At 37.0% G+C, this 288,358-nt stretch overlaps 1 protein-coding gene and 1 pseudogene across 1 annotated transcript; both read left to right on the top strand.

The window, feature by feature from the left end:
• The first annotated feature begins 58,559 nt into the window (after positions 1-58,559).
• LOC131054557 (uncharacterized) lies at positions 58,560-192,334 on the top strand. The gene is made up of 5 exons (XM_057989099.2): positions 58,560-58,749; positions 58,831-59,042; positions 122,492-122,674; positions 190,136-190,380; positions 191,606-192,334. The coding sequence occupies exons 1-5, from the start codon at positions 58,677-58,679 to the stop codon at positions 191,865-191,867; spliced, it is 975 nt and encodes a 324-aa protein (XP_057845082.2). The 5' UTR covers positions 58,560-58,676; the 3' UTR covers positions 191,868-192,334.
• Positions 192,335-211,979: 19,645 nt separating this feature from the next.
• On the top strand, positions 211,980-217,361 carry LOC131054559 (phenylcoumaran benzylic ether reductase IRL1-like; annotated as a pseudogene).
• Positions 217,362-288,358: the final 70,997 nt, after the last annotated feature.

Genomic DNA, 288,358 nt, shown 5'->3' with positions numbered 1-288,358 from the left:
CTTGAGCTCTGAGCGTGTGCGTAGGAGAGATTCTTTCGATGTTGTTAGTGGACATGTTAGTTATGGTTTTTTGTATATATGTACATGTATGTATGTGCGTTACAATTTATATTTTAATTTTAATTTAACTCTAGTCAAATTTGATGTACATGTGTCTAGAGAGATCTTTATTTAATATTTAAATAAATTCTACTTTTGCGGGAGTCTATTGGACATCTAGACTCTCCCTCAGATGGTCGCTTTGTTCGTGGCCGACATGATGCATGTTGATTTGTTGGACTTTATAGCTCATTTGTTTATCTTTTTAGAGACTTTCATATATATATATATATATATATTCATGCATGTATGAAGTTTAGACTAGATTATACTTTATATAGTTTGTGTTTGATCAGATTATATATTTCATGCATGTATGAAGTTTAGACTAGATTATACTTTATACAATTTGTGTTTGATCAGATTATATATTTCATGCACACATGTACATGTTAGATTATGTGTACTTTATACGGTTTATGTTCGATGAACTAGATTATATATATCATGTGCATGTATGGTTAGATTATACTTTATATATACATGTATAGTTTGTGCATTTGATCCTGGATTAAATATATCGCATCATTTGTATTCAGATAATTATATATATGATTGAATGCACATGCATGTTAGATTACTTACACACTTTAAATATATATGATTGAATGCACATGTCCTCTAAAACTTTCAAATTTATATATATTTGTGACTGAATTTACATGTACATGTAGATAGATTAAAAAAAGATTGATATGTTTATAATTTAAATTTTAAATTTTAAATTTTACTACATGTAACATATATACAGTAGATCTATGCATTAATTTAAAAGAATATGTTCAAACAAAAGAGTATATCCACTCCACTGTGCAAGCCATGAACAATATAAAAATCACACTTGTTAATTAATATCAAATGAACAAACTAAACTTAATACCATGTACTAAATAGTTCACATGGTATGTACTTCTAGGTATGTATACAAGTTAAATAGTTCACAACACATCACTTAGTGGTTCAGACTGCTCTTCAATTATTACACATGTATGTCCTAATTTAATATATCAATTTTACACATGTACATTATAATTTAAATATGCATTTTTAATTAAATTTATGTGCATGTGCATGTGCATCTTTAATTAAATAAATACACATACATCCTAATTTACTTTACATACATGCTTTAAAATTATTTTAACAACTTACAAATTACATGCATTTAGAATTAGATATCTACTATATACATCCATTTAGAATTAGATATCTACTATATACATCCTAATCAACTGCATACATTGCCCACCTTAACACATTTTCAACTCGTCCACATGTCCCAATTTACTTTACATACATGCACATAAGTATTATTTCACATACATACAAATTAACTTCATACATCCTAATTTGATATAATTAAAAATTTCATGTATTTAAACTTAAAAAATATATGGTCCACACAAGCCATATATATATATATATATATATAGATCAAATATTTATCCAAGTTTCAAAACAAGTTAAGTTCTAATTTATCAAGTATTATTTCAATTCATGGGTTGAACCATATGTACTTTGGAAATACTAAATAGTTCATACCACATCAAGTGGTTCAGAACGCTCTTCAATAACACTTAATATGTTGTCATGATCTTCACTATCTAGTCTCCACTTTTGAGACCGCCCGTGATGTGGAATTATTTGAAGAATTAGGCCAACAACACTGACCAAGTGGCTATACTGATATACCTTGTTGTCAATTTGGTATTCAATGAAATGAATCCCATGTTGAACAATTTTAACTTGTTTGAAATATGTCCCTTGCACTACAACTGAGCTTACATGTACATGTATATAAGAAACGTGAGAAATTAAAAATTTGCACGTAAGTGATCTGTACATACATATGAATCAGTTCAAACCTGTGGGAAATGACATTCCATCGCTCATTTCAGATTTTGTTAACTTCTTTCTCTCGTCTGTGCAACACAATAAATAATAACTAACACCTATATTTCCATCTTCTACTATGACTGCAAAAATATCTCTTGCAATTTGAAACAAGTTAAATAAATTTTAATCATTTTTAAGGAAATATTTACATATATATATATATATATACATATATATACATACATATATATATATACATACATATATATATATACATACATACATATATATATATATATATATACTTTAAATATATTTATGTGTACATCATATGTACCTTTTTTAATCAATCCTGAAATATGATCATAATCACCAGAAATCAAAGGAATGTCTTCAAAGATTTTGTCCTCATTTGAATCTTTGTATGTGTCAGAAACATCTAGTGGCACCAATTTCCATTCACTAACATATACAAGCTCTTGGTTCTTGCAATCAACATAGTTTTCCAAAATGCAATCAGAACAAAAACATGAATAATCCCTAGTGTATAATGTCCATGGGCGATTATCTGTACTCATGACACAATGCAAAGATCTTGTCCTCTCCACGCTCTTGCATCCATGCATTGATCTTCTATCCACATCTACAAAATGTACATGTGTACATGAACATACATGTAGATCAATTTGTTAAATTGAAACATTTGAACTAGGAACATTTTTTTAAAAAAAATAAAAATTTAAATAAAACACTAAAAGAGAACATGTACTGGTTATCTCCCAAAACACTCTATATGGAATGGGTCTGTATGTTCTCGATGATGATTCACCAGGATAATTAGGTTGCTCAAAGTATTTCTTACACCATTCAACAACATCATGTGCATCGTCTATACAATCTCTTGTGTAATTTATTTGATGCTTTCTTATAGAACATTGGATACAAGCTCCTGCACCATTATGTTCACCCTTTCCATGACCACTCTTAAAAAAACTCCAAACATGTGGTATTTTGTCATTTTGATGATATCTACATAGTACATAAAATGGCCTCAAAGATTTGAATTGTGTCTCACATCCATCAAACCAAACAAAATTTTTAACTATTGTTATGCCTCTCTCTTTCAAATATTCAAAAAACTTCTTAAAGCAATGTTGTACAAAAAGTGTGTCATGCTCCTTATCATCACTGATATAGAAGTGGTACTCTTTCTTAATGACACGATTTTCAAATGTACTATCAACACCATCCAAATCCATCTGTGCATGTCGATAACACACATGCTCCAAAATAGTGATTTGCTTTGAAAAGTAATACTCTGATTGAATCTCTTTTTGATGTGCAAAAGATAAATTTTCTACAAAGTCCACTACGAATAGAATAGTTCCAAGTGGGAAAGTGTCTCTTAATCTTTTAAATTGTTTTGCTTGCCACTTGGAAAAAAAACCATGGCATATGCATGGTTTTATCAACTTACGAAAAATTTTCATAAAGGTTCCAATAGATATTTCCTCTTCTACATAATCTAACCTTGTAGATTCCTTTCCAAATTTTGTTTCAATTTTTTTATACTTGTAACTCTTGCAATTTACCATCTTCCTCATGTCAGTATCTTCATCTCTCAAAGGCAATTTATCCAAGTCCCCGCATGTTCCACAAATTCCTTTTATGCAATTTATTTGACCGGTTGCATTATCATCTGATTTATCACATAAGATGGATGCTATGAATTGACTTGTTCGTTTAGGAGGAGCATTTTCATAACCATCACTATCTTCTCTAATCTTTTGAAACACCTGATAGTACAGATCAAATTCGATGTGATAACGACAACAAGAAGTTTCAAAAACTTTGTTTGCCTTCACATAATATGACCTTAACCATTCAAACATGGTTTGTCCAATCTTTATATGAGGGTTTGTTTTAGTAAACAACACATATAATTCATGTTTTGTTGAGTCTATCCAATGTTTTACATGGAGATCATAACGAGCAGGACCAATCCTTTGCTTGATAACATCTCTATTGTTTGATGAAGGACGAGTATTATCATTCCAAAAACTTGTCACAAAGTTCCTAACAACATCTTCAATTCTATCAGAACGAGGAGCTCTACATATAATTGTCCAATTCCCTTCTGAGGTAGTATCATCCAAACTCTTTCTCCTTTTAACATATTTTGATATTGTCCTTCTAATAAAACCAAACTCAGATGACAGTGAAGAGATTTGTCATTTTTGAGGCAATCTTTCATTTACTAAAGATGTCAACATCACTCTTCTTGAAATGGTCTTATCTACTGTTCGAGATTTTTTACCAATGTTCACCAAACCTTTCTTAACATTATCAACGATATATTTTTGTAGCTAAGAAGTTTTCTTCTTTTGACTTGGTGTATCTATACCCAACAATTTCAATGAATCTATTAAGTCTTTATTAGTAAGTACAATTGATAAAAATTGAGCTTTTTCTAGTGTAGTATCAAGATTGTTGAAATGAGACATTATTTCTTTTGCATTTTTATTCATTGACCTCATTTTAGTATGTCTAGGTTCTTCACTGAGATGTTTCAACTCATCCACATCCACTTCAAGTAAATGATCTAAATTTTTATAAAAAATATTTCTCTTCACCTGTTTAGCTAGATCCACAATATGCTCATCCATACTAGTGGTAGGAGGTAAGGAGCCTGACCCCTCTCCTTTAACCTCCATTGGTTCAACTTGGACAAGCTCCTCCCTATGTTCATCAACTATATCGTGTTCTTCAATAGGTTCGTTTGCCTCAACTTCCGCTTCAGAACTCCCTTCTTCTCAAGCCCGTTCTGCACATAATTTAAGATGACAGAGAATATTTTTAATGCAACGAAATTCCAAGTTTAATTTGAAACCAAATTTTCAAGACATTCAGTAAGACGTTTAAAAATTATGTCATAATAGGGGGACTATAATGTCATGTATTTAATACCTATTATTTCATAATAGACCTCCTAATCTCACATGTAATACCTATCCTAATATGATCTACATAATATACCTGTCTTAAGGGGACTCTTGAGTATAATGTGAAATGTTTTTGCATACGTGAAGTCATATAAATAGAACCTTAATAGGTTCTAAATTTATGTCACATTTAAGACCTATAATCAATGTAATAAGTCCTAATATCACATAATAGGGCTTATTATTAATTAATATGACCACGTATGCAAAAACATTTCACATTAATATACTTGACTCCCCTTAAGACAAATATATTATGTGATATTAAAGGACCTATTACATGAAATTAAGTACATGTCTTAAATATGATATAAGTTAGAACCTAAATTATGACATAATAGGTCTTATTAATTTTATGACTTAATACAAGACCACATATGCAAAAATATTTTACATTATACTTGACTCCCCTTAAGACCTAGATATTATGCAAATATTAGGACCTATTATGTATGTGATATTAGGACCTAAATTATGCAATAATAGGTCATTAATTTATCACATGTACATAATAGGCCCTAATATATCATAAATATAGACCTCTTAAGGCCCAAACTCAAGTATATAATGTGAAATGTTTAAATTGCATACGTGATCATGTTATTAAGTCACAATAAGACCTATTAAGTCATAATAGGTTCTAAATTTTAAATTAAAACCATGATCTATTATAAATGGACTTAATTATATAGGAGAAAAAGTCAATTACACAACAAGAAAGTAAATGGAATTTGAAATTTGTAAATACACATATTATTTCAAATTAATTATGCTTTCCAATTAAAACGAGATTATTTTTAATCCTACTATTTCCAATTAATTTAATAAAAACAGCATCATTTAGAATTAATTAAGATAGAATTATTATATTAATTAAATTAATTTAATTAATATTTTTTAAATTAATTTTCATTAAAAATATTAGATAAAAAATATTTAACTAATTAATACTAACAAATAAACACTATTTTTGGTATGTAATACATATAAAATTAAATAGAAATAAAAATACATACTTGCATCATGATATCTTTGTCTTCTTTGTTCTCGATATCTTTGTTCCGTTTCGGGAGAATAATTCCTTGAAGTCTTATTTTGCCTTCTCTTCTTGTTCCCAATGCTTTAAAAAAACCTTCAAATATCTTCAAATTATTGCCCTCAAAATAATCTTCAAATGTCTTCTTTCATCCAAAAATGAGAATTGTTTTAATCATTTGTGTGTTAAAAAATGAAAAAAGCTATGTATATTTATACGACTCTACTTAAATGTACCAAAAAAAAATAAAATAATCAGCTAGTGTTCAAACGAACACCAACGGTTAGAAAAGGTCAAGTTCGTTCGAACCCGATCGTTACGTAAATGTGTGCATCATAATTTAGCATGTGGGTTCGAGCGAAGAGGGGTCTGCTAGAACCCCTTACGGACCCCCCTTCACTCGAACCCATGTTCATTTAAACCCTCTTGTTAGAGGTTTCTCCCAAAGATTTTCAGAGTTATGAGGAATTTTTGAGTTCGAACCTCTAGTTCAAGGCACAAATGAAATAATCTTGATAACCCAAAAATATTAGATGGTAGTACTTGGAGAAAGTTTTCCAACGAGTATAATTTTATTACATTGTGAATTTATTATGTTCTTGTTTTTTTAATTTTATGGAATATTGGTTTTTCACCGAACATGAACTTCTCTGTTCAACGCATTGGGAAAAATAGGAAACTAATTCAAAAAAATTCTGAAAAATATCTATGCCCCAGGTATTGATGTCTTCTTTCTAACCAAAAAAAAAATTTGAATTTTGATATATATAGAACAAGTTATGTGTTCAAACTTAAACCTATGTCTGAATTATGACTAGTCGGACTTCAAAACTTAATAAAATGAAAAATATTCAACATATCACTATCAAACCAACTCCAAGCCCTGGATATTGATGTTACAAACCAAAATTCGAAAGAATTGAGTTTTTATCATTTATAGAAAAAAAAATTTATGCATTTCGGGGGGAACATCACTCTTAAAAAATGTAGTTTGTTGTAAAAAACTACTTTTCAAGGGAGATGGAAAAATTAAAATATATATATAATCTATAGACAAAATATTACAAATCACTAATTTACATCATCTTCAAATTTTTAGTAGTTTAAAAGTTATAGTTCTCGCAAGTTGAAGATTATTTTAAAATGTTCATCTCAGTGTCAAAAGTGGGAACCATTATTGTGAGTTCACCCTGTTGCATTGCCAAAAGATATCAATTACAATAAAGCCCCTCAAGTATTTATAGGAGAGGAGCTTGAGAAAAAGGTGGGAGGATCCTAACTAACTTGAGAAATTCTCTCAACCACCATGACTTATTCCAACTACAGTCCTAATCTAACTCAACTTATAGTTGCTTTACATGTAATTACATTTTACAAAAATGCACGTGAAAGTGACACTTGCAATTACAAAAGTTATTTTTACATGTAACTTGTCAAAACAAAATTATAAATACACAATTGAAATTTTTCTATGTGTCCGAAGACACGACTTTAATTACATCATCCTTTGTTTTGAAAATCTTCATAGTGTTACAAGATACTATGTGATCAAGGTAAATGACATCTTGAACTGGAACAAGAACTTGCACTCTTGATAGTCTTTGTGTCTTTAACCAGTGAACTCCAACCTTTCACATGCTTGGGGTAGTACCATTTCTTCAAGAGGGAAAGGCATGCCTTCCTCTTTTCATGTTATGACCATCTCTATCTTGAAAGCATTCTATAATTTACATCCATGAATTGTTCTTGTATCTCTTCTTTTATTCATTGATGAAGAACCCATATCACCTTATTCAAGATGATATTGTTATAAAACAATGTCCATGCCTTGATTTGTTGGTTTGATAGATCGTGTGTGCAAATAGGGCTGACGAGGGAAGGGATAAACTGATGCAAAAAATGGGCTCACAAGTGAGTTTTGGGTTCTGAAAACTGCATTGCATGTGTGAAAAAATAAGAGCATTAACTTGCAATTGTGGAGAACAAACATGCAACTTCATATGTGTAATGGGTAACTACAAGTTTACACTTATAATCAGACCTTTAAGACTCATTTTCAAGTGTTTTTGAGTGCATTTTGGACCAATTTTGGGTGCAAGTAAGAACATTACAACTTGCACTTGTAATCGGGTTTTAAAATTCCGATTGCAAGTAAGTAGGAAAAATTTGCAAGAGGGACATACAAATTTACAAATTGCATTCAAAGAACAAAATAATTTGTGAAGATCTCATACAAATCCGAATTCAAACAAGAACAAATATTTACAAAGCGTGATCAATCAAGGAATTTAAAATAGCCAAAAGAAAACAAACACAAAACTGAAAATGCATACCTTGCTTGATCAAAACGCCCTTAGCAAAGAATGATGAGCTTGGGAAGAACCAAAAAGCTCTATAAATAGACACATTGAAAACCCTTGGCATCCAAAAACGGATTTTGATTCAACCTCCTCCAAAAATGGCATGAAGAGGAGAGAAGCAAAATACACAAAGAGCTTTCACTCTCCATATTTGAAAGGAGAAGCAAAAACGTCCAGCCAAACATGTTGCAAGAGGGATTCAAATAAACCAGCAAACACGTTGAATGAGGGATTCAAAACGTGGAAAAAATGCCTAGCAAATGGAGGAGTAACAATCTCCCATGTCTCCTACATTCAACACCCAACTCCTTGCAAACTAGATTCAAAGGGAAAAGGCACAAAAAATGGATTCTTGGAGGCAAGAATGTATTTTGGGTTCTTCACCTTCAACTCCAAGTAAAAATTATCTTCAAAAGATGCACTCGAGTTTCTAAATCCCTTTTGCAAGTTAAAAATAACATTACTTTCCTTCATTTGTGCAAATTCGGGTTTCTAAGAGAAATAAGCACAAAAAGAAAGAACAAAATGACTTGTAATAGGGAAATAAAATCCCTATTACAATTAAAACAATAATACATAAAATTTGTTATGTGGAAATAAAATCCCTATTACAACTTAAAAACATAAAATAGGAACTTTTATGAGAACTTACAAGTTCTCATTAAACTTGTATTTTTTTAATCAATTGTAATTTGTCTAAAAAGTTCCTACAAACAACTTAAAAGACAAAAAGGGGAAATGGGAAATAAAAAGCAAGTTACAAGTTACAAGTCTTTTATAAAGTTCACTTGTAATTGCTTTAAAAAAACCCTACAACACAAAAACAAAAGAAAACTCTTAACTTGCAAAACAAGGAAAATTTCTCACTCGCAGTCAAGTGGAAAAAACCCAAATTTGAAGGAAAGACATAGCAAAGGAACTTGGAACGCGATGAGATTAGAAATATGGATCAAAGATGAACCAAAGATTAGTCCAGTTCAAAAAGGAGCAAGAATTTTTCCTCAAAAAGTGTGCCTTAAGAGAAAAATTTCCAACTTGCAGTGATTGCTCTGAAACCTGAAATTGCACAAGAAGCTAGGAAAGTGAAGGCCAAAACTCACCAAAACTTAGACAATGATGGCAAAGACACCCCCTGATGATTTGACACTAACAAATGTGAGTTTTGCACTTCGTAAAATGTGCCTTGGAGACAAAAATGACGCACTTTAAGCAAAAATTTGCAAGGGTTGTCACATTTTTGAAAATTCAAAAATGAGGACAACAGAGATAATTATTATTTAAAGAAACTATATATATTTAAATAATGAATGAAAAATCAGGTCAACAACTATATTTAGAGAAGAGCTAAGCAACAAGTGGATGAGATCAACACTTCTTAACTTGGCCTTGCTAAAATGAAGTGTGTTGAAGCTAAGGCTATTATTCAGATTGATTCACCTTCTGACAACAAAGGCACATAGATCTCCAATTCCATGGAGGCAACCTTTGATGAATGAATGAATGGTTGAGTTTTAATGATGTCCATGAGACCATCAATCTATGGGACCAAGAGCAACATTGTTAACAATTTTCAAGTTCTTTTCATTATCAGCCCTTTTGTTGTGGATCTTGATCAATAAGCCATCAGTCTTGTGAATTTTTGCTTCCTCAAATATCTCTTTTAGACTGCACCCCTTCAAAATGTCCTCACACTGCATACGAATATCCTCATATGTTGCACACTCAAAGATGAAGTGCCATCCAGTTTCAACTGCCCCTTTATTGCAGAAAAGACAAGTTCTTTCCTCCCAATCATCCTTTGGAACCGTCCATCTACCCGTCTCACATCTTAGATGGTGGGACCCAGTTCTGATTCAAGCAACAAGAAATCTAGCCTTTCCCTTAATTGGCTCCCTTAGATATTCTTTTTCACCATGCTCACCCAATGGGTTAAACTCTTTGATATAATGTGTTTTTTTCAACCAACTTGCTTTGTCCATATGGTAGTTCTAAAAATTTTGAACACAAACTTTTTAATCTCCTCATTATTATCTGGATAATTTTGCAAATTGATGTCCCACTTGTTGATCCATTTGATAATTTGCTTCATCCAAGTTTTCTTCCTTTTCAGCCACCATTTTGGGCCAACATTGCTCATCCAAGTTTTTCTATTTTTAAACAACTTATCAAATGAACTATAGTTGAGGCCTCTAGTGGGAATATTCCCCCTTCGGCTAGAATAATTTCATAAGGAACTGTTGACTTGATCTTGAGATTGTTGATGATTAAGTGATTTTGGATTCTTTCTAGTTGTCTACATTTGTGGTTTGACATGCTACTTCTCCAAATCTCGTAACCATAAAGAACAATCGGTGTAACTAAAAACCAAAGAGAGTTTTCATGGTTTTCCCATCCCATAATTCCACTTTCCTACGTCTGTTTTGCAATAGATAAGAGGCCTTCCAACCTCCTTGAATCCTTTTTTATCTACAAGTCTCCCAACTGAGCTTATTATGGAAGTCAATTCCCAAGTACTTGTATTCATCTACTATCTTCAATGGTCACCCTTCAAACATGAAGGTGACTTGTTGTTTCTTTTTTTATAGAGAGAAGATCATGACTTTAGTCTTGGTGGTATTAACTTGCATTTCGACTTTAGGCAAAAACGTTTAAGTGCCTATAAGTGATCCTTCAAATCATTCACTGTTTTAGCGATTAGGATGAGATCATTCACATATAAAAGTATTTTTACAACATATCCCACAAGCTGGATACCTTCCTCAGTAGTCTTGTTTAGCCACTCTTCTAGCTTATCAATATAAAAGCCAAATAAGGTTTGGGAAAGCGGACATCTCTGTTTAACTCCAATATCACTACTAAAGCATTCAGACTTTCCTCCCTTTGTTCTAATTTTAGCTCTAACTTGATCATAAAGTTTATGTATTGTAGCTCTAAGCTCATTAGGAATCTTGAGTTCCTCCATTCTACTCCATTGTTTGTCCCTAGGGATTGTGTCAAAGGTCTTCTTGAAATCAACAAAGCAACAAAAATCCTCTTTCCTTTGAGAGTCCCAAACTTTCTCAATAAAATGTCTTAGAGTGATGCAATGGTCATTGGTGGAATGCTTTGGTCTAAAACTCACTCGCCCTTTTGCACTTTTTCATTCTCTTTCTGCCCAACTATTGATTCTATGCTCCATCATGCTCCCAGAAAGCTTCCCAAGAAGCGGATTGATCATAATAGTATGATAGTTAGAAGGATTATTAATGTCTCCACTTTTGTGCAAGGGAATCACTACACTTGTTGTCCATTCAATCAGGAAGCCGCCTTGATTGACTTTGTTAAAAATTCAATGCACAAACATCTTAATCCTTATATTGTTTATCTTCTAATAAGCACTTTTTTAGGTTTTGATAAGATTTTTTCATATATTTTTAAAAATGAAAAATTAGAAGTCTTATTGTATTCCTTTAAAGTATTTGTCAACTAACTAATAACATGTTGGGTGATAATTTTGTACACCTGGGAGATGTGCAAAATTATGGTTTCAACCATAGTGTGTGAGTGTAAAACTCTCCTAATTTAGGGAAGGCTCCCCCTATCTATAAACTAAACTAATCTAATATGGGTGAGACAACAAGCTTTCTTCTTTTTTCAAGAAAGACTATATTATTTTCTCTTCACACAAAAATAACAGCAATTGAAAATAAATAACAACTTATTAAATAAAATGAGAGAGAGGAAATGAAGTTTCCTGAAGCACAAAGACTTTTGTCACCTCCTCTGGGACGGGAAAACAATATCAAGCACAAAGTCTTGAATATGTGCAAGCTTATCTACCCTTTTATAATGATAACTTTAAGAACAAGTGCAGTGTATAGCAGCGCAAAGTCTGCAAACATAATGCACTCAAACTACTTTATATAGGAATTACTACAAGCACAAAGTCTTGCAACACTTCTCAACTTCAAATCGCAAACTTAAAACTAATTTCACCCTCAATATCTGCAACACAAAGTCTGCAATTATTTGGAGTGAATCTCTTCTAAACAGCCTTCCATAACCTTAAGTAAGCACAAAGATATATCCCAAAATGACACAAGAACACAATGGGAACAAAGGAAGATTTCAACACAAAGTCTGAAATCCCACACTTCTTTATATTACTCAAAAGATCACAATTTACAACTATAAAGCTCAAAGTCTTTATGAGTATAAAATCATGCAGAATTTACTTGCTTGCCAAAATATAGATAATACAATAGGCCTCCTCAAGTATTTATAGGAGAAGAGGCTTGAGAAAAAGAAGGGAGGATTCCAACTAACTTGGACCTATTAAACAACTAACTAAGACTTATACAAAATTACAATTCCTATTCTAAATTGACTTGTAATTACAAAAGTGCAAGTGACGAGTTAACTTGCAATTACAAAAAAAAAATTACATGTAAACTTGTCGAAAAGAAAACTACAATTTAACAATTTTGAAATTAAAACTAAGTGTCAAAGACACTTTTGTAGCAGCATGTTTAGCCATGTATTCTTCAAATTTTTGGATGATTCCTTGCATCTCATCGGGATTTGGCTCATGGATATTCTTAGCAACAACAATTATTTTGATAACAACATCATAGCAATTGAGAATTGTAAGTCTATGCTTCTCCAAAACAGTTTGAATTTCCTGCAAGAAGATTTAGTATTTCACCAAAGCCTGAATTGATGTAACTGAAAATTGTTCAACTTCCCATTCCTGATGAATCTTTCTTCTCGATTCAGAAAGAACTTCTTCTTCAGATAAAAACTCATCATCTTGACTTACAATTTTACAAGAGATTTTATCAAAACGAGAAACAACATCGTGCACCATTTCCATGCGCAATCGCGAGGCATCATCAATTCTTTAATGAGTTCTTTCAGTTAAAGGGACTCATTCTCTAGAAGTTCTTCAAATTCTATATACATGGTGTAGTCACATAAATTTGTCCACTTAATTAAATGAATACTTAGTATTTATTTGATTATTTAACCATCAATTAATAATTAATTAAATTAATATTTAATTAATTCATCTTAACCCTCTTCTCCTATTAATTAAATAAATTATTCAATTTATTTGATTTAATTCACTTAACCAAATTCAGACCATTAATTAAATAAATAAATCATATTTATTTAATTAAATATTCTCTCACATTTAAATAAATAAATATTTATTTAAATCCCCCAAAATCCCACCTCTCACATTTAAATAAATAAATCATTTATTTAAATCACCTTTATCCTCCACCCACTTGTATTTTCCTACAAATGCAAGTTGCACATTTAAATAAATTAACATTTATTTAAATCACCTTTATCCTCTACCCACTTGCATTTTCCTACAAATGCAAGTTGCACAATTATTTTAAATAAATTATTTATTTAAATCACCTTTATCCTCTACCCACTTGCATTTTCCTACAAATGCAAGTTGCACAATTATTTTAAATAAATTATTTATTTAAATCACCTTTATCCTCCACCCACTTGTATTTTCCTACAAAAGCAAGTTGCACAACTATTTTAAATAAATTATTTATTTAAAATCCTATTTATCCTCACCCACTTGAAACCTTTAATGGTTTCCCTTAAAGTCTTCAAACTTGATGGCTTCCTTCTATAGTCTTCTTAAGCCTTTAATGGTTTCCCTTAAAGTCTTCAAACTTGATGGCTTTAAAGTCTTCAAACTTAATGGCTTCCCTTAAAGTCTTCTTAAGACTTTAATGGTTTTCCTTAAAGTCTTCAAGCCTTTAATGGTTTCCCTCAAAGTCTTCAAGCATTTTAATGCTTTATCTTCTTTTTTCTCATTTAAATAAATTAATATTTATTTGAATATTTATCCAGATGCAAATTACACCATTTAATTGAAATAAATGATTTTATTTTAATTGAAAATACGAAAACTCCTCCCACTTGCATTTTCCTACAAAATCCACTTGCATGCCTAAACCCCTTCTAGATTCTTCTAAACCTTTCCTAATTAACCTAATCCATCCCCTAAATATTGTCACATTCCTAAGCAAATTGGAGTCACTTCTCAAAGACTCCAAAGTCTTTGAAAATCAATCAATGCTTTGTGTGTTCAACAAATTAACCTCTAAAGTCTTCCAAACCACTTATGGCTCTTACATGACCATTAATGGTTAATTCCACTTGCACCAATGGTTAAGGACTTTGACCCCTAACTTAACCCTCATGTAACCCATGTGTCTCTTCAAAGCATTTATTTCTTTGACTAGGGTAACCATCATGTCCCCTCAAGCATTTAATTCTTCTTATCACTCCTCTCAAGCCTCCTCATGGTGACACTTGTCAACATGGGATTGGGTTGAAAGTCTCACATGGATTGAATATCTTTCAATCCTAACCGTTGTTAAGATTACTCAATCTTAACCCTTCATTTCCCCATTTCTTCTATAAATAGAACCCTTCTCCTCAAGCAAAAAAGAGAAGCATTAGAGTATTGTTGTTATACTGGTATTAGCATAGAGCTTTTTCATAGCATCACTATCTACACTTGCATAGCATTTGCTTATCATATTCAACCATCTTGAATCTCCATATGGCATCCATGGCTAGTGCTAAAAGCTGAGAGCTACACTCATTTGGGACTTGGAGAGGAGAGGAACAAGGGAGGAGCAACTATGAGCATCTTGATTAGCTATTTTATTCTATGTTTATATGCTTTCTATTTCATGCTTAATATCTCTCTTGATATGCCTGTTTAGGATAATCTTTTGTTGCTAACACTAACGTTTGTTTCTTGTGCTCTTGTGTGTGTTGCCATCAAACATATTTTCTAATCCTTTTTGCAGAGCATCACATGGTTCTGGTAGAAATAATGTCTTTTTCTTGTAGAATATCCATCTTTTCTTGTGGCAACCTATGCCAAACTCTCAAGTTGCTCTCAATATTTTCCAGATCTTGTTTAAAAGCCTCAAAAGTTTGGTTAAATTTTACCTTAGTCATTTCCAATTTGACCATCACTTGAAACATTTCCTTCAACACCTGTGCACCTAGATCAGAAATCTGATCTACCCAAGAATCAATTGTTTGTTCTTTTTGAGCAGCCCATTCAATTTCCCTAACTAATTATTCTGAGACAAAAGAAGTTGAAGGATCGATCCTTTCCTCAGAATATTTAGTGATATTTTGGATCATTGAGATAAGCTGCAAATTTTCCTCTTCCAACTTGTCTTTCTTCATTAGGAGTTCATCATATAGTTGCACCAGTGAAGTCACTAAGTGTTGAGAATCATGTATGACAACTGCATGTGTTTTCTTACCAAGTTTCACCCTTGTGATTCTATAATCTAAAGATTTCATCTCTTCATGTGGCCTGTCTACAATTGGTTCGACGATTTCTGCAAATTTCATTATGTTGTTATCTACTATCACTCTTGAAACTGTTTTAGCTCTTTTAGCAGCCTTGGCTTTAGACTTTTTAAGCTACTGAAAATCAAAGACGTTAGGAGAAATTTCCTTCTTCTTTCTCTTAGGAGTAAAGGAATTGATCCATGGAGGTAAAGCCATTGAATTTGTCTCAGAAATAGCTGGAGGTGGTGAAGAAACATGCTCCATTTGGACTACAGTTGTTACCCTGGGAGAAGTTTCTATCTGAACAACAATCATCGCCTGCTCAATAAGCAAAGGATGTGATGATTGCATCATGAACTTGTCAAAATTGGTAACTAAAGTATCGATTTCCACAAGTGAAAAGTTGGGCAAAGAAGCATATGCAAGATTCTCATCAAAAATGTTTGACAAGTCTTCATCAGAATGATCAAGAGATGGTTCTGATGCTAAAATTGGAATAATGTTCTGAGAAGACACACTCAATGAGACAAGAGAAATGTCAACTGTGGAAAAAGAATCCACATCAGTGTTAAGAGGAGACATTGGCATATCCAAAGGAATCTGAGAAGGAACTTCATGAGGTGATTCTGAAGTTGTGGACTTAAGAGCATCATATTGTTGTTGTTCTTCCTCTGGATCTTCAAAATCAATAAACTGAATATGAAGTTGTGGTTTCTCTTATCCTTTCACTGTTACTTCTTCAGGAGGAATCACCATTGCTCTATTGACTCTTAACTTAATTCTTGTAGCAGAAGATGATGCACCTTCCTTGTTATCAACTTTAATTCCAGACTTGCGTCCAATAGGCCCTATAGAATCATCATCTTTTCCAATCTTGATTTTGATAAGTCTAACACCATTCCTTTTGAGCCAAGCATTGGTGTTAGCCAAAACAGGTTGGAATCTATCCAAAATGGAGGTACATTATTTTTGTGACATTGAATTGATGGAAGTGGTGCTTCATCAACTCTCTTTTCAACATACTCAAAATCAAGTATGTTCTTATCATCAACCATTCCTTTAGGAATGTTTGTCAAGTTCAAGTCAACCATTTGCTCAAGTGTGAGCCTGCAATATTCCATCCTCTGGATTTCCTCTTATGTGAGAAGATCAACCCAAATGTCCTCTATGCAATGCACATGTGTGAAAGATCTTTTAATCCTTTCTTTCATGCTTTGGTAATCAAAATCTTTCCTTGATTTGAATCTTTTGAGCTTGATTTCCTGCATCTCAGTCTCCATGGCTTTAGCTTTTGTAGACATCATGAGGGAATATCGACCAATCTGCAATGGGTTACTTGATGATATCCCCATTCCATCTTGGTGTTGAATTGATAGTTGTGCATGAACTTCCATAATTGGCCTTCCCAACTTCATAAGAATGATCTTATTGGTTGGGTATCTCGGAAGCATATACGGCTACCCGTTGTAGCATCCAATTCTTATATAGGTAAAAGTTGGGACTCAAGGAATAAGTAGCATTATTCATTCACTTTCTCCCATGCAGCATCTGAAACTCTTCTATTCTTCAGTGTTTTATCAAATAAACAAATGTAGTGACCAAAGAAAGCATCTTGAACTCTTCTGTAATGGATCATGTTGGGTCTCAAAGGTAATTGATCATAATATTCCCACATAGGCACAAACGAGTGATCACCCTTGGTAGAAAGACCAAGGAAATGTCTGAGTGATGTTGCTATATATACCAAGTATGAATTCATGTAGAAGGACAAAGTGGTAGGAACTTTGGCAAGTTGTTCACACAAAGCATCGCTAATAATTTATCCCCAAAAGATGTGTTGGGATTGCCTAATGAGCACAATGAATTGGTACATCCATGGTTCGAAGATATTAGAATGCTCCAAACCCATGATTCTGCTTAAGAGAGTAATTGTGTCACCAATCTCTCCCTTGAAGTCATAGCGAAACAACTTGGCCCATCGAGTGAGAAAAGTTTGGGGTTCATGAATCCATTTATTAATATGATGCTTGCACTCCTTCTCCCTTTGTACATAGTACTCTATCACACTTTCTTTTGAGATTTCCACATAAACAGGAGTTGTGGGTACTTTGAAAATATTATCAATGGTTTCGGCGTCTAAGTGGATAACAACCTCTCCATCATCATCTCTGATAGTTATGTTTTCCTGATCAAAATGAGCAACACAGGCAAGAATAAATTTTGGCTCTAGGGCAGCCACTGGGAAAGAAGAAACAACATGAATGTGACTATCCAATAAACATTGCATATTGTGATCTTCAGGTTTTTCAACCCTTTTAAGGAAATCTGACATATCAACATGTCTGATTTATGTATCTTTAATCTCCTCCAATGAAGAAGAAACTTGAGAAGGATAAATCTCATTCTGGTATTTGTCGTACTTGTACTTCATCTTCTTCTGAGAAGATGATGCTAGCAAATCGGTCATTGAACATGAATTTGTAATGCTGCGATGAAAATCCAGAAGTGTCAAAGCAACATCATGATATGCAGAAGAAGCCATATTATCTTCTTCAAATGGGAAAAAACTCAAACCTGAGCCTTAAAGCTCTCGAAGAAGGAGTGATGAATAAACAAGAGGCTTTAAAGGCATGGCTTTTGACCAATTTTGGATCTTGAAAGATATACTACAAATATGAAAATGGGGAAAAACTCTTGTGAAGACATAACTGTGATCGGGTTTTAAGATTCTGAATGCAAGTAGACTTATAATGGGAAAAATGAATGGAGGTGTGATGAACGAATGCAATGGCGGGAATAGGGATTTTGACATGAAGGAAATGATAGAAAGAATGATGTAAAACTTATGTGGCCATGTACAAGCATGGAAAGGGACATTTTCAGCTTGACAACTTGGATAGAGGAAAAAAATTCTACTTGTAATCAGATTTATAAAACCCGAAATCAAGTGAGTGAGTTGAAAACTCAACATTTGTTACCTTTTAAAAAAAATTATTTACTCTTTTTACCAAAAGGGAAGGACAATGTCACCACTGTTACTTGTGATCGGGTTTCAAAAACCCGAATACAAGTAAATGTAAAAAATTTGCAAGAGGGAAAAACATGCAAATTCACAAGTTGTATTCAAAGAGAAAAACAACTTGGGAACATCATATAGATACCTGAAATATGAGCACGAGCATGATTTTGTACAAGCTTGATCAAACAAGAACATAAAGAAATTAAAAAGCACATAAAAACAACCAAAATAAAACAAAGTAAAGCTGAAAATAACATACCTTGCTTGATTGAATGTCATAGACAAGAATAAATGAACAAGGGATGACCCAAAATGCTCTATAAATAGATAATGGAGCCACCACGTCACATTTCATGTTGCAAAAAAAATGGCTTGGCATTCAACCAAAAGCACAAAAAACGGCAAGGATGAAGACTCCCATTTGGCGTCAAACACCAAGAATTCAATGTTGAATGCCACGAATGGCGGAAACCATGGGCAAAGCACCAAAAATGCAGAGCTAATACAGTGAATAGGGAATCAAAAGGCCACAACACCAATATGCAGTCAAGGTGCTAACTCCATGTGAATCAGATTTTTGGTTGAAGCCATAGGTAGTTCGATGCCTTTGGAGAAGAAACACGTAGTCGGGTTTCTAGAATCCGACTTCAAGCAAAGAACATAAGCTAAAACTTAATACAAAGAAAGATGTAGATGGGTTATAAAAAACTGACTACATGTTTTAAATTAAAACATTCTTTCCTTGCAAACCTCTAAAATCGGGTTTTAGCAACACAAGCACACAAAACATAAAATAAACACTAAAGACTTGTAATCGGGTTTTAAAAATCCGATTACAAGTTTTAAATTAAAGAAGAATAAAGAAAAGTAGGAACTTTAAGGAGAACTTTCAAGTTCTCATAAACTTGTATTTTTAAATTCACTTGCAGTATGATCAAAAAGTTTCTACAAAACAACTTAAAAGACAAAAAAAAAGGGAAATGGAAAAGAAATAACAAGTTACAAGTTACACATATTTAATAAACTTTCACTTGTAATTGTTTGAAAAAACTCCTATAACTTTAAAAACAAAAAGTCTCTTATACTCGCAAAAGAAGGAAAATTTCCCACTCGCAGTCCAGAGATCAAAACCCAATTTTGAAGGAAAGACCAAGCAAACGAACTCAGAACGCGATGAAATTTGAAATATGGATCAAGGATGAACTGAAGATTAGTCCAATTCAAAAAGGAACAATAATTTTGCCTCGAAAAGTGTTCCTTAGACTAAAATCTTCATTTTTGAATAAAATTTTTAAAGGGGTTGTCCAATTTTATGAATACAAAATTACGAACAACATAAGACTTAAAATAAAATTATCAAGTATTATTGATATGATATATCTAAGAAGTTTTTCAAATTTGAAGGAAAGTTTTCACCAATATATTAAATGAGAAAGAAATCTCATAAGAAGACTTGTAATATTTAGGATTGTTTCCATGTGTTTTTTAATATAGAGACATTTTTTCTATATGTATATAGAAGTAACATGAAGCTATGCGTTGACTTGTAAATTAACATTTTTTTTAATATTTACTAAAATTACTATATATTTTTTTTATATTTACTAACATTAAGATTTTGAATTTATTTTTTTGGCTTCAATGCTAGAAAGGAATAATTCAATCTTACCCTCTCTAATTTTGGCAGTTTAAACAAACATATATAATCGTTGGTAAGGCAAATCTTCTTATGGGCACATTGATAATTAACTATGGTAAAATTTATCAACAAATAACAAAAAGGTCAATGGCTCTCAAAAGGGAAAATATAGCAATGGTTTAAAAGTTTTAAACTATTGGATCTTTGCAATATAATATGGTCAAAAGCCATGGGAAGAAATATTCTCTCTATAATAGAATTTGATATTGATTTTCATCCTATATGGTGATTTAGTGCTTTGCCTCTAAGATAAGAGGTGTGTCTTCTATTTGTACAAAAATTGCAATATAAGAGTCATCTTTGATTTGTAACCCAACTCCTCTTTATTAGCCTAAGCAATATGAGAGGGCCAGGTTTCCTTTGCAATCCAATTTTTCCTTTACCTAGAGCAATAATATGGTCAATAAGCCATGGGAAGAAATGTTATCTTTATAACAGAATTTGATATTGATTTCCATCTTATATGGTGATTTAGTGTGCTTTCTATCTATGGTGATTTAGTGTGTTTTCTATCTATGGAAATAATTGCAATATAAGAGTCATCTTTGATTTGCAACCCAACTTCTCTTTATTGGCCTAAGCAATATGAGAGAATTATGTTTCCTTTACAATCCAATTTGTCCTTTGACTTAGTAATATAAGAGGTTCAATTATTATAACATACATATATGTTGAACATATTAAAAAAAAAAAGTTTCTCAAATGCTAGAAAGTTAGCACAAGAAATAAGAATGTATAATGATGATTAAAACATTGTATCTTTGTAGTTGACAATTATGAATGATGCAAAGAGATGTACATGTGTGTAATAAGAGTGTATTAATATCCACTCTAGAGAGAATGTTCTTCTTCCATTGTAGAAGAGGTTGTTTTGACCTTTAAGGCAATTGATGACAAAATAAGAGGGCTAGGCGACCTTAAAATCTAAATAGTATTTATTGGCTTAAGCAGAATTAGGGTCGATTTTGCATCCCCTTCCTCCATCTCACATCATCTTCCACTCCAAGAGTTGATTATGGTGGTTGACTTCAAATCCATAGTCAAATTCTTATTTTTACAAAATTTGATGTGAGTGCTATTCGATTTGTGGGATATAATGCCTATATGGTTATCATTTTATGGGGTCCATATAAAACTTATTTACATATTTTTTCAGTGTAAAATGAAAGCCATTTTGATGTGACTAAGTGTGCATTAGAAATTCCCAAGTTGTTAAAGTGTGTGGAACTCATTAATCAATCCATATTAATTATATTTATGTTTGTCTTGGTTTTTCACAATTCATTTTATTGTGGTAATTTTAATATATGCATGCACATAAGAGTTGATCGGTACTTGTAAGACAATGCATAATTGTCCAAACAAATGTGAATTTATGCGAGTACAATGGTACCCACTAGTGATGCAAGACATGTTTTATTTCATGATATCAACTAATTAACTATAACTTGCCCTACCTTGTCCACTGTAGCCATAAATTTCTAAGAAAGTTGGGTGTTGTATTGTCTTCTTCTACATAAAAGGCAATCATGTCCATATAGGAATTGTATTTAGAGTCTAAGGAGGATTGCCATAAGATGACGATAAAGTTATTATTCCAAGTAAATTAACTTTTAGAGGTAACAAATCCATTGGAAAATATTTGGTTTATATGTGAACCTAAGAATCTAATCTTTAGTATTTGACATTGGAAGATTGAATAATGTTAAAGATTGCTTCATATTGCAAGGTTTCTTGTTGTATTTTTAAATCAATATATAACAATATAGTAGTTGTTTGTGTTACTAGTTTATTTTGTTAAGAAATAGTACACAATATATATATTAATGTTTTTTCCATCTATTTTGTAGAGAGGGAATTTTAATTTTGCACAAATAATAGACCCAAATAAAATCATGTCATATATTAAATATGTTTTAGCTAATTCTCTATTCTTTGAAGGTTTGTATTCAATTTCATTAACCTTGAGATACAATGTATGAATCACCAATTGAAGATTGCAAACATGTTTTATCAAAGTAGTAGATTTCGACTTCAACTAATTTTGTCATTTTATTTTGTTTAGAGATTTCTTTGAAATTCATTAGTGTTACTTTAGATTCTATAACACCTAGTGCTAAATATTTTATTGAAAAAGAAACTATAAAACTTTTTTATTCAAGTATTTGGGTTAATATCCTTAATTATCAACTCAAAACATATACATTTAAATTTAGAAGGATCTTATTAAAAAACCTTCTCAATTAGATAATTAGTACTTTTCATTATACTCTAGTTTGATCAAAGATTTATTTGTGAATTATAAATATAAAAATATTAAGAAATGATCAAGAAAAGTTCATATAGATAGTAGAAGGTCTAGCAATGGGTATGTTTTCACCTCCTTTATTGGTGCAACAAGTTGTATGAGCAATACATAAGACACAATTGCTCTTTTGAATATAGAATTGAGAGTATATGGTACCTACTTTAGCACGTAAGGAGTAAGTTGGATTTGAGGAATGTGTTTACATATCATGTTGAACCAAGATTCGATGTGAAAAACTAGTGTGTCACCAACATGACAAATGACAAAAGCCAAAAGTTGTGTCACCATATAATTCTTAATATTATCAATAAGTTTATTTTTTTAAATTAAATCTAAAAAATAATTATTTTTTATAATATGAAAAATTAATAATTTATTGTTAATATTGATCAAAATCATAAAAATTAAAAATTAAAAAATAATATTAAATTCTTAAAAATTAAAAATTAATATTAAATTCTTAAAAATTAAAAATTAAAAATAATACTCTCACTCGTGAAGACAAAAAAATATGGCATGGCAGCTTTTCTTGAATATATCAAAAGTTTTTCTTAAACATGTGTAAATTGTTGTTATGCACGTTGAATGGATAGCAGAAAGCATTGTGTGCTGCACAGATATATGACAGTGGAAAAGCTTCTGGGCGGATTTTGTGGCAGGGAAGAGATACAAAGGAAATTGGGGCAACGAATATATAGAAATACATTTCTTCTTGGTTGAAAAGATAGAGATGCAATATTCAGTAATGGGGGATTTGTATGCAAACAAAGTTCCTTTCTAAGGAGAGTTCAAATGAGAAGGCCTGGGTAGATGTAAAGAAAAGTAAACCCAATAGTAGTGCCAGGATAAGAGATTCAAATTCAAAATTCCACAACCACCCTAATGCTTCGTGGTGCAAAGTTCTACAAATGATTTTTTTTTTTTTTTTTAAATGACCTATACTTATACATGGGCCTTTCAAGAGTAAACTCTAATTTATTTTCAAATCAACACCATTTCATTTTGTCAACAATGGATGTATTCTTACAAAATGCATCAATGGCATTCAATGTAATGGTTTTATGAGCCATATTTTTTATTCTTCACTTCATGGGGATGGACCAACTCTACCAACATTTTAAGTTGGTTGATTGAATGTTAGAGAAGGTCTCATTTTGTACCTCAAGTGTTCTAATCATTTTGAACTACAAGCTTTTGACAAAGTCTCTTAAGAGACCTAAGAGAAAAAAGTGTCAAACTTTTATAAAGCAATTCTTGGAGCTTCCAATGCTTATATGAATGTTCCACTTTTACTACCCTCAATTTTTTCAAGTCAACGTCATTTCACCATGCCAATAATGGATACATTCTTGTAAAATGCATCTATGATGTTTAGTGTAATGGTACCATGAGCCATATTTTTATTCTTCACCTCACAGAGCCAAACTAACTATGCCAACATGTTAAGGTGTTTAGGTGAATGCTATAGGAAGTCACGTTTTTTTATCCCAAGTGTCCCAATCAATTCAAATTATAATTTCTAGAAAAGTCTCTTAAAAGACCTGAAAAAGGTACCAAACTTTGATGGAGCAATTCTCAAAGTTTTTGGCACCTATGAATGTTCTATTTCAACCTACAACTACATGTGGGGTCCCTCCAGAATAAACTCTCTTAATTTCAATAGATATAGTTAAAAAATCACTTGTATTCCTACAAAAAGTTGCACTAAAACTTCAATTAGACTTCACCTAGTTGACTCTAATATAGATCACAAGTAACATTTAAAAAAAAAAATTCTTATCACAAACACTTCAAAAAAAGTTTTAGCATGTTCTTTCATAATACATTTAACATACATAAATTGTAGATAAACATCACACACACATGATAACATGGCATCAATGTACTCAGCTCAAGTGCATTGTATTAAACATGGGAACATCATCCAAGCATTGGAACATTAATCAATTGTAGTCAACTTAAATAATGACTATTAATAATATAAATTGAAAATAGTATGATTGTAATAATATAAATTGGAAATAGTATGATTGTAAAAAGTAAGTATTTACTAGCATAAAAGGACATCTCTAATTGATTTAAGCATTATATAATGCTAAATTTTATTGAAATCTCAACTTCTTTTTCAAGAAACATGCATCTCAACTTCTTCATCATCAAAATGCTCCATAAATGACAATTTAGGATGATTTCAAATGCATCACTTATAATTATATATACTAATAATCTTTTTGTCATCACATCTTCAAATACATATTATATCTACAATCATGTATTAAACATATATTTTCCCCTTTCTAACATAACACATTTAAGCATAGCAAAATATCCAAAATGATAAACTTGAACTCAAATAAGATATTCCAAATACTAAAATCATACTTAGATCCATAGAATGATAATATATGCAAGCCATGACTTTGACATGTTTTTGAAATGAAAAGTATGAATATTATACTAACATTGAAAGATGCAGAGGTTTTATTTTAGTGGATGCTTAGTTGATTTGAACCTATTACTTCTCAATTGAGACATTTGTTGCACAAACATCATTTCCTAAATGCTATTCCAATTGATCTCATTAACTACACAATGTTATACAAAAAATAGACCATTTTCCCCAACGGTTGATTCTTTATTGGCAATCTATTGACTATCACTTTCTTATGTATATTATTTCTTTACATTGTTTGAATATTAAAAAATGTTGTAGTTATATTAATAAATAGAGAGAGAGAGAGAGAGAGAGAGAGAGAGAGAAAGATGTGAAGATAAATTGCTCTTGAATGAATAGCTCTCTCTCACACACATTATCTTCATCTTCCTATCTATCATTCTTTCCCTCTTTCTAGATCTATTTCTTCTCCCTCTCTCTCATCCCCTTTTTGCAATATGACTTGATTTTCTTAATGGGGAATGCTATGTTGTATATTTTTCTAGATAAAGTTGAATTGCTCTCTAGATAGATGGTTTGTATTATTTTGGTTTGATATAAGATAAAGAAAATGTAAGGATTAGATTCAATCTTATAGAATTTCTATATTTGATATGTTTATAAAATTGATATAGTTAAAAGTTTGTATAATTATGGATTATATTTAGTCTTATGGAATTGTTATGTTTGATATATTCATAAAATCATTAAAGATAAAATTTTGTATGGTAAGATTTATATTTAATATTATAAAATGGTTGTATTTGACATATTCATAAAATCATTACAGATATAAGTTTGTATAATTAAGGATTGTATTTAGTCTTTATCCATCTCCCTATCTCTTTCCATATCCCTTTCTATATCTATATATCACCCTCTAGATCTATTTCTCTCCATCTCCCTCTCCCTCTCCCTCTTTCCCCCTCTTCTCTCTCCCCCACTTTCTACCTATCTCTTCCTCTCCCCTTCTTTCTTTCTCTCCTCCGCCTATTTCTCCCTCTGCTCCTCCCATCACTCCCTTCTCACTCCCTCCTTATCCCCCTCTATATTTCTCTCTCTCTCTACCTATCTCCCTTTCTCTTCCCATATATTTTTATCCGTCTCTCTCTCCATATCTATATTTATCTTTCTATCTCTCTCTACATATTTATATCTTCCATCTCTACCTATCCCTATCTCCTCTCTCTTTGTCTCCCCCCTCCTCCACTCCATATCCCTCTCCTCCTCCATCTCCATCTCCATCTCCATCTCCATCTATATCTCCTTACCCACCTCTATCTCTCCCTCTTTTTATCCCTAGTATCTCTCTCCTCTCTCACTCTCCCCCTATTACAAACATAACATGAGACTATTGGTAATGGAGCTTGAATACATTTCTAATTTAGAGATCTTGTTTTATTCATCTTTGGATACCTAAAGTGGATGCATAGTTCATTTGAAGTTGTAACTTCTCAACTAAGACCTTTGTTAAACAAAAAACATCAATTACTAAATATCCTACTAATTGACCTCATGTACTACACAAATGTATGTGATAAATATCTACCAATTTTTTTCCTAATAGATCTTCCACACCAATTTGATGTACACGTTACTAAATGGCCTACCCTAGATCTCCATATCTTCCCTCATTCGTTTCTATCTCTTTATATCACCATCTATATATATCTCTCTCTCTCCACCCATCTTCCTCTAAATATTTCAATCTATCTCTCCCTCTCTCCCTCCTCTACTTATCTCTCTCACTCTCTATCTCATCCATCTCTCTTGATATCTCCTCTCTTTCTCCCTCTATATCCATTTCTATCTCTCTGTCTCTACCTCTCTTTCTCCCTTTCTCTTCCTATATAAATTTATCTCTCTCAATTTATCTTCCCTTATATCTATCTCTCCCTCTTTCTTTCTTCATCTCTCTATCTCCCCAAATTCTCCTCCTTTCCATCTCTATTTTTCTATCTCTACTTCTCTCTATGTCTCTTCGTCTCTATCTCCTTTTCCTCCTCTATATATATATATCAGATTCTTATATCTCCATCACTATATCTCTCTTTATCTCTTCATCTCCAGCTTCTTCTATATATCTCCCTTCATCTCTATCTCCTTATGTCTTTCTATCTCTATCTCTCCCTCTATCTACCTATCTCTTTCTACCTTTATCTCTCCCTCTCTCTATATCAATTTATCTATTTTTCTCACCTTCCTCTCTTTCTCTATATTCATATATATCTCTACCTTCCTCTCTCCCCTCCATCTCTAGAAACACCCCCCTCTCTCTATCTATCCATCTTTCTCCATCTTTCCCTTCCTATACCTTCATATCTCTATCTTCCTCTCCCTCCCTCCATCTCTAGACAACATCTCCCTCTCTCTATCCATCCATCCTTCACCATCTTCCTCTTCATATGCATCTATATCTCTATATCTCCATATTTCTTCTTTTCTCTCTCCCTCTATATCTATCTCGATATGTTTCTATCTCTTTCTACCCCTATATCACTCCCTCTCTCTACCTCTCTTGATATCACTTCCTATCTCTATCTTTATCTCTCTATTTCCACCTCTCTCATTCTCTACTTTTCTATATATTTATCTCTTCCTCCTCTATCTCTATCTCCATCTCTTCTTCACTCTCCATATCCCTCTTCTTCTTCATCTCCATCTCCATCTCCATCTCCATCTCCATCTCTATCTCTTTACTTATCTCTTCTTCTTTCTCCTTCCCCCTCTCCTTATTGCAAACATAGCATGAACTTGTTGGTATGGAGCCTAATTATCTTCCTGATTTAGAGTTATTGTTGGATCCCTATAAGTGAATGCATAGTTGATTTGAAGCCACCACTAAGGCCATATGTCTCCCTTGTGGAAATCTAAAAATTGCTAAAGATAATAACATTGAGAGAGACACCACTAATGAGTGCACAAAAAAGTACCAAAAAATGATCTACCATAGCATTCTTGAAACCTATGAAGGTGATGGAAAATTTTCCACTCTTAGCCCCTCTATGTGATAAACTTGTAATAATATAAATTGGAAATAGTATGATTATAAAAAGTAATTATTTACTAGGATAAAACGATATCTCTAATTGATTTAACCACTATATAATGCTACAATTTTATTGAAATCTCAACTTCTTTTTCAATAAACATGCATCTCAACGTCTTCATATTCAAAATGCTCCATAAATGACAATTTAGGATGATTTCAAATGCATCACTTATAATTGTATATACTAATAATCTTCTTGTCATCACATCTTCAAATACATATTATATTTACAAACATGTATTAAAAATATATTTTCCCCTTTCTAACATAACACATTCAAGCATAGAAAAATATCTAAAATGATAAACTTGAACTCAAATAAGATATTCCAAATACTAAAATCATACTTAGATCCATAGAATGATAATATATGCAAGCCATGACCTTGACATGTTTTTGAAATGAAAAGTATGAATATTGTACTAACATTGGAAGATGTAGAGGTTTTATTTTAGTGGATGCTTAGTTGATTTGAAGCTATTACTTCTCAATTGAGACATTTGTTGCACAAACATCATTTCCTAAATGCTATTCCAATTGATCTCATTAATTACACAATGTTATACAAAAAATAAACCATTTTCCCTAACGGTTTTTCCAAAACTCTTCGACGTACCCATTGCACACCAAGGTGCAATTGCTAGTTTTATTTTACTTTTTGAAAGGGAAATATTTGTGTAAAAGGAATAATTATATTTTACATATAAATGTTCTTTAATGCATAATATTTGATTAATAAGTGGATTTTACTGTTATGATCTTTTAAGCTTTCATAAATATTTTTACCTTAAATTAATGAGTTGAATATATATTTTTGGGTAAATTTTATTTATGAATAATCAAAGAATGAGTATATTTTTATTATTTTTCTCTTTTGTTGGTTTAGAGAGTAATAATATTTCCAAAACGATTTGTTTTTTATTAAGGAAAAACAAGTTTTTAAGGGACCAGAAACCCTATACAAGACAGGTTTTAGAAGGACCTGCAACCCGAACCGAAAGATAAACTTGAAAGTCCACTCAAAGAAATAGAACACAAAAGAGACTCGGCACAACCAATCAAAAGAAGGGGAACAACATAAGAAAGACCCCCACCAAACACCAGCGGGCTGCAAAAGACCAACAGCCCCAACCCAACTAGGATGGATCAAGAATTTGACCTACCCTTGTGGGATCGAAGGGTCATATCAAAAGAGGACTGGGACAATTTAGATTTTTTACTTTTAACAGTAATCCATCCCTCCTCAACCCTAGCAGTAGCCTTTTGCCAAGAGGATGGGTCCAGAATAGAGGACCTCCCATCACCAGGAGGAACATAGCCAACATCCAGAGAGGTAGGGACAGTAGAAATCGGAGAATCAGACAAAGATCCAACAGCAATCTGGGAAGCGGGAAGGTCATCCACCGAAGAAGAAGATCCAGCATTTTTCAAACGATCAGTCGGGATGCCACCGCAAGCATCCACACACTCCTGAGGCAAAGCTACACCAAAAACAGAGGCAGCAACCAGAGGCGCAATACCATCGGCCTGAGGAACCTGCGCAACCACCTGGGAGAAGCTTTTCTTTTTAACAAAATAGTGTTCAGAGGAGGCACCCTTCCACTAAGAAGCAGATCTTTTTTTCTTTTTTTCTGTTTCACACCATGCAGCAACATGTCCAGCCTGGAAGCACTTTTGACATCTAAAGGGGATACCCTCAAAGTCGAGCGGTTGGACCCAAGATCCCAAGGAAGATTCAATCTCTATCTCAGCTGGAAGCCCTTTAGAAACATCAATGTTAACCAAAATCCGAGCATAAGTAGAATGATAAATTTGGTAAGAATCCTTATCAATCATTAGGAATTCGCCTAAAGCCTCCCCCACTTCCTCTAGCAGAGAGTCCGTCCATAGATGAAGGGGAAGGTTAAGGAGCCTAACCCAAATAGGAATCTCATTAAATGAAGCAATAGATGGGTTAAAACTCGACAACCAAGGTTTAACCATCAAAACAAATTTGTCCTCCCAGCTGAAAGGATTAATACATAAAAAAATTTATCTATCCTCTGCATGTTCAAATTTAGCAATGAAAAAACCCTTGGCTGAAGGAAAAATGTTAACTGAACCTTTTAAGATCGGTTCCTAGCTTTGGGAAATCCAAGTGTGCAGTTGAGGAAGGCTTGGCCAAAAGCCTCGAAACCTGCAAATCAGACCATGAGATTCAAACACAAAGGAGTTGTGGATGATCTCCTTTTCAGTATCAGCAAACACCCTAAAATCCAAGGGTTTGCACATGGTAACAGCCACAGGCCCCAAACCACGGGCAGCCCAATCTGTATCAGAGGGCGCCAGATGCTCGCCGTCCTCCAAAATATCAACAGGTACATGAGCAACTGAGGCGAGAGGCGAAGAACCCCCTGGACCCCCCACCAAGGCACAGACATAAACCTCTGCAGAGGCCCCATTCGCAGCACACACAACAACCACACCAGGGGATGCAGCAGTCGGGTGAAGAGGAGGTTGGACGACAGCAACAGTCGGTCGAACAACGACAACAGCAATCAGCCTTAGGGAAACAACAAGTGGCATGTTCAGCAGGCGGCTAAGCTCATGAATTTTAACTGCAAAATAGATGTTTTCCAAAAGGATTTGTTACTATTGGAAATTTTCGGAATTTATTAAGTAAAAATATTTTTAAACATTATCAAATGTAAATAGACAAATTTTTGAGAAATTTTAAAATGATTAGTGTAACTTTTGAAAGATATCTTTGAAAATCATTTGAATGTTAGGGATTCTTATTTATGTAAACATTTGCCCTAAAATTCTATTTTAAGGGGCAAATTATTAAATATCCCTAATGTAATATGAATTTTTTATTACATTGTTTGGTGTGCAGGAGGCTCACATATGAAAGTTTGAATTTATTTTTCCTAAGCACATGTTGACCAGGGAGTATTTCTCACCACATAATAATCTTTATTTACTTGCAAAAGCACTTTGAAACAAATTTTATTTGTAGTCTTTGATATAATTATGATAATATTCTAATTGCCTTTGAAGAAGTTATAAAAGAATATATTTTGACAAAGGGGAAATTATATTTATACATAAGTGCTTTCAATATGGTGACCTAATGATATTGTCTCTCATCATGTTTTTACCCTAATTTTTTGAATTGAATCCATATTAGGGTAAATATTATTCTTTATTGTATGAATAATGTATTTGAGGATCAAAGCGTGAATATTATATTTTGTTCAAAGAAGAAAACATATTTTGAAAAGTTCTTTTTACCCAGGGTAAAATGATGAATAGCATTTATTAAAATGGATTTTGGTGTTTTGAGGCAATCTTTTCATATGCATATTATTTGCCCTAAGTTAATAAATTGAATATGTTCATTAGGGTAAATTATTTTTATCATATAGTTAATGTTTGATTGATTTTTGCAAAGTATTTATCCTATATAATAAAATATTCCCAAGAAAGATGAAGTTGCCCTAAAAGGATGAAAAGGTATTGCAAAGTTGGAATATTTATCCATGGTTATCATTTTCCAAGGGAAGTATTATTATTTAGTATAAAGTAATTTATCTTCTGTTATTATTTGGAAATATATACTAGGGTAAATATTTTGTTTTATTATACGAATTAATGTTTTTAAAGTCCCAAGTATAAATATCACTTTGCAAAATATCCTCTTGATGATATACTTTGATTAAGGAGGATTAATCTTGCATTAGGGAAAGGGATTATTAATCTTTCATAAGCAAAAATTAATTGAGAGTAATTAATTTTTTAAATCAATGAATTTGATTGGTTTAGTTTGTGTGCAGGATATTTTATCAAAGTTTGGTGATGAGGAATATCAAGGAGTTCAAGAGAGGAAGTGGAATTTTATCAAAGTGAAAGATTAGAAAGAACATTATTAAGCATCATTTAGTATTTTTTAGGGTTTCATTTGTAATTATTGCTTAAACCAAAGGGTGTGTCCTTTGAGAAGCAACTTTCTATAACTATCCCTTATGTGTATAAAAGGGAAGTCATCTAGAACAAGGGGGGACAATCAAAGAGTCAATAAGAACAACATACTGCTATAAGGATTGAATATCATTTTGTATTAGAGAAGTCTATAGGAAGAAGAAGTATCATTTTGTGCAAGCAATCTGTAATGGAGTATCTGCAAGTGCAGCTTATGTATGCAATTATTTCCTGAAGATTAATATACAAGGTTCACTATTTCTTTTTCCAAATATTGTGTACACTTTTGTGTTGATGATTATCTTTGTCCTCTTGATAAATTTGTTTATAGATTTTCTATGATGTGAATCACATGTCATTGCATTAAGTGAAAGATTGAGTTCTTATTGTTTGTGTAACGCGTACCGAACCTTCATAGTTGATGAGAAATTGTCTCTTGAGTTGATAAGATATTTTTTCCATAAAGTGTCATATATATCCCTGGATAGAGGCACTAGTTTGTTATTGATCTTTTAAGGTTTTGATCTGTATGAGGTCCTTGATAGAGAAATGTTCTTCCCAAATCCTATATGAATTGATCTATGCAGATTTCATTTAAGTCATGAAAGCAATTTCATTTTCAATATACATTCACAATCATTTCTTTTCAAAGCATTTGTTTAAAGCACATAATAAAGCATAATTGCAGAACAATCATTTGCCAGTTTTGCATTTGCTAACATAAAGCTTAAATCCACTTTAAATAACTCTTTTTGTGCTTGAGAGGGAGAGGTATACCCACCTAGGTTTAGTGGAGCCTTAAGTACAGAGGGATTTGGTCTTCGACCATCCTTGTTCATTGGTGAAGGCTAGTTGGATTAGTTGAGGATTTGGCAAACCCTTAAGTTTTCTAATCTGCGGTTTTGGGAACCAACGCTAACTTCGTTAGCTTGTAGGTTCCTCCTACCATGTCTTTGATGTTTGACTATGTGGCTATGCCACTAGGGGTGGGTTCTGCTCACAACTCCCACTCTGTGGGTGGAATTGGTCTTGTGGGCCCTACTATTAAAAAGTGACCTGCTCCTGGTTCTATTGGGATCGTTGGTGATAGTGCCCCCCCCCCCCCCTCTAAGACCTATCATTGTTGCTAGTGAAAGAAACTTTTCTTGTATTTCCAATTTTATTGTTGTTCATCTTCTCAAGGGAACACCTCACCCTTTTCCTTGTGCCAAAAGATCCCCTATTATGGTGTGTGGTCATAATGTGGTTGATAACAAGGACTTTTACCAACATTGTTGCTTGGTTTGTAGGTTCTCTAGTATTTGGCCTTCCTTTTTTAATCTTCATGGCTGGGTTTTGGATTCTTGGATGCCTTTAGTGTATGGTACGATTGAGCTCTTCCCTTGTGTTAAGGGTTTTTCATTGCTCTTTTTACTTCTAATGATAGAGATTTGGTGTTGAGAAAATTGTAGGTTTGGAGAGTACGTTCTCTCTAGATCAAACCTTGGATAACTTCATTTAACCCCTTATGAAACCACTCAATGTGTGTTCAGTGTGGGTTCATCTTCGTAACATTCCCTCCAATTTTGGGAGGTTTCTTGTTACAATGAAATTGGTTTCTTCCTAAAGGTTAATGATTTCACTTCCTTCATTTGGCATTCTACGTTTTCTTGCATTTTGGTTGATGTTGACACTTCCAAACCTCTTCATGAGGATGTGGTTCTAATAGTGGGGGATAGGTCATGGACTTAGTCACTAAATTATTAGGGCTTCCCTTTTTTATGTCATCTATTCTCCTCAACTAGTCATCTGGCCACATATTGTTCTCTCACATTGTAAAGGCACTACTACTTGGTGGAAGGATGCTAATGGTGATTAGTTGATTGTCCAAGATTCTAGGTTTTCTTTTGATGAATCCTCCCAAAACGACGATGAGCCTTTTCTTACTAGTATGCCTTCCTAATTCCCTACATATCCTACTTGTCTTGTTGATCATGTTTATTTCTATCCTTTGGTAAACTTGGATACATTTTTGCCTCATCAACATTCTACTCCATGTTCTAACAAACCCTCTAAGGTGGTTTCCTGTCTATATTCCCCTTATAATTGTGTTTTAGATGATAGTATTTCCTATATTGTTATTAGCATATGGAAGAAGGGTATTTCTTCCTCCTCTTCTCAAACTCTTCCATGGGTTGTGGGTAAAATTTCTATCCACTCTTGATGTGAGTTGCTAGTAGTATTTCTTGTATTGTGTAAGTGGTTTGTAATGGCCTATGTAATGCTATAAGTGGCCTACTAATGGCCCATGTAATTTCTTAAGTGGTCTATTATTGGCCGATATTTATTTGCCCTTGAGTCTTTTGGTTGTATCAAGTCAACACCCTTATTTTTGCTTCTTATTTAATAAAAAATATAAACAAATATTGAACAAGTGTGAAATAATTTAGCATAAAGTAAAATGAAATGATAAATATATATTTCATATGATTTTCATTATGCTTCTTTTTTTTTAATTCCTACTAATTATAGTTTTTGAATAGAGAGATATATAGCAGCTCATTTTATGGACAAATGGTCACGTCATTCTAAGACAATCAATTATCTAACTGCAACTACCATTATGACAGGAAATACTGTTATGTAAAGAGGTAAGAAACTACATATGATCTTTCTACCAAGAAAAAAAATCATATAACAAGGAATCAATCTATAATAGGTTATTTTTCATAAATCGGGCATTCTAAAGTGATTATACATTCAAATTCTAAGTTTCAAAAGAGGAATACATGCACACAAAGAAAAATTATATTGTATATCATTTTGTATACATAAAAGTGTAGAATAATTATATACATAGATAAATTTGAATATATGCCAACTCAAAACATTTTTTATAAAATATGGCATATGTCATCTTGAAATCTATATATAATCTACATACCAAATAGCTACATCAAATAGTAAGGTTCCACTTGACCCTATGTATTTGGTGAATCCTTTAACCTATGGTGGATCATCAAAATGTGGCCTCTTAATGCCACAATGCTTGCTAGTTTATGGATGCAAAGTTGATTATAATAACAAGTAAATCCATAAATTTGATTAATTAGTTAAATGGTAAATATATAAGTTAGACTACTAAATTTAGAAACTTATCTACTATAATTTATAATTTTGAAATTAACATCTAAATCACTTTAATCAACTATAAGCTCTCTAAACTATCAATTAAGTAAAATCCAATTCAATTGCCTCAATTTTTTGTTATTTTGTAAGAGTCATTCAAAAAATGACGATCTCTTAAGATAATTGGGATTCCTAGTGAAGTATGATGGTAGAGGCACCACATTGCTCACTTTTGGAATAGACAAGAATAATTTAATAAAATTGATATAAATTAATATATAATTATTGGCAAACAAGGAACTACATACAATAAAAATAGATGATATTTTTAGATAAAAAGTATAGACCACTAAACATAAACTTGTCTATTAACAAAAATAAACATATACCACCAATGAGGCCTCTTGCATTGATTGAGAACGACTCATCATGGATGAACCAACTATAATTTCATATATGAAAACTGATACATATAATCATGTATACAAGACTACATGTATACATATAATCATAATAACTTTGAAATTAACATCTAAATCACTATAATCAGCTATAATTTATCAGAACTATCAATTCAAGTAAAATTCAATTGAATTACCTTGACTCTTTTTTATTGTTATGAGAATTATTTTGTGAATAATAGTCCTTTTGGATGATTAGGAGTTCTACTAAAACATTTTAGAAAAGGTGATACCTCATTCACATTTTGAATAGAATAGAAAGGTAAAATAAGATAACGATATAAATTAATATATAATTACTCACAAAAAAATGAAATGCATACAATAAGAAAAATGTTAGAAATGTAGAAAAAATTATATTTTCAAGTCTAGGACAAATTGAATAGTAGAAAGAGAAACATGATGAACTTCTCTAAGCTCCTTATTTATCATCAATTGTTACCCACTTGGATATATTAATAATAATCTTTGTTATATTAAATTAAAATGAAATAAACTATGATATAACTTTAAATTTTACCTCTGAGAAAGATTGGCCTTACTCTTCTACGCTAGCCCCTTATGAACCTATTTGTGTTCTTGCCCCTAATGCCTCAACTACTGTTCTAGACCCTACTTCCTAATCTCATGGAGGTGACATACAAGAAACATCATAGATAGATGTGTTTCAGGGATGGCTCAATAGTCTCTCTAAAAGAACATAAACACAAATGATACATAATGAAATGATAAGGCACACAAACATGTGTGGACAAGGAGGGTCCACTTATATCAATTGATCCACTAGGAAGCACCATTAATGTCATGTGGTTTTTATACTTGAGAAGTTTATGTAATAAAATGGCTAGTCAAAGAGTGTATGGTATAGAGGCTCTAATTTTTTGCATCTACAATAATATTTGTGTTGAATTAAAGGTGAAGAAAGGATAGGAGGAGGGAGAATAAATGGTCCTTACATCTATTGCATTTCCTCAGGTCTATATTGTGGCATTCCTTTATCTACACTTGAAAATATTTAAAATCAAAATAGTTGACAGTGACCTAAAATAAACTCTACATATGGTTTATGGAGTAAATATAAAGGTGCATCAAGATTTTTGTTGGTTTATGGCCAAAATAGAAAGCAACGCATGTTCAAGCTATAGGCACTTCAGGAGGCCTTGTAGTACTATGGAATCCAAAGAATTTGATAGCAGAAATAGTTAGTGAAGGTAATAATTGGAAAATGATGAACATACAGAGCTTTGATCTTTCATTTAAATTGATAAATGTTTATGGCCCCACTCCTACTCATGAAAAAAAAGACTATTTGATACCCTAACTATTTGATACCCTAACAACTTTTATTCAGTAGTCTGCAAATCAAAATTTTATTCTAGGTGGGGATTTCAATGCACTTGCTTCTGATCAGGAAAAAACAGGACGAATTAGCCCCCCACAGAAGACCATTGATGATTTTGTAACCTTCATCTCCGATAATGCATTAAAAGATATAGTCCCTGAGAAAGTGCTTTTTTACTTGGACAAACAAGAGGATAAATTTTGTACAAATAGCTGAGAGATTGGATAGATTTCTCATATCTCAGCAGTAGATGCTACAGAATTACAAATTTGAAACGAACATTCTACCTCTTATATGTTCATATCATTTTGCTATTTCTTTTTATATATCCCCATCTTCACCTCACTACTTGCATCATTCATTCTTCAAGTTTGAAATAATGTGGTTTAGACACCTGCACTTCCTCCCTCTTTTGTGGCAATGGTGGGTAAGTGCACCATATCAAAGGGGCACTAAAATGTATCAGTTTTATAAGAAAATGCAGCATGTGAAAGCCTAAATCAAACTATGAAATGTGCACACGTTTAAAAACATTTTCATTGAGAAATGAGCAGTTGCCAATGAGTTGACTGAAGTTCATGAGCACATTATTCTTCATGGGATGGATACACTCATTTATGATAGACAAAAAAAACTAAAATCAAGGTGGGAGGAGCTCAACAAAAGAGAGGAAATTTACTGGAGGCAAAAATCTAGAGAGATTTGGTTGAAGGAAGGAGATAGAAATACCAAGTTTTTTCACGCTTCAACAAAAGCAAAGAGTGCAGCAGCCTCCATCTTCTCAATTAATGATGCTATCACAGGTAACTCATTGTCAAATGCTAAGGATATTCAAGAATAAGGTGTCAAATTTTTCAAAACCCTCCTAGCTCCTCCACCCTCTACAAACCCACCCCATTTGACCATTAATGATCATGATGTCCTTGGAGCCACCCCTCATTCTATTTCTCAGTAGGACAATGAGGATCTCATGAAGTCGTTCTCATTAGAAGAAGTGCAAAAAGTGGTTTTCTCATTAGCTCCAGATAAAGCTCCAGGACCTAATGGATTTACTGCCCTTTTCTTTCAAAAGTGTTGGGATGTTATTAATCTCGATTTGTTGGCTGCACTTGAAAAATCAAGAAGGAGTACTTCAATTTAAAAAATGTTTAATGTTACATAGATAGCAATCATCCCTAAAGTTAAGGAACCAAGAACATTTGCAGAATTCATACCTATTTCATTATGTAATACAATCTATAAAATTCTTACTAAGGCTATCTATTTGAGACTTCAACATCTAATTCCAAAAATGATCTCTCTGGAACAAGGAGGTTTTGTCCCTAGTAGAGAAATAGTTGAAGGGGCATTAGTAGCTCATGAAGTTATTCACTCAATCCATACATCTCAGTTGTCCTCCTTTATTGTTAAACTTGACATGATGAAAGCTTATGACAAAGTAGATTGGAGATTTCTTTTGAAAATATTGCAAAAAATTGGTTTCTTAGAAAGATGGTGCAAATGGGTCAATTCATGTATTTCAGGAGGAACCTTTTCGATCATCATTAATGAGGTTCCAACGGGGTTCTTTTCAGCTACCCAAGGAGTTAGACAAGGATACCCTTTATCTCCCTTCCTCTTCTTTATCATGGCTGAAGCATTTAGTAGATTAATCATATCTAATAATGTAAAGGGTAACTGGCAGGGTGTTCACATCCCAAGAACTAATATTTTAGTGACTCACACACTATTTGCAGATGACTCTCTCATGTATGGTAAGTCCTCTATTTTAGAAGCCACTCACATGAAGAAAGTTTTGGAAGCTTATACATCAATTTTAGGTTAGAAGATTAATGCTCTAAAGTCAAAGTTATATATCTTTAATACTAGAAGTATCGTTAGAAGAAAGATTACAAAAATCCTGGGATTCAAGATAGAGGAATTACCTTGCACATATTTAGGCATTCCTTTTTTCATGGGGCCAAATAGGGCTTCCTATTGGAAAAATGTTATTGAAAGGATTAAAGCTAGAGTTTCAGCTTGGAAAGTCTGGTGGCTTTCTCTTTCAGGTCGCATCCTCCTCATTAAAAGTGTCATAACTACCATACCGAATTATTACATATCTATGCTTAAAGCTCCTAAATCAGTCATCACTCAGATTGAGAAAATCATTAGGAACTTCCTTTGGAAAGGTAACCTATCTCAAGAGAATAAGATCCCTCTAGTTTCTCTTAGTAACATGGCCATTGAAAAGCATTTGGGAGGGGTAGGTCTTCAGGATGCTTGGACTCAACTAACCCCATTAGAATTCTCACTATCTCTAACCCTTCAAAAGGGCTTGTTCTGTGGAATTGCATGATGTCCTGTAGGGAAGTAATAACTTCATATATCTCCTGGCAAGTGCATAATGGAGAATCAATACATTTTTGGAATGACTCTTGGAATGAATATATCCTACTATATCAGCTACAACATTTGGAGGATGTAATTCCAATTGTCATTAGTGTTTGGGGTGATAAATTAATTTATTATGTTAGTGGTGTTGAAATACATTCAGAGAAAGTAATTTGGAAAGATTTCTTAGAGATCCTTATTGATGACAATCATAAGAGAATAGTGCAGCAAGCCCTATCCCAGAGGATAGATTTCTTGTCAAATAAGGAGGATAAAATCATTTGGGCTCCATCCAAAGAAGGTAATTACTCAGTTAAGTATGGATACAAGTCTCTACAACATATGGTGAGCTAGCACCAGAATCAGAGAACATATTCTTTCAGTTGGAATAATATAGTTCTGCCAAAAGCAGGATTTTTTCTTGGTTGGTTCTGCAAAAAAAGATTCTAACTAGTGACAAACTTGATAAGTTGCAAATTTCTCAACCTTTTTTGTGTGTCATTTGTGGTTAATAAATTGAAAATGTTGATCATTTATTCCTTCAGTGTTCTTTTTCTTGTCAATGTTGGCTCTTTATTATGAATAGATTGGAACTCTCAATGCTCCTACCAAGTTCTATCTAGGATTTGTTACAATCATGGCCAACCCTTTTCAAATCTTCCATTTTTTCTTGCATTTGGAAAATTATCCCAGTGACATTCCTATGGTCAATTTGGTGGGAGAGGAACAAAAGATTTTTCAGAAAAATTACTTCTTCTATTGAGAAAGTCCTCAAAGGTTTAGGAAAATCTATCTCAAAATCTGTAAATACATATGTGCAAAGTTATTTCAGTTGTAGCTCAGTTTTCACTTCATGGGATGCATATATAGTTAAGAATTGGAAGTTGATTTGTATTCCCACTATTAACTGCTCTTCATATAACAATCCATTAAAAATTGATAGATCTCGTGTTGTCTAGTATCCTCCTCTGTGTAACTCTGTAAAAATAAAACTTATGGCTCTTGACGAGGTAACCCAGGTAACTCAGGGGCTAGAGTGTGTATTAGAGATTATCATGGGGACCTAAAAGCCTTCAAATCCTCAATCTTGCCCCCAGGAACGAATAACACGGCAGAAGCCCAAGCATTGTTGCTTGGTTTAACACTTGCTAAGAAGATGGATTTTTTAAAAGTTCATGTTGAAAGGGACTCTACTATTATAGTTAATTCTTGCAAACATAGAAAATCCTTGAATTGGCACATTCATTATGTGTTAGCTCAAGTTTGGGTCTATTGGATTCATTCGTAGAAGTCCACTTGTCACATATGCTCAAAGAAGGGAATAAAGTAGCGAATAGGCTAGCAAATTTGGGGTGTGATGGGATAGAGGTTGATTCAACAAGAGATGACCATTCTTTATTACAAATCCTCCCCCAGTTAGATGACATCATCAAAGCCGAGTCAAGTACGAGATGAGGAGTTTTAAACTATTAATGATTTAATCTTTATAATATATGCCACCTCAATCCTATTTATTCTTCATGGATTTGAAATCATGCAACTTGCTCTACCCACTCGCATACACTACGGTTGCATGTGCGAGTAGGTATTGTTGGTTTAATTGGTAGGTAAGAGATAGAAGCCTTGGCACACTCATCACTGTTGCCTCATGCGAAGGCATGGTTTCGACCTTCACAATCTTCAATAATCGATCTCATACTCAATTTTTTCGCTTTCATTGCCGTTGTTATGCAGAATTTTATTACACCTGTAATCCAACATACATCTGGCTGATTCACCATCATTAATCGATAGTTCTCAACATTTATTACTTGCATCCTTTTTAGTCTTTGCACTCGATTAAGGGTTCCAAATTAGTGTAGTCTTTAGGCAGGGTTCGAATGCAGGTGTGAAATGCTTCCTATCGACATAGGGGACATGCAGAGTAACAACGCTTTTCTCACTTGTAGAAGAGAACACATGGAGTATATGTCGTGCAACTTCAAAGTCAACATCTCCATGGAAGAATCCCGAACATCCATTCACAGATCATATCTTAGATGACCAACTTGGGTAGGTTTTCCTCATTCGTAGTTATCAGGTCCGAAAGAGCATCAAACGTTTAATTGGGGAAGAAATCATGTTTCCCCAAGCAAGGAGGCTTATATTTCCCTCACATTTGGTTTCAATCTTCCTCTCGAATTCTCCAGATATGTTACAATCTCTTTTATTGTTGGAGATAATTGCCAGTAAAGTTGTTAAGGAGATTTTTCTGCCTAATAATAAACTCCTTCTTGCAGTCCAGAAGTACGACCTCTTGGAGGGTCAAGCACATGTTGGTGGTGTCTTCCCACGTCAATTCCTCCTCAACTGGCTTGAGTTCCTTTCAATTATGACAATATTAAAAACACTCTAGAGTTGCAGAATTTCACATACATTCAGAGGGCTTTGAACAGACATCACAAAGTTATTGGGCATGAGATGACAAGCATGATTAAACAAAAGGTGAATGTACTTCTTATCTTACTTAGTGCTCCTTGTGTAGATGCCCGGGTCCCTCCTCATCAAACTTCAACCTCTTAGGTCACTCATTTTTCTCTGCCAAATCTCAATTCTCTGCCAGTGATGGTAACAACATAGGAAGATGCTGAATTTGCCTCCATTTCTCATGAGCTTGTTGTTCGTGTAAGCACCTCGCCCTTCAAGAAGTTAGATGAACATGAGATGGTTCTAGAAGCAATGGTGGAATAAGCTCGTGTCTATTTCCTTTTTTGGATCTCTACGAGTAAATCAATGGTCATTTTGCTACAATTCTTCAAATCTCTGTATGGATTTCAATGGCCAATTTTGGCAATGTAATACTTATCGATCAATGTGTAGCAAGATTAGGTAAAAAGGTTAACATTTCGGTATTTGAGTTCTGGTATAACACAACTGGTTATGATGGCATTTTTTTCAGTGGACTAGTATACACATCTGCTTACTGGTAATTTCAGTCTACCGGTATTCACATTTGCTCACCAGTAACATGTGTTGGTCTCTTCGTTTATTTCAACCGGTGTAACAAAACCAATAGTGGAGACATTTTGTTAATCAACTGGGTAGTAACGGTAATGGAGGCTCTTTTAGAACCAGTTAATAGGACAACATACTGGTATTAAAGTTCCGGTATATCACAACCGGTAACCGGTTGTGGCAGCTCTATAGTGTTCCGACAACCAGAATTTTGCCTCTCAAGTTTTCATGATAACCGGTTGTGGGGGTAGTTTTTTAAGGTTTCTTTTTTATTTGTCTCGACCCACTACTCTAAATTTTGGCCTCTATGAGGTTTGTACTATGGGTAGGTCCTATCTTTCTCTTCGGATCTTTGGGGGGTTCCTTCTTATAGCCCCGTTTTCTCTTTGTTCATTGTATCTGAGCAAGGATATAGGGTTTTTTTCCTGGTTCTTTCCCTATTGAGCTCTTGAATCAATTATATATATATATATATATATATATATATATATATATATATATATATATATATATATATATATATATATATATATATATATATATATATATATATATATATATATATATATATATATATATATATATATATATATATATATATATATCAGTGGCTTGCCACTTTTGCTTAAAAAAAATAAATAAATAAAATAATGTAACATATAATTACACACACACACACACACACACACATGTATATACATGTATATATGTATATACGTATATATATGTACATGTATATACATGTATATGCATGTATACACACACACACACACATATATCTGTGTATCTATATGTATATATATATAGATACATATACATATATACATATATATACATATATATGTATATATATGTATATATATGTGTGTATATGTCTATATATATATATATGTATATGTGTGTGTGTGTGTGTGTGTGTGTGTGTGTGTGTGTGTGTGTGTGTGCATATACATATACATATATATTAAAGATATTTATGAATATATATACTGATTACCAATAATCATAATTTAGAAACCAAACAATTTGCTTTCCACTTCTGAGGGAGTAGATTCTTTATGCTTGAACACAAGAAAAAATGGTTTTGAATGTGGACTTCATTTTTCTCTTGCCTGGTTAAATATTTTAATGGTTAAATGTTCGTGGATTTAATTTTTAAAAAGATGATTAAAATTAAGTTGAAATATTTATAATTTAATATAGAATTAGAATTATATATTTATTATAATTTCATAATTATATAATTTTAAAGTTAGAACATAGTAATTATTATTTTAAAATTTAAAATAATTATACAATATAAATATTATAATTAGTAATTTAAAGGTTATAATTAGTAATTTTAAGGTTATAATTAAAATAAAAGATTATAACTCAACTTATAATTATTAATTATATTATAGCTCTAATAGTAACTATTATTAATTATTATAATTCTAATATCAATATAGTAAGGTTAGAGTTAGGCTTAGATTTAGATTAAGTACGGTGGATAGAAGTTAAGGAAAAAATAGAATTATGGTTTTATTTAATGTTAAAATTAGGGGTTGTATTCAATGTTAGAATTAGGGGTTGTATTTAATGTTAAAATTAGGTTAAGAATTAGGGCTATAGTGAAAATTAATGTTAATGTTAGAATTAGGGTTGTGGTTGAAGAGGGGAAAACAGATTTGAAGGTCAGATGATCAAAACATAATGAAATAAACATGCAGAATGCTAAAATATCATTAAAAGACCATTTCACCTTGCTATTTTACCTTCTCCTTCGGATTGAGCTTGATGAAGTGAAGGCGCCCCTTGATAATGCTTCACTTGATGTGCTCCTTTGATTGCTGGATGTGGATGGCTCTCTAATGTTGTGCACAAATGGAATGGATTTGAAAAATGATAAGGATGAGATGATCAAGTTGCCAAGATGATTTCCTGGGCTCAAAAGGGCAGCATAAACTTACTGGATTTCAAGATGTTTTGAATGAAGGGATGGAGCCCTATTTATAGGAAGAGGAAAGAAAAATGGATGGCTAGGATGGATTCGAGATGAAGGGTTAAGATTTACTTGTGAGCTCGCACAAGCTCCAAGAGACGGTGTGGAGACCAAGAAATATACCTTAAAGGCATTTCGTATCTCCACACTCCACAAGGTGCATTGAAGGAATTAAAAATTCTCCAAAAAAGGATATTATGGGGATTGGAGGAATAAAAAGGAATTAAAAATTCCTTGGGAGAGGGGATGCCTAGAGGAATGTGTGATTTCGAAAATCTTACATTCACCTAGGAAAAGAGCATTTAAAGCTAGTGGCTGGATGAAAAGGACAAAGAGTTGACTTTGTGGCTAATCATGTCGATTAACCATTAACGACTCATTAGGAGGGGGATTAGAGGAAATGTTAGGTGGGATTAATATTTGTAGGAAAATTTGACTAGGAGAGAGAATGAGTGGAGGGAATAAAAAATTAGAAGAATAATGTTAAGTGAGTTTAGGGAGTTTCTAGAAGAATGAATTAAGAAGATGATTTGAATTTAATTAGCTAAGAGGAAGATTTGTGAGGATTTGATTTTTTTAGAAGAATAAAGAAAGGGATTGATTTATTAATAAATCAATCATATGCTATAGTGACAATATTAATTATATTTAATTAATATTGAGAGGAATTTGAATTAACATAATTAATTAATTAATTATGCGAGGAATTAAAAATAATTAAAATATTTTTTTTTAAGTGTCTACATTTTGCCCCTCTTTGAAGCGAGGTGTGATGACACATTGATTCAAAGAATAATCTTGTTTTGATGCTGATATTAGTTTGATAGGATGCCCCGGCTCTTGATTGATAGATTATGGTATGGTGATGCCCCCTCGGGAGATCAATTGAGGTATTTGATCTTTGGAGTTTTGCGAAATTGATATCCTGATAGATTTGATTTGATTCGATTGATAAGATCTAGATTCAGTCTGGTTTCAAGAAGAATTCATCCTGTATAAGAAAAAGATGATCAAAGTGTTTGGTTTCAGGAAGGATTCATCCTGTATAAGACATGATTGATCACAATATCTCGTTTCAGGAAGGATTCGTCTTGTATAAGACATGATCAGATCACAATGTCTGGTTTCAGGAAGGATTCATCCTATATAAGACATGATTGATCACAACGTCTGGTTTCAGGAAGGATTCATCTTGTATAAGACATGATCAGAGTGTTTGGTTTCAGGAAGGATATATCTTGTATAAGACATGATCGGAGTGTCTGGTTTCAGGAAGGATACATCCTGTATAAGACATGACTGATCACAACGTCTGGTTTCAGGAAGGATTCATCCTGTATAAGATATGATCAGATCACAACGTCTGGTTTCAGGAAGGATTCATCCTGTATAAGACATGATCGATCACAACGTCTGGTTTCAGGAAGGATTCATCCTGTATACGACATGATTAGAGTGTCTGGTTTCCGGAAGGATACATCCTGTATAAGACATGACTGATCACAACATCTGGTTTCAGGAAGGATTCATCCTGTATAAGACATGATCAGATCACAACGTCTGGTTTCAGGAAGGATTCATCCTGTATAAGACATGATTGATCACAATGTCTGGTTTCAGGAAGGATTCATCCTGTATAAGACATGATCAAAGTGTCTGGTTTCAGGAAGGATACATCCTGTATAAGACATGAATCAAAATCAGAATTGATTATGTGAGGAAAAAAAAATAGAGGAAGAAAAATTAAGGTGGAAGGGATAGATGAGGAACAAATATGAAGCAGTCGTGAGGTATTTGGAAAGAAGAATAGGCGATGCGAAACCACGGAGGAAAATGGGGGCAATTGAGAACTCCATGAGATTATTTAGTTTAGGATTTGATGGAATGATGGTGAGATTTTGTGCACAACAAATGTGGAGAGCCAACCTAGTTTGATGTTGCCCTGAGTGATTTGCACCATTGATTATAGAAATCAGGATGCCATGAGAAACGCAGGGCGTGGACTGACTCTGTAGACAAACGAGAATTTCTTGCACACAACAATGCAAGTGTTAAGAAACACTAATACAGAGTTGTGGGTTCGTGCAAGGAAACCCTCAAACACACCGATACCTCTTGTACACGAGAAGGTAAGTGTTGATAAACACTAGTACCAGGTCGCCGATTTATACAAGAAGGATCCAAAACATGTCATACTATGAAATATGCCCCAGTATGCACCTATCATAACGTACCTGGATATGGAAGAACCTAGGCAGTCGTAAATAGTGGCAGTCGTAGGGCAAAAGATGCAAGCCTATATGAAAAGATCTAACAAAATCTAACAAGTCTCTTCCTTGTGACCACATGATACCTCTTGCCAAGAGTAGAACTAGGATGGACTTGGGATTGTTTCTCAAGACTTCTTGAAGCTTACACATAGAGGCATAAAATCTCAGTTTCAATGGGACATTCCTTGTTCATGACTTAGGCGAAGACTTCATCATCATACACATGTTTTATTGGGAGGCGAAAAAGAAGTAATGTTGCACATGGGTGGGCTGGATGGTAGATGATTTGTAGTATCGACATGATAGACAGTGGATCCGGTTATTTGCAATGGCGTCTGCACAAAGGTTTTCACCAAGGTACTTGTCCATAGTGCCACCAAGTGGTTTTCACTAATGGACGAATTGCTTTTTCTTTCTTTTTCTGATTTTTAAAAAAAAAATTGTGTCATAAGGTGCCTGTTTGCCAGATTTTCACCAAAGTGACGATTTTTTCAGGATCTTTTTCTCATTTTAAAAAAAAAAATTTCTTGATTTTTTTTTTTGACAATTTAAGACTTTTTGAGGACTAAGCATAAAATCTTTTGAGGTGCATGATATTCATTGGATCATCCAAAGGATCACCTTCAGGAGTTGCCAACTGATAAGCTCCTGATCCATATTTCACTGTGATTACGTATGGTCCAAGCCAATTAGGCTCGAACCTGCCTTTCTTTTCTCTTTCTTGTATATTTTTCTGATTTTCCACGAGGACAAGATCACCAACTTGGAATTCTTGGGTTTTGACTTTTTTATGATAACTCATGCGCATACGGTTTTGATATACCTGGAGATGATTCAAGGCCTTGAGGTGCCTTTCATCTAACAATTCTAGCTCTTGTAAGCAGGCAATTCTATATTCTTCCTCTGGTAGGATGTTTTGCAGCAATACCCTTAGAGAGGGGATCTCGATCTCAAGGGGAAGGATGGCTTTAGAACCAAATACTAGGGAATAAGGAGTGGCGCCTGTGGGGGTGTGGATGGAGGTGTGGTAGGCCCACAATGCAGGATAGATTTGGAGGTGCCAATCACGACCCACTTCATTGACTATCTTTTTGAGGATTTTTATTAGGGTTTTATTAGAAGCCTCAGCTTGGCCATTGCCTTGGGGGTAATATGGAGTGGAGAAGCGGTGTTGGATGTTGAATTTTTGGCAGAGTTCTTTGACATCCTGGTTCTTAAATTGTTTACCATTATCTGTGATGATAACTTTTGGGATGCCATATTGGCAGATTAGGTAGTTCGGGATGAATTTGGATATTTGCTTGTCGGTGGTGAAAGTAAGAGGGATAGCCTCTACCCACTTGGTGAAGTATTTGGTGGTGGCAATAATGAATTTATGTCCGTTGGAAGATGAAGGGTGGATTTTCCTAATGAGATCGAGCCCCCACTGCAAGAAGGGCCATGGTGTAATGAATGGTTGCAATTCTTGTGACAGTGCATGAATCTTGTCGCCATGCTGCTGGCAAGGGATGTATTTCTTCACATAATTGTATGCATCTTCTTCCATTTTAGGCCAATAGTATCCTGTTCTCAAATTTTTTTTAGCCAATGTGAGTCCACTTGAGTGTGCCCCACAGATACCCTCATGTACTTCGCGTAATGCCCATTCTGCTTCTTGTTTATCTAAACACCTTAGGAGGGAACCATCAAAATGCCTTCTGAACAAGGTGTATGCAAGGATGGTGTAACGGGCACATCGGTGGATGAAGGTTTGCTATTGGGTTTTGGTGAGGTTTGTTGTTGGGTTTTGGTGAGGTGTAGTCCTCCATAATTTTGTGCAAGAGGTCATGAAAAATTGTTGTCATTGCCCGTTGATACGTAGCTCCAGCATTTTTAAGGCCAAAAGGCATGACCCGGTAACAGAAGGTACCCCATGGTGTTGTGAATGCAGTTTTATGTTGATCCTCATCTGCTATCCTGATTTGGTTTTATCCAGAAAATCCATCCATTAGCGATAACATTTCATGTCCTGTTGTAAGGTCCACAATCATGTCTATATTGGGGAGCGGGAAATTATCTTTAGGACAAGCTATATTTAGATCTTGGAAATCTGTGTAGATGTGGATACCCCCAACAAGGTTTGCCGACAGGTACAATGTTGGAGACCCATTCAGCATAATCTATTGGTTTGATAAATTCTGCGTCTAACAACTTTTGGAGTTCCGCCTTGACCAAGAGTGCAATATGTGGGTGCATTTTGCACAATTTTTGTTTTACAGGTTTTGCATCTAGGCGGACGACGAGATTGTGAACCACCAAGGTAGGGTCCAACCCTAGTATATCGGAATAGGACCATGCAAAATTGATTTTTACCTCTGTAAGGAAGTTGATGAAGTCTTGTTTCTCGATTTCTGTGAGGGATTTGGCAATGAGCACATTTTTCAGAATGACTTCGGTGCCCATGTTGATGTTGTCTGTTTCTTCTATCAACAAATTTGATTTGTCCTGTGGAAGGTAACCAATGGTAGGGAGGTCAAATCCCTCATCATCAAGTGCCTTTTCCAGGTTTTCACTTTCAGATAAGCCCTTTGTTTTTATTTCTTGTTCATCCAAAGGCGCCTTAGGGAGGTTTTCACCTAGGGAATCATATCTTTTTCTTTTATTATCTTTTTTGTGGCTAAGGGTATTGACTTGACTACCAAAGTATCCCTTTTCGTGTAGTTGAATACCCTCGATTCTGCTACAATCTTCCATATTTTGCGTTGTTAGGAGAGCAATGAGAGCATTATCGTCGGCGCAGATATCTAAAGTGGGTTTGTCTCGTTGGCCCCAGTCAATGAGTTCAGGAAGGACAAGATGTAGCTCATGTGAAGTGGGAGGGGTTATGGGGGTGATGGTATTGATGTAAGCATCCAAGAAGATATCTTTCTCATATTCATAAGGCATTTCATGGAATTCCTCTTTGTCAACGCTTTCGATATCCGAAGAAGGACTAGAAAGGGCACCAGTGATAGTAATCTTAGGCACTGGGGTGTACCCCAAGCCTCTATTGTATCTATAGGAGATAAGATTTATGGGTGTTTTTCTTCCTTTCTCCTCTGGTCCCAGGTCGTGTCCTTTGTAACCCATTTTTTCAACTATGGCAGATGCTTTTGGGTACATTTCTTTGGATATTCTTATTGGATCTTCGTCTTCTTCCCAGTATAGCCATGAAGAGATATCTGCTTCGAGGCTCTTGATATCAAGTGGGCCCCATTGCTAGAAGGTGGTGTTTTGGCATTGCATGATTGGTTTTGGGTCCTTTTTTATCTCTTTTGGTTTGCCAAATGACTTAGGAGAGAGAGGGAGGTTGCCTATTAATAAGACGTCCTCCAATTTGTATTCTCCACAGCTATTGTCCAAGATCTTGATTTGATTATCTGGTTGGGATGATGTAGAGGCAACATTTGATATGTCAGATGGAGGCATTGGCGAGGGTCTATTTAGTGGGCAATGATACGAATACTTCGCCTCTAATAGTTTGCAATATTGAAAAGGTTGGGGATCACCTTTGATAGTGATCTCTCTTCCGTTATAGGGGAATTTGATGCATTGGTGATAGGTGGAGGGTATGGCCTGTAAGGAATGAATCCATGGCCTCCCGAGGAGAATGTTGTAGGGGAGGTCAAGATCTAGTACTTGGCAAGGGGTTTCAATTGTAATGGGGCCCACTTGAAGAGGTAACGCCCTTTGAAATTCTTTTTGCATCATCATATGCCTTTATTGTGATCCTTCTTGATGTGTCTATCAGATCCTCAGAAAGTCCCAATTATTTTATTAATTTGTATGTGCACAGATTAAGCCCGGATCCACCGTCTATCAGGATACGTTTGACCTTGTGCTTGTGGATGAGAGCTTCGATGTGCAAAGGTTTGTTATGGTCTTCATCTATGGGAGCATCTTTGGAGTTAAATACAACGTGCTGCTGGGCAGCAAGGTTTCCAATGAGGGCTTGGAATTGGGTGGCGTTGATGTTATCTGGAACGCGTGATTGGAGAAGGGCTTGTTTCAAAATTTCTTTATGGACCGGGGAGGTCTTGAGAAGTTCCAAAATGGAGATCTGCGTGGGTGTCTTCCCAAGTTGATCAAGGAGGTCATATCAGCGGGTGAAAGACATGGGTGGGGGGTTTGGTGGGGGAGGAACTCCTTGGATGGTGACTCTTCCTCGACGTGTAGTTGCATTGTAGTCATTCTGGAAATGGGAGGTGGAAGGCGTGGTGCCTTGAATGACTATCCTAGTAGGATTTGGTCTGCTTTAGGAAGAAGGAGAATTGAATCCTTGGATGGTTATGACATTGACGTGATTGTCTGCAGGTTCAATGCGACCTACTAAAAAATCAAAACCGGTTATGTGATTAGAGTAGTCATAACCCATTGTGTTAGATGATGAGCCTTTTCCTTTATCATGATTCGGGAAGGGTTCCTGGTACATTTTGAGTTTGTCATTATTATTACTAGGTTTTGCATTTGCTATCTCAATCTCACCTCTATCAATGAGATCTTGTATGTAGATCTTCATTTTCATACACTTTCATGTATCATGTCCCTTGATACAATGGTATTCACAATACTCATTTTCATTATACCATCTTGGCTTAGGTTGATAGGGGTCAAATGGGCGAGTGATTGGAAAAACCACTATACCTGCTTGGACAAGTTTTTGAAACACCACTTCAATAGGCTCAGCCAGAGGAGTGAAATCTCTTGGAGTCCTGTTATTCGATCGGGGTGGTTGTCCCTGGATTGAGACATTGTTGTGAGGTTTTTGGGATTGATTTTGGTTGTTGAATTGATGATTGTTGGTGGTGGATTTTGGGGGAGTGGCCACGGTTTGGACCCACTTTGCATCAGTTATACCATCATTGACCACATTTTTGTTTTTGGACCAGAATTTTGGCTTGTCGTTATAATAAGAGGAAGAACTTTGTGTTGATTTCTAGTAATGTTTCAAGGTTCCTTCCTCCAACAAGACACGTTCGAGGGAGAGGCCCTTATCTGTCAATTTTTGGAAGGATTTGATACATTGAGATATTAAAGGTCTTGAAAGTTCAGACACCAAGTTCTTTTGGAATAGCTCAATTTGATGTTGTTCTGGCATGTCCCACTGAAATTTCTTGATAAGATGTCGCCATCTTTGTAGGAAATTGGCGAAGGTTTCTCCGGGCCTTTGTTTTGTATTACATAAGTCCATCATAGATACATCATTACCCATGTTGTATGCATAGTGGGCCACAAATTTTTCTGCCAAGTCTGGAAAAGAGACAATGGAACCTCGTGGTAAAGATGAGAACCATGCCAAGGCATCTCCCGTGAGACTTTTGGGAAAGAGTCTGCGAAGATAAAGGTCACTACAGGAGACTTCTTGGCATAAGATGTGGAATTCTCGGACATGGTCGCGGGGATCTCCTTTGCCTTCATACTTGGTGAATTTAGGGATCTCAAATCCCAGGGGATATGGTGCAACTGATATAGATAGGTCGTAAGGACAAGGGAAAAACTCTTCAAACGAGTAAGTTTTTCTTTTATTAGTCATTTGTTTCATGTCCTTGATGATATTCTTCATGTCTTGAATTTCCTTGATGAGGTCTTGTTGTGGACTTTGATATTGATGAATTGTACTTGCCCCAAGAATTGGATGAACCAAAGAAGGTACACCACCACCAATATATTGATATGATAGGAGGTGGGAACGTGGGATGTGATGACCGATGTCGTCGAGGTTTGAGGGGCAGTTGGTTGTGGTCCACCAACTGTTGTGACGGGATTGAATATGGTCCGGATAAAATTTGTGACATTGTTGGGAGGAAGGGAAGTTTGTGGAATATAAATATGTGGTTGAATAGGAGGAAGTGGTATAGAAGTTTGTTGGAGAATAGATGAGATTGGATTTGATAGTGGTATGGATGGTAAGGAGGAAGAAGGTGGGATGGAGACCACAGTGGAAGGTACCGCGGGTGGCATTGATTGAGCTTGGATGATTGATGGGGCTGTAATTGATTGAGTTTGAATAGTAGGTGCAACACTTTGTGTGGGAGTGAGGTCTCCTTGTGGTTGTTGGGAGAGAGCGGAATTCAGGCGGAAGTTGAGCCCCATGTTCAAGGAGAGTTTTCAAAAGTGCAGTAGGATTGTGTTTAATAAACTTTTCTATCATCTCTTGGTTATAAGAATCCACTAGGAAAGTTTGCACTTCCGAACAAAGTTCATCTTGGTTAACCATGTCAAGATTTTGACTTTGATCTTGATTGCTAGGTTGCCCACTTTGTGTATGATATTGCGTGGGATCTTCATATAGGACACCAATGTCTGGCATGCCATATTGTTGTTCAACCATCTTTTTCTTTTGGGATCGAGTTGTGACCATACACGATATTTGTGATGAAAAGACTTAGGAAAAATGTGATGAAAGGACTTAAGAAATTTGTGATGAAAGGATTTAAGAAATTTGTGATGAAAGGATTTAAGAAATTTGAGGATGAAAGGACTTAAGAAATTTGTGATGAAAGGATTTAAGAAATTTGAGGATGAAAAGACTTGAGAAATTTGTGATGAAAGGATTTAAGAAATTTGAGGATGAAAATACTTGAGAAATTTGTGATGAAAGGATTTGAGAAATTTGAGGATGAAAAGACTTGAGAAATTTGTGATGAAAGAATTTAAGAAATTTGAGGATGAAAAGACTTGAGAAATTTGTGATGAAAGGATTTGAGAAATTTCAGGATGAAAAGACTTGAGAAATTTGTGATGAAAGGATTTCAGAAATTTGTGATGAAAGGACTTGAGAAATTTGTGATGAAAGGATTTGAGAAATTTCAGGATGAAAAGACTTGAGAAATTTGTGATGAAAGGATTTAAGAAATTTGTGATGAAAGGACTTGAGAAATTTGTGATGAAAGGATTTAAGAAAATTGAGGATGAAAGGATTTAAGAAATTTGAGGATGATTGATGAAGAAGGTATGGTAGTGATGGTCTAGAAGAAATTTGATAACTAGGTTGTCTTTGACATGAATACGACTTAATGGAGGATCGATTTGAATGACAAGTTGTATGAAGGGATATGACCACCCTGATTTGGACGATAATAGGTGTTTCAAAGGACAAACTTGAATGTTGACGTAGAGGATAAAACTCTTAGCTTCTCTCTTGGGCTTATGAAAAATGGGACGGACAAAGTTTTGATGCAATTTTGGACTTTGTGTGGGTAATGACTTGGACAATTGTTTGTCTTGACAAATGTTTTTGCAAAGTGTTTGGGGATAGTGATGTGTTTTTAGTCTACTCTTGGCAAGTATGTATCAAACAAAGCAAACACAGTGATCAAATGCATATTATATCAAAGACACTCATGCTGGCAAGGACAATAGTCATTGAATCCCAATTGGTTTCCCATCCACGCTTACCTAGAGCGGACACTTAGATGCTTGACCCCACTGGCTCCCCTCCACGACACTCACTTCTTGGGGCAGAAAAACATCAATTCCCATGAAAACTCCTCATGGCGAACTTTGTGTCTCTACTAAGGGCCGTAAGAATATGGGCTACTTCAGAGGTCCGACCTCCTACACCAATGACTAGAAGGTTTTTGGCCACTATGAACAAGGTGTTTAGTAAGTCTTCCCATTAGGAGCTACCCTTCGAAGTTGCACAAGCGCAATTGAGGCCTATAGCCCAATGAAGCACCAAGAACTTAGTAGTCATGCAAGCGTGATTGAGATCTCTAGGATCCTACTAAGCATCCAATGTGAGAGTGAACTCTCATATAGCCCCAACCATTAACCTTTTCGTAGTCAATGGCCTATTTATTATAGTGAGTTGGGAACCCTAGGTTCGAGTGTACTCACTTGGGTCGTTCCCCTCTTACCTTCTCAAAGAGCAAGTTGGGAGGGCAGACCCACTAGAGGTAAACACACAATCAAACAAGAAAAGGTTGAAGGGTCTAGATTTCTGATCGTCTAGTAAGACGAGAGCATACTTTCCTACCTTTATGCTTTTCTTAAAGACACATAAGACAATGTTTCATTCCATTTTAATTAATATCTAGGTGCCTAATTTAAATAAATGCACAATATTTGGTTGAACCAGCTAGGCAACCTGCAAAACCACTTGATTAGTAGTTTGAAAAATGGAGTCTTCAAAAAGCGTCCTGCAAAACAACTTGATTAGTAGTTTTGAAAAATAGAGTCTTCAACAAGCGTCCTGCAAAAAACAACAAAATGACAAAAATATTAATTTTTTTGATTTTTTGGGAATGAATAGAAAAACATGAATAAAAACTTTTTTACTAATGACAAATGTGGATTTGAAGAAAGCTTTGATGGGCAAATGGGGTTTGACTAGGTTTTTGCCACTTTCTAAGGGACAGGCAAGCGAAAAATGGGGATTTTGGAGGAGAGATGAAGGAATGGGAAAATTTGTCCAAGAGGGACAAAGAAGCAAAAGTTGGAGATGGATAATATGAAAAAAATTTGGAGGTGATTGGATAAAAGGGGAAGGAGTTATGACAAACCCTAAAAATAGAGAAATATGAGATTTTGGGCTTCAAAAAGTGGATTTTTGGGATAAGGCCTCCAAGGAAGGAAATGTGGAAAATGGCAATGCGGAGAATCTGGTGAAGTTTGGAGGAAAATGGAGTCGAGATAAAGAAGATATGGCGAAAAAATAGAATTTTTTTTACAGTCCCTAAATTTAACAGAATTAAAAAAAAACCTTAGATTTAACAGAGCAGAAACCCTAAATTTAACAGAATTAAAAAAATGTCAAAGGTCCGGATTTCTGATTGTCTAGATAGACAAGAGCATAATCTCCTACTTTCACACTTTCTTGCGGTCAAACAGATTATATTTAAATAGAGAAGATGACAGGAAATGAAAAAAGAAGAAGAAGGAAATGTAGACTACAATTAGCGCCTAAAAATTTCAGACAGATTAATAGAGCAAACCGTAGCACTAAATAGATAGAAAAGTGTCAAAGGTCAAGATTTCTGATTGTCTAGATAGACAAGAGCATACTCTCCTATTTTCACACTTTCCTGCGTTCAGAACATACAGTAGCACTAAACATAATAGAAAAGTGAAAGGTCTAGATTTCTGATTGTCTATATAGACAAGAGCATACTCTCCTACTTTCACACAAATTATAATTAAACAAAGCAGATAACAGAGCAAATAACAGATCAGATAACAGGAATTCAAATTCCCACAAAAATGTTCGCGCTAATCGCAGAGCTATCGTGCTTAAACTGAAACAAAAACAGAAAAAGAACATAAACAAAAATGAAACAGAAACAGAAAAGAAGCTGTTGTGCAGAAATACAGAGCCGCTATTCTGGAATCTGCAAAAAAGATTTTTTTTTTTTTTTTTTTGCAGTCGCGCTATTCTAGAACCTGTGTCTCACAACTCACAAAAACCTAAAAAAAAACATTAGTTCTTAGGGACGTGGGTCCCACCGAGCGTGCCAAAATGAAGAGGAGAAAACAGATTTGAAAGTCAAATGATCAAAACATAACGAAATAAACACGCAGAATGCTAAAATATCATTAAAAGACCATTTCACCTTGCTATTTTACCTTCTCCTTCGGATTGAGCTTGATGAAGTGAAGGCACCTCTTGATAATGCTCCACTTGATGTGTTCCTTTGATTGCTGGATGTGGATAGCTCTCCAATGTTGTGCACAAATGAAATGGATTTGAAAAATGATAAGGATGAGATGATCAAGTTGCCAAGATGATTTCCTGGGCTCAAAAGGGCAGCATAAACTTACTGGATTTCAAGATGTTTTGAATGAAGGGATGGAGCCCTATTTATAGGAAGAGGAAAGAAAAATGGATGGCTAGGATGGATTCGAGATGAAGGGCTAAGATTTACTTGTGAGCTCACACAAGCTCCAAGAGAGGGTGTGGAGACTAAGAAATATACCTTAAAGGCATTTCGTATCTCCACACTCCACAAGGTGCATTGGAGGAATTAAAAATTTTCCAAAAAAGGATATTATGGGGATTGGAGGAATAAAAAGGAATTAACAATTCCTTGGGAGAGGGGATGCTTAGAGGAATGTGTGATTTCGAAAATCTTACATTCACCTAGGAAAAGAGCATTTAAAGCTAGTGGTCGGATGAAGAGGACAAAGAGTTGACTTTGTGGCTAATCATGTTGATTAACCATTAACGACTCATTAGGAGGGGGATTAGAGGAAATATTAGGTGGGATTAATATTTGTAGGAGAATTTAACTAGGAGAGAGAATGAGTGGAGGGAATAAAAAATTAGAAGAATAATGTTAAGTGAGTTTAGGGAGTTTCTAGAAGAATGAATTAAGAAGATGATTTGAAATTAATTAGCTAAGAGGAAGATTTGTGAGGATTTGATTTTTTTAGAAGAATAAAGAAAGGGATTGATTTATTAAATAAATCAATCATATGCTATAGTGACAATATTACTTATATTTAATTAATATTGAGAGGAATTTGAATTAACATAATTAATTAATTAATTATGTGAGAAATTAAAAATAATAAAATAATTATTTTTAAGTTTCTACAGTGGTTACAACTAGAATTTGAACTAGGATAAACATAAGATTAAAATTAATGTTAGGATTAAACTTAGATACAAGTTAAGATTAGGGTAATGATTAAAATTAGATCAAGAGTTAAGATTAGATTGATGGTTATTGTTAAGTTTAGAATTAAATTTATAGAGATTATTGTATTCTATAATTATATAATTTTAGAGTTGGAACATATTAATTGCTATTTTAAAAATTAAAATAATTATGCAATAACTATAAACGTCTAATCAATAAACACCTTCAACTTTGAATTTCAATTTGTTCATTATATACTACAATTTTGGGTACTCTCTATGCATAACTACAATACATATGCCCTGAAAGTATATTATCTCTAACTATCGTTGAAACGTATGTCCAAATTGATATTTTATAACTAATCTATTAACTAGACAATTTTTTCATTATTGCAATACTATAAAGATGACAAGTACTAGCCACTATTAGCACTTGTTTACTTTATTATATATTTTAATATTTAAAATTATAATAAAAATATCTTTATTGGATAATTTAAAACAATAACATTTATTATTATTTAAAGTTTGGAGGTTATAATCTAGAGACTGGATAACATTATTGAGGTATTATTTAAAATTAGAGGTTTAAAATTGCACGACCTCAATGTTATCCTTCAAATGAATGTCTTTAACTTCATCCTTTAAAATTCAAAATCCGTCATCTAAAAAAATTAAACATAACAGAATAGACATTTTAATTAATTAGATCACATTAATTATTTAAATTAGACAAATCAACGCTCTTCACAAAATATTATTTCATAAAATTAATATTCATACATTTTTATATTTTTAACCTTAAGATACATAAATTTTAGTCTTCTTTAATACAAATGTTTAAAGTATTATTATCAATTTATGTTTTATATCATGCATTTTATGTAGAAATGAAATATTCATATAATTGATGGCCATTTCTTTAATTTTATTAAAATATTTAAATTTATATAACTATAAAAATCAATGGTCATTTAAAAATTATATAATGATATTATATTAAAAGTTAAAATAAAAATTTACAAATTTTTTAAATTGAAAAAAATACAATGTAAGAGTCCAATAGAATCTACACTTCATTTAAAATTATATTTGTTAGAAAATTGAATGACTTTATATTTGTGTTTTTAGACTTGTAATAATAAGAAAGTTATGGATTGTCTCTCCCTCTACTTCTTTTAATCTCTTTTCCTCCCCTTATTTAATCTCTGCTTTTATCTACTCTAAACTAATCCCATAAATATTAAAATCTTAATTTTGATTCTATTTGTTATTTTCGTGGTCAAAAGAAGTTTGAGATTTGTCCGACTTTCAAAATAACAAACAACGTCCCACATTTTCTTCAAGCTCAACCAGTGCGAAGGGAGGGCGGCAATACTTTTGTGTTGGGAACGGAGAGCAAGCATGGCGTCAGAGGTAAGTCACAGAATAATCAGGACCAACGGCATCAACATGCACATAGCAGAGCAAGGATCAGGTTTGTCTTCGCGCTGTAGTTTTCTCTTATCACGTGAGCTTTCAATTGGAACGAGGGAATGTTGAATTGACGGTTTTTCAGGTCCCGTGGTATTGCTGATACACGGGTTTCCGGAATTGTGGTATTCATGGAGGCATCAGATAAGAGAATTAGCAATGGCAGGGTACCACGCGGTGGCCCCTGACATGAGGGGTTACGGAGACACCGATGTTCCTCTCGGTGTGCATAATTACTCTCATTTGCGTCTCGTGGGGGACTTAATCGGTCTGCTTGATGCCCTTGGTCATCATAAGGTACTTTCTCTTTCTCTTTCCCTTCTCAAACATCATGTCCTCCTGCGACCTTACCTTTAAATGCTAGCCAAAGATAAATTTTGCTTCCCGTTTACTCTGCAGATAAGTGATAAAATAGTTCACTACCGATCTGTTTCTTGTTCACTTCTTTGAAACCTTCATCACTCTATTTTATGTGAGAGGATTCTTAAAGGCAACAAGAAAGCTATGGTTAGAAGTACCTTCTGAAAAAACTGTGTTTGATTTTTGCATCAACAATTTAATTCACACTCTAGTATCTATCATCTGGATGAGAAACAAATCACAAGAAATATATAAATCGATGGGATTAAAAGAATCTGTCATTAGCATTCCGGAAATAAACAATTACGTAAGGTACATACTGTGTAAGCCTGAAACATGTTGTCATAATTTTTGCACTCCATATATGAACGCCATGCTTGCAAATTCTAACATTTGGTTCCAGACAGAATCCTTGAAAAAGTGGATCACCTTAGAAATTCCTAAGCTCAATTTTTCTTTAGGCAGATCTAGGAAGAAGACATTAAAGGCTGATCCTTCAATTTCACTGAAATCAAAATGAAATAGCCTGTTTTATTTCCATTAATATCCAATATCTATGTGATACATTCATTCATTAATTTGTTGCTTATTAGGTCTATGTTTTATGTTTTAATTGAGCAACATGGGAGTTTTGAAGCATAGCAGTATTTTGATTTATGATTGATTCAAAAACATCATACTTCCATTAAATGAGAGTAACAACATTCATATTATTCATTTAGTTGTTAGGAATAAGAGATTTACCTTGAAGAAATCCAATTTGGAGAAAAAACTTCAGCCAATAGTTCACTATCAAAATTACTCATACAATCATGCTTCTTGTTCCAGCCACTAAGAATATCAACTTAGTGTCTTCTCACTTGCATCTAATTTAGTGAACTCCAACGGCTACTTACAATCATATAATTAAGAAACAAGGGATGGACTTCCACCTTTAAGTGCTAGTAATCCTAAGACTTATATGATTAAAAAAATTCAATTCTCAAGAAAACTTAATCTATCCAATCCTTCCTTGTCTTTAAAATGAAGGATTAGCTAGCACATCTCAATGGGTGTATTATGCTAAAACATGGGTACATGAGTCAACCAAGAGGTAATAAAACGTCTCTCATACGAGAAGTCAAAATGAAAACCAATTAAATCCCCAAACAAAACTTCAGTTGTGCTGTTTTGTCCTATATGGGACAAACTGGTTTGCAGATGAAATCGTTGAATGAGTTAAACTGTGGTTGAAACTGTTGATACATGATAGCCTCGGTAAGATAAATGATTGAGTGAGAGATAAATGAAGTCTCTCATTCAATCATCTATCTTATCGATAGACTATGATAAGACTTCATTTATCATTCCTTCATTTGATGATTATTCTTCGATATATATATAACTTTACTTGCAAATTCTGATCAACTTCGGATTCTTAACCAATGTCTAACTACCGATTATTATCGGTTGCAAATCATAAAGCACAAATACCGATTGGTATCGGTTTACCTTGTTAATCATTTGCACACCGATTATTATCGGTCAAACATGTTAACTATGTAAACACCGATTGTTACCGAGCTTGTTAAATGACTGCATACCGATTAGTATCGGTTCACTTGTTAATAATATACACGCCGGTTAGTATTGGCTCACTTGTTAATGATATACACGCCGGTTAGTATCGGCTCACTTGTTAATGATATACACGCCGATTAGTAACTTATATACATGCCGATTGGTATAAGGTAAAACGTGATTATGATTCTAAGAGGTGCGATCAAGTAATATCTTGATCGGTCATGTCTATTAGACATGACCGGTCAAGGTATTGCTTGATCCTCCTCGTTAGCATATATATATATATATCAATCGATAATGATGAGAAGGACATCGAAATTCATAAATGCTCCTTCTCTATCTGCATCATACTAGATAATAATCAGATCCATTATATTAAGAAATAACATATACCTGAAAGAAGAAGAATAACCTTGAATATAACTTGCATCTTAAATTGAAAATTGAATAACATTTACAGAAACAATGATCTGGCAAGATTTCTTCCACCTTTCCTCCTCTTTTCCAAGGGACTTTACTTAAGGTTTCCCCCTCGCAGCATGATTAATTTCTCAACCATGTGACTATGGGTGTTTGTCCAAATATCTTCAAATCAATTTGTATCATTCAATTTCTTTTTTAATGTGTTTACTTATTTATTTATTTTCATCTCAGAGCAACCCATACCATACATTCATAAAGATGGTGCCTTCCTCCAAGTTCCTTTTTCTCATACTTGAGACATCTCTTATCTCAAGGTGACTATTCCTTTATTTAACTCCTTCATAGTACATCATGGCATTTTTTTATTATATATCCTTGGAATTTTGGTATTGGATCAACTTTATGCTTCATCGAAGAGCTAGAATCTTTGTTAAGAGTGTGTCCAAGTTGATAATGACCACCAAAATTCTTCTTTCGAGCTTTCTTATTATTCTTAATGTCTAATATTTGGTCTTAGCATGGAAGTAAGGGAGACTAATGGAATATTTTGCTTATCTTGGTGTTTAAGATCAACAATTTCTTTTTCAATGCTCCTTTTCATCGACTCCTAGTTGCTTCTCTCTCAAATTTCAATTATACGGATCTTTGAGGAGTTATGCATTTTGTCCCTTGGACCATTTTTCTTTCCGGTGAATCAGAAGTCTTTTAAGCACAGGTCAGTTATGATGCTAGGGTCTACCATTTTACTTTTGGACTCTTCAAAAGTAGGATAACATGTCAATTAGGTGTTACAGTTATCTTTTGGATTCCCCTATTTTGTTTTGAGGAGATTTTGAGGAAGTTCTTGTTGTAAAGTGACTTCTTGCAACCTTTGAGGTAAAGGTAAAGGTAGTTTTTTAGATCAATGTCAAGCAAGACATTAATTTAATGTATGGGACCCTTCTTATGCAAGCATTCTATAAGGGGATTTTTTTTCCATTTATCTTATACATTGTTCGTTAAGGGGTACAACCTTTTTCTCTCTTGTTTGAACCAAAGAAACAGGACTTGGACTCGGCTCGGACTCGGACTCGGGACTCGGCGTCAGACTCGGCTCCAGACTCGGCTGGACTCGGGAAAGTGAAAAACTCAAGAAATTTAGAGATTTTTAAAGATTTAAAACTTGTTTCAGACACCCTTTATCGAATACACCTTAAAGACACAATAACATCATCAAACTCGGCTCATTTGATTACATACACAAGTATACATCAATCACATAAGCATAAACACAAATTGTAGCTGAAGAAAATAACAAACATAGATATATAAATATTGTCAAATGTATACAATATTACAAAACTCATGGAATAAAAAATCCATGTCATCATATGATCATCATCAAATGTTTCATACAAATGCCAAAGGTAAACAGTAAATACAACTACAAGTGTACAAGCCTATGGCTCAGAGGGCCGTGCACCCTCTCGCCCTGGCCCCTTGCGAAGGCGTTTAAAGTAGGTCCCGGATGATTTAGCAGCCATAGTCGCTCCCCGTGACACCATGCCATGCTCACCAACATCAGGAACAGCTGTGTCACTCTGAGTCTCAGTATTTCCTGTCTCTGCTCATGCTCTCTGCTCCTCCTCTGCCATGGCTATAGCCTCAGCCTCTATATCTACCTGGTCGATCTAATCAATGTCATCATCACTAAAGACAGCTGTAGGAGTCCTAGGAGCTGTCTGATTCTCATTGGACCACTCTGCTTCAAGATCAACCTCATCTAGAATGATAGGAGAGATGTCAACTAATGCATTCTTTCTCATTCTCAGGCGGAGGTTGTAGTGAACAAAGACGAGATCATTCATCTTCTCCACAGATAATCTATTGCGCCTCTTGGAGTGTATGTGCTCAAACATACTCCAATTGCGCTCACAACCTGATGCGCTGCATGGTTGGCTCAAGATGCGAATGGCCAACTTCTGAATATTTGGTGTCATTGGGCTAAAAAAGCTCCACCAATGATCTGAGTTTGAAATAAGAAATATAAATAAAATCAGTCTCACTCATGAACTCATTTAACAAGTTACAATATATTATTGAATAAAACTAAAATTACACCTTACAATTTATTTTTACCTGACATCATAGTTGTCCTACCGTCTTTGGCGACAGGACGAGAGAAGGTCTCCCCTTGTGCATCTGAGAACAACTGTAGCTCTTGAATAAGGTCTATCTGAGAAGTACCAGCAGGTCCCATCTTCTCCACGATTGCATATAGCCCATTAAGGACCTCCACATCAGCCTTGAAAGAAGGGATAAAACGGAATGCCGGATTCAGATAATAGGCTGCTGCATGGATGGGCCTATGAAGCTGATGATGCCATCTCCTATCAATGATCTCCCAAATGGGACCATACTTGCTCTCATCTCCTCCATAGACGAATCTGATGGCCTCCTTCGCCCTATCCATGCCCTCATATATATAGCCCATTGCGGGCTTATCTCCATCCACAACTCGCAACAAAACCACCAAGGGCTTAACAAACTGCAAAATTGAAAATATTGTGTAATTTAGAAAAATGAGCAAATAAGAGAATACATATAATAAGTTATAAAACATGAAGTTAAATTGTAGAATTTATAAAAAAATTACCTTCACTATCTCATCACAAGGGACCCAAAAGTCTTGCTCATCAAAAATGCAGTTTGCCATATCTTTCCCTGCAGGGGTGGTAGCATAGGATGAGGAAGACCACTCCTCACCAACAATCATACGTCTCAAGGCAGGCTTAGACCTAAGCATGGACTGCAATGTGAGGAAGTTTGTGGCAAATCTTGGGATTCTTGGACGATGCAACTCCTTCTGCCTTGTGTATTGTCTCATAAGAGCCAACACCCATGAATGATTATATACAAATTTGCAGACATTTCTTGCCCTTTCTACACATCTCTTGACCCATGGGATTTTTCCAATATCCTCCAACATGAGGTCAATGCAATGAGCAGCACATGGGATCCAAACTATAGATGGGTGCCTCTCCATCAATAGTCTACCTGCAGCAACATAATTTGTTGCATTGTAAATTGCCATTAATGGAGGTACAAACTACAAGATAGTAATTAATTTGCAAACAAAATTAGTTTGTAATCGAAAGTTTACCCGCAACAACATAATTTGCTGCATTGTCGGTCACCACCTGTACCACGTTCTCCTCACCCACATCTTCAATCACCTCCTCTATCTGCTCACATAGGTAGGTGGCATTCTTGCAATGGGCGGAGGCATCAATGGACTTGATGAAAACGGTGCCCCCTGAAATAAAAAAATAAAGGTAGGTCAATGATCATTCAATAAACCATTAGATAAAAAATAAAAAATTAAAGACTATATGAAACTAAAATTAATCAATCACCTATGGAAGAAACAAGAAAATTAAGGAGAGTTCTATTTCTCCTATCCGTCCAACCATCAGTCATGATGGTGCAACCTTTAGTGCTCCATATCTGGCGTTGTTCAGCTAAATCCTTCTTCACATAATCCACCATTTGAGACAAAATGGGTCCCCTCAAATCATTCTCACTAGGGGCTTTGAACCCCGCCCCGCATATGGTAAGGGCATCAACCATTTCTTGCCAATAAGGAGACCTGTCACAAAGAAACTCAATGAGATAAGTATAAAAATTCAATGAGATAAGTTAAGTATAAAAATTAAAACAATCAAACATAAAAGTTAGTAAAACATTCACCTGGCTACAAAGAATGGAATACAGCTGTAGCTCCAAAACCTGCCAACTGCCATTTTAGCAGCATCATGGACCTCCTTGTTCCAACCCATGCCCTCAAGCGATGGTTGGGACCCAGGAGTAGTGCGAGGCACAAAGAAGGAATCCAACCTAGATTTACGAATCCTAGGTCCAATGCTAACACTCCCACTACAACTACTAGTGCTAGGAGCATGAGAAGTGGCGATGGCATTGCCACTTATAAAAGTAGAAGCGAAAGCACCAGCAGTAGCAAACTGAGTGGGACGATATGAAGGTAAGGAAGAAAGGCCTCCAACACAACCTAACTGTGTCCCTCTTCCTAAAAATGCCTCTCTCCCAATGGCTGCTCGATCCTCCTTTTGTTTCTTTTTCCTTTCAATTTCCTCAACCATTACATAACATTCACGTACGGCCTCAGGGAGTGCTCTTAGGCATGGTTCGGCATCATGTCCACACACACCAACAATATGGTATTTCAGTCTATATATGCCTCTATGGAATATTGTTTTGCAAAACATACATTTTGTTTGCCCCTTTCCTTGCCTTGGAAAATCCTCATGATATTTCCAAGCAGGGTCCTTTCTAATGGGGGGTCTGGAAGCTGAAGTAGACATTTTAGGATAGTTCTGTGAAACTTGAAGTTGAGGCAAATAATAAAGTGAAGTTTGCTGCAATAAAACATTACAAATACAAAATAAAATTAATACATAGTACATACATTAAAAAAAACTAAAGTAGGGTTTGTCAAACCCTACTTTAAAAAAAAAAGAAATTTACAAACCCTACATAGTACAACACTACAACTACATACTACATGCTACATACAAACAAACAAAAGATTTTGAAAGAAAATGTAAACCTTTCAAAATAAATGATTAGAAAATAGAATTTTTGCGTACAAGAAACAAACTAATCTTCAAAACAACAATCTTACCTCTTACAACAAGCTTGAAATGAGCTGCAAAGTCTTCCTATCCAACTCTTGATGCACCAAATCTAAACACAATGTAGCTCCAATGTGACAAATTGAAGAAAACTTGAGCTTCCTCCTTGCTGGTTTTTCTTCTATGCACCCTTGTTTTTCTTCCCAACTCACTTTACTCCTTTTTTTGCAAGTGAATGAAATGAAGGTCACTTTTAGGGATAGGAGATAATTAACAAAAAAAAAACGGAATTGAAAAAATCTTGCAAACTAATTTTATTTTTTGTTTTTTAGTTGGCTTGACGCCGACCGAGTCTGGGGCTCGAGACTCGCCGAGTTTGGCGAGTTTGAGCCAAACTCGCCAACTCGGCGAGTCCGAGTCCGAGTCCCTAGGACTCGCCGAGCATGACTCGGACTCGGACTCAGACTCCGGGCGAGTCCCGTTTCTCTGGTTTGAACACATAACATCCAATATGGAGTATGCATACCTTCATTATCAGGTTCACTCTCTACTCATGAGGCAAAGGTTAAGCATAGAAAACTTAAAAAATTGACACAACCCCCAATGAAATCTTTTTATCAATTGAAGTTAAATATCTAAGGAAATAGCTCATGGAGCAAAGGTCTGTTCTACAACTGTGAAGTCTAATATCCTGTAATGGACTGCCCTAGTTGCACCTAAATTTTCCAATCTTCCTTAAGAGGAATTTTGTCAAACGGTTGGCACCCAAGCTCTGGTACCACTGTAATAGGCTGCCCTATATGCTGTAGTTTCCTCTGATAAGTTCCTCTTTGGGTATTGCTTGATAAGTTCCTCTTTGGGTATTGCTTCAAACAGTTTGCTTTTTCATTAAGATCGGTTTTTGTATATCACTAAGTTTAGTTGAACCTGGTGAGTTTGGTTTTTTATAGTGCTTGCCATTCACATACTTCAACAATAATACCATAGACTGAAAATAAACTTCAGAATATACACAGTGCTTGTTAATTTTGTGGATCAGAATTAAAATTTATCTTCTTCTATGTATTATCTATCACTAAATTGTTGTATAAATCTGATTGTCTTCTTTTATGTTGCAGGAGAGGAGGAGCTTTTTTATTTCAATGTACATTCTCACACATTTCATTTGGTATATGTAGTGGGTTGGGTACGATCAAGCGATGCCTTGACCGGCCATCCTTGACCGGCCATGTCTTTTGGACATGGCCGATCAAGACATCACTTGATTGTGCCCCCTCACGATAATAAATGTTTGAATGAGAGACTTCATTTATCTCTCATTCAATCATTTATCTTACCGAGGCTATCATGCATTAACACTCCCTCTTAGCTAGGTAAGATAAATGTAAAAGGTATTGGGAGCAATATCCATAAATCGTATGATGCTTATCTTGGGACCATAGTTTCAAGATGTGAATTGCCTCTGTCGGCGATTCTATTCACAAACTCTTGAGTGGATTGCCTCAGTCGGCGATTCTATCCATAAGCTCTTGAGTGGATTGCCTCAGTCGGCGATTCTCTCCATGAGCTCTCATGTGGATTGCCTCAGTCGGCGATTCTATCCACGAGCTCTTACGTGGATTGCCTCAGTCGGCGATTCTATCCACAAGCTCTTACGTGGATTGCCTCAGTCAGCAATTCTATCCATGAGCTCTTGTGTGGATTGCCTCTGTCGGCGATTCTATCCACAAGCTTTTACGTGGATTGCCTCAATCGGCGATTCTATCCACAATCTTGAGTTATTGTAAGATCGTCACCTTCCAATAACCTCAAAAATACAAGTGGAAATCATTTGGAAGTTGTCACTTCCTTATGATTTACATAGGGCGCATAAAATAATTATTAGTATTAATAATAATAATCAATATTTACAATCTTTATCTCAGAAGTGCTCAATCTTGATTAGTAAGCTCCCTCTCAATCACAAGGTATCTTGAGTTTCTTCTAGAGAACATATTTTTCTGAACATATGTCTGAATTTCTGACTTCAGCAAGGGACGCTTGTAGTTTAAGTTTGAGAGGACAAGTTCTTGCAATGTGGCCATATTCGAGACTTTCAAGGAGATATCAATCTGATCTTAGTCGGATCTTCCTTCAGGCGGTTAGGCTTTATAGAAGGAAACTTGGCTCTGATACCATGTTAATTTTGTGGATCAGAATTAAAATTTATCTTCTTCTATGTATCATCTATCACTGAATTGTTGTATAAATCTGATTGTCTTCTTTTATGTTGTAGGAGACGAGGAGCATTTTTATTTCAATGTACATTTTCACACATTTCATTTGGTATATGTAGTGGGCTGGGTACGGTCAAGCGATGCCTTGACCGGCCATGTCTTTTGGACATGGCCAATCAAGACATCACTTGATCGTGCCCCCTCACGATAATAAATGTTTGAATGAGAGACTTCATTTATCTCTCATTCAATCATTTATCTTACCGAGGCTATCATGCATTAACAGTGCTGACCCAACGAACATATGTCACTTATTTATAAATAACAGCAAATACTCGCAACCATTTCAAATATGGATTGTTCAATTGATATTGAACCAATGTTACATTTAACTCCAAGGCATTCAATTTATTTAAACCTTTTGCAGACTACACTACAATCAGCACCAACAGCAAATACATTTGTCACAGTTCGAGTTTAGCAATTGGAACTTGGTATTTTCTTTTCTGCAACGGCTTCAGCCTGCTAACACTGCGACTTCACTGAGGATACGCCCAGCACACAACACTCCATCACTAGAATTAAGGAGAGTGTTCTGGATGCAGCTTTGACATCCAACACATAACATTCCCAACAGTCTTAACGGCACCCTCCCAAGAACATGGCCTGCATATTAAGTATTCACTACTGTAACCACAGTTCACCCCACGGTTTTTGCAGGTCAGCCAACTGAGACCACCAGCGATTTGTGAGAGGGAGTCTTGATGTATTTCTGAGCTAGCTGGAAAAGATCTTCTTCACCGCTGCGATTGGAAACCCCTTCAACAAACTAAGGGTGCTTCACTTCCATATCGGCTGATATTATTTAGCCAATCCAAACTTATTTCGAACCTCCTTTCTAAATATTAGAGTCTACAACAACACAATCTTCAGTGCTGGAAACAATAAGTACCTGTATGCTGCGACTCTCAAACTGGAATAACTCGCCTAATGTCTCACAATACCAATTTGTTTTAAAATCTTCCAGACCTGGTCTTTCACAGGCGTGGAAAATGTCACACAAGAGGGTTTATGTCCTCCTATGCTTGAGATCAATCTCCAAATTTCTTCAGAAACCCAAACTTTCATAAAATGCAATTCCCAAGATGATACAAACTGCATTTAATGCTTCCATTTATAACTTTCATTGGGCCCATTTCCCAAGACACCGTGAATGTGGGATAAATCACTTCTTTTTAAAAATATCACTTCCCTCATAAGTGAATAAAGTGTACCTTTTAAAATAAAGTGACTTTATAAATAAATGTACTTTAATTTAGTCACTTTATTAATTTAAACTTTTTCTTTTGAAAATGACCCTTTCAAAAATATAATATTATTTTGACACTTAAGGTCACTGTTTTATGCGCTCAAGATTTAAAACTTTTCGCCCCGGTTCCAACAAGCTATAACACTAAGGTTGGAATTAAATATTTTAATTAAATTTAAGCAACCTTAGTAAAATAATTAAAATAACTCATTAATGCACCAAATTTGCGAAACCTTGTTAGAACACATTGGAATCAAATTCCAATCGCACCAGAGTGATTTTGATGATGAATAATAGCAAACGAGGCCTATCAGGCAACTTACTAAAAATAGACGGCTTCTCCAAGATTCTTGGAGACCAATCCAAAGGCCAGAAATCACTTCGGAAAGTGGCGTATAACTCCAATAAACCAACTGAGCTCATCGGTAACATCAGATTACTCATCTGAACATGCTGATGTGAACCCAGAGTGACAGCTACTAAAGCTTGCTAGAGACCCTGAAAATTGGGGACATTACATATCCAAAGCAAACATGGTTCAGCTTGGGAAAATATTCTACCATAGTATGTTATGGTGCCTTTTTGCTGCATGTTTTTGAGAGCCAAGGAGGAGTTTTCTTGGGCATAATCCTCAAAGATGTTAAATATATTTCTGATATGAACCTTTCTGTTCTTTCATGTTGCTTGAAGACAACGCTACAGTGCTCAAATATAATCTGATTCATCACAATTTTTTGTCTTGTAGTAATTCATTTGTTAGTTAACTGACCTTTATATGAGTCAGTTATACTTTCCTTTTAATTTTAAGAAGAAAAGTATTACTAAGCTATGTGCATATTGAGACAAAATGAGAAGAAATAAATTTTATCTGTTCAAAGAGATGGGAAAACGGTAGCTTTAAGTTACATTTAAAAAGTTAAGTGTAAAGTGAATTAAGGAGAGAAGGGAAAACTAATTCTAAGTTATAATTTATTCATCCCAGATACACACACTAAAATTATTCAAAAGGGAAAGTCATTATAAAATAGGACCTCAGACTGTCAAGTATCAGTATACTTTTGGAGAGTAATATTTGTGCACAAGTTTGAACTGTGTATGGCCAAGGTAACATCAAATTGATCTCATTCCCTCTTGTTGGCATCCACGCCCTCGTAGAAGAGTTATTATTTCTAAGTAGGATTTGATATGTTTTATACCTACGTTACCGGGGGACGCGTCCCTGGGCTAAAATCCCCCGTCCCCATACCGGGGATGTTTCAAAAGGTAAAAAACAGTTCAGTCTTCCAGAACCATTATAATATTAATATTTTGTAGATTGCAGTTTTGTAAAGGAATCTCATAATTATTTTAGTTTGAATTTTGGGTTTTCAGATCTAGAGTTCATAGCCTCAAATATTTTAGAAACTTCAGAGCCTTGATATTATTTATTTTTCAGTTCTAGCCACTCCTGCTTCTGACCTAGGGCTTGTACCTAATGTTTACAGTGGTAGTGCTGAACTACATTTGGGTTCATAACCATGAAACCAAAGCCATTTTCTTGATCTTGTGGGAAAAGTCCCCTGTAATGTTAGGTTTTTTCAAGAAGGCAAGTGTCTATTAGTCTTTATCGATCAATATCCAAATTGATGGAAAACTTATCATAAAGAATCTCTAGAAGATCTCTCTTTTGTGAAATTTGTTGGGCTTAATGAAGAAATTAAAAGGAAGAGATAATTGGAACTTGATGGATTTGCTGGGAAGGTCATGGGCAAGGCTGGAAGTAGATTAGTGAATGAAGTAGTTGGCAAATATTGAAACCTTCACAATGATCTAGATGTTGGTAAATATCCAAACCTTCATGACAATCTAGACTCTAAATGATCACATGGTTGAAACCTTGCCCAACAAGAGTTGTGACTGTCATCGCAATTGCTCACAAGAAAGAGCCTATGGGAAGGAAAGAGGATAAAGCTATCAGCAGCCTTGAAACTATATTAACAAGATTTGGCCTGGCAGGCCGATTTTAGCCTAGCTTCAATTCTTGTGTGTGAAGGATGCCCATTCAGTTGGGACCTTAGGAACTAGTGATCCACCTTATTATGAGACTGATCAGTTTGAGTTTATTTCTGTAAGCCATATATTAGATAAGTAGGAAGATTCAAAAAGTCACAATTTCCCATTCAGGAGATTTTTTGTCAAACGGATCACACTAGATATTCTAGTACTGAACTAGGTTATTTAGACCCTTGCAATCTTTATAGAGGACTTGTATGATGCACATTTTCTGTTTATGAACACTGAAAGTCAAAAGGAATTCATGCATCTCATTCTACGTGTATCATTAACAAATTAAAAGTTGCATTGCGTATCATTTCTATAAGACTTATTCTTTTCAATACTTTCCTCACAAAATTTGAGTCAGTTCTCTTGCATTACACAACTCTTAGATTATGTGGCTTCCTGAATTCAAATTCAAACACAACTTATGCATCTTTCTCTCTTGGCCTTGAGTGAGAGATTGTCTCTAGTCCATGTTTGTACTATCTCTTGTCTTCCCTTGTTAGATATCTAATCCTATAGTTCAACTAGAAGCTAATAGGTAGATCCTTCTAGTTCTCATACCTCAATAAGGGTAGAGTCCTCAAGAGTTAACCTAATGCTAAGCTGAAATTGACAAAAGAGGGCTAAGTAAATTTATTTTAGTTTTCTCAACCTTCTGAAGAGAGTGCTTGCTTAGTTTTGATCTTTGGTGAGGAGATCTCACATTTGCTTGGTTTTGTGGATCAAGATAAGGGGGCATGATCTTATTTCAGTTCATCTCTATTTCTTCCACTTTCCTTGGTCTTTAGTGTTGTTCCTTTGCATTTGCTTAGTTGCATGGAGTCCAGGCCAAGGGGCATGGAATGTCTTTACTCACATAAGCCCAGTCTTCTTATCATCTATAATCACATTAGGTGGATTCCATTTCTACGTCCCTTGATTTGATTTCTTGTTCATCTTTTGGATCTAGGTCTATAGTCGGACTTGACGTTGAAGATATTTGTAATACCCCATCCTAAAAGTCCTTGCAATTTCTTTTAAGAAGGGTAAATTACATAGTTGGCAAGACATTGGTATTGGTAAAGAAGATGGGTACTAGTATCGGTATGACATTTATTGAAAAAAGTAGGAGACATGTACTAGGAGATGTCAAACTTAACTACAAGAAAACTGAAAACTGAAAAGATTAATTGTTTGCTATTTTAATTTCTTTGATAATCAATATCATAAGTCATGACATTTAACTTTCAATTTTAAACACACAAAGACTAATGTAATAGATTGAATATAGTGTCAAGTTGTCAACAATTAAAATTATCGACTCAAGAGTTCATATTGCATATCAAAATGCTGTTCTGCATAAAAAAAGCAAAACTCAGAAATCTAAAGTATCAAATTATGCCATTCAATTGATGAAGTTCCACTCTTGCATCAACTATGTTGCAACTATAGCAGCGAAGTGAGTGATGCCGATGAACACCCGCCCTATCTATACGTGATACATCATCACTCTCAAGCTCAAATCGCTCTATAGGCAATATAATTGGGGGTAAATCTTTCAGGGCATATGGATCAACCACTTCATCATCTAAGGGTGCAACTGTTCCATTAGGTAGAATCTGGGCCCATTTCGCTGAAGGACCCTCCTTTTACCCAAGGTGTACGTGTGAGAGAATGCAAAATGAGCTATGAATGTAGACTAAGTTCTTTGCTTTCTTCGAACCTAATCAGTTCCTCTTTAGTGAATGAATGAAACCACAAGTAATTCTTCTCATAAGATGAAGAGTTGAGTACTTGTGTAATATCCCAGTTATTTTTTTTTTGTTTTTAGGCCAATAAAAATCATCCACAACAAATAACCCAGTTGAGTCAAGATTGGAGGGATGCAAGCACAATTGAGTCAAGATTGGAGGGATGCAAATCTCGAAGGGGACATATCCTTCAAGGATTATGTGGAGCTCTGGATGAAATACTCGGGCGGCAGAAGTCGGGGCCATTATGGACACTATAACAATGGCATCAAACGGAAGGTTGGCAAGATCAACCTGTCATCCTTTGATGGGCGGAGCTACCTCGGCACGTGCCTGGGTTCAAAAAGCTGATACTTACTTCCAACTCAACCCGATGCCTGAAGACGAAGCTATCAAATTTGCAGCGCTCCACCTGGAAGGGGTTGCTCATGAATGGGGGCACCATGGAATGGTCACTCTTGGCCATGACTAGATAACTTCCTATGTCGAATTCACAGAGAAGCTCATAGATCGATTTGACGGGAAGGATCCAAAACTCAACTTCAAGGAGTTGGCGCAACTAAAGCAGTCGGGATCTGTGGATAGTTACATCACAGAATTCCAAAGACTATTCGTGTTGGTGACTGACATCTCAGAGCAGAGATTGGTGGTCTTGTTCATGGACGGATTGATGGAACCACTGAAAGGTTGGGTGAAAGGGTTCAACCCCAGCACGCTCACGGAAGCAATAAAAAAGGCCCGTAACATGGCAACATCTTCCTCTTCCAGAAGTTTTGCGCATACCAAACCACCTTTCGTTTCGAGGGAGAAGGATAATAAACCCTATCTGAAGGGGTCATCGCTTGATGAAGCCACAAGACAGGAACTCAGAAGGAAGAAGTTGTGTTTCACCTGCAAAGAACATTGGGAACCAGGACACCGATGTTTGGGCAAAGGAAAGATTCACTATATTGAAGTAATGTTCGATGGAGAAGAGGAGCATGAAGAAAGCGAAACCCCAAGAGAAGAATCGGCCGAAGAAACCAGCATGGCGGAGAGAATCTCCACTTTGGTTCGAAGGGGGGGCATCATTGCCACACTGGCGGGTACCCCAAGGTGCAGTGTATTTAGAGTACGTGGTACACTACAAGGGCAACGAGTTCTTGTTATGCTCGACAGTGGAGCCTCGCTCAACTTCATAAACTCGTCACTTGTCAACCTGTTGTGACCATTTCACACATCGCCCCATTAGAATGGGGACCCACTCTTTTTCGCTTTTGTTTTGCTTTTTCTTCTCTCTGCTTTTAGGGTTTTGAGTGAGTGAGTTGTCTGTCTGGGCTAGGGCTAAACCTTAGGGGTTTCTTTCGGGTGTTATTCAAGCAGAGTCCAGTCAAATTTTGAAAGTTATTAAGTGTCCTCCCAAAGAGTTGAGACGATTGAAGTGAGGTAAACCTTTCAGGGGAGTCAAGTAGGTCTTAGGCTAGGTCTAATCAGGGTTTTTGGGGGTAAAAATCCAAATTTTGACTAAGTGTTAGCATTTTGAAGGTGAAATTGTGTGTTTTTGCATAGGTGAGTTTTGATCAATTTTTTGGAGTAAGATGATGCCTGAGACACAAAAATCGCTCCTGACCCTTGCTGAAGGTCCAGGGCGAAATTCATCCTGAGTGCAAATTCTTGTTTTGAGAAGGCTTGCTAACTGGTTCCTGGCCTTGAGAATGACCTAACTCTGCCTTGTGAAGTGATTGGAGACTTAAATTTTGGATAGTTTAGCTAGAAAAGGGTCTCTAGGAGAGATGATTGGATGCGACTTGATGCTTTTGAAGATTTGAAGGCATGGAAAATGATGAATTTTGAAGGCTAAAGGTAAATTCGCTCCTGACCCTTGCTGAGGGTCCAGGGCGAAAATGTTATTTAAGGCATATTTGTCACTGACTTTTCTAATTTGTTTTGTGCAGGGTCTCCAGGAGATGATTGGACGTGACTTGATGCTTTTGAAGATTTGAAGGCATGGAAAATGATGAATTTTGAAGGCTAAGGGAAAATTCGCTCCTGACCCTTGTTGAGGGCCCAGGGCGAAATTTTGATTTCCCTTATCTTATAGTGAAAAAAAAGGACCAAGTGTTGGACATGAGTGGAAAATCAATGACTTTCTCCATCCACCTGAAGGAGTTTTAACTTGAGATGATGAAGGATCTTGTTGGAATCATCAAAATCGCTCCTGACCCTCTTTGAAGGTCCAGGGCGAAAAAACTTATTAAAGTCATTCTTGACCTTGTTTGGTCAAATTGAGATATCAAAGGCGTGGTGGAGGACGAAATGAGCGTGATAAAGCATCCGGACTTGATTGAAGATGATGAAATGATGGAGTTTTGCCCAAGAAGGGTAATTTCGCTCTTGACCCTCTCTCAAGGTCCAGAGCGAAATTCTTTATATACACATTTTTAGACCTTTCTTGGACATGAACTTTTATTCATAGCGTGAAACAAGATGAAATCTTCCCTAGCAAAGGCATTTCATGGTGAAAAGTGGAGCATTTTGGTCTGGAAGGCAAAATTCGCTCCTGATCCTCTCTGAAGGTCCAGAGCGAAATTTTCAAAAGGCATATTTCTTGCTAGGTCAATGTGATTTTTTATGATTGGAATAGATGAAGGCGTGTTTTACCCATTGAATATAATTTGGACAATCAACAAGGAGGCAATCAAGCCAGGTTTGAAAGGTCGCTCCTGACCCTCTCTGAAGGTCCAGGGCGAATTTCTAAGTTCCTCTCCTTTCTTTGAAAAATTAAGACAAAATCTTGTTGAATGAATGAGGAAGGGTGTGTTTTGCCCGTTGAAGATAATTTGGAGAGCTAACAAAAGATGGATAAGCTTGAATTTGCAAAATCACTCTTGACCTCCAGTAAGGGCCCAGGGCGAAAAACCTAATATCCAACCTTTTTCTCCAAAATTGAGCAAAGCTAAGCCTAGGCACAAGGTTGAAACGATGTTTGAGATGCCTTGAGGTGGAATTGAGATGCTAAGATTGCAAATTTTGATGACAATAGGGAAAATCGCTCCTGACCCTCTCTCAAGGTCCAGGGCAAAATTTCCAAGTATGCCCACTTTCCTTGCATTTCGAGATGATATTTTTGTTCTCAAGACTTAGCAGGGAGTGAAGTATGATGTTCTATGCCTTAAGAGTAATTTGAAGTTGGAATGATCAAGAATTTGTGCAAAATCGCTCTTGACCCTCACTGAAGGCCCAGGGCAAAATTTGCAAAACCAACAACTTCCCTTCGCTAAGGCAAGGTTGTGCTAAGGTGGAAAGGTCCTCCAAAACATAATGAACAAGGATTTACCTCCAAAACTTTATGATCTTGGCCTAAATTGCAAAAGTCGCTCCTGACCTTCACTAGAGGCCCAGAGCGAAAATCTTTGAAGTCCTTATTTTGCATTGCAAAAGCAAATCAAGCATGCATGGAACGAGTGAAGGAGATCATCGCTTATCCCACAAGGAGAGTTGACAATCAAAAGATGAAGGATTAAGAGCAAAAGTGAAAAATCGCTCTTGACCCTCTCTGAGGGTCCAGGGCGAAAAAATCCTAATGCACTTTCCTCCTAAAGACCAAATGAAATCAAATTCAAAACTCCAATTGGAAATGCCATTTAAATGCCTAGATGAAGTTTTGGGCAAGAAAATGAGGAATGCAAGAGCAAAATTGAAAGTTCGCTCCTGACCCTTGCCAAGGGTTCAGGGCGAAGTTAGTAGCATTCTTTATTTTACCATATTTGAGCATTGATATTCCCCAAATTCCTCAAAATTTCGAAGCCTTTGAAAAAGAAATTAATTAAAATTAAATTGGCATTTAATAAAGGACATATTGACATTTAATAAATTAATTTTGAGCCTTAAAAAATTGAACTTTTATTGTCAAGGCATTTAAAATTAATTTTTATGAAATTAAAATTAAATATGGAGCGCTTAAGGTCTTATTTTATTAATTTTATCAAGTCGGCCCCTCCTTTTTGCAATTTTATTTATTTATTTTTTAACCTCTTTTTGCCAAGTCGGCCTAGAGGGAGCAAAGGGTTGGGCGCTCTATATATTGGAGGTGTTTTTTCATCATTCAAATCATTCAATCATTGCTTCAAGTGCGAATTTGGAGAGCAAGAAGGAGGTGCGAAATCTGGTCTATTTGGAGCGAATTTATTTCAAGTGTTGGAGACTAGAAGAAGGTGGAGTTGATTCTTGTGAAGACTAAAGGAGGCGCATTTTATTCAAGGGAGAGCTTTGATCTACATTTTGCCTAGCGAAATTCATCTATTTTTGCATCATTTCTTAGAGTTTAATACTCAAGGGGAGGTATGGTGAAATCATCTTGACACCATTGTTGAAGATTTGAATTTTTGAACTTTGGTTTTGAAAATTCCAAGTATTGCATAGTTAATTAGGAAATGATAACTCAAGATTTATCATGAAGTTTCCTAATTAAAATCCTAAATCTTCCTTTCTACTCTATACTTCTACGCTTCAAGGTATATTACTAATTGTGAAATGTTGTGTAGGTGTCAAGATGGCGACTCCAAAGGTAGGAGCATCTACTAGTCGTCCAACTCTCATGAAGGAAGATCAGAAGAATGAAGAATTGGAGACCAGGATCGTGTCCAAATGGAGCAATATCGAAGATACCAACTTGGGAAACTTCAGTATGAAGAAGTTTCGAGAGGTCCCCTACATTGGCAAACCATCACCTGTCACAAAGAAGATAATTGAAAGTGGCATCATCAAGGCGGCCGGTTTCCCTCCAGCAGTCCAGTGTCATGAGTTGATGATTGAGTGTGCCCGCCATTATGATTCACAATCAAGATCGATCGTATCCAAGGAAGGAAACACTTTGGCTTACCTTTCAGAGGAGGCTATAAGTGAGGCTCTCCATCTTCCAGAGCATAAAGATATGATTTACAAAAGTTTAGAAGGAGCCAGGTCAATGTATGAGGATGATCCCGACACTTGCCTGAATCTCATCAATAAGAATTGGTTGCTCAAAAGTCGTCCTTGCCTGAGCAAGATTCCCAATACACCACATAGGATTGACTTCCAGGAGGAGTACAGAGATTTGATAACTTTGCTCAATCGAGTTACAGGGGCTCCTCAGGCCTTCTACTTCGAAAAGTGGATGTTCTACTTCATCCAAGTGATAGTCCAAGGAAAAGGAACGATTCATTGGGCTAGAATTATTAGCCATTGTCTGGATGTGCAGTTGAGAAGGCTAAGACCTACTAAATCATTCCACATGAGCTCATATGTCATATATGCCTTGATTAGGAGTTTCGAGTATGCAGGGCTACCTCATAGAGGAGTGATCGGAAGAGGACCCGGAGAAGTGAGAGTTTGTGACTCTTATGTTCATTTGCATCATCCTCCCAGAGGTGACTACAAGTTAGTCAATGACACCTTCACGATGAACATCACTAGGATATTGCAAGGTGGGATTCATAATCGACTATCTTTGGATGCACAAGAACTTGTGAAGAAGTATGGTGCATGGTTCATCCAGTTTCAAAAGTTTACATATATCAGAATTCATGGGTGTCCTTTACCTCCCTACATGTTGCCGAGGTATCCGACAGATAGGATAGTGCTACTTGAGGTGACTAGACAGTTGGCAACTTATGCAAAGGCATTCGGACACAAGCATGGAAATGGAGTTCCCGTGCCCATCATATTGGGGAATTCAGTTGAGGTATGTCCTAATACTCAAGCCTTGGATGATGCAGAGAAGGAATTGGCTTTATATTCATTCACATTCTTTGCCTCAAGGGAGAATTTTGATCCTCATGGTTATATGGAGGAGACAGTTGGTAGAAAGTACGAACAAGAATTTCAGGTAGAGGACTTTTGGATGAATCTCTCAAGTGATTTAGAGGTTAAAAGAAAGATGCATTCCAGGCTACCCTTAGATCTTATCAGGAAACGCAAAGTTTATAGGGTAGCAGATCAAGCACAGGATAGCGGTAGACATCTCCAGTCATCTTATGACAGAGAAGACAAAGCAGTGAAGATAGATTGGAATGAACCTGAGGTTTTGGACTTGAGAGCTTTGATGGCTCTAGTTTTGTCATGTACTCGCAGATGGGTGGATGTATAACATCAGAAGCTAAGAGAGCAGAACATACCAATGACTTTTACTTTGGAGGAAAGACCAGAAGAAGGAGGAGCGAGCGTAAGTGAAGACAATTCTCATCCTAGAGGCGCAAAGAGGAAAGAAAGACCTGAGAAAAGAGAGCCCTCCAAGAAGAAGCAAGAGTCCAATCGAGATCGCTCATCAGGCACATCTTCTCGACATGGAAAAAAGGCAAGTCAAGCTGAAGGACAAGAGAAGACGGTGCCTAAGGTTGATGAATCTATGGAGTCCATGGTACAAAATGATAAACTTGAGAAGGGGCAGGCACCTCAGCATTCATCAAGTCAATCTCCCCAAGATGATGAGCTACATGAAGAGAAGAATGATGATGAGGCGACATCTCCTCTCCGAGAAGATGAACCATTGCCTAAAGAAATACAAGTTAGAGAGATGAGATCTGCAATCCCGGATTGGTTGAAGGAGAGACTAACGAGGGTGATTGTGATTGAAGATGAAGATGATGTAATTGACTTAGAGAGCCTTATAGGAAATTCTCAAGAAGTAACGGAGAAGAAGGCCACCAAGATGTCCAAGGTGATCAGAGATGAGACAGGATCCAGGAAATTGTAGATGGCTACACCAGTAGTGGACAAATATGAAGGTGAAATCCTTGCAGATGAGTATGATGTAGAAACATTTGAGCTTGGTCCGCTCACTACTGAACAGGCAATGGATGAGGCAACCGATTCATTTGAAGCACTTAAGGACAAGCTTAAAGAAAAAATGGAAAAGAATAGAAAGCTTGAGAGAGAAGTCGGTGCTTGGAGAGGTTACTTTACCCATCTCAATCAGCCCTTGGGACGTCAGGATCCGACAGTATCTCCTGTGCAAGCACTTCCCCTCGAATCAGTTGGCGAGGTAGAAAGAGTCAAGAGCTTGGTTCAGCTTATGAGCTCTTAGATTGACAAATCCCACACAGTAGCCGTTAAATTTACAACAAGAATGATGAAGACAATCCACCGAGCTATCCAGGTCCTTGAGATCGTCCACAACCTAATGATAACTATAGCCGCTTTCGCTCACACTAGAGATGTTATCATTCCTGTTCTGCAAGTAATCAGGCAAACACCAAGGAAGATCCTAGCACAAGAAAAGATAATGGATGGAGGAGCTCATAACCTACTTCAGTGGTCAACTCTACTCCAGATGAAAGAGGTTCTTTTCGAGGACATTAGTAGCAAATGCAATCGAGTTGAAGGTGTCATCCATCCAATTCAGGATAAAGTGTTTGAAGTGTTATGTACCATTCTCGGCAGGAGGATCGAAGTTGAGACGGATGTGGACCTCCAAGAGTTGGAAGAGAGAGTCAAGGTCATCTTTTGCAAAGATGAGAATGTCATCACAGATGAGCAACGAGATCTAATGTTCACTACTATGCTCCTGATTGAGAAGATCAAAGAACTCGAACTTGGATGGGAAGCTGCTCTTCTCACTGCCTTTGATCAGGTTATCCACTTGGAGGAGTGCATGAAGAATCTTCCCAAGATTCCCATTGCTGAGATTGAAGGAATTGTGTCTAGATTCATTGCATATGCTAAGAAAGAGCATTGGAAAGGGAATAAGGTTCTAGAAGAAAGGTTGTTATAGAATGATGTGGCATCTTAATTATCATTGGTCTATGTTTCCTCGATTTTTGTGCCAATTAAATATTTGGCTATGCATTTAATAATGTTCATCTAAAAGGGGAACTTTTTGTAACAAACCCTAATTAGGGTTTAGGTGTCGGAATCTCAGCCGCTGATCTTCTTTTGATCTGGCCCGTTCATTGTAATTGAGGATGCTATATATGCCCTCACTCATTTTCATTTTGTCATTAGGAATTAGATGTGAAGGAGATAGATAGTTAGAGCTTTGGAGAGAAGAAAGTTATTTTGTAGCAAGATTGAGTAGTGAAGAAAGAATTTCAAATAATTGTTGTCTATTTTGGCTTTGAGATCAATAAAATATTGAAGTTATGGTGTTTTATTGCATTTCTTGTGGCCATCTTCATGGTTGTTTACTTTCTTGAATCATTCTCAGTTGAAGTAGTATTTAAGTTTGAAGGACTAAGTGTTGTGCTTGATCTTTGGTGAGATTCATGTTCCAAACCACTAGCTTCTTACTGATTGTAAGGACGCCTTGCGTGGTCAACTGGAGATATTTAGATTGCTTGAACCTTCAGTCATTATTGAAATATTGATATGTATCTTTATGGTAGTATCTATAATTCTTGATGATTTGAAAATCACTAATCACCTTAGAAGATCGCATCAATTCCAGTAAAGTTGTAATTCCTTGGCAATACTGAAATTGGTAGAATCTTACCAAGTCTAGCCTACATTGAGTCACTCTTAGGATTAGATTAGAATTCATCTCTTGCAAACACTATCTTTTGATCTTTTTTGAGAATTTGTTAGTATTAGGAAAAATCCCGTTCCTGCAGTCAAGCAAGAGTAACACAAACCAACTTTCAAAGTGCGTAAGACCCCTTGAAGAAACAGCATTCACAACGACCACTGGTGCTTATCCACATGTAGAGATCCTACAACGAAGAACCTTGAAGTCACCTTGATTGATCCTTTTTGCGATATCTTCAGCATTCAGAGGCTTTACTCAAGAGAGGATAAGGTACCCTTGGGTATTTTATTTTGTGTTTGATAGTGTACAAAATACTCGTCAACACAACCGAAGGGGCTTGTGTACAAAGGAGCATGAAGGGTTCGATGTCAAAGTAGCAGGGGGCAATCTCCTATCATGCACTCACCTGGTTCCGCAATTGAGCATCGCCATGGGAAATTATACGGTGACCGATGATTTCTTTGTTGTGGATTTGGATGACATGGATGTCATATTGGGCATTCAATAGATGGAGACCCTCGACCAGTACACACAGAGCTTCAAAAGGATGGAGTTCTCATTCGAGGTGGATGGCAGGAGGCTGGTTCTCAGGGGAATGTTGAATGGCGGCCCGAGGGAGATTTCCGCCAAAAGGATGGAAGCCATTTTCAGACATGATGAAGTAGTTTGGGCAACACATTGCTTAATCTTAACAAAACCTGAGAAAGGGCAACCGACTTACTACCAGGATGAGGAACTTCAGTCGGTTTTGGATGGGCATAGTTTGGTCTTCGCTGATATTCCACCTGGTATACCCCCACACCGAGGGTTTGAGCACACCATCGAGTTGGAGGAGGGAGCCAAACCCGTTATCACCACACCCTATCGCCACCCGAAGAAGTTCAAAGATGAGATAGAGAAAACGATCCAGGAACTCCTTGATAAAGGATGGATCCGGCCCAGTTCTAGCCCCTTTGCGTCCTCGGTGGAATTGGTGAAGAAGAAGGACGGGACTCTCAGAATGTGTGTCGACTATCGTGCACTAAACAAGAAGACTATCAAGAATAGGTACCCCATTCCCAGGATCGATGAGCTATTGGACGAACTACATGGCACCATCTATTTCTCCAAGATTGATCTCCGCTCCGGTTACCATCAGATCCGTATGAGGGAGCAAGATGTGGAAAAGACGGCCTTTTGTTGCCATTATGGACACTATGAGTTCTTGGTCATGCCATTTGGATTAACCAATGCTCCGGCCACTTTTCAATCCTGCATGAACCACATCTTCAACAAGCAATTGCGTAAGTTCCTATTGGTATTCTTTGATGACATACTCATTTACAGCAAGACCTGGAAGGAACACGTGGGGCATTTGGATGAAGTATTGGGGATTATGGAATCACAATCATTATATGCCAAAAGGTCCAAATGTGAATTTGGAATGACCGAGGTCTTGTACTTGGGTCACGTCATCAGCGCCCAGGGGGTACAAGTTCACCAGGAGAAGATTCAGGCCATTTTGGATTGGCCCCCACCCAAGACTCTCTCGGAGCTGCGCGGATTTTTTGGTTTGTGCAGTTATTATAGAAGGTTTGTGAGAGGATTTTCACAGCTTGGGGCACCGCTGACAGATCTGACAAAGAAAGGATCCTTCCATTGGAATGCGCAAGCGCAACAGACCTTCGACAAATTAAAAGAAGTTATGAGTACGTGTCCGGTTCTGGCACTACCAGACTTCACTCGCCCTTTCATCCTAGAGTGCGATGCCTCGGGGGAAGGCATTGGAGCGATGTTGATGCAAGACCGTCACCCCATTGCTTTCGAGAGCCGGAAGCTCTCGGGAGTTGAGCGATTATATTCCATCTACGACAAGGAGATGCTCGCCATCATACACGCACTGACGAAGTTTCGGCAGTACCTCGTCGGAGAAAGTTTGTTGTTTGAACATACCACAATAGCTTGCGATACTTCTTGGAGCAGAGGGATCTGAATGAACGACAACAAAAATGGGTGAGTAAAGTCCAAGCATTTGATTTCGACATTGAATATGTGAAGGGAAAGAATAACGTGGTTGCTGATGCCCTGTCAAGAAGGCCTGCCATATGTTCTTTATCTCAGATTTCAGCGGATTGGAAGGAATACCTGTTGGTTGAATACTCCAAGAACACTTTTGCCTGCGAATTGATGGATGGTCAAGTGCAGGATGACCGATACAAGGTGGTTGACGACATCATTTATTACAAGGACATAATTTATCTGGTACTCGAATCTAAGATGAAGGAAAAGGTTCTGAAGGAATTGCACGACTCTCCCTTGACTGGTCACCCGGGATACTTGAAAACCTACAGACAGATCCGTGAAAGGTTTTCCTGGAAGGGGCTTAAGAATGATGTCCTGCAGTATGTGCGGGAATGCTCCACCTGTCAGCAAAACAAATCTGAGCATAACCTACCGGCCGGACTGCTACAACCACTGCCAATTCCCGACCAGAAATGGGATAGCATCTCGATGGATTTCATTACTGGACTTCCCAGAGTGCAAGGAAAGGATTGCATTTTTGTCATAGTTGATCGATTGACCAAGTATGCACATTTTTTTGCCATCCCCACAGGATATCAAGCAATTCAAGTAGTCGAGTTGTTCTTCCGTGAGGTGTTCTGCCTACATGGTTTACCGCAAAACATAGTCAGTGACAGGGATAGCCGTTTTCTGAGTACTTCTGGATGGAGTTATTCGGGTTGGCAGGAACCGAGTTATCGCCCAGCACGAGCTACCATCCGCAGACAGACGAACAGATCGAGATTGTGAACAAATGGCTGGAGTGTTATCTCAGGAACTATGTCTCAGCACAACAGAAGGCTTGGGTTCACTGGTTACATTTGGGTGAACACTGTTACAACACCACTTATCACATGTCGATAGGCATGCCACCTTTCAAAGAACTGTACGGTTATGAACCTTCTTCATTTGTTGACCGAGCATTGGGAGACAGTCGTGCACCGATGGCCAAAGATTGGCTTCAGGAGAGTTCAGACATCCGGACATCTCTCAAAGACAACCTGCAGAGGGCTCAGAACCAGCAAAAGATGTATGCTGACCGACACCAGATTGAGCGGAATTTTGAGGTTGGTGATCTGGTTTACCTCCGACTTCAACTGCACAGACAATCCTCCTTGAAGACAAGTGGTAAGGAGAAGCTGAAGCCGCTGTTCTATGGACCCTACAGGGTGGTTCGGAGAGTGGGTGAAGTTGCCTACGAGTTGGAGCTTCCTGAGGGTTGTCGGATTCAAAATGTTTTTCACGTGTCATGTCTGAAGAAGGCCGTCGGGCAGTGTGTCACAATATCCAGGGATCTGCCACCCATCGACGAAGAAGGGAAACTAATTTTGGAGCCGGCAAAGATCATCAATGTCAGAGAAAAGAGGTTGAGAACTCGCACAGTCAAAGAGTTCCTCATACGCTGGAAGAATCTACCCATCGAGGATGCCACCTGGGAAGGCGAGCAAATTCTGGAGCATCCAAGTCTGCAATTGCTTGAGGGCAAGCAATTTTTGGCCCGGGAGGACTGTGATGTCCCCGATATAATTAAATAATAAATCTTATTACCTTGTTGTAAGGCCCCAGATTTAATAACAAATCTTTTGGGCTCTTTTATTTAATTAGATTAGGCAAGTTTTTGTTGGTCATGTCGGCCCGTTTGTAACCCTTCGGGAAGTTTCCCGGAGCCCATATATATGGCCGTGTTAGTCATTGTTGTAGGTATGCGAATTTTTGGTATCTTTTCTCTATTGTGCGAATTCCTGTTGGAGTTCTATTTCCGCCATTTCAGAGGTGAAAGACCCTCCCTATTTGGTATTTGCAGTTTCGGTGAGGTTCACCGCTCACCCTATTCTGTCATTGTACTCGTTCCGGATCTGGCAAATCTTGAATTTTATCATTGTTTACTTTCTACAGTTGCGTCTCTGTTAATTTGGTTCTCCGAGAAGTCACCACACAGGCTCACCATACCTCTGCACCACCGAAAGACCTTCTTGTCACCTTCGTACGACCTCCTTTTGGCCACCGTACACCTTCCCCACCACTGTACAGCCCTCTTGTGCTCCACCGTACGGTCTGTTTTGCACCACCGTACGACCCCTCCCTCACTTACCCGTACGACACTCACATCGAACATTCCTTCCTCTCCACTGTACGCTCCTCCACCCCACACCACCGTACGACTTCCCTTCACCGTACGGTCACCCAACCTCACACCACCATATGACCTCTTCACCGTACGACCTCTCCACCGTACAGTAGCCCCCCTCCACTCCACTTCGTACGACCTTGCTGGTGCACCACCGTATGGCCAATGTTGAATAGTTTGGGAACATTACAGGAAACCATAAGCAGAACTGAAGAATTCCCTCCTGACAAACCCTAGAAAGCTCGTGCAGAACTCCACAAAAGTTGGAAACCCTAATTCTCCTTTCCAAATAGCCTATAGGTCTCCGGAATAGGCCAATGGACCACTGAATGCACATCACTGAGAAGGGGACATTACAACTTGTGAGAGCAATCTTATCGCAAATGATTGCAACTTAGGTGTTTCACTTCCATGGTTCCACTGCCACTCTATATGATCTTTCTTGCATGCATGTCATATAAGGCTTCTATAGAAAAAAATCACCTTGCCCATATGAAGACTTATTCCTTTGAGTCTTGATAATTGAAGCATCTTCACCTCAACCATAATTTTTTTTTACCACAGCCCAAAATCCTTTTATTACCTCTCTATCTTCATATGGAGACCTCTTCTTGGTAGATTTTGTATCATACCACTTAGGATTCAAGGCATAAGAAGCACAACGAAGGATGTGTTAAGTTTGTTCCATCTTCCATGTATCTTTTCTTCTGTCAAAGGATATAGAGAAAGATCTCTGATATCTGATGTTTTATTAATTCCTTCACACATAGAATCCATTTATTCATAAATCTCTCCTTAACATGGCTTGTCTAAATATACAAATTTGATCTCCTCACCTATGGGCTAAATAAAGTCAACAACAAATTTAACATCAGCCCAAGAAGGATCATCAAACACCATACCTCTCATTTCAACTATAGTATTTGATGTACATTGTCTCCATGATGCCCATGCATCACTAACTATAGTATTTGATGTACATTGTCTCCATGATGTAAATTGCATTGGGACATATAAATATTAAATAAATAATCTTTCCCAATTTATCTCGTCACAGTCAACTTACTATTTTTTGTAATGATCCGTTATCAAACAGAGTACCATTTTGTACTCCTATAGCAAGCAATTTCCATCTGCATCATTATCAACGCATTCAAGGAGGCAATCTTGCAGTGCGGTAGCTTTTGGATGGTTTGGATGACTCAGCAGCAATAAATCCCATTCTTTGTTGTTTGAATGGAATGCAGCAGCTTTATGGCTGGAACAATATTAATCACACTTCACAGAAGACAAAGACTATTGATGTCAGAGATTGTTCCCCCGACATTAGACAGTGACAATGAATATCATATAAGTCTATGGAGATAATACTTAAGGAAAAAAAGTGACGCTAGTTTCATACTAGTGATAGGGAATTAAGAAGGATTAAATTAAAATTAAACTATAAGCTATTAAAGGGCAACAGTTTGGATGAAGGTTTGTGACCCTTTTCTCATAAAGATATAAGTAGGAGAAAAAAATTCATTTGTTGAGGGAGCAATGGGAATGAGCAATTGATTTGATAATCAGGAAATAAGAAAAATAAGAGCAAAATCTGATCTAATACTATCAGCCTGAATATAGTAGGTTTATGCTAAGTCACAGGATACGGCGATTTTCATGGATGAGGTTCGAATTTAATTGAATTTCAAACTTCTATAAAAAAAATCGAATTTCCTCTATAAAGCACTGCTATCCGCCTCTAAACACAACTCAGCTGGTCGTGGGTATTCTTTGTATATGCTTTGTATCTATTGGGTCATGGGTGTCTGCAACTGCTGGGTCGCCCTCGGATTTTCTCCAACAAGGGTTGCTATTCTGATAATTTATTACAAGTATACATATATTTAAAAATAAACAAAATTATAGAAGGCGAATTTTATCCGAATTTTATTTTCGAATTTTTCCCTTGTCAAATTTCATCCGAATTTCATGGCTGTCGAATTCGAATTCGAATTTGAACCTTGTGACTTAGGGTTTATGTATGGAAATGTGACATGAGTATATAAATGTAACATTTATAGTTTGCTGAAATATATAGGGGTGATCAATTAAGATCAGAATTTAGAGATATAAATTGCATTTCGATAAGGCAGTCATTTGTATTTAACAAGTAATTGGTAAGCAATATGGTTAAGTCTAATGTTTATTATGAAATCCCTTGTAAATCATGGATTTATTTATTGATTTAAATTGCCAATCAATTAAGATTCTTAGAATTAGTATTTGATCAATTAATTTTCCTGCAAGCAATCATAGGTGGGATTAGTAAGGAAACATGGTAGGGAGATGCAATAGACCGGTTCTCTCAATTAAGTAGATCACACCAAGTTGTTTTGCTTGTGGGCAAGGGGTTGAATTGTCTTGGTTGGATGTTTTGTGACCTTGGGCTTAAGTTGTTGAGAACAGTAACCCGACACCCTATCATGTTTTCCCATTAAATCCCTAGTATGATTGGTTGCTGGAAAAAAACTATAGTATGGATCCAAATGCGTTTAGGAGATATTGTTAAAGAATAGGAATCATCATAATCATTGTCATTGATATTAATTGATTATTTCTTTTGAGTTCAATAGCTATTATGTAATTTAGTTATAGAATACTCTTTGTGAACAAGTCATATTGTTGGAACTATTATTTTTGGGCAAAAATCAGGTATACTCTAAAAGGGGACATTACATTTCTGGCCAATGGGTAATTACTATATTTAGCAAGTGTCATTTTTAGAAAAAGGGACATGACATTGAGGGGAGCATAGAGATCATATTAATATTGAAATCAAGCTCGACTACCTAGGTCTATGGTTGCAACAACCATCACATTGAGGTGTAAGTTGGAAAACCGAAAACAACAGCATTTGCAAGTTGTATGAACAGTGTTGGGTAGGTTGACAAAGTGTTTAAACCTCAGATAGATTTGTGTCATCCATGTAGCACCCCCTTGCATTGGACAATTGAGTTTTGAGTGCAAGGAGAAGGTGCGAGCTTGTTGTGGTAGCTTGCCATTGAAAATTTCTTTTGGATGAACACATTCCATGAAGGTGCCACACCATCATGCCAGATTAATGCCACGATGCGGTTGGTAATTAGCTGTGTGGATATAGCATACAAGCCATAGAGACATAGATGGGCTCACCACTGCCTAAGGCAACATGTGGTGAGCAGTAGTATGTTGGAGAGTCCATGTTAGCAATTGGTAGGCCCACCCCAAGGAAATACACATTGTAAAAATTAATAGAACACAATATTTTAATATTCTATTAATGAATAGGATACTAATTACAAAGAGTTTCATCTCCTTATATAGAGAATGGAGAATAAATCCATACAAAAGGATAAACATGACATCACACATTCAACTCTAAAAATAACGAACTAAAAAAATAGAAAAACACACTTTCCATTAAGGTGATTTTATTACATTTGTAAGCCTTATCTTCTAATAATTATTTAATATTATTCTAATACCCCCCTTAAGGCTTACTTCATTGAAAACAAAACATATCAAACTAAAAACACCCTTAACCATCTTTGAAAACAAACCATACACAATGTAGAAACTCCATCAAGCTACCTTGAACTGTCATAAAGGAGTAGCTCCCAAGCTAAATTCCCTAGTTCCCAGATTACCACCTCCCCGAACTTCCAAATCTCCCAAATTATTGGATAACAATCCATGCTTAGCTACACTCATTGAGCTCCATAAAGTTGTCTCATAACCCTTAGAAGGGTATGATTCCCAAGATCACTGACTCCCAATCTAACTAGGTAATCATTAAAGGGTGGACTTCTTAGAATACATGAAATTCATCATTTATCTTGGTATAGTAATCCTTCCAGGCTCTCTTGGCAATGCATCGAGAGGATCTTCAACATGGTGACAAAGTGTGCCAGCATTAGCTTCTAGAAGTACCTCAACACACTTTACTTTAAGATACCCATATGCAAAGTTCATGGCTGTCCAACCTTTTGAGTTTGCTCCATCTTAATTGTGCTGGTCATTTAGAGAAAGTCAACTGAATGCAATTATTAGAGTCAATTCTACTACTACTTGAATTTAAAAAGATGATTATCACCTGAAATATCAACACCCATAACCTGAAAATTGTTTGGATCATTCTAGTACTTCATCATTGTAGTTGGACCTCCAATCTCATCCATTGTAGTGACTGCAGGTCAAAACCCAATTTGCCTAGAAAACCTTTTGCATGTGAAGCACTAAAGGGCTCACAAAAGCCCTTGATAAAAAATCTTTCACAATAGCCCATCAAAACAAATGGTAAAACTTTATGCTTTAGCCACTGCAAAGTGATATAGCACACCTTTCTACTTGACGCCTCGTGGCATTATCTTTATGTGTAGCACTTTCATATTAATCAATGTGGACTCTAGAGACTAGGGCAGCTAGGTGCACAATCCAATGGTTTAGCACACATTGGCCGTAGAGAAACTAGGCACTCAATGTTCAGCTGTTGTAGTGACATGCAACAAATGAGTGTCTATATATACAAGCCAATGTGAAGAAGTTAGGTTCACTATTCTTGTCGAGAGAGTGCCACATTGTGCTATGCTATATATTTCTATAGGGAAGATAATGTTAAGTGGATAAAGAATCATTCCCACCACTCAAGGAGAACCAAGCACACATGAACGAGTACTTATGGGGCTTTTAGAGTGACATCATAGAAAAACACATGGTACCAAGTAGTTGGTCCACATCTACTAGGAGAAACATGTAGAAAGAACATTTGTAGATAAATTGTAATCTCAAAATTCAAACCACCACTCATGAAGGGCTAGATGCAACACAACTCACTAGTAAATTGGAGTTTCGAATAGAACATTAGAAGTTTGGAGCCTATGAGGAAGAGAGTGCCTTGCACACACTCCCCGTCGTCGACATGGTCCCCCTTTGTTGCCTACCTCTTTGAGGTCCCGTAGGAGTTTTGTCTAGTTTTGTAGAGTGGTAAGCATGGGAAATAGGGTAATAAGTTCAAATGGGCAAGGCGCCTGAGGGTGGCCTTATGATAATAATAGGCAAATTCAAACAAAATGCTAAAGTGTTTTTGCAATTTTTTTCTTAAAAAGCAGAGTTTTTCCCTTTCAAGGGCAAATTGCTAAGTAAGTTCGAAAGTTTTGGTAAATTCGCCAAACTTTGCATTATAAAGCTTTTTTCGTGTTTTGGCTCCCAAGGCCGAACTTCTTCCTCAAGTCGACAGGACGAGAAGATTTGCCAAAACGTTTCATTAAAAGTTCACATTTTACTTCTAAAAGCCGAACTTTTGAAACGATAAAGGAAGTAAAGTGAAACCTTTAGGTCGAATTCCTCACATTGTTGCCTTAAATGCCGAGTTTTCTCCTTTATCCATTAGGGCGTTAAGTTTAGAATGAAGGATGCGTTTTGTGTCAAAGTTCACATTTTACCTATCAAAGCTGAAAAGTTTACCTCAAAAGGTAAGAGGGCGTTTTAAAAGGCAAAGATCGATACTCATATTTCTCCCATAAATGTTGAGTTTTTTTTTTTTTTAGTGGCTAAGTAGTGAATCGAAGGGAGAGAAGAGGGGGATTTTTGGTGGAATATAAACGCAACCTTTTTGCAATTTCCCTAATAACGCCGAAATTCTCCCCTCAGCAAGTTGTGTTCTAAAATTCTAAGGGGGGAAAATCAAGTAAAATGAAAGGGTGTTTCTTTTTAAATCGAACTCGCAATTTGGCTTGCAAAGTCGAGTTTTATTCAACAAAAGGGTAAAGTGCATTTAAAAGAATTGCTAAGTCATAAGTTCAGATTCTCCCTCAAAGGCCCGATTTTTCTCCTTTTAGTGCAACCCCAGGTTGAGATAAGATGACAGAAGAAGGCAAAATTCGGGGTTTTTTAACAAAAGTGTGAACTTTGCTTCACAAATTATTTATGCATTTTTCCTAAAATTGCCGAGCCTTCACCAAAATTTGGTTGAAGCAGAGCAAGAGAGGCGTTTTGGCAAAGAATCCTTTCTTGTTCTTCCTCTAATCACTAAGCATTCCCTAGAGGTAGGCGTCAAGATGCAAAGAATAAAGGTTAAATGAAAGCGTCGAACACTTAATTCGCATTTTCTCCTGCATCGAAATGCTAAGGCAAAGGAAGGGGGGTGTTTCGGGTTTTGTTGCTTGCATTCTTTCAAATCAATGGGTCTTGGAGGCAAATTTTGGGCTTTCGCTTTCCCCTTTCAATCGTTGGATTTCCTCCTTAGGTCGCGAGTTGCATGATTAAGCAAAAGGGGGGCGTTGTGAAATTTGCATACTGTTTTACCTCTCAAGGCTTTGTTCAAACAACAAAAGGTTAGAAGTGTAAGCCGCACCAACAAGAACATTTGTAGCGAACAAAACAATGCAACCACTTCCAAGAATGCCTAATTGCTCTTTTCTTGCATAAAATAATGAATTGCCATGTCCTAGCTAGGGTTTGTATGCAATATAAATTATGTAGACTTTAAAATCCAATCTTAGAATCCATCATTGCCACCAAAATTGTGCCCAAGCATTGAAAATTCAAATCTGGAAAACTTTGGGGTTACTAGCTGAAAATGGAAACTTCAAAACAACCTTTCACAAAACTCCTCTAGAGTGCCGAAAAACTCCCCCTATGATTGATGAGCAAAGTTAAACTTAGAATGCTTTAAAGCAATGCTCAAACTATAAGGTACATCCGAGCCAACTGAAATTTAAATTTGAAACGCACCAAAATCCAAATTGCTAGCCACACAATGAGATTTGTAAACATAAGACAGCAAGTTATAGCAACTTTTAAAATTCGCATCATCATGCTGTTTCATTATCGTTATGCTGATTATCTTGATAATTTCGCTACTAACATCGTTGGTGGGCGCCTCTAACCACTCTTACTCTTTAAGTATGCCTCGCAATTTGTGTCCTGATGTGCAAGATAGATGCTGCCTAAGGTTGCAGAATTCTCTAAGGCACCTAACGCATTAGGAACATCCTAGGCACCCAAAGTTGACAACCCCCGCAAGATGGAGAAAATGAAGTATCAATATCAACGAGTGATACGGGAATCAAAAGTGCAGAGTAACTGGGAGAATGTAGGTGACACCGATTTTGGACATGTGGATATCCAACATTTCAGAGATAGGGTGTATGCTCCTAATGCCTACGGGAAAGTCAAGAGGATGGTAGAAAGTGGAATGGCAGAGGCAGCAGATTTCCCACTGTTAGGTCCCGGAGACAACTGAGAGGGGGGGGGGGGGGGTGAATCAGTTGTCTCATAAATTCAAACCAAAAACCATTTAACCAACTTAATGCTTAATACCGGTAAAACAGTTAAGTATGCCGGTAGACAGTGTTAACAGTAAATTGCTATACCGGTAAGGATTAATGCATGAAACATAAACATAAAGTCATCCACAACACATAACACCAATATTTGTACGTGGAAACCCTGTAAGGGGAAAAACCACGGTGGGAAACCTTACCCACAATCAGATGATACTACTGCAGATAGTAAGTGTACATAAATGGGGTTTGCACATGCAGAAAGGCCAACAGCCTAGAGCTCACTGCTCAATCACAAAATGGGAGTCACACTGACTACAGTTGGATGGTTAAATCCAATAAGAATGTTCTGCACAAAATAGCATCTTCATATGCTGGATTCAGTACCGGTGTAATGCTGATATGCTTATACAAAAACCTAGCTTCACCTTCAAATGATGTCTTCGTGTATACCTCTGCTTAATCTCGCATATTCCTTCTCACAAACCGTTTTTGCATTCCACACTTGATCTTACAAATAAGATCTTACATTTATACCATACCCTAAGACCAATTTTAGTAGGTCGGCTCTACAAGATATTACAATAAAATCATTTTACAAACAATATAATATCCGATGCAATAACTGATTAAACATGTCAGCTTAATGTATTTACATCAATAATAAATCATCTCCATAGCGTGCCATGCTGATCTGGAAAAGATAAACCTGCCGGTGTAACCCTAGATATCCTGGACCTATTTGCCGGTAAAAACAAATATGCAAGTATGAATATACCAATGATTAATTCTTCAAAACAAAGTGTCCACACGATGTTTTCGACATTACCAAGTGTCTTCCATATCATTCCAAATACCAGTGAACATTATATCCCGCCGGTGAGCCATATACCAGTAACTGTGCAATAGTTACTTGCTTGCTGGTGAATGTTGCTGGATCTCCAAAGTGCTTGTTTTCAGTAGGTGTTGACATCAATGACAAAACCATACCAAAATACCAACAATCTCCCCCTTTGGCATTGATGGCAACACAAGATGGAAAAACCATCAAAGTGCCAAAACAGAAATGCCAAATACCAAAAACCAACAATCTCCATTTCTCCCCCTGGGAGCAACATGTGTTAATCTAAAGATTTATTTTCAATACCAAATCTCCTTAACAGATAATGTGTTTTTCCATAGATATCTCTCCCCCTTTGACATCAAATGCCAAAGCTACAAAAATTAATTTTATACAAAATACCAACTACTCCCCCTGAGAAGTAGCTTCCTCATCAAAAGACCGGAATAAAGATTTGTCTTTTTAATTCTGCCAGTTGATGACAATCATCAACTGTTTAAGTCTCTACCGGTGGTGGTATGACTCCAAGCTAATCTCTGAGATATTCAAAAGTCTCCTTAGGAAAACATGTTTTGTTTTAGAATGTAATACCGGATTCTTAGATATATCAATTGCTGCAGTGTTATCACAATATATAGTAATGGGTTCCTTGTAGTTTACCTTTATGTCTTTCAACATTTGCTTAAGCCATAATACCTGTGTACAGTTAGTTGCTGCTGCAACATATTCTGATTCTGCTGTTGATAAAGATGTACAACTCTGTTTCTTACTCAACCAAGAAACTAATCTCTTTCCAAGAAAGAATGCTCCTCCAGTGGTGCTCTTTCTATCATCCACATCTCCTGCCCAATTTGCATCTGTGTATGCACATAGGTCAAAATTTTCATCTCTAGGATACCATAATCCAAGATTTGCTGTGCCTTGTAAGTACCGGAAAATCCTTTTCACTGCTGATTCATGATTTTCCCTAGGATTACTTTGAAATCTAGAAACAATACATACTGCATTCATAATATCAGGCCTGGTTTGTGTCAAATACAGTAAACCTCCTATCATAGATTTGTATCTAGTTGAATTAACAGGTGTAGATTCATCCCTTTGAGATAATTTGTCATTTGTAGTCATAGGTGTGCTTACCCATTTAGAGTTCTCCATCCCAAATTTCTTTAGCAATTCTTTCAAGTACTTGGATTGACTCAAAAATATACCTTTATTAGTCTGTGAAATCTGCAAACCTAAATTTTTTTTTATTTCTCCAATCATAGACATTTCAAATTCTTGCTGCATTTTAATAGAAAATTCCTTACATAATCCATCTTCTCCTCCAAAGATTATATCATCAACAAATACTTCAATAATCAAGATGTCATCATTAGTTATTTTGTAATATAAATTGCTATCAACATTTTCTTTAGTAAAACCAATCTTTAAAAGATACTTATCCAACCTTGCATACCAAGCTCTTGGGGCTTGTTTCAATCCATACAGAGCTTTTCTTAACCTGCAAACCATATCATTGTCATCTGTCAAAGAAAATCCATCAGGTTGTTCAATATATACTTCTTCTTCAAGATCTCCATTCAAAAATGCACATTTAATATCCATTTGATAAACTTTGTAGTCCTTGTGAGCTGCAAAAGCCAAGAATAATCTAACTGCCTCAATTCTGGCTACTGGTGCAAAGGTTTCATTGTAATCAACTCCTTCTTTCTCAAAATATCCCTTACACACTAGTCTTGCTTTATTTCTGACAACCTTACCATCTTCATTAAGTTTGTTTCTAAATACCCATTTGGTTCCAATTACATTTTTATCTTTAGGTCAAGGAACTAATGTCCAAGTATTATTTTTCTTAATTTGTCCTAATTCTTCTTCCATAGCTTTAATCCAAAATTTATCTTCACATGCCTCATTGATAGATGATGGTTCAATTTGAGAAATAAGACATACCTCTTCATTTGCCAATCTTCCTCTTATCATAACTCCTTTAAATTTGTTTCCAATTATCTGATCTTCAGAATGATTCAATCTTACATACTGGGGTGTCTTAGTTTGCTGTTGTTCTTCAATTACTGTGGAATCCTCTGATGATACCGGAGTAACTGGATCTTCATTCTGTACTGGTGGATTCAGTATAGGTTCATTTGTCACAATTTCTGTTGCCGGTTCAGAGTCTATATACCTTGAAGTTCCTCTGAATTGTTCATCAATCTTTACATTTGTACTCTCAACAATTTTCTGCAATCTCTTATTAAAACATCTATATGCCTTGCTCTTAGATGAATAACCAAGAAATATTCCTTCATCACTTCTAGGATCAAATTTGCCAACATACTCATCTCTTCTAATATAACATTTACTTCCAAAAATTCTGAAATACTTAAGAGTAGGAGTATTACCAAACCATAGTTCATGAGGGGTCTTACCGGTTTCACCTTTGATGTGAACTTTGTTGAATGTATAGACAGCAGTACTAACTGCCTCTCCCCAATACACATGTGGTAGATTTGCTTCTGATAACATACTTCTTGCTGCATCCAAGATAGTTTTGTTTTTCCTTTCAACAACTCCATTCTGTTGTGGTGTCCGAGGTGCTGATAATTGTCTTTTGATTCCATTCACTTCATAGAATGTATTAAAGTCCTTAGATGTGAATTCTCCTCGTTGATTTGATCTTAAACATTTGATTTTCTTACCGGTTTCATTTTCAACCATTGCTTTGAATAGTTTGAACTTTCCAAGTGCTTTTGATTTCTCTCTGAGAAAAGTAACCCAACACATTCTAGAATAATCATCAATAATTAGCATGAAATATCTATCACCTTGTAAGCTTCTAGTTCTAGCTGGACCACATAAGTTAGTGTGAATTAAATCAAGAGCATTATTGGATTTTTCTAGAATACTTTTGAAACTAGCTCTAACTTGTTTTCCAAATTGACATTCCTTACAAATTGTATTCTGAGGTTTCACAATTTTAGGTAGATCTCTAACTGCCTCAGAAGTACTGATTTTTACCATGCAATCAAAGTTTACATGACATAGTCTCTTATGCCATAACCAACTTTCATCTATATGTGCAATTAAGCATGCCTTTTCACTGTTATTCAAATGAAAGATATTGCCTCTAGTCTGATTACCGGTTGCAATTTCCAAACCAGTTCTATTCATGATTTTGCATTTTCCATTTTTAAATTGTAATTGAAATCCCTTCTCAACTAATTGACCAATACTTAAAAGATTATGCTTTAATCCTTCAACATAGTAGACATTGTTAGTGTTATTCTTACCATCAAAAGATATTGAACCCTTACCTTTGATTGAACAGGCTTTGTCATCTCCAAATCTTACTAAACCTCCATTGTATTCTTGAAAGTTTAAGAATTTACCTTTGTCTCCAGTCATATGATGTGAGCATCCTGAATCAATGATCCATTCATCCTTTGCTTCAACTTTAGCTGCTAGGGCTTGTTCTACCGGTTGAGCAGTAGGTGCCGGTTGATCTTCTATTATAGCAACAAAAACCCATCCATTGTCTGCTGGATCCTCATCAGAATCATCAGTCACACCTTCATCAGCAATGTAACAAGATTTGTCTTTGTTTTTCTTAAATCTGTATCTCTGATATTCAGGATTAGGCTTGTATGTTCTTCTAGCTTCTTCTCTTAGTCTAACATGTCTATTAGGGCATCTTGAAGCCATATGACCAATCTTATTGCAGTTAAAACATTTAAAGGGTGCTTTACCTTCATACTTACTTCCAATTGGACCTTTTGACATTTTTCTTGCAAATAGTGCTTCAAGTTCTTCAAGCTCTTCATTCTCCTTTTTGGATTCTTCAAGTTCTCTTGCATAAAAGGCTCTCCAGTCTGATTTGTCAAATGATGGAGCAGATGATGTTGATGCTTTAAAGGCTAAATCAGTTTTTATAGTAGCAACAGGACCAAATTCCTCAATTTCAAAGGCTGAAAGTTTTCCAATCAATGTATCCCTAGTTATTGATGTATTAGGCATTGTTCTCAACTCATTTATAGCAGTAACCTTCATTTTATATGCCGGTGGCAAACCTCTTAAGATTTTTGAAACAATTTCATCCTCACTCAGAGTTCCTCCACAACATTTAATATCCAAAACAATTTCATTTACTTTTTCCATAAAAGCAGAAATCCTTTCATCTTCTTCCATTTTCAGATGTTCATACCTGAGCTTTAGCAGTAGACCTATCTGATAATCCCATGATTTGTTGATTTGATAATGCGCTCAAAAGTGCTTCTCTTGCTTTGCAATCATTTTCTTCATCTTTGGCTAAGGTAGTTGGAGCAGTCTGACCAGCTATAGCAGCAGTATAACCATTCTTTGTAACTTCCCAGATGTCTTTACCAATGTAATTCAGATGTGTCTCCATTCTGATCTTCCATACCCCATAGTTGGTTCCATCAAGTTTAGGATTGTCCTTTCTGAAGTAATTTGTAGACATTGGATCTCCTCAAGTTGTTAAACTTCTGCAAAACAGGACTATGCTCTGATACCAATTGTCAGGTCCCAGAGACAACTGAGAGAGGGGGGGGGGGGGGTGAATCAGTTGTCTCATAAATTCAAACCAAAAACCATTTAACCAACTTAATGCTTAATACCGGTAAACCAGTTAAGTATGCCAGTAGACAGTGTTAACAGTAAATTGCTATACCGGTAAGGATTAATGCATGAAACATAAACATAAAGTCATCCACAACACATAACACCAATATTTGTACGTGGAAACCCTGTAAGGGGAAAAACCATGGTGGGAAACCTTACCCACAATCAGATGATACTACTGTAGATAGTAAGTGTACATAAATGGGGTCTGCACATGCAGAAAGGCCAATAGCCTAGAGCTCACTGCTCAATCATAAAATGGGAGTCACACTGACTACAGTTGGATGGTTAAATCCAATAAGAATGTACTGCACAAAATAGCATCTTCATATGCTGGATTTAGTACCGGTGTAATGCTGATATGCTTATACAAAAACCTAGCTTCACCTTCAAATGATGTCTTCGTGTATACCTCTGCTTAATCTCGCATATTCCTTTTCACAAACCTTTTTCGCATTCCACACTTGATCTTACAAATAAGATCTTACATTTATACCATACCCTAAGACCAATTTTAGTAGGTCGGCTCTACAAGATATTACAATAAAATCATTTTACAAACAATATAATATCTGATGCAATAACCGATTAAACATGTCGGCTTAATGTATTTACATCAATAATAAATCATTTCCATAGCGTGCCATGCTGATCTGGAAAAGATAAACCTGTCGGTGTAACCCTAGATATCCTAGACCTATTTGCCGGTAAAAGCAAATATGCAAGTATGAATATACCAATGATTAATTTTTCAAAACAAAGTGTCCACACGATGTTTTCGACATTACCAAGTGTCTTCCATATCATTCCAAATACCGGTGAACATTATATCCTGCCGGTGAGCCATATACTAGTAACTGTGCAATAGTTACTTGCTTGCCGGTGAATGTTGCTGGATCTCTAAAGTGCTTGTTTTCAGTAGGTGTTGACATCAATGACAAAACCATACCAAAATACCAACACCCACAAGCTATTCAAAATTATGAGCTTGTTGTAGAGGCCTCCAAGCACCATTAGCCAGACAGCAGGGTGGTAATGGCAAATGGAAAGGTAATGGCTGATTTCACCCTAAAAGCTATTGGGGAGGCCTTTGACATCCCACTCTCTGAGGATGCGATTGTAGTGGCGATGGAAGAAGCTCAAGTAGCTTATGACACTAATCCCAATAAGTGCAGAGGAAAAATAAATGAAGACTGGTTTAAGGAGAGAAGACCCCCTAGCACTAGGGGTCCCAAGAAGGCCTACCGAAGTGATTTCATTGAGGAGTATGGAGATATGATAATGCTGCTCATTCGAGTCATGGGACTCCCCCACTCCAACCTATTCGAGGAGTGGATGTTTTATTTCACAGAGCAAGTCTTCTTGGGGAAAGTCAAGTTTGATTGGGCCCAAATCATAAGTGATAACATCCATACCCAGTTGGTCCAACTCGCTGAAAAGAAGTACTTCACGATGTCTTCCTACTTGGAGTACATGTTTGCAAGACACCCTATACTTTCGGGATTGATTCGCCTCGGTGAAATTGGAAACGGGCTAAATCAGGTGAAAGTGTATGATTGCTACCCTTAGCTGCACTACTACAACATAAAGCAGAGGGAGAAGAACAACATAGCCTATGCAGTGGGCCAATATGAGCGCGTTAATGACGCATTCACCATGCACATGGTCAGGATGATGCAAGAAGGATCGCATGGACGACTATCTAAACAGGACACCACACTAATATGGAAATACAGAGCATGGTATATCCGATTCCCCCGTTTTTCCTACCTAAGGATCTCAGGTTTCGAGGGCTCCCTTTACAGACTCTTGCGGTACGCTACAGATAGGATGATTTTGTTGGAGGTCGCTAGGTAAGCACATCTAGCTGGGCAAATCCTCGGGGACCGGAAGATATCAGGGGTCACATTCCCAATGACCATAGGGGACAATTTTTTTTTTTTTTTAGACTTTTGCATAGGCTAAAAAATCCTACGAGGAGCTGGTATCCTATTGCCTTCAAGAGGACCCCTTTAGGAAGAACTTCGACCCCACTGGATTAGGGAGGAAAGCTTATGGCAGGCATTATAGATATAAAATGACTATAGAAGATTATTGGGCCAGCTGCAAGGATGATTTTGAAGTCCGCTGGCGGGAATACTCGAGGCTTAATGTGCATCAAATCAAGACTTTTGAGTATGCCCAAGTCCCAGATCAGCTAGTCGACTATGGGGATTGCTTGCAATTCCAGGACTATGAAGCAGTGAAGGACCACCTACCTTCAATTGATTGGTCTCAAGATTCGGTGACTGATTTGGAGGCTAATGGAAGGCCCTAGGAGATACACAAATGCCTGGATATATCAACATATTCAGAAGTTAACCATAATGGGATACAATTCACCTACAACCTGATGGGAAGCTTTGAATCTCACTCGTCAGAAGATGAAGAGGCATCGAGTGCTGCAAAGGAAGAAGAGACTGAGAGGAGGCTTGAAAAGAAAAGAAAGAAGGCGAAGGCTAGTAAAGGAGCGCGAACATCAAAGAGGTCCAGGAAAGATCCGAGCCAATCCCTCGAGATCTATGCTCGAGAGAAATTACCGGTAAAAAGGCCATCTGCTGCCACCTCACCCAAAGATACCCATGCAGCAGAGGATGTGATCGAACTAGAATGCCAATCTACCCCTCCCACACAACAAATTGATTCAATTGTCACAGAAGTATTTGATTCGTAAGAGCCTAACATGCAAGAAGCAAAGATACAGATCATTGATCTGGATGGACTTGAGAACCAGGTTGAAGAAGGAGAAATACAACCCAATGATGAGGATAGCAGGCAAGAGGCCGAACAAGAAAAGACATAAGAAGAAGGTGATAAAGATGATGGGGCAACTATCAAAAAGAATGAAGAGAAAAAGGAGGTGGATGATAGGGGCAATGATGCTGTCACAAGAGAAAATAAGGAGGACAACAAAAATGCAGAGCTCCTTGGGAGTGAAGAACAGTAGGTGCTTGAGGTCACTCAACAATTGCTAAGTGAGGGAGGTGAGAACTCGGCTGTGGGCAAAGAGCAAGATACAACGCTGAATCAGCCTTTTTCCATGACCAATCAGCCACGGGTAGATAGTGAATCTGCTGAGGCGTTAGGAGAGCAAAGTAGGGAGTTAGTGGTCACTTCAAGACAACCTACCCCTCATGCATGGTTATAGGTCCGAGCCCAGAGGAAGGCCACTGTGAGGCCATCGATAAGCCTAGAAGACTTATTCTCTCGAATAGGAGAGCCTCAGACTAAAGGGAAAAAGGAACCGAGGACATATTCCAAGATTACCAAAGATGCTCAGAAGAACCAAACAATACATATTATTGCTCTGCCTGAAGGCAAATCAGCCGAGGAATTTGCACTGGCCGTTTATAGTGTTATGTCGATCCCACTTGGAAAGGCGACAAAAGAAGAAGTGGAAGAGTTCAAGGACTCCTTGCAAACCATATTGGGCAAGCTAGAAAGAATGACTGCTGAACGAGAAATGTACAAGGCACGTGTTGAGCAAGCTGAGAACTATATAGATCATCTACTTAAGCCGCTGCAACATGCCACTGAGACCTATGTTCCCCCCTTGGCATTAGCATAGAAAACCATGACATAATTTGAGAGTCTCCGAGACACCGCCAAGGCAATTAGGGAATGGATTGAGGACATAACACGAATGGGATATCAGGTGCTAGAGGAGGCAAAGGGCATAAGATTGGATGCAAAACAAGTCTACCAAAGACTGCAGACGCTCAGGGATAAAGTTAGGGAATTCCAGAAAACAGTTGATGCACCCCTCCCCATAGTCAGGGCATTATTTTGGACCCATCCCTGGATTCCCATAGTACAACAAATCCTCAGGTCTCATGATATCAACACCTTTGGAGACTGGTGTCTGATTTTAGGAATGAAGAGCAACATTGTATACTTAATTGACCAAAAGTGGGAGGGATGTAGGACGACTCTGCTCGATGCCGAGACCTTTTGTAAGGATGCTCTTAAGGTTTTGATTAGTAATTGGATAGATGATATGGAGTGCAGCGAAATGAAAATACACTAGAAGGACCGACTGAAGAAGATGGAACTCCATATTCCAAGGATGATATAGAGTTCGCCAACAGGCTGCGCGCAACAATAAGGGATTTTGAGACTAGTAAGTTGGACTAGATTGAGCAGATCGGGAGGATAGACAGTCACTGTGTAGACATTGACTTGCGGATGAATATTCCCCCGTTTCCTCCTCTTAATGAAGTATATTCCATTTGTCCAAGGTTCCAAGATTATGTTCGAGCCGAGCGAGCTGCAGGCCGAAACATTTGGGAAGGGTACTTAGAAGGGGAAAGTGACTTTTTATTGTAAAGAGGGAAAATATCTACTTTGGGATGATAAAAAGTGCATTCCCAAAAGTTATTTCTCCCCAACTACCAAAGTACAGTTTCAGTTTTGAGCTCCGTGCATTGCACTTTTTGGGGGGACAACTTTATGGTTGGTAGTTGATTAGTTAGTTGAAAGGTATGTCCCTTATTAATTAGGCATGGACAACCATGTTTATAGATGAATCTGGGCCACTTGTCTTGTTTTAACATCTCTTTTTGGGATTCTATTTAAAGAGATTGATTTTCCTTATCTTGTAAGAACTCTAGAATTGTTCCAAAAACTCTGCAGAAATGTTTACAAGTTTTATGGGATTCCAAGTTGTTCATATTTCCTACGAGTGCATGGTTCTCTCTTCATTCAAATTTCTATAACGCATTTTATTTACAAGTAGTGTATTTGAGGAAATATTTGATAGAGATTTCTAGTTCATACCATTAAGGATTGACTGATTGTCAATCACTCTGCATGGTTAATTTGAACATTTGTATGCATTTAGTTCGACTATTAAACACTTTTTCTGAGTGTATACTTTAGATTCTGCATTAGTGTTTAAAAGTTTGAAAATCCAACTTTCCTTTGAAGATTGCACCAAATTTTATTAAATTGTGTTTAACTAGCGAAGTAGAATATGGTAATGTTAGGATCCCCATCTATTTGCCCACGTATGCTATTTTAGTTAAAGTAGTTAACACCGCCTCCTTACTCTCTCTCTTTTTTTTTTTTCCTTTTTAAAAAAAAAATTGAAATTGCAGACCGGAAAACAACATCATGTGAGTGAATAATTTGTTGAAATCAAGACCTGTAGAGTCTTAGGGACCTTGTATGAACTCTGGAGCTCATTCTATCCATAAAACGTAAGTCCCCCTCGTGTCTACCAGCAAGACACATCAACTTCTTAGCCATATCATAGTCAAGGCCTGGCAAAATGAACCTTGAGGTTGCTTTCCAATGATCCTTTTAGTAGCACTGGAACTTCCTTACGCAAGAGAGAATGGGATTGCTATTAAATTCTATTATGTGTTGACTGGAAGGAGTTGAAATCCGACTTCAGATGCCTCAACAATACATAAGCAACAAATGGGGGATGCCATGTGGCTACACTAAAAGTGAGCCTTGAATAAAAGCATGATACCACCAATTTCAAATTATCACTTGGTCAAGAACAATAAAGAAGCTTAGGCTCAAAAAACTTTGTGAACTTAGAACATTTGCAAGCACAGATGTGTGAGCAAGTATAAAGTAGATTAATATGGGTTTGGGTCCAAACTTATAGAAAAGTTACAAGATGATAAATTGGAAAAATGTGATAAAGGGCTGGGATCAAAGGGCTAGCAAGTGCATTGCAAGCAAGTGGTGAGGGAACTAAGCCAAGTGGTAGCAATAGCACTAGAGAAATTAAGTGCATACTTTATTTGACAACCAATCTAGCAAGCCAATGGAGGAATATAACATTAAGTACATGGGCTATGGATGGGCCTTCAACATGAATTTAGGCATGAGGAAAAGTATGCAATAGGCTAATGCAAGGAGTATGGGATAAGGCCTCTACACAAGTTGCCATGAGAACACTTGAAACATTTGACCCAAGGCATGAAGGAACACCATCTTGTCACCAAATAGGCCATCAAGACATGGAGAAGACATCATCAAAGATGAGAACACAAGCCTTAAAGTGATGTGGGCCAATCAAATGATGCTATCGGATTGGCCACTATTATATACATGGGGCATATTTAGATAGAGAAAAACTCCTAGACCAAGGCAACATGGGAGCATATAAAAAACATTAATACCAACATGTATGACCCAAGTCCGACCAAGTAGGCATGACACGTTGATAGTAGATAACTATAATCAATTGTAAAATTATCGTGGACAAGAGTTTAGGGAGTAGAAAATTTTTGCAAGAAAAGAGTAGGCTCCAAGAGAATCTATTTATTTTCATATCCTAATTGGTCTTACTTTAAGACATACACAAGTTTTAATGAATCCTAGGCACATGTTTGACTTTATAATACTACCAGGTTTTTTCATGCAACTCTATTCATTCTAGAATTTCTACATGGAAGACGACAATGAATAATTTTTAGGTGCTATTATATCCTTGCAAAGCTTTCCTCACATTGAGTAGAGGTTGAAGTATTCAACACAAGAGTAGATTAACTTGTTTAATTAGGTATGTGAAATGCAATCATAAGAGCTTGGTTGTCTTTACATCCTACAATTGAAATGGAAAATGCTCTACATCCTTGAAACATAAAAGTGTAAGTATTTGTAACAACCCACCCTAATTTTTTTTTTTTTTTTATAATTTTTTTTTGCAATGTAGAAATGCATATGCAATGCCTCCACACATTTTGATTGCCTAGATCCCGGAGTGGGCAAGGTGAGAGCATACAATGCTTCAACCACACACTATCTATGATGTATGCAAGAAGATGAATGGCGGCAATCTGACTGAAATACATAGGTAACTGAGCTGGCCTAGTCAACACATCTTTGGCAGATTGCGTGAATGCAATGCAAGTCATTGGCAAAATGTCTAAGCTTTACTTAGACCAAAATGGTCAATCATGCCAGCTTGTTCAATGCCAAAATGGACTGTATGATAATGCTATAATAATTGGTGATAAACTAACCAATTCCACAATATAAAATGCATGCAAGAATAACCCTTTGGCAGTATTGCCATCCAAAGATTACAAAGTAGCTAGGAAATGCATTACAACGTGGCAAAGATAAGAAATTGCTGTAATCAATTGTGTTATCAGGTCTGATCATAAATAAACACTACTGCAACACAATGAAGTAGTTCATAAAAGTTAAAACCATATAGTAACAAGAGAATATAAGCTCACAATGGTTAATGGAACTCTGCAATGTTGAACAAAGATGAATATATGCTGATCAAAACACTGTTGTCACAAAAATCAGATTGATACATTGCTAATAACACACCAGGAACACCATGCACACAACTGTAGCCACTACCTGTATGCACACCAACACAACCAAACTGAAATACTACTTAAAACATTCTTATTTCTCCTTAGGATAGATGTAGATCAGACTAATAAGACATAATATATTGCTGTAGGTCTCAAACAAAAACTAATGCTGCTGGTATAGTAGTTGCAACCCACAAAAACCTCAAATATCCTCCTAGAACATGTTATCTTCAACAAAATTGCATCAATAACATTTAGCAATCAAAACTTCCTCAAATTACATCAAATATTTTCATTTTTACCAAACATATGGAGAGGACTCAGCTTGCAACACCTATGTGATCTCAGGGTGAAATCACCATATCTAGCTAGAAGGATTTTCATCCCTGAAATCGGTATTCCAAGAGGGGTTTCATCTTTAAGAAATATGAAGCCAAGGTCTTGATTAGAACAAATGAAAACGAAAATATCTCTGTAACCCTTCTTCTCAAGACCCAACCTCCTTTTATAACCTTTGCAGAGCTATTTTAGGAAAAGTGTTTTTTAACTTTTTATTATTTGTTTTTCCAAAAAAACACTTCTATTGCTTTTTTGAAAAAGCATTGTCCTTAAGTAAAATAATATAAAGTGTCCTTATGACCACTTTTCCTCACTTTGAGCCTAGATGCACTTTATCTACACCCTTAAAACACCTTTTTAAAGAACCAAATATAAGTTGTCATTTAATTTTACTTTTTGGATAACTTTAACCATTTAATAGTTCAATTATTTTCTACATAACCACCAAACCTATGAAAAACATTAAAAGCTCAAGATATGAATATTCACCACACAACCAATGTCTTAGGTGCATAAGATATCTATCTATATGAAAATTGGTGCTCTCACAAATGAAAGAATTCTCCAAGAAGTGTGAAGTGCTTCTAGAGCATGGAAAGTACCATAATACTCATCTTGGCTCTAAGAACTCTTTGCCATTGTCAAAATATCTTTCTAATAAAGTTACACTCTCCAAGAAAGTTGGGGGTTTCCAAGGATGTTGGAATGGACTAGAAAAGGGACATTACAATTTATATCTACACATGCTAATTACATTGTTTTGATAAATTATTATATAAGCCTCACCTTTCTACCACTCAAAACTACTTGTCTCACTTAGGGCAACCACTTCTCCTCTTGTCAACCTACAAATGTTTACTATGACATGATGTAATATTTCTAACATTCCCTCCTTATTACATTACTCTGAACAAACGTAGGAATAATTGTAACTAGACTGGGACACACAACTCAAATATCAAACAGTATCAAAGACACACCTAATTGAATATATCAGTGGGTGCCTGTTGTGCGTTGCACACGCCCCCTGTCGCCGACAGGGTCCCCCCCTTTCCAGTTTTGAGTTTTTTGATCGTCGTCCCGAGAATCGAAACAGAGTTTCTCGTGTCTCCCCGAGCGAGTTCGTGATCAGTCCGTAAGCTGATCGACGTTGGAGTAACGAACCAATGAGTCCTCTTGACTAATCTGGCTTTCGGGCGTAAATGCCGAAAGTTTGTTCCAAAATTTCAAAACATAACGCAATGCAAGCATTTTTTTCGGACTCCAGGTCCGAACTTGGCGAAAGTCAAGTTGAGCTGTTAAGTTCAAAACGTTGTGCGCTCCCCCCCTTTTGGATGTAAGCGTCCGAAGGTGAAAATTCAAAATTTGAAAGCATAAGGTGGCAACCGCATTCCGGACCCTAGGTCCGAAATTTCCAAAAAGTTAAAGTTTCAAAACATAACACTGCCCAGCAGCGTTTTCGGACCTTAGGTCCGAACTTTAGTGAAGGTTAAGTTTAAAACACAGTGCAATAGCATATTTCGGACCCCCGTGTCCGAATAACACAAGCTGTTAAGTTTAAAAACATATCGAATGCATACTTCGGACCCTAAGCTCCGAAAAGGGCGAAGTTAAAGTTTTAAAAACATACGAAATGCATACTTCGGACCCTAAGCTCCGAAAAGGGCGAAGTTAAAGTTTTAAAAACATACGAAATGCATACTTCGGACCCTAAGCTCCGAAAAGGGCGAAGTTAAAGTTTTAAAAACATACGAAATGCATACTTCGGACCCTAAGCTCCGAAAAGGGCGAAGTTAAAGTTTTAAAAACATATCGAATGCATACTTCGGACCCTAAGCTCCGAAAAGGGCGAAGTTAAAGTTTTAAAAACATACGAAATGCATACTTCGGACCCTAAGCTCCGAAAAGGGCGAAGTTAAAGTTTTAAAAACATATCGAATGCATACTTCGGACCCTAAGCTCCGAAAAGGGCGAAGGGTTGTGTTTTAAAAGCAACATCAACAACGTTTCGGACCCCCGCGTCCGAATGACCAAGGGCGAAAGGTAAGTTTTTAAAAAAAAAAAAACGCATATCAAACACACTTCGGACCCTAAGCTCCGAATGAAAAGGGACAAAGTTAAAGTTTTTTAAAACATATCAAAACGACGTTTCGGACCCCCGCGTCCGAATGACCAAGGGCGAAGTGTAGGTTTTAAAAACACATCGAAATGCATGCTTCGGACCCCAAGCTCCAAATGAAAAGGGCGAAGTAAGGTTTCAAAAGCAAACACATTACAAAACGCACTTCGAGCCCCTGCGTTCGAGCTTCAACAAGGTCGGGCAAGCAGCATTTTCGGACCCGAAGCATCCGAAATTCCAAGGTGAAAGTAAAAACGAAGTCCAAAAAGCAAACACGTTACAAAAAGCACTTCGAGCCCCTGCGTTCGAGCTTCAACAAGGTCGGGCAAGCAGCGTTTTCGGACCCGAAGCATCCGAAATTCCAAGGTGAAAGTAAAAACGAAGTCCAAAAAGGAAGCAAAACATTAAACGCAGAAGACACAGTGTGCAACGTGGAGGTCAGGACGAGCACACCCGCGAAGGTTAGATTCGAAAACCTCCAATTCAAAATTCGAAAGGAACTCTTAAATCCGAAAATAAGGAGGTAAGACACTGCATCATCCTCCCATCAACCATTTAAAATTCAGGTTGCTAGGCACAGAACCTTGTGAAATTGACAAATCCTCTTTCATCTTCCAAACTGCGAAAATTTAAACAGGAAGGATAACCGTTGGGATTCAAATTTTGCAGGATCATCCGCTCGCCCCGCCGCAAGGTCGAGCAATCACCCATCATTCGCTCCAATCAGGTAAGTACGCCTTATCGCGTACGGTCATTTAAAATGTGTGGATCAAATAGGCAAATACGCAAAATTTGAAATGCTTAGAGTCTGCATCTCCATCATTCGAGCATCCAAAATTTAGGACTCATTCCCGAAGTTTGGCCGAAAACTGCATCTCTTTTCAAAATTTTCATGTTTTGTCTTTGTTAAAATTAATCAAAAAATTCGAAAGTGAGAACGCTTAGTCATAAATCTTCAGGAATATGATGCTGTTGAAGTTAATCAGATTGTTAGCCCAGAATGATATTTAAACTAATCTCGGTCTGTTGAAACACTTCTGTTATTATCTAACCCGCATCGTCATTCTCGTATCACCTTGTAATCCGTGTCTGGCTGTGTAGGATAAATGCCTAAATCAGCGGCAGAATCATCAAGGACACCCGCTGCAGCAGAAACCTCACGAGCATCCAAATCAGACGTCCCACGGAAAGTTGAAAGAATGAAGTATCAGTATCAGAGAGGAGGGTTAAGAGAGTCAAAGATCCAGAGCATCTGGGACAACATTGGTGACACCGACCTTGGCCATATTGATATTCAGGATTTCAGGGATCGGGTCTTCTCACCCAATGCATATGGCAGGCCTAGGCAAATGCTAGAAAGTGGCGTCGCCCAAGCAGCAGGTTTTCCTCCAGCAATCCAGAACTATGAATTAGTAGTGGAAGCTGCTCGGCATTATGAGCCAAAGTCCAGATTAGTGCTTCTGGAAGATATCACTATTGCCGACTTCTCCCCTGAGGCTATCGGTGATGCATTTGATATCCCCTTTCCAAATAATCCCATAGCTACAACAATGGACGAGGCACAGGGGGCGTATGATATGAACCCAGCCCGATGCAGGGCATTAATTAACGAAGAATGGTTCAAAGAGAAAAGGCCTTCAAGCACCAGGATTGTGAAAAAGACCCCCAGAAGTGACTTTCGTAATGAACATGGCGATATGGTCACCTTACTTAGCCGAGTCATGGGACTTCCTAAGTCCAACTACTTTGAAGAATGGATGTTCTATTTTACAGAACAGGTCTTTGCCGGAAAGTCTAAGTTTGACTGGGCCCAGATCATAAGTGATAACATCCACGCTCAGCTGATTGAGCTTGAGACAAAGAAGTATTTCACCATGACCTCCTATTTGGTCTATATGTTCGCAAAGAACCAGCCACTGCCAGGATTAATAATGAAAGGTGAGATCGGGAATGGGCCTGGTCAGGTAAAAGTTTATGATTGCTACCCGCAGCTGCACTACCAGGATATAGCTCAAAGGGAAAAGAGCAGCCCGGCTTACGCGGTTGGACAATACGAACGCGTCAACGACGCCTTCACAATGCGCCTAGTCAGGCTAATGCAGGGAGGGTTACACATAAGGCTCTCAGAGCAAGCTACCATTTTAGTGCAGAGGTATGGGGCCTGGTTTATTCAGTTCCCAAGATTCTCCTACCTCCGAATTGCTGGCTTTGAAGGTGCCCCCCTTCGACTTCCGCGGTATCCAACCGATAAAGTAGTCCTCATGGAGGTGGCGAGACAATCACGCCCTGCCGGCATATTGTTACGAGAGAGCAAGCAAGCTGGATTCGCATTTCCAATGATCATAGGCAACCATGATGTCCAATTGAGAACTCCCACCCTAGCAGAAGAATCCCTTGCAGAGCTAGCCTCCTATGGCCTACAGGAACATTTTCCGAGAAAATGTTTTGATCATGACAATTTGGCAAAGAGAGCTTACGGTAGGCGTTACAGAGCAAAGGAGTCAATTGAAGATTACTGGAAAAATTGCTCCGATGACTACGAAGTCAGGCGACGGGAATATTCTAGATTGAGTGTGCAGCAAATGCGACTCTTTGAGTACCGTCGGGTCCCGGATCAGCTCACAGACTCGGGGAACTGTCTCCAAGTCCGGGAATTCGAAGCAGTAAGGCATCTCTTGCCAGGCGTTGATTGGTCTCAAGACCCAATCACGGATTTCGAAGCAGTCATGGCAGCCCCGGCAAGATACACAGATCAGTGGTTACAACACCAGATCGAGAGGCTAGTCCATGAAGGGGTCCAGTTTACTTACCATCTGATGGGCAATTTCGACTCTCAGTCTTCCGAAGATGAAAGGACATCAGCTGAAAAACCAGAGAAAAGGAAGAAAACTAAGGCTTGCAGAGGGACTCGGACGTCCAAAAGAACAAGAAGGGAGAAGATTCCCATAAGAAGGCCAGAAACCACTTCATCTTCAAAGGACCCCAGTTCATCTGACGACGCCATAGATTTGGATTGCATACCTGCTCCGCCTTCCCAGAGCGACATAGAGGCATTCCAAGCCAATGATCCTCCTGCTCCAGATATGCCGGACACCGAGCAAAAGGGCCCCAATCCGACTAAGCCGGGTGACCAGATAGAGGAAGGAGAAATCCCATCCACCCAGGGGATCGAAGTGCGTGAACCTACCCAGCAGAGCCGCCATGAATTACTACTCCTCCATGCAGCCAAGGACGACTCAACTGTCGAAGGGGAACAAAGAGCAGACGAGATCCATGAGCTCGAGGGAACCAAGGAGCCACCATCACAGGAAGATGTCAGACAATTATTCAGTGAGATAGGGGAGAACTCAGATGCAAACAAAGAGCTTCCTCCTTCTTCCACCCCTCCGATGGCGGGACAGCTGTTAATTTGTGATCAGCCAGTTGGAAGCATGGGAGCACAAGGTGCTAACTTAACCCTATCCTCAACCCAGACAGTGCCTCAAGAGTGGCTGATCGCCAGAGCTCAGCGCAGGGCCGCCACCAAGGCGCCCATCGACCTTGAAGACATCTTCTCACGAATGGATCAAACAAAAGCAAAAGGGAAGAAGAAACCGAGAACATACTCTAAGATAACCAAGGATGGGCAAAGGAACCGCACTCTTCATATTGCTACCCCGCCCGTAAACAAGCCAGCAGATCAAATAATCCTGGCAGATTATAGCATTACGACTGTCCCCATCGGACGAGCTACAAAAGAGCAAGAAAAGGAGGAATTTAAGGACTCAGTGCAGAACATACTCAGACAGCTCGAGGAAATCACGGCTGAAAAGGACATGTATCGGGCCCGTGCTGAACAAGCCGAGGGATACATCGATAAGCTCCTACGGCCACTACACAACCCCTCTGAATCCCATATCCCCCCAATGGCATTGGCGCAGAGGACCACAACTGAATTTGAAGGAATCCGAGATACCGCAAAGGCCGTTAAGGAATGGGTGCAAGACATCAAGAAAAAGGGAGAACAGATCCTCAAAGAAGTAAAGGAAATGGCTCTCCATCGAGAGCTCACTCTCGTCAAGCTGTTGGAAGTAAAGAGAGAATCCCTTCACATGCATGAAGTAGCGGCCTCTACCCTTCCCCTCCTAAGAGCTCTTTTCTGGACACATACACAAATTCCCACACTGCCTGACATCCTGAATCCCCATAGCATCAGTGTTCTCAAGGAATGGTACTGGACCGTCACCATGAAGAACGACGCCCAGGAAATTATTGACAAAGAAAATGACGCATGTGAGGCAATTCTGGGGAACATGCAAGAACTAGGCAAGACCATCCTCCGATCAATGGTTTCGGGGTGGATAAATGACCTGTCCGACAGTGTAATCCGGCCTGATTGGGAGGAAAGATTGGGAGCAGATAAGGTTTCTTATTCCATTGAAGACTTGAGTTTTGCTGGTCAGTTCCATTCAGACATATTGTGCTTCGAGCGTAATCGCTCCAGCTGGAAGGACGGTTTAAGGCACGTGAACCAGTATCTCGAAGGCATGCAATACAAAATTCGCCACCCTCCCATGCCGCCTTTTAATCCCCTCTTCCAATTATGCATCAAGTTTCAGGAATATGTCCGCGAGGAACGAGCAGCAGGTCGTGATTTATGGCGAGAGTACCTGCATGGCGAAGACCAGTTTCTGCAAAAGGAATGTGAAACCAGGATAGAGAAAGTAGTTTCTCAAAAATGCCTTTTTCCCTCCAAGTCTTAAAAAGTGCACTTTTGTTCCAAAAAGGTGACAGTTGACTTTTGGTCAACATATTGTAAAGTTTTTTGGTGCACCTCCCTTTTTTGGATTATTTCAAAAGTTGTAATTATCCTTTGGTAGTTATTGCTCCTTTTGGGGTAGTTGTAGATATTTATCCCCCTATTTATGAGTGTGGGTCCCTCTTTTTGTAAGGATGAATCTGGGCCACTTGTTTAGATTAGATCTTGGCCATTCATCCATTTTTGGAAACCTATTTAAGGGGACTGGTTTTCCCTCATTTAAGGAGGAAGTTCTTGAATTGTTGCGAAAGCTCTGAAGAAATTTTGCAGGAATTAATACAATGGATTGAAATTACCTTCAAATTTCCTTGTGAGTGCATGGTCTCCTTCTTCATTTAAATTAGAAAGCTTTTAAATTATGTTTGTTCATTTTACACAGCAGTTCTTACCAAGCATCTGATAGAATCTTCACAGTCCATACCATTAGAGGATAGCTGATTGCTTTTTTCCTTTCTGCATGGTTAATCTGGGCTATTTTATGATTCAGTTCGATTATCAAAAGTACACATATCATGAATGTAGAAGTTCTAATATTGTATTTGATAATATGAAAATCTGGTTTCTCCTTTGAAGATTGCACTGAGTTTATGCAAACATTGTGTCTGAATGACTGATGATGCTTAATTTGGTTTCCCGGAGGTGTCTGTCTGCTTGGGTAAATCTGTTGTCCTAGTTAACATTTACCATTCTCTTTCTCCCTACCCTTCCTTTCTTTCCTCCCAATTTTATCCCCTTTTTTTAGAAATCCGCAGTCTTGCTAAATCAGCTTCAAATTAATCAACATCACCTGAAAGAAAACCAAAAGAGGTCCCTGGGAATTCGTATATGAAATTACTAATCAAACGTAAGCCCCCTTGTGTTTCCAGCAAAAACACATCAAGCCACTGAGAGATCCCGCAGTCAAGACCTGACAAAAGAAACCTTGAGGTAGTCTCCTTTGATCAAACTTAGAAAACAGCATTAGAGACTTCCTTATCTCAAGAGAGAGTAGGATAATCAGTCGGCTATTCTATTCTGCGTTGGCCGTATGAAGTTTGCAGCAATGCGATTTCAGACACGTCAACAGTGCCCCTACTAGCCATAAATACTTGTGAATTGAGACACACTCACTATCTAGAAGTTCAACACTCCCCTTGTGAATTGACACATTCACTAATCACAAGGACAACACTCTTAAATGTGAAGTGGAACATACTCATTGTCCATAATGCAACAATCCATCTGTGGGTTGAGACATACTCATTGTCCACATGTACTACATTCCTAATGTGAATTGAGACCAAAGTTCCCAGACTCGGACTCGGCTCGGACTCGGCAAGGCTGACTCGACTCGTGACTCGGCTATGACTCGGCAACGACTCGGCAATGACTCGGCAAAATAAAAAAACCCTCGAAATCAAGAGATTTTTAACAATTTAAAACTTGTTTCATGCACCCATTATTGAATAAAGCCCAATTATAATGTGTGCTAGCTTGTTATGCCATGAAAGGCATGTTGGTAGAGTATCTACTTGTTTGGGGCTTCTGTTTAGTATTTTCTTTGGCCAAATTGAAATTTTGGGAGCACCAACATGAGACATCATGAACATCTTCACTTGGAAACTGTAAGGAGTGCTTGTGTATGCTAGCATTAAATAGTGTGCTTGTTGAACTTAGGTTTTACCTTGGGACTATAGTTGACCTTGGTCTGTCTTGGACCTCTTAGTTTTTAGGCTATATATATGTTGGATGGAAGGGAGAATTGTGAGGTCAAAAGGGTTTGAAAATATGCTCCTCAGAGACATGTCCCTTGCCAAAAATAACCTTGTGCCCCATGGGGGGGTTTTTGGGATGTGGGGACAAGTAGGAAATGTCCCCAACTCACCCCCTTTTTTCAAAATTTTAAGAAACATCCCTATTGTGAGGTACTCACACATTGCCCCATTGCAAATGAAGACCCCCACTTTTTCCTTTCTAGGGTTAGCTCTTTTAGTTTTGTTGTTGGTCGTTTTAGTGTATTAGCCTTTGCATTGAAGGGATTGAGTTTCTCAAAGGTCATCAAATCAGGTGGATCTCCTCAAGGTGGAGTGAAGGAGGTTAGGTCAGTTGAGTGATTAGGGGTTATTTAGATCATTCCTAGGGTTTTTGTGTACTATTTGGTCACGCTTCAAGTTGCTAAATCAAACCTTGGTTGAATGCGTAGTGTCCTCCTAGGTCTTGTCCCTTACATCAAGGTCAGAGTGAACTTGCCTTAAAAGTCTGGAATGTCATCCTGATCCTGAAATGGCCTGAAATTTGACTAAGTCTGGAAATTTGAAGGATCCTCCAAAAACTAGATTTTGCATTATAACTCATGGAGGTCCGAAACCACTCTCAAACATCCTGACAATATATATGGAATATAACTTAAAGTATAAGAAAGAGAAAAGACATAAGGAAATGTCACTTATACTTAAATGTTATATTCCATATATGAATCCTGGCGGAGAAACTGACTTGTCAAACAAGTGAAAACACTGACCTGTCGTGGCCGAGTCTTGGAGCCTGGACTCGGCGAGTTTTGCCATAACTCGCCTAACTCGCGAGTCAGGCGAGTTTTGGTCAAAACTCGCCGAGTCCGAGTCCCGAGTCAACAAAACTCGCCGAGCTTGGCTCGACTCGCCAACTCGGCGAACTCGCCTGACTCGCGGCGAGTTTGGGAACTCTGATTGAGACACATTCATTAATCACAAGTACAACACATTGCCTGTGAATTGAGACATACTCACTAACTGCAATGCAAAACATTGCCTATGGATTGAGATATACTAGTCTCAGTTACAACACTTTACTTGTGGATCAAGACATACCATCCATGGTTATAACAATTTTGATTTGACCTATGGATTGGGACATACTATAACTCCCTTGATCCAAAAGGGGAAATAATATGGAGATCTGGTCTTTCTCAAGCAGCATTCACAACATTTCAGTGAGACACCAACTTGAGATGAGAATGTGCCTCCATCCTCCTAGCGAGTCCTCCAACCTCCTCTTCAATGTCCTTGGATCTTATCCATCAAATGTAGCATATGAAACTTTGAGAGCATAAGCATAAGAAGATGCAACCATTTTCAAAGGGAGAAGCATGCTGGTTTCAACTGAAAACGCACCCATAATGATGATTTTATTCTTACAAAATGTGATAATATATCTTCAAAAATGAAAAATAACATCACAAATGGAACCCATACAATGGCTGGTTATATGCCTATCTTTTCTTGAACAAAAAAATACAACAGTCCTATTTCATAGAGTATGCATTCGTAGATAATATGATGTGAATAAAGGGAACCTTAGTGAGATTTGAACTTGAGCTTTCATCTTGCACCAGATGCCTTAAGGATTCTTCTTGCTATGTGTGCTATGTACTTCTCTTTGATTTTAATTGTCAAAGTCTTTTTATATACCTTTTGCAATGTCTAAAAATTGTATTAGAGTCCTAGACTTGAATCATGCACCTTCACATCAAAATGTTTCTTTAAATGCTGTACTAATTTTATCCCAACCATCTGTTCTACATCACAATCTTTGTTTTATGTGCCAGCAATCTGTATAATTTCAATGTAATGTCATTAACAACTCTCTTAAAGCAAGTTTTCGATGAAGACAACCAAAAATAAGTCAAACCTTGCAAATTTTTCCAGCACCTTTGCTAATAAAGGCCTGTAGGAATTGCAATGATTTGCTTTTCTTTTCACTAGCCTTGTTAAATTGCTAATGTGCCATGCTAGCTTTCAAAAACAACTTAAAATAATATGAAAGTATTGAAGACACCACTATTTTTAATCTCTTCTTGACATGACTCAAAAATTAAATAAACTATGTGTTGACGTGTTTTTTATGACAGCGTCGAACACAAAATAAAATTGCCTAACGGTCACTTCACTCTCTCTTGATCAAAGTACGATTGCATGCTAAGATTGCAAGAAGTTCAAACAATTGACTCCAAGGTTCCTTCAATGCGTGGACGTGTCTCAGTTGGCTGATGTGATTGCTGGTAATCCAAGGGGCCTTACATTTGCATCATTCTTTCACTTCTTTGTTGGAACTCCATCATCGGATATGGCAATTCTGCGATGCTTCTGCTTCGAACGGACTAAAATGAACTGAAAGTAAAAGGGAAAGGGTTAGAAGGATCTAAATCTACTCCTAAGGGCAATGATAACAATGAATAGTGCTCTGGTGGACAAATTTCAAATAAACCAAGCTCTGCTTCGCCAAGTTCAACTACAACTCCGCAAGAACCGGTGCAATCTTCTGAGAATATTGAAGGATTTTCAAATCGAGAAAGTGCATTCGAATACCCAAAACGGCGCAATCCAAACGACTGTCCACAACCGAACTTAGCACAAGTTTAGTGGCTCAGGCTAACTTTACACTGCAACTTACAATCAACAAGATACAAAAAGTATAAACCATGGAAATTCATCAGACACCATTACATTCTCCATTGAAATCAAAGCACTTTACTACTTCTAATCTAAGTGAGGAAGGTGAAACTATGCAAGCTTTGAAAAAATAATTTAAGTGGACACCATCAGAGAACAATGTTTCACTGTTATTATCTCAAAACTTATCGCAACAATTTCATACAAGGCTCCCTCCTTTACAAATGAGGGGGGTCACCCCTTTATATAGGCTTCAAGCCTTGGCTACATGCAAAACCTAATTAGGGTTTTCCCTAAAAGATTCTCCACTCAAGATGCAACAAGGTGGGAATCTCCAATTAATAACCCATCATGCCCATATTCAATTAATTCAAAGTACCCAAAATAGCATCCATTGCGCATTAAATGCACCACCTCCTTCAAATTCGCCCAACATGCGTTGAATATTCATCCATGCAAAAATCACCCCATTATGTCATAAATGCTCCATCATTTCCACATGCGGCAGCTACATACAAAAGGAATCTACCATAAATTCAACATGCAATGATCGAGACGCCATTTGGTCAAATATTCCGGCAATGAATGTGCCAATCTACTGCCACGTGTTCAATAGATCCTCGCCATGCAAGTGGACCCCACCGTCGTATATCCGCTCCTGCATATCTGGAATTGTTAGAGAGGGAAAATTCGATTCAGGAAGAATTTTCTTGAAGTCTCCTCGACTTTCCTTGCCTTAGAAATTTTATCTTCAATTCATCCTTGGATGTGATTTCTTGTTGTGGAGGAATTTTCCATTGGAAAGAAATTTGTTCCTTACCCTGAGGAAGGAAATTCTTCATACCTTAGCCAATTTTCATGATTTCCAAGAACTATGTCTTGAAGGAAGAAATTTCAAACACTTAGTCAAATTTTTCACCTTTCCTAGAATTTCTTCTTCTTGGGTGCAATTCTTCCCCGATGAAGGAATTCATCTCTTTGTGCACTATCCATGAGAAGATCTTTATAGCACACTCCTGTGTTCCTGGGTGGCATTTTACACTTGGTGGGGAATTCTTTCAATTCCATGGATTCCTTGCATCCCTCTATCTGGCGCTCCTTCTCTCACTTGGGCACTAAAATGCCTTGGTCAAGGACTCTTGCAATTTGCCTGTTTCTCCATGCACTCTTCATTCTAGCGCCCTCCACAAGGCTGGGGCGGAAATTCCTCCTGAGGAAGGAATTCATTGTTTTGTGAATTGTCCATGTCTTCTTTTCAACATCCCTATTTTTTAGGGATCCTCCTAGATTTAGGAGCCAGGTTCATTGGATGGAGAATTCCGCCACGATTCCGAATCTATAACAATCTCCTCATTCCGGCGAGATTCGGAATCTAAAAATAGCAAATTCAAAAATTTGCCCGAGGGGAATTTTATTTTCTATTCCTCCTTGACCCCTTGGATTCCATGCCTTAGGCAAAAATTTCAACTTATTAACTTGGGCATCGAATTCACTGAGCCTTGGAATTTTTTCATTTTCCAAGCCTTCCATGGAATGTCCAGTTTGGCGCCTTAGTACACATTTGGGCAGATTTTTCATCTGGCCAAGGATTCATGGAATTTTCCTTCTATCCATGGGAATCCCATTTTGGCGCCCTTCCTCATGTCCTGGCGCAAATCACACTTAGACAAGGATTTATGGATTTTTCCGTTTGTCCTTGCCTGACCCATTTTGGCGCCAAACTGCATACTTGGTTGGAATTTTGCTTATGCCATGGATTCATGGAATTTTCCATCTGTCCTTGCCTGGCCCATTTTGGCGCCCAACTGCATACTTGGGCGGAATTTTGCTTATGCCATGGATTCATGGAATTTTCCATTTGTCCTTGCTTGCCTCAGTTTGACGCCCAATCATTTCCTTGGGCCGAATTTTTCATGCATGGAGGATTTTGATGCTTTTCACAAGTTCCAGGCTCTTTTTGCTTTCTTATACTTTAAGTTATATTTCGTATATATTGTCAGGATGTTTGAGAGTGGTTTCAGGTCCATAGGAATCATAATGTAAATTTTGGATTTTGGAAGATCTTTCAAGTTTTCAGACTTAGTCAAATTTCAGGCCATTTTCGGATCAGGATGACATTGGTGGATTGATGTTAATTTCTGGACTTGGATGATTTTGCATGCTCTCCTCTTCTGGAATAGGAGTTCCAAACTTAACCATTTTTTGATCCAACTTGTCTTCCTTCTGACTCTTCCGGATTTAGAAATGGTCTTCAGGAACGTTTAGTCTTCAGCGTCTTCGGAGATATTCAGCTTTCAGTGTTTTCTTGTGAAGATCCTACCAAAAATAGATTTTCCCAAATAGTAAGTGTTTCAAAATGTCAAGGTTTGGGCAAAATAGGTCAGAAAAGAACTTACTAAAAATAGTAAGTTTGATTTTTGGCAAAATGACGACATTCCGGGACTCAAAAAAATCCCTAAAAAATAGGGACTTTCTAAAAATAGAGAGTTGCTTTGTTTTGGCTCAAATTTTACTGGGAGGGTCCTTGAGGGGTCCTGATTCCAGTCGTATGTTCAGTTTTGGCAAAACCCTAACAAAAACCCCTAAAATCTAGGACAGAAGGCAAAAACCCTAAAATTCACAAAACGAGTCCTAGACTTAGCCGAATTTGCTCAAACGAAAGGCAGACTTGACCAATATGACCCTCAAACACTTGCATAGCAGAGAGACTGACAAGACTGCTGCGAAAAAGACCCAAAAAACAAAGCCAAAAGACCGAAAGGGCCTAAAAAGAAGGGGGTCTCCATTTGCAATGGGGCGATGTGTGAAAACGTCACAACCCTATGCTTGCTTTCCAAATTTCATAGCTCACTAGCAGTAAAATTCAAATTATTTCCATAGCAGGTTGAAAACCATAAAATTGAAGACGCTTGATACTGAAAAAAAACCTGCTTTATTTTTCTTCTTATCATGCTTGTGCAGAACTTGATTTGGATGGAGCTCAAATCATGCATGATCAAATCCTGTAAAGCCAGCCAAGGAATGTGAATGCGACCTCTACAAAATGATGGTATTTGAATACTTGCAAGTTGCCCTCCTCTTTGAAGTCAGTACCCTCCTTTGATCTTCTCCACAACTCTGAAACCAAATTGAAATGGTAAATGATCTTCATCATTGAACATTGAGTATATTTTTATATCATCAGATGCCAATTACGTTACTTTGATATTGGGCTTATAAAAGCCTCTCTTTTCTACCACCCAACAACTACCTCTCTAACTTACCACAATGATCACTCTACCCGACAGTATTAATTATGTACTGAGTTGCAAACATTTATTATTAACATAACTATGATTGCTATGACTTGGCAAGTAATATTTCCAACACCTATAATATAGGTAATATGCCAATCTGCATGTAACCCAAAAGTTGTCTATCATGTATTTATGCCTCATTATGGAGATTTTTTTTGTTCAATAATTAGTTGCATGCATTCAATATAGGTGTTATGTTAAAAGTATAAATCCATGTAAGCGTTTACATTTGTTTGTGCTTCATCTACTATTTTGTGTAAGTGAATTTCTTTTGTGCAGTGACAACAGTCAAACTTTCTTATTTCCTTTTGCTGTTTGTAAACAGGCATTTATGGTTGACCACCATTGGGTTGCTTCATACCTTTCTTACACCTATGGTTGCCCTTCAAATAAAAAATGGGTTTTCTTTGAATACTTTGGTCACTTCGGCTTTCTACATGACTTAAAGCAATGGGCAATCCTTTGGTCTCATGATATCCCCACAAATTATTCATAACATTGACATGAGGATGGAGTACTCTTCACAAAATCATATTGTCTGCTAAATTATATCAAATGCAGTATTAAGAGTTTCAAAGAACTAATGCCTATGAGCTAATCACAAATCTAGATATTCAATATGACGGAACAAATTACAAATATATAGGCCTCTTGCATACGTGAATAAGAAAATGACACAGAAAAGTGGTTAAAGTTTGCCTCTTAATCATTCCCAATCAGGAGATGAGTTGACTCAGTCTAACTAAGAGATGACCTTGGCTAATAGAGGTGGCGCCTAACTACTATCAATTAAGGATTGATGAGGCAGTGATGGCACTTGTGTACCTCAAGTCAAGATGTACACATCATTATTAGCTAATTAGATGAAAAAAATTTCTAATATCCTAAGTAAACTTATTTAATATGTGCAATACCACATTTAGGATAGGGACATATTCAAGGTGAAGAAAATATTACACCAACAAAATTCTTATCTGCATGCAACCCTAAATTTGTTCATCAATCATTTATGCCTTATTATTGCAGATAGTTGTAACTAGTTAATATGATTCTTGGCTCACATTCCACAAATAATTTTTTAATTTTAGAAACTAAAATCCAGATCAACATTTATATTTGGTTGTGCCTTTTTATATACATTCATTTTTAACTTTTAAGTGAAATCCTTATCATGAGAAGGTATCGGTCAAACTTTACATTTTTTCTTTTGGTGATTGTGAGGTCTTTGTGTCTGTGGCTATAATTGGTGCTCTGTCATTGCTTCATACATTAGCTACACCTATGCTTGCCAATTTAATACAAATGGGATTTATCCAAATTACTTTTTTCATTCTGGCTTTTCTACATGGCTGAGAACAATGAGCAAAATTATGCCACGACAATGTTGAAAATAAATTTGTGTTAGGAAGAGGAAAAATATATTCTGCACAAACCATATTCAAGTTTTGTGATAAATCATGTCAAATGCAGTCATAAGAGTTTGATTGTCTTTACATCCTATAATATACATTTAATACTAATTTGCATGTGACCCTAAAGTTGCTGATCAAGCATCTGTACCTAATTATTGCAGAGTTCTGTTAATATGAATAGCTGCATACATTTTGGAAATGTGTAAATATGTAAAAAATTTAGATTCATTTTAGAATATAAAGTTGTCTGTGCTTCTTTTCCACTATTACTTTTGGGTGAAGTTCTCTATGTGAGGAGGCATTAGTCTTTTTTTTCTTATTCTGTTTTGTTTACTGTGAGCAGGTCTTTGTGGTTGGCCATGATTGGGGCTCTATTGTTGCTTCACACCTTTGCCTTTTTCGACCAGACAGAGTGATAGCACTTGTAAATTTGAGTGTTCCGTATCGACCGCGTGACCCTACAAAAAGTCCAGTTGAGAAAATGAGGTCTCTTCTTGGGGAAGGCTACTATATATGCAGATTCCAGGTATCTTTAATTTTATCCAAGAAATTCTATGTTAAAATTTGTTTCTCAGTGTGCGATTTTTCCTCATTAATTTCATGCATCCAAAATTATGTTGCCATGCACTCTCACTAAGGCATGCATAGATAATCAAGAAGGAAACAAATGGAGAGATGTCTCACTAGGAGAAAGTATGTTTAAGGTATGTATTAGAAAAGTAGCCATATTGAACTAAAGGGAGAGAATGTTATGAAAAAAATTAACTTTTAGTGTATGGAGGCAATATAAACCATGACATATGTAAATTTGTAATGTCCCCTTATGTTAACACTTAGGAAATAGGGACAATTATCTTGCAAAATCAATTGCAAGAGACGTCTTTCCAGTCAAGACTCTAAAAGTACGTAAATTGATAATAATTAATGCCACTTAATAATGATTATCCAATTGATACTACTTATATTTGAACATTATGTGATATATTACTTGTAATCTTAGTCAATATATGATATTCAAGAACGATACAATGAATGTCTTTAATATTCAGGTCTGCAATACTATAGGGAAATCCTTGCTTTCTCTAATATGGATTATGCAATGATGATTTCTTACTAAGTTCTGATCTGCTCCTTTACTATTCCCAATTTGCCAATGTAGATTATGTTCAAGCGACTTCTTAAATGCTCATAGCTATTCCTAATATGGCATTGTTAATATGATTAAGTCTTCCCTTTCTACTGCTTAAGCTGTTCCAGATAAGGCGATGTTAGTATGCTATTCGTATTTGCATCCATAAAGCTGATAGGCTGTTGGTTCTGTACCTTCCATATCCCCATCCACTTAGAATGAGATTGAATTGGCTCTTATGCCTCCCAATCGACAGTGTGGCAGCCTTTGGAGTCGATGAGTCACAACTATTCTAGATTGAACTTCTTCCTAACAAATTGTTTGTTATTGATTAATCCTCACTTCTAATCGCTGCCTTCGTAATCCTTATCATTACCAAATCGGTTTATACATGATTGATATCTTAATCGCTGCCCATCATGTTGTTATTAGTCATTGGTTGGCATCAATCGATATGCATTGTAATCCATATTCAATTTGCATCTCTAGTGCATGTAATGTCCCTACTAAATATATATGCACAAATATGTAAATATGAGATTCAATATAAGATCCTTATCTAATGGAATATTTTAATGAAAAGATTCAGATACTGAGTTATCTATCATTATGTGAGCACTGGCATAGATTCAAAAAATTGAAATTTATAAACAAATTTTGGTTCCAAAATCCATTGTGCTGGTGCTGCTAAGGATGAAATTCCAATGTATCTAGTCATAAGCTTTTGTCAAATCTAATTTGGGCAATGATGCATCTCAATTGTTCAATCCATTGATTAATTTCCCGTACCAAAATTAGCCTGAATTACAAATAGGAAAAATAAATCAGAAATAGGAAGATATCCTACCACAAAGGCATTGTCTATTAGTTCATATAAGACATCTATTCTCAAAGATCATTCATGCGCAGCAGATTTTTAATTTATACAAATACATCTTAAATGGATTATAAGCATAATTCATTTTGTTACATGATTTGGGGAAAACAAGGTATGACCAGGTTTGCCCAACCGTCCCACTGAGCCCAAAGGCAGTCATCATGCCCTTTTGGCCTTGGCAGCAGATTAACTACTCTCCAAGGTAGCCTACTCATTGTGGCGTGGGTCTTATCCCCTTGATTATACTTTATTTCATAATTAATTAGTTTTTATTCTGCCAGGGAGCCAGTGGATGGTAGAAGTGGCTTTACTCTGTCAGACCCAAGCCCAGTAGCAGTCACATGCCCTCCTGGCCTACTGATCTAATATGATTCAGTAGGTAGCCTACTTGGGTGGACAATATCCCTTCTACAAATCCCTTTTCCTCCCTGACAGATATTCATTCTAAATGTAAATCTAATAAATTAAATGCAGATTATACATTCCATTTACTGTTAATCAATACAGAACTATTCAAAGTGTTTTAGTTCAGATTTTTATATTTACTCTGTTAGTCTTTTACCAGTTTATACCTTACAACTTTCTTGTGGGTCATTTGTTATTATTATATCAATGACAGAATATTGATCTAGTAGGAAACTTGCTGTATTGAATTGTGGTAAATTTCATTGTTAATTCACATACATGTTGTATTTAAGAAATACTGTATATTATATCGCCGACTATTAACAGATTTATTATCTGAATGATAAACGATTTATATGTACATCACACCGAGGCTATAATATTCTCAGTGCATACTTAAATGATAATTATCATATACCTTCTGAGGCGTTAGGAAAAACTTACCTGAAGCGAATTCTTCGTTTATAAGTTTCCAACGTGCTGCAGACAAAGTTGCATGGACACGGATACGGTATCCGATACGGATACGGCTATTTTTTAAGACCCCCAATGTGGATACGGCTGGACACGTCATTCATAAAAAACACATACACATATATTTAACACAATTTTCTAAGTTATTAGAGGAGATTTCATTACTTCAAAAGCAATATAGACACATAATTGCTACATAAATAATGATAAGTAGATTTAACATTTTACAATATGCAAAAATAGAAGAGTTGCATTGGAAGACAACCCAAAAAATGGGTCACTGAAATAGAAAAACATCCGTTTTTTTTTTAAATGCGTTAATGAAGTTTTTAAAAATTAAATTTAGGAAGATTTACGTCAATTTTGTTTAAAAAGCAAATCACATTAGTATTTAGCATGGTTGGAAATCAAGTATTTTTGGGCATGTGTGGGTACAATATTCAACGTGTATCTGGGCTGTATCGGATACGTATCCGTTTCAGAAACGGGAACGAATACGGGGAAACACGTTCCCGGGGAGGGACAAAGGAGTTTCCGGCAACTCTGGCTGCAGACAATGACTTTCTTTTTTCCGTAATCTTCTCCTGGCTGACTTGTTTCCTCCTTTCCGCATGGAATACCCAGGCTCCCGATAAATACTCCCCACTAGTCGTGTTATTGGGTCACAACCCTCAAGAGGAGACATGGCTGACTTCAGTCACGACCTTCCACCATTCATCTACGCTAAGTTGGTTGCGACTCTATAGAAAGCCTTCCAACCTAGTGCGATTCTTAAAGGAATTACACACTAATATATTTTAGAATTATTCATTAATGTTTGTAATAGATTTAATAATTATTTACTAATATTTGTCACTAAATTAATAATTAATAATTGTTAACATTAATCAGAATCATATTAACTTCTGTTATCATTAAATCAGTTCAACAATAAATTAAATTAATGTTTATTGGTGGAGATTGAAGAGAAAAATTGATACAACTAATATCTGCAGTCTGATCAAAGATTGTATTACGTGAATATATTTGTATTTTGTACATTTAACATTGGGACATGACAGTGCACTCATTCTTCATTCCAATCATTATCTTATGACTAATCAATAGTCTCGGCTCTATCAATCTGTAACATATTCGATAAACACCTTCCTTATCAGTCCTTCATATGCCGTGATACTTAGTTATAACTTATAAGCAATCAAACATTTATTTGCTGAGGTGTACATGGTTTTGAGGATATGTATGCCGCGTCAGAGCTTTCTTCCGATAAGTATTCATTTGCTCAGACTCCTCTTAGTCACCACTATTTGCAATTATTCAAATCGCTACAGTTAGCGCCTCTATGCCACCGTTTGTGGTTAGTCATCCGATAGTCTTTGCTGCTTCATGTTTTATGATGATTCTATTGAAGGTATCCTTTGTTGTGAGAGTCTCCCTGCACTGATGCTACTAACCGATGCTTCTCGTAGATTGATTGTCCTTCCCTTGTCAACGTGTTAAATCACCTCCTTGACTTACTATCAAACAGGAAGAATTATGACAAAAGCAGATTACTTTTCCATATACTTTATGGCCACAATTAGTGTCTACCCATAATTTATAATACATCTAACTTCTTCATGTAAGATCCTCAGATTTATTATTTCAATTTTCTCTCTTTTAAAGACTTCACAAAACTGAGGAATACTAGCGATGTAATGTCCAATTTTGGGAACATTACAGTCTCTCCCCCTCTTGGAAATGCTTGCCCACAAGCATTCTTAAAAATTTGTCATGAGGGTTCTTGACTTTGAAACCTTGTACTTAGATGAGTGAAGACTTGTAAGGATAACTTGTAATTACACTATGAACCACACATGCGAATATACATATATACATGTCCCATTGTAAGGATTAAGCAACTACATCATACACAATACAAGCATGTTTGAGTTTGGGAGGAAGAGACAGGATGGGATTGCTTGCAAACGTTTCTACACTAAGCCCAAGGGAGGTTGCGTCTAAGCCCCTTGCTCAACTTGGAGGCTCCTACTCACTGTCCCATCAAGGCCGCATCTCCCTAAAAGAAGTTGCCTTCTTGTGAAGTTGGGGGGAGAATGTAACCAGGTTACTTGACTCTTCAATTGTAAGGACTCACTTCAAGGTCACTTACGAGCCCTTCGCAACCTCTTTGCTGCATCTCAAGCCCACATGTAATGTCCCCACTTTGAAATAGAATTTAATAATAAATAATAATAATAAAATTTAAATATAAAAAATTAAATTAGGATATAAAAGAATATAATTAAATAAAATTAATTAAAATTTAATTAATTTAATGAATTGTCGAAAGACATGGAAGTAAAAGTTGTGATTCCCTCAACAATGAGATATAAAAGGGAGAAGAGAACCTCATTTGAGAGAGGGATAATTTGGGAATCAGAAGTGCAGATCTGATTTAAATAAGAAGTGCAGATCTGATTGTGAAAGGTTGTTTCCCTTTCAAAGGGCAGAAATAATGAAGAGTTGCACTCTTTCAAAGGGTGCTAATGGTGAAAGGGTGTCTCTCTTGCCAAAGAGCATACATGATAAAGAGACATGACCTCTCCCTCACATTGAGAGCTATAAAGGAAAGGAATCAAAAGCATCTAGTGACATCACCATCGATCAGATCAGATCAGGTCTGTTACTAAGTTACAGGCATTAACATCCTTGTTCTTGGTGGTATGCATAGGGATGTGCTTAATATATGAAGTCTGATAATGTTCTTATGCAGAATTTAATAGTAATATTAATATAGACTGCAATATGTATGACAGTCATAATATATATCCACAGTGCAAAGTGATATTGCCATAACTTAGTCCTAAGTCATAAATCTATTCTAATCCTTCTATTCCCCAAGGGAGACGGATGCTGCTAGGGCAGAGTAAAACCTCTTCAATAGAAAGCCCCAAGGGTGAAAGGACTCCTCCTGAAATCTGGGCTGCAGGCCCCAAAGGTGAATGGACTGAGTTCCGGTAATCTGGGCTACATTAAGGAGGTGGTGTCAAGCGCCCTAGGTAGCCAAGCCCTCTTCTGGGAATGGGGTCAGATTGGTTTGGATTTAGGCATGGTTTTAATGGCATCATAAGTTATATTACGGAGAATTAGTTAGTTATGCTCAATTAATTATGATAGATGGTAGTAACATAGATGTTGCTCTTGGGAATTGACAGTGTCTAAATAGGGGACATTACACCACAACACAAGATGGGTTTTTATACAATCAATCTTTATGCATTCCCTCTTGCAGGATCGGGGGGAAGACGTAAGGGGTTACTTGACTCCTCAATTGTAAGTACCGCTTTTAGGTTACTCTCGAGTCCGTCGTGATCCATCTCTTACTCTTGAAGCCCTCGTATACATATGAATGCATAAAGACACCGAGCATACACAAACTATACACTTGTACAAACAGGGAGCATACATTTGGAGAACTATATTGTTAGATTAGGATTAATGCATATTATCTTTAAGATTCCCTGCAGAAACAAATAAGAATCAAAAAAAATTATTTGCATATTGAGTTTTTGTATTTATACTTATAGTTTGAATTAATTATAAATAATTGGTTGCAGATTATTGATTTGGGAATTGAGTCATGATTGGGTTGCCCAGCCAACCCATGCTAAGCCCCTCTTGGCCCACATAGCGTGTTGTGGGTTTTATTCTCCTGATCATACTCTTACCCCAATTAATATTATTGTAGGAACGATATGGGTAGCATAGTGGAGTTCTTAGTTTCACCAATCTAAGTCCAGGAGTGAATCTCAGCCCTCCTGGCCTATTGCAGACTTTGTCATCAATAGGTGGACTACTTAGACGGTAAACCTTAACCCTCTTACCTATCTAAGCCATCCTTCCATCCATGTTTTAGTAGTTTATTATATTTGATCAGATACTAATTATACGACAGTGACACCATTGGTCTTATTGCCATTCATTGATTATATATTCCAACATTCATTAATATATTTAAGTATTATATTACTGTGAATATGCAGAGATACAGATTCATACCTGCTGCTCTCCTTATGGGCAGAAATTTACTTTGTGTGAATATTATTAAAGCTGAAAGTAATTCTCTTACAAGTTCGTGGAGAGATAAAGTCAGACTCTTTGTAATTGCTGGACCCAATGTAGTTGATGCAAGGAGGATCTCTGATCTGCACTTCACTTATGTTGTGATATGTTACCATCCCTGATCTGAAAGAATATCCTTGTAATAATTAAGGGTGTTGATTCTCATATTCCTCCCCTTCTCTAATAGGTTTGCATTTACCATATTTCACAGGATGGCAGGAAAGATGCTTTGATACCACTTGTAATGTTCCCTTATGTTAACACTTAGGAAATAGGGACAATTATCTTGCAAAATCAATTGCTAGAGACTTCTTTCCAGTCAAGACTCTAAAAGTACGTAAATTGATAATAATTAATGCCATTTAATAATGATTATCCAATTGATACTACTTATATTTGAACATTATGTGATATATTACTCGTAATCTTAGTCAACATATGATATTCAAGAACGATACAATGAATGCCTTTAATATTCAGGTCTGCAATACTATAGGGAAATCTTTGCTTTCTTTAATATGGATTATGCAATGATGATCTCTTACTAGGTTCTGATCTGCCCCTTTACTATTCCCGATTTGCCAACGTAGATTATGTTTCAAGCGACTTCTTAAATGCTTATAGCTATTCCTAATAAGGCGATGTTAATATGCTATTCGTATTTGCATCTGTAATAGGCTGTTGGTTCTGTACCTTTTGTATCCCCCACCAACGTAGAATGAGATTGAATTGGATCTTATGCCTCCCAAATTGAAAGGGTGGCAGCCTTTGGAGTCGATGAGTCACAACTATTCTAGATTGAACTTCTTCCTAACAAATTGTTTGTTATTGATTAATCCTCACTGCTAATCGCTGCCTTTGTAATCATTCTCGTTACTAAATCGGTTAATACATGATTGATATCTTAATCGCTGCCCATCCCGTTGTTACTAGTCATTGGTTGGCATCAATCGATGCCTTCCCTTATGCATAGTAATCCATATTCAATTTGCATCTCTAATGCAATCATTCTTCATTCCAATCATTATCTTATGACTAATCGATAGTCTCGGCTCTATCAATCTGTAACATATTCAATAAACACCTTCCTTATCAGTCCTTCATATGCCGTGATACTTAGTTATAAGCAATCAAACATTTATTTGCTGATGTGTACTTGGTTTTGAGGATATGTATGTGTAAGAACCCTGCTGGTTCTAACTCTTCTGTAATACAATTGCTGTTGTATTATTGGATTTTCAAGGTTTTTGAACAATTTTAAAGCATAAAATAACACGTGCCAGGCAAGAATTGCACATAAAACCAAATAGAAATAAAATTGAGAGCAACTGCAACTATATTATGAATAAGATACCTGTTACAATAAATCCTACTGCTGATTGCATACCCGTGGGTCCTTAGCTTATTTTAAATGAAGAAATTTGGTGTTTGCCAGCCAAAACTGGGAAACTGACCAAAATGGCCATACAATCCCAGAAAGTGATTTCTTTGAGCCAGAAAGTGGATGGAATAGCTTGAAAGGACTAGGCATTGGGAATTGTGCATTCGAAATGCACTTTGGGTAGGCGTTCCAGCCTCCCAGGCAAAACGTCCCTTCTTCGGAGCCCCACGTGCCAAGTTGATTGGTACGGCCAGCTAGGAATCTTGTACGACTGGTTATTGAACTGAAACAATGCTGCTAATGAGGCTTCTAACTTGTATTGCCTCCTTCCTTATTCAAAATCTGCAAATAACTAACACAAATAACCTTTGATGAAGCACATGAAAACTTCTGTGTGAAGCCCTCTCAGTTTGCAATAATTCAACTGATCTTTCACAGCCTCAGAATCACAGATCCATGAAGAATGAACGTTCTACAATAACAAACTCTTTGAAACCCTTGTCTCAGACAATCCACAGAGAAAATATCAAGCAATGTCAAATAATCAATAATAGAGTTTGAATTGCCTTCAATTCCCTTATAACCCCCAAATGGCACGATTTTCCACAAGTACGCCTAAATGTATTTAAATACATTTAAAATGTATTTAATTACTTTTGCATAGTACAATAGTCACTTGGGTGCCATATTTCACTTAAGTGATTTAATTAAAATCACTTTATAATATTAAGTGGCCTTTTAATATAATAAAGTCACTTTATGACTTTATAATAATCATGTAAGTTAATTAAATAACTTAACCACTAGAATATTCATAACTTCTCTATTATTTAGTCTTTTGATGTGTCGTCAGAAGCTGGAGTCAACGCTGAATAACCCCCATGTGTCCAGGTGCCCTGACTAAAAATAACACAACTGCCAGATTGACTTACTAAAAATAGTAAGTCCCTCAACTAAACCCACACACCAACTGCTAAGGCCCTGGAACTGAACCCAAGGCTGAACTGAAGAAGTGGAACTACCACTAAGACTCTCTATCCAGATGTTAGCCTATGAGAGTCCAAAAATAATAGGCTAACCCATCAGTCACAAAGATTGACTAGAGTGGGGACATCACAATATGCCACGTTAGAGCTTTCTTCCGATAAGTATTCATTTGCTTAGACTCCTCTTAGTTGCCGCGATTTGCATTTATTCAAATCGCTACAGTTAGCGCCTCTATGTCACCGTTTGTGGTTAGTCATTTGATAGTCTTTGCTGCTTGGTGTTTTATGATGATTCTATCGAAGGCATCCTTTGTTGCGGAGTCTCCCCGCACTATTCCTACTAACTGATGCTTCCCATAGATTGATTTTCCTTCCCTTGTCAACATGCTAAATCACCTCCTTGACTTACTATTGAACAGGTAGAATTATGACAAAAAGCAGATTACCTTTTTCATATACTTTAAGGCCACAATTAGTGTCTACCCATAATTTATAATACATCTAACATCTTCATGTAAGATCCTCAGATTTATTATTTCAATTTTGTCTCTTTTAAAGACTTCACAAAATTGAGGAATACTAGCGATTTAATGTCCAATTTCGGGGACATTACAAAATTTTAAGTGAATTACTTGGAAATTGAAACTATGTATGATGAGTGGCAGCCTTCACCATATAAACCCTTTATTTTTTATTTTTTTTGTTAAATAACCTAGGTGAGGCACCCAAGAGCCTTAAAAAACAAAGTATTAAGCATGTGATTCTCATTACTTATGTTACACCAGATCCATATCCAGATTGCATCCATCCATCATGGAATATCAACCCAAAAACATACTACCTTCTATTAACATTGTAGATATCTTTTTTTTGTCCTTACAATCACCTTATGGCATCCTTTAGTTTTTACACAAAATAGAAGTCTTTGCTAACGGGTAAATTACATTGACTGTGAAGAAACCATATGCCTTAGATTACATAACATTATCTCCAACCTCAGATTGTTGTTTTGATGAGGAAGAATCACAACAATTCTCTTTCACCCAAGTGGCTTTAGCAGACAAATTCACATTAAAAGCCACAATAATATATATTATAACTGTGTAGATTTGCTTGACTATCCATAAGACATTTGTTTGATCTTTAGGTTGAGGTGTCATGCTCAGTTATCTACCTATTATTGAAGTCCTTACATTTTTGGCGCCGTTGTCGGGGATAGTGTCAAGCTAAGAGTTTGTTGGGATTTAGAGAAGTTTTTCTTTGTTGCATCTATAGAAGTAGAACCTTTTGTTCTCACAAGCAGTAGGATTAGATAGGAACAAATTACATCACCATATTAATCTTCAACAGGCATATTGGAATTGAGTTAAAAACTGCATACATAGGAGAAGGAGAAGGGATGCTTATGGGAGATTCCTTCCTCACGGACCTAATCTCGAAAACCACTTAGCTGACCAGTAATTTGACCCTTATGATGCATATGAAATAAATCCTTTTGCTGACCTTTTTCGAGATTTGGGACAGATTGAACGACCTCCTCAAGAACCACCAGTTGAGCAAACCCTTGAAAATCCTTGGCCTTTTGTTGTCTATCAAGCAAATATGGCTGCCAAAGCTAATAATGCTCAACCCACTTTTGAGTTTTCTATCCCTTACCAGAATCAATTTTCTAATCTCAAGAATATTCCCGCTTCAGCTCTTCCCAAATTTTATGGTCTGGTGACAGAGAATCCAAACACCTTCTTGTTTGAGTTTGATATCCTATGTAGGAGTTATGACTACACTACTTATGCTCATAGGCTCAAATTGTTTCCTACCACATTGAAGGAATCCGCTCTGAGATAGTTTATGAGTTTAGGTGCTGGTACCCTAACTAGTCGGGATGGGATGAAGGAAAAATTCCTTGAGAAGTATAAGGACTATTGTAGAGGCAATGATATGCGTGGAGATGATATTGATATTTTCAGAATGTCACAGAAGGAAGATGAGAGTTTGGAAGACTATGTTGAAAGATTCTTGTTCAACTTCAAGAAATCTAAGCGTAATGCATTGAGTGAAGAATCTCAAAAATTGATCTTCTTAAAGGAAATTAATGATGAATGCATGGATGCATTGGATCTTATGGGAGGAGGAGATATTACCCAGGCTGAGTGGGGTGATATAAGGAAGCTTTGTTAGAATTATTCCAGAGCTGCTCTCAAGAAGACTAGAGGTTACACTCTGGCATAAACAAGACAACCTTCGGAGTTTTAAGGATGGAAATAACACATTTGCTGAAATATTTTAAACAAGACATCATTAACAATGTGGCTACACAATTTGATACATTTCAAGCCAAGCCAAAACATGATGAGGCAGAGGCAATGTTGGTTGAGTTTTGCCCCTATCGCAAACAGAAGAAAAGAGATTGTAGATGTAAGAAGATAGCCAGTATAGAAACCAAACAAGTGCAGCCAAAAGTCAAACCAATTGAAGATGACGAGGGACAAATCTTCTACATTGCACAAAGGAGGCCATGGGCTCCAATACGAGGTGTGCCTCTAGACCCTTTATCTTTTAGTGGTCCTTATTCAAATTCTTATGCACCTAATAATCAATGGCAATCATTGTACCCTCCAAACTTTAGTAATTATGGACCACAACCATGGAATTACAAACAAAATCCATGGCCAAATTATCAAAATCCTAATCCTCCTCCTTAGTGGCAACCACCACTGTAATGGAGAGGAGGACAACAATGGTCCAATTAGACAACTAGTTACCTGCAGCCACAAGCACCACCTAATCAACCAACTATTATGCCTCTTGCAAATGCAAATACAAATACCAATGCACCCAAACCTACTCAATTACCAACTCAGCTTGTACCCAATCCCAATAACAGACCACAACAGTAGCAGGTCTATTCCACAGACTCTATCTCATATCCTGCATATGTTGTGGACATAAGTGATATGCAATTGCGTTCAGGAACAACCTTGCCAGCACCTACCCCTCCTATTATTATTGAATTCCCTATGGAAGGAGAGAAGACAAATACCAATCCAACTTCACATAACCCCTTCCTCAAGGAAATCAGTCAAGTACTTTTGAGCCAATCCAAGAAAAAGATCCACTACCACCATTCCCTTAGAGGTTGGTAACCGCAGAGCTTAAAATAGAACCAGCCTTTGATTTCTTGGATCAATTAAAGAATGTGTCAAAATACCCTTATTTCAAGCCATTAAGGATGTACCTATTTATGGCAAGGCAATAAGGAATGCATGCCTCAAGAAACCGGACAAGAAAAAGAAGGATCCAACAACAGTGCATGTAATGGGTCAACTAGTATATATAATGCTAGGCAAAGTAATTATGCCTAAATATTCTCATCCTAGCAGTCTAGTAGTAGCAATAACTATCAATGGGATTACAGTTCACAATGCCCTTATAAATCTAGTAGCTGTCATTAATGTCATGACCAAGGATATAATGCAACCAATCTAAGACCCACTCCTACTATCCTTCAATTGGATGACAGCTCTACTATTAAACTAGATGGCATTATAGAAGATCTTGTTGTTATTTTGGACTCCTAGGAGTACTTTGCTGACTTTATGGCCTTATCTCCTAAAGCTACTCGAGGGGGATATCCAATCATCTTGGGGAAGCCTTGGTTAGCCAGAGCAGATGCCTACATAGAATGTAGATCAAAGAATATGACTATCTCCAATGGAGATAGTACTAAAAAGCTTACGTTATATCCTCCAGCCCAGCCACATGAAGAGTTGGATCAGCTTATTTGGCCCAACCTAGGAGAAGACAAGAAGGAACAAGTGAACTTTTTGCAGGCATGCATGATGATTGATAGAAGCCCCCTTATGCAACTCCAAGGAGATGAAGAAGTGTTGTCTCAAATTCTGCAAAATGAATATGAGTTAGAAAATATGGAAGGAAGTTGCTCATCTTATACTCTGCAAAAACTTTTACCAAAATCTACTGCATCTACATCTTTTAGAACATTACATCTCCTGCACACATTGTTGCCCCATGAGATAAAAATGCCTAGCATTAATGAGGTCTCTATGAAGGAGTTAACAAAGTAAATATAAGTCTCTCTAGGGAGACATTTGAATATCAACAATAAGCTTACATCAGATCAGCTGCAATCTTGTATTGACCTTCTGTAGTTACACAAAGATGCATTTGCTTGGGATTACACTAATATGAAAGGGCTGGATCCAAAGCTTTGTACTTATAGAATTTATATCAAAGAGGATAGTAGACCCATTAGACAACCTCAAAAGAGAGTCAATCCTATAGTTAGAAATAGTTAAAGAAGAGTTGCAAAAGTTGTTAGATGCAGGATTCATATACCCTATCTTTGATAGTCAGTGGGTGTCTCCTTTGGTTATTGTTCTTAAGAAAGGGGGAAAATGGCAAGTTTGTGTGGATTACAGGGAACTAAATGCAACAACCAAAAAGGATCATTTTCCATTACCTTTCATAGATTAAGTTCTAGATTCCTTGTTAGGCAAGAAATATTTTTCATTTCTTGATGGTTTCAATGGGTATAACCAGATACAAATTGCCCTAGAAGATCAGGAGAAGACCACATTCACATGCCCATGGGGAGCCTATGCCTATTCAGTTTTGCCATTTGGCTTGCACCAACAACCTTTTAGAGAGCAGTAATCAATATTTTCTAAGATATTTACCACAACTGCATGGAAGTCTATATGGATGACTTCACTACTTATGGGAATACCTTCCAAGAAGCATTGGATAATTTAGAAAGAGTTTTACAAAGATGCAAGGATCATAACCTCTCATTAAATAGTGAAAAATGCTTCATTATGATGTGAGAGGGCATAATCCTTGGACACCATATTTCTGATAAAGGTATTCAAGTGGATCCTACTAAGATTGAGGTCATCATGAATCTCCCTATTCTTGTCAAGAATAAAGATGTTAGAAGTTTCTTGGGTCATGCTGGTTACTATAGAAGGTTAATTAAAGATTTCAGCAAGATAGCTGGTCCATTGTATGGTTTACTAAGGATGCAAAATTTCAATGGACACCTGAATGTGACAAGGCATTCCAAGATCTTTAGAATGTTCTTACTCAAGCTCTTGTCTTTAAAGGACCTAAGTGGACACTTCCCTTTCATATACACACATGCTTCAAAGCATGCCATAGGAGCAATTTTGGGTCAGAAAGAAGGAACAATAGAGGATGCAATCTATTACATCAGTGAAAATCTACAAGGAGCAAAGCTAAACTATACCGTCACAAAAAAAGAAATGCTTGCTGTCATCTATGCCTTGAATAAGTTCAAACACTATATCACAGGGTATCAGGTATTTGTTCACATTGATCATACTGCCATCAAATATCTGATAAATAAACCTCTTGTCAAAGGAAGGCTTGCTAGATGGCTGCTTCTTATGCAGGAACTTGATTTACCATTGTTGGCAACTAGGAAGGGCAAATGTTGTAGCAGATTTTCTGTCTAGATTGACAAATATATTTAGGAATCTACAATTGATGATTCATTTCCTGATGAACATCTTTTTGCCATCAATGTTCACACACCATGGTAGGCAAATATTGCCAACTACTTGGTAGCAGGGAAGGTCCCTTCACATTTCTCCCCAACAGAGAAAAGGCAGCTAATAGAAAGGAGTTTTACATTCACTTGGATCTCAAAATGTTTATTCTATACAAGATCAGATCATGTGATGAGGAGGTGCATTAGAGAAGATGAAACATTTGATATTCTCCATGCTTGTCATGATGAGCCTTGTGGGGGCCATTTTGTTACCAACAGACAACAATAAAGATTTTGAATACAAGATATTATTGGCCTAATCTTCAAAAAGATGTAGTGAGGTATACTAGGTAATGTGTCAGGTGCCAAAGAATGAGAAAACCGACTAGATCTGATGAAATGCCTTTGCATCCCCAAGTGGTTGTCACCCCTTTTGATAAGTGGGGTGTGGATTTTATAGGACCTATTGATACCCCCTCAAATGGTAAGTCCTATATATTGGTATGTACTGACTATCTCACTAAATGGGTTGAAATCAAAGACATGAAACATGTCAAAGACAACAAAGTAGCTGAGTTTCTCTATGAAGAAATTTTTACCAGATATGGAGTTCCTAGGGAGATAGTTACTGATCAAGGTGCTCAATTCACATCCAATCTAGTAATTGCATTGGTCAATGAATATAATAGCAGACACAAGAAGTCTACTCCATATCATCTGCAAGCTAATGGTTAGGCAAAAGTGACAAACAGAGAAATTGAAGCCATCTTAACTAAAATTGTGGCACTTCATAGGAAAGATTGGGCAAATTGGTTATCTTAAGTAGTATGGACTTATAGAACATCATGGAAAACAACAACAAACTTCACTCTATTTGAGTTAGTATATGGTAAAACAACAATGATTACTATAGAGTTTGATCACAAAACTTTGAGAACAGCCTTAGACCTTGGCTTGAATCTCTCCCAAGCTCAAACAAATAGGGTAATGCAGCAGATTGAAGAACAAGGGAGCCTTCCATTTCTGCAAAGGTTGATTTACTACTGGAATCCCCAACTATGACCAAACCTTTCAATCACTACTAAGCTTTGCTTTGCAATTTCAAATTTACCTCCCTTACTGCCACAATTTCACACTACCTTCTGATGAACTGCTACTACAGTTTATATTGCTATGGCAATTTGCTGTTGTAAAAAGATGTTAAAAAAATGCCACAGCTATAGGCATGTTGGAAAGACAGAAAATATAAGTACGACAATAAGGGGTAATAAATGGCCTAATTTGGGGTACGTGCAAATAACAAGTACTCTGTGTTTATCGAGACATTCCTTCAAAGTATCATCACACATTCATATGACACTTGGCTAACTTGGCATGGCTAATTCTCTCCCCCTGACTTAAAATGGAACAGGTGTCCACACATGTAGAATCATTGAGGAAGGTTGCCACTTTGAATGCGTTAATGAATACATTTAAGGTGACGAAATGATAATAAGAGATACATTTTAAGTAATAATGAACAAAAAAATCGTTTATGTACCTTGTAACTGAGTTGATTGATACCGCGAGGTGATAAAACTTCTAGCATGTGTGAAGCTGACATCAAGAATATTGAAATGTTGGTGTGAAGTGATAGTGACCGAAAGGGAAATTGAAATGAAGTAGAGGTGACGTGAAATGAAAAATGGAGTAGAGGGTCGCCACATAAGCGCGAAGACTTTATTATGAAAGGATCAAGGTAATCCTTTTAGCCATGTGGTGAACTCGGAAGTCCACCTTCAACAACTCCCCTCAAATTGCTGCATGATCTCCTCCTTGTTGGCTGGTTTATGATAGAGATGTAATTGGTGCCCATTTACTAGTAATTTAAATCTAACATCAGCAAGGGTTGTGAGTTTGAGTGACAAGACCGTTTGGAAATACCTCTGCAATTTCATAGGGACCCAACCAACAGATTTGAAGCTTGCCCATGGTATCTTTATATCTGGAATCATATAAAAGAGCCTAGTCACCTGGTTTGAATGCTTTATCTATGATGTTATTGTCATGACATTTAGCTCCCTGTTGCTGTATTAATTTTGTATGATTGAGAGTTGACTTACCCTCAATTTTGTATGATTGCACTTTGAAGAATGACCAAGCAGTGGTCAAGGATATAAGAATCAGGGTTATAGAGCAACGAATTGCAAAAGTAACAGGGTTGCCTACAACAGGGGAACCGTATCCTGAAGGGCATGATGCTAGGACAGCTAGGGCCGAATTTACAGTACATGGTGATCCACCATTAATAGTAACCAAAGAAGATGCAAGAAGATTATCTCTACCACCAGAATGGGCTTTTAGGGTAGTTTCTGTCATTCAATATTTGACTTGTGAGGGTGGGTAATCTCAACTCCATTCGGTGCGTTTTAAGCTCCTAAGTCATCTTCGACATGGAAGGTTGTTGAATGTTCCAAATTTTCTCTACAACATGTTGAAGCAGTTTGTAGACAAAGTTTAGAAAGGTAATGTGCATTCTGTCTCTCATCATTGTTTGATTCAATTGTTGATAGAAAAGACCCTAGAAGAAACAAACCCTAGTATACCTTGGGATGATCTTTTGAAGATAACAATGGCTGAACCAATAAACATAGGGCATGTAGTTGTGGGGATAGAAGGAGCTTCTTCTTCTAGACCACCTCTCACTCAATTCTGTAATGAAACCCTTGCTGAAGACACTCCTTGTTCACCTGAGTCTAATGAGGAAACTAGAAACCCTAGTGCTACCCCTGAAGAAACCCCTGTGTCAGCTCCATCTTTAGGAGTTAGAACGAGAAAAGAAAAACAGATGCATAGGAGAAAGAGAGGTAAAAAGAAAATTAAGATTTAGACTCCTGTTCCTAGGAATCTTAAGCCTCAGAGATAGAAGGTCAAAGAATCTGTGCATCCTGCAACCACTTAGAAAGTAAAAAAGGCTACTAAACCAGTAAAGAAACCCACAAAGAAATTAAAGAAGGTTGTTCAGAAACCTGTAAGGAGTAGCCACAAGCTTAGGAAGATGTTTAAGAATAAAGGAAAAGCAAATGAGGAAATTCTTATCCAGAAAATTGATATAGAAGAATCTCCAACTGACAAAGAGGAAGAGGAACTTCCTCAGGAACAGTCCCCATTGCTTCAAACACCTTCATCCCCATCATCATTTTCTCATCATACTAAAAAGGAAAAGGATGTTCAAAGGAGTTCATCAGAGTAAACAAAAGAAGTATGAGTTCATTCTGGGGGATTACAAATTGACCTTAATATTGATCAAGATACTGAGGTTGATCAAAAGAGAGATAGCCCTGAGAAAGATAGGGGTGATGAGCAACCAGCTAGTGGTTTAGAGAATCTTGTAGCAGTAGCAGAGCAAGTGGCAGCTAGAAGCAAGGAAAGAAAGAATAAGTAGCAGTAGGGCAAGACTATTAGGGTAAGTATAAATATGCTGCCTCCATTGCAATGGAACTATGGAAACTAATGGAGGGTAGAGAGAGAGAATTGAAGGATGAAAAAGAGTAGTTGTAGAAGGAGCTCAAGGAGAAGAATGCAGAAATAAATAGTTTGAAAGCTAGAATGGAAAAGGTAACCACTCTTGTCCCTCAACTTGTTCAATGTAGACCACCACCTAGGGTCTATGCTTTATATCTGAGGGAGCTATACTTTTCCTACAAATTGTCTAGGGAGCTCGTAGGCTTAAATTCCTCTCTTATTAGACCTGATGATTTCCTCCTTGCATAACCTTCCACTCCTCAACTTAGAAACCAACTTTGTGAATTTAATCTGTACAATTATGCCGTCCCATATGATTCACAATGGAACCCACTATTTATAATAGGGGATATATATCTAAGGGCATTCATGTCCTACAATCATAATGAGAATAACAGGGGTATGCAATTTAAAGATTATCAGGAAATGGAACTAGTTTTTCCACTACCTTTGCGAGCTAAAGTAGATGATCTTGACAAAATATTCTATAAATCGAACAAAATTATCTATAATCTTGAAGAGAAGGATATAGTCATGACTCTGAGAGAAGAAACTCACCAAGAATATGAGGCAATGGTAGATACTTCAGCTAGAACAATTTTGTTGGTGTTTTGATGCACTATCGAACATAGAATAAAGTATTGAATACTCTATCCTCTCTTGAGTAAAGATTCTCAAATGCTGAAGATTCGCATAAGGATCACTTGAGATGACTTCAAGGTTCTTTTATGTTAGGTCTTGACTTGTTAGATAGCTTCAATGGTATTGATGTGATTTGTTGTACCTACGAGGGGACTTACGTTGAACACCTGAATGCTCGAATGATGCTGGAACGTTGAATTTCATCAAATATTGTCCATTGTGCTCACATTCCTAGAGTTAGAATAGCTTTCTTCAACCCTTATCTTTTTTCCCTTTTTAACCAAGTGAAATTCAATGTTTCAGCATCATTCAAGCATTTAGGTGTTCAACGTAAGTCCCCTCGCAGGTACAACAAATCACATCAATACCATTGAAGCTATTTGACAAGTCATGACTTGACATAAAAGAGCCTTGAAGTCATCTCAAGTGATCCTTATGCGAATCTTCAACATTTGAGAGTCTTTACTGAAGAGAGGATAGAGTATTCAATACTTTATTCTGTGTTCGATAGTGCATCAAAACACCGTCAACAAAATTGGCGCTAGAAGGAGGGCGCAAACGCGAACAGTTGAGCTCCAGATTATATCATTTCGTGCTTACAAAAGTTATCTCAAGACTTTTCCACCCTCCTTCGCACTCAACAGGATTAGCTGATAGTAAATGCATGAATGCAAACTCTTGAACAAGCTAATTCAGGGGAAGGAAAGAGCGTTGGATCATCAATTGGGCTTGCAAAAGAACAAAGCAATTAATGCAGCTGGAACCAATTGCACCTTCAAGCTACATTTGAGATTTGCAGGATCTCTCTAATTCCAAAATATCCCAAAAAGTGAAACCCAGAAAATCCAAAAAATTGAAAAAAGAAAATTTTTCAATGGAGCAACAGTGTCACCAAGATGAGTAGAACGTTGATATCCTTCAACTTTGGTGGAGATTGAATGTGCAATTTCATCCATGCTGTTTATCAAAATTTGCATCGCCAGGGCAATGTAGAATCCATGAAACGAATGAACACGATGAAATGCATTGCTTGACATTCTTGTCAAGGATAGAATTAGCAGCACAAGGAAAGATCTTCTTTTGGGATGACCCCAAGATGGAGGCGGAAGAAGGCAATTTCAGTGTCCCAATGAGTAATGATCCTCTTTCAAGATTCTTAGTGATGATCTAAAGTTAGCTTGCTATCAAAGGTAAATTGCACTTAGAAAATATGTTGCTACCAACATGGTGTAGAATTCACAACACATCCCACTTCGAGTTTAGTTGCTTGCTATGCGAAATGGCTATCAACGATATCAAATTTCAGTTTGGATTGCCAAACTTATCCAAGGAAGAGTGTATCATGAATAGATATTGGAGCGAGTACCTTGCAGCAGAATTTAAAAGAGCACATGAACAAGATATCGCTACATCATCTGATAGTAAAGGAAGACAATTGCAAGTCGATGACACAAGTTCACATGACGATCAATGTATTATAGGACTTGCATCTAAGGAGGAGTATGCCACAACTTCATCCCAGGAGGAGGAATTACAAGATGATAGTGTAAGTGAGCCGATTGAAACAATAGCAGTGACGAACGATGATCAGGATATCAGTTCGATAGTCAAGGAAGATAATGATTTACATCCATTGCAAGAGGAAGAGTTTCTTGAAGAATACTCGCTTGTGCTACAAATGGAGATCATTGAGAAAGGATTGCAAGAAGTTTCAAGTAGCAACCTAAAAGGAGAAAACAATCATATAGAGATGTCAAACAAAGAATCATAGGCTATCACAAGTGAGCCCAAGTATGAATAACAATTCAAGGGGGCGCTCAAAGATATCATCACCATCATGCTATTCGAAAGGGTGCTAAAAGAGCTCATGCAAGAAGCACAAGACGAGTCATTGCCGACATTGTCCCAAGACAAGCGAGTCGATGCAAGAGGCATGATTCATCATCAACTTCGACCTGTCAAATCATCATTAGAAGAGCGGCCACTTGATAGCACGACTCAAATTGATGTTCAATGTGTTGTAGGGAGTGATAGCTTCACCTACCTCACATCCAAGGAAAATGAAGAAGCAATTGAAGACATTCCAGCCACTAAGATGATAGCAAGTGAAGATCAATGTATGGAGACATCAAGGCATGAAGCTATACAAAACATGGATACTTGTGAAGACTATCAAGCAATTGAGGAAGAAATTGTAATAAATAACATAAATGATTTGAAGGGTCATCATGGCGCAATGTCACTCTACACTTCACCACTCAAAGAACAAGGAAGCAAGCATTTACCACCCATCCAAGAGGAAGGCATCATTAGTGAATATTCATCACTGCTACAAGAAGGAAAATCAAATGATGAGCATCAATCCGACTTAAGAGAAGAATTGTTGAACATCCTTGAAGATGAACAAATAGAGTTAGAGAGCGAAGAGCACTTTGAAGCGATGCTACCATCAGTATCAGCATTTGAACAATCACTAGAAGAAATTTTTGAAGATCAATCACTTAAGGACATTCTCATTTTTGAAGACATGCTTATGGAGCGTCACAAGGATGCTTGGTTTATGCCAGATATTGAACCTGTCGCCACCACAGAAGCAGAGAGTAAAGAGCAATTTGAGGCTGCACTACTTCCATCCCTAAGGATTCAAGAGGAACTAGCAAGTGAGAGTTTATGTATCAAATATGCGAGTGGAATGATACATCACCAGTAGCGACCTCCCAAAGTGACCGATGTTCTTTCTTCCGATTACGCACTGGCGGACAATGAGCAAGAATTTCCATTCAAGCACAAATTGGGCCAAGTTGTCTCTCTCCTTGATCTTAGCTTTGAAAGTTATTATGATTTTGACTATGGTGGTTTTGGGAAAACAACTTGCATTTGGATAAATCATGGGCCCGATGAATTGCCGCAATTGATCATTTTGAGTGAAGTGTTGCTTGAGTTTGAGATTTGCCTTGCAAGAGCTTTCATTTTCGAGTTCAAGGATGAGTTTTCTCATCTTCGAACTGTTACTATTACCATGCTCCTGCTATATATTTTGAGAAATTTTGTAAGTCATGTATATATGTCGCTTTTTTGAGTCGTGTCCATCTTAAGAGTCTTGTATATAGAATAGGTTTTCTTTCTGCATGCTTTAGTTTAAAGGTTTCATTGAGTGAGGTTGTTAGTATGCCTTGAGTCATTTGATTCATGATTTCTCGATGGCTCAAGTAGTTTAGTCGTTTAGTTGTTTGCTTGCTTTAGCTTAGTTTGCTTTAAGTTTTGTTTTTTTGAGTTAGTCATTTTGCTTAGTTTAGGTGTCCTAAGTGGGAGCCTTCAGTTGTGAGGTGGGCATTTGCTCTTGCGCAATTTAGATTTTTGTATGGTCTATTTTTTCGATATCTATTCATGAAGTGCTTTTGAATCCTAGGTTGTTCCTCTCCAGTTTTATCATTTGGTTAGGATTTGTACTTGACTTGGAAGAGAGTCATTTATTGTGTCTTGATACCAACGTCTTTCGATTACTATATTTTTGCGTGCTTAACCTAAATGCTCTAAGTCATTGTGGTTTCTTAGATGAAGTCGTGGCTAGTGAAAAATCTTAAATCCAACTTCAGTGCCATTGTAATTCTCAAGCCCAAGTGAGCTTCACTGCTTATGAGCCAAATTGCAAGTGTGGAAAATATGTGAAAATAAAACAATATCATGAGAAAAAATGAAAAATCAAAGCATTTGGCTTTGGGAATATGCGAGTAACTCCATCGGGCCTATGGACGCCTGACTGGCAATGGAGCAATATTTGTGAGATTACTGCGATAACTTCGTCGGGGCTATAGACACTCGCTGGCAGCAAGGCTCTATCCAGGATGCTTATGAAGTTTGGATAATTACGTAGCTATTCACGACGGATCCTAGGAGTCACATTGTTCTTGAGAGATGGAATGAATACTTTTGCACAGACATGGGTAATTGAAGACTAGGTGCCTTGATCCGGCTTGATATTCTTCTTTCACTTTGAGTATACTTTCTAGTCTTTTGATAAGTTGGATTGAATTTTCCTAAGGTTCTAAGTGTGGATTGAGTTTTCATCTTTGAAATGTTCAAGAACATTTATTCGAGGGGGCGCTAGATGTTGTGACGTATTCACACATCCCCCCATTGCAAATGGGGACCCCCACTTTTTAATCATAGTTGTAAATAAGGTGTCTTGGTTAGCTTAATTTAGAGTTTGAGTCCCTTCAAATTAAATAATCCAAAAAAATTAAAAAATTGAAAATACAAAAAACAAAAATGAAAATCATGAAATTTTGGCTAAGGCATGGAAACTAAGCAGTGCCTCTCAAGAGAATTACTGCTTTTAAGTAGTGCCTTTTAATGTCATTACTGCTTTTAAGCATTGCCTTTCAATGGCTTTGCTTTATTTAAGCATTGCTTCTCGAAAGCATTGCACTTTTCATGCATTGCTCATCACTGCTCCTCGCGATGCAAGTCGCTCAAAATGATTTCAATATTCAATTGCACATTGAGAAAAGCAAGTTCGATGCATCTTCTCTGTCAATTGGATGACATTAAATGATTGAGGCAATCAAGTATTAAATCGGTAATGTGAAAGCCATGAACCTGTGATGAGCTATTTGATCAAGGTGGTGATTTTACATAATAAGACAATCATTTAATATGGTTTGTGATGAGTTATTCGAACAAGGGAAAGGTTCAATTTGATCAAGAAAAGGTTATTGAATCGCTGAAAGCTATTAAATAAAGATGCCACGATTTGCAATTGGACAGTTGATCAATGTGCAATCATTAAAGCGTGATGGGTTACCAATTTTGATGAATGGGCCTCTTTATTTGGACAAATATTAATAATATGTGCCCAGCGATTTGTAAATCGATTTATGACTTTTAATTTCTGCAAAATTGGTATCAAATTAAGGTGGACGATTTATTGCAAGGCATTAAAAGAAGATCAATTGGTTTGTGATGGGGAATCGATGCCTTCTTATTTTCCAAATTGATCAACTTGCTAAAGCGATTTGCTTCTATTCTCTGATATCAAATTACATACAGCAAGCATTTGGTGACTATGAACGACTTTGATCAGTCTGAAACAGCGACTATTGTTTTTTGATAGTAGCGAATTCATCTTGTGAGAGGGCGATCTGAGCATTTAGTTCTATTTTAAATTATTAGTAACTCCAATCTTGACCGAATTTCATCACACATTGTGATGGTAGCGACTTGGATTCTTCAGCGAATTTCATGCATCAGTGAGTTATGAGGAGTGAATTGATCCTACACACAAAATTTTCTCAGCCGGTACCTCAATTCTGATCAGCAATATTAAGGTGACTATCATATCAGGATCAGCGACCCAAGTTTTCATTGGCTTCCATCATTGGAGGTGGCGATTCTGAGTTGGTAATATGAGTTTGAATCCTTTTACCATATATTGAGCACAAGATACGATTTCTCTATCAATTTTGATCATTAGATGACAGCGAACTGATGGAAATATTGTAACTGATGTCAAAGGAATTTGCTTGTTATCATATTGGAGATCGATGAACATATTGATGATGTTTGCATTGCCTCAGTCTGATTATATAGTGATTACAGTCCCAGTCTAATTACACTGAATATTCACAATGCTGATCATGGTGTATGCATGGTAACAGATAAATGCAGCCAGTCCTTTATATATGTATATGTATACATATAGACAGTCATATATATACAAATATAAGGTGACCAAGCGATATAGATGCAGACAGTACTTTATACATACAGAATATGTATACAGCGATAAGCATCCTTGATTGACAGAGATCAGCTCTTTGGCAGCAATGATAGTTTGTCTGATAGCAGTGATTAATAATTAATGTCAGACTGATTATTATCTAGAAGTTGTGATTCTATTAACAGAAAGAAGCAATTCATAGTGATAAGCAGCACTGGAAACTAAAGTCAGCAGGGATAACAGCCTAGAAAAGTTTGTGGAAAGAGCCACAAGTTATAATCAACAATTCATTATCAGAGATTACAACAGCAAGTTAATATAGTTATATTGATTGCCACATAACTTACTATAAACCAGTAATTATATTGGCAAACGGAGGCAATTAGGCATTTCCCGATTTAAGACATCAAGCAATAAGATAATTTTGGGGGGAGTTAAAAGAAAAGCTTTCAGGACGTAAGATTATGGTAATTTGAAGGCAATGCATACCGACTATATTTGTCAATGAAGACAATTCCTACAGTGACTCAGATTAAAAATAAATAAATTAGTAAACAAAGTATGAAACAATGATTGTTATGAACAGTAATTCTTATACACAGTCGATTCTTAGAAAGGGTGAATTAAGACGAGACAGAGAAACGGGATTTGATCATACACTAATATGTCTAAGCTTTGGGCAGCGATATTAATTAAAGAGTCAAACAAAGTCAAAAAGAAAAGGAGAAAGAAGTCAGCAAGGATGATTGTCAAGTAACTTGCCAAGGATTAGTAAGAGGTGCAATTAAATGTTAATTTAACATTATTAATTATGGGGCCCACCTCCTTATGAAAGAATTCCCCACTACAAGACAAGATTTGTGTGGCCCACCTCCTTATAATACAGCCCCACTAAAAGACAAAATCCTTTTTGTTCTATTCAAAGAAAAGACAAACATACATTTGTATTATCCAAAGGAAATGTCAGCGATTAGAAACAAATGGATTAAAATAGCGTTTGTTTATTTGAAAGCAGATCCATTTGTAAAGTTTGCCTCCAATCTGAAAAGACACGAGATGGAGTAACTTCATAATAATCGCTCAATGAAAAGGTGCGATCTTCTAAATCCTAAGTGCCCCGTGATTACTTGTGATACGATATCATTCAGAATATGACTAAACAACATAACATAAGCGTTGTGTTGAGGAATATCGACTTTGAAGGTAGTGCCATAATTTATCAATGTCTTAATGTATGCAAACAACAAACATTTTTAGAGAGGTACGATTAAGGAAAAGATGTGACTTATTGAAGAGACATGATGGTTAATGAAATGAATCTATACAAGAACATATTGGAAGGGTGAACGTGGTGTGTTGTGTCTGAATATGAAACAAGAGTATTCAGTTCTCAGAAGACTGGCAGATTAGATTGTGATCTTAGTGTGGAACAAGAGACGGATGGAGTGTTTAGTGCTGTGAATATGTGTGGAGCAAAAGGAATAAAATAAAAGAATATATTGTATGTGTTACGTGGAGTGTAGAATGTATGCTGAATAAGCGGTGAGTGTAATAAAAAGAAAAATTCTGAGAAAAGAGTGTGGATATGATGTTGAAGAAACATTTCTGAATTCTGAGATATTAACTCTGAAAATAAAGAGTTCTTAGAAATGTGTGATGATATAATGCTGTTGTAAAGATAAAGTTATTGCAGAGATAATGAAGGGAAAATCTGGGTGTATGAAAAGGAAGATTTTGTGAACAGAAGAATATGCTGAGAGAGAAAATTCATGTGGCATATGTGTGCCATTTTGTTGTGATTATTATATTAATTTAGGGGCAGTATCGTTATCATTCTATAGCAGATTTCAAAGTGAAGATTGTGGCCATTTTGGTGGCAGATTTTTATCAGACTATAGCAGATTTGTTCAGACATATGAGACAGATTTAAGCAGACTTCTGAAGCAGATTCAAGCAGATATATGAAGCAGACTTAGAGCAGATTTGAGAGCAGATTTATAGAGTTTATAGGAGATCATTATGAGAAGATTTTTTATCATTATATGATTGTCTATAGCTGAGTTGATAAGGAAACATTATCAGATTTGTGGAGAAAAATAGTATCCATCATCCGTTGTTATAGCAACATTGTAAAGGTGGAAAATCAGATTTATGTGAAGTGAGTTGGTGCTCACGAATTCTGAAGTGGGAGTTGGTGCTTCCAGTGGATTGGTGCTCACAAATTCAGAAGTGGGAGTTGGTGTTTCCAGTGGGTTGGTGCTCACAAAATCAGATTTGGGAGTTGGTGCTTCCAGTGGGTTGGTAGTTTGGTACTCACAAAATCAGATTTGGGAGTTGGTGCTTCCAGTGGGTTGGTGCCTCTAGTAGGTTGGTGCGTACAAATATTGTAAAAGAAGAAATATATAAAAGCATTGATTTACCGTGGTTTTATCCCGTAAGGGTTTCCACGTATATATCTTGTGTTCATATTAGATAGATTGCATATGAATGTTGGTATGCAATGAATATGTTAATGTGATAAGTTTATACTTGTGATTAAAGTTGAAAATGTTTAAATTGGTTGTTATACTAATTCACCCCCCCTCTCAGTATAACCATGTGCTCTTCATGAACTTCTTTTCAAATTGCAGTGATTCCACCTTGACATTGGGCGATTTTGAAGGAATATTACCTTTGATATGGTTAAGGCTTGATTGGACATCATCATACAATGAATTTTATCTTTCAAAGGAGTAATATTGGATACAGATCTGAGACTTAGCTGTCTCAGTCAGCATTGGAATTGATCTAAAATCAGTTTTCATACCTATTGTGTGCCTTAGAAGTGTGACATATCGAGTCCTAACCACCTCCCAAGGCCGCTGGTTGACAAGATTTTGAGGTTTGAACATAATCAGCAAGTACTTAGTGAAATTTTCACATTTTAATCAATCTGATATAAGATATTTGTCTCAGATCTTAGACAAATCAGACCTCATATTAGGACAGATTTGGTTTATTTTGAGGCCTTCATCTTTATCGTCATGTTATTGATGCTTAATTTAATCAATGACAAGGTCATCATTAAGGATTTGATCTAAGTTATCAATTATTTATTTGTAATATCAATACTACTAACTTAGTCAACTCACACAGGTGCTATGGCAGGTTCATGGCAGGCTCTCATTAAGAAGGAAGATATTGCAGCACGTCACGTCGCAAGCTCATATAAGGCAGGAATAGGATTCACTCTAGGCGTGATATGCACTTCAAGGCATGATGAGGGTTAAGCGTAGGCGAGACAAGGTCTACATCGAATACAATAGCATCAAGGCAAAAGATAAGTGTCAGCGTCATGCACTCAAGAAAAAAATTTACAATCTTGAATTTCCTTCAGATATCCAAGAATCATTGCCAGTATAGCCAGACGAAAGCTCGCAAATGCAGGTGATTGCAACAAGGCAAGTTTCAAAAGAGTTAATCAAAGTTAGAAGATCGACATGAGTGGAGTCATCGTCACATCAAGTGCTCACAAATGTTGAGTACCAAGAGATATGCTGCATTCAATTGCACAAATGTGATGAGTTACACAATCAATCAAGTTGAGGTGGCGCCAAGTCATCATTGCATCCAATCACATCACTTTATGAGCAGACGTCCAGATTCGATGTACCTAACTCATCCATTGAAGGGGATAACTACAAGGGCACAAAGTTCGATGTACCTACCACCATCACCTATTGGTTGAATTTTATAAGGAGGACACGTGTCCCATTAAATGAAATTGTATCATTGGTCAAGCATTAAATGCTTTGCAATAGGGTTTCTATCTTGTAATCTTGGCCATTGATCTCAAATCGATTTGAGCCACTAAAATGTAATGAGAGCACTATAAAAGGACTCACTTCTTCATTTGTAAGGTGAATAGTTAGTAGTTCAAGAATAGAGAATAGTGTAGCAGATAGCAATTAGAGTAGATTAGGAGAAGGCAAAGATTGTTGCCAAGACATTGTTGCAATAGACATGTAAACTTCATTGAAGATATGGTCTCTAGTTCTCGTTTAATTTTCATGTTGTTTAGATGAATGGAAGACTTTGTGAATGATCAATGGTGAAATTCATATATCCATACTACTAGGGGTTTGTTGATTGCAAACTTTCTTTGCGTGGTCAACTGGAATCATTTAGCTAAAGCTTAACTTCAATTATCGCTTCTTCATTGACATGCATCAATTTGATGGTGTCTATGCTTGTGGTGATGATTTGAACATCTTAAAGCTATCCTTACAAGATCGCACTAGCCTTGTGGAGATGTTCGTTGCATGTTGAAGCAAGACTTAGTTGAATTTCATCAAAGATTGTCCATTGTTCACACATTCCTAGAGTTAGTGTAGCTTTCTTCAACCCTTATCTTTTTTCCCTTTTTAACCAAGTGAAATTCAACGTTCCAACATCATTCGAGCATTCAAGTGTTCAACGTAAGTCCCCTCCTAGGTACAACAAATTGTTGTTGTGTAGCTAGGTTGGATCCCTTCTAGGGTCGACCTAGTGCACGAAATGCCAAGTGGCCTATCGACCTTGGCATTTGGATATCTTAGTTGTATGAGTCTAATTTGGGGCAGGCCCAATTTGGGCGAACCACTTATGTGTAACTTGTGATTAAGTTAAATGTAACTTGCAACTAAGGGAGACTCATATGTAACTTGTAATATATAGGTCTGACCTTATCCTTGGCGCCAAAAGTATATGGCCGACTTGAGGTCTATTAGGAAGTATTGATTCATATATATGCAAGGTCGTGATTGCATCAATGACATGAATTCAAGAACATGAAGGACATGTAGTGTGCTTGGGGGTGACGATAAGAGCTTATCGTCTATGGTTGGGAAGGCAACAAATCTGATGTTTGCCTGTGGTTAACGAGTACTACCATAAAATCAACATGGTATCAGAGCGGGTTCCTTATATAGAGCCTTACCGCTTGAAGGTAGAACCTGTGCTTTTGAGGGAGCCTGACACTTTAGCTTTAGAGGAAGCATGACATTTCAGCTCTAGAGGGAGCTTGACATTTCAGCTTCAAAAGGAGCTTGACATTTCAGCTTTAGAGGGAGCTTGCCATTTTCAGTTTCAGAGGGAGCCACGTCATCATGAAGTTTTGTTAGTGAGTTCTTCTCTGTGAGGGAGAAGTTCGAGGTGCAACCCTTGTTAATGAGTTCTTCTCTGTGAGGGAGAAGTTTGAGGTGCAATCCCTTGTTAATGCATTCTTCTCTAGGAGAAGTTTGAGGTGAAAGCCCTCGTTCCACCCTCTGCGAGTAGGTATGGTGGATCCACCCTCTATGAGTAGGCATGGTGGAGATGCATTCTTCTCTGGGAGAAGTCTGAGGTTAAAGCCCCTGTTCCACCCTCTGCGAGTAGGTATGGTTGATCCATCCTCTGCGAGTAGGCATGGTGGAGATGCATTCTTCTCTAGGAAAAGTCTGAGGTTAGAGCCCTCGTTCCACCCTCTGTGAGTAGGCATGGTGGTAATGCACCCTTCTCTGGGAGAAGGTTGAGGTGAAAGCCCTCTTCCACCCTCTGCAAGTAGGCATGGTGATCCCACCCTCTGCGAGTAGGTATGGTGGGTATCATGGAAGAAATTCCATGATGTGCTTGTTCACCCTCTGGGAGTAGCTATGGTGAGCGTATTATTCATGGGAGTAGCCATGGTGGTAGTCACTATGTGACTTGGTTATTCAGAAGGAATCCTCCCTAGCTAAGAGGGAGTGTTGTGAAGCTAGGTCGGATCCCTTCTAGGGCCGACCTAGTGCACAAAATGCCAAGTGGCCTATCGGCCTTGGCATTTGGATATCTTAGTTGTATGAGTCTAATTTGGGGCAGGCTCTATTTGGGCGAACCACTTATGTGTAACTTGTGATTAAGTTAAATGTAACTTGCAACTAAGGGAGACTCATATGTAACTTGTAATAAATAGGTCTGACCCTATCCTTGGCGCCAAAAGTATATGGCTGACTTGAGGTCTACTAGGAATAATTGATTCATATATATGCAAGGTCATGATTGCATCAATGACATGAATTCAAGAACATGAAGGACATGTAGTGTGCTCGAGGGTGACGATAAGAGCTTATCGTCTATGGTTGGGAAGGCAACAGATCTAATGTTTGCCTGTGGTTAACGAGCACTACCATAAAATCAACACAAATCACATCAATACCATTGAAGCTATCTGACAAGTCAAGACCTTACATAAAAGAACCTTGAAGTCATCTCAAGTGATCCTTATGCAAATCTTCAGCATTTGAGAGTCTTTACTCAAGACAGGATAGAGTATTCAATACTTTATTCTGTGTTCGATAGTGCATCGAAACACCATCAACAAGTTTCTAGTTACCTAGCTCAGAGGTGGAATTTTTGGTAGATAATTTGAAACGAGTAGGGCCTCATTCACTGCAAAATGATCATGCAACACTCCAAAGAGCAGCCCCGTACATACAATTGGGTAGATTATTGCAATAAAGATGGATAACATTAATTTTTCAGCTACCATTGCTCTTGTGGCCCATTCCATACAGGGAAGATCTTGTGTCTTATGATGATAACTAGGAATTATCAAGGTGGGATAGATTGGCCAAAGATCAGGGATTTCACTGGAGTCCCATTGTAAAGACTACACGAGCAACTACTATGGGAGATTTCAGGCTCCTAACCTGGCAATAGAATCAAAATTCTCTTGCTAGTGGAACAACAAAAGATTAAGTCGGGGGGGGGGTGATGAGCCCCATTTTTGATATTTTATTTAGCTCCTTTTTGCTATTTGAAACTCCTTTATGTTTTTTAGAGACGTGATATTAGACAACTTGTGTCTATTTTAAGCCATAACTTCAAGTGAACCTTTGATGTTTTAAAGTCTTTTTGAATGAATGCCACAAATGCTAGATGAATGTGTTTTTGGTTGTGAATAGTGATAAATGTTATGTTTTAAGTGATTTTGAATGAATAGAGATCTTTGCATGCTTAACCTCTTGAATGCAACTGTTATAAGGATGATTTCAGGCTGTTAAGGAAGCAGTGAATGCAGTCACCAAGTTGCAGCAAAGTCGTGAGCAGATTAAAGGCAGTAGACCAGGAAGGAGTCAATATTGTTATAAACAGTTAGCCAGCTGTTATGACATTTGAGGACTCTTTTGATTCAGTTCAAGAGCAATTTTCTTCTCATTTACTCACCATGTCTGCTAGTGGAGCAAATATACGAGAAACATGTTAAGAAGACTGGTTGCCATGAGCATAGTCCTACTCTGTTTCAACTTTTTTGTTCCTTTTTTTTATGTTTTCACTCAAAGCCATCCTCCTGATCTTTAGGAGTGGAGTGACTTAAGTAGTTAGTTAATAAAAGCACTTCTCTCTTATAAATTCAATAAGCCTATTTTCAAAAAGGCTAGTGAGAAGATATGTAATTTTCTGTTTTGCTGAGTGCTAGAAATAAATAACCAATTCATATTATCTTTGTTATCTGTATGAGTGCATAATGGAATTTTGAATGCATAGTATCTGAGTCTTGACTTAGTTGTTGGGAAGAATCATCCAAGGGGGCCCACTTGGTGAGGATTCCATTTGTTTAGTTTTCAGTTGCTTTCAATTTTGTTCATAGTATAATTTTAGTATTCGTTTGCTCTTGTAGCTGCAAAAACTTTGTTCAATGACTGTTCCTGCAGCCAAGGTAGAGCAAAACTGTTTCTTTTGTTAAAGTTTTACTGTTATTGAGCAAGTTTTGTTAGCATTTACCTTAATAGAAAAGTAGATGATGGTTTCTAGGTTTAATTGCTTTCTATCATTTCCTTTCTTGATTTCCGTTTTAGGACTAAGAAGCTCTTAGTGCACAAACAATGCTGTCCCATTCCAAGTTTAATGTCCCTGGGTTGACAGATAAATGAGCTTTAGTGATGGGATTGATGGCTACTTAGTGAAGACATTTGGTCTCTAGGTTGAGGTGTCATGCCCAGTTATCTACCCATTATTGAAGTCCTTACAGAATCCTCCTTTGAATTGTTTGAGTCCTTTGCATTGCTTTTGATCTTTCTTTCACGTTGATGAGCCCTCTTCCATTCATAGAGCAAGATTGCATTGTTGAATCCTCCATGTTGCTTTGTGTAATATCCCTAAATAAATATTAATATTCAATCAATTAATTGTACTCTTATTAATTTTATTTTATAATTTCCATCTTATATACTTTTATATAATCCATGTGTATATATTAAATTATAATGTTTAATATTTAATAGCAATCACTAATATTTGATATATATATATTAATCTCTGTTTAAATGTTAATTTAATATTAACCTTCAATATTATTAATATCAATCAGAGGGAGATTATTCCCGATAAAGCACAAACTGTTGGAAACATAGGTCGTGACTCTTCACAAAGAAAGTCACGATTCTACTCTACCACAAATTATATAAAGGAAATTTCACTGCTAGCCAGAGGGAACATAGAGGATCAGGGGACAAGGAATCAGACTGTCAGAAAGGCTATCTGCAGTGGTATGTATCCCTCACCCAACGTTAGTATGGAAACCTTACAGATGTGATAAGGTGTTAATATTATTAAATATTGTTCAATGACAATCATGTTCCAGAATAGGAATAGAATTTAGTAAATAATAAATAATAATTTTCAGAATAAATGCAATATAAATAAAGAATATATCTTGGAAGAGAAACTAACCAGTTATCTAATTATAGAATAACTGTAAACTATACAATGTTATACTGGATATTTACAAACAAAAATACAATTAGTCACATAATAATAGAACTGGATATTTAATTAATTATGATAACAGTTAAGTTATATAACATTAAGAGAAATTACTTTAAATCAATATAATAGTGGAATTACTTAAAAATATTATTGCCATTACTACCAGTAACTAAGGAGAGGTGATGGACTTGTTTCCAAGAGCGACAGTCTAAATCCAGTCAATAGGTTGTTTCCCAAGAGAGGGTGGGGATCAGCAACCATAGAACCTTGAGGACAGGGCCCAAAATGGGGTAAGGGCTTGGATCTGTAAACTTTGAGGGAAGCCTATTGAAATTGGTATCAAAGTGCTTGGCAACAAAGTCATTCTCTAACTCATAGACTGGAGTAATGCAAGGGTTAAAGGTTATAATTGTTAAAGTTAATCATCTTAAATTAATTAATGAAAAATTTGCTTATCAATCAATCAGATGAATAGAATATGGAATGACACACTTTTGATTATTTTGCTGAACCAATTTCTTATTTTAACTAATCTAAGTCATATTGAAATAAGGTTAATTATGATTAAACAGGGGACATTGAAATTGGTATCAAAGCCATATCCAGCCATCCTGTGGGAGGTTAGGTTGATGCAAACTAGTCAAAGGGCACAAAGAGCTTTAGAAAGGGAAAGGAGGAAACTTAAAGCAAACTCCAATCCTAGACAAAACAATAAAATGGTTGAACCAACAGGTGAGGAGATGAGGTCATTTATGGAGATAACTACAAAGACACTAATGGAACAAAATGAAAGAACCCAAGGCCTCATGAAAGCCTTGCAAAATATGAACACCTCAATTAATGATTTTGAATCAAATTCTAGTGGAAGGGACATTAGTACAAATCACTCAGAAAATAATAGTAGATCATCTACACCTAGGATCCCAAAGCCATCCTTCCTACCAAGAAACGATAAACCAGGGGAGGAAGAAGAAATTATTCCTCTCCATAACAGCACAGAGGAAATGTCAGAAGCATACACAAACTTAAATCCTGAAATAAGAAGGGTTGTATCATTCAGGGAGTTTTGTGAAGCAAAGAGACATGAGACCTCTAGGAGAGAAAATGGACATTCAAGCAAGGACTTGAAGCATATGATAAATAAGGTAACCCTCCCAAACTTTGATGGGTCAGACAAAATCGCAGCCCATGCTTGGTTGCAGAAATTAAATACTTGTTTGTCTCTCAGCCCTATGACGGAAGAGGATGCAATCCAATTTGCCATCCTACACTTGGAAGGCTTAGCCCACGAATGGTGGCACCATGGGATCCTCACACAAGGGCATCAAAATATAACTTCTTATGAAGAATTCTCACAGAAATTAATTAAAAGGTTTGATCGTAAGCACCCTAAAAAAGACTTCAAGGATTTGACTCAGCTAAAACAGCTAGGGACAGTGGATGAATACATCACCCAATTCCAAAAAATTGTAGTAAGAGTTGCAGGGATAGATGAAGACAGGTTAACCTACCTATTTGTGGAAGGGCTGAAAGAATCATTAAGAGGATTAGTGGGTGCCCTCAATCCAATGTCTCTAGATGATGCTATTGAAAAGGCTTTGAGATTGGAACCATCAACTCCTAATAACAAGGCTCCCTATGATCATACAAAAACCTGCAACAAAAAGGACAAACACCACAAGAGTCCCACAAACATTAACAAGCTTAAAAGAAAAAACTTGTGCTTCAAATGTCAAGAACCATGGGAGAAAGGGCACAAGTGACATAAAGGAGGCTCAGATAAGAAAAGATCATGCTATAGATGCAAGGAGAAATGGGAACCTGGCCATAAATGTAAAAGCCAAGCCCATCAATTGGAGGCAACTTCTGAGGAAGAGAGTGAAGAGAAACCTAACAAGAAGGCTAAGTATGATGAAGAAGAACAAGTAATTCTAGCCACTATCACTCAAACCTCCAAAAACCGCCCTTTCCACATTAAGAGCCCCCTTAGAGGACAAAAAGTCATCACCTTAGTGGATAGTGGAGCTTCTCACAATTTCATAGATGAAAAATTGGTGGCAAAAATGAATTTGGAAACTAAACAGCAGCAACAGGGGCCATGGTCCAATGCACAAAAATTGTTCCTCAAGTAGAAATGCTTCTAGGGGAACACCCCATCAAAGAGGGCTTTAATGTAGTACCCTTGGATAGTGATATAATATTGGGCACCCCATGGATATACTCCTTGGGATGTTTCATTTTCGATCTACCAAACTTAACAATCCACTTCCAACATGAAGGGCAAGAAGTTACATTAAAAGGGCTTCCCAACGGATCTCCAAAAGTAGTTTCTTGCAAGAAAATGGAAAGAATTTTTAGGTAAATAAAAGAAAGTTTACTATTGATAATAACATTGTTGTTTCTCTTGTAAAACTACCTTGTCCTAATTACAAATATTATTATGTTTATGATGTTTAGGAAGGGTCATGGAGAATGGGCAGCTCAGTGTATGATCCTTCACAAGTCTACTCCACAGGAGAAAGCCACACACAGTGATATAAGATCCATTCTCATGAAGCATAAAAGGGTCTTTAATGACATTCCTCCAGGGCTACCCCCAAAAAGGGGATTTGAGCACATCATAGAATTGGAGAAGGGAGCACAACCTGTAATCACCACTCCCTATAGGCATCCACAAAATTTTGAGGAAATAGAAAAACCTATAAATGAATTACTCGAAATGGGCCACATTTAACCTAGTTCAAGCCCATTTGCATCATCAGTTGTAATTATAAAAAAGGGTGGAACAATGAGGATGTATGTAGATTACAGGGCCTTGAATAAAAAGAGTATCAAGAATCGATATCCTATTCCTAGAGTGGATGAGCTTATAGATGAACTTCATGGGGCCAAGTATTTCTCTAAGATTGACTTAAGGTCAAGATATCACCAAATAAGAATGAGAAAGGAAGATGTTCCAAAAACAACTTTCAGGTGCCACTATGGACATTTTGAATTTCTAGTTCTGCCCTTCGGATTAACAAATGCCCTGGCTACATTTCAGTCTTTTATGAATCATACCTTCAGGAAGCAACTTAGAAATTTTTTGTTAATATTCTTCGATGACATCTTAATTTACAGTAAAACATGGGAGGATCATCTTAGGCATATTGATGAAGTATTAGGAATTCTTGAGAAAGAATCATTATTCGCCAAAGCTTCAAAGTGTGAATTTGGACTAAAAGAAATTCTATACTTAGGCCACAAGATCAGTGAGCAGGGTGTAAGTGTGGACGAAGAGAAGATCAAGGCTATTAAGGAATGGCCTAGACCCACAACCTTAACTTAGACAAGAGGATTCGTTGGACTATGCAGTTATTACTGAAGGTTTGTAAAAGAATTTTCAAAAATTGCAGCCCCCCTCACATATCTAACCAAAAAGGGAGTGTTTGGGTGGAACGAACAAGCTCAACAAGCCTTTGACACCCTTAAAGTTGTAATGAGCTCATGTCATGTTTTGGCCATTCCCGACTTCTCCTTACCATTTGAACTTCAATATGATGCATCCGGGGAGGGCATTGGTGCAGTCCTCGTTTAGAATAAACACCCAATTGCCTTTGAAAGTAGAAAACTCACTACTTCCAAAAGGTTCTACTCCATCTACGACAAAGACATGTTGGCTATCATGCATGCCTTGGCAAAATTTAGGCAATACTTGGTTTGTGGAAATTTTTTGGTCAAAACATATCATAACAACTTGCAATTCTTTTTGAAACAAAGAGATCTTAACGATCGTCAGCAAAAGTGGGTAAGCAAACTACAAGCTTACAATTTTGACATAGAGTCTGTTAAAGGGAAGAATAATATAGTAGTTGATGCATTGTCTAGAGGGCCCTATTTATGTACCCTAGTGGATATGTCAGCAGATTGGAAGCAATCCATTATTGTGGAATATGCCAAAGACTCCCATGCAAATGATATCATGGAAGGGAATATACAACATGAAGATTATAAAGTGGTAGAGGAACTCATCCTCTATAAAAATAGAATATACCTCACACCTGGTTCAAAAATGAAGGCAAGAATTATTAGGGAATTCCATGACAACCCCTTAGTAGGACATCCGGGTAATTACAAAACATATAAACAAGTGAGGGAGAAATATTCTTGGAAAGGACTTAAGAAAGATATATTGAAGTATGTCCAAGAATGCATGACATGCCAAAGGAATAAGGCTGAGCAGGCACATCTAGTAGGTCTACTTCAACCTCTACCGGTACCAGATCAGAAATAGGAAAGTATTTCCATGGATTTCATAGTGGGCCTTCCAAAAATCCAAGGGAAAGATTGCATATTTGTAGTAGTGGATCGACTGACCAAATATGCGCATTTTATGGCCATATGTACAAACTATTGAGCCCCTCAAATTGCCGATGTTTTCTTCAAAGAAGTGTTTAGGTTACATGGGTTGCCTAAGAACATTATCAGTGATAGGGATAGCCGATTCCTTACTATGTTTTGGCAGGAGCTTTTTCACTTACCAGGCACTGAATTAACACCTAGTACAAGCTATCATCCTCAAACTGATGGACAAACGGAAATTGTTAATAAATGGATAGAAGGATATTTGAGGAATTATGTTACAGGACAACAAAATGCATGGGTAAAGTGGCCACACCTCGGTGAATATTGTTATACTACTACACACCATTTATCCATTGGAATGAGCCCATTTAAAGCCCTATATAGTTATGAGCCTACTTCTTTTGGGAGTTTGATGCTTCCAAAAAGCAAAGGTTCCAAGAGCTAGGAATTTTGCATAGCAAAATGTTGACATCATGAATGTTCTCAAAGACAACCTACACCATGCTCATAACCAACAAAAGATCTATGCTGATCGGAATAGAACTGAAAGAACATTTGAGGTGGGAGGCCTGGTCTTCTTAAGGCTAAAACCATACAAGCAATTCTCCATCAAAACTAGCAGAGCAGAAAAACTTAAGCCACGTTTCTATGGACCCTACAAAATGCTCAGGAAAATTGGTGAAGTGGCATATGAACTAGAGTTGTCGACAAATAGCAAAATTCACAATGTTTTCTATATTTCACAACTAAAGAGGGTCCTTGGGCAACAAGTTATTCCATGCGAAGAGTTACCCCCACTTGATGATGAAGGTAAGCTCATCTTAGAACCAGAAAAGGTTCTCAACATGAGGGAAAAAAGATTGAGGAATAAAGTCATTCTAGAGTATTTGATCAAATGGAAAGGTCTCCCTGAAGAAGATGCAATATGGGAAGGAGCAGAAATTTTTGGACACCCAAACCTTAAATTGCTTGAGGACAAGAAAATTTAGGAAGGGTGGACTGTAATATCCCTAAATAAATATTAATATTCAATCAATTAATTGTACTCTTATTAATATTATTTAATAATTTCTATCTTATATACTTCTATATAATCCATGTATATATATTAATTTATAATGTTTAATATATAACAATCACTAATATTTGATATATATATATATATATTAATCTATTTTTAAATATTAATTTAATATTAACCTTCAATATTATTAATATCAATCGGGGGGAGATTATTCCCGATAAAGCACGAATTGTTGGAAACATAGGTCATGACTATTCACAAAGAAAGTCACGATTCTACTCTACCACGAATTATATAAAGGAATTTTCACTGCTAGCCAAAGGGAATATAGAGGATCAGGGGACAAGGAATTAGACTGTCAGAAAGGCTGTTTGCAGTGGTACGTATTGTTGATGTGTTGCTTAGGCACATGCGAACACAGAATAAAATACCATAAGTATCTTATTCTCTCCTGAACAAAATCTCTTGGATGTTGAAAATTTAGCTTAAGGATCACCCAAAAAGATTCCAAGGTTCATATATGTAGGATCACTACGTGTGGATAAGCTTATTTGGTCATTGTGATTGTTGTTTCATCGAGGGGCATTTATGGTTTGAAAAGATTTCATGAAGTGATTGGCAGATGGTATGCAATGGGATTTTCTCATAAGACTACTAAATGATTTCCCAAATAAAATGACAAAAGATGAGGGTTTAGAGGAATTTTAAGCTATTCTAAAATGAATGAATGAAGAAATGACATAAGTGAAACCCAACTAGTTATAGTTTAGCCATACACAAACAACTCCACTCGAACTAGTGCAATCTTCTAAGGATGTTAGAGATTTTCAAATCACTACTAATCATAGACACCATTAGTTGAATGCATATCAATGATTAAGCTATAATCGAACTTAACACTTTCAAATATTCCAGTTGACCACACAAGGCTTGCTTACAATCAACAAGAAGTTAGGGGTATGGATAACGAGCTTCACAATATATCAAATGCAACATTCCATCATGTAATCTAAACACTAAAACTAACATAAAAGATTGACTTGAGATGACAAAAGAACCATGTAATAAGCTTCAAGGATTGAGCAAAACACCATAACTTCAATGTTTCATTAATCCAATAGCCAAACAACAACAATTCTTCAAGTCTTTCTCTTGCCAATATTCTAGCACTATTACTCTCTCTTCTACTCTATTGCTATAACTAACATCATTAACATTGCTATTATTAACCTATTCAAATGAAATGAGTGGAGCTTATATAGGACTCCCAAATACAATGAAGGGTCGAGATCGAATGAAGATCAAGGGTCAAGATCTTGCCACCTAAACCCTAATTAGGGTTTAATACAAATGAAAACCCTACCAAGATAATCATCATCATGAATCAACCAATAAGAAGACAACATGTGTTGACAGTGACACGGAAATCGAGGAAGCATCCTCCAATAGGAAATGAAATGCCAAGTGGACTCATAACAAACTTTCTTCTAGAATTTTGTTTCCTTTTTCCTTCTCCTTTCTGGCATATTCAATGAATTTGGATGTCATGTTTTCCACTTCAAAGATTGGAAGCTCAGGTAGATTCTTCATATGTTCTTCTAAGTGGATTACTTCATCAAAGGCTGCAAGAAGTGTGATCTCCGATCCATGCTCAAGCTCTTTTGTCTTATCAATAAGGAACATAGTGGCATGCATAAGATCCAATTGTTTATTTGTGATCGGTCTACCTTCTCCCTGAAAGATAACTTTTATCCTGCCCTCCAGTTCATGAATGTCCACGTCTGTTTCAATTTCCACCCTTTTGTCAAGAATGATGCATATCACCTCAATTATCTTGTCATGAATCGGATGAACAATATCTTCAACTTGACTACATCTGTTACTCACATCTTCAAAAAGGTGTTTCTTCATTTGAAGCAAGGTCGACCACTGTAACATATTAGGAGTTGATTCTTTTCTAATTACCCCTTCTTGTGCTAGTATCTGTCTAGGTGCTTTCCTTATTGCTTGCTATATTGGAATGGTGACGTCCTTAACATGAGTGAAGGCATCAACTGTCACCATGAGGTTATGAACTATCTCAAGAACTCATATGGCTCTACCAAGTATTTTCATCATATTTCTTACAATCTCATTAGCCATTGTGAAGGATTTGCTGATCCATGCCTCTAGAAGTTGTGCTAAGTTCCTCATTTTCTCCATGTGATCAACTGACTTTGCGGGAAGCAAGGGAGGTGGTGTGGCTGTCGGACTTCGATGTGTCAATGGTTGCTGAAATTGTTGAACATAGTTCCTCCATGCATTCACCTCCTTTTCTAACCTTTTGTTCTTCTCTATTTTGGCCTTTAACTTCTCATTCACCGCCTTCACTGAGTTGGTTGCTTCCTCCATGGCTTGCTCAGAAGTGAGTGGACCTAAGTCAAATGTCTCTGAATCATATTCTTCTCCCATAATCTCATCTCCATATTTATCTACTGCTGGAGTGACAATCTGTATCTTTCTGGAGCTTGCATCATCCCTTATTATCTTAGACATCTTCGGAGCTTTCTTTCTCTCAATGACTTCTTGAGGTCCATTTAGGAGACTTTCTAAATCAAATGCTTGTTCTTCTTCTTCCTCTATCACTTCTTTGGTAAGCCTCTCTTTGAGCCATTCGGGAATAGAGGATCTTCCTTCTTTTACTTGCACTTCTTCAAGCAATAGTTCATTCCTGGGAGGGGAAGTTACTTCATTATTATCTCCTTGTTCTTCATCATCACAAATCTGGATATGAAGGGCTGGATTTGATGATTCTTGTGGCATTTTTCCCTTATCTTGCCTATCATTCTTGTTGTTTTGTATTGTAGACTCCATTGATTCATCTACTTCGTGGACCATGCTTTCATCTATTCTTTGATCTTTGCCTTGATTTTTTTTCTCATGTCTAGAGGAGGCACTATGAGGCTCATCGGAATTTGTCTTTTGCTTCTTCTTGGAAGTCTCCTTCTTTCCTTGTTTATTCTTTCTCTTTGAACCTTTGGAATGAGAGGTGTTTTCACTGACACTTGCCCTTTCTTCTTCTTTTGTCCTTGTCTCCAAATTGAATGTCATTGTCACATCTTGCTCCTTCAATTTCTGATGTTGAATATCTACCCATCTTCGTGTACAAGTTAAAACTTGATTCATCAATTCTCTCAAATCTGTGACTTCCTTTTCATTCCAATCAATTTTTATTTCTTTATCTTCCTTCTCATAGGTAGATTGGATATATCAGCCACTACATGTGCTTGATCGATCACTCTATAGATCTTGCATTTCCTGATGAGATCAAGAGGCAGCCGAGAGTGCATCTTCTTCTTTATCTCGAAGTCATCTTGTGCGTTCATCCAAAAATCTTCTACTTGAAACACATGCCTATGCTTCCTTCCAGCCATTTCTTCTACATTACCATAGGGATCAAAGTTATCTCTAGAAGCAAATGGTGTAAACAAATAGAGAGATAACTTTTGCTCAGCACTTTCAGCTATTTGAAGGGAAGGGCAAACTTTGATTGAATTCCCAAGTGAAATGGAATTAGTGATGACAGCTTCATGTTTGTACCTCAAGGATCTGGTACATGCTAACAATTGTCTTGTTACTTCGACAAGTACTATCCTGTTTGTGGGATAACGTGGCAACATATAAGGAGGAGAAGGACATCCTTGGATCCTTATATATGTGAATTTGGGAAATTGAATAAAACACGCACCATATTGTTTGACAAGTTCTTTTGCCTCCAGAGACAATCTTTGATGGATCCCACCTTGTAGAGTCCTGGTGATGTGCATTGTGAAAGTATCATTGACCAATCTATAGTGTTGTTTAGGTGGATGGTGCAATATTTCATAAGAATCGCAAACCCTTATCTCTCCGGGTCCTCTTCCAACTCTACCTTTGTGTGGTAGCCCCGCATATTCATAATTCCTTACTAGAGAATATATGATATATGAGCTCATGTGGAATGACTTGTTAGGAATCAACTTTCTCAACTGTACATCTAGGCAATTACTAATGATTCTTGCCCAATTAATCATTCCTTTCCCTTGAATAATTATTTGAATGAAAAAGAACATCCATTTGTCAAAATAAAAGGCTTGAGCACCTATAACTCGACCAAGCAAGGTGATTAAACCCCTAAACTCTTCTTGAAAGTCAATTCGGTGTGGCCCATTAGGTATCTTGTTTAGACGGGGTCTACTTTTTTGCAACCAATCCCTATTGATGAATGATAGGCATGCATCAAGTTCATCTTCATAAATCGATTTGGCTCCTTCTAGGATTCTATAGATCATGTCCCTCTGTTCTGGTAGATGGAAGACTTCACTTATGGCTCTTTCTGATAGGTAGGCGAGAACAGTTCCATCCTCAGCCACAATTGTCCTTGAGTGTGAATCATAGTGCTTGGCACATTCTATCATCAATTCATGACATCTAACTGCAGGGGGAAGCCGGCTGCCTTGATGATGCTACTCTCTATTATCCTCTTGGCTATAGGTGATGGTTTGCCAATGTATGGTGCCTCACGAAACTTCTTCACATTGAAATTCCCAAGATTTGTATCTCCAATGTTGCTCCACCGGGACGTAATCTTGGTCTCCAAGTCATCACTCTTCTGATCTTCTTTGATGATAGCCTGCCTTGAGGATGATCTGCTTGTCTTAGGCGCTGCCATTGTTTACCTATGAGAGATGCTTAAGTTAGGGTCTTGGTGAATTATCAATACATTGAAACCTATGAACTGAACCTTGCATCTAAAATATGAAATCAATTACTATATGCATTAAGAGGGTCTAATTGGCTTTAACAAAATCATCACCAATCCTAAATCAGACCTGCTCTTGACCTTATATCAGTCTAAATGATGCACTTACTTCTGATTTCAGAACTTTAACCTCAAAATCTGATTAATGATGTGACTGCTAATGTTCAAGGATTCACTGTCTCTTTAATCTTTTGCTGCTCAAATGATGAATTTTGTCTTCCAATCTGCTAGAATTTGCCCTTGTGAGAATGATGTTGTTGCTTCTTAGGTTAAATTCGCCTTGTTAATGATTGAATTCTCCTTAATTTACTTCGCTGTCTTGAATTTGAAATTCGCTGATTGCTGGAGAAGTTCGATCAACCTGCTAACAAAATTCACTGATGGAGAAAGATAATGTTTTGGTTTGATGTTAAAATGATCTTTTGAGCTCCCTTATATATGCGACCTAGGGTAGAGATGTGTCTTTTGGGATACAAGGCCGACTTGGTTTAGTATAAACAAAAATGTAAATTATCCTTCTTGATGCTGGCCGACTTAATAACTCATACTCTCCCTTCTATCAATTCGAATTTTTGAATTAGTTCAGGCACCCAAATGCTCGTCTTGTTGAATTTCGCTCTAGGTCTCTTGCAAGGTACATGTAATTCGCTTGAGGCAGTGATTTTGCTCTACGTCCTCCCCAAGGGCAAGACCTATAATAAAGTTCGCTCATCGTCCTTTGAAAGGACAAGTCCTATATCAAAATTTTGCCCTTTGTCCTTTGGAAGGACAAGACAAATGAAGTTTTCGCTCTCTGTCCTTTCCAAGGACAGGACCTATATCAAAATTCGCTTGCTGACCTTTGCAAGGTACGTTCTCATCAATTCACCTTATGTATTTTGGGCAGTCAAGGTCAAGACAAGTGTTTCGCTCCATGTCCTTAGCAAGGACAGGCCCTATATGATATTTTCGCTCTATGTCCTTGACAAGGACGAGACTCATAATGCAGTTCGCTCTCTGTCCTTGGCAGGGACAGGACCTATAATGTTATTTTCTCTCTATGACCCTTCTAAGGACATGATCAAGTTCGCTCTATGACCACTACAAGGACAAGGCATGATTCTAAACAAAGTTCGGATTAAGACACATTCTAGTTCGCTCAACCATCAGCAAGGAGAAGGCATGCAAATCGCTCTTGACCATCAGCAAGGACAAGGCATGATTCTAATTTTGCTCCACGTCCTTTGGAAGGACAGGACCTATATGGCAATTTTCGCTCTAAAACTCTTCCAAGGACAAGCTTCAAAAGTGGAATTTGCTCTATGTCATTTGGAAGGATAGGCCCTATAACAAAACTCGCTCCAAGACCTTTCCAAGGACAATGCCAAAAGGATTCATTCAAAGTTGATGCAAGATACATGGTTAAGTGAAGAAGCTTGCTCAATGTCTTGGATGAGGATTTCGCTCTATGTCCTTTGTAAGGACAAGACTCAAAACATAATTTGCTCACCGTCCTTTGGAAGGACAAGGTCAAAGTATGAGAAATTCGCTCACCGTCCTTTCCAAGGACAGGACCTATATGACAAGACTTGGCAGTTCACCTTAGGGCTTTTAAGGACACGACTTGAAACTCACCACTTCCTTTTACCTCATCGATTTGAGCCTTAAGTTCTCCAATTTCTTCACATGAAAGCATCGTCAATTTGGTCCCTAAGAACACCTATAGAGGAAATTCACTCTGTGACCTTCGGAAGGATGGGACCTAAAACAAAAATCTCGCTCTAGGGCCTGAGCAAGGTACGGGTCAAGGCATTAAGCCAATTTCAGTCCAATGATGGTTTTGATGAAAGCTTTTTTCTCAAATTGGGGCAATGTAGGCAACCTTATGACTAACTCTTAACTTGACTCTTTCACCTAACTTTGGTTGACTTGCTCAATCTTTGAATCCTTCATCTTGATAATCTATTCTACTCCACTCACTAGAAAAGAGCATAGAGAGAGACTACTCCTAGAGAGGGCAAAACCTAAAAAAAAGGGGGGTCTCCATCTTGACGGGGCAATGTGTGATGTAGTCACAACATGTATCCCTCACCCGATGTTAGTATGGAAACATTAAAGATGTGATATGGTGTTAATATTATTAAATATTGTTCACTGACAATCATGTTCCAGAATAGGAATAGATTTTATTAAATAATAAATAATAAGTTTCAGAATAAATGAAATATAAATAAAGAATATATCTTGGAAGAGAAACTAACTGGTTATCTAATTATAGAATAACAGTAAACTATACAATGTTATACTAGATATTTACAAACATAAATACAGTCAGTCACATAATAATAGAACTGGATATTTAATTAATTATGATAACAGTTAAGCTATATAACATTAAGAGAAATTACTTTAAATCAGTATGATAGTGGAATTACTTTAAAAATATTCTTGCCATTACTACCAGTAACTAAGGAGAGGTGATGGACTTGTTTCCAAGAGGGGCAGTCTAAATCCAGTCAATAAGTTGTTTCCCAAGAGAGGGTGGGGATCAGCAACCCGAGAACCTGAGGACAGGGTTCAAAATGGGGTAAGGGATTGGATTTGTAAACTTTGAGGGAAGTCTATTGAAATTGGTATCAAAGCGCTTGGCAACAAAGTCATTCTCTAACTCTCAGACTAGAGTAATGCAAGGGTTAAAGGTTATAATTGTTAAGGTTAATCATCTTAAATTAATTAATGAACAATTTACTTATTAATTAATCCAATCAATAGAATATGGAATGACACATTTGATTATTTTGCTGAACCAATTTCTTAATTTAACTAATCTAAGTCATATTGAAATAAGATTAATTATGATTAAACAGGGGACATTACACTTTGGCTTGAATGCATGGATCTTGAATTCTTCCATGTGATTGATTCCTCATGTCTTCTTGGACCCTTGTATCAAACCTGAAAAAGAAAACATTTTGAATTAAGATAAGGTGACAATAAAAATAAACTCAGTCCCACTCACTTATCTCAGAAAACAACATCAACATTTAATCAATCAAAAATCTGGAAATGAATAACTAAGGTCTGCGAATATAATTCATTCAAATCTGAATGCTCTTAGTTCTGCCTTGGGTGGTAAATTGCTTTCAATCAGGTCTGACCTTCAATTCGCTCCATAAACTTGATGAAATTCGCCTTCTCTTGGAAAGGAAAATGATAAGGAATTATCCCAGATCTGCTGGTGATGATTTACTCAAGTTTGCTGTTCTTATGATTTGCATTTAATTGAATTTGTTTTGATGTTGACATGAAAATTTGATCCTTGATTTATATCCTCCCCTCACTCTTGAATTTGCTCCTACCTCACTAAGCTGACTTGCACACTTGACTTGAAATTAAATTAGTTGAATGCTTATTAGGTCAGCTAGCTTGTTGAAATTTGTTTTGTCCTGTAAATTTTGCATTTCCTACTCTTACTGGGCCAACTTAGTCATTTTCCTCTTAGTCAGGTTTGAAGTTGCATTAAGGATGCATGATGGGTGGGAATTTCATGTTGTCGTGGACAGAATTCAAGTCCGCCCTAGGCATTCCCTTATATGTCTCATGTTTATACTTTCAAGAAGGGTATTCTTTCATTTCCTCTAGGTTGGCCTGCCTGTTGCTATACCATTTGCCACGTATAAGTAAGAGTTGAATGCCTATCTTCAAAACATCATTCATCCCTCACATCAAATTCAGTCAAGTCTGCTCTGCATGTGCTGTTAAAGTTTGGATCAGATTAGATATGTGAGTAGTTTTTATTTTAATACTTGGTTCTCACTGAACTATATGACAATGAACTCTTGAGTGCAGGTTGCTGCACATGTGATGGGAACACAACTTAATGCATAATGTATTTGAGAGTGCTGAATGAAGAAGATCGATATCTAAAAGGCTTGCACTTATAATTACTGTACTTGCCTATTAAAATCGAACTGCACCATGATATACCTTACGGTATAGGCATGTCAATGGACAGACATGCCTCTGCGTACGTGGAGACATGTCGATGAATAGACATGCCTCCACTTAGTGGAGACATGTCTCTTCATTGAGATTTCTCTATACCAAAAGTTATGCAAGACAACGATTCTCCTAATCGTTTGTTATTCGGTTGACAATCAAACAACGATTCCTCTTAATCGTTTGTTAGCAGTAAACGATTCTTCTAATCATTAGTTATTACTGTTATTTGCAAGTAACGATTTTCATAATCGTTTTTGAAGGGAGATCGACTAAATTCGATATACACAACGATTAATATATATTGAATCATTTAATGTGGAGAGTCGATTTTTATTGATCATTTCATTTGATCAATGTAATTGATACTTATAGATACGGATCAATGTAATCGATATTTATAGATACGGTGCTCATATTCTAATTTGTATAAACACTGATAAATATAAATTATGTATATATAGATGTTCATATATATAATAATAATAAGTAGTGTTCTTATTATTACGTATATTAATATGTATATATTCATATCAACAATAATTTAGCATTACTTATACATATGAGACTTCTCCGACCGAAGCTATAAAACATCAACACTCCCTCTTAGCTAGGGAGGAGGATTACAAGGTATTCATAGAAGAACTACACATAGTGTAGTAGCTATCATTATATGATATCAGGAGCAATGGTCTACAAGTATCAACACTTATGATACTTAGCAGAACCCAACATATCCAATATGGTATGTGCACTAACATCAACCATATGATGCCTACCATAGGGATGTATGAAAATCATGGCATACTCACAGATATTAAGAACTTAATATCCACTATGATGTATCTCAACAATTTCAGGATATCAACCTTATGATAAAAAATTGTTTTAAGAGATATGCACTATCATGACATGTTCACAGATATCAACCATATGATATCTATCATGATAGATTGTAGAGTTATTGTAAAGTCGCCACCTTCCAATAACTACTAGAAATACAAGTGATTATCTTTAAGATGTCGTCACTTCTTAATGATGTACACAGGTGCCCATAATGACAGAAAGAGTTTATATTAAACATCTTTAGAATATATTAGTACAATAATAATGCCGAGACTCAAAACTTGGAATTTACATATCAACCATACCAAGCTTACCTCTGAAGTGTTCTACCTTTGTTTTGGCGAGAGGCTTGGTGAGAATGTCTGCTGTTTGATCTTCAGTACTAATATATCTCAACTGAATTACTTTCTCTCCACCATGTCTCTAACATAGTGATAAGGTATTTCAATATGTTTGGATCTGTCATGAAATACTGGGTTTATTGAAAGCTTTATATAACTCTGGTTATCACAATGGATGATAGTAGGATCTAAGGATTGACCAAAACAATCCTACAAGGAGTTTTCTCAGCCATAGTGCTTCTCGTGCTCCCATAGATCCCACAATGTACTCTACTTCTGTGGAGCTCTGAGCAACTGAAGATCGCTTTCTGCTAAACCAGGATATCATAGCTGATTGTAATATCTCGGATATTTTTTTTTGTTTTTTAAGACCAATAATGATCATCAACCAACAGATAACCTGTTAAGGTTAGAAAACATAAACTCAAAGCTTGCTGAAAAATGCAACCCTTCCACTTTCTGATCACCAAGTGCCCAACATGGGAAGGTGAGAGCATACGATGAGTAGGGGATCGTTAGATCTCAAATTTGCTGAAAAGATAAAGTGAATACAATACTTGTGAAAGTATTGTAATTTCCAATTTAATGAACAGGTTATATGCAGGATGGTGTATTTTAATTTTGATATTATGGCTATGACACTAATATTGCTATCTTTCTTTTACTGCAGGTTAGGAGGATGAACATGTATCGATTTCAATGTCATCTCCTTTGGTTTGAATGATGTATAAGTAGTAGGATTGCCACGATCAAGTGGCACCTTGATCGGACATGTCTTTTAGACATGTCCGACCAAGATGTCACTTGGTCGTGACCCTTTCTTAACATTAACAGATCCATAACTAATCGGTGCTTCAAACATTAATGTATCGGTATAATGATAACAGTGCTTATACCCGATAATGAATCGTTTAATGCTTATGAACATACCCGATGGTGAATCGGTATCTCTGTTAATGATAACAGCACTTATAAACACATCCGATCATGAATCGGTATTTGCTAATTGTTTCAGATAAGACATACCCGATAATGAATCAGTATCAAAGCATATAATATAAAGTAAACAGTAACAATTACGGTTAGCATTATATGCTATCGGGTTAATACCCCGATAGCATATTAATGCCGATTCATATATGAATCAACATTAATATGCTATCGGGTTAGTAGCCCGATAACCCTTTAGATTGACGCTTAACATAGTTAAGTAGATCGTCAATCTAATCCGTCATTATCCAATATCAATAGCATAATTATGATCAATGTTATAGTCTGATAAACATAAAGTATGAATAAGTAAACTAATAATAGAGTAGAGAGTAGGAGAGTCTTATCTTGCAGAAGCTACTAATGCGTTAACACTCCCTCTTAGCTTTTGGAAGATAGATAAAGTAACCTGCATCACATTTCTTTTCATAATGTAAGTCTCCAAGAATATATATCATCTATACATATGATATGAAGTATCATCAGGACATAGGATACAAATATAAGATTTTACTCTAAGTATGTATCACCCAATCATGTGATATAAAGGATTCATCATTTTATTATAATAAAATATCACCTAGACACGTGATATTAGTATTGCCAAAACACGCAACACTGAGGATAAACATATGAGGATAGTTAAATTCTCATATTATCCATATTGTGATATGTGCACAAACATTTTATTCAAATGTTTTATCACAACACCATCATGGCACATCCATGACATACCAGAGATCCAACATGATAACTGGTTTGAGAATCATAAGATCGTCACCTTATGATGTCTGCATACAAGTGTTCATAATCTGAGAAATCATCACCTCTTAGATATGAACATAGGGGGTAAAACCCATAATGTCTCAACATGACAAAAGAAGTTTACATTTTCAACATCTTATTTACAAAGCATATTACCTTTCTATCATACCTAAACCTTTTCTGAAGTGATCAACCTTCACTCTGAAAAGTGGTTTGGTCAGAATATCTACAGTCTGATCTCCCGTACTAACATATTTTAATTTGATCACATTTTTGTCTACCATGTCTCGTACATAATCGTATGGGATCTCAATATATTTGGATCTATCATGGAATACTGGATTCACTGAAAGTTTTATGCAACTCTGACTGTCGCAATGGATGATTGTAGGTTTCATCGGATTACCAAACAATCCCACAAGCAACTTTCTAAGCCACACTGCTTCTTGGGCGGCCATGGAGGCTGCAATGTATTCGGCCTCGGTGGAACTTTGCGCTACAAAAGACTGCTTTCTGCTGATCCAGGATATCATGGCTGATCCCAAACTGAAGCAGCACCCAGAGGTGCTTTTCCGATAAGTCACACTTCCAGTCCAATCTAAATCTGAGAATCCGTGTAGATTAAGATCAATTTTCTTATACTTGAGACCAAGGTTTAAGGTGCCTTGTAGATATCTCATAATGTGTTTTACTGCTACCAAGTGTATCTCCTTTGGCTCACACATAAACTGACTCAAGGCATTTACTGCATAGCATATATCTGGTCTTGTATTTACCAGATACATAAGAGACCCAATCATTTGCCTGTATAGAGTGGGGTCAGTAGAAGGTGATTCTGTTGCTGCTTCTTTGAGTTTATGAAGATTGGTCTCCATTGGAGAGGTCATAGGTCTGCAGTTGAGCGTTCCAAATCTCTTCAGAATGTCTAATGTATACTTGCCTTGGTTTAGAACAATGTTATCAAGATTCTGCCATACTTCCAACCCTAGGAAATAATGAAGGAATCTCAAGTCCATATCAAATTCTTTGATAGCTCTTTCTTGCATTGATCTATAAGGTGATCTTCTCTAGAGATTAATAAGTCATCAACATATAAAATTATTATTAGCATATCACCTTTATTCTGTTTGTAGTAGAGATTAGGATCTGCATCATTTTTAGAGAAGCCTAGTTTTGATAGATATGTGTCAATTCTTTCATACCAGACCCTAGGAGCCTGTTTGAGCCAATATAGAGCTTTCTTGAGTCTGCACACATGAGACTCTGCATGATGGATCTCAAACCCCTCAAGTTGCTCTAGGTATACTTCTTCAGATATCTCTCCATTAAGAAAAGTTGTCTTTATATCCATTTGATGTACCTTCCATCCCTTAGCTGCTGCAATGGCTAGTACTGCCCTGATTGAGGTATATCTGGCTATAGGAGCAAATGTTTCTTCATAGTCTATTCTTTCCTTTTGAGAGAATCCTCTGGCTACAAATCTTGCCTTATATTTTTCAATGTTGCCATCTGCTGCATGTTTGATCTTAAAAAGCCATTTAGAAGAAACAACAGACTTCTTAGTTGGCCTAGGAACAATTTCCCATACATCATTTTTCATTATGGATTGATACTCTTCAGACATAGCATCCTTCCATACTTGATGTTTAAGTTCATCTGTCACATTGTCAGATTCGTTTTAGATAGATCATTCATAAGAGCAACATAGCTAGTAAATTTATTAGGTCGTTTGCTTTCTCTGAAGGTTCCAGAAGGAGCAGCAAACCTTTAAGCTTCTTCTACTGTTTTGGTGGCCCATAGTGGTCTTTTCTTGAGATTTCTAGGTGAGTTTTCATTTTCATTTTCAGTTTCATCTAGATTCTCCCTCTGAAACTCAGGAGCAGGATTTTCATATAAGTTAGAGGTGGGTACATAGATTTCAGGTTCTATGAAGTTCTAAGCTCTTTTGAAAGCTAGATCCTCTTCAAATATTACATCCCTACTTAGTTCAATATTTCTTTGACCAGGTACATAGATTTTGTAGGCTTCAGAGGTTTCACTATATCCTACAAGTAATCCTCTTTTTCCAGAAGGCTCTAGTTTTAGTCTCTTTTATTTAGGTATATGGATATAGACAGGGCATCCAAATATCCTAAGGTGGCTAATATCAGGCTTAATCTTAGTGAATACTTCTTCAGGAGTTTTGTCCTCAAGATGGGAGTGAGGGCACCTGTTCTGTATATATATAGCGGTGTTGGATGCTTCAGCCCAGAGATTTGTGTTAAGGTTTTGATCTAGGATCATGGCTTTGGCAGCTTCAACTATGGTCCTATTTTTCCTTTCCGCTACCCCATTTAATTGAGGGTTATAAGGTATAGTAAGCTCCCTCTTAATCCCATTATCTCTACAAAATTCTTTAAATGAATCTGATGTGTATTCTCCCCCATTGTTGGTTCTTAGGGTTTTAACTTTGTTTCCTGAGTGGTTTTCAATTAGTGATTTAAATTCTTTAAATCTAGAGAGGATCTCTTCTGATTCTTTACTTTTCAGAAAGTAGATCCAAGTCTTCCTAGAGTAGTCATCAACAAATATTACATAATACAAGAATCCCCCTAGAGAGGATACGAACATAGGTCCGCATACATCAGAATGAACTAATTCTAGAATTTTGCTAGTTTTCCTAGTATTATTTTGGAATGCACCTTTGGTATTCTTACCTAGGGCACATCCTTTGCATGCCCCTGAATGATCTTGCTTTAACTTGGGTAGACCTGTGACAAGGTTTCCCATCGAAGATAAAGCCCTAAAATTCATATGACCTAATCTTCTATGCCAAACTTCATTTGCATTAGTGGCTTCATGGATTAGGGCTAGATTAGGTTCCGTGCACAGTTCATACAAATAGCCCCATCTCTGTCCAATGGTCTTTGCCTTCTTGATGGAGGAGTTCTTTGGCCAAGCCAATACTTTGTTGTCCATGAATGTCACTCTGTATCCGTTATCTTCTAGTGCTGATATAGAGACTAGATTTCTTTTGATGCCAGGAACATATAGTACTCCTTCAAGCCGCAGGGTTATGCCTGTCTTCAATTTGATGGTGCAGGTTCCTACTCCTCTGACTGGATGTGTGGAGTCATCTCCGATGGTTACGTCCTCATCACTCTCCTCTGTCATGGAATCAAGTACTTCTCTAAACCCAGTGATGTGCCTGGATGAACCACTATCAATCACCCATGAGTTGATTTTGTTAGAAGTTTGACTTGTGAGTGTTGAGTAGAATACATATTTCCCGGATTCATCTTCCCCTTTAGTCTTTCCTACTTTAACAAATGTAGCATGTTTCTTTGTTCTTTCTGGGCATTTTGCAACGAAGTGTCCGAACTGATCACATTTGTAACATTGAATGTGAGATAAGTCCTTCTTTGAAGTATTCTTGCCTTGACGACCTTTTCTCTTTCTAAACTGCCTTTTCTTGTTATGCTTGGTGGAGTTGGTGTTTAGAACTTGTAGATCTTCATCTATATTCTTGTGTTTCATTCCCATCTTGTTCAATCTTGATTCTTCTTGGAGACAATCATCCCTTAATCTTTCAAACTTGGGATATTTGGACCTTGCACTGATGCCTTGGACGAATGTGCTCCATCCACTAGGCAACCCATCTAAAGCAATGAGTGTTAACTCTTTGCTTTGGATCTCATAGTCCAGAGTTACAAGTTCATCTTTTAGAACTGATATCCACATAAAGTAGGCGTTGATTGTCTCCCCTTTGTTCATCGTGATGTGATTTATTTCTCGTTTTAATGCTAGAGTTCGACTTGCATTCGATATCTCAAATGTGCTTTCAAGAGCTTTGAACATTTTATAGGTTGTCTGATATTTTCTTATGATGGGCATTATGTTGTTTCTCACCCCATCAACTATTATTTTTATTGCCTTTTCATTTCCCTCAATCCATGCTGATTTGTCAGGTTCATTTTCGGGTTGATCATTTTTGGTTTGAACAAACGAATCCACTTTGTTCTCCTTTAAGATCATTTGAATTCTGAATTTCCAGGCTGAAAATTCATCGCCACCTCTGAGTCTGTCTTCGAATCTAATAGCACTGGCCATTTGAAGAAATGTGATGTAGTATATAAACTTGTTCTTAAATTTGTTTCATGAAATTAAATAGCCTCAAGTTCGGTCAACATGGCTCCGATACCATGTAAAAGTATTGTAATTTCTAATTTAATTAACACATTATATGCAGGATGGTGTATTTTAATTTTGATATTATGGCTATGACACTACTGTTGCTATCTTTCTTTTACTGCAGGTTAGGAGGATGAACATGTATCGATTTCAATGTCATCTCCTTTGGTTTGAATGATGTATAAGTAGTAGGATTGCCACGATCAAGTGGCACCTTGATCGGACATGTCTTTTAGACATGTCCGACCAAGATGTCACTTGGTCGTGACCCTTTCTTAACATTAACCGATCCATAACTAATCGGTGCTTCAAACATTAATGTATCGGTATGATGATAACAGTGCTTATACCCGATAATGAATCGTTTAATGCTTATGAACATACCCGATGGTGAATCGGTATCTCTGTTAATGATAACAACACTTATAAACACATCCGATCATGAATCGGTATTTGCTAATTGTTTCAGATAAGACATACCCGATAATGAATCGGTATCAAAGCATATAATATAAAGTAAACAGTAACAATTACGGTTAGCATTATATGCTATCAGGTTAATACCCCGATAGCATATTAATGCCGATTCATATATGAATCAACATTAATATGCTATCGGGTTAGTAGCCCGATAGCCCTTTAGATTGACGCTTAACATAGTTAAGTAGATCGTCAATCTAATCCGTCATTATCCAATATCAATAGCATAATTATGATCAATGTTATAGTCTGATAAACATAAAGCATGAATAGGTAAAGTAATAACAGAGTAGAGAGTTAGGAAAGTCTTATCTTGCAGAAGCTACTAATGCATTAACAATACTGGGTGGCAAGCCAGCCCCTTCCTCTTATCCAGCGGGAAAGCAAGAAACTTGGCAGTGAACCAGCCAAGAGAAACATACAGCAAACACAAATTACTCAACCACGGTATTTCAGCGGGAGGACTGAATTACAAAAACTCAACTCGACCGCTTATGCAGTGGGAGGACCATTACAACCAATCATCACTCGACCGCTTATGCAGTGGGAGGACTGAATTACAATTTAATTGATATAGGCAGCAAGCCAGCCTCTTCCACTTTTCAGCGGGATGAGAGTTTACAAGCCAGAATGGGTTAGTAGTAATGCCGAACATCAAAGATAATAAACGTGAAATTCTGCTAACATCAAAACTGTAGGTTGGAAATGCATAACCAGCAGCCTATGAACCCACTAAAACACTCATATCTCTCTCAAAACTCACCCAATTCACTCCAAAATAGTTCTAAACCAACACTATACCAGCAATGATGAAAACAAACCCAAAGGAAGCTATCAAAACACCCTCATTTATTTGGCACACATCCCAATGCACTCCCTAAACCCAACGCCTAACCAGAGAAATTCGATTTACTCTAATAAATTCAGTGCTCAATAAAATGGGCCACAAACTTACAGAATGTATTGCTAGTAGCAGTAAAGATGAATGAGCTGGTACCCAGAATGATAGAATCGCCAGCCCAAGAGGTATGAGCAAAATACAATTTTAGCAACTCCGCGAACAGCAACCAGAAAACACTCCAATCCCACACAAACACTTCACAATCTGCAAAACTCACTCACCAACAACACTGGAAACACCAGGACACAGCTAGGTACTATCTTCCAAGTACGAAACTGAGATTTAGCTAGGAAGCCACACTTAGAAGCTCAGATTTTTCAGTCGCCAAACCGGTAGCATAACAATGCAATTTTCATAAGATAACAAAATGAGAGCCCAAGGCTCTTATTTATAACTTCTTACTCCACCAAATTTAAATGCAAATGCTCACACATACGGCCCAATTCATCCTTCCCATTTGCATTTCATTTACCCAAGTGGACCCCAAGGATGGCGCCATACTTCAAGTCAAACTTCACGCCAAGCAAGCAAGGACCATGATTTTTGACTTAGCAAATACTTTGTTGAATAAAACAACATCTCCCATTTTAATATTGGCGTCCCCCTTCCAAACATAATCAATTCGCCTAGCACTTAGGAGACATCATGTTATGCGCAATTTCCAAATTCATTAATCAGTAGTAAAAATAATCAAATTAATTAAATATTAAACCTTAGGATAAGGAAATAATATTTAATTACATCACTTATGACTCCAATACTGATTATTAACAAAAACCAGGATGAAGTTGAGCAAGGAAGACCATTGAACTGCTGCAGGATCAGGACCCTGTCCACTGCCAAAAATAGAAACATTCCATACTACCACTTATTAAAAATAGTAAGTCATGAACTACTACTCCGAAAAGCATGATCTTCGCACCCAGTGACAGAGCATGGAGAGCTTAGTAGGACAGTATCACCAAAACAGCCAACCCTTGACTTACTAAAAATAGTAAGTTCTCACCTCATTAATGTTTGACCCTCATTCTTCATTCCACATAGCCTACGGGTCTCAGAACTAGGCCAATGGACCACTAGAAGTACATCAACGAGAAGGGGACATTGCACTGATCCTAAACTGAAGCAACACCCTGATGTGCTTTTATGATCTACCACACTTCTAGCCCAATCTAAGTCTGTATATCCGCATAAGTTTAGATCTATATTTTTTATATGTTAAGCCATATCCAATTGTTCCACGAATATATCTCAAGATGTGTTTTGCTTCAACTATATGTAACTGCTTTGGTTCACACATGAACTGATTGAGTGCATTCACAACATAACAAATATCTGGTCTAGCATTGACCAAGTACATCAATGATCCAATCATCTGCCTGTAGAGGGTGGAATTTGTTGATTTAGAACTTGCAGTTGCCTCTCTTAACTTGTGTAAGTTTGTTTCCATGGGAGTGGACATAGACTTACAATCCATCATTCCAAACCTTTTTAGAATGTCAATAGTGTATTTCCCTTGATTTAGAATGATCTCATTAGTTTGCTGCCATACTTCTAAACCGAGAAAATAGTGTAGAAGCCCTAAGTCCTTCATATCAAATTCAGCTGCAAGTTCTTGTTTACATTTGATGATGAGATGCTCTTCGCCTGTTATTAACAAGTCATCAACATAAAGGATAAGAATTAACATATCTCCATTTATTACCTTGAAGTAAAGGTTCGGATCTGCATCATTCTTTGAGAAGCCAAGTCCTGATAGATAGTGATCTATCCTTTCATACCAAGCCCGAGGAGCCTGTTTGAGCCCATATAAGGCTTTCTTCAATTTGCAAACATGAGAATGTTGTCCATGCACTACAAATCCTTCAGATCGTTCTAGATAGACTTCCTCCTCTATTACACTGTTAAGAAATGCAGTTTTTACATCCATTTGATGGATTTTCCATCCTTTAGATGCAACAATAGCAATCACAGCTCTGATAGAAGTGTATCGGGCAACAGGAGCAAATGTTTCTTCATAATCAATTCCCTCTTTCTGAGAGAAACCTCTGGCGACAAACTTTGCTTTGTATTTTTCAATACTTCCATCCGCAACATGTTTGATTTTGAAAAACCAGTTAGAAGACACTACCGATTTGTTCTTAGGCCTAGGCACAATGTCCTAGACATCATTCTTGAGAATAGACTTATACTCTTCTGTCATGGCTTCTTTCCAAGCTTGATGATGGAAGGCTTCCTCAACAATAGAAGGTTTTGAATTTATGATTTCACTCATTAGAGCAATGTAGCTAGAGAATCTATTAGGTCTTTTACTTTCCTTGAAAGTTCCTTTTGGAGCTGCATAATTTTCAGCCTCCTCAATCATCTTCTTGGCCCATAGTGGTCTTTTCTTAGTCACATTAGTGTCCCTAGGTTCAACCATATAGTCCATAGGTTCAATGTGATTGTTGCCTTCAATTGATTCGTGAGTCTCACTCTGAATCTCAGAGTGATCCTTTTCACTATATTGAGGGGATTCATCTTTTGTTTCATTAACATCCTTAGATCTTTTGAATGCAACATCCTCTTCAAATATTACATCCCTACTTAGTTCAATTTGTTTTTGACCTGGAATATAGACCCTATAGGCTTTAGAAGTTTCACTATACCCAACAAAGATTCCCTTTTTCCTAGAGGGTTCTAATTTAGATCTTTTTTCTTTAGGGACGTGAATGTAAATAGGACAGCCAAAAATTCTTAAGTGACCTATGTTTGGTTTGATTCCAGTGAATGCTTCTTCATGAGTTTTGTTATCAAGAAAGGAATGTGAACATCTATTTTGGATATACACAGCAACACTAGAAGCTTCAGCCCAGAATGAGGTATGAAAGTTTTGGTCATGCATCATGGCTTTGGCTGCTTCTACTATAGTTCCATTTTTCCTTTCTGCTACCCCATTTTGTTGAGGGTTGTAAGGAACAGTGAACTCCCTCTTAATCCCAATATTATTACAAATTTTTTTAAAGTTTTTCAGAGATGTATTCCCCCCCCCCCCATTATTTGATCTAAGAGTCTTTATACTTTTACTTGATATATTTTTTACTAAAGCCTTGAATTCCTTAAACTTTTTAAGGACTTCATCAAACTTTTTACACTTTAGAAAATATATCCATGTCTTCCTAGAATAATCATCTACAAAAATAACATAATACAAAAATCCTCCTAAAGAGGGTACTAACATAGGTCCACATAAATTAGAATGAACAATTTCTAATACATTTTTAGATTTACTTTCCGTAAGGCACAACCTTTGCAGATTCCTTCATGTTCTTGAGTCAGCTTAGGTATCCCTGTCACCATTTTCTCTATAGAGGGTAGAGCACGAAAATGAAGATGCCCTAATCTTCTATGCCATAATTCACAAGTGTTAGAAGATTCATGAATAAGTGCTTGTGAAGGAGAGATGCAAAGTTTGTATAGGCACCCATGTCGAACTCCAATGGTGTGAGCCTTCTTGATGTTTGAGTTCTTAGGCCAGGCCAAGACTTTTCCATCCATGAAGGTGATTCTATATCCTTTGTCTTCAAGAGATGATATTGAGATTAGGTTGTGTTTGATGCCTGGCACAAATAGTACCCCTGTTAATTGAAGGGCAATGCCTGATTTTAGTTGAATGGTACAAGTTCCAATCCCATTCACTGGGTAGTTTGAATCATCCCCAAATGTGACTTCCTCATCAGATTCTTCTATCATAGTGTCTAAGTGCTCTATGAACCCTGTTATATGCCGAGATGCCCCACTGTCTATTACCCAGGTGTTAAGGCTGGTTGATACTTGACTGGATAGAGTAGAGTAGAATACAAGTCTTTCAGAGTTTGTGTTGGGCTCACTGACTTTAGCAATTGAGGTTTGAGGCTTAGGTCTGTCAGGACACTTTACAACAATGTGACCATATTTATCACATCTAAAGCATTGTACTTTAGATAGGTCCCTCTTCCTTTTGAAAGATTGCTTCCTAGTTGAGTCCTTACCTCTCCTCTTCTTGAAGTTATTCCTCTTTCCTCTTTTGCGAGAGTGAGAGTTTAGGGCTTGCAATTCTTCATTTTGGGAGTTAATTCCAGTCCCTCTAGTGATCAATTTGGATTCTTCTTGTATACAATTAGTCTTCAATCGATCAAATTTGGGGAGTTTGGATCGGGCACTAATTCCTTGAATAAACGATTCCCAAGAAGTAGGAAGTCCGTTGAGTGCTAGCATAGTCAACTCCTTGCTATTGAATGTGTGACCAATAGTAGATAATTGGTTTCTTAGCTCCGTTATCCTCATGAAATATGAAGTGATAGTTTCACTTTGGTTCATTTTGATGTGGTGTAGTTGTTGTTTTAGAGCAAGAACCCTACTAGTGTTATTTATCTCAAACATGTTCTCTAGTGTTGAAAACATTAGATAAGCAGTATCTAATTTTGAGATAATAGGAACAATGTGATCTTTTACTCCATCCACCAATAGTTTCATAGCTTTATTATTATTTCTTGTCCATAGGAGTTTTTCGTCGTCTTGTCCATAGCTTTATTATTATTTCTTTAACAACATTTTGCACTTTACACAATCTTGCCCCTAAAACTCAGTCTTGATGCTCCACCATGGGTTCCAGACATGAAACATGATTCCGTGACTTGATTGCATACTAAGGACAAGACATAACCTTCTCAAAAGCATAAGGTAAAAACTGTCACCAATCTACAACAAAACGTGGCAATGGGGCGTGTATGTTTGCAACATAACAGTTGGCATAAATAATAATATTCTGAAGAGGCATCTTAGTCATGAAAAGGCATACGATGGGCAAAGGGGCATTTCTCTTTGCAACGGGCACCGCTTTGAAAAGAGTCATCACCTTCCATCCCCGATGGAGAGGTATAAAAGAACAACACCAAGCAATCCAGTAAAGCATCGAAGAAGAGAGAATAAGCAGCGATCAAAGAAGAGATCTGCAGCCTCACCATTAATAAATTAGACAGCAGTTGACATACTGCCCAATGTTTTGGTATGAAGTATAATGCATGGCATTCTAATTGACTGAATTGATATTTATCTTCCATTTGATAGGAAGTAGAATATTACTTAGATAACACATTGCTACTGTTATGTATATTTTTATATATTGTTATTCTTGCTATGATTCTGCCTATGCATGATAGAATAGATTTAACGATTCCCTTAAAGTTACCGTCCAACCGGCCATCCCATTTTGGAGGGGAGATAGTGCATATGAGGAATGCAAGTAGCTAGGAAGCCATTCCGCTAGAGACACCCCAAGTGGGGCTAGGAAGCTGAATGATGGTTGTCATTCCGTGCTCCTGGGCTGGATTTGGGGCTAGGAAGCTGAATGATTGTTGTCATTCCGTGCTCCTGGGCTGGATGGAATGACTCGAAGCGCCTTGTATGATTCCCCGAGTGGCGCCCCATAATGAGGATGGGTTGTTTGGGTAGAACCTTTAAGGAATCCCATATGTACATTCTGAATATTATAATAGTGATTAGAATTTTATTTGTAAGAGTGTTGGAATATATGTTTATTATACTTTTGATAACTAACCTGGTTGCAAGCTCTAAATCAAGGTATTGAGTTGACAATTTACATTTCCCAACATCATCCACACCTCATTTAGGAATTCTAGGGCAAATTGAGTTAAATGCCAGTAGTGGACATTACAATTTCTGCTACCCTGAACATGTCATCTTAGCTGCCTTTGGTATTCTTCGAAATGATTCGTTCCACTTCTTTCACCCTCTTCTTACCCCTGCCCTTCTCGCTGTTCACAGCTTTTGTCATTTTCCAACCTATTCTCTTGGATAGAGCATACGTGGAGAGTAGTGGAGCTAAAAGTAATCTTGATAGGAGGGGTGGTAGCTTGGTGCATTCAAGTGAATGTCCTTTCTTCACCCTTCTTGAATGTCGTGAAAGTTTGCCATCATTGTATAAAATGGAGGTTAAGGCACTTCTTTCTGAAACTTTCAAGCTCACATTGCCATAAATAATTGATCAATATAACAATTGGAACATGATGAAAATATAAAACAATTATTGCTACTTCCACCATGCCAGGTGGCATCATTCCTTTCATTAACATTCAATATGTAGCATAACTTTCTATATTCACCTAGGTTGCATGTAATGTCCCCACTTTAGTCAGTTCCAGATGTTGAGGGGTTAGCCCATCATTTCAACCCTCATGGGCTAGCATAGTTGATTTGAGGGTCTTTTGGTCGCAGTTGCCTGTGCAGTGGGACATTAATCCGTGCCATTTCCTAGTCGTATTCGGGTCCAGGCCTTGGTATTTGTTATCTAGTTCGTTTTGAGGGACTTACTATTTACAGTAACTCAATGTTGAGGAGGAATTATTTCTGGCAGGGCACCTGGACTCATGGTCTACTTAGTGGTTGACTCCAAAATCTTAGTTGGCTTAGCAAAATGATTTAATTTGGACTTATTGATATTATTTATCATTAATAAAGACACTTTATTAATGATAAAGTTATTATAAAGTTATAATATAAGGTCATTTAATGAGTGGGGCCAATTGACTTCAAAAAGTCCATTAAATGAATATAATATAAGGTGGCCGATTTAATGCTTTTCCTAAGTCAATGCATATGGAACAAAAGCAAATGAATTTAATGATTTAAAAACTAAAAAGCAAGTGTTTTCCACGTGAGTTATAAATAAGGCAAAAAGGACAAGTCGACCTGTTGGTGTGTGTTTTATCATTTACCGAACATTAGAATAAAATATCGAAGGATACTCTACCCTCTCTTGAACAAAATAATTACATGTGCCAAGATTGCGAGAAAGACCACACATCGACTCCAAGGTTTATATGTGTGAACAGGCGACTTTGTGTTGGATAGCTACCTTGGTTATGTATGCTGAAATACAAGGGGGACTTACGCTTGGCTTGTTCAATTCACAATGAAGATCCATCGTTTGGATTTTGAATCATGGACTTTAAGAAAATTGAAAAGGAGATAAGGGTTAAGAGGTTCTAATCTATTCCTAAGAATTCAAGAGATGGTATTGACTAGGTGAACCCAATAACAACACTTTGCTTCACCACGCTAAGGCAACTACACAAAGTGAGTGCAATCTTCAAGGGATGTGCTTATGATTTTCACGTCATGAATAACTACCATCAAATCGAACAATATTCATCCAGATAGAAGTTAAGCATCCACAAAGTAAGCTCAGACTAACTTTACACAATGAACAAAAATCATCTGTTCATCAAAAGTATGAGCAGAAGATTCACCATAAATCAATACTTATCAGATCTTGCATTCGTCTAACATACATGAAATAAAATCTAAACTATGATGAGGGATAAGAACCATGCAAACTCCAAAATAAGAGAAGTAATCACCATCGATTTGAAGAATGCATTACTTATTACTTTGGTAGTCGTAAACAACAATTTGCTTATCTTAACATGTTTTGCAACATGCTCCCATGATTTACAAATAAGCGGCGAACTCAATTTATAGGCTCCCCAATTATAATTCAATGGCCAAGATTGATTTCAAATCAACGGTTGGGTTTACAAAAATAAAACCCTAATCAAGGTTTGCTACAACTAGCTACCCCTTGACCAATGAGAAAATTACATTTGAGTCCTTGCTAAATATAAACCAATAATAAAATAGAAGGTTGTTGCTTTGTGAAGTGTGCCTTCTAGAAGCTTTTGGATAAGTCAAGTTCATTGAACCTGGGCATGCTAACTGGGAACAATCTGACTGTTCCTTGAATTCTCCAATTTGTGTTGAGAAATTCTCCATGTATGGAAATTTGTTTGGAATACTCTTCTTGCCACCATTTGATTCTAATTGGGAGCTTGTCTTAATTCTTCAGGAGATGAAATCCTTCAAGAAACTGCCCTGATTGCTTCAATAGGTCTGGGATTGTAAATGAAATCCTCCAAGAAGTTTGGAATTTCTTTCTATATTTTTGCCAAGTCTGAAGACTTTCCTTTCTTGATGCCTTGAAATTCTTTCATGTGCCTCGAATTTGGAGAAGAACTCCCCTGTGCCTATGCCACAATGGAGGAAATTGGAACTTTCTCTGTGAAGTATTTTTCATACTTAGCCAAATTTTGGCTTTTCAATTTCATTTTGTGACACCTTCATGTGAACCTTCCAACACCTAGCCGAGATTTTGGCATCTCTATGCTCGAATGAACTTTGCCTGTGGATTTGCCCTCAATTCTGAATTTGGCTTGTGCTAAGTAGGACAAACTCCACCCCCAGACAAGGATTTTATTCATTTCTTCTTTACTTTTCCTCTTTATTCTTCTTCTTTCTTCATGTTTTCTTTCCAACACTTAGTCGGACTTCAACTTGTGTCTGTAATGTCCCCTTCTCCGCAGTGATTAGTTATGTTGGCCATTAGCCTAGTTCGGAGGCCCGTAGGCTAGTTAGGGGCAGAAATTAGGGTTTCCTGTTTTCTAGGAGGATTCTTTGGTGTTTTCAGGGGCTATATGTGGGAGTTTGACAGCTTGGATTCTGGATTGCTTCTGGGTTTTCAGAGAGCTTCAGGACGGTTTGACATGCATCTGCATCGGGTGACTTTTACAAGACTTACTATTTTTAGTAAGTGCGACGATTACTCAGAATGTGGTTAAAATCACTTTGGAAACACTATTTTTAGCAGTATGCTATTTTTAGTAAGTACTATTTTTAGCAGTTCTATTTTTAGCAGAATGTCAGCAGGCTTGTTCAGATGGCTATTTTCGATAGGTCAGTTTGAGCAGTTGGTCTTCCCTCATTTTTTGGTGCTTTTCTTGGCAAGGGTTCCTCAGCTCAGTTTAGTGACTATTTCTGGTAGGGCAATTCTCTCAGCTTGTTGAGTTGATTGTTATTTCATTTCTAGTCCTCCCACTGCATAAGCGGTAGAGTGATTGTTCTTCAGTTCTTGCATCATCCCTAGCTGCTTTACCGCCAAGTGATTTTTAATATTCTCCATATCCTATTGAAAAGTGGAAGGGGCTGGCTTGCCGCCCAAGCATTGTATTATTTCCAGTTATTTGAAGCTAACGATCCCCTCAACACCGTATGCTCTCACCTTCCCATATTGGGCACTTGGTGATCAGAAAGTGGAAGGGTTACAGTTTCAGCATTATTGTATCTTCATTTACTAACCTTAACAGGTTCTTGTTGTGATTGTAATTGGAAATAAATTGAAAAAAATTGTGGAGATATTACAGTGTCGGACGTTGTGCAACTTGGCTGGGCGGACGTCACAACTGATTGGACATATCCAAACCTTGGGCGAGAGTTTTGGCAGGCTCTTCGGACAATCCAAGGTGGACTTGGCAGTTGATTGGACATCTCCCCTTGGGCGGACTTCGCAGTTGATCGGACAGTCCAAGGTAGACTTGGCAGTTGGTCGGACATCTAAGGCGGACTTGGTAGTTGGTCGGACATCTAAGGCGGACTTGGCAGTTGATCGAACATCTCCCCTTGGGTGGACTTCGCAGTTGATTGGACAATCCAAGGCGGACTTGGCAGTTGATCTGCCATGTTGCCTATCTGAAATATCTGGAACAAAACCCTAGCCTAGATATTTTACCCTGCTTTTTAGACTTGGAGATGCAATTTTTTTTATTCTGAAGACATGAATGCTAACCCCATGACCTGTGGGACCCAATCCTAGCTCTACTTTCAAAAAAGCAGAAAAAAGCAAAAAGTAGGCCAAAAAAGATGCTTCCCGGATTGGTCCCAAAGTGCCAAAAATAAAAAAGCAAAAAAAACAAAAAAACAGAATTCCTTCAAAATAGGACGGTGTTAGAATTGACCCTAAGCAATTGTGATCTTCGTCCTTCGGGCCTTCCAAGCATCTTGACTATGTCCAGACACAATTCTGAGCATGATTCCTCCATTTGACCCGGGACAACTCTCAAAAACTCCGTTGTTGCAAAAAGACTGGTGATTAGCAGTTGCAATGCCAAGGCAAAACCCTAAAAAGAAAAAAAAAGCGGGTGTCACCATTTGCAATGGGGCGATGTGTGAAAAGGTCACATGACCTGATTATTTTTTATGAGCATTTGATATTGTTCTCCGTGAAGATCTTTCTTGAGATTGGTGCAACATTTTCCAAGGGTTTTCAGTAACTTTGAGGAATGTACATTCTTCAGAGCTTTCAGCATTTGAGGGGGTGGAAGACCCACTGATATTTGCTAATTTGGATGGCTTAATTCAGAGTCATCATTGTGCCAAAACGTTGAAGGGTTACAGGAATTTTGTGTGCAAATCGAGGTGAATTGCAGATCATTATCACAGCAGACCTGTGCATGAGTTTTGACAGCCAATTGGCAGGGTTAGACCAGTTTTTGAGCCAGCTGTACAACCTCTAGACCCCACGTGGTGTGTCAGCAGCTAGCCGTGAATGCCCAGGCTGAAGCGATTGGTTTTAGTGCTTCCATTTGTCCTGTCCTTGGGCGTTTGACGTTCTGGAAGGACCGGCTTGCATAAAATTAGAGGAATTGATCAATAACAGGGAGGGCGGCTACTTACAGGTTCTTTAATTGCTGCATATTTACCAGATTTTTCCTAAAGGAATAAAATATTCTATGTAATGTTATGATACGTTGCAAATAAGAAGGCATTCTCAGTTTACATTGCAATTTAGTTTATTTTCAGAATTATCTCCTGCATGCAAGCACAGTAGTTTTTCCTTCCAATCTTTTGCATTCTATATATATATTCAGAAAAACACAAAAAAGGCATATATTTTCAAAAAAACAAAACAAAGACAATACAAATCCAGCAAACATATGGCAAAACCCCAGCACAAAGGATCTGTAGAACAGTTTGGGTCAGTTTGAGCCTCCTGGGCTTATTACATTGCCAAATTGGCACATATACATACGTACTGGCATATTATATCTCTATTTGTAAACTGCCCCTTATTATGCAACTCCTGCTTTTTTCACTTGCAAATATTTCACCAGAAATGTCTGTACCTCATTTGGTAATCTACTTTCCCACAACTTGAAATGGCTTCCCTCCCTTTGTACCAGCTTAGCTGCCAAGTCTGCAACAAAACTCCCTATCCGCTTGATGTTTGTGAAGAGAATGTTTTCAAATTTACTTCCTATACCATTTTTTATTTTGAGAGGATGATGTCCAAGAGCCAGCTTTTGGATTTGTTGCTTCTCACAGGGTCAATGATTAACTTTGACTCCCCTCTCTGCCATGAGTTTTCTCCATCCTCTATGTAAGGCTTCCTCCAAACCCCATAACATTGCTCTCCCCTCTTCCATATTGTCGTATTTGAGTTGAAGTCGAAAACCACAATGAGAATAGGCTTTCCATTGGCATCCCTAAAAACACAACCCCTACTTGTTAGATGCAAGTTCCCTTTTGTGGCTCCATCGAAATTCATTTTAGCCCATCTAGGATCTAGTGGATGCTAAGTGATCTTGTCTTGTCAAGTGTTGGGATCTTTAGATTGGAGTTTGTGGAACCAAGTCAATTGTGTCCATGGCTCGAACCACTCCTTTCCTTAGGATCATTTTTCTAGTTTTTGGAGACCCAAATCTCTTTGATTTCTTGTAATGTGACCACAATTTTGTACTGAATTGTCCCACTTGCTTCTCTTTACTTTTAAAAATTATGTTTGATTCAACTTTCTCTTTGGTTACTTGTAAGGTGACCACACTTTTGTCTCAAAAAATTGTCCCACTTGCTCTAGGACGATGCTTGATTCTTTTCTTGCTGCCAAGGTGTTGGTGCCCAAAAACTACTGACTCCTTAAAAGGCATGTTGTTCTGTATGATATTCAGTGGCTATAGTATGTTTTTCCTTTAACTGACTACAAAAGATATTTGAAATGGCACAGGAACCAGGAAAAGCAGAAGAGGAATTTGCAAGATACAATTATACAGAAATTATGAAAAAGTTTCTATTGGGAACTTTGCCAGGAGGTTTGTTTTCTGTATCTACAGATCAAGGAATATTAGATACTCTTGAGACTCCAGCAACCCTTCCTTCTTGGATGACTGAGGAAGATATCCAATATTTTGCCAAAATGTTCGCCAAAACAGGCTTTACTGGTGGTTTGAACTACTATCGAGTGCTTGATTTGTATGCTCTCCAAACTTACATCTTTAGAATGTTAATTATGTACTAATTTTTTTTATTTTAGTGATATTCTCTACATTTTGTCAATTGATTGGCAGTTTTTATTTCTTTTATTTTTTTATTTCTCAAAAAGATAGATTATGAAGGAGCAGTTGAACTAATATATTATGGTCCATCCTAGGGCTTAACTGAATGAACATAAGCACGTTTTAAGGATGAGCTATACTGAATATGGTTAATACCTTTTTCCCTAGATTTTCCATCTGTCTTAAAATAAAATAGAATACGGCTTGCAAAACATAATTTGAAAGATCAAATGTGGAAATATAAAGGTGAATGAAAATCCATGAGGTCAAAAATTATAATTCTTTGTATTAGATAGCATTCCTTTAATAATCTAAATATAACATTATATTGTCTCCACTAGATGAATATGTAGACCATGAACCAAAGGAAAAAACAGGTTATAAGATACTTCTAATATATGTTGTACATAGTTACTCAACATTCCTGCCCCCTTAAAGATCTTTGTTCCTAAAGCCATTAATAACTTTAGAGTTAAGTGTGCTAAGCCTAGAACGATATTAGGATGAATGACCTCAAGAGAAGAATTGGAGCTTGTAATATATGTTTGGAATCAAACCAATGACCACTAAGTCATGAAACATAGGTGGAATTGGCATGCTAGATGCTACAGCTTGCATGAATTAGAATGAGGATTCTTTATACCCCTCCATCCCCTAACATCTCATCTTCTTCAGCTATATTTCAAAATTGAATTTCAATTTACTAAAAGTTTGTATGCCATTGTTTTTCATTGTAAAATTTCTTTTTGTATCCTTCCAAGTAGAATATATCAGGTGCCTTAGAAAAGCAGCAATAGTGCGATTGTCATCAACTCCACTTTTTCATGTATGATGAATGTTGTGATCAATTATGTTTGTTTACTTATGTGCCTCTAGTTAAAAGCATCGTGCCAAGTCTCTTGGTTTAATTTTATATGATAGAAAATTGGGAGAAGTTACATCTTCAGTTTTCAATAAGAGATAATTTGTCCAGACTTCATTTTGAAACGTTTACTCTCTCAATAGGAATTGAAATAGACAATAATCTATAACACCTAATGTTGTGTAGAGGTCTTTCTATCTTGTTGAAACATAGTGGTGTTTGTATAAGATCTATTGAGATATGTGATCTTTACTCTGATAATGTGCTACTTTTGGTGCAGAGATTGGGAGCTTCTAGCCCCCTGGACTGGGGCAGAAATCACAGTTCCAACCAAATATATAGTTGGAGATAAAGACTTGGTATACAACACCCTTGGTACCAAAAACTATGTCCATGAGGGAGGCTTAAAGAAAAATGTTCCCTTCCTTGAGGAAATAGTTGTTATTAAAGATGGCCATCACTTCATCCAGCAAGAAAAATCGCATGAAATTTCTCAACACATTCTGGATTTCTTTGGAAAATTCAAATTGTCAGCCCTCTGAACTGCTGAATCTCTTCAAAATTGTAATCCATAAAAAATAAAAGTGTGATTGAAAACTTCAACTAGTTCATGTGCCTATGTTGTGTGTTGGCATGGTAATTGGTAGTATGGTGAATTTGTCACCAAAATGATTGTGTTTGTTATTATGGACCAAAATGTAAAACAAAATAAATGATTTAGTACATACTCTTCGGCACCAAACATCCATATGAAAAAAGAAATTCCTACAATTAAACAATCGTAATATTTATAAACCACACTTGTCTTGTCCTACGCCTGCAACTGTGGGAATAATTGTTTTCTCCAAACAAGTGTGTCTCATCATTAATGCCCTCTACCGTCAAGAAGTTTTCTGCTGAGATTTAGGCAAATCGTCATACTTGTGATGCAAGACATGGCAAATTGTCATCCTTTGTTCTAAGGTTAACCTTATTAATCATCCATGACCAGGTAATCCTTAACGAGAAAGTTTCTTATCTGATTTCAGGATGCTTCTTTCCATGAATGTGGATTTACGTTTTAGAATTCTCAGAGCAAAAGATAGAGATAATTTAATATGAGCTAGTGTTATATGAATCAATGCATTTGGCATAATGCATTGAAGTGCTGATTAAGGAGTCCAAGATCTATCTATATTTGTATTTCATGTGATTAGACTAAGTGGTGGGTGAAGTTTATTAACATACAATCAAAATATTACTAGAAGAGCAGTGGTTTATTATTGAAATATACGAGCGGCATGGACAGTAAATTAGTCTAAGCAAAATAGCTATGTTTGAGCGACTAGCAAATGAGATTGAACACTAACCTTGCATTATTGCTCACATGGGTATTTTTTTACCACTTCAAATTTCTTATTAATATTACGTTGTTTCTAATATAGGTTATTAACATTAGGTTTTTGATAACCAGCAGTTCATTAATAAGATTAGCAATAATTTGTTAGTGTTGGTAAAAGGATCTATTATGTCAAATCATATTACTTATCGGGGTCAAAACTCCTCTTCAAGATATTGAGGTTGCATTTTTTAAAGTCAAAATTATACACAACAATAAAACAGTGCATATCGCAATTGGTTTTTGACGTTTTAAAATTTTTAATTGCAAGTGGAAATCTAGAAAAATAGAACATGTATTGATTTATCGAATAAGAACAAGGTTTGATAAATATGTATGCAAAAGGGGCTCATTTACCAAGTGGAAAGACAAAGTTTCATAAATAAACACAACTGTGCAATGATAATAGATTTAATTGGAAGAACTTATAGCAAATTTTTAGAAAAGATAAAAAGGAAATTTAGGAAAAGTTGTTGCACCCAACCAAAAAAAATACATTCCCAATCACATTTTAACATAGAAAAAGATTGATGATAACATGACAAAAGATTTGAAATTCAAATATGATATTATTTTTTTCTTGAAAATCTTCAAGATTTAAAAATTACAAAGTTTTTATATTGTCTTTTTAAATTGTGAACTTTAAGACTTGAAATATATAAAACCCAATATTGTGCATAAAAGAAATATTTAAACACTACTTTTCAACTTAAATTTGACTTTTAAATAATTGTTAAAGATGTTTATATTGTTGAATCCTAGTCAATATCTCCTGCATCCATGTTGATGTTTGTTGTGACATTTTCACACATCACGCCATTGCAAATGGAGACACCCACTTTTTTTTCGCTTTCTAGGTTAGTTGTCTTAGCTTAGACGTTGGTAGTTGTCAAGTCCTTGCTACTAACCTCTTATTTGTAGTTGCTCAAGGCTCGATCAAGTCAATCTTTAGGATGAAATGAGAAGGCAACATTATCTTCAAATGGTTTCCCTTGTTCTAGAGCAATTCCAATTGTCATGACTAAGGATGAAATTCACGAGTTAAGAGGTGTTTCCAAGGATTAAGATCATTGAAGTCGCCTAGCTTAGGACAATTAGGGTTTGAGATGAGGGTTCGTATCAATTGTGTTGGAACATCAGGATCTAGTGCAAAGGAGTCTTAGATGGTCGAAGGATGAAGTATTGAATCAAGAATTATCTTAGAAATGAAAATTTGGCTAACTTAGTCTCATAATCCTCATGAAGCTTTGGATGCAAATGGATTGCAAAGATCCTCGAAGGAGTGGATTGCAAAACTAGTCAAGTGGTTGATCAAGCGTTGACTTGCAAAGGTGCCTCAAAAATCCGACTTGATGTTAAAGTTGCAATGGGATCAAGAAAAGTTGCCTTGATATGGAAACTTGCAATGGTGTCTTGAAATGCCACCCTAGTACTGAGTTGCAAAGGTCCTTGGAAAATCTGCCTTAAAGCTAACTTGCAATGATACCTCAAAATGTTGCCTTCAAGCTAATTTTGCAATGGTCTTCTAAATAGCCGCCAAGGTGTTAAGTTGCAGCACTCCCTTAAAATTCCGACTTGGTGCTTGAGTTGCAATGGTCTCTCAAAAAACTGCCTTGATCAACACTTGCAAAGGTGAGTTAGAATTTTGACTTGGTGATTAACTTGCAATGATCTCCCAACAATCCGCCATCAGCAAATGTTGCAATGGTCATCCAAATTTCTGTCATGAAGGCTAAGTTGCAATGACCCCCCATAAAGTTGCTTAAGATCAAAGATTGCAATGGTCATCTTAAAAGCCACCTAAGTATGAAGTTGCAAAGGTGATTGGAAAATATGCCTAGATCAATTAATTGCAATGGTGTCTTGAAATGTTGCCCTAGTATTGAGTTGCAAAGGCCCTTGGAAAATCTGCCTTGAAGCTAACTTGCAATGATCTTCCAAAATGCAAACTGAGGAGTAAGATACAAAGGTGTCTCAATATGTCGCCAAGGGTCCAAGTTGCAAAGAGGTTTCAAAATGATTGCCTCAAACAAATGTTGCAAAGGTGCTCTAAGATGCCGCCAAGGTGAATGAGTGCAAAGGTCTCCAAAAACACTGACTTGATGACAACTTGTAATGGTCTCTTAAAAAGTCGCCAAGATGTTTAATTGCAATGGGGTTTTGAAAAGCTGCCACTACATCAAACTTGCAATGGTGCCCCAAAATGTAGCCAAGTATATGACTTGCAATGGTCATCCAAATTCCCGCCTAAGATCAAAGATGCAATGGAGAAATCTGCCTCCAACCAAATCCTACAAAGGTGTTGACAAAAGCTGCCCAAGAGGTTGACCTGCAATGCTACTTCAAAAAGCCGATTTGATCAAAAGATACAAAGCTACCTCCAAAATCCGCATTGGTAGTAAGTTGCAAAGGTGGTTGATTTAGCCGATCCAAACAATGAACTTGCAAAGCTCCTCCAAATTGTCGCCTTCATCAAAACTTGCAAGGGTCTTCCAAATTGTCTTCCTGACCTTGAGTTGCAAAGATATCATGAAAAGCCGCCAAGTGAAGATAATGCAAAGGTGACTCTAAAATCCGACCTAATGTTGAAATGCAAAGGTCTCCCAAAATTTTGCCTAGAGAAAAGTTGTAAAGATCTTTCAAAATCCATCAAGGTTGCAAAACTAAAAGTCAAAATTCATGAGCAATGAAGAAGTCGACTCACCAAACAAAAGGCAAATTAAAATGTTTTGAGGGAAAGAAGATTTTAAGATTAAGTAGGAGGTATCCTTTCAAGGGATAAAAATTGGTGAAATCTTGTGCATCATCAAACCTATAACTAGCCAAAATCAGACATATGGGAGTGAAGGATAAGTGAAGTTACTATGTATTATATGCACTTGACACACTTTTGTTTGCTTTGCAGGCGATTAAATGAGGAATCGAGGATAAGTCAACATCAAGATCAAGCTCGAGTCATGCAAAGTAAAGATCAACACGAGGAAGTCAAGATCTTGGAGCATGAAGGAGACAACTTATTTGACAAAGAATTGTTTTACAATCTTGGATTCCCTTCAGGAATCCAAGAATCAAAGTTAGTACATTGAGGAGTCTAATCCAACCAACAGAGAATCCAAGAATCAAAGTCAGTACATTGAGGAGTCTAATCCAACCAAGTGCACCATTCATCAAAGTCATCATGCAGTCTACATCAAGCATGATCAAGGAAACATATAGTTTTAGAAGAGTTAATCAAAGTTTGCTAGATCATAACAATGCTTGTCATCATCAACACATTGAGCAAACTGAATAATGTTGGGTTGCTCAACATTCCTTCATGATGATGAATCAAGTCTACAAGCAAGATGAGATGACATCCTAGTCATCATTCCACCAATCAGAGAAGGTTCCACATCAACATGTCCAGATGCAATGAACCAAGCTCATCTATGGGGGCCAAACTCCATTGCACCTACCCTTGTTTTCTATTGGTTCACATTCAGTGTTGAACTTGAATGTAATTTTTTCATTGGCTAAGAAAAGTTTGTTGTAGTAAACCCTAATTAGGGTTTCCATTGTAAATCTTGCCCATTGATGGAGATTCAATCTTGGTCGTTCATTGTAATGAGCTCTCTTTATAAAGCTCAAGCTCTTCATTTGTAAAGGTTAATAGTAATAGAATAGTTGGTAGTTCAAGAATAGTTCCATAGCAGATAGTAATTAGAGTAGAAGTTAGATTAGGAGAAGACAAAGATTGTTGCCAAAACCTTGTTGTAAAGGACAATTGATTTCATTGAAGTTATGGTGAATTTGATTTGTTATTTCAACAACTTGCATGGTCTTTACTTAATTTACTTTCATGTTATTTAGACGAATGGAAGATCTTTGTGCATGATCAATGGTGAAACTCATAATCCACACCACTAGCCTCTTGTTGATTGTAAGTGTGCCTTGCGTGGTCAACTGGGACCTTTGAATGAGCTTAACTTCAATCTCTATTTGTACCTTGATATGCATCACCTTGATGGTATCTTTGTTATTGATAGTGATTCGAACATCATTTTTTACCTTCCTTAGAAGATCGCACTAAGCCTTGTAGTGTTGTTTGTTGATGGCGAAGCAAAGTTTAGTCGAATTTCACCTAATCATCCATCATCTCTTGCATTCTTGGGAGTAGCGTAGACTTCCTAAACCCATTTCTTTTCTGTTTTTTTTTTAATTCTCCCAGCGAGTAGTTAGGATCTAAGTTCTAGCAATTCAAGCACTCAACAATTCAACATAAGTCCCCATGTGATTCCAGCTTAATCACATTAAACCATCGAGCTTATCACACGTCATGACCCAACATTTAAGAACCCTGGAGTTATCTCAAGTGATCCTTATGCGAATCTTCAACATTTGAGAGACTTTAATCAAGAGAGGATAAGCTACTCTTGAGTATTTTATTCTGTGTTTGCATGTGCATAAAAAATACATCAACAATGTCCTCAATAATGATAGTATCATGTATGACATTTTCTCTTCTTTGGTAGTTGTCAAAAGTTGTTAATGTTTCAATAATTGTATCCATGTCAAGACCTTGAACGTGCTTGGAATGAAAGCTATAAGAAGTAATTACATTTGAAATCTAATGAGCATTAACTTCATCTTTTTTTTTTATAATTCGTTGAATAGAAATTTTGTTTCTGCCAATCTATCCAAAGAAGGTGAACTAAAGCTAGAAGGTTATTTGAGACTTTGATTAATCATTTTGCAGAAATGTTGTGGAAGTGTACAAACATCATTAACAGTTTGATCTTCACGACAATAATACCATGTGGTCTTTTCAATAAGATCATGTATATCCATTATTATATCAACAACTTAAGATTTTTGATGCAAAAATCTTGAATACAATTGAATCCGGAAACTACTTTTGCTCTATACTATTGATTATGGAAATCTCATAGCATTGTATGAACAACCTCCTTTTTATCGATAACTTTTTCAAATAGGTCAAGTTTTGACTATGATTTCTATGCATCCTTTCGAGTAAAGAAGTATCAGACTCGTCCAAAATACCTTCATTGACTAATATATCAAAATTGACGTTAGTCATGGCCTTAATTTGTGGAAGAATATACCAATGGATTTACAATTCCTCTTGAAATTTGTTCAATAGATCTTTGATGATGTCAGAATCTTCTGTCACATTGTTATGTAAATTCATGGCCTCGTCAAGTGGTTTTGATCCATATATAAGCAAAACACTCAACCACTGCCTGGTGATACTTGAAATACATTTCATCTCCTCCATTACAGAAGCATCTTCCTTAGAAATTGTCACTGGAGTTGCAATGGTATCACCAAAAGATTGCAAGGGTTCAACTAGATGTTTGATATATGAGCCTAAATGCTTCACCTGTTCTTTCAAATTTCAACTCTGTTGTTTTGTTCTCTGGTCTTTTTCCATATATCACAAATTTCAACATCTCTTTTATGTTTCCCTATGACGGCTCTTGAAATTTGATATTCGAATTATAGCAGTTCCTTTTCATCTTTATCAACTGGAGGGTTTGCAATCTTGGCAATCCTTTAACTTTGTGCATCTGTAAAAATGGAAGAAGGAAAACCATCAGTCAATGGTTTCACAACCCTTTTTTTGTTTCTAATTGTGAGATCTGTCACATCCCTAGCTGTATAAGAGTAGGAAAAGCATATTAAGATAATAGCAATAATTAAGCTGTTAGGAGGGTCGCTTACCACAGATGGAGGGGAGTATGACAACTCTCTATAGCTTTTACTTCCCCAAGGATAGTCAGGAATGGTGTCGATATGGGCGTCCTGACAGGGATATGGAATTCCGTCAAAGCTTACGGATAGAGGGATTGATCATTGCAACTACAGTATGCAAAATAGGGAAGCACATAAAAGGCACGACGAAAAAATTGGTTGGATGCATTGAAAACCCTCAAGGAAATGTGTTCTCATGGAATACCTTGATGTAGGACATGCACGAAAACCCGTGTTAAAAAGGTCTAGAAACTTTCAAGCAAATGCAATTGACAGGAGTAAAGCCAGACTTTACCACCTTCGTCGACATCCTGCACTGAAATGAGAGCTTTGAAACAAGTTATGAGCAGCCCTCAAAGTACAGGTTAGAGTAATATACATGTGAGAAAAGTATGCTTTTTATTTGGATCATGCCCAAACTTTTGGTCACAAATGGAATAATTTTTTTTTTTTAAAACATAACCAAATGAAACTAAGTTTATTAAAATAAGTAGTATCAAGTTTTGTCTTAACTACGTTTGAATTCTTCTTCAACTAAAGTTAATTTAAACAACTATATTAAGTGAGCGGAAAAATCTAAAATTACATGTGGAAAATTAACTCCCCAAAGAATTTATTATTATCTCATCAATTAATAAATAATAGATTCATTTAAGCAAAAATCTCTAATTAACTTGACAAGAGATATTATCAGTCTCAATTAATCTTTTAATCGTTATAGGAATTAATTAAATTAACTCTAGCACTTAGATTTTTAAAACACTTATATTTCAATTTAACAATAATTATAATGTGTATTAAATTTGACTAAAGGACTAAATAAATCCATAATAAAATTTGCCCTATAAAGTTTATTCTCGACAAACCTAAATTTAGGTGAACTAAAAAAAATAATCCCCTATGGCCAAAATAACTTACAAAGTCATTATAAATTTCCTAAAAGATTAAACTCCAAAATAATTTAAAATTTAAAACATCATATTTAAATGTTTATATAACATATATATAAAATATGAATGAATGTTTAATTAAAATAATTAAACTCAAGTTAAATTTATGCATTCATATTTAAAACTATATATATATATATATATATATATATATATATATATATATATATATATATATTTTATTTTTTTTCCTTAAACACATATATAGTTATATATGAGGATATTTATTTTCTAAACAACCATTATTATAAAAATATCCATGTAACTTAATAAAAATATTATAAAATAATGATAACCTAATTTTTTTTTTGGTTATAACTTACCCCTTTTTTTAAAATATATTCTTTCTTTTACAAAAATCCAAACTACCCTAACCCGAACCGGGTTAGGGTTTTATTGTTTTGCAGGGAGGAGGAGAGCGGCGACCATGGAGGGAAGGTCATGGGGGGGCTCCCCGCAGGGACGGCCGTTGCCAAGCTTGCGGGTCATGGCCCACAGAGGCGGCCTTGGTCGCCGCTGTGGGACGCAGCCCGCAGCCCGGTTGTGTCGTCCCTATGGGGCGCCGCCCACAGGGGGGGCCAAAGCCTCCCCGACTGTGGGTTGCGGCCCACAGTGGCGGCTGTGGCCGCCGCTGGGGGTCGTTGCCCACAGCGCGAGGGGGGCGAAGCCTCCCCGACTGTGGGTAGCGGCCCACAATGGCGACTGCGGCCGCCGCCCACAGCACGGGGTTCCACAGGGGCCGAGGCCCCCCTTTTTTTTTTTTGGTTTATTTTTAAATATATATATATATATATATATATATTAAACTCTTTATATATATATATATGTGATTTAAAGGATGGATTTAATGCAGGTTTATCTAAGTAGATATTTCATTTTCTTAACTTTTTAAATCATGCAAAAATTATTAGAATACTGACAATATGGAAATAGGGAAAAAATTTCTTCTATTTACTTTAAACAGTCTGTTTATATCTCTTTTTCCTAAAATCACATAAAGCGGGTTTTTTTCTAACTAACAGATTTAAATCAATGTATTTATATTTCTTTTAAATACCTTGTTGCTAAAATTAGAGATAAACTATTAATTTTAGATTTATTTTCTGCAATAAATAAAAGGGAAAATTACAGAATTTAATAAACTTTATTCAGCAACTACATTAGTCTAGAATCATTTAAATTAATCTTAGAGATAGATATGTTAAATCTATTAAACCATGATTTGTATTTGGAAATAAATAATTAGGACTAATGCTTAATTTTCTCTTACCAACATGCAAGCTTTCTACTTTACTCATTTCCATTATTTCAATATGCATAAGGAGATAAAATGAACTTTTATTTTCAAAATACCATGTATACAACCAACATTTTTTCAAGAACAATACATAACTTAAACCCAACATAAATATTTCATTTTGCAACAAAATAATACTTAATAAAATAATGCATTTCTTTAAAGTATATTTAAAATACAATATAGCCAACAATACAAATGAGTGAGATACCCCAACTAGTCTCTCATTTCTATTAAATGAGGACTTTACATAAAATGAGTACATTTCTTTTTCAAAATAAATACAACACATAGCTTTTCTTTTACATTGTTGCAACTAAATATAAAAAATCCCATTCCCTAATCTTTTTCTGCAAATCAAGTAAATCCAGCAACTCCTAGCTTATCTTTTGTTTTTCTTTCCAAGCAACTTGCAAATAAATCATGAGGCTATGACCATGGAGAGTTTACCTCCCAGCCTAGGATTTCTAGAAGCCACCCCCGAGCTTGGAGAACCAAGCCCTAGACAGGTTACACACAGGCAAACACAACAAGCAAGGGAAAAACATACAACAAACACTTTCCCAACCAAGGCTACACTTCATCACAAAATGTGATGTTTTTACATGGGTGGTAGTGGGCCAAATACCCTGAGGAGACTGCAAGAATGGTAGATCACAAAGCCACCTCATGGAAAACAAAGATATATCATAAGTTCATTAACCCCACATCCTTATGCCCCCCCAAGGCATTCATGTCATACTTTCTCTCCTTATGACCCCCAAATGCATAAACCAGGACATACAACAAGGGTCACATATACACCCCTTGAGATCACTCTCATAACGAGAGCCTCTCACTCGAGGGCTGTCAAACTTCTACCACCCACAAGACCATCCTACTCTCCCAAGAGTAGAAGGCCTTGGTTACTCCCAAATCACAAGAAATGCATAAAAGAAGTAACAGATAGGTCACATAATAAATTTTCACAACGGAAAATACAAGAAACCAACTTTTACATACAAGCAATCTTTCCAACATAAACATGCAACGTAAAAAGAAACAAAAGGAGAAGATGAACCAACCTTCAATCTGCCCAAAGGTTTGCTAGAACTAGTTTGAGGATGAGCAGCCCAATTCCACAATCCTTTCTTCTACACTTAGCCAATTTTCTATCCCAAAACTATTCTTTTAAAAAATGCATGATCTCCAAAAATGGAGAGTGGGTGATTATCCACTAAGTCCCTAATCCTTGCTTAAGAAGGCCTCAGTGAGAGTTCTCACAGGTTACTAAAACTGAAAAAGGAAAAAGTAAGAGAAAGTGGGGGAAAAGGATCTCACATCAAAAGGGAAGGTTATCTAACCTAGATGGCACCTTCTAATTTGAATTTTCGCTCACTTTAGGAAACCCACTTTTTGAGGTGACTAAACAGTCACATGGGAGTAGACACATGCCTAAAAATACTCCTAACCCATAGGTATACCTTATGGACTTTAGGAAACACCTTTAAACTACCCCTAGGAGTCCATTTGATCCCTTATAAACCCATCTGATGTTAACTTTCTGGTCAAACCTGAGTTGACCACTCCAAAGACTCTCTACCCAAGAAAAATTTGGAACCACATTCAAATGTTTGAAAAGGCTATGGTTGAAACAACTCCCTCCGAGAGACAAGTCAAAAATCAAGACATAAATCATCACGTGTCAAGTGACACAATAAAATAAATTACAAAATTACACATGGAATTTGTCTCTTGTTGGATTTACACAAATTAATAATTCAATTTAACACACATGCAACATTTACTTTCACAAATAAAATACAAGACATACGGGGTGTTGTCTCTCCAAATAGACAACCCCTGGTTTTACAAACGTACATAGGTCTAGGTTCTCCATAATGTTTCTATGGTCACATGGATAATTTTCCTGCGCATCTCAATTACACATTAGTAATTCCAAATAACCTCATATAATATTAAACACATGAATAAGAATACACATCAAACACTCTGCATACAATTGGCATTAAACAAAATCAATATATCTTATATCAAAATAAATCCTCATAAGTAATTATCATAATCCTCATAATTTTGATCCATACATAAGACATGCATCCTATTTCTATCATCATAGTAAAGTCCTGCAAATCCAATAATGACATACATCGTCACAAAGTTATCCTATTCTTGAATCATATAGAGTTCTATATCTATAATGCATAGAAATGAAGCATCAATATACATCAATGCTATCCAAATCATGGAATCATATAAGTTCTAAATCCATAATGCATAAAAATAAAGCATCCATAATAGTCTCAACATGAAAATCATTGAATTGCTAGGATGAGTCGGGGTAGGGCCTCACATTTGGTGTGACAAAAGGGAAGCTATAAAGATGGATAGTGTGCGAGTGTAGGCTAGGAGAAAATAATATAGGAATGAAGGTGTTGCTTGCTACGGCTGGGGAACAACGAATCATGTTCAGTGATCAGTTGGCACGTACAAGCTTATGAAGAAGGGTTGGGAGAAGATCGAAATCAGAACTCAGACCCCACTAGTTAAGTTGTGTTTCTAGAATCATTGGACGTAGATTGAGGCCTAGCATAAGTGCGTAGACAATGGCGTTCATCATCGAGATAACCAGAAGATTGGATGTGAGAGCATTTACAGTTAGGAAGGGAGGCTCTTAAAGATTGTACTCTTCCCTAACTATGGCAGTCTGTTAGAAGAAATGTCCTTAGGTTTGGAGCAATCCTAAAATATTTTAGTGGGTGTTGTTTAGTATTTTTTTTATTATTTTGAAATAGATGATTTCTTAAACTTTGTAGTGCAGTTAATTAATTTTATTATTTAGTAAATTCAGTGATAAATATAATAATATATTAATTGATAAAATCTAAAAATAAATAAATAAATAAAAAATAAAAATAAAAATTGACAAGTGGTAGAAAGAAAGTCTAAACTAGTGGGATAATTTCTAGCTCCCTACTTTTTTCACTGCTCAAATTTACAGTCTTAAAAGTAGGGGCTGCCTTGTAGAATTTCATTTTGCTCCATGCGACGTCTTGCTCTTTAAAAATAAACCTTGAAGCCTTCTCGTAGAAACCCAACCTAAGTATTATACTTGTAAGAACCTCTCTAACTTCACACTAATAGACCCATATTGCCCTTTCTCAATTTTAAGGCCCTGCTCTTTTCTTTTCTTTCCTTTATTGAGGGGAATTGAGAGTTTAGTCCAGTGACTCAGAGCTTACTTAGTGACTCAGAGCTTACTTAGATATTTATAGGGTGAACCCTCCCTATGGCCTCTCAAATGGTGTGCAATAGACATCTCAACCAATGTGTAAGGACTTGTTTTTTTATGGTTGGGTTCATTGTCTATCATTGTTGATAAAGCACAATGGAGAACTAATTTCATCATTGTGACTATTACATCCAATTCTATTGCCCTTTTTGGACTTGTCTATGGGAGGCAGGGGATCTAAATGTTAATAATGAATGAGTGGAATCATAAACGAGACTGAAATTTTTCACTTATTGATATTAAGTAAGCTATTTTAGTAGAATTATTAGCTAATCAACTCATGATAGCAATTTTGTTTAGAATCTAATAAGGTATTACAATGCTATAATGTTGTTCAGAGGGATATATAACTATAACAAATAATATAATGTCATTTATAAAGTTTGGAACTTTCAAGGTTAGAATGGTAAATAGGTGTTCAAAGCACATTAAAATATTATTTTATGGAATAGTTATAGTTCATTTAGTAATTTTTCAGAGATTTTTTTTCATTATTGTATTCTAGATAGTGAATATTAGGATGTTAAAATGCCGAAATAACTATACCTAATACATCACTAAGTAGGAATTTTGATGTTCTAAACATTATAGTGGATATCTATAATATAGGCATTCTTTATCTATATACTATTGCTAATTTAGTATTCTAGTATGATATTACTAGTAAGTGAAAAAGATACTAGAGATTATTAAATATTAAGAATGTTGCTATTATAGAACTAGAAGGTTATACTTTTACATGGTTTATTAATCTTGAAGACAATAGTTTTGAAGACTATAATAAAAGCTACTAACATGTTTACTAACAATAGTTAATGGTATACAATATAAAATTTCATTTAATAAGTTTGAGTGTAAGATGATGGTGAGTTGATGATTTCCCTATATTTGATCATTATATCAAAGAACATGTTATGCTATGGTTAGCATCTTTGCATGTATGTTGATTGAAATTATGAGGGTACGGGTTAATGGGAAAGATAATCTAGTACATTGATATATCTATAAACCTTCTTGATATTCTCCCACCAAATCAAGTTTGTATTGATAAATGAAACTTCAATCATTATGACTCTTAGGAGTTATTGGAGTGACAAAATGTGTTCCCATCTAGCATAAGTGATACTAGAACTATTGATTTCACTAGTATGGGGTACGAGCACAAAATTTATCTTGTCTTAGTTATGTAAGGAATGATTATTGCATGAATGTATTTTACCTTGGACATGGCTTGGGTTTGATTTAATTACCTTGGGATAAAAGTTGTCTTAATACTACTTTTTGGCATGCACAATTAGCCATCAATTGGTGTCTAACTAGAAATTTTGTGATGCACAAAAAATATTAAACATGGTGTTGATTGCTAACAACTATTGTTCATCAAACCCTACCTAATATGATATAATCAAAGGTCATGGTGAATATTGAGTTGTACCATACCATAAATAAAATCATGAGGTAAAGAATATTATTATTCTTATTGAAGGTATATCTTTATATGATGACTTAACAAATATAGTGTTTTCACCTTTCTTCAATATAACTCGACTATTAATCATGCCCTAAGCAAGTTTACAATTATGGTTGTAAGTTTTTCAAAGTTCAAATAGTTTTGTGTGGCCTTGTTGATGCATGATATGCTACAAATAAGAGGTATGTCATAATTTAATATGATTATGATGCACTTGATATCATTGAAACACATTATAGTAAGATATCACAAGGAACCAAATTATGGGCATGCATAATTGTTAATTTGTGGAGATGTTTTCGCTATTGTCATCCTATGATCTAATGTGATGGTATCGATTTTAAATTGACCATGCTTTTATGTGTAATTTTGTCTATGGGTCTCACTCTAACTTATTAGGGTTGTATCAAGTATATCCCTCTTTCCTAGGTCTCACACGTGTGAGCACATGGGGTGCATGTGACTTTGTCTAGGGTTTTGAATGTGGTCAAAGGAGAGAATTGGAGGTCACACACCAACCTCTTATTTGGAGAGGATGGGTGACATGGAACTCATTACTTATACCTCCTCTCAAGCTTGAGAATGGATCTTTTTTCTCATTTTCATTTTTTGGTCTTATATGTTTTTAGAGAGAGTTTCTTTTTTAGTAGAGCGAAGAATAAGTGATCAGCTCTTTCTCTTAGGAGATGGTGATCAAATACTATGGCTTGGAGAAGGGATGGGATCGAGAAGCTTAATCTCTACAAACCATGTAGAAAAATATGTTCCTTTACCACCTTTACCTTTTTTTAAAATGTTGTAAGAATGTATTGATAATATGAAAAAAGTTTTTTTGTGTTTTTTGAGTGAATAGTATTCCTAGATCTTATGTGAATCTTGAGAAGATATGTGACCTCTTTGAGGCTATGTTATTTTTAGCCTTTTCTTATGTATGAGTTGGGCTATATTAAATCTTTTTGGATCTTTGTTGATTCTCCTAGCTTGAGGGTATGGCTGAAGCCTCTAAAGGCTTGGTGATGCCATTAATGGTAGGGTGGAGAAAAACTTGCTTTGTCATTGGCATAAACTTTTGGATCTTCTTATTTGGGTTCTTGAAGATACTTATGAGTTTCTTTTCATTGGATTTACTTGTTTTGTGTTATTGTCCTATAAAAGAAAAGTTGAGGCTTAATTTGTTTTATCTCTTCTTGTTATCAAAGAGTAGGTTATAAGGGATTCTAGTTTGTAGCACATGTAAATGAAATCTTTGGTTTAAAACATGAGTGAATAATTAGAGTACTTTCCATAACTTGTCAACTTGGTAAAAAGATTATTTTACCTCTAGATGAACTTCATTGGCATGTAAGTAAATAATTACATTTTGATTGTGTGATTTTTTAATGACTAAATAAGAAAAATCCTTTTATCTCAATAATTAATTGAAGTAGCAATCTTCATTACTTATATTAAATCATTTTCTTTAAACAAGGAACTTTAGCCACCATTATTCAAATAAATTGTTCAATAGTCATGTAGATTTAAATAAATGAGAAAACATTCAAATTTTCTTGCATATTTTATACAATATAAAACCTAGCCTCAAGGACCAATATAATTGTGTTGATTTAAATGTTAGTGAACAATTAGAGTTATGAATGTATAAGTCAGATATAGCAATCATTTGTTTAAAATAAGTATATATATTGTTTGTATATACATGGAAATTATAAGTTGTTCGTCCCCTATTCCATACCCTAGGCAAGAGGGCTCATGGTGACGGGAGGCGCCACCTCCCCTATCTCGTGCGTTGGGGTAGCTAAAATTTTAAATAAAAATAATAGTAATAATAACTTTAAGTTATTTAAGAAATTTACTAGTGACTTGCAAACAGACACATGCATGTTGTATTCCTTACTGAAAGTGGCTAGTATTCTCTACTTTTTTGTCATCTCTATCTCTTTGTTTCAATCTCATTTGCCCACCATTATTAGTTATGCAAAATATTTTGTGTTAACCATATTGATCCATGTTGAAACCTATCCCCTTCACTTTTATTTGATTTGTTAACTTTTTACAAAAACTTTGCGCATTTAAATATAGATTAATGAGACGAATAAATCTAAAATTTATATAATAAATCTAAAATTTATTTAATAAATCTAAGAGTATTATATTGTTTATATTTGAATCATACAATTAATGTCAAAAGCACCCTTGAATCTATGAATGAATGAATTAGAAGAAAAAAGTGGTCTATCATATAGTACTTGTATTTGTGAAGGCCATTACGTAACTATGTTCCATTAAGCTTCTATGTTAAGTTTATTGGCCTTGATGGAAATCGATGCGGTCTTTATAAAAATGAGACAATTTATTGAAATTGCAAAATTGAAAGAAATAATAAAATCCTTGGTTCAAGAAAAAAACAAGGTTGCTTTGGCCAAGAATATTTTGGAGGAATATTTTATTTATTTTAATTATGTAATAATTAGGTTTCAATATTAATATATAATTTTAAATTTATGAAGATAAATAATCACACCATTTTAAACAATGTATTGCAAAACTCTATTGATATATATAGAGTATCAATTGATATCCACTATAATCAAATCTATGACTGATGGAAGTTGTATCTACAAATATTAGTAGCATTATATATTTACTATTTAAAATTTTAACATTATAAAATAAAGAGTGATTTTGAAACAATATAATTTTTAGGGGCTCAATTTTATAGAATAAACAAACTACGGGAAGCATATTAGTAGTGGTTATACCTAACTTCGTGCATCCTCAAAGTCTAAATGGTACATCAGATTTTGACTTTTTTTTTTGTATTGTCTCTGTATGCAACTTAACTACTTATAGATAAGGTTCAGACTTCTAGGTAGTAATCACACACACTATGTGATCAGTTATGTGCACAAGGGTCAAAAAGTACACATTTCAAAGTGTTGCTTGATACCTACTTAAAGATGTTCCAATAATTGTCCACTCAAAATTGTCAATACTTGTGGAAAAATGTTCCAATAGTTGTGTATAAATGTCCCAGTAGTGGTGCACAAATGGGCCAATTATGGATAAAAAAGCTAAAAAGTGATAGGCTATTGGTACATGTGAAACTTATTAACAAGCTTTTTATTATCATTTTTCTAGCTCATTTAATATTAGTAATTGGGGGGTTGGGTGCACAAGGGGTGATTGGTTATTGGAATGTGATCCACTACTTGTGCTCTTCCCCTACAATATTGACTAGAACATAGATTAAACAAGTTGACGTCTTGCAATTTGATTATAATAAAAAGAACATCAACAAACCAATATAACAAACTAGAGGAATAGATGTGATGTTGGTGTTGGCATGTTTGCAATAACTGATGAAGATGAGATGATGGTGGTTGACTATACCGGTACAGGAAGATGACATGATTAATTATTTATATTGTCATTGATGTTAACCTGGTTCAATTGTTGTTGAATGATGTTTACAGTTTGTTTCTGGTGATTGACTTGTTGGCTAAGTGATTAGGTCTACTAGAGTAAGAGTTTGATAGTTTGACAGAGTTTACCGACAAGACTGTGAATTAGGACCTTAACCGGTAAAGCAGATAAGTTTTGATGGAATCGGGTGATTGGCGATGTTTGATGACTTGTGGTTTGATACATAAGCTTTTATGACGGATTTGAGTATGTAACCGGAATCACATCCTATGATGATTACCGGAAGGCATGTTTTGAATTTAAGGGTTTAAAGACTGGTAAATAATTCTCTTAAGCAGTAATGATTTTTGGTTTGGCAGTGATCTACATCAAGTTCACGTGTTGATGATAACACGACAAAAACCATGTGATGAGTTTGAAAGATGTTTTGGCGCGTTTGGAGAACGAATTTCTTGGGAATGTGCAAAGTGCTTAGTGGAATGTGCTAAGGGTTTGACTTTTTACCAGATCGACTTGCTATGATGATTTATGATAACTCAACGGTCGATATTGATTTGTAATTGATTGTAATGATCCCAATGATGATCTGTAATGAGTTGTAAAGATCTGTGATGATATATGTAGTAAGTCTTAGGGTTTTGATGTTGACCTGTTTGTAAAAGTATTTATGTCAGCAAGGTTGATGTTTTGTAGTGTTGGTGATTTTGTGAAGTGTGTGAAGCCAAACTAGTGTGTGAGAAGATCTGCCAAAGAGATGCAGACTTAGAATTTAATTGGATCTGATCAAGCAAGCAGTAGAGTGCTATACACAAATCATTCACTGTTGTTCTCTAACAATTACAGCAACTAAAATCCCTTTACTCGGTAGGTCCTAACATGCCTCACATTGTAAAATCCCCTAACAGGGTGACTCATTATCTGAGTTCTAAATACTCTTGCGAGGTTGATCCTAACAGATCAAAGCTTCTAATAGGGCTGAGGTAAATCCCTTAACTAGGTGACTCCTAACAAGGCATCATTGTAAGCTTCTAACCGGGCTTGGCTCCCAACAGGGCGCATTCCGAAAGAGTGCAAAATATTTGTGGGTACCAATTCCCATCGTGGTTTTCCCTATTTGGGTTTCCACATGAAAAACATGATGTTCATGTGTGGTATTCTTTTCTTGTGATGTTCATGTTTTATTTCTGTTAACCGGTAAAGATAGTTTATGTTTGTTTATCTGAGATCTTAAAGTGATTACCGGTAATGATGATTATACGATTGATGAAGCATTCTGATCAGTTAATAAGTTGGTAACTGTGTTTGTTGATCTGATATTGAATTGGTGGTTGATCTGATCAATAAGCTTGCATAAGAAGGAAGGATTATCAAGATCTGATAAGGAAATTTGTTATGAAGATTTGTTTTAAGTGTTTAATGAATTTAGATCTGAGATAAGTCTATTTTGGATTTGAAAGTTTCAGTTCTTGTTAATAGTGATTCACCCCCCTCTCAGTATTAACCGAATCCTCTAGGTTTATCAGTTGGATCTTCTAGACTCCAATTTTTAATTCACCTAGCAAGCTCTTGATAAAATATAGTAAAGAATGCACAATCACAAGGGATATCCTTTATTTAATGCTTTGCACTAGATGTTGCAAATTACATTTGCTCGAATGTTTTTAAAGCCATTTCAACAAATCCACTTAGGCTACTTCTATGAGGCCATCTTTCCCCATTAACACACTTTACTTATGCGAACCTACAAGCTCAATGACCTAGCAAAGGCACAAGGCCTACGAACTCAGTGAAAATATGGGGGTTTGAACCTTAGTGGCTGCCTCACCAACAAAGTGACTTTACCATGACACTATGCTCCAATGAACAAAAATACAAAAGTAGTCTTTGAAAGACATAATTTTGAATTATTTTATTTAGTTAAAAATTAATTTAATTTTAATTTAAAGAATTCTTGAAAAACTATTTTTTATTTATATTAGTGACTTTATTTAATTATTGATCCATACAAAATAATTTCAATATATTAATATATTTTTCTTACATGTACCATCTATCAAACTATTAAATCTAATATATAGAAACTTTGCTCAAAGTAACAATCTTCAACTTCAATAATGACTATTTCTTGAAATCTAACAATTATCTCTAAATTGATATCTCTTGACATATTTTATGTAGATTTTTTAAATATAAATATAATAATATAATATATTTATATTTTAATATTAAAATTACATCATTCATCATTGCAAGTATGAAAACTTATCCATAATTTTTTTTTTTAATTAAAAAACTGTTGACTTTTTGAATGATTCATTCTATCAACCTTTCATGTTATCTAATATATTATTATCCTGAGAGCATCTACAATGACATCAAAATGTCTGTAAACAAAAATCCATTTTTAAAATAATTTGACATGCAAATGACGGGTAAGTGCATGAAATATGCCATATTTTAGCTTTTATGGAGATGTTATTTTATTACTCCAAATAAAACAGAATCCTCGCCACTTGTCTACTTGTATTTTACATATGATTCTCTTCTATTATAAGATATCTCTCGGCATATTTTACATATATTTTTTAAATATAAGTACACTAGTTATGCGAGAGGCATCTACAATGACATCAAAATGTCCGTAAACAAAAATACAATTTTGAAACAATTTGACATGCAAATGATGGTTAAATGCATGAAACATGCCATCTTTTGGTTTTTGTGGAGGTGTTATTTTATTGCTCCAAATAAAATAGAACCCTCACTACTTGTCTTCAACTATATGAAACCGTTAGATTCAAATGATAGTAGAAGAGTGTCATACTTAAAGCAACTATATTATTATCCATATTTTTGAAACTCTTGTATACTACTAATATTCCTTTTTATTATAAGATATCAGATTCCCTTCTATTATAAGATATCTCTCGACGTAATTTACCTATATTTTTTAAATATAGATATACTAATATTTTTATTTTTATTTTTATAATAGAAGGTAAACTATCGCCAATGGTAATAAGAAACAAAAATTTCTCTTTCCTCAAGCAAAGATGTTGATGAATGATTATTTTCCTTAAGCTTGTTAAAAAGCCTGGTTCGTCTTCTGAAATTGTATGTTTCAGTTGAGGTAAAGATGGGAGGCAGCAAAATTCTGATAATAGGAGGAACAGGTTATATTGGCCGTCATGTGACCAAAGCTAGCCTTGCTCAGGGCCATCCCACTTTTCTCATTGTGAGTGAATCCACACTTTCCCATCCACACAAGGCTGAGTTGCTACATTCCTTTAAATCCTCTGGAGCAACTTTACTCCATGTAAGTTCCCAATTTCTTCTCTGCAATTTTTTTTTTTTTTTTTATTGTTTTACCTGGTTGGATTCTGGTGGCACCTGTGATTCAAATTCTGGAGGTCAAATTCGTAAGGTATTTCATTTAATTTCACTATTCTGCAACTCAAAAAGCCTTTTCAACCAACTTTTACCATTCAGAAACTCAGAATGCCTCTTCTTATCAGTCATCTGGATTTTTCCTCAATACCCATCTACAGCGATCTATTTCAGTTAATATCACCATTCTGCGACTTAGAGAGCTTTATTCAACCATATATTATTAATTTTATCATTCAGCAGCTCAGAATGTCTTTTCTTATCAGTCATTCAATATCACCATTCTGCAACTCAAAGATTTTTTCAATTACTTATACCATTCTTATCAATCATCTTAATTTTTCCTCAATGCCCATGTACAGGGATCTATAGAGGATTATGCAAGCCTAATAGCAGCAATTAAGCTGGTGGATGTAGTCATTTCCACCATTAGCACAGAACTTACAGCAGAGCAGTTCAATGTCATCAAGGCTATTAAAGAAGTTGGGACCATCAAGGTACAATTCATATAGGCATTAATGCTAGCCAAAGGTTACCATCCTTAACAACTTTTGAGAAATTTTATCCATAAAAAATTTCAATATTTTCTGCTTCTATTGTGCACTTGCAGAGGTTTTTCCCATCAGAGTTTGGGATGGATGTTGATAGAACCCATGCAGTAGAGCCCATAAAGAGCATGTATGATTTGAGGGTCAAACTTAGGCGGGCGATTGAGGCACAAGGTATTCCCTACACATATGCTGCTTCCAATTGTTTTGCAGGCTACTTCTTCCAAATTTTGTGCAGCTTCACCGTACAACCCCTGCCAGAGATAAGGTGGTTATTTATGGAGATGGAAATAGTAAAGGTATAAGTAACTTACTATTTTAACTTCATATTTATTCAATGTTCTTGTCTTCTATTAAGGAATGCAGGGATCTTGAAAGGGTTCAAATCTTAGTCTCTTATTAATTGTTTCTTCTGTTATGATTTTATTAATTGTTTCTTCTGTTATGATTTTATGTTGATCTATGAAATTGATATTTATATATCATCTTTGTCTAATGTATTGTTGAATGAGAATGCAGGTATATATGTGAAAGAAGAAGATATCGGAACCTATACAATCAAGTCAGTGGATGATCCTAGAACCTTGAATAATATCCTTTACTTGAGGCTTCCTGCAAACACTCTTTCATTTAATGAGCTTGTAGCCCTCTGGGAGAATAAAATTGGAAAGCACTAGTCAAAGAGTATTTATCTGAGGAGAAGGTCCTTAAACTAATTGAAGGTTAGAAGTTACAAATCAAATTCTTATTCTTTTAAATTATATATATATATATATATATATATATATATTTCAAATCGCATTCTTTTTGTTTTGTTCAGAAAACTGAAAAGAACATTGAAAATGTTCAAATTTTTTAGAGAAATTTTGAAAATAAAAAGATAATAATAAATCATAAAATTGAAAAATACTTATAACAATGATCAAGTGCTTTGATAACGGCTAAGAATTGTTATTGCCTTAATTGAATTTCTTGGTTACTAATAAAGGAGGGGTAAAAATTTATTAAAGACAAGAAGAAGTACAAAGCAAGGGCATTACATAGCCCTATCAAGCTCAACTAAGTGAAGCAAATGCTGAGACAAATTAGGGGGTAACTGACTCCAATCCACAACGTTCCAATCATAAATATGATCAGAGGCCCACTTGGCCAAACAATCAACAACCCCATTTCATTCTCTAGGAATATTGGTAAAAGAAACAGACTCCAAAGAAGCACAAAGATTGAGAAATTGATCAACAATCAAAGCCAAATGCCAACTAACCCCATCTAAATGTTGCCTATTCAACAAGTTGACCACCGCCTAAGAGTCAGACTCACATATAATCCTGCACCATCCCAATTTACTGGCACACTCCAGAGCTAATAAAATGGCCCGAGCCTCCAATTAATTATTAGTATGAAGACCCATATAAACAGAAAGGATAAACCAAACATCTCCAGAACTATCCCAACGTACACCACCAATGCTAGCATGACCAAGGTTTCCACAGGAAGAGCCATCCATATTAATTTTAAGAACTCTCTGAGGAGGAAGAGACCATCTTCCCTCTCTATTCACCTTCGGAGTAGGGTGTCTACATCTATTATGCATAAAATGTCGATGCAGAGGAGGTAGATGAAGACGATTAAAACACCCAACATCACAAGGAGCCACCGATTCAATCATATCACATTTAGCCACAACAGCTTCTCCCAGATAATGCAAGATCTTCCACTGCAAGTGAGGGGCCACCAAACGCACATCCTGAAAAATCCGACGATTTTTCTCCAATCAAAGGTTCTAGATAATGAAGGATGGTCCAATAGCCCAAGCAGCTTGAAGGAAGGAAGTAGAAATAGGGGCCCTGCCCCACCGATCCACAAACTCAGTCCACGAGAAAACATGCCTATAGGGCAAATTCCACACCCTCTACCAAAATGCCAAATCTCTCTAGCATAAGAACACTGGAAGAAGAGATGAGAGACACTCTTTGTAGCATCACAACAAAGCACACACATTGAGGGACCATTGAAACCACGCTTGCACAAATTATCCCAAGTGAGACAACGGTTTTGAGCTACCAATCACAAGAAGAAATTACACTTGGGCCAAGACAACTTATGCCAAACTTGCTTCCACCATGAGACCTCAATATCCCCAAACAACTGCCTACCCAACTGTTTATAACCAGAAGACACAGAGTACTTTGCAGACACATCAGGACCATTTCAAGCCAAAACATCAGAGACCCACAAAGAATTACAAACATGGGAAGCCAGAAGTTGAACAAGCTCATGCCTATCATCCTCAGACCCTTCAGGTGGCCACTAAGAAGGATGCTTCCAGCGGTAGGTAACAACCAAACAACAATGCTCTGCAATCTTGTAATGCTCACTAGTATCCTATCTAACCACAGTAAAAACATCGCAAAGAGATTGAAGGTGCGGAACGAAGATAGAGTAGGTGGGTGACCATCCCAAAAATCCAACCAAAAAAGTGCATGTGACCTAGAATGACAAATCCAGAAAAGCGCACACTTAATCAACTGAGCCCCCACTTTCAAAGTATGTCAAATCATAGAACCGCTTCCCTCCAAAGGATAGCATGGAACCTCAAAATAAGTAACGCCTCTAAGATATTTGTGATTGAGAATACGGGCCCATAAGTGGTGCTGATGAGTACACCAACGCCGGTATAGAGTAGCAGCAAGAACTTGTCCGTTCATGATAGAAGAACGTAATCCAAGACCACCCTCGTCCTTCGGTCTACATACAGATTCCCACTTAACAAGACTCCACTTAGTAGCCAGTAAATTGCCACTCCAAAGAAATTGACGAGAAAGAGCATCAAATTCCCTAAGAAAATACATTGGGGTCGCTTGAACAAAGCACCTGTAGATGGGGAGAGCCTGGATAACAAACTTGAGCAGAGTAACTCTAGCAGTTTTAGACAACCACCTATGAGTCCAATGAGTTACCTTCTTCCTTAACTTATCAAGCAGCATCTGCCAGGAGGACCTAGGCTAGCGACCAACAACAAGAGGAATACCCAAATAGACAAAGGAAAGAGACACCATTTCCAAGAAAAATCAGAATAGAAAGTTTTCACAACCTTTATGTGAAAGGAGACCAAACCAATTTTAAAATTGGACCTGATGGAGTGGAGGCAAGTCAGTTATACCCAGATGTTGAATACACAACTGTTGATGAGTACCTTAATTCATTTGTATGAATATTGTTAATTGAGTATCTTAATTTGTAATTGAGTTATTTATAAGTCTATAAATATAATTATAGTTTGTTAAGTTGGTCTAATTGGAATTGGAGCAATAATATTACCTAATGATGTCTATATAAAGGAGGTAGCACAAGTAGTAAGTCATCATATATTTTGAAGCCTTATTTTATTGAAGACATTTGGAGGTTTGTCCCTCGTGGATTTTTATTATCACATATTTACAACATATTTTCTTTTATTTTGATCACTTGTACAAGTAATTTCGTTGAAAGTAGTATTGGAGCATGATCTTGGAATTTGGAAGGTCAGAAATATGATTTTTATTAACTTATGAGGTAAAATTATGAAGTACATATCTCCTTGTATTTGGTGAACTTTTTTATAGAATTTTGAGGATTGGTTAGGGACATATTGAATTTGCTACAATCCAAATTTGAGATGATTTGAAATTAGCTTTGAAGGATTTGTTTTGATTAAAAAACCAACGTTAACTAGGGCACTAACCATTTACATAGCCAAAGACTATAAAAAATTAAACAAAATCCCAAAGGAGGAAAACAGACCAAGCAAGGGTACAGACCCCAAACAAACAAAGTCAGACATGCCAAACAAACTATCAAACCTGCAACAATCCAACCCATCTCAAGAGTGGAGAGAAACACCCAAAACTTGATTAAGGGGGGTGTTGTGACCCAATCACACATTACCCCATCCCAGATAGGGACCCCCCTAACTTTTAGGCCCATTTGGTCATTTGGTCTTGGTTTTTTTGTGGGTTTTGGTGGCAGTCTCGTCAGTCTCTCCGCTTTGCAGATGTTCAAGGGTCATTTGGAGTTAGTCTGCTTTTCATTTGTGCGAGTTTGGTGAAGTCTAGGGTCTGTTCGGTCTTTTTTTAGGGTTTTTGCCTTTTGTCCTAGATTTTAGGGGTTTATGTTAGGGTTTTGAAAAAATTGAACGTGCGACTAGAATCAAGACCCTTCAAGGAATATCCCAGTAAAATTTGAGCCAAAACGAAGCAACTTTCTATTGTTAGAAAGTTCCTATTTTTTAGGGATTTTTCTGAGTCCCAGAATGTCGTCATTTTGCCAAAAATCAAACTTACTATTTTTAGTAATTTCTATTTTTAGTAATTTTCTATTTATAGTAAGTCTTTCATGTATCATGTCTAGGGGTCTAACGTTGACACTTTGAAGGTTTCTATTTTTGGAAAGTCAGTTCTGATAGGACCATTCGGGCAAGGTCACAAAGATCATACATTTGCAACTATTTCTAATTCCCGAAAGTCGGAAAGCAAACAGAGAAAGCCAGAAGATGGTTGAATGCTGAAAGCCCACTCTTGAAATGGAAAGCGCAGGAAAATACTCTAAATCTAGAAAAATCATCCCAAGTCCTAGCTAGGCACCAAAATGAAAGAGGCATGGAGGATTCAGAAATTCATTGAATCCTCCACCAAGGTAAAATTCCACCCTAGGCCAGAGAAAGGCGCCAAAATGAAGGTCCCATGGAGGATTCACAAATTCATTGAATCCTCCACCAGTGAAGAATGTCGCCCTGCTACACAGAAAGGCGCCAAAGTTGATGCACCATGGAATTCTTGTCGTAGTCTGTGAATCCTTAGTCAAGGTAAAAAAATTTTGAGGGATGAGGTAGGGTGCCAAATCCACTAAGGCATGGAAGGAGGGAAAAGACCTAAAATCCTTTTCCATGACATTTTAGTGCCCAAGAGAGGTAAAGGGCGCCAAATTGAGGGATAGAAGAAATCCATGGAAGTGAGGAAATTCCTTCCTCAAGTCAAAAATGTGCCCAAGTGTTAGGGACGACGCTAAACTCAGCATTCCATGGACATCAAGGAATAACGATGAAATCCTTCACTTATGCAAAATTTTGCCCTAGCCTTGTGGAGAGCACTAAAATGAGGTGTGCATAGAGAGAATGAAAAAGTGTGAATTCCACACCTGGTGAAGAATAGAGCCCAAAGGAGGAGAAGGGTGCCAAAGTTGGGTTGCCAAGGATAACGAGAAAAGATATGAATTCCTTGCCTTGTTGGAAATGGCGCCCAGGGATGACGTAGGGCGCCAAATGGAGGTAATGGAGGAAGGTTCAAACATGATGAAATTCCTCCCTCATGAAGAAATAGTGCCCAAAGGTGATGAGAAGCGCCAGAATGTAATGTGCATGGACGAATAAAAAATTATGAATTCCATCACTTGGTCAAAATTCCGCCCTACTCCCCAGTTGGGTGCCAAAATCAAGCATCCATGGAAGACTCACGAAATTGATGGAATTCCCCCCTCCAGTGAAAATCCATGCTCAAGCTTGAAAATTGAAAATTTTCCTAAGGCATGAAAGCCAAGGGGTCAAGGAGGAATCAAAAATTAAAAATCCCCTTGAGCAAATTTTTGAATTTGCTATTTTTAGACACCGAATCTTGCCAGAATGTGGAAAAATTTATAGATTCGGAATTGGGGTGAAATTATGTGGTGAAATTCCCTATCCAATGAACCTGGCTCCTAAATTTTAGGGGGATCCCTAAAAAATAGGGATGCTGAAAAGAGGCATGAAAATTCCTTCAAAAGCAGAAGACAACAAGTTAGAATGAAACCAAGCAAATCTTGAAAAAATCCTTCAATTTCCCTCCAAAATTCGAAAGAATGAAAATCAATGAGTTGGCGAAGAGAATCTTCCAAGTATGACGCATGACTTAGTGCATTTAAGGAAACTTTTAAATTCAAACTCACTCGCATGGCAAGTTTCTTTTGCATGGCGCAATAATTGGGGAAAGTATGACGCATCATGAATGCAATTGCTAATTTAATGCCTCCTAACTTAGCAAGATGTTTTGAAGAATTCTATATAAGTTTGGAAAGGCATTTCATTTCTCACGTGCAGGATTCAGGAAAGAAGAATTGGAGAAGTGAAGAGTGGTCATACTTGGTCTTTGTTTTCATCATTTCCAAGATGCTTCCAAGGATGGCGAAATCAAGCAAGGTAGTTACCCTCTCTAGGCAGGCATTGATCAAGGCAGAAATGAAAGGTTTCCTTCCTCATTCCCAGTTGAATTCAAGGTGGGATGAAATCAGCGATCCTAATTTGGGAACATTCAATTTGGCTACATTCAAGATAAGAATGTTTGGAACGGTAGGGCACAGTCCATCACCAACAACTATCAAAATTGTCAAAAGTGGAATTGTTGTGGCAGCTAGTTTTCCTCCTGCTATTCAGTGCCCAGACTTGGTCTTGGAGTGTGTAGCACATTATAATTTGGAGCGAAAGACAATCTCAATGTCAGATGGCAAGTTGCTGGCAACATTGACTCCGCAACCAATTGGTGAGGCTTTCGGAATTCCTTCGCACTATTCCATGACATACAGGACCAGCGGCAAAGCTCAGGCAGTATATGAAGCAGGTCCTGCCAGGTGTGCTGATTTGATTAATAAGCAGTGGTTGCTGAAGCCTAGGGTGCATGCCTCCAAGATGCCAAAAACTCACTATCTTCGAGTTCAAGAAGGAGTATGTGGACCTGATAAAATGCTAAGCAGAGTAATGGGTTGTTCACATTATGTGAACTTTGAGACCTGGATGTTCTTCTACATAGGTGAGATCATGAATTCAAATGGGCTAATCGACTGGGCCAGATTGATCAGGCACTACTTGCACGAGCAGTTGAAAAACTTAAAAGAAAAAAAGGTCCCAATCCTTTTTCATGAGCTCCTACCTGTTCTATGTGGTTGCACGAAGGGGAGGACTCGATGGTCTTCTAGCAAGACGAATTATGTGTTGCGGACCAGCTCAGTTGAAATTACATGAGTGTTATCCCCAGCCGCATCTTCACAATGTTAATTCTTGCGGGTTGGCGAATGACACCTTCACTATGTACTTGACACGATTTATGTAGAAGAAGTTGCACATAAGGGTGTCACCGCAAGAAAGTGCCTTGGTCCAGAAGTATGGAGCTGCGTTCTTAAAATTTCCTAAATTCACCTACATCAAGATGCAAGGATTCTCATTCCAGTCATACAAACTGCCAAGATATCCATCAGACAAGCTTATATTGTTGGAGCTCATGAGACAGTTAACTACCTATGATCAGTTGCAAAAGAAGAAGAAAAAACAATCAATTGAATTCCCAGTTGTCTTGGGTGACTTCATGGAAATATGCCTAGGCTTGGAAGCCGCTGAAAGTGCAGCAAGGGAATTGGCATTCTATCTGTTGTTTTATGCATCCAGGGCCCAATATGATCCTTACTGCCAAATCAGAAAGGTTGCTGGCGTCAAATTCATACGCAAGTTTCACTTAGAAGATTATTGGGCAAGTGTCAAGGATGACCTTGAGGTCCAGAAGAGAATGCATTCCAGATTGCCCCTCGACACCATCAGGATAAGTGAAATTTATCAGGTACCAGATCAGGTAAAGGAGGATTCAGATTTGATACAACTTGAATTTGAGAAAGTGAAGGATCAACCTATTCATTTGTCAGATTGGTCAGAGCCCGGGATGGATGATTTGAGTATCTTAGCTAGACCGGTGTTGAAATTCACTAAGCACTGGATTGACAGCCATATAAGGAAGTTGGTGGAAGGGAATGTTCATCTAACATATCAGCTAATGGGAAGTCTAGATTCCCATAGTGAGGCAACCGTGGGCTCTTCACAGGTTTAGGCAAGAAGGGAAGTTCGAATGGATAAAGGAAAAAATGCCCCAAAGAGACCAAGGACAAGAAAGAAGAAGGATATCCAGCAAGAAATCCCACAGGAGGTTCAATAGGAAGTCCAGCAGGAAGAACCTCCGTAAAAGAAAGAAAGGATGGAAAGAGAGCATTCACTAGCAAGTTCCTCGAGTGTGTAGGAGGTAGAGATGTTCCCACATCCAGCAGGTCCACTTCCAGAGAGCATTCCGGCATCAGATATACTCAGCATTAACGCTTCACAGGGACACCATCCGCCAAGAAGTCAAAGGCAATAAAATCCCCCACATCAGGAAGAGGCTCGCCAGGATAGCTTCATGGAAGCTATCCTTGGTGAAATGGAGGAAGAGTCACAAGAACAGGAGCACGTAGAGGATCATAGTCACTCCATCCCCACTCCAGATTGGTTGGTGGGAAGGCTAAGAAGGGAATCAGAAAGGGAAATTGATCCTGCTCAGGAGTTGGAAGAATTGTTTAAAAGGATGGATCAGCCAGCTGAAAGGAAGGCTCCCCGGAAATTTTCCAAGGTTGTAAGGGAAGAATCTGGATCCCGGACCCTGCACATTGCTGAGCCTGCAGTAGATAAAGACAAAAATGAAATCAGGCAGGAGGATTATGTTATCAGACAGATTGATCTTGGGTATGCTTCCACAGGCCAAGTAATGGAAGACTTTGAAGAATCTTCCTTGGCCATGAAGGAGAAGATGTTGAAATTGAAGGCGAAATGTAAGCGACTGAGGGAATAAAAAAGAGCCCTATGTGAGTACGTTAGGAGTTTCGAAAGAACCCTCAGGGAGGCAGGTCCTTCATTCACTCCTCCTTCCTCCCTTCCTAAGGAAGTGGTTGATGATGCAGAAGTTATTAGAGCGATGGTGCAAAATTCTACGGAATGGATAGAGGATGTTTATATCGAAGGAGGAAAATTCATTGAGGACCTATCTCAGCTTCATTCAAAGTTCGTGGCCCTCTTGAGCAGATTAGAGACAGCAGAAGGATTATGGGAGAATGTGCACATTTACTAGGACTTGACCATTCCATGACTCAGAGCTCTGACGAAGGTTCCAAGGCAAATTTTGGTTGACGGGAAAGTGATTCAGGAAAATGAAGCTTATGACTTTCCCCGATGGTTCTACGTCGGTTGCTCAGGAAAGAACACCTTCGATAAATTCAACGCAGACTCCTTTACGTTGAAAGAGTCTATCAGAGGGGTGCAAGAGGAAATAATTAGTGCCATTGAAGCATTGTTCGTAAGGAAACTCAGTGACAATGGAATAATAGCGAACTCCCTGAAATCTTAGTTGCACGATTTCTTCTTCACAGGTTCATTCCCTAAGGAGCATTTGCAAATGTTTCTTCATTCTCTAGTATAATGAAGAAGACACGGGAAATTATGAGGGAGTGGGAGAGCTTCTTTTCAAAGAGCGAGGAAGAAATTGCCTTGATGGAATTCGACATTGAAAATGTGCCAAGTGTCTCCATCGGAGAGCTGAAAGCCGTCGTTAATAGATTCATTTCATATGCCATAAATGAGCGGGATAATGGTCGTCCATTCTTGGAGGAAAATCTTTTAGTTGAATAGTAGTGGTGTATTTACTGTTGGGGGTATTTTGACTAAGTGTGGATCCAGTCAATGCATGTCGTCGTCGGATGAGGAATCTTCTTGCATGCAGCCTCCTCATTTATGGTTTTTTGACAAATTCTCCATGCATGTTGCTGTCACATGGAGAATGATGGACATTTATTCCTTGCATGAAGGTGGTCGTTATATTTTGGGTATAATCAACATCATGGGGCACATTTAATGCACTAGTGGGTGCTATTTTAAGCTTTTGAATTAATTGTATATGGGCATGATGGGTTATTAATTGTGGATTCCCACCTCGTTGCATCTTGAGTGGAGAATCTTCTGGGGTGAACCCTTATTAAGGTTTGCATGGCCTGAGGCCTATATAAAGGGGTGACTCCCCTCATTTGTAAGGGAGGAGAGATTATTATCTAAGATTGTTGCATCAGGATTGTGAAGTAGCCTACTTAATACATTGTTCAATTTTGATGGTATATTCTTGTTCTATTTTGGCAATTTGCATGGTCTTGCTCTCTTCAATTAGATTAGATTTGCTTATATGTTGTTAGGAGAACTGGATCTTATAGGAATACTTGTTGCAAAATCTGAGCTCATACTTTTGGTGTGCAACTGATTGTTGTATACCGTGCAAAGTTAGCCTAAGCCTTTTTGATGTGTATACGCTTAACTTCGATCATCAGTAAAGATTGTTCAATCCGATGGTCCATATTGGTGATCTGAAAAACCTCCATGCACGCTTTGAAGATTGCACCGCCTTCGCGTACTTGTGCTCTGCTGGCGAAATGAAGTGTGGTTTGATTTTGCAGGAGTGATCCCGTCTCGTGTTCTTAGGATTAGATTAGCTTTAGCATAGTCTTCTCTACCCTACTCTCATTTACTTTCCGCATATTTTGAAAAATCCAAAAGATCCAAAACTAGAGCTTTCATTGCAAATCATCCCTGTAGAAATCATTGAGCTTGCATAAGTTTTCTTCAATTGAACATACGTAAGGCCCCTTGGGTTATCAGCAAACCCATCAAACTGTTGGAAATATGGATGGAGTAACTGAGAGGGGAGGGGTGAATCAGTTACCACAAAAATAAATCCACAAGTCCCTTAGATGTCTTAAATGTAAACTGTTGAAACTCGGTAAATTAACTTATCATTGTTCATTAAACATTAACATGCATAAGACAAATGACATGAACACAAGTAACACCAGATATAATGTGGAAACCCAATTTTGGGAAAACCACCAATGTAACTAGTTACTGATTTTCACTCTTCTGAAGTGAGCCCTGTTAGGAGCCAACCCTGTTAAAGGTTACAAAACACACTGTTAGGTGTGACCCTGTTAGAGGATTTTAATCACCCTGCTAGGAGTGGCCTTGTGAAAGGTCTTAAGAACAATTCCACCGAATTGTCACCTTGTCAGAGGATTTACAAAAATGGTTGTTAGACCAACTCTGTTAAGAGATTTCGGTATCACTGCTACAATGGTTAGAAAGCAACAATGAAGTGATCTGAATTAAATACAACTTATCTTGCTGATACAGATCTCTGTTCTGCGCCAATAGATCCTTACTGATCACATATATCTTTTCTGCACCTCAAGGATATCACTGATCCTTCATCAGAATTCGCACATTTCTGCTCCTTCACATTTCCATACTTTTCACACTTCACCACACTTCGAAATCGCAACTTGATCTTTCATATATACCATTCAGGTTACCAAGTCGGCCCAATTACAAGTTAAAATAAATATTACATAGGTCGGCTACATATACAAGTTTCAATAAATAAATTCTGCTTCGGTCGGCTGCATAAACATTTCACTGATGCTCGGTGAACACTGCTGATTCTTCGGTAACCGACTGAACTCGGTAAGTACTGCGAACTCGGTAAAGACTGACTTTCTTTCACATATTCTTCGAAGACCGATTGAACTCGATAAAGACTGCGAACTCGGTATAGTATTCTGGAGTGCTAGGTAGACTCTGTAACTTGCTTCTCTTACCGTCTGAACTCGGTAGACTCTGTCTAACTGCCTTGTCGAACATTTTGAGCTTGGTAGACTGATATGACATTTGTGTAACATCAAAGACAATACACAATTAAACAATTGTATCCAACACAAACAACTGAGTCACGTCCACGCACTGAAGGAACCTTGGAATTAGTCATTTGAACTTTAAGCAATCCTAGCATACAGACTAATCTTGATCAAGACAGGATAAGGTGACCGTTGGTGACTTTATTTTGTGTTAGACGTTGTCATAAAAAATCCGTCAACAAAATTGACGCTAGAAGGAGGGCAAAATTTCATTGAAGGAGAAATTTTATTGCTCAAGAAGTTATGACTCAAGATGGTGCTGCCTGGCACTAGAAGTTCACCTCCTATTTTGAAGCCTGGTTTGGGATTTCATGGTCATCAAGAGGATATGATTGCTGACATAGCTGATTTTTCTTAGAAAATAAGCACAAGTGAAGAACAGTACAATGAAATTTGACTGGTGTTACGAGGGGAACGAGAGAAGGCCATTGAGATTGTTGTTGAGATTGAAAGAGATTTGCTCAACCAAAGGTTTCCACTTGCTCCATGTGTTTCGTGCCTCCGGTGATCCAAGAAGATGGAGCGTATTAATTCACTCTCACCATAAAGACATTAAAGGATCCTGCGATCTACCCCAGGAGCTAAGGAATTCCAAGAGTTTATATTTAAGCCAAAACGTGGGAAGAAGGAAACCGCCTCCACAAGTCAAGATTCACCAAGTGTTGAAGATCTTACTCATTTGTTTTAGACTCCACCACCGCAGCGGCTGATACCGAGAGTAGCTGGTGCGAATATTTAGCAAAGACTCGTTCAAGCACCAACACCACCAGTTATTCAACAATAGCCGATACCTGCAATGGTACACCAACAACAAAAGCAACAACAACAACATCAACAAGCCCCGGGAGTGGCTTGGCATCCCGTAAATGCTTCACCACTCGCATCTTTTGCCGCATAACATGACATGCCAAAGAATCTGGAGCATTTCTGCACCAAGTTCTACTTTATTGATGTCAATCGTACTGCTGAGGAGCATATTAAAGTATTTGAGGATACTCTCTAGAATAGAGATATCCAACATGAGGATGTCGCTTGTCGGCTATTTTTGTATTCTTTGGGCAAAGAGGCATTCTATTGGTACATTAACCTACCTATGGACTCCATTGGAACTTGGCAATAGATGAAAGACACGTTCTTGTCAAAATTTAGGTTGCTTGTTTCCCCAGCAGAAGTGTATCGACAATTCATTGAAGTAAGAAGACAAGAACGGGAGCCGATTGGTGCCTTTAACAACAGATTCTAGAGAGATTATTCTAGGTTGCGCTTGCCTTATAATGTGAATGATGAAGCAGCTAGAAATATATACTATGCATCCTTGGACTGTTTCACCTCTTTGTTTGTCCAGAAAGCCAACCCAAATGATTTGAAGGCACCCTATGATGAAGTTTTCAAGATTGGCCTATGATCACCTACGACTAATGCAGGAACGATGTCTTATAATCCACAAGTTGGTGTAGCAAATTATCTCCCTACTATTAATCCAGTTTCTGCTCCGGCAAATCAATTAGTGCCTCATCCAGGGGCCCCAATGTCACAAGCCCTGCCATCGTAGCCAGTCTATCTACAAAACACAACCACTCCATCCAGAACCCAAGAAGAAAGGGATGAGACGAAAGAACTGATAGAACAAGTGAAAAGGTTGTCTATTGAGGTGACTTACCTTAGAAATCAGAATAACCAGATGCAAAGCATGCAGAGAAATTATTAGTCATACTAAGGAGGCAATAGAGGGTATCATAATAACCCTCCAAACCATCATGAAATCCATCAAGGACATGGTACCAGGCATCAAAAAAACAATCATGGTTTTTAAAATAACAATAATAATCAAGGGTTCCATAAGAAAGCATGGAACACAACACCAAATAATGGGGGTGTGCCTTCACCACTGGACAATCTGCCACCCTCCAACAATAGGCCGACAGATAAAGTATTCCTTGCAGAGGTCACCCTGTCAACTTGGTGTAGGTTGCACAATACAAGTCAACATTCCAAGCTACAATGCCATGAATTCCAAGTAGTTGCTGATATTTTTCAACAAGAAATGAAGAATTCTGAAGGTCCTGTCCCAACACAAAGATATGACCAGGCCCTTATTCTGGAGGATTTTAGATTCCCGCATGAATTTGAAGATTATACGCCACCACAAGGATCTTACAAATTCCCACTAGCATCAACAAATGGCCTTGTGGAGGTGCCAATATATCAAGAATCATCAAAAGTGTCGCTCGATAAACCTCTGGTCCAAGATGGATACATTTTCCCTCCACTAAAAAATAGTGTTCTAGTGGAAGCGGTTGGTGAGGTCCAAGCATTTCAACAATCAAATGGAAATTCCACTCCAAGGGCAGATCAGAGAAATTATCAAAACCATGAGCCACTAACGTCATCTATCCCTCCGAATAACTTCTCAACTCCTCCAAATCCCAATACCAACAATGTTCCTAGTCCTCTGAGGGATTCACCAAAGTACATGAAAGCAGTTGCTCCTCAGAATGAACGAGTCCAACCATCCGCGCAACCTGCAAAAAGTAGACAACAAGATAATCCTCCCAGGGAGGAATTGAAAAGATTGAGCTCTTACGTTCTGGAAGAGTTCAAGAAAATCAAGATAAGCCTGCCTCTGTTCGAACTAATGAAAATTCCTGAAGTAAGAGACTCGTTGTTAGGAAGCCTAAGCGATGCTCCTGGCCCAAGAAGTGTCCCGCAAGTTATAGCACATTTTCAAAGGAACACTCCCAACAATCTAAACCTGGCTTCAAACACAAAAGGATGTGCCACAAGTCTTTTCTGATGCATTCGACGCCGCGCAACAACCCCCAAGCTTTATCAGAATGGTGCAAAATTCTCCCTGTGATCCACAAGAGTAGAATCATGCGACAACTCAACCGGCTCTGCAAAGTACCCTTGCAACAAAGAAAGAAGAAACAATACAAGAGGTTCGTAAATCTGTGAAGCCAACTTTTACTAAAATCATTCAAGAACTGGCTACAGGTCAAGATTCATAGCAGGAAGCGAGGAATCATGAATTTAACAATAGTGGTGAACAGAGAAGGAAGCCCACAATCTGTTATACAAGAAGGGATGAGCTTGCTCCTTTCTTGGTCTCTGTCAGGATTTTTGGCAAGCTCTTACACAATTGCCTGATAGACTCTAGCGCTTCAAGCAACATAATGTCGTTGGCAGTATGTCAGAAATTGGGATTAATGCCTCTACATAAAAACAAGAAGGTCACCCAGCTTGACAAGACTGAAGTACCCGTCGTCGGAGAGCTCAACAACATTCACATACAATTAGTTGCCGACCCAAGGGTGTAGAGTTGTATTGATATTTCGATCATGGACATCCCAGATGATATGGCATGTTTCTAAGTAGAGATTGGTTGAGGAAGTTAAACGGATATATCTCTACCGACTTTTCCCACATGTGGCTTCCATGGAAGGGTGTTCCCAACCAAATCAGAATTGATAGCACGTCCAAACTGCACCTGACAATCACTGAATATGGAGAAGACAATGAGATCTTGTTTCTGGAGACCGATTTGGGTACCTACAGGCCCAAAGTTGAGGAGGTTTTGATGTTGCATGGCTCAACAGAGATGGAGCAGAGGGAAGAGATGCATGACTCCACAGAGATTCTTATTGAAGATGATCTTGAAGAACAGTCGGGTGGAGGCAAGGATATGTTTGATAGTTTTAGAGATTTCGTCCTAAGGAGTGTAGAGAAGGAGACTCGGTTGGGTAGAGGCATTGGCACATGTGATCTATTGCTACCTTGTTGGTGCAGAATTCATAATGCTTTTCACTCAGAGCTTACCTACAAAATGTGCAAACTTGCTATTGAGCAAGTAATGAAGGTAGTCTAGTCAAACCCAACAATGACAAGTATTGCAGAAACTAGCAATACTGGAGCCTGTTCCAAGGTAGTTCTGGAACACAAGGATGAAAAATAAAAAGTTTCTCAAAAAGAAGAAAAGGAGAAAGAGGCCATTCAGCTGCCCCAAGTTTAAAATGCTTATCAAATATGGACCCTAAGGTTCGATGGATCCAAATCCAAAAATGGGAGTGGCACTGGAATTGAATTGATTAGTCCAACTGGAGAAGCTTACCTGGCTGCGTACAGGCTACAATTCCCCTGCACTAACAATGTAGCCGAATATGAATCATTGGTCCATGGGTTGCTCCTTGCAATCCAGAAGGGTGCAAAGACCTTGCATGTGCTAGGAGATTCACAAATTATGGTGCGACAAATAAGGAAATTATATGCTTGTCGTGACAAAAGGTTGTGCCACTACCGTAACAAAGTATGGGACTTGATTGAGAGTTTTGATGCATTCAACATCAAGACGATTAACAGAGGTGATAATAAGGCCGCAAATGCATTAGCTCAAGCAGCCAGCTCCTTAAAGCCCCTCGCCATGGAATGATTGAAGAAATTTACATTTGAATTAACTTCAGTTCCCTCTGTGCCAGACAATGTTACAAATTTCCAAGTATTCGAAGGCAATAAACACATTTTAGACTTTCTTACAAACTCAGATGTGTTTATGGCACAAATAATTGATGAAGAGGAACTTGAAGAAGCAAAGTTTGATGCTGATGGGATAAAGAACTTGAAAACAAATACTATCCCTCATGGAATGATTGAGTTGGAAAGACTCTTTGACCCTAATAGGTTGAGCAGGAATCAAACTACGAAAGGAAGTGAGTGTGAAGCTGGGGAAAGATGGACAAACAAAGAACGTGTTCATTGGGAAATTTTGTACCCCAGAAGAAAAGGAAGGAATTTTGAAGAACCTGAAAGAATTCTCTGATGTTATCGCATGGGGATACGAGGATTTGAAAACCTATGATACTTCTCTTTTCACCCACACAATTCCATTGAAGCCAGGAAGCAAGTTTTCGGCAGAGACAAAGGCCTGTGAATCCATTGCTAGAACCACTGATTTATCAAGAAGTTACGAAACTACTCTCATCAAGGATAATATTTCCAGTCAGGCACTCGACGTGGGTCGCCAATTTGATTCCGGTAAGGAAGAAAAATGGACAAATAAGATAATGTATAGACTTCCGGAATTTGAATAGGGCTTCTAAGAAGGATAATTATCCTCTTCCATCTTTGGAGGAGGTGTTGCAAATTGTTAATGGATCTCAAATGATGTCATTCCTGGACGGATACTCTGGATATAACCAAGTTCTGGTGGAGGAAGAAGATGGATTGAAGACAACTTTTACCACCAAGTGGGGCACCTTCGCCTACAGAAGAATTCCATTTGGCTTGATCAATGTAGGAGCCACCTTCCAGAGGGCAATGGACATTGTATTTCGTGATTTAGTGGGAAAATGCATAATAATTTACATGAATGACCTCACAGTGTTTTCCAAAAGAAGGGAAGATCATGTTGATGATCTGAGGAAAATCTTCCAATGATGTAGAAGGTACGAGATATCTTTGAATCCCAAGAAATGCATGTTTGGTGTAACTGAGGGGAAACTTCTTAGACATGTTATTTCTGAGAAAGGAATCTCTATTGATCCAAAGTGCATTGAGGCTATTTCAAGGATCGGCCTGCCTGCTAGTCAAAGAGAATTTAAATCATTCTTTGGTAAGATTAACTTCGTCAGGAAGTTTATTACTGGATTTGCTGAGATCGTGAAGCCACTGAATGAAATGTTGAATAAAGGAGAAAAGATCGAATGGACAGCTCCAACGAAGCAAGCGTTTGAAGAAATAAAGCAAGCAATTGTTAATGCTCCAATCCTGATCAGCCCTGATTATACCAAATCTTTCTATTTGTATTCCTTTTCTTCAGAGCATACTTGTGCAACAGTCCTCACCTAGAGAATTGAAGAGAAAGATTAACATCCAATTGCCTTCATGAGTGTCCCGCTAAAAGATGTAGATCTGAGGTACCCAAACATGGAGAAACAAGCCTATGCATTGGTCAAAGGCACTAATAAGTTCAGGCATTATTTATTAAGAACCAAAGTGTTCGCCATTGTTCCTGATGTGGTTGTAAAGATGCAGAATGAATTGGGTGAAAGAAGAGGCAAGTGGGTCATCGTGAATAGGACTCGGACTAGTACAACAGACTTATGTTCTTGAAGAGGTATCTCCTGGAGAATGGTACAATGAAATTATTTTCTATTTACTGAACCATAGATGTCCTTCGCATTTGAATCCTGTCTAGAAGAGGGCGTTAAGAATGAAGAGCTAGAGATACATGTTACAAGGAGTTGTGCTATACAAGAAGAATCATGAAGGGATATACTTAAGATGTATAGGTAAAGAAGAAGCCAAACTAATTATGGAGCATTTTCATGGTAGATTTGGGACCAGTCACGGAGGTGGTTTGGCTACAGCACATCAAGTTTCCCGAGCAGAATATTATTGGCCCACACTGTTTAAAGATGCATATGAACATGTGAAGGCATGTCACACGTGTCAGATGGTCGTTGTTCAAGAAAAGAATCTTGCTATGCCACTTCAACTAGTTATTGAAGTAAGCTCATTTATTCAATGGGGATTTGATTTTATTGGAGCAATCAATCCCCCTTCTTTAGCTCAGCACAAATACATCTTTGCCACTACAGACTATTGCACCAGGTGGTCCAAAGCCCAAGCCCTAAAACTGTGTACCACTGATGTAGTGATCAAATTTCTCGAAGAGAATGTTATTACAAGATTTGGATGTCCACATGCGTTGGTGTGCGACAATGGCCCTGTATTCTCATCATTGAGGTTTTCTAATTGGGCCTTCGAGTATGGAATCACATTGAAATTCTATTCGAATTACTATCCCCAGGGAAATGGGTTGGCGAAATCAACAAATAAGAATATGTTGAGTGCTATCAAGAAGTTGTTGGATAAGAATCCCAAGGATTGGCATACACAGCTAAGGTTTTCTCTTTGGGCCAACAGGACACAGATGAAGAACTCCTTGGGAACATCTCCCTATCATCTAGTCTACAGACAAGATCCAATGTTCCTAGTCTAGCTGAGAATCCCAATTCTGCAGTTCTTGCAAGAATATTTGGATGGTGAAGATACGGTTAAGACACGTCTTTCATAGTTACTACACCTTGAGGAGAAAAGGGATCAAGCATTAGACAACTTTGTAAATCATCAGGGAGTGGTCAAACAGTGGTTTGACAAACAGGCCAAGGTCAAGTGTTTCCAGATTTTTGACTTGATTTTGTACTCGGATAAGGCCCATGAAAGAAGAGGTGATCATGACAAATTCAACAAGTTATGGATGAGTCCTTATCAAATTTCTAAAATCCTTAGAGATAATGTATTTAGATTAAAGGATTTGACAGGGGAGGATGTCCCATTGCCCATCAATGGGCAATTCCTTAAGCATTATTTCCAATCATAGGTCTCCCTATGAGGCCTACTTTGTACTATATTAGATTAAGTTTTTTTTCCCCCTATGGGATTTTGGTTTTCTTCTTTTTTGGTGTGCTTTGTTTGCTTTGGGTTTCGCTTTGGTTTTGGTTTGTGGCTTTTGGTGCCAGTTTCCCTCAAGCTTGTCTGCTCGTGTGGTTTTGCTTAGGTTTAGGGTTTTTTGGGTGGCCTTAAAGTGTTCGGGGTCTCTGCCTATTTGTGGGATGGTGATGTTGTTTTGACTATCTTTTCCATAGTACCCGGACCTCTTCTTTGAGCCATTTAGATCTTTTAGGAGAAGTCATGGTTAGTGAAAACATTACATGTTGCTTCAACGCCACTGGAATATTCAAACCCATAGTAGGCTTCACTGCTTACGAGCAAAAGGAATTGACAAAAACAAAATGAAATACCAAAAGAGAAACAAAGAAAGATGAAAAGTAAAAGAAATATCAAAAATTGTCTTTGGGAATGTGCGGATAACTCCACCGGGGCTATGGATGCTCGGCCAGCAGTGGAGCAATATTTGTGGAATTCCAGAGACAACCTCGTCGGGGCTATGGATGCTTGACTAGCAGTGAGGCAATGTCTCGGATGCTTTTGAACTATAGATACTACTAGCCTGCAATAACTGATTTTAAGAGTTTTGGATGATCTCCTAGAACAAGGTTGATATCCATGCACTTGAATTTTACTCTGGGTTCAAACCCTGAAGTGTTTCTCAACACTCGAAGTGTTTCTCAACACTCGAAGTGTTTTTCAACACTTCGCCCATGGAGTCGCCAGATGTTGTGACCTAATCACACATTACCCCATCCCAAATAGGGACCCCCCTAACTTTTAGGCCCTTTTGGTCATTTGGTCTCGGTTTTTTTGTGGGTTTTGGTGGCAGTCTCGTCAGTCTCCCCACTTTGCAAATGTTCGAGGGTCATTTGGAGTTACTTTGATTTTCATTTGTACGAGTTTGGTGAAGTCTATGGCCCGTTTTGTCTTTTTTTAGGGTATCTACCTTTGTCCGAGATTTTAGAGGTTTCTGTTAGGGTTTTGAAAAAACAGAACATGCGACTGGAATCAGGACCCTTCAAGGAACCTCCTAGTAAAATTTGAACCAAAACAAAGCAACTTTCTATTTTTAGAAAGTTCCTACTTTTTAGGGATTTTTCTAAGTCCCAAAATGTCATCATTTTGCCAAAAATCAAACTTACTATTTTAGTAATTTCTATTTTTATTAAGTTTCTATTTATAGTAAGTTTTTCTTGTATCCTGTCTAGGGGTCTAATGCTGACACTTTGAAGGTTTCTATTTTTGGAAAGTTAGTTCTCACAGGACCATTCGGGCAAGGTCACAAAGATCATACATTTGCAACTATTTCTAATTTGGGAAATTCGGAAAGCGAACAAAGAAAGCCAGAAGATGGTTGAATGCTGAAAGCCCACTCCTGAAATGGAAAGCGCGGGAAAATACTCTAAATCTGGGAAAATCATCCCAAGTCCTGGCTAGGCACCAAAATGAAAGAGGCATGGAGGATTCAGAAATTCATTGAATCCTCCACCAAGGTAAAATTCCGCCCCAGGGTAGAGAAAGGTGCCAAAATGAAGGTCCCGTGGAGAATTCACATATTCATTGAATCCTCCACCAGTGAAGAATGTTGCCCTGCTACACAGAAAGGGGCAAAAGTTGATGCACCAAGGAATTCCCACCACAGTCTGTGAATCCTTAGCCAAGATAAAAATCCGCCCAGGGATGAGGTAGGGCGCCAAATCCACTAAGGCATGGAAGGAGGGAAAAGACCTAAAATCCTTCTCCATGGCATTTTAGTGCCCAAGAGAAGTAAAGGGTGCCAAATTGAGGGATAGAAGAAATCCATGGAAGTGAGGAAATTCCTTCTGAAGTCAAAAATGCGCCCAAGTGCTAGGGAGGGCGCTAAACTCAGCATTCCATGGAGAGCAAGGAATAACGATGAAATCCTTCACTTATGCAAAATTCCGCCCCAACCTTGTGGAGGGTGCCAAAATGAGGTGTGCATGGAAAGAATGAAAAAGTGTGAATTCCATGCCTGGTGAATAATAGTGCCAAAGTTGGGTTGCCAAGGATAACGAGAAAAGATATGAATTCCTTGCCTTGTTAGAAATGGCGCCCAGGGATGAGGTAGGGCGCCAAATGGAGGTAATAGAGGAAGGTTCAAACATGATGAAATTCCTCCCTCGTGAAGAAATAGCGCCCAAAGGTGATGAGAAACGCCATAATGTAATGTGCATGGACAGATAAAAAAATTATGAATTCCATCAATTGGTCGAAATTCCGCCCTACTCCCCAATTGGGCGCCAAAATCAAGCATCCATGGAAGATTCACGAAATTGATGGAATTCCCCCCTCCAGTGAAAATCCACGCTCAAGCTTGAAAATTGAAAATTTGCCTAAGGCATGAAAGCCAAGGGGTCAAGCAGGAATCAAAAAGTAAAAATCCCCTCGGGCAAATTTTTGAATTTGTTATTTTTAGACAAAGAATCTTGTCGAAATGTGGAAAATTTTATAGATTCGGAATCATGGTGAAATTCTCTATCAAATGAACCTGGCTCCTAAATTTTAGGGGGATCCCTAATTCTTTGAAAAGCAAAAGACAACAAGTTAGAATGAAACCAAGCAAATCTTGAAAAAATCCTTCCATTTCCCTCCAAAATTGGAAAGAATGAAAATCAATGAGTTGGCAAAGAGAAGCTTCCAAGTATGACGCATGACTTAGTGCATTTAAGGAAACTTCTAAATTCAAACTCACTCGCATGGGAAGTTTCTTTTGCATGGCGCAGTAATTGGGAAAATTATGACGCATCATGAATGCAATTGCTAATTTAATGCCTCCTAACTTGGCAAGACGTTTTGAAGAATTCTATATAAGTTTGGAAAAGCATTTCATTTCTCACATGCAGGATTCACGAAAGAAGAATTGGAGAAGTGAAGGGTGGTCATACTTAGTCTATGTTTTCATCATTCCCAAGGTGCTTCCCACGATGGCGGAATCAAGCAAGGCAGATGCATTGATCAAGGCAGAAATGAAAGGTTTCCTTCCTCATTCTTGGTTGAATTCAAGGTGGGATGAAATCAATGATACTAATTTGGGCACATTCAATTTGGTTGCACTCAAGATCAAACTGTTTGGAATGACAGGGCACAGTCCATCACCAACACCTATCAAAATTGTCGAAAGTGGAATTGTTGTGGCAACTGGTTTTCCTCTTGCTATTCAATGCCCAGACTTGGTCTTGGATTGTGCAGCACATTATAATTTGGAGCGAAAGACAATCTCAACGCCAGATGGCAAGCTGCTAGCAACATTGACTCCATATTCAATTGGTGAGGCTTTCAGAATTCCTTTGCATTATTCCATGACATATAGGACCAGCAGCAGAGCTCAGGCAGTATATGAAGCAGGTCCTGCCAGGTGTGTTGATTTGATTAATAAGCAGTGGTTGTTGAAGCCTAGGGTGCATACCTCCAAGATGCCAAAAACTCACTATCTTTGAGTTCAAGAAGGAGTATGTGGACCTGATAAAAATGCTAAGCAGAGTAATGGGTTGTTCACATTATGTGAACCTTGAGACCCGGATGTTCTTCTACATAGGCGAGATCATGAATTCAAATGGGCTAATCAGCTAGGCCAGATTGATCAGTCACTACTTGTAGGAGTAGTTGGAAAACTTAAAAGAAAAAAGGTCCCAATCCTTTTTCATGAGCTCCTACCTGTTCTACATGCTTGCACAAAGGGGAGGATTTGATGGTCTGCTAGCAAGACAAATTATGGGTTGCGGATCAGCTCAGTTGAAATTACATGAGTGTTATCCCCAGCTGCATCTTCACAATGTTAATTCTTACAGGTTTGCGAATGACAACTTCACTATGTACTTGACATGACTTATGCAGAAGAAGTTGCATGTAAGGGTGTCACCGCAAGCAAGTGCCTTGGTCCAGAAGTATGCAATTGTGTTAATATAATTTCCTAAATTTACCTACATCAGGACGCAAGGATTCGCATTCCAGTCATATAAACTACCAAGATATCCATCAGACAAGCTCATATTGTTGGAGCTCATCAGACAATTAACTGCCTATGATCAGTTGCAGAAGAAGAAGAAAAAACAATCAATTGAATTCCCACTTGTCTTGGGTGACTTCATGGAAATATGCCCAGGCTTGGAAGCCGCTAAAAGTGTAGCAAGGGAATTGGCATTCTATCGTCTACCATTTTATACATCCAAGGCCCAATATGATCCTTACCGCCAAATAAAAAAGGTTGTTGGCGTCAAATTTATACGCAAGTTTCACTTAGAAGATTATTGGGCAGGTGTCGAGGACGACCTTGAGGTTTGGAAGAGAATGCATTCCAGATGGCCCCTTGACACCATCAGGATAAGTGAAATTTATCAAGTACCAGATCAGGTAAAGAAGGATTCAGATTTGATGCAACCTGAATTTGAGAAAGTGAAGAATCAGCCTATTCAGTTGCCAAATTGGTGAGAGCCCGAGATGGATGATTTGAGTATCTTAGCTAGACCGGTGCTAGAATTCACTAAGCACTAGATTAACAAGAAGATAAGAAAGTTGGTGTAAAGGAATGTTCATCTAATATATCAGCTAATGGGAAGTTTAGATTCCCATAGTGAGGCAACCAAGGGCTCTTCACAGGTTCAGGTAGGAAGAGAAGTTCATATGGATAAAGGAAAAAATGCCCCAAAGAGACCAAGGATGGAAAAGAAGAAGGATATCCAGCAAGAAATCCCACGGGAGGCTCAACAGGAAGTCCAACAGGAAGAACCTCCGTAAAAGAAAGCAAAGACGGAAAGAGAGTATTCACCAGCAAGTTCCTCGAGTGTGCAAGAGGTAGAGATGTTCCCACATCCAACAGGTCCACTTCCAGAGAGCACTCTGACACCAGATATACTCAGCATTAACGCTTCACAGGGATACCATCGGCCAAGAAGTCAATGGCAAGAAAATCCCCCACATCAGGAAGAGGATCACCAATATAGCTTCGTGGAAGCTATCCTTGGTGAAATGGAGGAAGAGTCATAGGAACAAAAGCACGTAGAGGATCATAGTCACTCCATCCCTGCTCCAGATTGGTTGGTAGGAAGGCTGAGAAGGGAATCAGAAAGGGAAACTGATCCTGCTCGAGAGTTGGAAGAATTGTTGAAAAGGATGGATCAGCTAGTAGAAAGGAAGAGTCCCCGGAAATTTTCCAAGGTTGTCAGGGAAGAATCTGGATGCCGGACCCTACACATTGTTGAGCCTGTAGTAGATAAAGACAGAAATGAAATCAGGCAGGAGGATTATGTTATCAGACAAATTGATCTTGGCCATGCTTCCACAGGCCAAGTAATGGGAGACTTTGAAGAATCTTCCTTGGCCATGAAGGAGAAGATGTTGAAATCAAAGGCGAAAAGTAAGCGGCTGACGGAAGAAAATAGAGCCCTATGTGAGTACGTCAGGAGTTTTAAAAGACCCCTCAGGGAGGTAGGTCCTTCATTCACTCCTCCTTCCTCCCTTCCTAAGTAAGTGGTTGATGATGCAAAAGTTATTAGAGCAATGGTGCAAAATTCTAGGGAATGGATAGAGGATGTTTACACCTAAGCCAGAAAATTAATTGAGGTCCTAGCTCAGCTTCATTCAAAGTTCGTGGCCCTCCTGAGCAGATTAGAGATAGCAGAAGGATTATGGGAGAATGTGCACATTTACCAGGACTTAACCATTCCGCGACTCAGGGATCTGACGAAGGTTCCAAGGCAAATTCTGGTTTGACGGGAAAGTGAATTCAAGAAAATGAAGCTCACGACTTTCCCCGATGGTTCTACGTCATCTACTAAGGAAAGAACACCTTTGATAAATTCAACGTAGACTCTTTTACTTCGAAAGAGTCCATCAAATGGGTGCAGGAGGAAATCATTAGTGCAATTGAAGCATTGTTCGTAAGGAAACTCAATGATGGTGGAATAACAGTGAACTCCATGAAATCTCAGTTGCATGATTTCTTCTTCGTAGGTTCGTTCCCTAAAGAGCATTTTGCAAATGTTTCTTCATTGTCCGGTATAATGAAGAAGACACAGGAAATCATGAGGGAGTGGGAGAGCTTATTTTCAAAGAGCGAGGAAGAAATTGCCTTGATGGAATTCGACATTGAAAATGTGCCAAGTGTCTCCATCAGAAAGATGGAAGCCGTCGTCAACGCATTCATTGCATATGCCATAAATGAGCGGGATAATGGTTGTCCATTCTTGGAGGAGAATCTTTTAGTTGAATAGTAGTGGCGTATTTACTGTTGGGGGTATTTTAATTAAGTGTGGGTCCAATCAATGCATGTCGTCGTCGGATGAGGAATCTTCTTGCATGCAACCTCCTCATTTATGGTTTTATGACAGATTCTTCGTCCATGTCATCGTCACATGGAGAATGATGGACATTTATTCCTTGCATGAAGGTGTTTGTTATATTTTTGGGCATAATCAACATCATGGGGCGCATGGGGTGCATTTAATGCACTAGTGGGTGCTATTTTATGTTTTTGAATTAATTGTATATGGGCATGATGGGTTATTAATTGTGGATTCCCACCTCGTTGCATCTTGAGTGGAGAATCTTCTGGGGTGAACCCTAATTAGGGTTTGCATGGTTTGAGGCCTATATAAAGGGGTGACCCCCCTCATTTGTAAGGGAGGAGAGATTATTATCCGAGATCGTTGCATCAGGATTGTGAAGTAGCCAACTTAATACATTGTTCAATTTTGATGGTGTATTCTTGTTCTATTTTGGCAATCTGCATGGTCTTGCTCTCTTCAATTAGATTATATTTGCTTATATGTTGTTAGGAGAACTGGATCTTATAGGAATACTTGTTGCAAAATCTGAGCTCATACTTTTGGTGTGCAACTGATTGTTGTATACCGTGCAAAGTTAGCCTAAGCCTTTTTGATGTGTATACGCTTAACTTCGATCATCAGTAAAGATTGTTCAATCCGATGGTCCATATTGGTGATCTGAAAAACCTCCATGCACGCTTTGATGATTGCACCGCCTTCGCGTACTTGTGATCTGCTGGCGAAATGAAGTGTGGTTTGATTTTGCAGGAGTGATCCCGTCTCGTGTTCTTAGGATTAGATTAGCTTTAGCATAGTCTTCTCTACCCTACTCTCATTTACTTTCCGCATATTTTGAAAAATCCAAAAGATCCAAAACTAGAGCTTTCATTGCAAATCATCCCTGTAGAAATCATTGAGCTTGCATAAGTTTTCTTCAATTGAACATACGTAAGGCCCCTTGGGTTATCAACAAACCCATCAAACAACTGAGTCACGTTCACGCACTGAAGGAACCTTGGAATTAGTCGTTTGAACTTTAAGCAATCCTAGCATACAGACTAATCTTGATCAAGAGAGGATAAGGTGACTGTTGGTGACTTTATTCTGTGTTAGATGTTGTCATTAAAAACACGTCAACAGGGGGGTTGGGAAAGGGTGGAAAATTTTCCCTTCTGCCTGCGACAAACAACCGTCCAGGCAATACTGTCATTGGGAACATTTAAAGAAAAATCAGGCAGGGAGGACCCTACAGAGTTACTGCTAGACTGTTGCATAACAATAACAGACTGTTTTTATAGAATAGCAACAAGAGAAGAATCACTGGGAGAAGAGAAAAGTTGTGGAGTAGGGGTAATAAAAATAGGAGCGAAAGGGGTGGAAGAGTCCATGATAGTAGTAACATCAGCAAAGGCTTCATCAGCAGTAAGGGGCACCTCATCTTGGGAGGAGACGTCATCCTCTAAAGAGGAGTCAATAGAAGGAAACTCAGAAGCATTAACAGTCAAGTGATCTTCAGTAGCATCCTTCTTATAGCCCTGAAAATTGATTGTAGAAAATTTTCAAATTTAAGCCCAAAACATTGATTTTCAAGTTTTTACTTGTATCCTCTGAGAACGATTCAAGGTCTAGATTTTAGGGTTTATCAAAACTTCTTACATTTTGCAAAGAAAACCCTAGAAGTGATATATTTTGTTGTTACTTTTTCCCACTTAAAACCGAGGGTACCCTTTCCATGAGCGGGGCCATCTTATTCCCTAAGCAAAATATTGATCAACCAGTTTGTGAAATAATATTTCCCTAAGTCAAGTGCATAACTTTCCTATTACCAGTCCCCTTTTAATAATATTTATGCCCACGTTTGTATTTTCCTATGTCTGAAAAGTCTTGAATACCCTGACCATCTATTAAAGGAAGGTTGGATCCAACGACTAGCGCTTCCCCGCGATCAAAGATTGGAGGATTTTAATGATCGTGGCACCGCGAGATTGTGCCACGTGTTATTGGCAGAAATCAACAGGGTTAGTAGTGTAACAGGTCGAAAGCATTGTGACACCGATTCGCAAGCGGTAAAGGTCGATCTACTAATAGTCCCATCAATTTGCATGTGCTCAGAACAAATGGAGATCTTTTATCCTGAGGTAAAAGGTGCTTGACTTTTAAGTCCTGAAGGAGTTGAAGGGCAGTATGCAAAGCCGTAAAGATTGAATAGATCAGACGACCCTCGTATTCCCATGATGAAAGTTGCATGGAGATTACGGACCGCGACATTATGAGATGATGCCACATGTCCCGGGCTGATCAGGAAGACCAGCGAAGATGTTGCTCACGAAACTTGGTCGGAGGATGATATGGCATTGTTCAGTTAGGATCTTGTGGGTCCACAAGTAAAGTTGGAAAGTCAAAGTGCTAATTTGACGAGAAAGGACTGTTAGATATGCCAAGTTGGATAAGATCTGCGGTTGAGTTTCAAATGAAAAGTTTGGATGGATTTTGGAGCCACCGGTCGTAGCTCATGGGAAAAGGAAGAATGAATGGGATTCAGACTGGTCGTTCAGGATTGATTTGATAGTCAAAGATGATAGCTCAGAGATGTGAAAGGATTTGGATAAGCTTCCATTTCAAGTGTGATGAATCATGAAATCTCTGATGAATTCAGAGATTTGTCTGTTGACAGAGATCCTAAAATAGGAGATTGTACACTAAAATAAGGAATAAGATCATAATAAAATCATTCACATAAGATGAACACATGCAGGTGGAAATGGAGTGATGGCCTAGAAACTGATGATGCCTTGAATTGTAGGCATGATTGCTGGAATCTGTAGCTAACAAGATGATAAAAAGATATCAAGGTGATGATTCTTCACATGGATTAACACCGTCACATTGAAGGGAATTTCTGGTTATAAATTCACTAGGCACATGATAAAATGGGTAGAAACAAATACAAGTTTCTTCATTTTATGAGAACAATTCTTTATCAGTGAAAGGACGGTGTTCAGACAGAATTATGAATGGAGTCTTTGCATATTTTGTAACACTGGAAGGATAATCTTTCTTTGGTATAATATTGTTCATTGCTAGAGGGGATGTGAAAGTTCAGGGGATTGCCAGAGGGGGTGTGAAATCCTTTTCTTTTAAGAAAAGTCACCCCAGGCCTATTTATCGCTCTTACTCTGCATTTCGTTGGCAGAGTGTTCCAAGAGGGAGCTCATGGGGAACTAAAAGAAGGATTTGTTCGAGGAAATATTTGCAGCCAGTCATCTCTGCAACATCATGGAAGCTGCAATGCCTTCTCAACAAATCCTATTTACCCCCAAGTTCCTCTTTCCATTTTCTCTGATCCGGGGCATAAAGGCTGGAGATTTTCCTTTAATTTGGAGGGAAAGTCTTGTTTCATGTTGAGATCTGTTTTCCTTTTCAGGAAGAGAAATGTCATGGAATAGACTGAGCATCTCAGGGTCCATCCGGGAGTGTCTGGGTGATATCGACACGGCTCAAGTATTCTTTATTCTACCAAAAATCAATTGGAAATTTTGGTTTCACCTCATCACGGGCGCCAACACGTGGACAAGGAGTGATTTGTAACAGAAGTGTGTGCAGCCTTTAAGGCTTGGTTTTGTTGACAAATGTCTCATGGCCTGAAGCTTGTCACTCCCTTGTTTTCTATAAAAGGGAATTCAAGGCCATTAGTTAGGGTCCGAATTTTTTGAGAAAGATCTCTGTAAAATAGATCTTTTCTGCAGGGTTAGGTCCAAAATAGTTCTAGAGAGTCATAGGAAATAACAGGGACTGTAATGTTATTTGCAGAGCAAGAAAGTAATAGAATAGTTGGGGGTTCCCCTTTTTCAAGTGGGTCATTTTGTATTTGAATTTGTTGGCTGTCATCTGATAAAAGACAGCTTTGATATTAATACAAATATATTTTCCCAATCTTTACTCTCCTGTGTGCGATTTTATCTTGTTTTAAACAAATGGGATCAAGGGTTTTGTTTGTTTGTTGCATTGTTATGATGTATGTATTCTTCTATTCAATGCTTTAGTCCAAGGGGTTAATTAAAATGCTTGAATGAGATTACAGAGGAAATAAGGCTCGCCATAGGATTTGATAAGCAGTTCAGATAAAGGATTATAAGCATAGAAATATTGTAAGGCAGTATTGTTTTAGGTTAGACTAGCTATTAGATGAAATTTTATCAGATTTGCAACAACACTTTTCATAGACTTTGTAACCCACTGGTATTCGCTAGCAAATCTCATTAGGTTATCAGTTTCCGGTTTTATCTTCTTTATGATCTCTCAAAATGAATGTTATGAATATCAGAACAATCATTTGCTAAGATTTTTGTATTTTCTAAAAGTAGTCTCACCCTCTCTCATACTCCAGTTTAAGGTTGAGGATCACTGAAGGATTTTCCATCCTTGAGCATTCTCCCTTTCTGTCGAGTCTTATTATGAGATAATCTGCTTTGTTTTCAGTAAGTTCATGAGTATCTTTGCAGAGAGAAGGATATCTTACTGAAGGGATCACCCTCCCTGGTTTTGTAGAGCCCAAAGCGCTGAAGGACTTTTTGTCCTTGTTATTGTTGGTCCAAGCCTGACATATATTGATAGTTGGAGGTGGCTCTCCATAGATATTTGGAGGAAAACAGCTTGGTCTCTGCCCTGTAAGAAGTGTAAACCCGTCATCCATTTTGGGAACCAACACCTTCCACCAAGTAGCATCACCTCTACGGTGGGAGAGAGAACAATCCAAAGCTAAGTGACCCATTGAGAAGCATCTTCGACAACGAAAGGGGAGGCCCTCATAATCCAACGATTGAGTCCATGGCCTATCCTCTACCATCAATAAAATTAGATTTTCACCTATTTCATACTCAAGATTACAAAACAACAAATTTCATGGAAAGATTTTCAGCCAAATGGGGTCTAGACTCAAATAAATTACAATAATTTTTTATTTTACTTTGATTTTTTGCGTGACTTATTATGAGTATTATTTGGGAAAAATCATGGTGGAAGCTACAATAAGGAACAAGAGAAAGAATCCAATCACTCTTGAAAAGTCCTTCAATAAATAAGATATGGATTCAAAGTTAGGATCAAGTGAAACTTGAGATACATCATCTTCTTTTAGATGACAAAGTGCGTTATCTCGAAGAAGATATGCAATCTAAAATAAAAAGGAGTATTGGCTAGCATTGAGTGTAAAGTTAAAGTACAATGAGAAAGTGTAATGTTCTGAGAGAGGACACCATAGCTAAAGACCGATATTTTGATAAATAAATGTGGATTATTTAGATACATTGATCTCAATACAAATGTTATTACTCATTTTAGATCTTATTACTTACTACTGAAGGTAGTTATGCATAAGTTTGATGGTAATGATCCACTTACTTGGATAAATCAAATGGATATAATTTTTTTATATACATTAGATCCCAAGTGAATGGAAGGTGATAATGGCTTCCTTATATCTAGAACTTGAGAAATTCATTTGATATTGGTGGCTTTGTGTTTAAAAATAAATAAAAGGGCTCTCAATATTAGTTGATTAAAATATCACAAGTCGAGGATTGGGAAAAAAAGTATGCTAAGATGATAAACTTAAAAAACCCCAAACTGGATAAATATCTAAGGTAAATGGTATAAACAAATTGCAAACAACTTCAGTTCAAAGTTTCAAACACATGAAATTTAGCCATTGTTTTGGCATTTAGTCAAATCCTCCTCGATCAAAGGAAGGAGCAAGAAAAATTATGGGAAGTGTACAAAACAAAGGCAAAAATAAATTAAAAAGAAAATAAAAGATTCCATATTTTTATTAAAGAAAAATGAGATATATGTGCAAGTCACACCACTATATTTTGCATCATTTAGTGAACAATGACCAATGACTAAAGTTTTTTATTCCACTAGGTAAAGTTGACAAACTTGTCATAACCTCCTTTATCACTTTTGATTTGATACTATTACTATTATATCTTTTTTTGGTTGAGCTATTGAATATGATTGAATAATTATTATAAAAAGTTAAATAATGGCCCTGCATACACACTTGGAGAATATAATTCAATTAGGCATTATTTAATTTCTCATTTTCAAATAGGCACATGTTGTAGGAGAAATTAGAAACTTCTAGAGGAATCTTCATTCTTTAATTTCCTTGCATGTAACTTCCCCCACTAAGTTATTGATCAATTTTGCATGGAACCAATATTGGAAAAGAATCTCATTTTCAATTAATTTCCCTAGATAGTGGAATTGAGGTTTTTTTTCTATACAATGTATGCAAGCTTTTGAAAAAGCAGTTCATGGTTTTTATTGTGAAGAAATTGTTCTTAAGTTTTTCATTTGATAGAAGTAGGATTTCTTTTGTAGTTTCAATCTTTTCGTAGGATTGTTAAATTGATTCTTGAGGATTTTCATCAAGTTGCAAGGAAGATTTAGAAAGGATAGCTAGAAGGTTGGGGAGGATTCAGCATCAAGCTTCAATGATCCAAGTTCTCCTCTCTCTACATTTTCTTATACGAGTAAAAATTTGTATTTTTCAAAAAACAAAAAAATATTTTTATCTATCTCTTGATTCTTCATTCATAAAAGAAATTTGCTCAACTTAATTTGTTAGGACGAATAATCAGATTTTTAGAGGAAAAAAAAAAGAGAAAGAAAACAAAAAGTCCGATTCTTGCTTTTGCTTTCTTGTAAATCTAGATAAAAATCTTGTCAAAGAAAATTTCTCCCTTGAATATTGATTTTGTGGCTTGTTGTACTCTGAGCAAAATTTATTATTGTTCAAATCTTCTTGCTGAAGATCTTTTTTTGTGATTTTTTTTTTCCGGGACCCATTTGGTTGTTTTACCTTCAATAAGTGAATAATTACTTGTTATTGTTAATTTTGTGGATCAGAATTAACATTTATCTTGTTCTATGTATTATCTATCATTGAATTGTTGTATAAATCTAATTGTCTTCTTTTATGTTGCAGGAGAGGAGGAGCATTTATTTATTTCAATGTCCATTCTCACACATTTCATTTGGTATATGTAGTGGGTTGGGTACGGTCAAGTGATGCCTTGACCGGCCATGTCTTTTGGACATGGCCGATCAAGACATCACTTGATCATGCCCCCTCATGATAATATATCAACTGAATAATCGATATGATAAATGTTTGAATGAGAGACTTCATTTATCTCTCATTCAATCATTTATCTTACCAAAGCTATCATGCATTAACACTCCCTCTTAGCTAGGTAAGATAAATGTAAAAAGTATTGGGAGCAATATTCATAAATCGTATGATGCTTACCTTGGGACCATAGTTCCAAGATGTGAATTGCCTTTGTTGGTGATTCTATTCACAAACTCTTGAGTGGATTGCCTCTGTCGGCGATTCTATTCACAAACTCTTGTGTGGATTGCCTCAGTCGGTGATTCTATCCACAAGCTCTTGTGTGGATTGCCTCAGTCGACGATTCTATCCATGAGCTCTCATGTGGATTGCCTCAGTCGGTGATTCTATCCATGAGCTCTTACATGGATTGCCTCAGTCGGTGATTCTATCCATGAGCTCTTGTGTGGATTGCCTCAGTCGGCGATTCTATCCACAAGCTCTTACGTGGATTACCTCAATCGGCGATTCTATCAATGAGCTCTTGTGTGGATTGTCTCTGTCAACAATTCTATCGACAAGCTTTTACGTGGATTGCCTCAGTCGATGATTCTATCCACAATCTTGAGTTATTGTAAGATCGTCACCTTCCAATAACCTCAAAATACAAGTGGAAATCATTTGGAAGTCGTCACTTCCTTATGATTTACACAAGACCCATAAAATAATTATTAGTATTAATAATAATAATCAATATTTACAATTTTTACCTCATAAGTGCTCAATCTTGATTAGTAAGCTCCCTCTCAATCACAAGGTATCTTGAGTTTCTTCTAGAGAACATATTTTTCTGAACATACGTCTGAATTTATGACTTCAGCAAGGGACGCTTGTAGTTTAAGTTTGAGAGGACAAGTTCTTGCAATGTGGCCATATTCGAGACTTTCAAGAAGATATCAATCTGATCTTAATCGGATCTTCCTTCAGGCAGTTAGGCTTTATAGAAGGAAACCTAGCTCTGATACCATGTTAATTTTGTGGAACAAAATTAACATTTATCTTGTTCTATGTATTATCTATCACTGAATTGTTGTATAAATCCAATTGTCTTCTTTTATGTTGCAGGAGAGGAGGAGCATTTATTTATTTCATTGTCCATTCTCACACCTTTCATTTGGTATATGTAGTGGGCTGGGTATGGTCAAGTGATGCCTTGACCGGCCATGTCTTTTGGACATGGCCGATCAAGACATCACTTGATCGTGCCCCCTCACGATAATATATCAATTGAATAATCGATATGATAAATGTTTGAATGAGAGACTTCATTTATCTCTCATTCAATCATTTATCTTACCGAAGCTATCGTGCATTAACAGTTATGAGAAAACCCCTCTTTGTCAAGTTTAATTCCATCATATTAATCTATGAGTGGTTTATGCCCCTGTGAAGATTATCTGAGAAGAGTACATTTGTGAACATAATTTCCTTTCTATGTCAATGAATTTTTTTGTGAACACATTTTCATATCTCTTGCAAATATAATTGTTCTATTTACTTTATTTTCTTTTTCTGGGAACAATCTCATCAGATTATTTCTCTGTTCTATTTATTTTATTTTCTTCTTCTGGGAACAAACTCATCAATTTATTTCTTTGTCAAAAAAAAAAAATTACCATATTACTTCTCTATGAATAATACTTTTCTCATTGTTCAACTGGGGATAATTTTACCATATTATTTCCCTGCAAACAATACCCTTCCTTTGAGAGTATGAAATTGTTCATTAAAAAAAAAATGCATCTATGATAAAATTTTACCCCACTTGTTCTTCTATGTGAATTGGATAAATCTTTATGTAATTTTACTTTTACTATCTATTCTGGTTTTCTAAATCATAGGTCTCCTGTGACTATATAATTGTTACCTGTGATTATTTGTTCATTACCTCGAATTATTTGTTCATTAAAATCTCTTTGTAAAAACTAATTTGACATCAATGTTTATTTATTTATTTAAGTGTCTTGTGTTGATTTTATATTTCCAAGTCTCTTGTGAAAACTATTTTGTTATCTATGATTATTTTTATTCATTTATTAATTTATTAATTTATCTACAATCGGAGAAAAATTAAATTTGTTATCCATATTGTTTATTTATTAAAGTCTATCAATGAATATTAATAAAAAATAGATTATATATATATATATATATATATATATATTAGGAATATGTTAATAATATCATGCATATTGAAATACATTATAAATTTTAATTGAGAGTTATTCGTTGATATAATTTTGAAATCATTTTGCCATTATAAATTCGATTTTCATATTGATATAATTTTAATATTGTAATTTGATTTACATTAACTAATTAGAAGGTTAAAGTAAACAATGTAAGTTATGGTTATAAGTGGTACCATAAGTTTTACAAAGAAAAATAATAATAATAATAAATTTAATTAGTAATACATAAACTAAGTGTTTTATTTTTACATGTTAATTATGGTATTTATTTTTATGTACTAGTAAATTGTCAATCTTAATTGGAATTAACATTAGTAAATTAGTTTTACATATTATTTATTTTTAGTTGGAATTATCAGTAGTAAATTATCTTTACAGGCTAATTATATGGTAATTGTTTTAATGCATTAGTAAATTATCAAAGTTAATTGAAATTAATTGATTGTAATTTTAACATTTTTTAAAAAAAATAAAAACTTTGATTTGTATAGGTAGTTGAACTTGAATATAAATTGTATTGATTATTATAATATTCAATTTTCTAACACGAAGTGTAATTTTTGATGGAGGCAATTTTTTTTGTTGGTTACCAGACAATGTACACCTTTAGTTGGTTCCTAGACAATGTACACCTTTTATACATTTAATCGCTTCATACAATTACACAGTAGAGAAATTATTACCTCACTAGTTGTGTTATTACAATTTACGAGAACTAGATGATAACTCTCTATTTTGAATATTAACCACCTAGTAGTATTAAGTTGTTACGTTTAAGTAAATCTCTTTCCTTTATATGTAGAATTAAATTCATGAGTTATTTTCTTTTAATTATTTAATTCTTGCAAAATAGTCTCAACTTTAAATTACTCTAGAGTGATGTTTATTTTAATCTTCCACAGTATAATAGTTGGACCTCTTTTAAAAAAACCTATACAAGAGGAGTTGAAAAGGAGTTGGAAACAAAAAAAAACTTAGCAGCATTCGGTATATATGGTGTCTCTGGGTCACGCTTATGGGTAATGCCATCATGTTGAACTACTGCACCTAACACCTAATAAAGCTGCAACAACGTCATTCGTGGCATCGTCCCTATAAATCGTTGGGGAGTAATAAGGGACACTTGGAAGTTAAAATCCAAGGGGGGGGTAATCCCCCTTGGATCGATAATCTAATAAGGTAATCTTTAAATGATTTTACATCCGCTAGTTAAACCATAGTAAACCCCTTTAGGGTTGATTGACTGAAATGCTTTTATAAACTTGGCTTAATCTTGAAGAGTTGTTGATGATTGACAATTGGGTCAAGGGTGATGCATGATAGGTATTAGGACCTAGTTGTTTTAGGCCACAAGCAATAGGCCACCTTGAGCCTTTGCTTAATGCTACCATCATGGGTAGCAACCATAGAGAAACTGTCTGGGACATTGACCCTAGAAAGGGTTGCATACCCACCAAATAGTTTACATTAAACCATAGATTAGAAATAGAACTACATACTATACGCCTTGATCCCGTGCCGAAACGGGTATGTAGGCAGTCTAGGGACGAAGTTGTCCCTAGTACTCAGGCGTTCGGGGATGGGGTCTAGGATTTGGTAAGAAGAAGGATTGCAAAGACTCCTAATCGAAAGATAAGTGTAATAAAAGAAAAAGTAATTCAATGCATACTCGAAAGGAATCCTGTATGAATTCGCTTGACTTTCCGAGGCTTTTGGCCAAATTCCAAGGCAAAATTTAAGCTTGCAATATATTATTTTACTTGCTCCTAAGGACAGTGACCTCGGTGCACACCTATTAAAGGAGTGTAGTTCTTAGTGAGTGACTCAGGACTCGGATGGTCTCGATGAGTCTAAGTCTCTGGCCAGAGCACCCCCTATCCCAAGTTGGATAGATGCCTACCCCGTTTGGGTAGATGCCTATCTCGTATTGGATAGATGAAACCTCATGTCCTGTATGGATAGATTCCTAGCCCGTATGGTTAGATGCTCATCTTGGATGGATGAATGCCTAATCCAATTGGATAGATTCTCAAAGTATGCAATTAAATCAAACACAAATAATTAAATAAATAAATAAATAAAAAATAGTCAAAATTATTGGGTTAAGTAAAGTGAGTTATTACATGTGGTATCAGAGCGAAGGTTCAAATCTAGGCCTTATGCTCACTCCAACTTACACAACTAAGGGAGTGTCGTTCAATGGTAGAGATAAAATTATAAAATCTTAAATCAAGAACTAACTATATAATTTAATTTACAGGTAAACCCTAGATGGCTAGAGGAAGGGGAAGAGGAAGAGGAAGAGAAAGAGGAAGGGGAAATGGAAGACATGCTACCACTAGGAGACAAAGGGAACCTAACCATGAGGAAAACCATGAAGAGAATCAACAAAACCAAGGGAATAACGAAGATGGGGTTGAGGCTATAATCAACCTGCTAACCGAACAAAGGGATAAGATCAACTTCTTGGAGCAATCAATGGAGGACCTTAGGGCAAGGCAGAATGACATCAAAAATAGAAGTGGAATTGAAAATGGGAACCCTGGTAACAATCAAGGGAATGTGATGGACAATAGAAGAGAAAATAACATGTTGGAACTCTCTAAGGATTTGAAGAAAACCACCCCCCCAAGTTCGATGGGAAGCAAATTGGTGAAGGAGCTGAAAATTGGTTAAATGAAATGGAAAATTATTTCGAACTAAGGGATTTTAGCGAAACAACCAAGGCCTTATGGGGTTCCTATCAACTCATAGGGGAGGCAGCTAGTTGGTGGACCAACACAAAGGAGCAAAATGGGTATAACAGAGATACAATCACATAGGATCAATTTGTTCACCATTTTCGTAAAAGGTGGTTACCACAATTGTTCTTTGATAAGAAGGTGGTAGAGTTCCATAATCTACGACAAGGGTCCCTATCAGTCCAACAATATTGGGATAAGTTCACCAAATTGCTTAAGTATGTACCTATGTACCAGAAAGACAAAGAAGGTCAAACGAGGAAGTTCATTTTTGGACTGAATACCAACATAGGGGCAGAGGTTAACATGCATGGACCCAAAAACATGAACGAAGTACTTGAAAAGTCCCTAAAGCAGGAGAGAAATATTCAAGCCCTAACATCAGCAAGGCAGAACTATAATGGGAACCACTCATTTAAAAGGAAGCATGAATTCAGGGGGAACACTAACTTCAACAAAAGTCAAAGGAATAATTCTTCTGAAAGAAGGCCACCCCCTAATCAATATCAGAGGAATGGAAATAATAATAATAATCATAACAGGGGCAATAATAACAAGGGAAATTATAACCGGAATGACCAACACAATAGGATAACTTATCCACTTAGGGCCAATGAAACAAGGAATGATCCCCCTAAGAATCAAGGCAGGAGGGGACCTGCGAGATTACATTAGGGCCAATCAACCACAACAAGGGCCTCAATAAAGGATTCATGCAGCAGTTAGGAACCAAAGAACAAGATTCCATAATGTTCCCGTGGAAACTACAGGTACACTTGTAGTCACATAAATTTGTCCACTTAATTAAATGAATACTTAGTATTTATTTGATTATTTAACCATCAATTAATAATTAATTAAATTAATATTTAATTAATTCATCTTAACCCTATTCTCCTATTAATTAAATAAATTATTCAATTTATTTGATTTAATTCACTTAACCAAATTCAGACCATTAATTAAATAAATAAATCATATTTATTTAATTAAATCTTCTCTCACATTTAAATAAATTAATATTTATTTAAATCCCCCAAAATCCCACCTCTCACATTTAAATAAATAAATCATTTATTTAAATCACCTTTATCCTCCACCCACTTGTATTTTCCTACAAATACAAGTTGCACAATTATTTTAAATAAATAATTTATTTAAATCACCTTTATCCTCCACCCACTTGTATTTTCCTACAAAAGCAAGTTGCACAACTATTTTAAATAAATTATTTATTTAAAATCCTATTTATCCTCACCCACTTGAAACCTTTAATGGTTTCCCTTAAAGTAGTCAAACTTGATGGCTTTAAAGTCTTCAAACTTGATGGCTTCCTTCTATAGTCTTCTTAAGACTTTAATGGTTTTCCTTAAAGTCTTCAAGCCTTTAATGGTTTCCCTCAAAGTCTTCAAGCATTTTAAATGCTTTATCTTCATTTTTCTCATTTAAATAAATTAATATTTATTTGAATATTTATCCAAATGCAAATTACACCATTTAATTGAAATAAATGATTTTATTTTAATTGAAAATACCAAAATTTCTCCCACTTGCATTTTCCTACAAAATCCACTTGCATGCCTAAACCCCTTCTAAATTCTTCTAAACCCTTCCTAATTAGCCTAATCCATCCCCTAAATATTGTCACATTCCTAAGCAAATTGGAGTCACTTCTCAAAGACTCCAAAGTCTTTGAAAAGCAATTAATGCTTTGTGTGTTCAACAAATTAACCCTCAAAGTCTTGGATAACCTTTGAAAGCTTCCAACCTTCAACCACTAAATGGCTCAAAGTCTTGGATAACCTTTGAAAGCTTTCAACCTTCAACCACTTAATCTCCAAAGTCTCCAATAACCATTAATGGTTAATTCAACCCTCCCACATGGTTAAAACATTTGTTTTGACTCAACCTCTACCCAACCCAAAGGTCTCATCAGGCCATTAATGCTTTGACCATGATTATCTCTTAAACATTTGCACAAAGGTTTATCCTTGGATTAACTCTTAATCCAATGGGTAATCTTAATTTAGACTTGACCCTTACCTTCTAGATAACCATGAGGTCTTCTCAGGCCTTTAATGCCTCCAACCTCTTCTCTCAACCCAATCCTATGTTGACACTTGTCACCATTTTATTGGTGCCAATTGTGCACATGGATCCCCAACTTTCAAACTTGGCCCTTGATTAAACCATTCAATCTTAACCCTTCATTTCCCTATTTCTTCTATAAATAGAACCCTTCTCCTCAAGCAAAAAGAGAAGCATTTTAGAGTATTGTTGTTATACTGGCATTAGCATAGAGCTTTTTCATAGCATCACTATCTACTCTAGCATAGTATTTAGCTTTTCATTTCATATCTGAAGCTTAGTATTAAATCTCAATCCTCCATAAGCATCCATAGTGCAAAAAGCTGCTGAGAGCTACACTCATTTGGGACTTGGAGAGGAGAGGAACAAGGGAGGAGCAACTATGAGCATCTTGATTAGCTATTTCATTTTATGTTTATATGCTTTCTATTTCATGCTTAATATCTCTCTTGATATGCCTGTTTAGGATAATCTTTTGTTGCTAACACTAACGTTTGTTTCTTGTGCTCTTGTGTGTGTTGCCATCAAACAGATTTTCTAATCCTTTTTGCAGAGCATCATTTGGTGAACCTGACGTGAATCCAAACACCAAAAAGATCAATTTTTTTTTTTTTAACCAATAACATGTTTGAATGTTGAAAATGTCACACAGGTTGCGATTTTGACACTGTTTTGGTGCGTTTGGCATTATTTTGGCGCTATTCCCCCTGTTTCAGTGCTTTTCCCTTCTCTGTCTTTCCCTTTCTTTTAATACGTTTGTGTTAAATAGTGCCTCTGTTCAAACGCAGACTAGCGCTATTGTAACAAAACGTTGTACAAATCACTTTGTAACCAAAAAAAAATAAAAAACCAAAAAAAAAAAAAAAAAAAATTTAGGCTTGTAGAAGCCCACCAAATAGGCGGATTTTACTAACTATTTTTCTCTTTTGTGCAGATTTAAATTAGATTAAAGAGTAGATTTATATTTTTTTACTAACTTGTTTTTGAAGTTGGTTTTAAAAATGAATTCACTTTTTATTTTGGTTTAAAATTAACTTCACATTTCAAATTTGGGCTTTTGAAAAAGAATCACACATTTGTTTGGGGCTATTAAAAAGAATTTCATTGTTCAAAGGTAAAAAGAACCACAAACTTATACAAAAACAATTTTATTTTTTTTGCAAGTTAGAAAACAAACTTCGTTTTGGTGCTTAAAATCAACAAGGCAAATTTTATTTCTTGCATCAAGATAAAACTCACAATCCACACTTCCATTTTTGGTGCAAATAAAATTCACAATCAACTTGTCTCATTTTCAAAGCAATTTTACTTCATGCAAACGTGTTTTTCATTAAGTTGACCAGGATTTTCAAATTCTAGTTTACTCAAACAATTGCCTTTGAAAATTAAAAAGAACACCATGATTGTTGGAGCAACATCTCCAAATAGTTAGATCACATTGCAATGATAGATTAAAAAGAACAAGTGTTTTTCGTGCTTGGCACACTTGTGCAAAGAGTTGGTCGAGTGGTCCTACCTCTAACACACACTATCCTCTCCCTTGGCTCTCGTGGTCCTAGGTGCAAGAGAAAAGTGTTAGTAACACTCAAATTTTATCTTTTTAAGAGAGGCCTGCCAAGGGATCGATACTCTTGGGAACGACCTCGAGCAGTAAATCCTTCGAGCCGCTATAGAAATCAGGTGAGAGCGAAAGTTGTAGCCTTGGGTATAGCTGTTCCTACAGTGTAACTGGCCGAAAGGACAAATGGGCCCCACCACCAGTTACAAGGCTCTTAAGTGAGTCACTGCAGAATGAACTTATGTCCAAAAACATCGAACATGACTAAACACCTTTAAGTAGTAGCCCACCTGTTCTATTGATTGAGGATATTTGAGATATAATTTAGTGCAAGAGCATAGATGGTTTTGCTCCCAAGATACTCACCATACATATTTCCTTGAGTAGAAACATAGCTTTTTGAAAAGTCACTTGTGGCTTGATAAAAGTGGTGACTCCCCCATCATAGGGATCATCTATTTGTTATGCTCGTGCAAGACTTAGTATATCACATCCTTACCTGCCACGGCGGGATTCATAAGGTATGTAGTACCAAAGTCGAAGAAATATCAAGATGTGGGCTAAATTTATCACAACTGGCCATTTGACCTTAGGGATAAAAAGTGTTTGAAGTGTGTTCATTTTACAGACCTAGTGCGAATTGAGCCGACTTCAGGCTTTGGAAATACACCTTAAAATAAATCTAAAGGAAGGGTCAAAAACAAGTCCAAGGATTGGGTTGATCTAGACCCATACTCATTTGTGCCTTTGAGGCTACAATCTTGTGTTTGTGTGCTTGCTTTGTTTTCTTGTCAAAGAAAAATCAGAAAATCAATCCCAAAAACAAAGTATTCATCCAACATTTGTCAACACAACCAAAAACATCAAAAACAAAGTACAAACAACAAAGAGTCAAATTTTATGACCATTCTTCACATCTTGCGAAAGAAGAAGTGTCATCAGAATATTACCTTGAAAAGAAGACCATTAAGCTCAAAGGCTTTGATCAAAAGGAGGAAATTCTTCTATCTCAATAGACAAATCTTTGTCTCACATAGAGTCTTTCTACATCGCATGCGTCTCTATCTTCAAGGTAAAACAAACGAATTTGATTCCGAATCATTGAACCGCAGAGCTTTTATGCAATATAGAGCTCTGAGTTATCACAAAAATCAAGGAGGAAAGATTAATCCCAACTTCTTCCCAAACATCTGTATCACCTACAACACAGCTCGAGAAGTGCCACCAATGCCTGAAAGGGAAGAAGAAGAGTTTGTTCCATTTGTGACACAAAGTTTTTATTGAAAGATTGAAAGTTGAAAACAAAAACATCCATCATCTCATTCATACATCATTATTCCATCATCAATCCATTCCAAAAATTCTCAAAGCATTAAGAGGTTCTTGTCCCAAATTCTCTTTTTAGATATTGCTTGAAATCAAACACATCACATCACTTTTTGGATTGTTTCTACATCTAGGATAAGCTCATCCTAAGAGACACATCTACGCAGGTTAAAACTAGTTCATGAGTGAATCCTCTCATTACTAGGTAGTTAAATCTGTAACACATCTCAGATTTCTCTACACCTTATCACATCCAAAAATCATCAAAACAAACAAGCAATTCAAAGAAGGAATTCTGGTTACATCTACCTTTAGAGTGCTAGAGATCTACATATCATACAATCCACTAATCATCCATCTTTCCTCAAAACAACTCATCATCATCATCATCTATCAACTTCAAACATAAACTTGCAAACAAAATGGCTCAAACCCGATCGCGATCAAGGCAACGAGAAATAGAAATTGAGGAAGAAGAGGACAACTTCAATGAATTTCAAGAAGCACTTGGAGGAAATGCAAATGATGAAAACCCAAGTACTCCTACTCCGTCAACAATCGAAAGGGTTCAGCATAACCCTCATTTTAATAGATTATTTGATGAAATACTAAGGAGCAATGCGGATGCTCACTTTTTAAGACTCGCTCAAGAAGGAGCCAAACTCCCCTCTGACTTTGATCTTGCCCAATTAAGACAAGCACCAGAAAGACAAAGTCGCCATGAGGAGGAAAGGCGTAGAGATCCCATCAGATATAACATCCCTCGAGGTAACCCACCACCTCCTCCTCCAAATGAAATGGAGATGTTGCGGCAACAAGTCGAGAATCTCGCCCAACAACTTCATAGTGGTGTTAGGACCAATCAATTCTCACTTAACGACATCTGTCCCTATCCGTTTGATAGGAATCTTTATATGCCACCCTTTCCACGCGGGTTTGAAACACCCAAATTTGAAAAATATAGAGGAAAGGGGGATCCCCGTGATCATGTCCGAGAATTTCATTCTGCTTGTCTTGAAGTGGCTTATGAGGACACATACCTAATGCGCCTTTTTCCCCAAAGCTTGGGAGGAACCACCACATCATGGTTTTCCCGACTACCAGGTGGCATTAGAACATTTGAGGAACTCATCCAGAAGTTCCTATCTCATTACTCTTATAATATTGAACGCGACATCACCATGGCTGATCTGTGCAACACCAAACAAAAACCAGGTGAATTATTCTCAGTATTCCTGCAACGATGGCGCCAAATGTCTAGCAGACGTTCTCTTCAGTTACCTGAACGAGAACTAGTGGAAATTTTCATTTCCAACTTAAACGAAGAAATGGAATTTCACCTGGATGTCAAAGACACAGACTCTTTTAACGATATGATCACCAAGGGTATAAAATGTGAAAGGGCACTCATCAAAAAAGGACTCATCAAAATCTTTAATGAACCAAAAGATGGTCCTCGCCCGCGCTTCAATAGCGATAAACCGAACTTCTGGAACAAGAATAAAAATATCGTCAACGATGGGGTTGTGGATGCTCGAACTGTCCAAAATGCACAACCTGTGGTTCGGTTTGCAGGACAAAATCCTCCACCTCAAAATAACACAAATGTTCCTCTTAATCAAGGTCGCATCACATCTCATGATGAACCAAGACCTCGTCCACAAAAACAAAAACGCACATACACTCCCTTAGGGGAACCCATTGAAATGGTGATGCGACAACTCATTTCTCAGAATTTGATCACTCTACCTAAGTTATCAAATTATGAGCCTCAAGTCAAACCGGCATGGTGGAGAGATACTGAACATTGTGAGTTCCATCAAGGAAGAGGACATAAAACAAGTAATTGTCACCGATTGAAAGATCTCATTCAGGATCTTATTGACCGAGGAGAAATTGAAATTGAAGGGCATGACCCAAAAACAACCAATAATGATCATCAGATGTTCAAGAATCCACTTCCATCACAAGATCAAAGGGGTCCTTCCACTTCCAGACGAGGTCCTGATACCACTGATTATACGCAGGCTGCGTATAATTACACTGTCAATCACCTGTATGATGCCAGTGAACAAATTGCAACTATCACCTTCAAAAATCCCACCTCAAATTGCAATGTTGTTACGCGTCGCGGCAAAGTTACCATCAAGGCAGCTCCACAAGGCACCACCTCCATCCCAAAGCAGTACAATCTTGTGGAACAATTAGACAAAACGCCTGCGCTTATATCCATTTTAGAGCTGTTACGCCTATCGCCATCTCATAAAACAATCTTGGATCAAGCACTCCAAGAGGCGTCAGTCCCTGCAAACTTGAATACAGACCAATTTCAAGCCATGGTTGGAAATCTAAAGTCATCACCTTGTCTCACTTTTTCTGAAAGCGACAACTCTTCTTTCCAAAAACCTCATAATGCTTCGCTACACATTGAAGGCTTTGTCAACCAACACAGGATCAAGCGAGTCTTGATAGATAATGGAGCAGGCCTAAACATTTGCACACTTCAGTTGGTCACAGCATTGGGATATGCAATAGAATCAGTGGATCCTCGTAAGAAGATCACCATCAAAGCCTATGATGATGCAGAGCGTTCATCCAAAGGAGCTGTGGTACTACCAATCCGAGTGGGCCCTGTGGTAAAGCATATCATTTGTCAGGTTCTGGACCTTCCTCTGCCATATAATCTATTATTAGGGAGACCTTGGATACATGCCATGCAAGCTGTTCCATCTACCTACCATCAATGTATCAAGTTCCCACATAACGGGGTCGAGATCACAATCCTGGGCGATGCAAATCCCTTTGCATTTTGCCATAATATCAGCCATCAACCAGAGATTACCGTTCCTAATAATAGAGAAGCCATTTCCTCCACATCATATATAAATCCCGCCTCTCTTGCCAGTTCAAACACCCCTATGCCCAAGCAAGAAAAGCTAAAGATGAAAGTAGCAGAGGAAGGTCCTGGAGAATATAACTTGAGTCAGCTCTTTTGTGTGGGACAAATGCCCACTTCTCCTAGAACACATGGTAAACCACAGCAGTTGCTCCAGCAACCACTAATCACGCCAGCATGTGCCTTAACGTCTTTCATCCTTGGAAAGAGTCAAGAGGAAGAAACACAAGATGAGGACCTAGCGGACTGGATCTATAAAGATCCCATCACCACTGACAAACCGCAAGTTACACTTCCTACGGAACAATATGGCAAAGGCCTCCTCATTATGCAAAGAATGGGATATGATGGTCAGAGTTCTTTGGGATACTGCAAACAAGGACGACACGAACCTCTACTACCAGAATTCAAGCCCAAAGGTAATACAGGCCTTGGCTTTGAAAAAGAGATCCTTCCTAAACTCAGATTCAAAGGAAAACCCAGCAAACCATTTTGCCCACCTACTGCAAAGAGGATACCTTTCATAATCAAAGCACCATCAAGAACTATCCCCACTGCCCCCTCAAGGCTCAAAAATCCACCATCACCAATGTCACTCATCCCATCAAACGAACCAGTAATCCTATCAGCAACACCATTTGTAGCAGCAACTATATTGGAACCCGCAGCAGCATCTATGGCACCAGTAGTTCCAGCAAAAGCCACTGAGTTACCATTACCAATACTTCCAGTGACAAATCCATTAAACCCCATCACAATTCCTGCAGCACCGATCACTACAAGGATACATAAACCAATCACACCTGTCGTGTTTAACTCCAAAGACATCCCAGTATGGTATAGCAATCGGATGCTGGAGAGTGATTCAGAGACCGACTCACATGAGTGGGAATTCGATTCAGTGCAACTTAACACTTCAGATGAGGAAGACACATCACCACCTCCACCCCGCAAAGACATCCCTGTTTACGGAGAAGCACAGATAAAGACCACTTGGGTACCTGAGCTGGAAACATCTTCCACAGACCCTATGTCTCATCCTACGCCTGATTCTGACAGGGAGAGTACCATCAACGACCTTCACCACACTGTCTTAACCCTCACTGATACATCTCCCGCACTTAACTTAATCGATGAAGTAATGCCCATTATCCACCCTGAACTCATTGAATGGAACCAACCAAATCCCCCATGTCTTGACCTCTTCCAGAACGATGAGGCTGTCATTGACTTTTTAGAATTAAGGGATAATCTACCAAGCGGGGATCACAAAGCTGGATTCGCCATTGAACTTAATAGCGCAGCATACTTCGGGGCGGATGCCAAACCCTTCAGCTGCAAAAATATAACAATAAAACATGGATCTTCCAGTGAAAACCACACTGTGGCACTGTTTGATCCGACAAAAGTAAAAAGAAAGAGCGTATCCAATGGTGAAAACCTCTCTGAGGCGCCTGAGGATGAAGGCTTTGACATCCTCCCTGCTAGTACACAACAGGAACGATCAACGATTCTTATCGAGGAAACCAAAGAATACAATGTGGGGACTCCTGAAAACCCTCATATCATACATCTGGCATCTCTTCTCACTCCAGAGGAACAGCCTCAATTTATAGAGTTCTTCCAGAAGCGTCAGATCAACTTTGCATGGTCATATGCAGACATGCCTGGGCTTGATCCTGATTCAGTCATGCATCATCTCACAGTAGCAAAAGGAGCCAAACCTGTCAAGCAGAAGCTTCGTAAGATGCATCCTCAGATTGCCGTGCTAGTCAAAACAGAACTCAAGAAACTCCTGGATGTTGGTTTCATTAGACCAATTGATTATGCAGAATGGATCTCCAATATTGTGCCTGTCGGCAAACCAAAAGGGGGCATCCGCATTTGTACTGACTTCAGAGATCTAAATAAGGCATGTCCTAAGGATGACTTTCCCCTACCAAATATCGACATCATAGTGGATCTAACAGCAGGACATGCGATGCTTTCACTCATGGATGGATTTTCAGGATATAATCAAATAAAGATCGCACCAGAAGATCAACATAAGACAGCTTTCACATGTCCATGGGGCACATATTGCTGGAATGTAATGCCTTTTGGTCTAAAGAATGCAGGAGCAACCTATCAAAGAGCAATTACCACCATCTTCCATGACATGATGCATACCATGATGGAAGACTATGTGGATGACTTACTAGCAAAATCACTTACTAGAGAAGGACATCTCCACATCTTAGATCAAATCTTTGATAGACTGGAACAATACCATGTTCGACTCAACCCAAAGAAATGTGTCTTTGGAGTGACCTCCGGGAAGCTTCTAGGATACATTGTCTCAAGCAAAGGCATTGAGGTTGACCCAGCAAAGGTAAAAGCTATCATGGACATGCCACCACCAAGGAATATCAGTCAGCTAAGGACACTACAAGGACGGCTTCAATCCATCCGAAGATTCATTGCACAATTGGCTGATAAGTGTCACCCATTTACACATTTGCTACACAAGAACATCCGCTTTCAGTGGGATGCTCGATGCCAGCAAGCATTTCAGACACTTAAAGAATATCTCATGAATCCACCATTGCTGATGCCACCAGATCCAAGTAGACCATTGTTACTCTATATCTCGGCAACAAGTACATCATTGGGTGTACTACTGGCACAACATAATGCAGAAGGCAAAGAATGTGCTATATACTACATCTCTCGCACACTGGTTGGCTATGAACTCAATTACACACCTATTGAGCGAGCTTGCCTAGCAGTAATCTTAGCAGCCACTAAATTGCGGCACTATCTGTTAACACACAAGGTGCAACTCATTGCAAAGATTGATCCACTCAAGTATTTACTTAGCAAAGCAGCATTGACAGGTCGCTTAGCCAAATGGGTGATGATTCTAAGTGAATTTGATATTGAGTATGTGGACCGTAAAGCTATCAAAGGTCAGGTTATTGCAGATCAGTTGGCCGATGCACCTCTCATAGGTGATCATCCTCTCATTTCCAATTTTCCAGATGAAGAGATATTCATGATTACAGAAGCACAGTCATGGAAATTATACTTTGATGGTTCATACACTAGGCACGGCTCGGGGGCAGGCATTCTGTTTATCACACCTCAAGGTGATAGCATCCCGAAGTCTTACAGGCTCACATTTCCATGCACAAACAACATAGCAGAGTATGAGGCCTTGATCACGGGACTCAGATTAGCCATACAATGGAAATTAAAAGAATTGCAAGTATATGGCGATTCCCAACTAGTCATTCGACAAGCAACAGATGAGTATCAGACCAAGGATGATAAACTCATGCCATATAAGCAAATGGTGGACAATCTAAAAACATCATTTACTAATATCACTTTTGAGCAGATACCAAGAGATCAGAATCGAGCTGCTGACGCTATGGCTACCATTGCATCTCTACTAGATCTTCCACAGAATTCAACACGCTACGAGTTCTTGGTAGAACAGCTTTGGATCCCCGCTTATGATATCCCCGAATCTGAAATGATATGTTGCCTTGTTGGTTCTGAATCCCCATGGTACGGTGAGTTCTACACCTATCTCCGCGATCACACCCTTCCTCCCAACCAATCAAATAACCAACGTAAAACCTTCATTCGCCAAACTGCTCGATATACCATTATTGCCGAAACCCTATACCGACGTAGTCTTGATGGTACTCTCCTTCGGTGTCTGGAACAAGATGAGATAACAAAGGTTTTGGAAGAGGTACATGAAGGAATTTGCGGGACTCATTCAAGTGGTCCATCACTAGCCAAGAAGATCATGCGAGCTGGATACTATTGGCCATCTATGGAAAAGGATTCCTACTACTTTGTCAGGAAATGCAAAAAATGTCAAGTTCATGGTGACCTAATACATGCACTAGCTCAAGAACTGCAACCAATCACAACACCATGGCCTTTTTGTCAATGGGGTCTTGATCTTGTGGGTAAAATCCATCCATCTTCATCCAATGGCCATAAATTCATTATTACCGCCACTGAATATTTCACCAAGTGGATCGAAGCTGTTCCACTTACCCAAGTCACCGGCAAGCAGATCGCCTCATTCATCCTCAATTACATCATCTGCCGGTATGGTGTGCCCATGTCCATTGTCACAGATAACGGTCTTCCTTTCAAAAATCAGGATGTTTGTGAGCTTTGTGAGAAATTTCATATCCAACACCGCTTTTCCACTCCCTATTACCCACAAGGCAATGGTCAGGCCGAAGCATCCAATAAAAACATATTGAGAATCCTAAAGAAGACAGTCAATGATGCCGGTCGTGATTGGCATGTTCAATTGAATCCAGCATTATGGGCATATCGAACTAGCATTCGGACCCCTACAGGTGCAACTCCTTATTCATTGGTCTATGGTGCTGAAGCTATCTTACCTATTGAGGTCGAGATACCATCCTTACGAGTTTCATTGCACAATCTCATCGATGATGAAGCATACAGAGTATCTCGTCTTCAGGACTTAGAGTTACTAGATGAGAAGCGACAAGCTGCATATAATCACCTCAAAGCCTATCAGCAGCGCATGAGTAGAAGTTACAATCACCGAGTTAGATCTCGTACATTTGAGGTAGGTGATCTTGTTCTTCGAGAAAATCCTCGCAACCAACCAAATAGAGAACATCAAGGCAAGTTTGAATCAAACTGGCTGGGCCCATATGTTGTCACTGCTGTATTCGGGTCCGGGGCATATCAGTTGGCTACATCAGAAGGAGAACCGCTTGCAGATCCAATCAACAGCATGCACCTCAAACGGTTTTATACCTAAGCTGTATAGAGCATCCGGGTCCCCTGCATACTAGAAAATACCAAAAACATTCAGAAAATGTCCTGAAGAAAATACAAAAACATTCAAAAAAGTAAAGAAAAATCATGCATCCAAACGGTGAACAACCACTCCGGTGGCACCTTGGGTAAGTGCGATGGTGAAAACCTGGCAAACAGGCGCCACTCGTAAAGGCAATGGCTCCAGTATCTTTCAGGCTCATTGCGATCACATTCATGCACACATACATCCATCCATCCAAACCATGGCTTGTTATTTGATCTGCAATTAAGAAAATACTCCATGCGTCTAGCATCCCACCTTTTCATAGTCAGGTCTACAAACTAGGGGCAATACCCTTACCCTCGTGAAGGAAGTGGATTCTACATTGTCTCATATGATTCATTAAGTTCTTCATTCAAACAATCATCAGAAAATATCAAAAACATTCAAAAATGACTCTCAAAATACCAAAAACATTCAAAATTGTTTCACAAAATCCAAAAAACATCAGAAAAACCATCAAAAATCACACAAAAACATGGCAACACCTTGTACATATTCAGCCGATCAGATACAAAACCAACATTAATACAAAATACTCACACAAATGACCACTTATCACTCGACCAACACAATCAACATCAACAATCCAAACTGTCTTAAACAAGGATGCATCCTTCCTTATCAAAACAAAGACAAGATGACATTTTCTTTGACAAGAAAATTATGTTAAGCTATCAAATACTTGGTTGATTTGTGAGTAATTCATTTGTTTATCTGTATCGGGATCTTTCAACATTGTTTTGTATCGTTTGGGCATTATTTCCGATGAAGTACTGGGGCATGTACTAATGGTGTCTACGTGGGAAGTTCACCAAGCTACATGATCTTATGCCAAATACAGTCATAGATCATTACGGCTTGCTGACTACAACGTATACCTCGACTATATGAGCATGACCCATTACCAAGGATCCAAATTCTTTATTCTTTATGTATATATTGTTTGTTTGCAGGTACAATTCTCTTTCTTTGGTTCCTCCTACCTCATCCAAACTGGATAAAGGTTTTATCTCTTATTTACGGTATGCACTTGTCTCAGGATATGATCAGCCTAAGATCAAGGAGGACGTTCCAAGTCATGCATGAAAGGAGATAATCCTTGTCTGTTCCGCAAGCAATACTCGGGTCAACTTGATCCATTATATCAAGTTGCTTGTATTAACTTGCTATATCAAAATCCATGTAAGAAATACTCTGGTCATCTTGAATCTTTATGTCAAGTTGCTTGTATTTTCTTACAACATTTTAAAGCTCAATGATGAAAAATAAAGCACCATGGATCGTCATTCCATCTCATCTGTATATATTGCATTTCGTTGCATTCCACCCATCCATACATTCATAATAGCTGCATATCATGCATACATAGTCATAATAATGCATACTCTATTTTACTCATCTTCTTCCATAGGACTCGGTCCTAGTCCTCCATTTCTTCTATCTAACATCAAATCCCCCCTCACCCTCCTTATCTTTATCATCACCATCACATACCCTACATCGTGTCCCAATCAACTTAATCAAGCCATGTTCATCACCATCCATCTCTAAATAGGAGGGATTGTGTTTCCTATGCTAAGTCATCCAATAAGCCAAACAAGTTACTCTCTCTGCACAGGTACCTCGACTCACACACACCTAGACTATCAACAGATACTCTGATCAAGTATCTTCGGGTCTCAACAGGTAATCGATCATGGTAATCCTAGACTACATCAGGCATTTATCATAATGACCTAGTCTCAACGGGGCTGCCATGATTCCCCACAACCATCCATCACACGCACACACTATCAATTGATCAACCAATCAAACACAATCCAACGGACAATTACATCAATTGTCTACGTCTCAACGAGTATTTTGCTTCATATACCTTGACTTCATCGGGCAATTACATCAATTGTCTAAGTCACCATCAGGTCACTTTGATTCACTTACTCAGACTTTATCATGTCCAAGCGACCAACTGACATCAACTGTCACGCTTTGACTTGACCGGGGCAATTCAACCGATTGCACCAGATTGTCCAACCAATTTTGATCAATTGTATAGCATCAATCCAAACCCCACACTACATCTGCTATGTATCTCTTGCATGACCTCAGGGTACTCGCTGGCTTGTTGTTTCTTCATATTCACTCCATTTTCTCCCATTCTTTCATCATTAGTTCTAATTTCTTCTATTCTACCTCCCCTCCACTTTTCATTCTTTTTCGAGAGATCGCCCGATTTTTCAAAAAAAATTCGGCCATCTCTCGAGGGGGCATACCACCCATTAAATTTACATTTTATGGGGCATTTCTTCACACCTATTTTTCTTTCTTTGAAACGACGCGATAAACCACACCGTCTCAAAGAGGGGCAAATGTAGTCACATAAATTTGTCCACTTAATTAAATGAATACTTAGTATTTATTTGATTATTTAACCATCAATTAATAATTAATTAAATTAATATTTAATTAATTCATCTTAACCCTATTCTCCTATTAATTAAATAAATTATTCAATTTATTTGATTTAATTCACTTAACCAAATTCAGACCATTAATTAAATAAATAAATCATATTTATTTAATTAAATCTTCTCTCACATTTAAATAAATTAATATTTATTTAAATCCCCCAAAATCCCACCTCTCACATTTAAATAAATAAATCATTTATTTAAATCACCTTTATCCTCCACCCACTTGTATTTTCCTACAAATACAAGTTGCACAATTATTTTAAATAAATAATTTATTTAAATCACCTTTATCCTCCACCCACTTGTATTTTCCTACAAAAGCAAGTTGCACAACTATTTTAAATAAATTATTTATTTAAAATCCTATTTATCCTCACCCACTTGAAACCTTTAATGGTTTCCCTTAAAGTAGTCAAACTTGATGGCTTTAAAGTCTTCAAACTTGATGGCTTCCTTCTATAGTCTTCTTAAGACTTTAATGGTTTTCCTTAAAGTCTTCAAGCCTTTAATGGTTTCCCTCAAAGTCTTCAAGCATTTTAAATGCTTTATCTTCATTTTTCTCATTTAAATAAATTAATATTTATTTGAATATTTATCCAAATGCAAATTACACCATTTAATTGAAATAAATGATTTTATTTTAATTGAAAATACCAAAATTTCTCCCACTTGCATTTTCCTACAAAATCCACTTGCATGCCTAAACCCCTTCTAAATTCTTCTAAACCCTTCCTAATTAGCCTAATCCATCCCCTAAATATTGTCACATTCCTAAGCAAATTGGAGTCACTTCTCAAAGACTCCAAAGTCTTTGAAAAGCAATTAATGCTTTGTGTGTTCAACAAATTAACCCTCAAAGTCTTGGATAACCTTTGAAAGCTTCCAACCTTCAACCACTAAATGGCTCAAAGTCTTGGATAACCTTTGAAAGCTTTCAACCTTCAACCACTTAATCCCCAAAGTCTCCAATAACCATTAATGGTTAATTCAACCCTCCCACATGGTTAAAACATTTGTTTTGACTCAACCTCTACCCAACCCAAAGGTCTCATCAGGCCATTAATGCTTTGACCATGATTATCTCTTAAACATTTGCACAAAGGTTTATCCTTGGATTAACTCTTAATCCAATGGGTAATCTTAATTTAGACTTGACCCTTACCTTCTAGATAACCATGAGGTCTTCTCAGGCCTTTAATGCCTCCAACCTCTTCTCTCAACCCAATCCTATGTTGACACTTGTCACCATTTTATTGGTGCCAATTGTGCACATGGATCCCCAACTTTCAAACTTGGCCCTTGATTAAACCATTCAATCTTAACCCTTCATTTCCCTATTTCTTCTATAAATAGAACCCTTCTCCTCAAGCAAAAAGAGAAGCATTTTAGAGTATTGTTGTTATACTGGCATTAGCATAGAGCTTTTTCATAGCATCACTATCTACTCTAGCATAGTATTTAGCTTTTCATTTCATATTTGAAGCTTAGTATTAAATCTCAATCCTCCATAAGCATCCATAGTGCAAAAAGCTGCTGAGAGCTACACTCATTTGGGACTTGGAGAGGAGAGGAACAAGGGAGGAGCAACTATGAGCATCTTGATTAGCTATTTCATTTTATGTTTATATGCTTTCTATTTCATGCTTAATATCTCTCTTGATATGCCTGTTTAGGATAATCTTTTGTTGCTAACACTAACGTTTGTTTCTTGTGCTCTTGTGTGTGTTGCCATCAAACAGATTTTCTAATCCTTTTTGCAGAGCATCAACACTATTTGAACAACCAATTTCAATTCTAATTGACACTGGGTCATCTGAATGTTTCATCTCACCTGAATTAGTAAGCAAATATGAATTAAAGTCAATCGAATGGAGTCATCATGGATGGTTTAATATGGGGATAAGGCAACTAGGGAATTAACTAAGTGTTTGCCAAGGGCAAGGGTACAATTTCCTAAGTTTGAAACAAGGGTAGATCTTTATGTGGCACCCCTACGATTATATGATGTAATTATTGGAATGAGTTGGTTAATAGATCATCAAGCTAGCATAGATTGCTATAACAAAGTTGTTGAATGTTTGGATGATGGGGGAAAAAGGGTCAAAATCTAAGGAAAGTTGAACCCCATTAACATAGAAACCATATCAGCCATGCAATTAAAGAAGGAAAGAAGATGAGGAGGCCTAATCTATATGGTTGGAATTGATGAAGGAGAAGAGGAAAATACCCCTTTCTTCCAAGAATTCAAAGACATATTTCCAGAAGAATTACCAGGCTTACCCCCTAAAAGAATGTTTGACTTTTCTATCGACATACTACCAGGAGCTGAACTAGTATCAAGGGCACCCTATTGAATTAACACAACTGAATTACAAGAACTCAAAATGCAATTAGAGGAACTCTTAGATAAGGGATTAATAAGGCCAAGTGTATCACCATGGGGAGCACCAGTCTTATTTGTTAAGAAGAAGGATGGGACCTTAAGACTATGCATTGACTATAGGATGTTGAACAAGGTCACAATAAAGAATAGGTATCTCTTACCTCTAATAGAGGATCTTTTTGACCAAATGAAAGGAGCGGAATTTTTCTCGAAGATAGACATTCGATCAGGATATCATCAACTCGGAATTAAAGAAGAGGACATTCCGAAGACAGCTTTCAGGACTAGATATGGGCATTATGAATTCATAGTAGTACCTTTTGGTGTAACAATGCCCTAGTTGCATTTATGAACCTAATAAATAGAGTACTCCATGACTACTTGGACAAATTTGTCTTGGTATTTCTAGATGACATCTTGATTTACTCTAGGAATGAGGAGGAACATTTAGTACACCTACAAATGGAAAGGTTGAGGGAACATAAACTATATGGAAAACTATCAAAATGTGCCTTCTTCGAGGAAAAGATTTACTACCTTGGGCATATCATATCAAAGGAAGGAATAGCAGTTGATCCAGATATGATAAAGGCAATAATAGAATGGTCGATCACTAAAAACGTTTCAGAGGTAAGAAGCTTTATGGGGCTAGCAGGGTACTATAGGAGGTTTGTGGAAGGATTCTCTAAGATAGCAAACTCTATCACATCATTACAAAGGAAAGGTAAAAAGTTTGTGTGGATAGAGAAAAGTGATAAGGCATTTCAAATTTTGAAAGAAAAACTAACTTCAGCACCCATTTTAAGGGTACCAGATCCGAATGGACACTTCACAATCGTAACTGATGCTTCTATTGAAGTTTTAGGAGGAGTACTTATCCAAGATGAAGGGGTAGTAGCTTATGAATCCAGGACGCTGAAGACTCATCAAGTTAATTATGTGCCCCACAACTTATAGTTAGCAGCAATTGTGCATGCCGTACAAAAATGGAGACACTTCTTACTAGGGAATCCCTTTGAGTTAAAATCTGATAATCAATATTTTCAAGCCTTTGAAAATACTTGTCTCAACTGTAATCTCTTTCACGTTGTTCTCAAGTTCGGCTTCTATGAAGCTATTGATTCTTTGAATCTCCTCTAAGATTACATCCTCATATGCATTAATCTCTTTCTCTATTATTGTTGCAACATCTTCATTTCTCTTAGTTGCAATTTTAAATAGATTTATGTCCTCCAAAGGACTCGCATTTACTGTTGCACTCTCCTCTTTCTCAGTCCCAACCACTATGTAACTTCACCTTTGCTTTCTTCCTCCATGCCATAATTAAGACATACCATTTTAATATTTCCTCTTTCCTTTGCATCTGCATACACAAATTCTTTCACAAATGCATCTTCGTTAGAAAAATGATGGGACTCCTTCATACCCACATTTCCCTCTTCTCTTTTTTTATTGTTGCTCTTGTTTTATTTAAACATTTTAGCATACTCCTCATTTCAACCGTGTGCATTCTTTCTCTCCTAATAAAGTTAGAAATTCCTAAGGGATTACCCACAACCAACCATAAACTCTTCCTCTTTTTCATCTTCAAATACAATTTCCAACCCACAACAAAACTCACATTCACACCTATCCTCTACCCAATCTCTAGAAGACACACCTCTCACTTCCTCTACCCACTCTCTCAAGATATTGGAGGAACTATATGCACCTTCTACCCAACCAATTCCTATCGGAGGATAACCAAAAATCTCTCATACACATTTCATCCAACCCAAGGTCTCGATGTAGATTGCCTCACATTCAACAATCTATCTACATACTAAATATCTTTGGCTTTGATACCATTTGATGTAGGGGACTCCCCTAACACACCCCAAACACATGTTCATTAAAACTATATGAGGGTTACTCCTACCAAGGTTCATGCATGACATAACATAACAAATAAAATTACATAGGAATTGCAAGAATAGAAATAATTTATTTTCTATTACTTCAATATTAAGAAACACAAATATTCGAAAATTACAATGCTTAGCCTCATGGGTTTTAACAATCCTGCAAGAAAAACTACAACTCAACTCTCAAATGAAGGAAAATTCTTGTCAAATTCAAATTTTCACTCCACTTTGAATGTTCCACACCACTCTAGATGATCCACTCAACTTTGGATCGACTCTCAGTGATCCACTCAACTCTAGATGCTTAAACCTCTATACCAAGCCCCTATTTATAGTTCTCTTATGCCTCTTACAATTCTCACGCCCTCTCTAAGAGATCAACACATGGAAATCAAGAAATACAACACATGGCCAACATATGACCTTTCAACTTCCCTAGGAGACCACCTAAAGAGGTGTCTTTTCAATTTTCCCAAGTGGGTGCGTAAAAAGGTGTATTTTCCAATTTTTATGTAGTCATTAAATAGATATAAGTGTGTGAATCTTCCCCTTCCTTGTTCTCATTTCCAAAAGGGTATTTTTATGATTTTAGCATTATAAATGATAGAAAAAGGCATCCCTTCTTGAAAATCAGAATTTCCTTTACACAAGCCATAAATATTTAATATTTCCAACCCCCCATGGTCCCTTGGACACTTTCCCTGGTACCTAGAGATCCATATGTGTTTGCATTTATTTTTAACCACCTAACCATAATAGAAACTAATAATAACAATATTTTTGAGAGATGCATGATTACCCTACACCATTGGATGCTCGTGCATCAAAACATTAGCATACTTTGCAATGATACATTAAGTATTATGTGATCATAAATATAAGAAATGTTTATCATATATGATCAACAATGGTCAAATAAAATATTTTAAACCAAGTTAAAAATACAAAAGTAATCATAGAGAGATAATTTTGAATTATTTTATTTAGTTAAAATTTAATTTATTTTAGTTTACAATTATTGAAAAAAATATTATTTATATTATTGACTTCATTTAATAATAAAGATCAATACATAATAATTTTAATATATTAATCTATTTCTCTTACATGTACCATTTTTCAAGCTATTAAATCTAATATATCAAAATTTTGTTCATGCAAGTAACAATCTTCACAACTTTAGCAAGGACTATTTCTATCTTTATTGGATACAAAATTAGACTTTGTAGAAAATCTCACGAAATATGGTCTTTATGCATCAATAGTTCCTCTTGACTCAAGATCATGGAGATAGTGGATTCTATCAATTGCATCTTCTGATGAGACAAAAATGGATGTCAATCTTTAGGCAACATTGGAATGGTTCTTCACTCTTAACCATTAGTGCAATGTTAATATTATCTCCGGAATATATATATATATATATATTTGTAGGAAAACAAATTATGTCGATGGGAATTTGATTTTTTTTCCTTATTCTGCAAACCTACAATATTGACAGTCGTACGACCATTTGACTTTAAAAAAATCATTTTTTAAAACTTTGCCCAAAATGGGTCGAATTATATATCAAAATTTATGTCTTGGCCAACTTGGATCCAATGGTGAGGGTCGTGTTTGTTCTATAGATCAATTCTTAAAACACCCTCCAAAACCCTCATTTGAATGCACATCCAAGAAGCACATTTGACCCAATAAATCCTCACTTGAATGCACATCCAGGAAACCCATTTGACCCAATATTTTACTAAGCCCAAATCTATAAACAACTCATCATAACAGGAAACCCAAAACCCTCGAATCTAAAATAAAACATCTTGCAAGTGTTTTCAATACCTTGTAATGTCCAAAATCTTTCATGCATAGCCATGAATTTTAACTTTGCACCTCATCCACTTAAGCTAGGGTTATAACTCAAAATCAACCATGAAATCTCTAATACCAATTCTTAGGAAATAACGCATCATACACAATTACATTTAATTCATTTCCTACAAAACTCATGAGAGAAAAGTATGCATACAAGCTTACAAACTAGCCATTATGCATAGATCAAATAGACAAGCCACAACATAACACACCATATGCCCTGGGAAAACCTTCATGAGGGAAAAACCCAGCCACCAAAAGCTATTTAGTAATAAATACAAAGCACTTATAGAGTTATAATGAACACTTCTGACACATCAAGCCTCTCCCATGCATCCTCCATGTTTCAAAGTGTGAATTCACACATCTCATGCCATGCTTCATATATGCATTTCTTGAAAAGAATCAATCATGACAACCCACTCAACCAGCCAACCTAAACCACTAACATATACTTGCTTATATAGAATCAAGCTCACACAAAATGCAACTATTCGTAAAGTAAAACAATGTACCACAAAACCATGTGAATAGAATACTATTGAACCCTTATTTAATATTGCGTACTAAGTTTTTACTTTATTAAATATCTTTCTTAATATTAAATAATTACAATTACATGTGACATGCATCCCATAAAGTGGCCCCAAGAATGTTACTCCTAGTGATACATGTCCATCTAGGTTCCCCTAGGTGCACCATGCACATAATAATAAATAATACATTATAAACATTATGCAAGGTGTACAACACCTTATCCCCAAAAAAAATTATGTGATTTTCCATGCAAAAACATGGTATGAAAGACCAAGATACTAAATGGAGTGTGTTGCCTTTGATTTTTGTTTCAAAATTTTAGTCTCCCAAGGCAATTTACTGAGTCTCAAATTTTACTTAGAAGTGACTAATTGTCTTTTTCGCTTGAGAAATCCTTTTGGTTAGATTTGTGTTGGTATTTAGGAAATTTTTTGTAACTATTTCAAATCTTGACAAGGTTTTCCTAACCTTGTTGAAAGTCAATGAAGTTTTCAGAATCATTGTTTAAAAGGAAGCTTCACTTTATGTTATGTCTTGGTTAGGGTTATATATTTATCCAAATTGCACTTTTGTTTTGGAGTTTGAAGAGTTTTTCATAACCTCGTCGGAAACTGAAGAATTCTTGAACCAAGCTCATTTCTGAAACTTCATACAATTTCAATGGAACACAAGTGACAAGGATCTTGGAATGCCTTGAATATTAGAAATATATCTCATGGTTGGAGTAAAATTGCTTTCAACTAAAGTCAAAGTTTTCATAACCTCATCACTAGCCCACAAAGTTTTGCAAACCATCTTAAAATTGAAATATGTTGTAAAAAAGGTTTGCAAACAAAATGGTGGATTATTTTGAAAATTAAAGGTGTTTTTGAGAGACTTGTCAAGGAAAGCAAATGATTTAAAAGATTATAATGAGAAGTGAACGAGTTTATTATAACCTAGGTATCAATTGAAAGATTGGGAAAGCATTGGTTAAAGAATAATAGGAATGACTTTAAGAATAAGCTTTGAAACTTATATCAAAGATTGACAAGGTTCCCAAAAGCATTTGAATTGCCAACACAAGAACCTTATCACAAATCTTTAATGCATAGGGAGCCTTGTTGAGGTTCTTAAAAAGCTAGTACGAACCTCGAATTGGGTTCCTAATTATGCCAAAATCTCTAAAAGTCATACAATAATATAAATATAATAGAAATTAAAGGTGGAGAGTATGAAAAAACTCATTGTCAAAGATCTTTAATGAATAAAGAAACTTGTCGGGCTTCTTGATGAGCTAACAACCTCCAATAGGGTTTTTGGTCAAGGAAAAATATAACAACCATAAAATATATTATTATCATTAATATATTATTTTTCCCTAGAAATTTACATGTGACCCTAATTCCAAACAAATTTGCAAACCTAAGTGATTTTCACATAGGGTTCTCAAAACAAAAACAAAAAAAAAGATGCTTGATACCTCTGAAGCAATTTGAGCTTGCAAGGCCAAGTGAGCTTTGATGGGAGACTCAGAAAGAAGATTCTAGATGGTCTTTGACAAATTCTCTACCAATATCTTTTATGAAATGAATGTTCTTTTGTCAGGCTTTAATACCACATGAAATCAAGTTGCCTTACAACCTTGACTCCTAGCAATTTATTGTCCATGATCACAAGAGTTTTTTCGTCATGGATGTAAATCATTCTCTATGCTGGCAGTTGGAGGAGGAAAATATGAAAAAAATCCTTGTCACAAAGATTTAATGCACAAGGAATCTTGTTGGGTTTCCTAGCAACTTAGGATCCTTCATCAGTGTTCCTAATTAGTAAAAAATCTTTGGCAATAATACAATAATACAAATATAATGGGAATCAATGGCAGAAAGTTTGGAAAAAACTCATTATTGGAGATCTTTAAAGGACAAGGAACCTTGTTGAGGTTCCTAATGAGATAGTAACCTTCACTAGGGTTCGAAGGTTCCTAATTTAAGATAAAATCCAATAACCATGCAATATATCATTACCATTAATATATTATTTATTATGTTCTTTTTTTCTTTATTATTATATTATACTATTTATTCATTTTTTAATTGATAATGCCACTTTATGGGGCTACACCTATATATATAAGTTAAAAAAAGTGCTACATCTTGAGCCCCTATAATTGGGCATTGTTTATATATTATACTATTTATAATATATACTTATATTATTATTATATTATATATATTTATTATATAATATAATAATATCAAAATGAATAATAAATATATAAATAAATAATAATGTAATGATAATAATATAAATAAAATATTAATGTTTTGTAATTCACAATTTATTTATAAATACAGTTTGTTAAAAAATTCACATATTTACATTTTGAAAAATAAATATTTGTTTAACCTTCAAAACTTCTAATTTTTTCCTTGTTGATAGGCAATTATTATTGCATGTACTTAAAATATATTACCAAATGTACTTAATAACCCTCCTCCATGACCCTCTATTGGATATTAGTACATAACAAATTTAAACTTTTTGTTGGTGTAAATATATATTCATTTTGGATATTATTACACTTACTTAAGTTAACTTAGGATAATGCATCTCTTCGTAGTTTGGATTTGAGACACTTAGGGAAGTGTGCACATAGGGATAGAGCTTGTAGGAGAAATTCCACCTTTTGTGGTCTTATTTTGTTGTTACACTCCACATTCGGTGGGTCATCCACCTCTTGTGGAATATTATATTGTTTCTCCTACCTACCCCTAGTGTTTCTTACCTACCCTTGTTTCTCATTGAGCCACATGTCATATTTGTGTGCTCATACATCCATATGGCCTTGCCTATATAAGCAGGCCTATATTCATTGTATTGGTTAATCCAGTTGATCATTTTGCATATTGATGAGAATACAATTTGTTCTTGTCATTCTATTGTCTCTTTTATGCTTTTCATTATGCCCTTGATCTTGGCAAAATCCTACATGGTATCAGAGCTATTGGAGCTTCATTGATTGGTTTTTGGAGACATCGTGGAAGGCTTCTATTTTCGGATTTGGGGATCTTCATTTGTTGGGGGCGTCATACAGTGATTTGGACATCACCGTTGAATCCGGGAGGTCGTTTCCATAAATTTCAACTATAAAGTCGACCTATTTTGGTGAGAAATTTTTTTTCCCCATTTTGGCTATTATTGTACGGATTTTGAAATTTAAAAAACATATATATATATTTTCTGAAAAATTTCGAAAAATCAAAAAAGGCGAATCAAAAATAAATAAATAAAGTTTTTTTTGTGCTGTTTTTGGGGGGTCCGCAGACCCCCCCGGTGCAGTTTGTACCTGCGTGTCGCAGGTGTTGTAGGCTCGTACCTGCCACTGACGCATCCTCCCGCCACCGCTGCAGTGTACCTCCCGCGCAGACGTCGCCCGCCACCACCTCCGTCGGCCGGTCACCTCTCCCGCCGGCCGCCTCGGCTCCCGGCCCGCCGGCGGTCCCCTTGGCACCGGGCCCGTCGGTCTCTCCCGCCCCCAGCGACACCATCCTCCGCCGGTGACCACTAAAACAGGTGGCCCCGCGTCCGCCACGTGGCAGGCGGCCACTGGCCTGCGGGCAAAACTGTACACTCTGTCTGCCACGTCAAATCCGTACGCCCTGTCAGACGTACTGCATAGTCATCTGCCCAGTCGGCAGTTCATACAGTACGGACGCCCAGTCAGCAGGGAGGCAAAGTGTTCATGATGGTCATACGGCCGTCAAATTTAACATAGTAAACTTCTGACGTTAGCGCCACATCAGCAGCTTTTTGAAAAAAAATTGACCCCTCTCCATTGAGCTTTTCAGTTCTGCAGTCCAACTTTGAAAGGCCATATCTTGCTCATTTTTTGGTGCAATTTTTTTTGAAATGGGCTAAAATTTCATGATCTTCGCAGTGGTGTGATTATTTTCTGATTTTGGTGCACAGGTTTTTTAGAATTTTCAGATTCTCTCAGCTGTACCTATCCAATCCTCAATTCTGCAACTTCAAAGGCCTCGTTTGAGCTCATATGACCTCCTTTTCAGGTGCCCTTTTTTTTGAAAGTGCATGTTTTTTTCGTCTAATTTCATAATCTATGATCAGATTTCAGAGATTTTGAGTGGAAATTGTACCTTCAGATATTGGTCTTATTTGGCCTATTAGGTACTTGTAAATTGCTTGGATCTTAGTTGGATCTCTTGCATTATCAGTTTGAATCTCTTTTGGCCTTATTAAGGCAGTTGTAAAATTGTAAATCAAAAGTCCACTTTGCCATTTTTTGCAAGTGGCCCATTGTATATGCACTAATTATAAAGTGCCAAATCATCACTTTTGGGGGGGGGTTCTTTGATTGAGTGAATTTGGGGGGGTGTCTTGTGTGATTGTGCCTCTCTTTGTGCTCTTTCCATTTTTGTTGCAATGAGTCCTAATAAATTTCCACCTTTAACTCCACATAATTATGCATCATGGAAAATTAAAGTATGGAGTAAATTAATGGAAAAGGGTCTCACACATTACATAGATGGAACAATAACAGCACCACCTGATCCTAAGGCTGATCCAAATGCTCAATTAGAATGGCTCACAAAGAATTGCATGGCTCTTGGAACCTTACGCAAGTATGTATCAGATGACCTCATTTTTCACATTGAAAAGTGTAAAACAATCAAAGAGGCTTGGGATATGTTTCAGAAATTGTATGGGCAAGTTGATGAAATCAGAGGCTATCAAATTGACAATCAACTCACCAACTTGGATCCCAAGAGTTTTGATACAATCGAAGATTATGTCACCAAAGCAAATGAGCTAAGAGCAAAGTTTAAGGATTGTGGAATTGACAAAAAAGATGCTCAGTTGATATTCAACTTGTTGGACAAGCTTGCACCAGAATATGCAGCATTTGTGTCTAGCTTCCAAACTCATCGTTTGACAGTGGGGAGTTCTTATGTTATGCCTTCATTTGATGCTTTCACAGAAATGTTGATATTGGAACAATCTAAGTTGTTGAACATGGGGTTTCTCAAGTCTTCAAATTCCAAGGCTTTGGTGGCTAATCAAGGGAATCAAGGAAGTCAAGGCAAAGATTCCAACAAGAAGAAGAAGCAATCTAAGTCTAAGCCACACCAGGAAAAAGGACAATCATCCTCTCCATCACAAGGCGATTTTTCATTCTCTTCCAAGAAGGGGACACCACCTAAGAAGGATAAACCAACTTGTGCATATTGCAAGAAGTATGGTCATGATGAGCATCGATGCCACGCAAAGCAAGTTGATGAGTTAACCAATCTTCTCAAGAAAAACAACATCAACTTGCCATCCACCTACACAAAGAAGGATTCATCTCCTTCCTCTTCCTCACAGTCTAAGGGAAAAGGGCAAGCATTTGTGGCTACAACAGGTTCTTCACAGCAGTGGATACTTGACTCGGGTGCCTCATATCACATGGGTTCTACAAAGGAGCAGTTTTCTTCATTGGAGCCATCTAAGGTACCTCACATTTACATAGGTGATGACACACAAGTAGAGGTTGAAGGGAAAGGTTCAGTTGACATGGATGATGGAACATTTGAGAATGTTCTCTATGTTCCTAACTTGTCTACCAACCTTCTCTCCATCTACCAAATCACTCACTATGGGAATGGGAAAAAGGTTGAGTTTACACCAGATTCAATTGTGGTAAAGGAACTTGATGATGATGCCTTGGTAGCAGTGGGACAAGTCAATGACAAACTCAAGGCTTTATTCATTCTCCCATTTTGTGCCAAGTTCACCTTCTAGGGCCTTGCTTACTCATTCAAATTCAGAAAGTAAGCTATGGCATGAGCGGTTTGGTCACCTCAACTACCGCTATCTTCAGCAGCTAAGCACTAAAAACATGGTCACAGGTCTACCTCGAATCAGTTTTTCAGAGGGTGTATGTTCAGGTTGTTCCATGGGCAAGCATCCCGAAGAGAAGTTTGATAAGGGGAAAGCTTGGAGAGCTTTGGAAGTTCTTCAACTTGTTCACAGCGATGTAGCAGGTCCATTTCCAGCACCTTCATTTAGTAAGGCCCGCTATGTTCTTACCTTCATTGATGACTACTCCCGCTTCACTTGGGTCTATTTTCTCATTCATAAGAGTGAAGCATTTGACAAATTTCAGGACTTCAAGACTCGTGTGGAGAAGCAATTAGGGAAAGTGGTCAAGATTCTTCGCACAGATAGTGGAAGGGAATATGTGAACAAAAGCCTTGAGGATTTTTGTACATTTGAGGGGATTGATCTTCAACATTCTGTCGCATACACTCCACAGTAGAACGGGGTTGCAGAATGCAAGAATAGAACTCTCAAAGAAATGGCTAGTTGTATGATACATGCACGTTCTCTTGATCCCGCCTTTTGGGTAGAGGCTATCAGTTGTGCCACACACATCCAGAATCGGGTTCCTCACAAAGCTTTGCAAGGTATTACTCCTTTTGAAGCTTGGGCTGGTAGGAAATCGATTGTGAGACATTTCAGAGTCTTTGGGTGTCCAGCATGGGCTCGCATACCTCCGCAGAAATGCAAGGCATTGGAACCACAGAGTCGACCTTGCATATTTGTTGGATATCCTAAGGGTGTTAAGGCATACAGATTGATGGATCCAGAGACACATGAGGTATTCATTGAGAGGAGTGTTCACTTTGAGGAAAGCTCTCCTAGCTTAGCCTCTCTACCTCCTCCACCTTCCTCCATTGTGGATAGTGATGTTAGTGATTCAGATGGTGAGACTCCTTCAACTCCGACTCGCAGGGACCTCCGCAGGGTCCACTTGCAATTGAGGAGCCTCATTCTCCACCTCCACCTAGACCTCATTGGGCTCGATAGACACTTGAGTCCGTGGGTTCTCTTGTTGAGGATCCTTTAGATACACGGAGAACTCGATCACAGCATCAGGATCTACCACATGCATTCATTGCTACCGCTTCCAATCCACAGACATTTAGGGAAGCATCAGGGGTTCCTGAGTGGGACCAAGCTATGGAGGAAGAGTATAGTTCCTTGATGAGGAACAACACATGGGATTTAGTCCATCTCCCTAAGGGGAGAAAGATGGTTCGATGTAAGTGGATCTATCAGACCAAGTTTGCAGCGGATGGTAGTGTGGATAAGTATAAGGCTCGGCTTGTTGCGAAAGGTTTTTCTCAGGTTGCAGGTGTTGACTATACTAAGACCTTTGCACCTGTAGCCAAGATGAACTCCATTCATTTGACACTTGCTATTGCTGCAGCTCATGGTTGGGTTGTACATCAGATGGATGTGAAGAGTGCTTTTCTTCATGGTAATCTTGATGAGGAGATTTATAAATAAATATTCATTTTGGATATTATTACACTTACTTAAGTTAACTTAGGATAATGCATCTCTTCGTAGTTTGGATTTGAGACACTTAGGGAAGTGTGCACATAGGGATAGAGCTTGTAGGAGAAATTCCACCTTTTGTGGTCTTATTTTGCTGTTACACTCCACATTCAGTGGGTCATCCACCTATTGTGGAATATTATATTATTTCTCCTACCTACCCCTAGTATTTCTTACCTACCCTTGTTTCTCATTGAGCCACATGTCATATTTGTGTGCTCATACATCCATATGGCCTTGCCTATATAAGCAGGCCTATATTCATTGTATTGGTTAATCCAGTTGATCAATTTGCATATTGATGAGAATACAGTTTGTTCTTGTCATTCTATTGTCTCTTTTATGTTTTTCATTGTGCCCTTGATCTTGGCAAAATCCTGCACTTTCAATGTTTTATTATTCATAAAGTATTTATTAGTACATAATATATTTAAACTACTAATATTTTATTATTTAACAAGTACTTTTTAATTCCAAACAATGTGAATATCCCAAAAATGAGTGAAATTCTCTAGCCAATCTAATTCGGAATGTATTTTTTTTAAATTGTTAAAAAATTCACATTAACATTTGAAAACATAAATATATGTTTAACCTAAAAAAATCAAAATTGCATAATACAAATAAGAATACAATGGATGAACAACAAAAAATGTTGGAAATAATTTTAACAAACAAGAAGTCTGTTGGAAAGCTACAACAACAATTAAAAAAGGAATGTTATAGCTCACAGAATGCTATCTTGACCATTCCCAATGTCAAACAGCAACAATCAAAAAGGGAATGTTAGGCCTCATAAAATATTGGTCTTGACAAATCCCAACAACATATGCCAGTAAAAGAAACAAGCCTCAACCATCATTCTAGAATAAAGCATGTTCACACAAGACAATCCACAATGAGAGTAATACAAAAAGAACCATGAGTTGAATGCATAGCATGTTGTTGATAGAGAGCATGCACGTCGTTGGATAACATCAAATTATGCCAATAATTGAGGAAGCATAGAGAGTCTGAATTGTGTTATTGCATATGAGACCATATGAGAAAGCATGGAGAGTGTGAATTGTGTTGAATTGTGCTCCTACATATGAAACCATATCCTTGAGCTAATAGAGAATACCTTTAGCTTGCACCCTGATAAAATCATTGTTGGAATTTAGATCTTTTAATGAGGTAGCCAAGAAATCAATTTTGGTTAAAAGACTGGAGTATATGGTATTGTATACACCTAAAAATGGTCTGAAGATAGTTAATTGAATTCGCAAATAATTTGATTAATTTCTCCATTCAGTCTACTTATAAATAAATATAAGGATTTATCCATTAAGTTCATTTCAATAATTCCCCTTTGATTAATTAATCTAAAAAAAATTAATTAGTCCTCCCCCCCATTTTAAATTCATTCTTCTAATCTCATAATTAGTTAAAACAAAACAAATCATGATTTGTTGAAATTAATTATCTTTTCGTAATATTTGAATTTCTAAATTCAAACATGAGCACATAGCTCCTAAATTTTAACCACCTAACCTAACCACCCTCTAACCTAATCCATTCTATCTAATCCTAGGTTTAACTAACCATGTCCTATCTTGCACATCCTAACCTCTTATGGGTTGGATATTCTCCCCTTGAGACACGTGGCACTTTTGCCACATGTCTCCTCCCTTGGATACTTGCCCTCTCATGAGCAAGGTTCCTTAACACTTGTCACCACAGAGATGACAAGTGTCCCTTCCTCCAACCTCTTCTCCAACTTCCCCAATCTTAGCCCTTGATAACTTCAGATCAAATCTATACCGTCAAGTCATGCCACCTCATCTTTGGCCTTGTAATTCTTATAAATACCCCTCATTTTGGAGTAATAAAGATCCCTTGCATCATAGTTTTAGCATCATTACTATAGGCAATTTTATTTCAATCATCTAGCATAATTAGCATCTTAGATTAATCATGCATACAATCATGTATCTCATATCATTTTGGATTAATTTAGCTTATTTTGCTAATCTTGCATTCATCTAGTTTGCATTCATATAGATTAAATCATATGTCTTGGTGTAGTCAAGTCACTGGTATTGCTTAGACAAATCTGAGAGCATATCTATACTCGCATCTTTTAGGAGGCAATAGGTCGATTTGTCATGGTTTTACATTTATTGATTTTGATTAACTAACCATGCCTGTCATGATCTATTGAGTGTTTGTGTTGCAGATGCAGATTTTGATAGACTTATAAAGCACTGAGAGGGGGGGAGTGAATCTATGACAGCAAAAACAATACCACTTTAAACACAGACCGGTAAAGGCAGTTAACTAGTTTACTTAACATTATGCATGCAATCCAAAATGATATTAAAGCATCCACAACAAGTAAAACATCCTTCCTTCTCTTTCAATCTTTTCTTTTGAGCTCTAGATTACATCATTGTAACAATCTCCATGAGTTCAGATGCACTCATATTTTCTACATCTATAGGCCCTTTGATGCCTATTGAGTCATCCTCATCATCAATTTGCTTCTTAACCTTTGCTTTTTCCTTTTCATCTGCTAACTTCTCCTCTGTTTTCTCTTTCTCTTCCTCCTATTTCTATTCAGTTTCCTTCACTTCAACCTCTTTCTCAGGTTTCTCTTTCTCTTTTTTTGCCTTTGTTTGTTTCTCGTGTGTATCTATTGTAACCGATGGCAATTTATTTTCCACTTGGTGTTCTTTTTCTGGTGCCAGTTGAATATCCACACTAGGTTCAATGACTAGTGCTTCAGTTGCTTCCTGTGTAATAATAATGACCGATTGATGTAAAGGTTCCATAACTAGTTCAATGATATTACCAGATGTATCAATGGTGTCCTATATATCATCTACAAAGATAACCGGTAGAGAAGTAGTGTCATCCTTATCCTTAATAGGATAGACAATATCTAGTGCAATAATTTCTTCTTCATCTAACTCCAGTTGTGCTCCAGTCTCTGTTTGATCAGATTTATGAGACTTCATATGCTCATGCATCCTTTGAATATTTCTAGCTATCTGATGAGTTTCAACTTCAATAGATTGAACCTTTCTACTCAATTACTGCAATCTTCTTGCCTTAGAATGAAACTTTCCTTTGAAATTATCAAGCAATTCTAATAAGTCATCTCTAGGCAATTCACAAAAATATTGAATGAAAATACTTTCAATAATTTCTTGATCATGTTCAACAACCATTTTCCACTTATTTGCAAGAATATAATACAAAGAATCAGAAATATCCTTTTTAATATCTTGAGGCAACTGATTGCATTGACACAAGTAGTTGATTACCTCTTGAACAATTTATTGCTTCTAATCATCATCAAATGAATCAAAATATTCTTTCACATTATCAAACCTATTCCTCCCTAATGTTTTTACAGTTCTCTCAAAATCAGTCATAGGTTTGTAAGATAAAGCATTAATAGGAATACTCTTATTTGAGGTATCCCCTACTAATTTGGCTTTCTTATCAGTTGCTTTCATCTTCTTTGGTTCCTCTTTAGTGTCGGTATCCTCAGATTCTAATTGAAGAATAAGTTGCCTACCTCTCTTCTTCATTGCAGTCTGCCTCTTAGCATATACTTTGGGTGCTGGTTCCTTTTTTACTTCAACACTTCTTGTCACCCTTGTACCGGTGGTCGTTGAAGGTGCTTGCTCAACTTTCTTCTTCTTCTCTTTGGCAGCACTGGGTTCAGTAGGTGCATTTCTTTCCTGGTATGTTCCCAGTCTTTTCTTCTTCTTATCCTTGGGAGATGCCAAAAGGTTGTTGGCATATCTGATTAATGTCATAGTTGACTTCATAACTCATTTCATCCATTTCATCTTCCATGGGTTCTACGGCCTCCATAAGACAAAAATATGTGGTGACTGTGAAACACGTCTTTTGCAAAGTGTTTCACCACATCTTCAGCTAGCCTTAACCTCATGCTCGTCTTCTTTTGGAACTCATTAAAATATATGTTCATAGCAACAGAAAATGTGTTCTTTAAAGCCTTAATGTTGTTCTTGAGTTGAGCAGTTATCGGTATGTCCTTTGACCATTGAATGTCACCAATTCCCGGTAGGAAATTCTGAAAAATAGAAGAATAGACCAATCAATAGTTGACCAAATTTGAACTTTTGACTGTTGTCTTTCTTAATTGATTGCAAGTTCAACATCAATTGGCTCCTTATTGCCTCGCATAAGTCATAATCTACATTCTCAGCAATCATCTTGTAAGCTGCATGCACAACAGCAGATGGTACACTGTTCATTCTGCTAGAATAAAATATCCTATAACCAATACCATAGTTGCAAGTCTAACTGTTGCGTCCTTAATGTTGTTGACTAAAAATGCACGACCGTCAGAGGTAGTCTGAGTTAGGGTAACCATAGTCTCTTTTGAAATTTTCCTCAGCTTAGGGACTTCACCGGTTTGCCAAAAACCAATCACTGCATGAGTCACTTCCTTTGTGATTGTGTGCGACCTCTCAAGGTACATATTCTCTCCATGCACATGACTAAGAATTATCCTAACATGTTCTTCTTCAAAATCTTCAAGAAAATATGTCGCATTGTGAAAACCCTTTTCATAAACCCTAATGTACTCAGGTTTGATTATGCCGCTTTTATCACACAAGGATTTGAGTTGAGAATAAATTGATAGTGATCCTAAATCTTCAATTTTACACTCATGTAATTGGATAAATCACCTTGGATCATAACACCATCAGGAACTTGAGATAATGCATTATATGATACTATTTTGTTTGATTCCATAGGTTCAACGGTGATCATAAGTCTCTCTACTTGCTTAGACGTCGATGACATTCTGGATAAACTCGATTTGAGAGAGATTAACAAAAAGAATACCTTAATTCCTTCGCGTTGGCAAGGTTTCTTGTTTATTTCTCGAATGTCCACCCATTTCACCTTCTTTGATCTTTGAATCCGATTCAATCTTTCAATCCGCAACACAAATCCGTCTACAATCAGCTAGCAATTCTCTTTTCACTCTGCAGGTGCTCAAAAACTCTCTTTCAAATGCAATTAGGGTAAAAATAACATAGTAAAACTCACTTTTATAAACTTACCCAGTGCATTAATTGCTCAACCAATAGGGTAACAAACCCTAATATACCGCTTAACAAAACTTTCCAATACTAACAGGTATATAACCGATTGACAATCCTTTGAAAAACCAATAGACAATGATATCAAGAATTCTCACAAAATAACTCAAAATGCAAAACTCTCTTACCACACATTCTTCAAGGGGTCCAGAAGTATATTTACCACTATGCTCCCCTTAGGCCTATTTAAAAGGCTTAGTTCTCGGATGCACGATTCTCCACACTAGGTGAAGGGATATGTTCTTCTGCAGGCTTGTCCTCACTCTTCTTCTTCCAGATTATGTTCATTTCTACTTTGATTTCCTCAACATCGACCTTCTACTTACCTTTCTGATCTTCAGAGTGGTTAACCGGTTTGTTCTTCCTAGTTCTAAGAACTTTGCCATGTGTCCTAGTTTCTGACAATGATAGAAAGCCATCCCAGATGATCTTCAAGGTCCTGGATTACCTCTTCCAGTTCTCCTTCTATAGTTCATAGCCACATGACCATAATTATTACAAATGGTGCAAGTCACATTAGTTACCTTTTCCATTTCATATGGACTAAACCGGTTGGCATAGGGTTTCTGTCAGTTCATGTTTCCTTGGTTCTCATAGATTCTTCTCCAGTCACGATTAAGTTTTGGATTCATGTGAGGTGTCGGATTGTTTGCTCCATATCTGCATTCAACTAATCTATGTCCATACATGTTGCATCTAAAATAGTGACCTTCAAACCTCCTAGACACATAACTAGCATTTGCATTATAGCTTGTATTCTCATTGGGTCTGCTTCTACACACATTAGCAGTATGTCCAAGTTTGTGACAGATAAAGAAAACAAGTTTAAAAGCTTTCTTACCATTAGGCTTGTTAGTCTTAGGAGCAGTTTTAGCTTTGTGTATGTTGCTCTTGGTACCGGAAGATTCTCCTTTCTCATATGTATTGAAACCTAGTCCAGATGTGTCACCTTTCATCCTCTGAGATTGAATCTACTCATCCAACATAAAAGAACTTTTATTGAACTTTTCCATCTTTCCATTAGCCTCAATGAGCTCTCTAGTAAGATCTTCATTGTGTTTTGTCAAAGTCTCTCTTAGAGATGTTGCCATTTCAAGATCCAGCTACAAAGCCTCCTTCTCTTCCTTCTCTTCATGCCAATGCTCCTGTAAAGTTGCATTCTCTTGCTTGATTTTGAAATATCATGATCTCTCTCTTTGATTAGGTCTTCAGCTGACCTTCTTGCTTCAAGCTCTTGGCACATGTAGATGGTTAAGGCTTCTAACTCTCTTCTTAGATTTAGATTTTCACCATTCAGTTTTTCAACTTCTTCAGCCAATGCATCAATATTAGCCTCATCTGAAGAACTATTGTCAAATATCTCCAATAGTTGCCCAGTCATCTCTCTCCTTTTGACTTGTGAAGCTTTAAATCTGACCTTTAGGGTTTCAAGTTCTTCCTTGGTTGCATCAAGCACTCTAGCCATCTCTAAATAACTCATATCCCCCATGGTGGCTTTAAAGTTTCCTTCCAAGAAATTAAGCCTTAAGGAAGTTTGGCTTTGATACCAATTGATAGACTTATAAATCATTGAGAAGGGGGGGTGAATCAGTGACAGCAAAAACAATACCACTTTAAACACAGACCGGTAAAGATAGTTAACCAGTTTACTTAACACTATGCATGCAATCCAAAATGATATTAAAGCATCCACAACAAGTAAAACATCCACCATAACGCAAGTGTTTATATGTGGAAAACCCAACTGGGAAAAACCACAGTGAGATGGGACTCACAAGTTAACTATCTGTAGTAATAGGTAACTGACCGGTTAGGATCTACAAAATGCTCTGCTAGGAGCGAATCCTGTTAAAGATCCCAAAGCCCTCTTAGAAGCTATACCCTATTAAAGGCAGTACCCTGTTAGGAGTAACCTTGGTAGAGGATTTCAAACCCAAACTAATGGATCACCTGGTTAGAGGATTTGTACAATGAAGCTTGTTAGAGCTTACCTGGTTAGGGGATTCAATTGTAGTGATTAGAAAACAACAGGTGGTGTGATTTAGAAGTAGCACAACTTGCTTGAATAGATCCTCTTTTGCTCACTCAAAACTGCATCACCGACATACTCTGCAACGCCTTCAGTAAATCACAACAAATTAACACTTCTATCTCGCATCATGAAAATAGTTCATCATAATGTCATTATATAGACATTAGATTCCATGTCGGCTCAGGAAACACATCACAATTTCCTAGGTACAGTGTATCTAGACAATCTAACATAGCTCATCACAGATTGTCGCCAAACCTATCGATTAGGGATAACTCATCACGACCAGTGATAACTCATCACACAATCAGTGAAACCGGTTTGAACATCGATACAGGTTAAGAGTTAACCTCTTCCAACTCATAGACCGATTGTCCTCCAATTGCTTCTTTGATGATCTCCGCAGAATCTCCAAGCTAGTGTCATGCCATTCCTGCATATACTGGTTGTCTACATATATTGGTTAGACACCCTCAAAACCAATTGAACTTCACTATACATATAATATCGGTTTTGCAATACAAACACTTAGGAGTAATATTGGTTTGTCTTAACTACGATGACTATGACAATGCGAACATATGTGTGTATACGTGTGCCATCAATGACAACACATGAAGTCATCCATTACAATCATTATCAAGCGAATAGATTCCACATTTCACGCGAACATTAATTGGCACCCACCGTGTGGCACAAAACTCAATTTTTGGCCTTGCAGATCATCAAATTCTCATCCTTCGAGATTATGTCTATACATTCTACAAAATATCATATGACATTATTTTCTTCACAATATGATATTATTTTCTTTGTCCTACGATTAAGTGAGAATTCTCATACGGCTAGGTGAGAAAGCTCATATGAGTTTTTGCTTTCTTGTATTATAAACAAATTACATTTTTGGGGTTTTTCTTGATTGAATTTTGATGATGCTAATGCTAACCCTGATTTGTTTTGAGATTTTTTCACAGCCTGACTAGTTTTTGCAGGACGTTTGTCCAAGAACACTCATGTCACTCAAAAACAATATGACTACTGATTCATTGTTTTTGCAGGTTGCTTGAGGAGATTCAACTAAACTTTGTGTATTCTTCAGTTTTCTAGGCACTTAAATTGTGATATGGTAAATGAACAAATTTGTTTTTCATGTTTGAGAAGAGTCTAAAAGGTAGGAGAGTATGCTTTTGTCTATATAGACAATCATAAATCCCGACCCTTGAAGCTTTTTGAGTTTTGAGATTTGTGTTACTTTAGCGGGCCTGTCACAGTGGGAAAAAGCAATCACCCTATGAGAATGACCCAATTGAGTACAACTAGACCTAAGCATTCCAACTCACTATAATAAATAGGCCTCTCAGGATTAAAGTCACGGAGGATGGAGTTATTTGAGTTTTCTCTTTGATATCTCTCATATCGGGTATTTTGTAGGGCCTCGTGGTCTCAATCACGCTTGCATGACTACATCTTGTTTCAGTACCTTGTCGGGCTATAGGCCTCAATCGCGCTTTCGCGACTTCAAGGGGTAATTTTGAACAAAAATCTTTATTAAGAACTTTAAGATAGAAGCTACCCGGTTCACCTCCGAAAGGGGGATAATCTTTGTGCAAGAGAGATAGTAACTCTCCCAAGCTACTTGTCATATCGTTCCCCCA

This window comes from Cryptomeria japonica, chromosome 10, assembly GCF_030272615.1.
Source record: "Cryptomeria japonica chromosome 10, Sugi_1.0, whole genome shotgun sequence".
In the NCBI taxonomy this organism is placed as follows: Eukaryota; Viridiplantae; Streptophyta; class Pinopsida; order Cupressales; family Cupressaceae; genus Cryptomeria; species Cryptomeria japonica.
This window is presented reverse-complemented; position numbering and strand designations above follow the sequence as displayed.

Excerpts from the sequence above, each read along its gene's own strand:
- LOC131054557 (XM_057989099.2), top strand. The coding sequence starts at position 58,677 with ATGGCGTCAGAGGTAAGTCACAGAATAATCAGGACCAACGGCATCAAC. Across the intron at positions 58,750-58,830 it reads CATAGCAGAGCAAGGATCAG|GTCCCGTGGTATTGCTGATA; the intron begins GTTTGTCTTCGC and ends ACGGTTTTTCAG. Across the intron at positions 190,381-191,605 it reads TACTATCGAGTGCTTGATTT|AGATTGGGAGCTTCTAGCCC; the intron begins GTATGCTCTCCA and ends CTTTTGGTGCAG.